We start from the raw sequence: 248,699 nt of genomic DNA on the forward strand, positions 1-248,699 counted from the left end.
AAAATCAGCTTGATTTATGCAATTACACTCACACTTCCTATCCTTCCTTAGAAACCTACTTTACAAATAAAACTCTGGGGACAAAGAAGCAGGAACTTAACTCGGAAACTCATTGGGTTTACTAACCCAGGCAGAAATGATTCATGGCGCGGGTGCATGAGCAGGACGACCTCGTGAGCAGGGCAGAACAGAACCTGCACTAGAACAGGGGAAATGCTTGCCCTGATTTTCATTACAGCACACACATCTAAGGCCCAGCGTGAGTAAACCACTGCCCCTGGCAGAGGCCCAGCCTGGCCTCACCTGGCAGAGTGGGGTGGGTGGTGGATGTGCTGGTGTGGGCTGAGCCACAGGAGCAGCCTTGGCCTTTTCAGAAAGAACAACACAACAGTGCATACTGATGCCTGTCACAGGGCAGACTTGCTCCTTTCCGTGGCTTGCTGCTGCAAGTACACTTTATCTCAGACAAAGGCCTCTTCTCAGGAGTTCTGAATGGTTGTTCTGAACTATTGACAAGCTCGGAGTTAACAAATCAGGCTCTTCTTTCTTCTTCTGTAAGTATAACAAATATAAATGCACTATGATAAAGACTCAGTGGAATATAATACGTTGTTACACGAGTAAATGTGTATAATTTTGTTCCCAGACAACAGCAACAAAGGGATGCTGCAGTGAACGCTTCACAGTGATAGGGTCTGAGCAGTGAAAGGAAATTAGGTCTTGTGTCTGGGAGAGGGAGAGGCTTTGTGATTGAGGAGCACATCTGAAAGGTGACGGTTTTTGGCTAATTGTGCTTGAATAATTGTACGGAGTAACACTGGTAGCTGCAGCTGGAGAGGGCACTAGGGGTCACCACTGCATTATCAGTGTCATCTCTAATTCAAAGTAAGATAAATTACACAAAGAAACCAAATCCAGGCTATGCTTTTTCCTTCTTTCTTCCTTCCTCCCTCCCGTCCTCCCTTCCTCCTCTTTCCTTTTCTTTCCTTCTCTCTCTCTCTTCTCCCTCCCTCCCTCTCTCCTTCCCTTCCTTCCTTCCTTTTCTTTCCTTCTTTCTTCCCCCTTCCTCACTCTTTCCTTTTCCTTTCCTTTCCCTGTGGGCTGTACAGCTTGCGTTTTATCTCCTTTTTGTCTCTTTCTCTGCTCCAGGCTGCCTACCTTTAGTCTGCCTGCACCTTGAAGCCTGTAGGACGCATCCAGGGAGGATGCTCCAGGAGCAGAGGAGTTGCACCCAAACCCTTTCCACGCAGCTCCCATTCACTCAAAGCAAGGGTTGGGCAGATGCTCTATGCCAAGTTAGGAAGAGTCACATCACGGCCTTGACATGTTTGTGCAAGCACTGATTGCTGCAATGAATGTACCCTTGCATTCAAGAGAGTACCTGCTGACACGTTTTGCTGTCCCACCAGTCATTCTGTGTGTGCAGCTCTTTGCCCCCTGCTGTCCCCTGCTGATAAGGATCCCCAATTCTCATGCAGCCAACTGTCATGTCTGTGCTGGGAGGGGGATCGGTGCCTGGGCTGTGAGCAGAAATGCAAATCCTCTTTTCTGATGTCTGGAAGTAACCACGGGTGTGGGCTGACTGTATTGTCTGAGTTTCAGAATCGTGCTTTTTGAGGTGGGATGCAAGGTGTCTGGGGAGAAAGGCTGATTTTACCGAGGCAGGTGGTTTGTCTAGAGACAGGCAGATAGGCAGCCTGGACCCAGCCTGCACCCCGACCTCTTGCCTGGTTGTAGCTATAGGAGCTGTCTAGCAAATCGTGGGCTCTATTTTTTTCATGCCGAAATGATGGCATGGTAGATTGTGGTGTTTCTTGTTGCACGGTACTGCTGAAGTTTAAAATTCATGCGAACTCAAAGCCTGGCCAGGCAAATTCTTGAAAGAAATGGCTGCCAGGGGCTACAGAAGTGCAGAGACAGCATTTGAGGTTTGGGAAGTCTCTCATGTGCAAATCCCCAGGGATCAGGAGGGAACTGGAGACCTCCCCCAGCAGTCGTGCTGTGCTTGTGTACTCTTTCCTAAGCGCAGAGCAGTCCTTGGGATGGCATCCTGGGATCGGATGGGGGTTTACAGTACACAAGAGAACATGGGCACAGATGTATGTTCTCAGGCCAGCAGCACGATGATGGAGCTGCCTGGAGAGTGTTATTCTGATGGCAGGTTCTGGAGAAACGTGGGGACCTCGGGCAGCCCAGGGCTTATGGGGCCCCACAGTGCTTCCAGCAGACCCAAGTTAATGTCGCTCCAGGTACATGTGTTCTGTGGTCGTGCCTTCATCCAAAGGTGGGGGAGTTCTCTGGCTCCCTATTTTAGGGTTTTATGTAATGCCCAGCTTATATAAGCCTTTGTCTGTTAACAAAACAGGTGGAGCATATCTTGCGTAGATTTGTCGCTGAAGAAACACTCACTGCTTGATTCTTACTCAAGTGCTCATTACATACTCTAAGAATATTGGTTAGTTCCTTCCTAGCTGCCAATAATAACGTACCTCCTTGACAACCTGCTATGGATGAACGATAAAACATGTAATTCACCCATTTAATGAACTGCATCTCAGAATACATTAGAAATAATGCAGACAAGGGAAAACTGAGGCATCCCCCAAACCCTGGCCTTGGGCTGCATCTTGCTTTCCTCTTGCTGCCTTCGAGCAGGGGACAGTTTGGGGATGTCAGTAGGGGACAAAGGATGGCTTAGCCACACAGGGAGCAGAGGGGCATCCTGAGATCCTGGGCTGGAGAGAACCATGGAAACTGTTTTCAGATGGACTGGCTGAGCTCACTCAAACCTGCCATTCCTGATACTGCACAGCTTTAAATAGCAAGCCAGCGTGCGTGTCTGCTTAGCACCATATGAGCCGGTTTGCACTCTCCTTCCCCCAGACGCTGCTGGCTCGCCGACGTGCCTGGCATTGCTGGGAGCTCAGAGCAGCACTGCACAGCACAGCAGCTCTGCTTCCAGTGCCCAGGCCTGGCCCTGCAGCCGCACGAGGGCATCGTGGTACCCACACAGCCCTGCACGGCCCCAGAGCAAGTTGATGAGTTCTTTCCCTTTTCATTCACTTTTCTTCCTGGAGAGGAAAAAAAAAAAAAAATACCCAAACAGCAAGAGCTTTGTTTTTGTTTCCATGGGAATTCTGCGAGAAGGGGAAGGTGTGAAAGCAAACTGAAATATTCTGGCCAAGCACAATCGTGCTCAGCTCCTGAGCGGCTGCGGGGCCATCTCACAGCAACCCAACCCCAAGGGTCTGCTGTCCCTGCCCAGGATGGGGCTGTGGGAGCTGTGGGGCTGTGGGGAGTGCCACAGGGCAGGACTCGGCCAAGAAGACGTGACTACAGCTCCCAGGAGGCAGTGTGGCACGGGAGCAGTGCCCAACTTCCTCCCCTCCTCTTCCTCCTGGGTGGGTGGCAGACGCTTCCCTGGGAAGATGGGGGAGGAGGGGAGCAGCACGGAGGAGGCTGCTGTCCCCTCTGCAAGCATGCTGTCTGTGAGGCCTGCAGAGCCCATGGCAGCTTTCTCCTGCTGCGTGCTGCTTTCTTCCTCCCTGAGAGCAGCACTTGGCATGCTTGGGAGCACTGCCGTCCTGTGCTCCTCCCCTCTCCCATGCTTGGCCACTGCAGTGTCCATGGGTGATGCCGGGGCATGGGGCTTTGTGTAAAATAATCCTGACATTGTCCCTAACATTCCCACCCTGCAGAGCCCAGTGGCATGTCTCCCCTTGTGACACTGTGCTCTCTATCAATAAGCATGCATGGCATCCCTGCAGCAGTGGGAAACATCCTCAGAGAGCTGCACAGGCAGCTCTGGAGGCTGAAAGTTGGTGGGAGCAGAGAACAAAGGAACCCCCAGCCCTGCCTGCCCTGGGTCACCCAGCAGCACCGGGTTTCTTCAGAGCTCGAGGTATTTTGCAAGGCATGTGCCACTCATCTGCTTTGTGGATTGCCTCTGGGCCAGGGAAGGTGATGGGAATGGGGGAAGTACAGTACGTAGGTGCCCTAGTGCTCATCAAGAGGATTGCTTGTTTGGGCCAAAATAAGCCTAACCTATACATGCATTAACCGAGCTGCTGTTCATGAATTCATTAAAATCTCCCAGAACTCAGCTAGCCAGATGTGGGCACAGTGTGAGCTGTCCCCTGGGCTGGAGATGCCCCCTCTCTGCAGCCAGGGGTGGGAGCAGGCATGGTCCAGGCAGCTGTGGGGTTAGCAGGCAGCAGAGATGGGGCATCCCCTGCAGGCAATGCCCTGAGGGGTGCTCCCCTGCCGGTCCTCTGACACTTTCCACCCCATATGTTGCCATGAGCAGTGTGGGGTAGCATGTCCAGGCTTTGCTTGTGCTTTAAAATGGGGATGTGACTACCACAGGGTGACTTTCCATCATTTCCATTTCCCCAGTTCTTTGCTTCAGAGTTCCCCCTGCTCGTCTTCAGTGCTCCCCTGAGGCTTGTGCTCTTCCCTTGCCTGATACCACCTGCACTCACAGTACCCCATGATGCTCAGCAGAGCAGTGTTGGAGCTCAGCACTGACAGAAGCCGCGTTGAAATGCTGCTGGGAACCAAGCTCAGATTGGTCAATCCAATTGTAAGTGTAAACCCATGCTGTTCTCAGTGAGCCAAGACAGGGGAAACCCAGTGTGACCAGGCTGAGCTGACATGGGGCTGTTTGAAAAATGAAGTAAGTCCTTTAAGGAGGAAAAACATCATATAACATCCATACTGAAACCCCAGCATAGGGACTGAAGTGGGAACACTGAATTCCCTGGGACAAGCCACCACGATTGTGGCTGCAGTGGTGGCACTGCAGAGAGGTTTGGGCACTGTCCCAGAACCACAGCACCACTGCCAGAGCTGCCCAGCGTGTGGAGGGCTTTGCTTCTCCTCAGTTCAGTGCCTGTCTATGCGGTCAAATAATTCTGTTTCTTTCCCAAAAATACACTGCTTTGCCTACTCAAAAGCACTTTGAAAGGAGGTACGGGCGTGCTGCTCAGATACAGACAGTATGTGACCATAATTATCTAGCTGTCTCACGCTAAAAACACCACTGCCCGCGTATTTAATTCATTGTTAATTTGCTCTGGTTTCTCGTTTGCACCCCGAGCCAGAGGCACGTGCAGCCGGCTTCTGCAGCAACCGAGGGTGCCCAGGAGGGGAAGGAGCATCCTCACGGCGGAGCTGCGCTCGGTGCAACCCCAGCGTGCGGCACATCTGTGCTTTCCAAAAGCAAACTTTCTCCCCGCTGCCAAACGATCGTTCCTCGGTTATTCTATTTCCCCCGACCACGGTTGCGATGAACCGCCACCTCCTCCCCCCGCCCCTCCTTCCCTTCCTGCGCTGTCCCACGCCCGCTGCTCTCGGGGTGGGGTTTCCCGCAGCCCGCCCCGTTCATAGGCTGGGAGCGGCCGGCTCGGGGTTGGGGCCGGATTTGGGGTGCAGCGGGGAGAGGTGTGGCCTGGCCCCGCCGCTACGGGACGGGACGGACTGAGTCTCACGGTGCCATGGAGCGGCCGCTGCCCCGGGGGCAGGAGGTGAGCGCGGAGCGGCGGGCGGCTCGCCTTGCCCTGCCTCGCTTTGCCTTTCCATTCCTTTCCTGCGGTGGGAGGGAGGGGAAGGGCTGAGGGTTGCTCTCGGGGCGTTTGTTTGCGAGCTCTCCCCGCTCCGTGCTGGGAGCAAACTTCGCTCCTGGGAGGTGCCGTCCGCCCCGCGGTGCGTGCCCGGGATGCCCCGCTTCTCCCGCACGCTCCGTAGCTCCGCGCCGGGCGGGGTCCGACGGTTCCCCGCACCCCTTGCGCTGCCCCGCTCCGCCCGAGGGCCGAGAGCCGACGGCTTCCCCGCGACGGCTCCGCTCGGCACTCCGGGAGCCTTCTCCGCCGCTTGCGCTTTGTCTTTATTTGGCGAGATGCTTCCTCGCTTTGAGAGGCTGCTGCTGGAGGGCCGGAGCCCCGAGCGCTTGGGAGCTGCCCTGGGCGGTTGGTTACCCCAGGAGTGCCCGCGTCCTGCCTCGAGGTGAGCGCACGCGGTGCCTCAAGTGCTGGGTGGGTGTTTTGGGGAGGCAGCGTTTCCCTATGGTCCTACCCCCGCCGGCTGCTGCAGCCGTGTTAAGGTGGCGTTCCTTGGAAGAACACGAGTAAAGGGGATGGGTCCGCAGCGCTGCGACGAGCACTGCTTTGGTACGGCTTTATGTTTCCTGGCTGCTTCCCTTTGCCGCTCAGAGAGTAGGAGCGCTGTTTTAAGTGTCTTTAATTGCTCAAAAATGCGTCCCTGGCACCTGGTAGCATGAGCTCATGCTGAAGGCTCGCAGGTGTCCGGGGACAGCACCTCGGCCCCAGCACTCAGGATGCTCGTGGCTGCCTCAGCCCCGGCCTAGAGCTTGGGAACCCAAGCCCTTACCCGACCTTCTGTGCTGCAGGTGGTCTTTCTGTCAAGGTTTAGCTTTTTTCTGCTTAAGTTTCTTGCTTGAACACCTGTCTGCGTGCTTAGTTTTGTCTGGATACATAACATCTCAGTGTACAGTTAGAATTAGAAAGATAGGAAGAAAATGTAAGCAGGAGGCCAGAGATCTCGCTGGTGAGCTGGTGACTTCGCTCTTTCACGAAGCATCCTGAAATCACATGCCTCAACGAGAAAGTTGCACTGCTTTTTTTAATAGCAATTGTAAGGGCTTGTGTCAGCTTGACATTGTGATCCCCAGTAATTGGTGAAGTGCTCTTTAGACCGCAGGTGTGGCTGCAGCAGGGGAAGGATCCCGTGTTTTACAGCAGGGCTGCTCTCCAGTGTGATTCGGGAAACGTCTTCCTGCTCAGAGGAAGCACATCGGTGCCTTGCTTAGTTACAAGCTGAACTTGGCTTGGTACATATATCCCCTCCCTGGAAGTGGGCTTGAAGCAAGTTAGCAAATCTTCAGGGAAGGAAGAATCAGGAGAATGTGCTCACTGCTGGCACGGCCACGGTTTGATTAGGGATCAAACCGTTGTAGGAGAGTAGCATCATAAAGCAGGTATCAGTCGTGGAGGTTCCTACAAGCTTCTGGGTTTGTCCTCTGTGACTCTGCCATCAAGCACAGCAAAGGGAAACCCTTGCTCGAGCCCCTGGTTTGAGTTTTGTGGGTGTCAGTTTGATGGAGTGCTTGATGGCAGGAGCACTGGGCGCAGACCACAGCCTCGTGCCTTCCTTTCTATTGCGTGTAAGGTGGCCTGTGCTCCTGGGGCTTCCCCAAATCCTGCCTGCCCCTCTTTTCACCAAAAAGGCTGGTGGGGTTTGTTGTTTCAGATTGTGTTCAGGTGCTCCCATACATGCCTGTATGTGATTATTTTAACAGGTGATTGGTCAGACAGCCTGGAGAGCAGAGGGAATGGGGGTAAAAAGAGTTGGGGGGAGGAAGAAAGCTCTGTTCCCAGTGTTTCTCTCTCAAAGAAGCACCGTGCTGCTCTTCCACCCACACGGCACAGAGAGCCCAGAGCAGTGGGAGGCTGCTGGTGTCTGGGGGTAGCAGGCACGTGTCCCTTCCCTGGCTCTTGTGCCTGTTGGAGCAAGAAGGAGGCAGACTCGTGGATTTATAGGTGAGGCTGGTACCTGATGCACCCACAGCGAGAGGACTCAAAGTGCAGGTTTGTAATGCCAAGATAAAATGGCTATGCCCGAGGAAGCGGTGGAGTCACCATCCCTGGAGGTCTTCCAGAGCTGTGGAGGTGTGGCATTGAGGGATGTGGGCAGTGGACATGGGGGAATGGCTCAGGATTGGGCTTGGGGATCTTAGAGGTCTTTTCCAGCGTTAATGATCCTGTGATCTTGAGGTGGTTATCAGGCTCACGTGCCTGAAAATGTGTTGAAGAGTGGGACTCGATGGGGATATTGCTGATTGCAGCCCCGTGGATGTGGTGGCATCTCCCTGTTGAGCGCCCTGCGGCTGCACAGGGCTGCATTGGGCATATGTGGCATTCACAGCACACTTGTCCCCAACTGATTGTGTTTTTGCAGCCTTAGAACTCTCCCTCTGTGCTCTGGGAACATGGTGCTAATCATACTGAGCCCACCAAATGGAACAATGCTTCCCCTGTGACAGCAAGGCAGCCAGTTTGCATTTGTTTTCTTTGTGTGAGAAGTGTCTTGTCCTCCTCCATCCCTTCTTTTTGACAGAGGAGGTGTAGCTAGCAGAAGAAATGGTCCGCAGCCCAAAGGAGCTGGCTGTGTAGGAAGAATGTGTGCAGTAAGGAGGCAATGCAGTGCTGGGGCAGGCATTTAGCAGAAGAGAAAGTGCACAGCTTGCAGCCATGACCCAATGGGGACGAGTCACTCCAGCACGGCGACACAGTGAGCACTATGAGGCAGACAATATCCCACAGATGAGCACCATGACGTGCTCTGTCCAAGTCCGTGCAAGTGGATGATTCACATTCAGTTGTTGCCTCTGCTTATCTCGTTGTGCAGGAACTTGCTTTTCTGTGCTCCCTGTGCCTTGAGGCACGCGGGTCACGGACACCAGGAGGGATGTGGCACAGAGCTATTTCACCGACACGTCTCCCAGAAAGGCTCAGCTTTTTAAACTGGAAATGCTTATCTCACTTTTTCTGCCCCAGCACAGCCTCTGTTGTGAGTGTTGGCTGTGCATGGTCTCTTTCTGTTTGAATGAGATGCTGTTACACAATGTGGTTGGCTGCTCTTTGTGAAGCATACAGGTGTGACTAGGTCTCTATCATGGGAGCGACTCGGCGAGCTGGTAGTGCTCAGTGTGGACTTTCAGAAGGAAATATTTTTGTCTCCTGTTCTGCTTTTTCTAAATGTCTATTCCTGTAGTCCCAATGAGATGCTCTGAAGTGTGTTTTTCCATGACAGAAGTTCCTAGCAAACTGATATTTTTTGCAGTGGTCCCACCCAGCTGCAAGCCAAGCCTTAGCAGCACGGAGTGGCTGTGAGTCACTGTGCCTTCCAGTGTCTGTGGTGTGACCCGATCCCACGGCATTTTGGCAGCAATTGTGGCAAATGAGCCATTTTGCTCTCTGGCAGAAAGAGACAGCGATAGGAGTGCTGTCTGAGCCCTGGCAGGGTGCATTTTCCCCTGCCAAGCAGACTTGTTTTGTTTTTTTGTTAATGTGCAGAGTATAACTGTCTGCAGAAACATCTTGGAGAGTGTCACTGCTCTGGGAGGCTGAGAAGGAAAATAGGGGTAAGAATATGGTTAACCTGGGGCTGGTGGTGGGCAGGTTCTTGTACTGAGCTCACAGATTGTAACCTTGGGACTTTGATGGCCTCTAGGAAGGGCCTTAAGGTGATGGGGATCTGCAGGCATCCCGTGTGATGGGGGTGGGGCAGGGGAGAAGGAACAAGCTCCACTGAGTCTCAACATCATCTCCCAGTGCCTGCACCATTGCAATGGAGAGAGAGAAGGGAGAAAATGAAATCGGAGGCATCTGTTTTGTTCTAAGGAAGCCCTCAGCATTGTCGCTGTGTGTAAACAAGCTGCGTTGCATAAATTTACGGGTGTTTGATTGTACTTAAGCAAGAAACATAAGAGAAGGCTTTCTGTTATTCCCTTCCTGCAAGTTCCTTCTTTGTACGTGGCAGTTTTCTGCTGAGTTTGTCTCTTTCTGAGCTTAGTTCCTCGGTTGCTGACCCAAAAGCTTGAGTGAGCACTGCTGACTGCTCCCAGCATCAGAACTGAGCTGTCCTGCTGCACAGTTCCCTGCAGGCAATGGTCCAACAAAGCACCTTGTTGTGCATGATTTCCAACAGCAACATGAGCAAAGAAGAGCCCTGGGAACCTGACAGTGAGCAGAACTATTGGAGATCCATCCCCTTGTGTTCAGCTGCACATCAATGGCATCAGGCACAGAAATGCCATTGCACTGAGCCCAGAGCAGCTGCCTGTGCTGTGCCTGGCTCTGGGTGTCTGTTACATGCAGCTCAGAGTGTTTGCATTCCTCAGCTGGGACCCAAACCCTCATGCAGATGGGGCCCCCCGAATTCCCCACGGTCTGACAAAGCCAGAATAGCCTCAAGAGATGTATGGGATGTATACGTTTAGATAGTGGAAATATGTCCTGCGTTTGTATGACGCGTTTGGCTATATATAAGGGTGCAGAAATGCACACTGTCCCGATACAGCGGTCCCAGTCACCTCTGCTCATTGTCACTTTGTGTTGTGCTGTCTCCCTGGCAAGCTCTCCAGATGTAGGATTTCTACACCCTGTGCCAAGAGCTGTGTGTCTGCCAATGCTCCCAAGTGCTGTACCTTTCATCCCTGCCTCAGGAACCCCAACCGTGGGCCAACAACCAGGTGACAGCCAGGGCTAGTCACTGATGAGCACCTAATAGTCAGCTTCCTGGTGGAGGTGGTGCTGCCCGAGGTGGGGCACTGAGCATGCATTCCTGTCATTGCCAGCAAAGGCTGAGCAGGGCTGAAATGCGGCCCCAACACTGAGAGCATCCCAGGGGTTGGGAAACTGCTGCAGCTCAGGGCTGGCCCAGGCCACGTGCATCAGCATGAGCTCAGCAGTGATGCTCCCCTGCGAGCATCACGGTGATATTTTCCCTTTATGTCACTGCTTAGAGAAGCAAATAGGAGTCCTTGGCAAAGGCCAGGCTCCCAGTGGTAGGACAGAGTGCTGAGCAGATCCGTGTTGCTGATGGTAACTCACATTCCCTGCTGCTGGGGTTCCCAGCACTGAGCATCCCTGTGGCATGCTCCTGGCTTGGCAGCAGTCCTCGAGGAGAAGGGCTGCAGAGATCAATAGCACAGAGGCAGGAGGCTGTGCTGCAGTCATTAGAGAGAGAAGTGCCAATTAGCTCCTGCTTTTAGAGGCACTGCTGATAAATGTAAGGAGCTTCGCTGTCAGAGAATAATTGTTTTGGAAACTGTGTTTTGAAATATTTTGCTTTTCTTGGGGCTGGGCCAAAGATAAGTGGTGTCGATTGGGACTGTGCCTGATTATGCTGTTTGCTGTTGACTTGAATTTGTGCTTCAGTCCTTCTCCAGCTCCAGTTTATCTGTCCAGGGTGGCAGCCATGCCTTATTTCTTGTTCGGTGATGTGAGAGGGCATGCAGGCAAATGAAACAAGCATGTGCCTGTTTTGGTCCATCTGGGGATGTGGTTTTTGGAGCACGAAGCACCTGGTGCTCTAGCACCTGCTAGAGAATTGGGATGGCAGCACCACTCTGTGCTGGGGGTGGACCCAGTGCTGCTGACATGCAGGGAGCTCCTGTGAGCTGAGGGCATTCCTCCATGGAGGTGTGCTCCGAAGGTACATTTAAGTTTAAAATAGGAGAAATTGGGCAATATTTACATGGAGAGCCTTTCATCTCTAGACAGGGCCAGCAGCTGCTGGGGGCCTCGTGTAGGATTTCTTTGTCATGCAGCCTGGGCTCTCAGTGCCTGCATTTTCTGTCCCCGCTTTCCTGCCCTGCCCCAGCCCAAGCCATGCTGTGCTCAGGGAGGTGTGCAGGGGCAGAGTGGGCTGTGGGACAGAGGCCATCATGCGTGGCCCTGCCACAGGGTTGCTGTGCACAGGGGGAATGTCATGAGAACTGAGGTCAGGGCAGCATTCTGGGGTTAGTATTCCTCACCACTGGGATAGGAGTTGATAGAGTTTCAGCAGGAAATGCCTGAAGTGCTTTCTCCTTCCCAAATAGGGGCTGTCCCAGTTTTCTTTTTCTGTGTGATGCTTGTCAGCATCTGAGCTCGTTGCAGTTCTACCACGATGGCTGCAAGAGCACAAACCTGGGCTGACTTCATGTCTAATTAATTTCATCCTGTTCCCCACCCTTCTGTGATTTGTGCTACCACTGGATCCTTCGTATTATTGCAGCCTATAAAGCTGGCAATAACAGTAGGTTTTGTTGCCCATCCTTTGCCCCGTGCTGCAGCCCTCCTGCTCTGCTGTTGCTGGGGATGCGTTCCCAGCAAACCTTGTACCCAGCCAGTTGCACATTAACTCAGGCACATTGCTCATCTCACCCCTGAGCCTGCACAAGGTGCCCGCATGCAGGGCTGAGCGCAGCCTGATGGAGCAGATTGCAGAGCTGCACCAAGCCTCAGTTGGGCACTCGGTGCTTTCCAATAGCTCAGCTGCTGCTTGTGCTCCTGGGGCTTTGGCTGGGCTGTAGCAAGGCTCATTTCTCCTCTCAAGCCCATAATCTGTCTCTAATCTCTAGGGCAGTGTCTTGCTGCTGGGGCTGACTCAGGTCCAACCGTGTCTGGACTCTGCTCTATCCCAGAGTTTGTCTGTGCCAGCTGTGGGAATGGCCTTAGCTTAAAAAAAAAAACCAAAAAACAAAAAACCAAACAAACTTAATAATAAAGAAATAAATCCTTAAGTTATGCAGCCATAACGTGGTCTTCAGCAAATAGGCATCAGCACTCTGGTTAATTGTTTATCCATTAACCACCTGGGTCAACTGATGTGAGGAGCACAGCTGTACCTGGCACTGCAGGGAGGGGAAGATGCATGCCCAGCCCTATGCACTCCCACCTGCACGGGCTTCCTCCTGCACCAGCCATGTGGTGTTCAGGTTAACCTGCCAGGGTAAATCATGGCATGGCTCCTGCGGAGTGCTTGAGTTGGTCTTTGCACCATCCTCTTCTTTGGGAATATGCTTTAGGTTTCTGTGAAGCAAGAACACCTCATCCATGGCTGAGCCCGTGGGCAGAATTGGTCCGTGGATGGGTTTGTGTTATTCAGGAAGGCCTCTTGAGTGACCCCTGCAGTGAGCTGGTGCTGTGTCTGCTCCTACAACCAGTGTGGGACCTCGTATGCTGGGGGGGCAATCCAGGTTTTCCTGTTTTAAGTTAGATGGGTGTTTTTTGTTGTGGTGATTTTGGGCCTTGTGAGGTGTTGGCCTTCTATAATAATAAAATTATGTACTTGCTCCAAGAGAAATCAAAGGAGTGTTCTCTCAAAGGCAGCTAAGCACTGTTAAAATGTTAAATTATTTTCTAATTATGGCGTACCCAGCTCGTTCTGTGGAGCACACTTGAGAACAACTGCAGTGTTCTATGCAGAGCTTAACATCGGAAGTGTTGTTTTAAAAAGAACCTTCTTTCACACAATGTAAGACCCTCCAGGAGCAGAAATGCACCATTTTCTGTCAAGTGCTGCCATGCTGTCCTGTCTGCGTTTATTGCTCAGCAGAGCAAAGGCCAAGGAGAACTTTTGGGATGCCAGGGGTGAGCATGTAAGGTGCATGGGGATAAACGATGTCTGAATCTTGTGTTGAGGCGTCGCAAGTTGCAATGGTGGGATCAGCTGGGATGAACTCGGTGCTGTGTTGAGGTATTGGAGGTGGCAGTGATGGGGTGACTGGGACAAACATCATCCCATATCAAGGTGTTGGAGGTGGCAGTGACAGCCCTGCTCCTTCCTCCCCAGCCCCTCGTGGCTCTGACGTGCACTGCTCTGAGATGTCCCTGAAGCACGAGGGCCATGCAGCTGCTTCAGCACTGAAGAGGATCGCTGCAGACATGACCAACATCATCGAGAGCCTGGACACCCGTGAGCTGCATGTTGATGGGGAGGAGGTCGACTCGGAGGTGCTGAATGATCCCAAAGGTGCAGGTGAGTTGTCAGTGGCCCTGTGTCTCCACGGTGCTGTGGTCTGTCCACCAGAGGTGTGCTAACCGGAGGTGTGGTCCTTGCAGTGTGCATCCCCTTCTCTGCCATCTATCACACTCGTGGATTCAAGGAGCCGGGCACGCAGACCTATCTGATGGGATGTCCCGTGCGTGTGCGTGTGCTGGAGGTGGAGCGTTTCACTTCCACCAAGAAGGTCAGAACCCACCTTCCAGGAATGCCACTCTGTTTCTGTACAGCATTATTAAAGTGCTGGTTGTGGGTGGGCTCAGGAGGGAAGGTTTCCCATCTGCTTTAAAACCTAATGTAAAATTGTGAGTCGTAATGCTCCTTAGAACACAAGGGGGGCTCTTGGAGCGGCTGCGGGAGGGCTGACTTGTGTTGTCCTCCTGCACAGGTCCCAAGCCTCAACGTGTACACCATCGAGCTGACCCACGGGGAGTTCACATGGCAGGTGAAGAGGAAGTTCAAGCACTTCCAGGAGTTCCACCGGGAGCTGGTGCGCTACAAAGCCTTCGTGCGCATCCCCATCCCCACCAGGAGGTGCGTGCAGCTGGCTTCCCAAACAAATCTCAAGTACCTTTTTTTGCCCGCCCATCTCTTTTTGGGGATGGATTGGGTTTGGGGAGTTTCTCTGGGAAAAGCAAAATCCTCGTGTGAGGAGGGTGGTTACACATCAAGGTGTGATGGATGCACCTAGGCTCAACGCTGGGCTTTGTGTTTCCTTGCAGCCACACGGTGAGAAGACAATCCATCAAGAGGGGAGAGCCACGGCAGATGCCCAGCCTTCCTCACACTGCTGAGAGCACAGTGCGGGAGGAACACTTCTCCAGCCGCAGGGTGAGTGCTGGGGGTGCTCCAGGGGCAGGTGTGCCGAGTCCTCCTCTGTGCAGAGAGGATGATGCTGCTCTCTGGGTTCGAAAGGGCAGAGGCTCCTTGTGTTTGAGGTAGCCCATGATGCTCAGGGTGATGGTCCCTCTGCGCCCACCTGCTGCAGTTTATAGATAGAAGGGGCAGCTCGCAGGGTCGGGTTGCACGATGGAGGCAGCCCCGCAGCCATCAAAATTCAAGTGATTTCAGTCTGTCCCCATCTGAAAGAGGAGATTGCAGTCAGGCTCTTGACGCTGAAGTGGGTAATTTTAGCCAAGGCACACGTGTTCTCTGTAACTTCATCAGATGTGAACAGATGGGCCCCTCCATGAAGCAGGTGGGTGTCTTCCTACCTCTTTGCTGCGGCTTTGCTGTTCGCATAAGCAAGCCTGGAAAGATGTCTTCCTTCCCCCAGCACCGATTGCTCCCCCTCCTGCTGGCTGCTCCCTCCTGGGCCACCAACACCTGAGGGGCCACATCCCATCACTGTGCTGATAACCTGCACCCAGCTTGCCAAGGTGCTCTTGGTTGTAGTCGGGGCTGAGTTTTCCTGTGAAACTGATGTGTATGGGCCAGAAGCACCGTGGGCTGGTTTGTGTTTAGAACTCTCTGAAACTTGTGCTCAGGCAGGAAAAATGACCTCTGAAGTTGCAGTGCCAAGCAACAGATCAGCTGGGGGGGAGGTGCAGTGTGCAGGAACCTTCCTGCAGTCAAGCCCTTGTGCCACTGAGCTCAAATCCCCAGAAAACACATAACAAAGCATACACTTATCTGTCCAAGCTGAAGAGTGTCTGATTTCCTGATTGCTTCCCGATACCAGACCGTTGGATTTCTTATTGTTTTGGTTTTTTTAATGAAAATTCCTGTGTCCTTTCTGAAGTTTCAATGTTTGAATTGTAGAAGCAGCTGGAAGACTACCTGACAAAGATCCTAAAAATGCCCATGTACAGGAACTACCATGGCACGGTGAGTAGAAATGAGTGCCCTTCAATGGCAACAGGACATCCTCTTTCTTTTCATGTGTTGAACCTCTTGAAAGAATACCTCTTGATGGCCATTTGGCAAGGATTTGGGCTTCACTGATCACTGTGGTGTGGATGGGATATGATGAAAACCGGAGGGAAAGAGCATGTGGCTGACTGCCGGAGGTCACTATTGTAACAAGACAGAAACAGCCTCACCTCAGGGTCTCCGAAGCAACTTGTTCTCTATTTCTTTTTGCTAGCTGGGGAGAAATGCTGCTCTGTAAGCTGTTGGTAAGCTTCTAGCTTTGCAGTGGCCTCGGGAAGCTGTTTGCTACCAGAGCAAGGAGTGGGGCCAGGGCTTAGTGAGGGTTCTTTTGGGGACAGGCAGCAGAGCAGTCACAATCTGCACATGGAAAACAGTCATCTTTCATTCTCAAGGCGATGTTGGGCTAACTTGGCAATTTTGATCAGCAGCATATGCAGAGCGGGGGAAGAGTTATTCTACAGTATTTATCCCTCGTGTCAGATTAGGCATTGCGTTTTGGAATACTTTGCAGGATTTCTGCTACTGTAAAGCTGTGGGTGATGTGACCAGGGTGAGGAGCGGGTGGTCCTTGACTGGGCAGCTGCGAGCTGTCCCCTCCTGTGCAGAATGCCCCTCTGTCCCTGGAGGCAGATGTCACTGCACACAGAAACTGTGGGGTTGTTGTTGGCTCGTGCTGGATTTGGCTGCAGTGAAACATTCACTTTGCTACTAAGGGGCAGTGGTCCTGTGCCAGGAAAAAGCACAGGGAGCAGAATGTTTCCTTTAAACAAAAGAAAACAAAACAAACCCCACCATTCTCTGTCTCGATGCTAAATTGAAGGTTTCTGGCATTTTCCTTGGAGCTGAGCTTGTCCTCCTTAGAACAAAATGAGCACTTTGCTCTCTGTGGTCAAGAAGTCTCTGCCCAGAGTCTGGAGTATGCTGCCCCTGTTTGCCGCTCAGAGCACACTTTGGCTCTGCAATTTCTCCCATCTCACCACAGGTTTCTGTAATTCTAAATTCTTGATAAAGTGGAGTGGCAAAGGCAAGCTGTGCCCAGCATGATGTGCAGCTCTTGCTTCTCCTACTGAACCTTCTCATTTGTGCAGTTTGGTTAATTCTCACTTCTGCTGTGTCCTGAAGTTTATGCCATGCCCTGGGAGTTTTCTGGCTGCATGTTGGGTGGTTGTTGTTATGCAGAAACAAAGTCCCCAGTGGACTGAAAATCAGACCCATTTATTATCCCCTTTTCTTTCCTTTTCCCCCTTTTGGCTCTGTGAATTGTGAATTTTTTGAATTTCATATCTAACAGCCCTTCCCAATAGCTTTTTGTAGTTCTTCTGAGTCAAAGTGCTTAAAGACTTATGGGAATCCAAACGTGTTAGCTGTCCACACCTATTTCTGGGAACTGGAAACCAGGGAAAGATAGCCCAAGTAGATTTGGGAAACAGGACCTGTGGGCTTGGTTGCATTCAGTATAAAAAAAATATATTAATTGGGCTTTTGCATCATTTTTTGTGTCAACTGGAATAGCTGAGAGTTGGACTAGATGATCTTAGAGGCCTTTTCCAACCTCTGATTCTGTGATTCTATGGAAGATGCTAAAGCAGAAATAGCTTTGGTTGAACTGGTGCCACGTGATCCTTCAGTTTTTTTGGTTATTGGACTTCAGCACATGTAATGGTTTTTAGGTTTTTTTTTGTGTTTAGTTTTTTTTTAATTTAGGCTTAGCATAAGCCAATTTTATGTGTAAGAAATAGCTGGCGTGTTGCTGCTGAACAATTTAAATCTGAACGGTGCCATGGTCTCATTTTATTGCTAGTCACAGCTGCTAATTAACTGTTTATGCTGCTTCTTTGACCCACTGAATTAAAAACAAGCAGCGAAATGAAAAAGCAGTGCGGAGCTGCTGAACTCTTTCTGAAATGCAGATGCTATAGAAAGTTTGCCTTAAATAAATCAGACACCCTCTCCATGGCCGGGGTGGCTGTGACCACGGCTTGTGTGCCTTGTGTTCCCCACCTTGCACTGCTCATCTTTTGGCAGCTGATCGCTTGTGTCTGGGTTTTTGTTTTTATTATTTGTATCGCTGCAACGATGTCATTGAATCTGAATTCTCTCGGCCCCGATCTCATACTTGAAATACTCTGCTGCAGATTAGTTTGCAAACCGAGCTCTGGTCTTGCTTGTTGCTCTGTGTTGAAGCACATCTAACTGCATGGGTGAAGAGCAAGGAATGTCGATAGGATGAGAGAGAGTGGCCTGAGGCTGTGCCAGAGGAGGTCCAGGTTGGATATCAGGAAACATTCCTTCTCCAAAATAGCAGTGGAGCACTGGCACAGCTGCACAGGGAGTGGCAGAGTCACTTGGAGGTGTTCTGGAGCCCTGGAGATGTGGCACTGAGGGACGTGGGCAGTTGGCATGGGGGAATGGGCTGGGGTTGGGATTGGTAGTCTTAGTATGGTTGGAGAAGACCTCTGGTTCTATGAGTTTCTCCTACTGGCTTTTGTTTTCCTCCTTCAGGGGTCTTTATTTCTCGGCTCACAGCCAACGTTTTCAATGGGTTTTGACACTTACGTGCAGCATTGTTTTCAGTGTGAATAATGTAAGGGAGGTGGCCGGTTTTCTGATCTGTCTGGTGGGAATGCCAGCCACTTTCTGAAGAAGTGGAAATTAGTTTTGAGGCAAGGAGCCAGCCTGAAATTGTTCTCCCTGAAATTGTCCTGTAAGAGCCTATGGCATACCCTGGGCTTTCACACTCTCCTTGTCTTGTTTTGAATGCCACTGCAGGAATGGATGGAAACATTCACAGGTCACAACCAGTGCTTTCCCAGAGCTAATTTCCCAGTGAGAATACTGGTATCAAGATGGGCAGTAAAACCATGAAATAATTTGTCCTGGTCCCTGTCTGAAACAGGCTGAAATCAGCAAAGAATGAGGGCATAAATTTGGTCCTGCTGAATGGAGGTTGCTTCATGTCGTTGGGCTACTGGGAGAACAACAGATCCTTTGTCTTTCTCCTGACCTTACAGATAGGGTGAGCAGTTTGGGAAGGTCCCAGAGGGAACAGCAGTGGGAAAGAAGGATGTTCTGTGCTCCTGCTGCTATCCGGGGCAGTGCTGGCTATGGTGGGGATGGGGCCTGAGCCTGTCCCACCGTGACAGCAGAACAGGCTTCTGTCCCAGGTTTGCTGATATTCTTTGTTACAAACCCTGCAAAGCTTGTGGTTCCACCCATATAATTCCTCTGCGGAATCAGCTTTTGCAAACAAAGGCCCTGAGATGGGTTTGCCTGTGGCAGAGGGGCCTTGGAGGGCCGCCATGGGTGTTAGGATATCAGTAAGCTTGAGGTGCCCAGAGACATTTGTCTGCTGCAGGGCTGGGGCCAGCAGACAGCCAGGGACGTCCCGCTCTGCCAAGAAAAGCCAGCCCTCTCCAAATCGCAGGGTGTCCTATTTTTAGAGTTGAATGTAGTCATGCTGTGCTTTCTCACCAGCTTTGCTTATCTTTGCATTCCTCTGCTGAATGCGTTCAGCGTTCTCCCTGCAGGAGGAGCTGGGTGGAGGCAGGTGACTCCAACCTGAGGTTTGCTGATGCACCTGGTGGAGGGACCTGGGGCTCATCCTGGTCCGTACAGATCAGCTGAGCTTGAGAGCACATTGAACACTGTTCCATAATACTCTGTTTCACTCTCCTCCTGCTCCACCACACCTTCCTTCAGATGAACTCCAAAATGGTGTGCTGCGGTGGGACAGGGGACTGGGAGGCAATTTCTGCTGTTTTTTCTGTGATCTTCCTGAGGATGCTGAAGTTATGGTGGTGAATTCTGCTCAGGCTCCCCTGGAGGTTCTCTCTTGGTGACAGGGTAAAGCAAAACTGTTTTGTGTCTTTCCCCAGATGGAGTTCATTGGAGTCAGTCAGCTGTCGTTCATCCACGACCTGGGACCAAAGGGCATGTGAGTTGTGAGCTGTGTTTTTTTTTTTTTATAAGCTACGGTTCACCAAGAACATGGCTTTGTAGTGTTTGCACTCATTGTTTTCCTCCCTCACTTCTGACTGGGGAATGTTTTACCATATGGATATAAAAATGCATCAGTGTTCAGACAGAAGTGTACCACTTTGGGAAATAGCCTCAGTGTGGGCTGCCTTGCAAGACGTGGGCTGCAGCTCACCAGCTGGGTCGTGGGGTTGCTCTCCTCCCTTCCCCACAACCTGTCTGCCTGTGTTTGTGTGCCTGTGCTGTGAAACACACAGGGAAGTGGTGCAGGGACCATCCCTGGAGGTGTTCCAGAGCCGTGGAGATGTGGCACTGAGGGATGTGGGCAGTGGGGGACATGAGGGGGGATGGGTTGAGCTTGGGCTTGGTGGTCTTAGACATCTATTCCAACCTGAATGATCGTGATTGTATGAAATGGGGCCCTTTATTTCTTATATATGCATTGCTTCTTTTGAGGAGCTGTTTTTGCCCTTCTTCTGACCTTTGGGGTGGTGCTGCAGGGCTGCTTGGCCCTGGCTGGAGATGCCAGGAGCCATCCCTTGGGTGGGCTCTGAAGGGGCATAGTGGGCACCCAGGGTGAGCCCTGTCACCTGTCCTGACCACGTTTGTGTCCTTGCAGGGAAGGGCTGGTGATGAAGCGCTCCGGGGGCCACCGCATACCTGGCCTGAACTGCTGTGGCCAGGGCAGGATGTGCTACCGCTGGTCCAAGAGGTACTGTGGGCTGAGGTGGAGCTGCAAGCTCCTCTCCTGTGCTTTGCTGCTTCCCGTGCCTGCAGGTTTCCCCATGGGGCCCTGGGCAGCCTGATCTACTGCCTGATGTGGCAGTTGGCAACCCTGCCTGCGATGGGGGGCTGAGAGTTAGGTGGTCTTTGAGATCCCTTCCAACCCACGCCACTCTATGATTGTATCTTGAAAGTTGCTATGCTGTTGTGAAGAAGAGGTTTTATTCCTTTGTAGTCTTTCCAGTATCACTTCAAACAGTTTTACAGGAGTTATCCATAGCGATTTCACAAGGAGATGACCTCCAGGTCAATTTGTTAGGTGCAGTAATACTGCCAGGGAGGATCCTACAAATGATTGTAGGAAGAACTTAGGCTTATGCCTGGGTTCTGCAAATAATTCCACATATTTCTCAATTAGAGAATGCATTCTCAAATACTTCCTCTAGATCCTGTTGGATAAAAAGAGGAAAGTACTGAAATAGAGGAGAAATAAATTACAGGGCACACTGCCTGTCTTCTCACAGTAGCACGCAAGGGTAGTTTTGGCTGTTTTTTTCCCCTTTAAATGCTGGGATTGCAGCAGGCTCCAAGACTCAGCTTTGCAACCACTTTTCAAAACATACTGGAAGCACTGTAAAATCTAGCTGTGCCCATTGCTTACAGCTTTGCAAGTGTTTTGTCACCAGCCTGCACTGCACATCCTTGTCCCTCTCTCTTGCTAAATCTTTCTCTTTTGTCTCTTTGGGTCATAATCTGCTTTACAGCAGGTGTTGGATTTTCCATATCCCAAATTCATTTCCCCTTTTATATAGGTTGGGTATGTTATGGCCATGGGCTATGGAAAGGGATGTGGAGGAGGATGGCAGAGTGAAACTGTGAAGCTGCATAGGTCCTCAGGCATGGAGAGCTGTCTGAGGAAATCAGAAGTGCTAATACTGGGAACTGTAGCCAGCAGGGATGCTTGGCAGTGGGATTTGGGGCCTGTGGGGAAATGAAGGGAGGGTATTTTGGCACCAAATGAAGGGTGATGCTCAGACATCTTGGGGCCCTGAAGGGAAAGGAAAATAATGGCATTTGGAAGTAGCTGGGGAGCTGGGACTGTTAGTAGGGGTAGCAGAACTCTCGTGTTTTTGTGGTGCATTCTGTTGCTGTGTGTGTTCCTGCATGTGCATGAGCATTAGGCGGAGGTCTTGTGATGGAGACCTGTGTGGGACAGAGGGGGTTGGTTACCTCAGCTACGCGGCACGGGGAGAAAAATTAGAAATGCCATTCACAGCAAAAACATATTTTTCCCAGAGTTGCCTTCAGGCTGTGGTATTTATGTAAGACCTGCAGGTCATCTTTCAACACGTGTTTCTAGCAGAGTGCCTGTTGCTTGGCGATGAAAGCTGTCCAAAATGCCTTGTTCATACATTCTGATAGGAGCAAAAGTGATGCTAGCTTCATAAGCAAGGTGAGGCATAGGCACAGCTGCCCAGGGAGAGGTGTGGGCACTGTTCCTGGAGGTGTTCCAGAGCTGTGGGGATGTGGTACTGAGGGATGTGGGCATGGTGGGATGGGTAGGGTTTGGTCTTTGGGATCTTAGAGGTGTTTTCCAGCCTTAATGGTTCTCTGGTAATTCATACTGGAGATGTCAGGCAGTTCCAGTATTGCCTGTAGGTGGGGCATACAGCCTGAGTGGAGATTTGGGGTGAAAGGAATCCTCTCTTCACCTGGCTGGGATGTGTGTCTCATTTGTTTTGTTAAGTGAGATGCTGCCTTTCCAAAAACCTCTATGAAAAGTAGCATGCAAGTTGCTCTGGAAGTCTTTTATTGGATTCAGACATATGAGCTAAGTTCATAAAATGAGCGCTTGAGCTTTTCTGCTCCACTAATGACTACTTTTGATTAAATGCTTTCCTTCCCCTGGTGAGTGATGCACACTTGTTTGGAAAACCTTCTTGTGTTCCTGGGATTTTCTGGTAGTGTTTGAGGGATGTGATGCCAAGCTCCTGTGCCCCACAGGTGGCTGGTGGTGAAGGACTCCTTCCTGCTCTACATGAAGCCAGACTCAGGGGCCATTTCCTTCGTCCTGCTGGTGGATAAGGAATTCAGCATCAAGATAGGCCAGAAAGAAACAGAAACAAAGTACGGCTTGCAGATAGACAATCTCTCTAGGTAAGAAATCCGGGCTTAGCTAGATGCTTTTTTTTCTTTGCTTTCCTTATTTGTAAGGAGTCAGTGGCATCTCTTTTTTTTTTTATTATTATTGTCAGAGCAATGGTGATATACTCCTTTGCAAACAAAACAACAAAGCGAAGTCTCTTGCTTCTCCTTTCTTTTAGCATAAATAAAACATGACCGACAGAGGTGCATCCAGCACTGTGCACATGGGGAGAAGCAACCCAACGAGATTCGGTTTTCTCTTACATTTCTCTTACAGGTCACTGATATTGAAGTGCACCAGCTACAGGCACGCCCAGTGGTGGAGGCAGGGAATAGACGAGTTCATTCGGAAGCACGGCAAGGACTTCCTCACTGAGCACCGCTTTGGGTCGTACGCGGCCGTGCAGGAGAACACGCTGGCCAAGTGGTGAGCTGGGGGAGATGAGGGCTCTAGGTGTAAACCTGTGGTAGTGCAGGTGCTAATGAGAACTCCTTTCTATGGCTGTGTCCTCCTAGAGCAGCAGTGCTGCAGCCTGTCTTTCCTGTGCTCCTCTGCTTCCATCCATCAGGTCTGTCTCACAGCTACTGCTGCTCAAATGGTTTTCATAAACCCAAGCTAACACACTACACCATCCTTTCCTGAGAGCCAGAACAGCTCGCACGTCAAGTAAAGCCTGAGAATATGGTGTGTGGTTGGCAGAAGTACCGAGTGGCACTGAATAATCTCTTGTTATGCTGTTTCGTTAAGCTGTTAATAGCAGCATGAAATTCCTACTGCGTGCTGTTCTAATTCTTGAAATTGGGTTTTTGCTTGATTTGAGAAGAGAACATAGATAGCATTAGCACAGAACCTGTTGGTCTTCAGCTCTGAACTTCTTGTTTGATTAAAGGGGAGGAAAAATAAATCTACGTACTTTGTTTGGGTTTGCAGGTATGTAAACGCTAAGTGGTACTTTGAAGACGTTGCGAATGCCATGGAAGCTGCTAAAGAAGAAATTTTCATCACAGATTGGTGGTTTGTACTTGCATACTTGGGCTTTGACCAGCTGTCACCCTTGGGGCATTCCTGACAATGCCACAGTGTTCAGTGGCTGTACAGTATGGCAGCTCGCCGTGCCGCCAGATGGTTTGGCAGCACACCCAAACATCGTTGTGTTGGACTCAAAGGCCTTTTCATGAGGGTTGGCAGCAAAAGCACATGATTGAAATCAACTGCTCAGTTGTCTCCTTCCAAGGAAAGGCCTGAAACTGCATGAAGGCACCACCTGAATTGCAAGTGCTTGAGTCGCTTCGTTGGGAGCACAAAGTGCTGTGCAGCCAAGGGACGGGAGTGTTCTGTGGGGTGTAAGGGAATGTGGACACTCAGAATCTGCAGATTAGAGCTGTGCTCTTCCCATGTCCTCCTGCACGGGAGCTTGGGAAGAGGCAGTGGGGCAGGCACCTGAGCCACTGCTCAGACATCTCTGATGTTGTGCGCTTCACCATCTGTAGAAGGAACCTCTTCCTACTTACTGACTCCCAGTAAGAAGTGGAGGGTTTAATTCTGAGGTGGCACTTAGTATGAGAAAACTAAATATAAGATAGGCATTGATAAAGGCAAGCCTGCTTCTGGACATGGTCACGGGCAAACCTTGTTGCTCCATATGCAGTGCCAGGTAGCAGTGCAAGACTATTGTGTTTCAGACTCTTTGTCTCTCAACATTTTATTCAGCAACAGACAATTATTAACGTGCTGTGTAACTGTGAAACTGGAGTTTAAGATAAAAAATCTGTAGTCGGAAGCATGGTTTTAGGATGTAGCAAAATGCTTTAGTCAAGCACAAGTTCCTCTGTCCTGTACAAAAGGAAAGGACTGACGTTCTGTTGCCTCACTTTACAGGATTTAGATATGAATGCTTAACACTTCCTTGTGACCCTTTGAGCTATGAGTCACTAAAATGTCACATTGCAATCTCGTCTTGCTTTGTCTTAAGGCAGGAAGGAAAATTCAGCCCAAATCTGTGCTATTCAGGCTGCCCAAGCTTTGGGATTACTGAAATTGCACTTTTTTTTTTTTATATCCTCGCACTTCTTTCAATCCTCCCTTGGGATTTTCAGAGTGTAAGTTTCCCCATTTAGCCATCGCTGTCAAGTTTGGTCTCCTGGGGTTCTGAACGCTGAGGTGAATGTGCTGGACATGTCCCCTCTCCTCTGTGGTTCTCCATTACTAAAAAAGAAAAACACAAAACAAAGAGCATGACATTGGAGAACGCATCCCAATGGGGCATGAGCCTTTGCAGCCACTTGCACAAAATTTCTTTGCTCACCAAGCTGATCATGTAGACCAATGCTCTGTTTGCAGGCCACGCACACTGTGTTTCCACTCCTGTATTTCCTTAGGCTGAGCCCAGAAATCTTCATGAAGCGGCCTGTTGTTGAAGGGAATCGCTGGCGACTGGACTGCATTCTCAAACGGAAAGCTGTAAGTGAGCTCTGGCTTCTGCTGCTCTGCTCAGCAATCTGCTGGGTCATGCTGTGCCCACCTTGGCCCTTCCCATGTGGAGATTGTTGGCCACAACGGCCTTGGTGCGTTGCTGCAGAGAAGCGATATTGGGAACGGGCTTCAGCATAATGTGTGGCTCAGGATGAGTGGAGAAAGTGTGCCAACACCAATGGCATCCTGTTCCCTAGAGCTGGGCTGTGGTGTTGAGCTTCTGAAGGAGGAGGTGATAGATGTGACTCAGACACTCCTGTTTGCATTGACTTGTTATTCAAGCTAATAAATGCTTGTGTACAGTAAGCAAGTGGTTCTATAAGCTGGAGTTCTTGGTATGGCTTTCTTTTTTCCTTCTGCGTTTGTCTCTCCTGTTCTTCCTGGTGGAGCAGCTGAGACCTGCTGCTGACCTGAGCCTGTCCTGGCACTCCCTCTGAGGACTGCTGTGTGATACTCTGTGTGCTCATGCTCCTTTCTTTGTGCAGATATTGGCTGTGAGATATTGGCAGAAAAAAGGATCAGTGAGGGTTGTGTGAGCACAGGCTGCGTTCCCCTTGCCCACGATACCCGTGGCAATGGCTCTGCTGGAGCTGGCACTTTGCCCCATGTAAGCAGTGAGTCAGGACAGGAGGCACAGCCAGGGAAGTCCTGAGCATCACTGTGTAAAAGGGCAGGAATCCAGGTGGATGTACTCAGATATGCTTTGATTTCTTCCACTCCCAACCCACTCATCTCCACAGCCCTCAGCCACCCCACGTCCCTAGGACTGTGAGAGTTTTGTGCCCGACTTTGGTTGATTTAGAAGTTGACGTATCCTTTTGGCAAATGGAACGTGGCCACAGGGCATGCTTGCTGGGAGAATTTGGCTTTGTTTGCCATGACAGCATGGATTTTCCTCTGGCTATAAATACCTTGTAAAAGTGAGGAGATTTTCAAGGTCAGCTCCTGGAAATACTTACCTGCCCTCGCTTGAGGCATTCCTTGGCTTTGGCAGCTGGGGTCCGGCTGGGGGTAACACTGGCTGGGATACATCTGCCGTTCTCCCTTGGAGAGCAAAACATCATCTGTGATTTGGAGACTTCCTAAGTCTGCTCTCAGTAGCAGCATTGTGGAAACAGAAACTTAACAGGCCTTGGAAAGGTTAGATGCTTAGTTTAAGCTGTCAAACTCCAATGCAAGATGTGAGGCTGTGCAGATGGATGGCAGGTGATGTTGTTCCACTGTGATACTGCCATCCAGCAAAGTTTGGGAAGTACTTGGGAATTTTGCCTGTGCTTAATATAGCTGTGTCCTTAGAAACCATCATGCAGATATCATTATAGCCACCAAAAGTGCCATCCTTTGGGTTGTGCTCATTGTATTACGAGAGCTTGTCTAGCTCCACCAGCAGAAGCAGTTTGCTGGTGTTCACTCTGATGTTCACTGTGATGCATCTTCTTTGGGAGAGATATCTGTATGAACATACTGATACTGTTCTACACGTGCTGCTGACTGTAGGCAAAGCTCAGGGAGGTGTCCACTGAAATATGTGTGTTTCTTTCCGTTTCTGACAGCAACAAGGTGTGCGAATTTTTGTAATGCTGTACAAAGAGGTGGAGCTGGCCTTGGGGATCAACAGTGAATATAGCAAGAGGACACTCATGCGTCTCCATCCGAACATCAAGGTGATTGTGTCAGGCAGTCATGCGAAGGACATACTTTTTGTATGGTTGGTTTGCTGGTTTTGTATGTTTTGCTGGTTTTGACCCTCTGTGTTTTTGGGCGTGAAATGGGAGAGCAGTGGTTCTCACTGTTACAGTGGACATAGTATGTGAAGACATACCTGTACATTGGTTTCCACTTTTGAGCGTGGCAACTTCATTTCTTTAGGTTATAACTGAATATAAAATAACTTAGTTTAGAATTGTCAAAGCAGCTATTCATCTAATTCATGAAGAACTTATTTCAGGTGACAAGTTAATGGGGTTACATCAAATGGAAAATTACAGTTTGAGAATGTTGTCTCATCAGCGTTTCTGTTCATACATTGATGATGAGAGTCAACACTGGATGTTTATATTGCTGTCATAAATGAACATCATTGCGCTGATATGTGCTGTTATGCTGCTGCTCTGCCACGGAGCAGAAAATGGATCATGGATTGGGAACCAGTAGCTGAGGCAAGACTCAGTACCTTGAAATTAGAGAAATTTCTGTTTTAATTTGTGATGAACAAGTTATTAAAATGATAGATTTATGATCACTCCATCAGCCATAGTAATGAAGCATTCATTCTCCACCGCCTTCACAGAGAGAAGGGCTGGTGTCACTGGGAGGTAGGCACTGTCTGCCTACAGGCTCTGCAGGTGAAGCCACAGGAAGTCAGCCTTACAGTTCTCCTCTGACATTAAAGATAAAACTGTGTATGTTATGCTTAGATAGAGAAGTGACTTTGTCATAAACAAATGTCAAGTGAATGTCATAAACAAATGTCAGACAACTTGATGATTTTAAAAAAGCCAACAAAACAACTTCCCATTTCTCTCATGTAGTGACAACAACTGAAGAAGTGAGTCAGATCACCAATATGTTGTTTTCTTTTAGATCAGGTTCTTTAGATCCTTGTAGGCATGCAGCTATGCTGTTGAAACATGGCCTGTCCCAACAGCAGCAAGTCCCTTGCAGTAATCACAGCTCTGCATGGGGTTCTGTCCTCAGGTGATGAGACACCCCGACCACGTGTCCTCCTCTGTGTACCTGTGGGCCCACCACGAGAAGCTCGTCATTGTGGACCAGTCGGTGGCCTTTGTGGGTGGCATTGACTTGGCATACGGCAGGTGGGATGATGATGAGCATCGCCTGACCGACGTGGGCAGCGTGAAGCGAATGGGGGCCATCAAGTCAGTGTCATCGGCCAACCTGGCGGTACGTGGGCTCCATGTAGGGGTGAACAAGCTGAGTCCACTTGACAGCACAGGGCCAAGTTTAGAAGGCCAGAGGAGGATGTATAGAATCATTAAGGCTGGAGAAGACCACTGTTATCGTGAAGTCCAACTGTGAATAGTAATAGGAAGAAGGATCTGAGAATTAAATGACTCTTTAGGGCTACAAATGTACAGAAGGCATTTGGAGAGCACTTTGAACTTCAGGATGCTCGGGCCCTGAGCATATGTTAGCTGAGTTTCTCTGCTATCCTGGGTCAGCATGCAACCAGATATATCTTTACATTGATTTTAGAGCTATCAGTGTGTGAGAATTACATGGGGAATAGTAATCCAGAATAAATTGATGGGTAACTGGTTGAAGAACACGCTACTAGCTATCGTTAATGGGTTTTCCTGTAATTAAAGAGTGTGCTCATCACCAGCAGCCATGTCCTGTGTCTTTCCAGTCTGCAGCAGAGTCATCTGAACACATTGCCCTTCAGTCTCAAGCTTCGTCCCCAGAAAGCCATTTGTTCCAGAAGAATGCCGATGATGTCCCAGACATATCAAAAATGAAAGGGATAGGAAAATCCAGGAAGTTTTCAAGGTTCACTATTTACAAGCATCTCCATAGACACGGCATGCACCATGCTGACAGTGTCAGCAGCATAGACAGTGAATCAAGTAAGTGATGTGCTTCATCCCAGCTATACCCTAACGAAATATATAAAGCCTGTGTGGAGGTGGGTGGTGGGTGTGTGTGCAGCTTCACATAATTTCTGGGGTAATGTGCTCTTTGTAAAGAAGAGTTGATTAATTCCATAACTATCAGAATAATTATGTTTAGGCAATATATAAATCTGTGTTAGTGCGAAGTACATGAGAGCAGCTGTAAGTAGATTTGCATTTAGTTAATTAGCCATTGCCAGATGACGTGGTGCAGGGTATGTGGTGCCTAATGCCTGTCATGTGGGAAAACTTTCATTCCTGCATGGGAGAGCTGAGTCTTCTGTTTTTCAACTCGTATTTGTTACAACAGGTGAACTGATTTCTGAATATGACCATCCCCTCTCGCAAGCCTGTGTTACCCAGGTACAAACCAGTTCACTTAAATGGATCTATTCCTGCTTGCTAGAGAGGCTGTTTGACAGCTGGATATTTGAATGCAGCATTTATTTCCCCTCTTAGCAAGTGTGACTTCCAAGCTGAAGTTACATGGGTCAGTGTGATGAAGTCTGGCATGAAGTTCTTCCTCCCAGCAGTTTTCTCCTTCCCCTGGCTGGAGCGTAGCTGGGCTGGTCTCATTCAGCTCAGGGTGCTTAGAGGCAGCAAAGTCATCACAGTCTGTTCAGTTTAAAGCCAGCTGGGTCTGGAATTCGATGCTTTACATACTGTCACTTGTAGTCTCAGCAGACTGATGTTTCATTTGAGCTCCTGTCACGTAAGGTGTCAGCAGACTGGAGCAGGGAGCAGTGCAGCAGTAGACAGGCATTTTTGTCATAAATAGAGCATCTTGACTTTCTGCAGGTCTCTGTAACCCCTGTAGGAGTCAACCAAATTTAATCAAGAGTTTAAAGCCCTATCTGAGAATGTTCTGTCACCTCCACAGTGAATCCAAAAGGAGTTGGGAGCACTGAGCTGTTCTCATCTCTGACTGATGTCAAAAAGAGCTGTTGAAGGGGCTGGGTCATCCATCTCATCTGGATGATGCTGAGTTTTGGTACCGAGTGAGGAGCAGTTCTTCAACATCTTCCTCTAAATGTCTTCCTCTGATGCATTTAAGTGATCATTAGGAAATATTTATTACAAAGTAGTGGCATGTAACAAGGTTCAGATGAGTTTGCTTCACAGGGAGTCTTCACTGTGGTCGCCCCACACTCATTTGCGAGTCAGGGTGCAGTCATCCAACCTCAGGACAAGATGTGCATTTTGACCTGTCAGTGTGTCCCATCCCTTCCCCCTGGAAAACACAACAGGAACCAGTTGTGTTGTTGACTATTGAAAGGTTTTTCTGCTAAGAGGCTTTTGTGGTGATGTGGTTGGAGAAGGAGAACTGTGCTTTTGACATCTTACTGTGTGATCTTCACAGTGGTTGATAGATCAGATGAAGGTTGCTCTCAGGGTCAGGAGGCAATGCTAGTTAAATGTCTGTTGTGGTATAGGCCAGCATTGCTCCTCTTCTTAGGAGGAGGGGAAAGTTCACCGGCTTTCAACATGTGGGCTAGAAAGGAGATTCTGTTAGGCAGGAGGCAAATATTCCTCTCCTATGGCATTGTAGATCATTTTAAGTCACTGTCAATTTGAAATTCTGGATCCATTCACTCAGTGTGTAAAACTGTATCAAAAGATGACAGTGTTATTTGAAAAACAGAACAAAAACAAACAACAAGTAAAGCAAACCTCAATATTTAAAGTGGAAACATAACCTTTCAAATATTTCATTTTAGTTAATGAATACTAGTTTATATTACTGAAGATACACAGTGCTGTAGAGTCAAAATCATAACCCATCTAGCATAGAAGTTGGAGATGGTACTGTAAAACACATTATGTGGATGATATAATTGATATTCTTGTACACATAGCCACTGAAGTCCGAGGGCTCCCACAGGGTAACATTATATTTTAGTCCAGTGTAAGCAAGAATTCAGGATTTTATTTCCATAACAAACTAAGGTATACATGAAACCTGTCCTAACTGTATAACATTTAGATAGGGGAGAAGGAACGCTAACAGAAAGATTAGGGAGAAAACAGCTTCATCTGAGCAAGACTGGCAAGTCCCACCAACGCTGCTGCATGGCAGTGAGCCTCTCACCAACACCATGCAATGGGCAGTGCTGACTTTGGACCATGTATTTTCTTTGCCTGTGACAGATAAAGGATCCATCCGCAGCTTGAAGACTGGTGTGGGTGAGCTGCTTGGGGAGACCAGGTTCTGGCATGGGAAAGACTATTGCAACTTTGTCTTTAAAGACTGGGTTCAGCTTGACAAACCTTTTGCTGGTAAGTGCCTTTGCTTGCTGGAAGCTGTGAAACTGCTTTTGTTTGGCCGTTAGGAAGGAGCAGCAAAATGCCCTCTGAAAAGACTTGGCCCAGCTCTCCTGTCATGGTCCGTGGACTTGGACTGTGGGGGCAGCCAGCCTGCATCGCCCTTGGTGCTGTGTCACAGAAGGCTTAGTGTGAGGATGGGGATGCTGCAATTTTCCCCGATTGCCTTCTCAGTCTTGAAGAGGTCCAAATGTGCTTTCCTGTCCCACAGACTTCATTGACAGATACACCACCCCTAGGATGCCCTGGCATGACATCTCCTCTGTGGTGCATGGCAAAGCGGCACGCGATGTGGCCCGGCACTTCATCCAGCGCTGGAACTTCACCAAGGTGGGTGGGGGCACTAAGTCTGGAGGTGCATGTGTGCCTTATCTGTGTGCCCTCTTTTTTTTTTTTTGTCTTATATTGCTGTGTTTCAGTCTCCTCAACGGCTTTTTTTTCTTTATTTCCCTGGGGCAGATCATGAAGCCCAAATACCGATCCTTGTCCTACCCATTCCTGTTGCCAAAGTCTCAGCAAACTGCTAACGAGTTGAAGTATCAGGTGCCCGATGCTGTTCATGCCACAGTCCAGGTGAGTGCTGATGGTCTCCTGATTGAGTTCCCCTAAGAGCTTTTTTTTTTGCCTTTCTGGAAGGAAATGTCACTACAAACTCTCTGTATAACATAAATGAAGTAGGAATTTTCCATTTTGTATTTATGATTTGTAGCACAGGTGATGAACTTCTCAATGTCAATAAAATAATGCAGCTCTTTCAATGTATGTTTTAATTTATACCTCCAGCTCTGGAGATAAGTGGACTGAGCAGTGTGTGATGCTCAAGTTATGGGAGCACCACAGCTCTGCATAGCGTGCTGTTTTCTTTTTTTAATGCTGCTCTTTCTCTAATGTCCATCCTTTGGGTTTGTGCTCTGGGCAGGTTGGTGTTGGGAACAGAGTGTCTGCCAACAGTGTTCTCAGTGCTACCTCCCAGACCTGGAAGTCCTGTTCAGATGGGCAGTGGCCATTTGAAGCCCCGTGTTAAGAGCAGGCTCGTGACTGTTACTTTCTGTGTTAAATTTCATTTTTGGGTCTTCAGCTTCAGACCTGTGGGTCCTCTGCCCTGGTGCGTACTCTGCCCACAGTCTTGTTTCTGACCATCATCCTCACAATTGCAAAAGAAATATTTATTTAAAACACTGTTAGCCATATTTAGTGCATATATTGAATGCAAGTGTTAACCAGCAGAAGCATGGGCTTGTTAAAGAACACAAAGTCAAACAAGTTATGCTGAAGCAGCAAGTCAACAGGGTGTCTGTCTCTGTGAACAAGAGATGTGTGAAATAAGAGGGATTAGACCCAAACCAGGAAACATCCATGAACTCACTGTTCAAAAGGAGCAGTCCACCCTGATGACAGCAGCGCCTGGGGATGCTTTGTGGAGCAAGAAGCATTTGTCTGGGTTTGTGGGCTGCCGGGCATTGTCTGTGCCTGGCCTTGTGCTGAGGAGTAGGCAGCATGGGGCTGAGACAACCCTGTGTCACGTAGATGGGTTTGGGCATTTTACACAGAGCACCAGAACACTGCTGGCGGCTTGTGGAGAAATGGTCTCGCTCCAGGCACCGCTGTGCTTCGGTGTGGCTGCAGATACCTCCCCGGCTGTGTCCATGACACCAGCTGGTTTGGAAGCTCTGCTGTCATGGAGGGGAGGGGGCTTGCTTCCGCAGAGCACGCTGACCATGAGAAAAGGCTCAACTTTAAAGGATGGTAGTAGAGAAAAGGTTAAGCTCCAGTGATTACCAAGCTGGAAGCTGGGCTTGTCTTGTGAATTATTCATCTGAAATACCTCTCTCATTTCTAATTGATGCTCTGTTGCAGCTTGTAAAGCCCTGTCAGGGTCCTGATACCGAATCCTTTGCTGGGACACCAGCCAAGCCTGTGTGATCCCCCCCTTGGTGCTGCATAGGGACTGTGTGAGCAATGTCAGAGCAGGAGTCACTGTCTGGGTGTCCCTGGGCGTGGGGCGATTAAATCCGGCTGATGCTTTTCTTGTTTCTGAGCTCATTTGCCAATCTGTCTTCAATTGTGGGCAGATCAGAGGCAGAGACAGCACAAAGGGTCTGTGGGATTGCAGTGTTACTGCTGGTCTGAGCCACTGACCTGTCATCAACACATTCTGACCTCGGTGTACGGTCTGGCTTTGCTCTGCTTAGTCAGAGGGGAGCAGAAAAGCGCATTTTAGGGAGGGTTTGGGTGAAGGTGGGGTGAGCAAGGAGTGAGCACCGTGTGCATGGGAAGCATTGTAGAGGTGTGGGCTGGGAGGGAGGAACCCTTGGATCAGCTGTAGGGGTGGTCAGGCACAGTGCATCATTCATCTGCTCTCATTTTAACTTCTGGCCTTTGCTCTTTATGGCAGTGCAGTTGCACATGGATTTTGCAAGACTCAGAAAGCCAAAGGCAGTGTGGGTTTGTTTCCATCTCTGTTTCCATTCCAGAGTTGGCGATTATCAGCCAGAGGCAGCACTGCTGAAGATGTGTGGTGAGGCAATATCTGGTCCATGATATAAATGCAATGAAGATTTAGTGCACTGTCAATGAAAAAAGCCCTTTGAAGTCTGCAGGAGGGCCTGCATTGCTCAGGATTTATGCATTAGCTCTTAGCGAGCATAAAATTTATGACTCTTTTGTTGGTGAAAGATGTCAAAGATGTTGAGCCCAAGCATTTCACACTGCTGCTGTCTGTGGGACTTGTGAGAGGAGAGAAAAGGGATGGAGATGCCAACTTTTGGTGGTGGCAATGTGGCCTTTTCTCCATAGCAAAAGAGTTTGGGTTTAAAGAGGGACAGATTCCCCATGGTGAGAAGTGGCTGCATGATGCTGCCCTTGGTGGATGCAGAGGTCTCCTCCTGCCCATCTCCACGGCCATGGAGCCATGCAGTGACTGGTGCTGGCCTGTGAATTGATCCAGGTTGAAAATGACCTGCCTTTAGTTAGAGGGCCAAGCTGCAGTGTCTTTCATCCAAGCCAGTATCTTCCAGTGCTGCTTATTCCCTCGCCACGTGCAACCAGTACATGAGGCTGATGCAAAAGGGGATTTCCTTGTAGCTCTCTGTCAACAGAGACACTGCTGGGGGCTGTGGTTACATCCCAGTGTGGCCTTAAGGACTAGGATGTGGAGGAGCTGGATTCAAGATTGTACCCAACATCAGCTTTTTGAGAGATGCTGACCGTGATGCCGCTCTGAGACACAGTGATAATCCTTCAGCAGTGGACAGCTTCATGTGCTGTTTGGAGAGTGCAGAGAGGAGGGGATGGCAGGGAAGGGCAGCTGGGCTGTGCCCTGGAATCTGTGGGCCTGAAGGGGATTGTTGGGTGGTGATGATCATCATTAGCTGGGCGGAAAAAGAAATAAACTGGAGGGATTCCCAGGAGAAACGAGGTTGAGCCCTGGAAGAGGACAGGTTTGTGCACTTACTGACACGTGTTTCACAGATGTGTCACATTTTCCTCTTGTCCTCTGTGTCAGTGTACTATGATGGCTCTTTTGTGATGCTTACAGCTATTGTTCCACTGCTTTTGTCTCGGCAATGTTTAAAGACAGGCTAACCAAGAGTAATTATTTTCCCTAGCAAGTACCAACGTGTGATTAAAAACCACATTTCCAGCCAGGAGAACACTGCTCAGGGCATGCCCTGACTGCTGCTGTGCAGGTGGTTCTCATGTGGGTCTGGCTCTTTTGCAGGGAGAGAATGTGCCCTGGGGATCTTGAAGTAACTGCTTTAAAAGTGGATTTCCAGGGGAAAAAAAATAGAGAAGTTTGGGCAGTTGAACTGCTATGAATTTTAAAAGTCATCTCATGACTTTTAACATTTCTCATGAAGAAATAAATGACCTCAGGTGCACATGACAAGGCTGGCTGTGTGATTACATACTGCTCAGCTGTGGGGAAAAATGCACTGACCCAACTGGAGACCTCAGCTTTATCAGAGAGATCACTGATTGGGTGTGTGCCCCTAAAGCTTGGAATTTCAGGTTGTTTTAAAGACAGTTTCTTGTGAGACCTTGAGCAAGAATGGGGCTTCTGTGCTCCCAGGAATTGATGTAGAGCTACTCAGCTGGGAGAGTAACAGCAATGGGATAGGCAGTTTTCATCAAAACATGATTGAGCATTAACACTATTTCTGAGCCTCCTTTTCACTTCTTACTAATGCAGTATGAATGGGGAGTGTCGCACTTAGTGCCTTACCTAGTCAAATCCTGAAGGGCAGCAGTGCCTCTGGGACAATGCAGTGCTGTGCCATGCTGCTGGGTGGAGGTGGAGTGTTGGTCTGTGCTTCCAGGTGATCCGATCTGCTGCAGATTGGTCGGCTGGCATCAAGTACCACGAGGAGTCCATCCACACTGCCTACGTCAACGTGATAGAGAACAGCAAGCACTACATCTACATCGAGGTGAGCAGGAGGAGGGCAGGCAGCGGGGTCGTGGTGCTCCGGATATGGCTGGGTGCTGTCAGGAGGGCAGCTCTTCTTCAGAGCTGGTCTTTTAGGAATGTTGAGACCTGGGGATAGTACCACAGAATCTGCTCTGAACTTTTGAGGTTGTTTCCTCTGACAGCAGATCAAAGCCCTTGATTTGAAGGAAAGCATTTTTATGGTGGTTTTATGCACATCTCTGGCAGTGTGTGATAGTAGTTGTGCTTGCTCTTCCTGCAGAACCAGTTCTTTATTAGCTGTGCTGATGACAAAGTTGTCTGGAACAAGATTGGCGATGCGATTGCTCAGAGGATTCTTAGAGCTCACAGGTAACCTCTTCTTAACAAGGCAGTCGAAGTCTGCCAGCTGCATTTATGCAGCGTGGTTCAAAATAATATTGTAATGGACACGACTCTACAATAGCTCTTCTAACACAACGCCTGTGTGGTCAAATATCAGCGTGCTTTTATAGCAGTGAGATCCTTCAGTGGTTTCTGTGCTAACAGGAAATGGTTTTTTGGACTTACCCCAATGTGTATGTATATTTAATGATGTAAATTGTTTGGAAAGCTGTGCTTCTCGGAGGTCCCACCTTTGTGTATAGGCAGCCAGCCCTGGTCTGCAGGACAAGCTGCTGGATGAGAAGGTTAAACTGGGATGTGTGACTCATTTAAAATATCTGTAGAGAAGATTGCTTTTAAATTGGAGATGCGAACACATTCTGAGAATTTGACTGCAGGGTTCAGCTATCGATGGAGGCTCACTTGCCATTAAATGCTGGAGAATACTTAGGACCTCCCCCCATTGCAAGAGGCTGCAGTTTGTGCCGAGATGAGCACAATCCAGCTGCATGCAAGATACTTCTGTTACATGAGATGCCTGACCCCATGCTAACCTGAGTTCCACAGGTAGAGGCTTGCCTTCACCCTAATCCTGGCCATCCTTGCTTAAGGTTGCTCTTTCATAACTTATCTTGAAGATCTATGTATGTCATAATATGAAACAGCATCCCGGTGTTGCTGGGCCAGAAAGCTTCCTGCACTTTCTTTCATGTGCTGTTTTTCCATGTACAGCTATAGGGAAGCAGTGACAGAAATTAAATAAACTCAGATCCTCCTACCTTCCTGAATGTCAGTGTTCTGCTTGTGCACTGAGCTTTCACCACCTTTTCTGGCATTTCTGACTTCTTCAGGCCAGACTAGAGCAGGCACTCCTTGTCAGATGTTGGGTTTCTGCCTGTCATAGTACCCAACAGCGGAGATGACAGCTGCTTTGTACCAGTAGCAGGGAGGCTTTGGGTTGTTCAAAAAGACCTGAACCTGCAAATATTTTTCACGCTTTGCTCCCTTCAAATCTTTGTAGTGGCCTCATGAGCAGAAACCAAACTAGTCAACACAGAAAAGGTGAGACCAAGCAGGAAGGCTTGCAGGCTGATACTTTCCCCAAATGTGTCGTTGTAGGGAAAACAAGCGTTACCGAGTGTACGTGGTGATCCCACTGCTGCCTGGCTTCGAGGGCGACATCTCGACGGGTGGGGGCAATGCGCTGCAGGCCATCATGCACTTCAACTACAGGTGCTGTGTGCTGGGAGACCACCCAAAACTGCACCATGACAGGGCCGCATGGCTTCAGGTGCTGTGCCGTGAGCAGGGCACACACCACAGGGGGAGGTCACAGCGTCAAAGTGAGTTGGGTTGGGAGGGACCTTACAACCCACTCAGCCGCTGCCATGGGACTGGTATAGGCTGGTGATACCTCTCACGAGCTCAGGCTGCCCAGGGCCCATCCATGACCTTGAGTACCCCCAGGGGTGGGGTACCCACAGCTCTCTGGCAGCAGAGTAACTGCCCTCTGAGTATAGAATTTCTTCCTAAACACAGACTGGCACAAATGTTTTAGGAAATGAGCAGCTCTTGATAGTTCTTCATTTGTATGGGAAAAACATGCATAGTTTCTTCTGGCTACATGGGGTACTTAAAAGGCGTCTGTGCTTGCAGTTTACCTTGCTTCAGTATATGCTATTGCCTCAAGCTGCAGTGGCACTCAGATCTACTTAACTCCTTTCCAGGACCATGTGTCGAGGAGAAAATTCAATCCTGGGCCAGCTGAAGTCAGAAGGTAAAAGCTGTATTCCTTCCCTATGTGGCCATGGGGTGCTGCTGTTGGCAACCTGCAGCTCATGTTTTCCAGTTGCAGTATTATGCTGCAGCCATGCCAACCCCAGGCTGCGGGGTCAGGCACACTGAAAGCCTTGCTGCAAAACACCAGGCAGCAGGGCTCTAACTGCAGCTCCTGGCTGCACACAGCTCACTCTTCTTGCTGGTGTGTGCTGGTGTAGCTGAGGGATTGGGTTTGGGCATCATGAGCAACCCCAGGCTCTGCAGCATCCCAGCAACCCAGAGCTTGTGTGAGCCTTGGCTGCCCTCAGCCCTTGCATCTGGAGGCAGCCCCCCCCCCATCCGGCCCCTGGCTCTGTGGAGGAGGGAAGGACCCCAGGGAGGAGCACAGCACAGTTCCAGCTGCTTATGTGTGTTGTAATCACGAGAGGCATCCCAAACACTTGTTAGTTCTGGTGCTCTATACAAATCCACATTGAAGGCAATGACACTGGAACATGTTTTCAGTACTGTGCTTTTCTGCAGAAAAGCAGGCGTGGGGTTATTTTAAGATCCCATATCAGCTGGGAGTACTTGCATGCTGTGCAAGGGGGATTTGGGTCACCTTTCACCAAAGTGGAGCATCTGAGCAGGCAGCAGAGCAGAGAGCCCACAGGTGGTTTTCAAGTCCATTTTTAAATAAACATATTTCCAATCCCTGCTTGTGGGCTTTTGTAGCACAAGATGTTAAGAGTAAGCTGTGCCATTCATATGGGGCTTTACATAAAGAGGATTTTTTTCTTGTCTTTCTCAGCCCATTGGTTTTGTTCTCTCTTCATTCTCAGTTGGAGATAAGTGGATCAACTACATTTCCTTCTGTGGGCTCCGAACGTATGCAGAGTTGGAAGGAAAACTGGTCACCGAGCTCATCTATGTCCACAGCAAGCTGCTGATTGCTGATGACAACACGGTCATAATTGGTGAGCAGGGATTCTGCCCTTAGCTTCTTCCCCGTGCTGGTGCAGGCTGCAGTGCTGCACGCTTCCCTGTGTTGGGAGTTCTTCCTTATGAAATACTTTGCTGTTAAGATACAAGCACATAAATTCATCAGGACGGTAGGTAGGAGGGGAAAAAAAGGATTTGGAAAGCTGTCATTTAATTTGTTTTTCTAGAACGGCTTTAAATCCCCATGTAGCAGTTATGAAAATCCCAGTGCAGGGAATGTTGTCCATCTGTCTTGTATTGGGCTCGGCTCTAGCAGGAGGACTTGTGAGACTTGTCATCTGTTCCTTACAGAACAGAATGTGCCGTGAAATTTGGATGGTTTGGACAACATGTGTCATTTATCAGCTCTGTTTCCTAGGAGGGGGGAAATAGGTTGTAACAAGTAAGAGAGAGCATTTCGTCTGTCTCTGTTACCATATTTATTATGAGACTGTGAAGCAAAGACAAGAGACCTCAGGCCCTGAATTGCACATTGCAACAGAAAAGCAGAATTTGAGCCTGTTTCTTTAACAGAACCCTTTCTGATCTGTTGTATCAGCAAGGAGAACTCTGCCAGAGAACAGTTTCATAGCAGATTTTGCAAGAGTAGGAATGCTCCCTGCCCTCAGAGCAGCAGCTCAGCCCTTGCCTCGGATGGCTCCTGGTTTGCTTTCCACGCCCTCCCATGCTTGTGAAGTAGCACTGACCTTTCTCCCCTTTCAAAAACAAGCAGGATTAACCAAGTCCAGCCCTCCACATTCCCAGGAGGGACCGTTGCCTTGGTGCTGTCTTTGTGCTTTATCGCTTCCATCACTGCTACCTGTTCCCTCCCAGGCTCTGCCAACATCAACGACCGCAGCATGCTGGGCAAGCGGGACAGCGAAATAGCCATCATAGTGCAGGACACTGAGACCGTGCCCTCGGTGATGGATGGGGAGGAGTACAGTGCTGGGCGATTTGCCCAGTCCCTCCGGCTGCGCTGCTTCAGGTGGGACATGGGGACCCGGCCAGGCTCAGGCTCAAAAGCTGAGAAGTGCAACAAGCTGCTGCTGCTGTGTCAGTTTGAGTGCTCCTGGGCCTGGATCTAGCCCAGAGTTTGGCTGCTGCATACCAGAGTTAGTTTCTCTCCTGCTGTCCCTGCCCTCAGCTGGCAGCTTGTCTTACAGAGCATTTTGCTCAGGGTAAGTTTGTAACTGAGACAGTGATGTTTTCCTCCGGATGCTGTTTTCATGCTGTCTCAATTTTGGGTGGTGGTGTCTCTTTCTGATGGAAGTTTGTTCACTTGGAGCAACCATTTGGCTGACAACACAGTTGGTTTTTCTTTAAGACCTCTTTCCTTTCCCTTTCTTCCTCTCCGTATTTCCCATCTGGACAGTTACTGCACATAAGGAAGGGAGAAAATCAGGCAGCAATAAGGCTGAGGGACTGTGGCAGCAGGAAGGCACGCTGCCTTCTGGCAAGTCCTGGGAACACTTGGGGACTTATGCATTTGGGACAGATACCTTCCCTGATGTTCCCAGGAAGGGGAGCACCAAGACATGGCTTGAGCAGGCACTGATCCCTTCCCCTTCTCATCTCAGGGTTGTCCTTGGCGGTTCTGATCTCAATCCAGACCACCAGGATCCCGTCTGCGAACGGTTCTTCAAGGAGGTGTGGATCTCCACAGCAGCTCGCAATGCCACCATCTTTGATAAGGTGATGCTTTTGTCACACTGCAGGTGGGAGGGCCGGGGCAGCAGGGCCAGCTCCTGGAGTCAGATGTTCTGAATGAATGAACAGCATCATTAAAATGCAATAGCTGGGAACAAGAAATTGGAGCATCCTCACATCACACCAGCATGCTTACTTCTAGTTGGCCATCTCAAAGATGTTTTTTTAAACCACTGCCATCCAGAGGAATGTGTTTAGTACTTTTATCTTTCTCAGGAAGCCCACATCGCTGTATTTACCCACACTGACCTGCCACTTCTCTCTATTCCTCTCAGGTGTTTCGATGCCTTCCCAGTGACCAGGTGAATAATTTGGCCCAGCTGCGTGACTTCATTAACAAACCAATATTAGCAAATGATGATCCTGTGAAAGCAGCTGAAGAATTAAAAAAGATCCGTGGGTTTCTGGTACAATTCCCCTTCCGTTTCCTGGAGGAAGAGTACTTGCTTCCCTCTGTTGGAACAAAGGAGTCCATGGTACCCATGGAGGTTTGGACTTAAGGAGACACAGACTGCTTTACATTTTAAAGTTCGGTTCTCTAGAGGCAAGCTGACAAACAATTTGTGATTTCTGAAAGCTGTTCATTGCTAAGGGAAGCAAAAAAGAGCTCCACCAAGCTAATGTGCCTTTCTCAAGGATCTTGGTAGGGGAACTTCAAGCAAATTAACACTAGAAAGGAGAGGAGCAGAAAGACTTGGAATTTATGACAAATAAGAAGCTTTGACTCTGAAGGAGATACTTCTTAAGACACGTTCTGAGCACCTAAAGGATGCATGCCACTTCCTAGGACAGGGAACAAATCCTAACTGCTGTTGTTACTGCTGCCAGCTGTGTGCTGTGGTTGCACATGTGGTGTGGTTGTGCTGTGGGAGCCTCCTCAGGCTCTGGGGCACTGCATGGCTGCTCAGCAGAGACCATCACCTCACCTTGGGCACCATCAGAGCCCTTTGAGCAGCTCTGTCACCGCAGGAGGTGCTGCCCAACCATCACTGCTTGCCAAATGTGGATGTTGCATCTCTCAGTTGGAAGCATACAAACAATCTGTTGTCAGAATCAGTATTTTGGTCTCTTCTCCCCTCTAGGGGAGGAAAAATACTGTTTTTCCTGTGGCTAGAGCAATCAGCATTCCTATGTGCAACATGGTGCTGTGTGAGTGCTGGCAAAGGGCAGCCTCCATGGAGCTGAAGGTGCTGGCAATCGGCAGCTCTCTGGTCTTTAGAGAAAATACAGCTCATCGCTTTGTTTAGAAGGCACATGAGGGCTTTTTCCAAGTTTTAATCTAAAGCCTTATGTCTCTGGAGCTGAAGGCAGATGAGACACTGAGTGTGACAGGGAACAGTTACTTCTAAGCTAGCACGAGCCAAGCTGAACACTATGCTCTGCATACTTTACTCATGCAATTGTATCCCATTCTGTAGGCAGACCTTTCCATTCCCTTTCTGCTCCCTGTTTAAAAGAAGGGAGAGGCCATGATGCCAGAGGTGAAGTGTCAGTGAGCTGTGCTCAGACTGAGCAGACACATCACTCTGTAGATCAGGTAAATGCAAGGGAAGGGGAGAATACAGCAAAACCCATTCTCTGATCTTCATTATTAGTCCAGTTGCGATCCTGAGCCCAATTGTTCAGGAAATGTCCTCCCAGGTAAAACTCTGTTCCCAAGCTATTTTGCATCTCACAGTGCACTGAAGCAGCAGTTTGATCCTATGTCCCTGAGCAAAGCACTGCAGTTCCTGGCCTAGTACATGGCTTGGTAGGTGCCAGCCCAGTCTCTGTGCCATCCTAATTTCATGCCCAGCCCCAGATGCAGGCTTGGGAGAGAAGCTTCCTGTGCCAAACACTTAACAAGAGCTGCAGAGATGGGAGGCTGAGCTCCTCTGCTGCACGAGGGCCGGGACTCAGTGAGGTGTGACCCACGTTGCTCCACATGTCCAGAGCTCCTCAGTCAAAAGCCCAGGTGAAATGTTTTTTATTTAGTTCATTAGCAAACTTCTTTTTACCTTTCTTAGCTCTTCCAACAATCTCACCTGTTTTTAACTGGAAAAGAATTGCAGTGAAAGGAATTCCAGCTATTCCCAGCCACGTGGCTGGCATCACTTTCTAGCTGATTGTCTTCTCTGACTTCAGAACTGTAAATAGGCACCAGGTTGCTCTGCACGGCGTTGCTCGCGCAAGGAGTGGACACCAACATTCCCTGCACAAGTCGCATTTCCAGCACGTGCTGCAGTTCCCTCTGGTTTACTGTCATGTTTTGTCGATGGAATTGCAAATTTCTCCTTTCTGTTGGGTGAACCTGTGGTCTGCTCAGCCAGGTGGAAGGTAGTTTCATGGTAATCTTTGGTCCAAGGGGTTGATGCTTCTGTCCGGCATGCTGCTAGCAGATAACTCTGTTCTCTTGTTTTTTAACCTTAAAAGAATCGACCTGGCATCTCTCCCCTACAGAGCCAGAGCAAGGTGCTGTGCATCAACTGTTGGCAATCAGAAGAGATCAAGAGTGTCTTGTTATCCCATGTCAGTGCTGGTTCAGGGCTTTTTATCTCTTGAGATGTTTTTAGCTGATTTAGTTGGAACAAAGCTGCTAACTTCAAACAATGACAGCCTGTCAGAGCCATTGCAAGTCACAGAGATCAGCAGTCATAGTTGAAAAGGTTCAACCCCCACCGCCCATACACATGAACCTTGAAGAAAAGTAAGACTGTCGTCTTCCAAGTGCTCTTATTGTCCCTATCCTCTTATTAGCAAAGATGGTTATAATCATTAAATGATATTGTCTTAAAGGTGGAAGCAAACTACTGGGGCTTCATAGCTGCAGGTGTTAGTGGAGAACAGCTCTGCACACCCAAGCAGCAATGTACACTCCACTTGTCTGTACCCTGGGGCCATTGCTGGCCATACCTGGGCTCTGCGGCTCTGCTCAGAGACAGCTGGAGCTTTATTTCTTATATTAAGAACCCCATGATGCTGAAGACCTTGAGAGAGTCTATTCAACTGAACAATCACTACTTCTTAGGCCTTAGTGCCAGAGCAGTTTGGCTTTTCAGACCTTCCAGCTGCAAAGGATTGCTCGCAGATGTACGATACTGTAACATAGGATGTGGGTTCAAGCACTAGCAAGCCAGGAAATGTGCACTGTTTCTTGTGGCATTTATTTGTTAGAACTGAATGAAAGGAGGGATATTTCTCCCAGACTTGGGCTTTATTTGCAGCTTAGCCAAGTACGATGCTTTTTTGTTGTTGTTAATTTATTCCTTAAGAGATGCCACTTCGGGAACTTACACTCCTTATCATATCTTCATGATATATATATGTATTTTAATATTCTAATATTTAAATTGTATGTATATTGTCGTATGGATGTTGGACTGGATAAATGTTTCACGATAGAACTGACGCATGGTTTAAAAACTGAGAGATCAGGTGCCATCGTATACTAAGAATGTTGCTAACAGTAACGTCAGGGGCACGCAGTGCTTTGGCTGCTGGTCTCAGCTTGCAGCTGGGAGGCACGTCTCTGTGCTCTGACTTGTCTGCAGCTGGCTGATGTGTTCATGGAGGCACGAGGCAAGACCTCAGTGTGGGTTTGTCCAGGCTGACAGTGATGGTGCACAATGCCGTTGTTCCTTAAATCCACGCACAATCAGACTTGGGCTTGGTGTGCTATCGTTGCAGTGGAACGGTGCCTTTTTGCACTTGTTGCTAGAACACCCTTGGGTTTGCAGTCTATGCCCAGCAGCCTCATCTGTGGTCCATGAGAAGGTATCTGGATGGCCCTTTAAATGAGTGCTTCCCTCTCCTCCTGCTGAACGTTCAGACCCTGGTCCCCCTGCCCTGCCCCCACCACTGCTGCTGCTCTGCACTGCCCGTGGAAGGGACACACGGGAGCTGTGGATGCTTCATGCGTACTCATGTTTCATGGCACTCATTCTGCAAAAGGTCCTCAGGGGGCACAGTGTGCTGCACAGCTGGGGTCCTGCTGGGAGCAGGATAGGGTTGAAACCAGGAGTGTGACAGTGAATCAAAGGGGAACACACACAGACTACATCAGACCACTGAATGCGATGATCCTGTATGGGTTTTTCTTTACTTTTCTTGCCTGCTTTCTTGTTGTATTTTCGAGTCTTTGATTATTCTGTTTTTAACTTCCCGGTGTTCTCTCCTTGGTGTAAATAATTCTGAATGTACTGACTTTTTCCTGACAGTGGGAAAAGAGAAAAACGTTGTCAAAAGTCACAGTTCCTGGAATGTTTTCTTTCTGTATCGTGTCTCTGGCAGAATCTGTCCCCAACAAGAGAGCTCCCAGTGCGGGCTGAGCACAGGTCCCACATCCCTGCCTCTGTGAGCACCCACTATCCCTTCTGTGAAGGCTGCTGGAACCTAGTTTGTACCCTCGTTCCTGCTGATAATTGCTTTCCTCTCCACTCTGTGTATGGTAAATGAATGTGTATTAAAGGACTGAAAATACGATGGAGTGTCATGTGCAGAAACACTTGGCTTTGGTCTCGTTCCTCCTGGTTTTAGGGACTGCAGCCACATCCTGCTCGTGGGGTGTGGAGCAGCGGGACCTGGTGGGAGTCACCAAAAACAAAAAGGTGGGTCTGAATCACTGGGGTTTTCCCGGGGGGGAGAATTTGCTGAAGTAAAACTGCACAGGAAGAGAACATTGGACTTCTTGAAATCAACAAGCAATCCTGTTCTAGTGATCCCGAGGCATTATGAAAAATGCAGTCAGAAACAGTCCATCTCCACTATGGCATGAGCTTGCAACTGTGCCTTTTAACTTTCAGTAAAGGAAATAAAGTGCTGAGAGAGGAAAAAGCAGATTGCTGCTGACCTCCATGGGAAGAGATGAATAAAGCGTCGGTGGCATTTCCAAGCTCTCCTGCAAACTGAAAGCATTAACTTCTGTTTCTTGCATTTCTCTATCACATGTATAGGCACAAAGGTGCTTTTACTGGGCACACAACTTCAACCCCATCCACTAACCCATTAAAAATTCACTTACAAGTGAAAAAACAGGTTTTCCCTCTAAAAATCAATCTGTCTTTATTTCTCTGCAATTACACCAGCTCTTCAGATGTTCAAGTGCATCTTTCTAGTACTGATGCAGTGGAGTGAGGGCTGTAAGAGCCCGAATCCCAACAGCAGTGTGAGTGAAATGCTCAAGTTTGGTCTTATTGGAAAAATTAGAAGTGACAGTTTCCAAATTGGTTCCACTGTTCTGATTGATTACTCAGAATATTTCACTCAAAGTGATTATGGCAAGGCTTTCTGCTGAGGCTCGTGGCAGGGATGGAAATTAATTTGGAAAGAGGGGTGGGGGGGAAGTTCTTGAAAAAGAAGAAATTATTCTGGAAGGGAAACAGTTTATACCCAGACTCTGTGATGGGTGATCTCTCCATATTCAGCCTGATCTTGACAATTAAACACCCCTCAAGCTACCACTGGAGGACAAAGGCAGGCAGGCAGTGTTATCAGAGCTTTGCAGGTCTGTTATCAGAGTTAGTGGTGCCCAGAGGAAGTAGGAGCGGTCTGCATGCTGCTCAGAGGCCCTGCTGACACCTTCCCATGCAGAGCCGCCCTGAGCCAAGCTGTGTGGTTGGATAAGGGACTGCAGTGCTGGGCTGCAAGTCCTGGGCCAGGAGGAACTGCCAGGGCATGTGGTGGTTGCTGCGTGCCTTGGGCGCCCACAAGTACACCAAAACAGGCAGAAGAGTGCTTGCAATTGATCTCTTTGCTAGGTGTGCATCCTTATCTTGTTCTCCTCTGGTCCAGTGCAATTAAAGGCCCAAGCAGGGCTCAGCAGAGCTGCAACCTGCTCGCTGTATGTCAGAAACACAAATGTAGCATGCACATTTCAGGAGAGGAGTCAGGCTGTTTGCAGAATGTGTTTTAATTTCAATCTGAAGGATGTGTGCGAGACTTCAAATGTCAGCATTTCCTTACGTTTTAGGATTTCACATTTTAGGCACACTCCCATTTTGGGTAGGTAGATGGTTCTTGCATCAAATAGAAGCCCTCAGAAACATGAACTGGGTACTGTGTACGGAATTGATGTGAGACACAGTAATGGCTCTGTATGGAAAAGCCCCACTTTGGCAATATCAGAAATGGGGAACAGCAGAAAGGACAGCTGAGGATAAGCACAGATACGTGTCCTCCAACATCTCTTGCCCTTTACATAGCACAGCCCAGGTGAACTCCATACACTCTAGAACTGTACCGGGCAGCACACGCTGAATTGAAGGATGGGAGTTCAGCAACACAATTGCATAATACAAACACAATGCACCTGTTTATTAACCAACAGATTTAAGTTGTTCTCCCTTGGGGCCACACTAAAGCATGGTTGCAGGGTTAGGTCACTTTCAGGTAACACTCACCCTCACTCCTTTTGTGTGCCCTACAGCCCGAGAGAGAGCAAGGGATGAAACCTCCCTAAGGAAACGGGGCTGCAGAGAGATGGTGAGCAGTACACCCGCACCCTCCCTGGCAGCCAGGGCTGGGTGCCTGCTATCCTCTAGAGGGTGCTGCGGGCTCACCCAGCCCGAATCCCGGCCCGGCTCTGCCACAGGTGAGCGATGCCGTCTGTCAGCAGCTGTGCCCGTGGGTCTTGCAGCCACAGCAGTGCAGAAGAAAGAGGGTGCTCTCAACTCCATCACCTGTCGGCATCCTCCTCTGCCCCTCTGGCTTGCCACCCGTCCTCTCCCCAGTGCTTGCAGGTCAGCAATCCTTTTTCCATCTCTCTTTTGCCCTTTTCCCCTTAACGCAGCCACACCAAGCCATTTTTAATTGAAATACTGCATTGCACCTTCCTTGTTTGGGCTTAAATATGTTCCCTGCCTAAAATGTGGCTCCCAGGAGGCTGTGTTAGCTCTCAAATGGCTCGCTGCAATGCATCTCTCCACTGCGTTTCCTTGCAAGCCGTATCTGTATGACATCAATTGTGCTGGGTAAGAATGCTTACAAACCTATTTCCTGCTGCAGAACGATCACATTATACACAATTACACACTCTAGGAATTTCTCCTGAGATCCAGATGGGTACAGTCTGGAGTGGCTGAGGAGCCAGCACGTGTGTGGAATAATGAATCACTCATTCAAACTGACACGTCAGCATCAAGCTCTTGGGTTGCACAAGCATGTGCTGCACTGCACTCACTGCTCAGTACCCTAAAAAAAAGCCTGAATCATCTAAATCAATCCAAATTTGGGTTCCACTTTGTGCACCCTCTGTGTCTCATCATTTCATTATTGTTCCTTTCACCAAATCAGAAAGGTTTGTGCAGAAATTACTCAAAATGCATCAGCAGCACAGGTCTCCCCAAGCTGAGACATGCTGATTCAAACAGAAACTTTTGCAGTAGAATCAAAATCTGTTTGTTCGTGTGGTTCCTGCTCCTTGCAGAACAGGCTGCAAGCACAGAGCCAATATCTGCCCTTGTGATGGGCAGGAATCTTGTGTAGATTTTATGTTATTCATCCATTGCGGAGTTGCTCTAGGAAAGCTCTGTGTTGTAGTGCAGTGCGAAGGATGTGTCTCACATATGGAGATGATAAAATTGCCAGTGAGGAGCACAAAGCCCATGGGCTGTGCTGACTTTCTCACTCTTTCTGGGGACAGTGTAGTGCATGGCATGATGTCAAAGGCTTCCACTGGCTTCAGTTACATTTTATTCACTGTTTAATCATTATCTGCCAGCTCAAAATCCTGGAGCATACTTGTTAGCTAAAGATTTCCTTTTAGGGAGCTGGTGGCAGATTATACTGACTGTTCCTAAGCTGTCACCCACATTCCCGATCTTTTACAGCTGGTAAAGCTATGACAGGCTGTAATTGAGAGGAGGTGTGGAGGGAGCAGTCTCCCATGACCGCAGGATCACATGGGCTTCAACTTCAGGTCCTTTGAATTTACCTTTGTTTCTCCTTATCCTCCCAAAGATTGTAGTCTCACACTTGTTTTTCTAGGGCTAAGACTTTTGCTTTCTTCTTTCTTCCCAAATAAGAACTGAAACTCACATACAGATGTGTGGTTCCAGGAACTGCAAAATAGTTGAATATAGTGAGATTTGGGTTGTCAGTGAAGTGAACCAGCTCCATCCCCTCTCTGTAGTAACACTGAGGCACCTGGAAGAACCCAACTTTTTGACTAGGCCAGGGACTTGTCCTTTGGCATACGATCATAAGTCTACAAAAGTAAGTTAGTGTGGATGTTAGTGGAACACAGCCTTCTGCTAGGTTTCTAATTTAACCTATTTCCCTGTCCCTCTTGTTGATAGAATTGAAGTGAACATTTTTCAATGCTATGTAAAGTAATGCCATTTTCATCCTATAAACTTATTTCTTTCTGATGAAATGATTGTTGCTTTTCTTGGCCTTACCTTGTTTAATCTCAATTGGTATTAGGCTCATGTGCTCATTTTGTTTCCAAATTGCTTATTGTCCTTCAGTGTCAGGACCTGAATCAGTATAAAGTGTCACTAGTAAAGGCAAATGTGGCTGTTTGGAATGCTTGGAAGAAGATGCTGTCTTATAGTTGTCTTACAGGGTTTTTTTGTTGCTTTCAATAGGTAATTTTAGGCCAGCTGCATCTCAGCTCTTAAACTAGCTGATGTTATGGACAGAAAAGAGAGAAAATCAAAGCTGAAAGAGAGCCAGAGCATTTCAGGAGCCGAAATCCTATTTTCCAAAAGAAGTGTGGGATTCAGCAGTCTGACAGCCATCAACTTGCAGCCAGACTAGCTCTTAACACTCCGTTTTGCAGAGGAACAGCCTAATTCCCCTTCAACAAACAGCCTGTGTCAGCTACACCACTTGCAGAACTCACACTAGGCTGTGTGGCATTTAGGTGTATGATTGCTCATAAACCACTAAGTCCACCACCTGCCTATGTAGAGTAGTGGAATTTGTGTTGGGATATGTCTTTCTTATTTCCTAATTTATTAAGTAAAGCACTGAATTCTCCTGTAACAGTTAAATAACTCAGAGCTGTTTTGCAGAGAGGAAGCACCCGGGTAAGGGAGCTGTGGGTTGGAGGCATTATCCCCATGGAGCTGTGTGCAGCATGCTCTTTGTCTTAAGACTCAAGGATCTCACTGTGGGCCCACCTCCCCTACTGACCACTCTCCAGAGACCTCTGCCACTGCTCACCAGCAAATCCAGCCTGGTGTTTTCCATGCAAACCCACCGCACAGCGTTCTGGCCTCATGTCACATTTGCTGTGTCTCACTCCTGCTCAGCTCCCTGGCTGTGACAGCCTGATCCTGTGCCCACAGCAGTCAGCCAGCACTTTGTGTCTGTTCCCCCTTCATCAGTCAAGGCACACGCAAGGATTGATCCCTGTTTATTTTATTCATGTATCAGTTGTTTCACAGCAGCACCTCTGACTTGATTTAATGCTGGGCTGTCATTTATGTCAGGTAAGGAAAATTGTATGCTTTTGGCACTCGACTCTTTCTCTTCTAGATGTTATTTCTCTGCATTCAGTGCATAATGTCTGTGCTGTTAAAAGCCAAGTGGTATATAACGGATGACAAGGAGCAAATCAACAGGGAAAACACCCAATTGTTACTGCCTAATAGGAATCATAGGACAGGGAGTGGTTACAGTACCCTCAGTGCAAGCCACAAACCGAGAAGTGAAAACTTCTGAAACACTGAGATTAATTAAGTATATACTGCCACTTTTAAATATCTCTCCTTTAATATGCTGTCCGCTTTGAGCCTGTAGGGGCCAATATTTCAAAGGAAATTTTCCAATTCATCCTTCCTACTCCAACACTGGTGCACAGGGGGAATGAGGCTCAGCTACCTCTCTGCTCCTTGGGATTGATCTGCATTCATTATGAAGGCTTGTCTGAGTCTCTCAGAATCCTCACGCTATTTTGTCTCTAGCTAAAGGTTTCTTGCTGTGACACATCTGTCAGAGCCCAGACCGTGGGCTCAGACCAGTTCTGGATTTTTCCCAGTTGGAGGAGAGAATCAGGCTGCTCCTTTCTGCTCTCCTGACTGAAGATGGAGTCACAAAATCATGGAATGGCTTGGGTTGGAAAAGATATTAAAGTCCACCCACTCCTAACTCGCTGCAGTGGACTGGCTGCCCACCAGCTCAGGCTGCCCAGGGCCCTTGGGAACCTGCAGGGAAGGGGCACCCACAGCTCTGGGCAGCCTCATCACCCTCAGTGAAAAATTTCCCCCTAATATCCAGCCTAAATCTCCCCTATTTTAGTTTGAAACCATTTCCCCTTGTCCTATCACTGTCAGGCTGAGTAAACACCCTTAGCACTCCAGACGGACCCCACGAGAGCAAAGCAGGAGGGACAGTCCTCTCCCTGCCCACTGCCACCTCTCTTGTGCCGCAGCCCAGGATGCAGTTGCCCTTGTGGGCTTCAAGTGCTCACTGCTGGCTCTTGTCAAATCATTCCACATCTTTTACAGACTCTCATTTTCAAAACCACCTCATTTCCTGCCTGACGTTTCAGTGATTTTTCATTTTTTAGAAACCACATGTCAGCACTACGATCGACTTGTCTAACTACACCTGTTTCCTTTTGTTTTGTGTAACCCTGAGCTGCCCCGTGTGCTGACCTGGCTCTTCCCATTGTCCGGCCTCTGCTGGCCAGGGGATGCTGCAGAGCTTCTACTCTTTTGCCTTTCCATGGTTTTGCCTCTTGTTACTACCCAATGCTTGTTTCAAAGGCTTTTCCCTTGCTATAACCTCCTGTAGTCTGCTTGTCTGTCTTGTGGCTCTCTGGAGGTTATCTCTCAGTGATATGGGCTTCAGGGCCCTCGATGGGCCATGTTTGTGTTAACTGTGTTAGTCACTAGGCCATGTTTGTGGCAAGGAGATGCTACAGCCATGTTGGCTGGGCTCCTCACCAGCCCTTCACACTCCCATTGACTTTTCTGTCTGTAGGTGGTGGTAATGCCTTTAGCTGGGACTGGTAGGAGGGAAGGCTGTTCCATATTGCAGGCTGGAAAAGGCCTTCAGAGGGGCACAGCACTGATGTCGAAGGCAGTCTGCTGCTTCCTGTGATGGCCTGTCACTCAGAATACACAAACTGCAGGATCTCCAGGGCCTGAAGGCATCCTGGAGCCACATCCCTGCTGCCTGCTGTGGAAGGACTTCCACACATAAAGTCTGAGCACAGGTGTATATTTATATATGTAGAGTCCTTTCTGACAGGGTGAAGTGATGTTTGTTGGAGCTTTGACGGTGATTTTGTGTTTCAGCAAGCCAGAATGTCTGATGTCTTTGAAATCCTACATCTATCCCTTGAAAGCACAGCATAGCTTGCCTGTACTGAACATTTGGGTTATCTTTTTTAAGCGTCTCCCTGTTATGACAGGACCTAGAAACTCTTTTCCTTTTTTTTCTTAAAGCCATTTTCATCTAATTCCAAGAGCACTGCTTTCATAGACTGCCACATCTCCGTGCAGGCATGAGGAAGTAAACATGTCAGAGAGAACCTTCACATAAAGCACCAGCAATTGGCCCAGGCCCTGTCTTCCTACTCAGACATTGCATTAAGCACCACTCAGTGTTTTGAGTTGCTTAAAGTACCTCCAGTTGTTTTCTGACTGGCTTCTGCTTCAGTCATTGACTGTGAGTGGGAAGCCTGAAATATCAGACTTCAAAACTCTGTTCTGCAGCTTAACCTTTCTCTTTTGTACATAAAAGACTTTTATTTATTTATTTATTTATTTATTTATTTATTAGAACGAAACAGTTAGTATTCAACCTGCTTGTAACGAGGCAGAATCACTTCGTGTTGCAGCTCTACCTCCTTTGGGAAACAACACTTTTCACAAGCCATGGGGAAGACATCGATCATTAAAAAGAAATGAAAATCTGGAAAAATAAGTACGCCAAGAAGGATATGGGCCTACATTGCCTCTGGCCTGCAGGTGCCAGGTCCCTGAGCAGCCTGCACACGTGGGATCTTCACCGTGATCACCTTTGCTAACTGCTATGTGCAGCTCCAGCCTTGTAACCCCCTTGCTAAGAAGATAATGTGAACCCTACCCACACCTCAGGACAGATTAACATTAAGGAAAAAAAAAAACAACCCTCACTGATCTTGAAATATGTCTTAATTAACTCCCAGCAATTTGCATCTGACAAAAGATAGAGCCAGTTTCTCTTGTTCGACTGATCTGTGTTTAATCCCAGATGGGGGTGGCTTCAGGTCAGGTGTTTCCCAGGCCTGGGGCTGTCTTCAGTCTGCGAGACAAGCCGTGATGGAAGAGGGAAAGTGAATGTAAACGCTGTTTGTCTCAGGGTAGCTCAGATCCAGATTGGTCACCAGAAAAAAGAACCAAAAAGAAAAAAAAAAACACCCACGAATACATATCAGGAGCCTAAATAGTTTTGATAAAAGGAATTTGGAAAGGAAACAGCACCCATGGAGAGGGTTGCAAAGGCAGAATTTAGAGCAGAGCTGTTTGTGCTGCACTGAAAGGGCTCTGGAGCGCTCCCTCGTGAATCAGGGGATGTGGCTCCCTTGCTGCATACAGATGCTATCCTCGTGATCTCAGCAAAAAAAAAAAAAAAAGGAGAAATTAGTATTCCTCTGTGGGGCTACAGGAACTTGGTTGTTAGGGTTGTGTTTAGGTTTTGGCTAACAGTGCAAAAATAGGATTTTGATTGCTTTCTAAGCAAGCACAACTGGCACATTTTAAATGACTATAAAAGATCTGATGCCCTCCCCAAGAGGAGAGCTTCCTTGGATGTTTATTTCTTCACAGAAGAGGCAGAAACAAAAGTGGCTAAATGACAAAATAAAGTCTTACAACACCAGCGGGCTCTCAAACAGCAATGCAATGATGCACTGACCACATAAACAAGGTGCTGTGTTCCACCAGACCAACTGTGTAAGCAAGGAAATGATTAACTACTCACAGGATGGATTTTTTTTGTTTGTATGGCTATAGGAAAAATCCTGACAGCAAAGTTCACACACAAAGTCCTGCCCAGCTCCAAGGATGCTATGGAAAAACACTTCCCTCCTTGGAAGGACCTGTGTCTGTAAAAGGACGAGCAATCAGTAAGTGATAATGAATCAGTTGAAGTGCATTTAGGAAGATCAATAGATGCAGGTAGGACATAAGTTGCCATTTATTTCTGTTTCTTTTAATACAACTGCTTGTTATCAACTTAACTTAAAATCCAATTATTATGGGTTTCACAGTATTAATTTTTCAACATCCTGCATTCGGTTTGAGCAGTTTAACTATCGCATTATGTGGGCAGTCACTAGGGTAACAACACCTGGATTTGGGGATTGGAGAAATGATGCTGTCACCAGCCATGGGGACAAGTGGTCAGGGAATGACTGGGAACTTGTGGTCCACACAGGCTGCTGGAATAAATCATGCAGTAGGTCCCAAAACAGGGCCCAGCCTAGCTCTCATGTTTGCTGCATTCCTTTTCTCTCTTCGGTCTTAGAGAAGGATCCTTTTAGAGAAGATCCAAAGCACCTGAATCTCTTGCTAATCAGACAAGGCCTTGCATGTCATTTACACTCACTACTTCCACATATAGCCCCACAACACAGCAGCAGGGGAACTTCTAGGTGATTATATTTAATTTTATGCAGAGGTCAAATGAACAGAATAGTTTTATATGTGAGTCAGTGCCCTTTAATGAATAAATCAAAACCACCGACATTAGCCCCGCACTGCCAACAGGTGAGCTTTGTTTGGCTCATTAAGGTGCTCACTGACCAAGGTTGAGAACTGCCACCTGTAGGAAAAGCTGACATTGTCATGTCTCCATCCCCCAGATGGGGGTGGCATGACAAAAGCAACACCTTGCCACCAAGTGGCCCCAGTTTCTGCAGTGCTGTGCATGGGGTGGAGCAAGAGCTTGGGGAGCTGTGATGTAGGACAGGTGTCCCAGGCTCCTGCTCTGTGCAGCAGTGGGACCACGTGTGAGACACAATGGGGCCCTGCCACTGTCACAGAGGGCATGCCAGGTGGGCTGATTCAACAGAGTGCTCTGCTTCTAGTCGTAATGACTCCAACAGCAAGGTTTTGTTTGGATGCTCCTGGCAGAAAGCATATACAGAGGTGCAGTAGAAAAAAAAAAAGAAAAATAACATGTGGAAACTTAATTTTCTGTATAAAAAGCTTCCTGCAGCCTGGGCCCTCGCCAGGCCTCTCTATTCACTACCACTCACTGATAGTGAGTTATTGGTATGGAAGGGTTCTCTGCGTTTTTGCCATCTTGACAGAGAGAGGATAGACTGTAATTACATCACAGCTTAGCTCGGGGCTTTGCACGCACGCAGAGGGTCAGGGCAATCCGTCTGTTTGCAGGACTGGAGCAGAAATCCATCTTTTATTTATTTTCTAAAAATCTTCATGTGTTTCAAAAATTGTACCTTATGTTTCTGGGCGGGAAATACATCAGAGGACAGCAGATGATGACTTCTGAAATGCAACCAAGGACTGATCACTGCACAAAAACTGACGATCTGTGGGTTGGATGAAGGGAATGAGCCATCCACACTGCGGCCCCATGCACCTCACCTGCACCAGGCTTTGCTTACCAACCCAAGTCCCCCACTGCTGCTCTCTCTGCAATTAACTGCAATTGTTTTCGATGCACAAAGCGCACCTCCAGCCTGAAGAGTAAGAAAACCCCATCCGCCTGCCAGTTGACTCATGTGTAGGGTTTCCGCTTCCCAGCTCTGCATATTGCGAGATCCTGACATGAGCCGGGGAGAGCTGATGTTGTCAGCGCAGCTCCCATACGGTTTGCTCAAAGGCAACAGATTTTTTATATGTATATATTTATACATGGCACCTGGGTTGGCAGAAACTACATCCGAAAAAGGGAAACAGGGAAAACACTCAGTGCTGAGTCTACTTAGTGGGGTGTGGAGAGGTTTTGGCCATTTCTGGGATTGTTCAGTCTGGAGGAGGCTCAGGGGAGAGCTTATTGCACACTACAATGCTCAGAGGGCAGGTTGTGGCGAGCTGGGGGTCGGCCTCTGCTCCCAGGTGACAGCGATAGGACAAGGAGTGATGTTCTCAAATCGTGCCAGAGGAGGTTCAGCTTGGTTATCAGGGAACGTTTCTTCTCAGGAGTGGCCAGGCACCGGTGCAGGCTGCCTGGGCAGCGGCAGAGTCACCGTCCCTGGAAGTGTACAAGGAGAGGGCAGATGTAGAACTTAAGGGCACGGCTTAGCGGGCAGCACCACAGCAGGTGTGCGATTAGAGGTCCTCAGAGGCCTTTTCCAACCCCAACGGCTCCATGGACTCCAAATGGCGGATCTGGGCCAAAAATGCGGCGCGGGCTGGGGTCGGCACGGGGGCGGGGGCGGGGGCGCGGACGCGACGCCCGACTCAGCCCCGCCGTGCCGCTGCCCACGGAGCAGCTCAGCGGCACCCGAAGCCCGCTCCCACGCACACAAAGGGCCGCGCGAGCCCCACGCGTGGCAGCACCGCCCGCCCCCCTGCCCGCCCCCTCCCTCCCGCCGCTGACTGACAGGCGGCCCCGGCGGCGCGCTGGGCCGGGCGGGCGGCGATGCGATGCGGCGCCGCCGCCGCCATCCCGGCGCAGCCCGCGGCGTGCCCTGCCCGCCGGCAGCCCGCGGCCGCCCCTAGCCGCCCCTAGCCGCCCCTAGGTGCCGCGGCGCGGGCGGAGGGGCAGGGGCGGCGGCGGCAGCTTCTCCCTCCCCGGCAGCCCCGCATGAGAGGAGGCGTTAAATAGCGCCAGCGCCGCGCCGGCCGCCACTGCCAGCTCGGTGGTGGCGGGGCCGCCTCGCCGGCGGCGGCGGAGGAAACATGGCGAGCGACTCGCCGGCGCGGAGCCTGGACGAGATCGACCTCTCGGCGCTGCGGGTGAGGCGGGCGGCGGGGCGGAACGGAGCGGGGCCGCGATGCGATGCGATGCGGGCGGTGCACACGTGCGGGAGCGCGTCGGGCTGTGTGCGCCTATGTAGGTGCATGTGCGTACAGCTGTGCGTGTGCACCGTGCGTGTGCCTGTCCCCCCGCGTCCGGACAGATGTGCGCGTAGAAATGTATGCGCGTGTACCCCTGCTTCTTACACGAGCGTGCGTGCCTTGTCTCCGTATCCGCATAAATGCGCGTGCCCTTGCGTCGAGGTGAAGCGTGTACGAATACCACCGCACGTATGTGGATGTATGTGCGCGTGTAAGCGGGGCTATGCACATACGCACGTACACCCGCGTGTGCCCCCGTGTGTGCGTACGCCCATGTGTACGCATCCGCACGGGCGCACGGCCGTGTGTGTGTATGTGTGTGTGTGTGTGTGAACCAGTGCCCGCGTGCCCCCCCCGCGCTGCCCGTCCGGAGCTGCGGGGCCGCTCCCCGCTGCGATTTGGGGTGGGGGCAGCGCGGTGCTCCCCCCGCCCACATCGAGGTTGGGCAGCGCCGCGTCTCGTCGCGCCCCGTTCATCAATCTCGTGGCTGCGTGCACGCAGGGACGCGCGGCCGGGGATGCGGGATGGATGCGGATGAGGGATGCGGGATGCGGATGCTCGCGCTGCTTCCCACGCAGCCCTGCTCCCAGCGCTCGCTGTGCCCCCTCCTCGCCTCCCCCTTTGAGATACCGCTGTCCTGCTGCCATACCCTTGAAATGTCGAACGTGTCAGCTTCCGCCCGTGGCCCGATGCCACCCCCAGGTCGTTTTTCCTGCAAGTTCTTTTTTTATTTTTTTTCCTCTTCATCCCTTCGCTCTTAGCAGCTTGCTGCTGGGAATGGGTGGCTGCTTCCCTCAACCTGCTGGCGTGGAGAAATAAATAAAATTAAGCAGAACCTGCTGAGGAGAAGCTCAAGTATATTTTTAGAAATATTTTTTGCTCCAGTGCAAAAAAAAAAAAAAAAAAGTAAAAAAAAAATCCATCTTTGTTCACTTGCCCTACTTTCTTCCTGGTGAGTTTCTGGTTGATTAATAGTGTAAGTATTTGCTCAGCAGGATGCAGTGCACATCAGGCTGGGACCCACCACCATCCTGTAGGGAGTGGACCTGCAGTGATCCTTTCCCTGTTGGGTGTGAGGGAGCTGGAGCCAGTGGGGTTAATTGGGGGTAGCGGTGTCCTTGGAGGGGGGGAAGGGAGAGCCCTCTGCTTCTCCCCCACCCCCATTAGCCATGTATGCATCTATATTTAACCATTGGTGTTAGGAGCTGTATGTGAACCAGGTCACTAGATCCTTTTAAGACTGCCCCTGTGTAGCTTAGCTCTTCTGTTCCTGTGGCTTTTTAATAGTGCTCAAGATGCAGCCTGAATTTTGTTTTCATTTTACTGAGAAATCTCTACCCCTGCCTGTCTGCAATCCCTCAGGGTACGAGGACTTGAAACTCCCCCTGGGAGGGGTTCACAGGGGGCTGCTCCTGCAGGAAGGGGATTTGGGGAGTCCCGTTATAAAACTGGGATTTTTGGACTCCCACTATAAAATTAGGATTAGAAAAAGTTGGCTGCATCCAAGAGGCGGTCTCCTGATGGGGAGAGAAACCTGTTATGGCACTTTCCCTTAAATTATGAGAGATGTGTTGGTTTATAAGTGAGACAAGAATAGGGCTTTAATTTGCCAAGGAATAGATCTTCTTCTAAACTAAGCTCTTTTAGCACTTAGAATAATTGTTAAAGGTCATAAATTCAGCAGATCGGGCAAGAAGCGTGAATCATTCCGCAGAGTCTGAATCAGAAATCAATAGTAAATTTGCTGCCTGAGCACAAAACTCAGCAGTGAGGAGTAATTCCCCAAGCCTTGCAAAATTTCATATATGGGAAGATCAGAGGAACGTTGGATTGGTGCTGTGGATGGGTCTGCGCCGAGGGGTGAGGGGTGTCAGCTGGGGGTGGCTCAAAGTCTAGGGGGGGGAAAGAATGGCTTCTTAGCAGTGAGGAAGGAATGCTCTTGGGCTGCTTATCGCTGAGTTTGAGTCACCGAGGTGTTCCAGGAGGTTGAGTTTGAAGAACATGCCAACGCCTATAAGAAAAAAAAAAAAAAGGTGGACCTCTACCAGCATGCTCCATCCCTCTGGAGCAGAGAGGTGTGTGCAGGGCTGGGCACAGAGGGGACACCAAAGCCCCCATGCAGTTGTGCTTTGTCACACTGGTTCGTGTTGGCTGTGCAACTGTGCTGTGCTGCTTTACGTGCTCATGGCCCGGAACAAAGCACCAAATTCTGATTGCAGCGCATGGCCTGCTGCAGCTCAGAGCACACCTCGGGCTTGCTCCTGCCTCCTTTGCAACATATTTCTATCAATCATGTTATCCTCTGCTCATTGCCATGGTAGCCAGGTGTCCCCGTGTCAGCATAGTGAGGTTTGCAGGGAGAAGCTCCAGCATCAGGAAGGCTCTTACAATAGAGGTCTTCGTAGCGCTGGTAATGAGGATTGTTAATGTTGCAGAAAACTGTAATTTAAAGTGATGAGGCCATTGAACAGGTAGTGCTGCGTATTACACTGACAAGGGGATAAGATAAACTGCATTATAATGTTCTTTTGTCCGGGCTGGGAGGTATTTCTACTGCTCTGCTCAGCATGAATAGCCCCATGGCCTGGCGTTGCTATTAGCAGAATCATGATTAATGCAGGGATTTACGCAGGCTGTCGACAGAGCAGATTTTGTGTGTGTGTGTGTAAGAAAATGAGAACGTGTGTGAGCAGCGATGCAGCAGGGTGTGCTCCGTGGTGTGATGCAGCAGGCTGTGCTCCGTGGTGCTGCATGCACAGCTGAGCACTGCAGGAGAGCAGTCAGAAGGACAGCCCTGGCTTTTTGCTCTTCCCATTTGATTTTAGCGTGTGTCTGGGTGAGTGTCATCTCACGCTGAAGCCAGTGGCCTCGATCCCTCTAAAATATCCAGGTCAGTAGCTTTCCCTCCACCACGTCTGTTTGTAGCCGGGCTTCTGGCTGACATGCGGCCATGGCTGTGGGCTCTGCAGCTGCAGCAGAGGATGTGCTTGGGGTGCTCTGCCTGGAGCTGGCCCTGTCCCCTGCTCATGCTCTGCAGTGCATGGGGGGACTCAGGACAAAGATCACCTACTCACAGCTATGCTTCTTATGCCTGGGAATGGCTCACCTAGGCTTGGCAGAAGGTTTCCTACTTAAAAACAGCTTTGTGGGGGAAGGAGTGATTGTTTTCTCCACATACCTGGATGCTCTCTTCTGGGCTCATTAACAAAAAACGAGGTTTTGCTATTTACTCCTGCACAGTGGTGACCGTGCACTCTCTGGAAACTGGATCCTAAAATCCTTGGTTGTTTTGGGACCGCCTGGCCTTTAGTGCTCAGGCTGGGAGAGGAGGCAGCGCCAAGTTAAGGAGCCGATGGGTATTAGCTGTTGCTGGGAAGAGTTGGATGAAACCCAAAAATGTCACTGCTGTTCCTCTAGATGTGCTTTGTATAGGAGTGGAGCTCTGTGGCCGTTTGTTTGCATTAGTTGATCACTGTCAGTGAAAATTAAAAACTCTCTTATTAAAATCAAAGCAAACAAACAAAAAAGCTCCAACGCGCTGGCATTGCCCTGTGTTCTGAACTCCATCAGGTTATGGAGTAATTCAGAGTCATTAAAGATTTAGGAGAAGTCCTTAATGGGGTATGAGCACCACAGCCACCACTTGGGAGCATTATCTCTGCAGCATTACGTTAAGCTTCTTCCAACTCCTTTTAAGAAACCGTAGCTCAACAGAATTGAGGCAGCTTTTGCAAAGGTCACCTTCTTCCTAAATAGAAAGAGGAACTAATTTTACTAGAGATGGCTTTTGGAGATGAAGATTAAAGACATCTTTATGTTGTGTTTTACATGCTACGCTACCATGCAAAATTTGGGACCTGTGTTCAGCAGAAGTGTTTATTTAGCTGGAACTTGCGAGGTTGGACCCTCTTGGTAGTTGTCCATCAGTGTAAGCTATGGGCTGTGACTGTACCTACAGACTTGGTAAATCTTGAGCCTTTTTTCTTTATTTTTAACCTAAAACCTCAGTCCAAATAATCCCTGAAGGAATAAAAATGTCCAGGTCTGAGAGCCCTGCTTCTGCATCTCACTTCCACCCCTCAAGCAAGCAGTGCTGGCTGTGGTGCAGCCACTGTCTCCTGCCCGTATGTGCGTATTGTGTACGTGTTTATGAGAAGTTACACCAGAAACAGTCATCTTCTGTCCAGCCCTCTTGCATGGCTGCTATTTTCACCTTTTGGAGCCGTGCAGCCTCCACATCTCCTTCAGCTCTGTGCTGGGACAGCTTGCTTACTCTGCCTGATCTCTGGAGGCATTATTTCTGCGTTGCCAGGTCACACATAAGCTGCTGTCACACCCTGAGCCTGGACTCTGAGCTGCTCTTAGCAAACCAGGACTGTCTCTAACGCACCCACAGCCACTGTGCACCCATCGTTATATACATCAGCACCAGCCCTGCGAGCAAGGACGTGGTATTGATCCCTGTCTGATGTCTTCCTGCCTAAAATACAAATGGGGAGAGTCCTGCCAGTTCTCCCATGCGTACCCCCAGGGAGAAGCTAACGTTAGACGTGAGCCATGGGATGCAGTGTCAGGGTGTGAAGGGCGAGGTGCTGTGCCTTGACTGTGCTGTTGGTTCTCCACCCTGCAGACTTTCACAGCTTCATTAAATCAGGGTTGCTGTCCCCTCTTCCTGTCCCCTTTTGTCACTTTGAACGGCAGTGCTGCATTGACACCAGTGTGCTGCCTGCCCTGTTCTCGGGAAAACAAGTGATATAAAATACGTTTGGTGTTCTGGGTGTATGTCACTTGTGATTTTGCTGAAATGAGGACCCTTCCTCTGCCCACATTCTCTCTCTGTTGGATTGAGACGAACCCTTTGTGGTGTGGCCACATCCCACAGGGTGAGGATGCTCAGCATGGAGGGGCCAGTCCTGGGGCGCTCGCCCTTGTTACTGGGAGGAGAGGCAAAGCAAGCAAGGTTGGGTAACCTCGCTAAGAAGTTTAATCAGACCTCAGTTACAGCTCTCTGCACACCTGATTTTATTTTGTCATGGCAAGTGCTTTGAGTGCGCAGAGAGCCATTTTCCCTTTGATCTGGAATGTTGCTTTTCAGTGTTAATTTTCTGCGGTGCATGCCAGAAGTTCAAGGTTCTGTATTGGCAGTAAATTACAGATGATTGTAATCAGGCAGCCAGCACTGGGGAATCCAGATGTGTCTTGCATTGCTGAGAACCAGCGCTTCCTCCTGCACTAGGTGAGCAAACAGTCTTCACTGCCCCGTGCTCAGCTGACGAGCTGCTGTGAATGCAGCAGGAGCCGTGCACTTTGTTCTGCTGCTGATAAGCAGCTCTGCTACAGAAGGTCTATCAGATATTAATGGCTTTGCTCAGACACCACCCTCTCGCCATTAAGTGAGACCAGCTTGCTCCACTTGGTCCCATCCTTCCCCCGTACAGGCTGCGGTGGCCTCTGGCAGGTGCAGGGCTCGCTGTGAGCTGCTCTGCTGAGTAAATCCTGAGCAGCCCCAGCGTAACATCCTCTCCGTTTTCATGCTGCCACTGCAGCGAGGGTGGGCGGATGTGTTTCTGTTCGTGTGAGCGCACGTGTGGTTTTCAGCTCCAGCGTGCATGAAACCTTTTGTTACAGTTATTGCTTGCTTCCTTCAGCAGTGTCATTTCAGAGTACAGAAAGAGATAAATTGTTTGCAGAAGAGCTAAACAACACTTTTCAGGAGCCAAGGATATTGCAAAGGATGTATATTCCTTTATAAACTAACAAAGAATCCCAAATTCCTTTTCGATGGCTGACACTTCCCCCTCGTTCTCCTGCCTTTTAAAAATTCTCTTTGCTCCTAATTTTGAAACTCAGCAGGAAAAAGCCTGCTGCCAGCTGAGTCATGTGCTTGGTGCATGACAGAAGCGACTGTTTGGGACCATGCCCTTAATCTGCTGGATGGAGCCTTTAGGATGCATTTGAGGCAGCAGAGCCTTTGCCGAGGAAGAGATTGCACAGCTTGAATGTAATAAAATGTGCCTAATAACTGCTGTAGCGTGCTACAGAAATACAAGAGATCAAAGCTTCAGAGGCATTTATTTTCATAATTTGTGGGTCAGATCCTTGCAGGACTAATTGGGTGCTGTTTGATGTCCAGGCAACAATAGAAATCTCACTGTAAATCAGCATAGACTTGACTTTTCCTTTCTCTTTTGTACAAAAAGTAAAAAAACGTAATATGATTTTGAGATAAACTGGCAAAAGAGAAGTTGCAGATCTCCTTCCTGTCTTGCTGCCATGCTTCTTAGAAGTATTGCACTGTGGGCCACGTGGCGGATACAGCAAACAGCTCAGATCGTGGGTACCTGGCACACAGACCTTCAGAACAGCTCCAGATTTCCAGATCAGATCTGTGCATTTATAGTTGATATTGATGGCAGAAGTTTATTATGTTTGAAATGTGGTATGTATGGTTCTAGCTTGCACAAGCGGACTGAAAATGAGTGTGGAGCTGAGTTCTGTGGGACAAAAGCAGCTAGATCTGGGGTGAAGGAATGGGCATGTGAAAAGGAACCTTTGTGTGTTGTGTTTTTTCCTCCTCTGAGGGCGTGCCAAGGAGGGCTTCCTTTGTGTGTCTGTAGATTTCTCCATTTGGGTGCATCTAGAAACGTGGGTGTGCAAAAAAATGGATGTGCTTTGCAGTGAAACCAGAGGCCAAGGCAACAAAATGGAAAGAGCTTTAAATGCATTTTCTGGCCATGCAGACTGGCTGTCTTTGCTGCAATAAATCTTCAGTGTTCATGTATTGATTAGCTTCAGTAAATACTGTGATGACTCTGTCCTTCCTATTTCTATTCTGCGGGGATCGGTGTATTAGTATGTTTCAAGAGGCTGTAATAGCTAAATGGGATTCCAGTAGTGAGAGCGGTTTTCAGATGGTTTCCAAAGTCAATCTCTCAGCCACTGTGACTACCCCTGCTCCTTGTTAGAATGTTTCGCTGCTATAAATACCAACACAGAGTGCTGTGCTGGTGACTGGGCTGGTAATGGCTGTGTTTTCTAATGGACAAAACTGTGTTTTCTGAGCCAAGTGCCCTGGAGTGGTCATGCCCGTCCGTGGCAAGGATGCTGAGGGATCTCAGCTGTCCTCTCCTAATTTAGTGGTTGAGGAGCTCTGTCTCCACATGACACCTGACGGTACAGGAAATACTCTACCACGGGTTGGGTTAATATGCTCAATAATCCCTTTGACATGTGGGGCTGCCTAGCTAACTGTAGTCTGGAAGGGACTCCTTTTCTACCTGTTCTACTCATAGCTTGTAGTAGCTTCTTACTAGTCATGCGTAGATGGTCATAGTTCAAAGTGGTTTTGTTTGCTGTGCTTTGCCCCCTCTCCTGGGGGCAGTGATGTGGTGTGGCTGCCCAGCGGTGGTTGTGTCTGAGCCATGGACCAGCCCTGGGTTCCTGGAAAACTGATGTTATAAAGTAGAAAAAGCAAGAAGAGGGAAGCAACAGCAACCTTTTAACACCAGATGAGCAGCGCTGGGTGGAGGGATGGAGAAATGCTTGCTTTAGTCATTCTGTGGAAACACATTTGCATGCCCAATTTTTGTGACTGTGCTGCAGTGGGATAGCTCCTCCAGACACAGTTTGGGCCATGAGGTGAAAACCCAAGCTTCTTGCGAGACAGTGGATGGGAAGGTAGGAGAGAGCAGATGTAAAATCAGCATAACAATATACCTTTAGTTCAACTTGAAGGAAATAATTGAAGAATCGCTGTCGCTTATGATGATGACCTCTGCTGAGATGACTCATTGCAATGTAATATGAGTCACTCGTTAATGGTGGCCTGTTAAAGGAGAAAGTGCCAAATCCCAGTAACTTATTTGTTGTGTGTTATAAAAGCCAGGGCAAGGAAGAGTGTTCAGGATATTGCTGCTTAAAAATTGCTGACACTTAGAGCTCTGAAGAACCTTCACTGGGCTCTTGGGGACCCTGACATGGAAAGGCAAAGGCCCTGAGGAGGACCATTACTTTCACTTCTGCTTAAAAGAGCTTTCTGCCTTCCCTGCCTCCTGTGTGAGTGTAGTGTTGTCAGAGGGTGCGAGCCACAGCTGCCTCTGCAGAGTCAGCCTGGCAAGGGCTTAGCCTGGGGCTGGAGGGCTGGAGGGCAGCCTGGTGGCATGGCCAAGGTTGTAAGGTGGAGCAGGATGGTTGGAACAACATCCACCACCATGTGGGAGAGGGGAAGACAAGGGGTGACCTCCTGTGTTTGCATCCTTGCCTTCAGCCAGGGCTTTGATGGGTGCAGTCTTTCTGTAAACTCAGCTCTGACGTCTGCCAAGAGGGTGCAGGTTGAGTTTATGGCTGTGAACAATCTGGGGTGCTCCAGTAGCAATTGACTGAGTACCTGCTTGTTAATCATCTACTAGCTGACTTAAATGGTTCTTCGTGTTGGACTGTTGCTTTTCCTCAATAAATGAGGTTTTATGATCTGCAGGAGAAAGCAAGAGCCTGACAGTAAGGCGTTGTGGCCCTGAGCAGGAGCTCACCGGGAAGCCATGGGTGGATCAGGGCTTGGGCACAGCTCAGGAGGCCATGCAGGCTCTGCCTTGTCCTCTTCATGTCGTGGGGGCACCTTGCTCCTCACAGAGGACTTCTGTTTGATTTTTCTTTCCAAGCTTTGATTCCTGGAACCTGCTGGCCTCCTGTCCCACACTTCTGCCACCTGCTCTGCAGTCTCTCTTGCCCTCTGCAGCTGTCTGGCTAATGTGGGCTGCTGGAGCAACTCCCGCTGTTCTTACCATAGACAGGGAGGTAGTGGTGGAGGACTGTGGAGGAGGGCTGAGGCCTTGAGATGGGAAGGGCTGGGCCTAAAGGAGGAAAGCTTTGTGCCCAGGGGTTGTCGTCAAGGCAGTCTGAGTATTTAAGAAGGAACCAAAGGATGCTGAATATGGAAGTGGTTGTGTTGCAGAAAATTGTGGTGTAGTGCCTTAGCAACAGAGCTCCCTGGTAGAAGGAGGACCATTTCATTGTGAAAAGATGCTGGCAATGCAGTGGGACCCAAGGCTATCTATAAATCTTCCTTTTGTCTCTCTCCTTTGAGAAAAGGCATCCTCTTCTTTATCAAAGCCCCACAATTAGCCCACTGGTCCTGCTGCTCTTGGGAGCTGCCATCACACCTCTCTTACCATCCTTGTCAACCTCAGTGTCAGAAGGACCTGCTGTAAGGAGGCTTTTTGGTAAAGCAAGCAAGTACAGGACACTCTGAACTTTCAGCTGGATCCCAGATGCCATCTCTTCCCTTGGAGTGAACTTCAGGCTGGTTTGTGGACCTGCTGATGTCCTGAGAGAAGACCTGGGAGCAGGTTTTATCCTGTGGTTCAGTCTGTTCACTACTGGGGCTGTTAATGCTCAGATGGGCAGAACTCCCTGCCCGCACCCTTCAAAACTGTTGGCCAGGTTCATTGGAGTGTATACAAAGCTGCTTCAAAGGGACAGATGCCTTGTAGGTAGTTGGACTATCATGTCCCCTTCCCCCGTAAATGAAAGTTAGGCAGTATGGTGAATGAAGGAGATGTGGCACATGTTCAAAGCCATAGTCACTTTCCCAAGAGCCTTTCACTTGAAGTTGTGGTTTTACTTTTGCCATCTCATGTGATCTCTTCCACGCGGTTGGTTTAAAGCAGAGTGCTTGCATGAGTGCCGGCCGGCAGAGAAAGTGTCCTCAAGAGAAGATGCAAGAGCCCTGCTCATTATCAGAACCAAGAAACACTGCTCCAAGCTAATCTGACTGCCTAAAAATAGCAGTAGTAGTAGGGGGAGGGATTGTCTTCTGTGTGCATTTGCCCTTGATTTTCCTGACATTTTGCTGCTCTATATTATGTGTTTTGTAGGGTAGACTGTATATCCTGGTCATGCTGGAGCAATTCACGTGAGCACGTGCTCATGTCAGAAAGCATTGCCTAGAAGCTTGTTCAGGGTTTAGTAGTTAACTCTCACAGCGCAGGTGTATTCAGGTTTATTTCCTCATTCTCCCACTCCTCTCAGGTTTGCAGACTCTCTTGGTGTGATCTTGAAGCCCCCACCAGGGGTGTTTCTGAGGAAGGGCTGGGGCTGGAAGCAAGGCTGTGGGGTGGGCCGGACCCTGGGTGCAGTGAGGCGGTGGGAGCAGGGTCGTCCCTTGTGTGTGCATCTCACCAGAGTCCTTCCTCAGCTGGAGGCTGCAGCATCTGCTTTGCAGATAAAAATAAAAAATAAATATATCACTCATGAAACTTAATTACTCTGTTAACTTACTGAGAATTTAAAACTCAAGTTTCATAACTGCCTTGTGATATCTGCGTTCACGTTCTTTTTTGGTGTTATGCAAGCAGCTCACCTTGTGGTTATGAAATACCGAAATGTGCTTTCTAATACTCACCCCCCATTTCTCAACGAGTCTGTAAAACCTCTTCTGCTTTCCATTAATTATAGAATCATAGAATTAAAAGCAGTTTACCGCTCTATTTATGTTTTTTTTCCAAGTCCTGTTTCTTGGAGCCAGTGCTGCTCCGAGAAGGACTCCGAGTGCAGTCCGAGTTGGACTGCAGCAGACATCCTCCCATCCTTCGCTGTGCTCTCAGATCCGTCCTGGAGCAAAGGTCTTACTGCACTGGGACACTGCTGTTGCTGGCACTAGTGCTGGTGGTGTGATCTGCCTACACTGTTAGCTGAAGCAACTGGGAAAAGTGGGGAGGGGAAAAGGGCTGGGAGTGCCCCACAAAGACTGTGGTGCTGGGGCAGGGCAGCGCAGGACCTGCTGTGTAAGTGAGGCCCCGTGAGCTGGGGCTCAGCTCTTTGACCGTGGGAACGTGCTGGGTCTGCGTTTACCTCACCTCCACATCCAGCTGTTGTGGGATAGTAGCAGTGCTGTTTTTTTCTTCTCTTTTTTTTCTTTGCTTTCCTGCAGAGGGAAGGAATGTAAAATTCTCCCAAAGCACAGATGGGGAATGCAGTGCCTGAGTACACTGAAGAGGGTGAATCCAGCCTCAGTGGCCAGTGCTGCTCCTCTGCAGTTTCATACTTGGATTTAAACACATCCGGAGATGCCTAACTCTTTGCAGATGCTAATGAGGAGCTTACAGATAAGATCCCCTGTGAGGAAAGGAATGCTCAGATAGTCTTACAGCATGGGAAATCAAGGTGAGGGTTCAGGCATCTTGTCTGCATTCACTGCAGGCGTTGCGGCCATGGCAGAGTTGGGAGTAGAAGTCAAACCTTCTGGCCTCTCAACCTGTTCTTTTAGTCATTAAACTATGCTCTCCTAAGATTAGATAAGGTGTGCTTTCAGTGCTGGCAAAGCTTGATGAGCAAATTCCTTTCAATAAATGCTTTTCTTGTACATTTGCCAACACAGAATGAGGTTTGGGACACCAGGGAAGGGAAATAACTTGCAATTGTCAATTTTCAGGAAGGAAATCAATCAGATGAGGAGATAACCAGCAGGTTATGAATTTGTGACGGACACCAGTGCACCAAGACAGGCAGCCACCAGTCGTGCAGGGAAATGGAAGACCAGTGTTACGACTTAGAGCCGAAGCAGCCTTCAGTGATGGGGATGGCCCTCTTCCACTCTTTCTGTCTTAGAGTAACTGGAGTGGGGAAAGCCACGATGCAGTCCTGCTGCTGGCAGCCTGCCACTGGTTCTAATATCACTAAGAATCTGGAGCTCTGATGAAATGTGGCACAGGGGTTTGCCAGGGCCCCCGATCGATGATGTTGTTAACAGGATTTTGCCTCAGTATCAGGTTTCTTGTGGATCCAGTTGCGGAGATCTAAGGTAACTTTCCCACTATCTTGGTGCTTGCTGTTACCTGAATCCAGAGCAACAATTCACTCCAGGTTTCAAGATGCTTTCAGTCTGTGCAAACACTGGAAGCTGGACTGTTTTCCCAGCAGAATGAAATACTCCTTTCCAATACATCAGGTCTTGAGAGGAGAGAAGGATTACAAGGGCATCTTGATCTCACAGTAATTTGTCTTCATAGCTGTAGCCTGGGGCTGTGCAGCAGTCTGGAGCTGAAGTTTGCTGGGTCAGGTGAAGTGATGTGGGTAGGCCTGCAGACAGCTCTATTGGGATTTAGGGTGACCCTGCAGAGCATGGGATCACGGCTGTGTTGAAAAAGTCTTCAGCAGACCCTCGTCTGTATCAAGGACTGCAGGCAAAAAGAAAACCATCCCATGCTTGGGTTTGTGGAGAGTGGCTCGTGGGCTCGAGGGTAAAACACGGATGGAGTGGTGTGAAAGGTGCAGAGATAGTGTCTTGGGAACTACTGTGCATGAGATATTTTGCAGCTTGTTTTGCTCCCTGAGATGGAGTGTGTTGCTGCTGCTACTTTTGCATGAATTTGATCTCTGGTTATGCACAGCCTTATCTGGCTCTGTAACCATTAGTTCTTCATCTTCGCCTCATGGAAAGCTGTGTGTTGTTTCATCTGATAAGTCTTTTCTTATCAGCTCTGACTTTTATTATGTAGACTTAGAATTTTTCTAGGAGCTGTAAAGGAGAGGATGGAGCCTGGGAATTGAAGTTAAGAAGTTGTTCTTCTCTGCACAAACTGGTGAGATTTAAATGAAAAGTATGAATATCTCCATTTATCAAGCCAGTTCTCTATTGTGTATCATGCCTAGAGCCCGTTTCCCAAGACTTGCTTTCCGTCCTTTCTTTGTGTGACGTCATCAAAATACTCCTTTTGGCCTTTAAACCCATTAACCTGCTTGTGAAATACCCTGAAACGCTCAGGCTGAGTTTGCACCGCTGTCCATGGGGCTGCACTCTTTCCGTGTGGCTCTGGTGCTGTGCTTGGAAGGGCATAGAGCCTTTCTGAGCATGCAGGCTCCTGGTTTCTCCTAACGGTGGTCAGGTAAATGACTTTGGTGCTGCTTATTGAAGCCAGCTGAGGAGAGGCCCCCACTCACTCTCCTTGCTTGGCACGTTGTGCCTGTTGGGCTCTGGTCTGAATAACAGGAAATCATCATGACTAACGTTGTGCTGGTAGAAAAATTAATAGAGGTGAGTAATAGCACAAGATACATGGAAATCAACATTTCTCTCCTTGGAGGCTGTAGATGTAATCCGCTTAATATTCTGTGGAACACAAGATTAATTTTCTTCAGGATAATATATGGGAGAGCTTTTCTTTGGAGTGTGCTGGCGGAGGCATTGCTGCACTGCTGTAGCTGAGGGCAGGGAGTCGGAGGGGGAAGGATGCTGGCTGCTTGTGCAGGATCCAAGGGTGGTGAAATCTGGCCAGAGAGCCAGCCCATCTCTCCACTGCTCTCATGAGCACCTGGGCGCAGGGCTGGTGGCTGCAGCAAGTGGGAACAGCCCCAGCCCTGCACTTGTCCTCCTCCGCAGTGTACCTGTGCTGCGGTTTGTGCACACTGAGCTTTGCAGAGGTTCCTTTAAAACAGTGGTGAACCAAAACCCCCACTCTTCTTCTTTCACAGGATGGAAAGAATGCAGCCACTTGCCAAGCCTAAAAAGGAGTAGATATAGCAGAAATAAATAAATCAAACTGATTTATTTTAAGTTGATTAATCTGATGTGTTCGTATTTTTCTAAAATAAAATCCAGCCCTGGAGGTTTTAGCAAATCAAATAACAACAATGGCAATTAATTTAGCAACAGTTACAAATGGTTCCCATCCCTGCACTGTGTGACTCACGTGGCTATGTATGGGCCAAATCCTGCTTGGGGCTGTGCGGTTCCCCCTTAGTGCTGCGGGGTGGGAGCTGCAGGCTGGGTGCCTGGTGCCTGCAGGAGGGCTTGGCTGCTGCCGGCTGCCACTGCACCTTTGGAAGCCCAAACACTATGCACTTCTCTGCTCTGTTTTCCTATTTTGCACAGGTCTTCAGCAGGCCTCCACCTGTGGTCTTGCAGGGCTTGCTTTGCTGCTGTGCGTGTTGTGCTGATGGTTCCAGCCTGCTTGTGTGAGCTGATAAGTCCTAGCAAAGAGCGTGTTGCTAGCAGAGGCCAGATAATGTGGCATGCTGCAGGGAGCAGAGCAAGCAGAGAGCTCTGGAGTCAAGGAGGTGTCACAGGGCTGTAATTTGATGGGAGCTGAACAGATCCCATGAAGCAAGAGGTTTGATTCACAGAGTGTCATGATGACTTGCGGAGCAAAACCAGAACCACTTCCTCGAATGCATGAGAAAGGTCCCTCTGTTTCGCCTTGGTTGAAGCACTGCTGTGGTACACGTCTCACAAACTAAGCCACATAATCCCTGCCCTCAGCTGGGACACTGAGACTTGAGAGCAGCTCCCTAAATTTACCAGAGTAATTTTTACAGTGCAAGCCACCAAGAAGCAAGACATACAGAAGTTTTGCTATGGGATGTGTTTTATGAGCTGGCAAAAAATTATTGCAGATCATTTCAGCGAGTGTGGATTGTCTCTGACTTTGGGCAGTTCTTCTGGCATGCAGCTGGCAGGATCTTGCTTTTTCTGTTGTAGGACCTTTCACTTCCCCCAGTGTGAGTGAGGGACTGTCAGGATCCAACCTTCTGGCTCCTGGAGTCTGGCATTCCTCAAGGCAGCCTGTGAAATGTAGGAGAAGGGTGCAAAGCTTCCCTCCTCCTTCCCCACACCTTGTTTGCTCTTGGATGAGAAAGATCTTTCCTGATATGAGATGCAGAGAAATTAACATGTGCTTCATCTTTTCTTTCTTTCTTTTTTTTTTTTTTTTTTTTGTAACTTCACTTTATCAAGACAATTCTATGGAAGATGTGTTCACAATTTGTATTTTTGGGAGCTTGCAGAATACATTTGTGTTTTTTACGGTCTGTTGGCTGCATCTTGCAGACTTCTGCAACTGGTGGAGTGCTAACTCATTTGATGTATTTGCTCCCTGCATTGTCTTTTTTTGAAGCTGTTGTTGCTGGAGGGTTACCTGATCCCCTCCTGCTCACCAGCCCTTGCAGAGCCAAACATAAGGAGCTGATGCGAAGTGATGGCTGTTAGCAAACCCTTGGAAAAGCACTAGAGCAGCAGCTATCTCCATCACCAGGTGATGGGTGAGGACTGGGCTGGTGTGCCAGACTCCTCTGAGTGCAGCAGTGAGGTGATGTTTTCCAGACTTGTATGCAGGGACCTTACCTTATTTTCAACAAAATATTAAAAAACAGTGGTTGTCATTTTGGGGTGCCCCTCGTGGGGTGGGGGGAAGGGGTTGAACAGGTGGTGCCCCACCTGTGGTTGCAGCACACAAAGTATGAGCTGTCCGCCCATGTCTCTCAGGACTACTGAGTAGCTCATGTTCCCAGTACCACCAAAAGGTGTTAAGGGTTTTTTTTTTTCTTGCTTCAAAATGCCTGTTTGGAAGCAAAGTGTTCTTCCATCCTTAGGCATTTCTGTGGCCATCACTCTGGCTGCTAGGAAGAAGCAAGGCTGCCTTCCTTGATGAAGCCAATCAGATACCTGAGCATGGCATCCAGTGGAGGCTGCAGTGTCCAGCTTGGAAAAGTGCAACTGGCAATGAGCTGTCACCCCTGCAGACATCCACAGGCCAAACCACGAATGTGACCCGCAGTGTGGGATGCTGAGGTTTTGCCTGCATGTTAGAGAGGGTTCTCTGCTTTTTGGTGCTGAGCTTGGTGGTGACCTTGCTTTCAGAGCATGCCTCCAGGAGTGGTATGTGAAGAGGCTGTAGTTCCCGAAGCAGCTGCTCTGGTAAGTAATTAAACCAGCTCCTCTGAGAACCTGTAAACCTTTGACTGCATTTACTAGTAGGTAGCAATATCAGCTTGATGCAAACATTTGCTGGCAGAGGGGAGACTTTATTTCTCAGAGAGATGAGATCTAAACATTTAGGAATAGTATCTTATTGGTCTGCAGCCACAGATGAGTGACTTCCAGTGTGGAGAGTGTCCAGCTGCTGTGCTCTAATTGATGTCTCGCGTCCTGAGAAGAGTGGCACAATACTAGTAGTGACTTAGATCTTCTGGGGACTATAGATATGATTTATAATTGGCTCTGTAGCTTTTTAGAGACACTGAGCTTAACCAAGCCTTTTATGTATTGTCCTGTTGAGGCTGTGTGCTTGAATTAGACATACATTGAAGTGGCTGGCTGTGCTGGGGCCGTATTCATCTGATGCAGGGCTCATTCAGCAGTACTGCTTTTGCTGGTCCTTCTGCACTGATTGACTACCAGCTCTTCTAGGTGAACAATCTCCTGTGAAATGGAGTGTTTGTGATGACTGCAAGTGATGTTGAGGCCTTCCTGGTGATCTCTGGGATGTGCTGTATAACTTCTATGATCGTATGATTTCGTCTTAGATTTGGGGAAGTCAAGCTTTTAAATGAAGAATAAGCAGAAATTCCTTGTCTCAAGGGTTGCTGAATATCTCAGTCGGCATCTTCTTATCATGGTAGGACTTGAGGAAGTTAGGTAGTGCTTCACATCAAAACCTGTTGACTCTTGCTTAAGGTACCATGAGGACTAGATGGAAGTACCTTGCTGCTAGTGATGGATGGCTCAGGCTCTTGAGGGAGTGAGGAGGTTTGGACCCATCTTCTTCTGGAGTAACCCAGCTTTATTGATTGGAAAGCTCACTGTGGTCAGTAGGTCTTGCTTGATTCCACTTTGGCCAGCTGTTGACCAGTCTTAATGTTTTTGGAAGGGGAGAAAGTGCACAGGTAGTGGCTGGTGCTAAGCAAGAAGTTGGGGAAGGGAATGTGGGAGGCCTGGGGGAGCTGGTGGGGGTTTTAAATGGGCAAAACCCCAAAGTGACTCTCAGTTGAGGGCTGGAGGAAGGGCTCCTTGTGAGATGCTGAAGAGAAACAGTTCAAATAGATTTGTTAATAGGCTTCTCTCAGCTGTCAAGTGAAGAAATCTTTCTTCTGTTAATAGCTTAGCCTTGACAACAGTTTTTCTTATCCTCCAAAGGAATGTTGTTTCTTGACTAACATCTTCATTTAAGATGAGGAGCTGGGTGTTTGGGGGTGAGGGAGGACAAACTACTTACTCAGAATGAAAACAAAACCCTCAACAAGCTCCTTATTACTCTTCCAAGTGGAGCAGCTTGTATTGCTTGAGTAGGCAGGCAGTGGTAGATGGCATTGATGATAGCTTGTTTTGTGAGGCTCTGGATGGGTGGGCGAAGGAGGGGAAAAGTACCAAAGCTAGGAGAAGATGTGAGACTAAGCAATCTCTGTGAGGACTGGATAACGCCTAGTAGTCCAGCATGGCTCTGCTTAAATACTTGGGTTATAACCAAAGGAAACTAGCTCAGCAATACCTGTGCAGCCTGTTGAGGGCTTTTTTTTAGCTCCGCTTTCGCTTTTCTGCAGGCTTAAAGGTATGTCTGTGTGATGGGAAGTGTTTGAAGCTCAGAAGAGTAACGTCCCCAACGTCTTTTTCTGTAGCTTGATCAATATTTTGTTGCCTTGGCCTTTGCCATCCTGTTTTGCTTGCTGTTGTCTGCAGCTATATTAGCAATCCTCTCCTGGCTCATGCAGTCCATCTTCGTATTACTCACAGTGTTGTTAACGAGAAGAGCCTTGGAGATGGAGACAACTAGTTTATTATTAAAAAGCAACCGTGTCTTCAAGTACTCTTCAAAGCTCTCAATTTTTCTCTAAACTGCATGTCATTTGGGGTAGCTTCCCTAAGGGGAGCGGGACCTTGTTCTGTCAAATCAAACAAGTGCTTCAATTCCTGCTATGGAAGCCAACATAAGAAGTATGGTAAAATGAGCGAGTTAATGTGTTTTCAGAGGGAATAGCAACTGACTTCCTAGAGCTTGAGATTTCTCAGGTCTTAATGCTTGGGAGATGTGTGTGGCCTACAATGGCTTTGCTGCCATAAAGCGTGGCTTCCCAGAGCATGGCCCAGCTGGGATGTTTGGCTTTGGGAAACAAAATCTGGGCAGGTATTTAGTGTGGGGTCTGAAAACTCACTCTTTTGTTTCTTTCCTCATTACTCGTAGTGATGTTTTTGCATAGTCAGAACTGCATTACCTGTATGACAATCTTACGTATCAAATTGCATTGCTTAAGGGCCTTTCTGGCTCTTGTACATTCCTAGGGAAGTGTTTTCTCATACTGTAAATTAACAGGCTTCTTCCCTTGGTTGGAGCCCAGTAGGGTCAAAAACAGTGATGTTCTCCAGTTGGCTGTGGCTGTGTTGGTGCTTCCCAGCGCTGAAATGCTGCCTTGTGACTGTGGGACTGGTCTGAGCACAGGCACCTGCTCACAGGAGGAGCTCACCAGGTCTTGAGGGGTAGCAAGCAAACTGCCTTATAAACCTGTCTTTGGTCCCTGAATGTGCCTGACCAGTTCAATAGGATCTCCTGCTGAGGGTGTTGTATTAGGGAGCTGTAAAGCAGAGCTCAGACCATCATGCTGTTTGGGAATGTCGGTTGCATGGGCTCCATTCGTAGCAGAGATGAAAAACCTCTCCTAGTGCCATGGAGCCACTGCAGCTCCCCAGTGCCTGGGGACGCTCGCTGCGCGCTGACCCGTAACGCTGTGCTGCTTTCCATAGCGCCGAGCGTTTTTCTTCTCTAGGGTTATAACATTTGCTTAATGACTGGTTATCTTCATGATTTTTGGCTGGAAGTTGTCATTAACCGTTCAGAATTGGGGGAATAAGTGCACAATGATTACAGAGGCTCTGATCTCTCATTTCCCTTCCTGCGCCTTCACAGCAATAGAAGTTTAATTGGCATGCCCCTCAATTCCCCCCCCCAGCGACTCTCCACTGTTTCCTCATATAACCCTTTCTTTTAAATACCTTCAGTGTGTGCTGGAGGGGAGAAAAGTGAGGCTCCCACAAGGAGAAGAGGCAAGTTGGGGATACAGCCTGCACAGAAATGCTTCCATCCTTCCTTCTGTGTTTGCAGGCATGCACCCGGCAATATTTAGGAGCAGATCACGGGCAATCTGCTAACTCAGTTATCTCCATGGGTGAACCCTGCAGCCCTTAGCTGCATCCTTGTGCAAAGCGTTTGGCTCCTTTGCATACGGGGCTGGTTGTAACGTGAAGGTGTAGGCAGAGTGGAGCTGCCTTGTGCAGTCCTGCAGGTCTGCGCTGCGCTGAGTGGAGCCATTTTAACGAGGCGAGTGCTCCTGCTGCGAGCCCAGCTGCTGCTTGCTTCAGCTGATAAGTGCTTCAAAAAGGATGTGCGTGCTCGTGCCGGAGTTTGGATGCGTTCTGCTTTATCATCTCTGTGCAGAAGTCCCTTTTCTGGCAATGCAGCGGTTTTAAATACGCAGTTTATTGAAATACAGTGAGCGTTTTCCCATGGTATTACGCGAGGTGATTGTGCTCTTGCCTTGTTTTGTGTCTCACGCCGTTCAGCCACACAGATCTTGATATTACCTACTTTTATGGGAGTTATCTCCAGAGAATTACCCTCTGTAACTTCATGCTATCCTGGTGCAGCTGCAGAAGCAGAGCCAGATGTGACACGGGAGGGTTTGGGTGTCAGCCCGCCCTGCCCAGAGCTCTGTGCTGCCTTCACCACGAGTGCTGCTGTGTGACTATTTCCTTCCCATCGCAGCTGAGACATTGGGCTGGGCACTCTGTTGCCTTGCAGAGAGCCAGAGCTCTGAGCTCGCCTGAGGCCAGGATGTGCATCTCTACCAGCACAATGCCAGGCAGCGGTGTTTCTGTTTGCAGCAAATGAGCGTCTTCTGCTGTGCAGAGCACCTGTGCTTTGCAGTGCCCAAAGCACAGCCCTATCTAGCTCTGGTTTTGCCCCTGCTCCAATCCTTTGTTCTGGAGCCAGGGAGGGGGAAGGAGGACCTGTCTGCTGCTGTGTGTCTCCCAGCAGAGTGTGGTGGTACTACGATAATGCAGACCATTTTCTGCATGATGCTCATGTAAAGCTGAAAATTATTCCTGGGTTTAACTTAAGTGCTGATTCTTTTTTTTTTTTTTTCCTGGTTTTCAAAAGCACACCCTTTTCCAGTTTCTCTAAACACAAGCATACAGATCGATTGGATGTTTTTCCTTTTATTTGTTTAATTTTCAGTTTAAACAAACAAAGTGAAAGCAATATTCTCTGTGGAGCCATGGAAACAGGCTTGTGGCAGCATGCAGGGGTGGTCCTGCAGCCCCTCGGAGGGTAGGAGCACGGAGCCTGGGGCTGCTGCCAGCTCCGGCATAGTATCTGCAGCACGGGCTATATTTGGTCTGGGATTACTCCTGCCTGGCCTGGATTGGTCCCCAGCCAGGGCTCTGTGCTCTGTGTTTCTTTGCCTGGCTAAGCTAAAAGCCCCCATTCAGCATGCTGTCCTCTTTTCCTCCCTCTGCACCTCATCAGCTCAGGCTCTGCAGGAGTGACTGGGTCCCCCAGCTCCCAAGGACAGACCCCGGCAGCCATTGAGATGCAAAGCTCATCTCCAGTTCAGTGGAAGGAAGGATTTCTCCCTTCCCCATCCTCTGCAGTGTGTGTTCTTGGAAGGCTATTAGCAACACGCTGCTGCTGGGCACTGCTGGGAGCAGAGCTGTCCCTCTGAGAGGAACATTGCATGAGGAAAAGCCACACCAAGGAGGGACTGCATTGCTGGGAGGAGCGAGCACGCTCTGCTCTGCGTTCCTGACGTGTTGCTAGGGCTGTGCTGAAATTCTGCCGCTTCCTGCAGCAGAAATGCTGCTCGTTACCTTGGCAATGCCCCTGCAAAAGCACATGGAAGAAGCGAGTAGGGAGGACAGACACGATGTGTATGCTTTCAGCTGGGTCCTGGGGTCTGAAGCCACACGGCGAGAGGGCACAGGTGGACCCGGGGCTGCCCCATGGCTGGCATCCACTTGTGGCGTGAATGAGGGCTGACCCACGCATAGGGGGTACTTCTGGGGTTGGGGAGCTGTGGAAAGGGGTCTGAAAACATGATGTGGAAAATGGGTCTCTTTATCAGAACTGGCCAGCTGCTTCCCTGGATGTGCTTCTCCAAGTCTCCTGATGATCTGCCCTAGGCACAGCTTTCTTCTCTCTTAATCTCCTAGTGAATATTCAAAAATAGATATACTTGTAACACTTGAAAAGCCTCTTTCAGAGTTGTTTCAGCACTGCAGAGAATAACCCTAAGGAAAGAAACTCAAAAAAATAAACAGCAGCTGCTGTCATTTCCCCTCCCGCCTCCTTTCTCACCCAGTTTGTTAAAACTTGGTGCACTATTGCTTCCCTTTCCCATCTGTTTTTTGGGAGAACTGCACTTGGTCAGCTCCAGGTGGTGGATAGCACTTTTGGGCTCCAGCTGGGACACTTTTGTTGGGTTTTCCCCGTTCTGCTTTGTCTGCCCAGGCTGTGCTTGGGATTCAGCCCTGTGAATCGGGGAGCTTGGGCCCATGGGAAGAGGTGTGCAAAGGCACAACGTGATGTTCTTGAAACTGTGCAGCTGGGGGAAGGGTGGCTTAATTTACTGGTGCTGTTATTAAATGTTGAGCCTTACTTGTCAGCTGCTCACAAACACTCAGTGTTTGACTTCTGGACCCACAAGTCATTCGGAATTGATCCAGGCTTTGTGATGAGTGAAACCTCTGTTTCATAATCTGACGCAGTGGTGGAGGGCTTCCCTCTGCCACCTCCCAGAGAAGGCTTTGGATGGTTGATCTTCCTGCTGCTGTGGCAGAGCTGGTCATCTACTAATGTTCCTATGGCCAACCCCAACCCTTATTCTCCTTTCTCCTCAAACCTAGGGCCATGTGGGGATGGCTCAGCACTGTGGGGTGGATTAACAACACCCTGCTCAGTGTTACTGCAGTGCTGCTAATCCCTGCGTTGTTGGAAAAGCTGAAAACATTCAAAACATTTGTCAGAAAAATGTCGATCTCTTTGTAGGTTGCTTATTTTTGAAGAAGTCAGAGTATGGCTTATTCAGTGTTCTTTCTCCCTTTTCTCCTAGGATCCTGCGGGGATCTTTGAGCTGGTGGAGCTCGTTGGCAATGGCACATATGGGCAGGTGTATAAGGTAAGACTATGCTGATGTCTGATGTGGGCTCTGTTGGCCATATACTGAACGTGGGAGCATCCCAGTGCATCAGGCTGGTGAGATTCCTCCACATTCAGGCCTGATTAGAACCCCTGCTGGATTTTGGCCTTTTGGTTGTGTGTTCAATTACTGCGCATCACATGGAGCTTATATTCATTCTGAAACTGTTGCTATAAGGAATGAATTGCTTTTTTCTTTCCCCCCCCTTCTCCTGTTTGCTTTTTATTGATGATGGGATGAGGAGGGAATGAGGAGTCTGTGGTATAATAGATAAATCTGGGTCTATTCTGAAGAGCTGTATTGTGGCCATGGGAGCCAGGAGGCCTGCTGCAGCCTGTTGCCCTGCCTGTACTGTGGGGCTAGCACTCAGGTGAGTTGCTGTCAAACCTGCTGCTCTGAAGGCTTGCTTTAAAACCTCTGCAGACATCAGTAACCAGTGTTCCAAATGAGAGTACAAAGGAGAGCAGAATTATAAACCCAATGGTGAGCTTCTTTTCAAAACTGTTTAAAGTGCCCGTCTTTTTCTGAGCTACGTCACCTGCCCCGGCACCTTCTAGCTCAAAGGATTTCCAGAACTTGGTTCCTTGGTGGTACTTTGTTGTGGATGATTTTTATGAGATTGGGAAGGGTTGAATTATTTTTAAGTCTGGATTTACTTACACTCAGTGTATGGTGTAAGGAAGTTTTGTGTCGCTTTTGCATGGTGGAATTTGCCAAGTATTTTGGGTCTGCTGGCAGACAGTAGCTCCATGGGCTCCATTCTCCAAAGCTTTGTGTACGTGTGGGCATTGATCTGTGTATATGTGCATGTGTGCTTACACAGAGATTCCATTTGCCTGCCTTGCCCCTGTTCCCTTTTGACAATAGAAACAAATACATTCATGTACTCCCCCTGGGTCAGTGTGAAAGCACTTGCCTGTCACACAGTGGAAGACAGTGAGCTGTCCCTAATGAAGAGAAGAAGAAAAGGGTGCTTAGAAAGCTACCTGTCAGGAGATATTTGTTCTGAATCCTGGTTTCCCCATCCTCCCACCGCCGTAGGCTGATTCCATCAATTCCGTGATAGAAGAACTGAAGCGAACCGAGGATGAACTGAAACTTCTGGAGTTGAAAATGTGTGAAATTTTTTAAACTGGGATAAGTTTAAAACTCAACCAAACAGAACTTCCCTCCGAAAACCTTCTATGTTCCAGGAGCCTTCCCCTTGGTGTAGTGCTGAGGTTGTTTTTCTCCGTGAGGACGGTGGTGTCTGTGTTCCCATTGTTCTCACCAATGGTCTCAGAGCTGTTTTTCTTTTCAGCCGCTCATAAAATGGTGGAGGGTGACCTAATTTTAACTTGGGCATGTTTCTAACAATCAGTGGAAACTATGCACCTTTAACAGCCTTTTGAAAGCATAGTGTTTTTGTGGAAAGCTGAAAAAGGGAAATAAACTATCTGATGCTCATGCTGTTCTTTGCACAGCTCTGCTATGCGTGCTTCCTGTTGCACTGTTTGACTTTTTCCAGTGTGCCTATATGAGATCATAAAGCGGGGGAAGATCCATCCAGAAACATTTAGCTGTAGGATTTCGGGAGGGAAGGCATTCTGAACTCTGGTGTTTCTTTTTTTCCTGCTGTGTGAAGAAAAACCTCCCTTCTGCTGGGACAATCCAATAGTCTTTGGCTGGTGCCAGACAGGATAGGATGGTGATGGGGAGGGGGAAAGCTGCTGTCCAAATCCAGCTAGGAAGTATTGAGGTATGAATTCAAGCTAAGGCTGAGCTCAGAGTTCTCTGAAATTGAAGTCTTGGAGTAATATCCACTTTATAAACAAAAGGACACTTTGATATAAAGCACACATAACTGTTTATGGTGTCCCACCCTAAAACCTAGCAGAAATAAGATCTCTGTGATTATTTTCCTCCAGATACCACTGCTGTATTTATCTCTTAAAGTAAAACAAATGGAACAGCTTTCGAGACACTTAGACCTTCTGGCTACCTTTGAAAAAACACTTTTGAGATCACACACTTAAGAGTTGTATCTGCTGTAACCAGGCAATTGTTCCATAGCCATTTTAAAGCCATCTCAGTCAGATCTGGGTTTTTCCCACCTCTCTGTAGGTGCATGTTTGTCTCTGGTCACGTTACAGACGTGGAAAAAGCAGCTCACTGCAGTACTCACTCTGCCCCATGGGCCTCTCTGCAGTGAGGAAAGAGCTCTGCCTTTGGGACAGCAGCGAGCTGTTGGCTTCAGGCAGAGGACCTTGCAGGGCTTTGGTTGTACTTGTGGATGAGGTGTCCTCAGCCAGTCTGCCTGCCCAGGAGCCAAGGCTGCTGGGCTCCCTTCCATTTATGCAGGGTGGCCGTGATTTTTTGAGGTGAGGAGGTGAGGAAAGCCATAGCAAGGTACTTGTCATAGCAGCAGCTCTTCCACCAGCCTGGCCCAGGAGTGCCACAAGAGAGACTTCCAGAGCCACAAGTGTTTCACAGCTTCTGGTTTGGTGTAGGACCAGTGCAGCATCCCTCTGAAGCATCTTTTTTTTTTTTCCCATGGATCCACGTGAGGCAGACACAGTACAACAGACTACTAATCTCTCAGACTATTAATTAATTGGAGACGTTGCCTCTAGAATATCCAGCATGGTAATTCCGTATGGTGCCTGCTGATGGATGGCTTCCAACAGTCATCCTGTGGGCAGCTTAGAGGTCAGTTCTTGTAAAGCTGTTTGGAGTCCCCAATGTTTGATGCGTGGGAGAGTCTGCAGGGCTCTGGGGCTGGACCATGAAGCAGTCATTATGGTGCCATTAGGTGGCCAAGAACAGTCTTTGTATTTTTAGGCAGGCTTTCCTTCACTCAGGACCACAAGGGAAGAGAGAGCATTCTTTGCTCTCCACTTAACAACCCCCTGTGAATAGTTTCATTTTTGTTGTATGGAGACATGGTGCTGGTTTCTCTCTCTGATTGAATTGGAAGATTTGCTTTATTTTCTAGTAACCCTGCATCTAATGGCACAGACTGTAAACTGTATTTGTTACAAGGCCAAGAGCTCCAGTGTGAGGCCTGGGTTGCACTATTGTGCTCCTGGGTTTTCTTTTTGTTAGCATTTAGAGAAGTGGCTGACAGGAATAGAGGACATTGAACATAGGGAATGAAGCCATTGCCTCACTGTTTTTTAGCATGTAGATGATGACTGGAAGCAAAATGGTAGACACAGAAATTGCTGAAAGTTTTGATAAGGCTTTAGAGCATTATGAGAGGAGTTGTTTTATTGCAGAGCGTTGTTATTACCACCTATCTCCATTTTGCTTTAGATAGCAAGCAAAAAGTCCTCCAGTGCGTACTTAGACTGCCTAGATAGAGCACATTGTCAGCTGCAGCTGCTAACCCCAATAGACATGAAAGCTGAGAGCAAAACAAAACCAGGTTACTCAGAAACACCATTCAGATTGCTCAAAACCAGGGGAAAATTGTGCATTGAATATGTTACCAATGAGGCTGTCTTCCCTGTGGCTTTAGCCAGTTGTTTTGGTGACTCTGGGCATCAACATGCAGCTGGGGGGACAGGCTTGGAGCAAACCCATGCACAACATATTGGGTGATGAAGTGGTGACACAGGTGGAGCAGAGAGGTGCTGGATGCCCCATCCTTGGGGCCATTCAAGGTCAGGCTGGATGGGGCTCTGAGCACCTGATCAAGCTGTGGTGTCCCTGTTCATTTCCAGGGGGTTTGGACCCCGTGGCCTTGAAAGGTTCCTTGCAGCTCAAATGATTCTGTAATACTGTCCTTCTACGATCACTTGCCCTGATGCAAGTCTTCTCAGTACTGGAAGTAATTGGAAAATAGGTCAGGTGGTAACCATCAGCATTCTCATCTCACGTGGTTTCCCAGCATTGAACAGGGAGATAAATGATGCCAAGATTACACACTCACGTGCTGCTTCCTCCCCCCAGCAGGACAACGCTTGGTGGTGCCACTGGCTTTGGGACCATCTAATTTACAGCGTCAGCAAAGCCCACTTTTATAAAGTGCAAGATCCAGTGCTACGGGCCAACTCCATAACCACACAGTAACTATTGATCCTATTGATTGTTTAATTAGCTGGTAAATGGCACATAAGTGCAATGCTGTTGCACAGCATCATTCTGCACTCTCACTTAGGCAGTGGGATGTGTGCTGCTGGTCCCTGAGTGTGTCACAGGAGCGGCGTTGGGACACTGTGGGCTGCAGTGAAAAGAATGTCACTGTTTTTCCAATTCCTCTCTGCTACACTGTTCTGTATTTCTGGGATATGGTATATGGGGAAAAATGATGAGGAAATGTAGTGGTTGGCAGCCCTGCCTGTGACAGGGGGTTTGGAACTAAATGATCTCTGGTGTCCCTTCTAACCCAAGCCATTCTCTGGGTCTGTGAAATGTATCCCAAGGTCTTCTGTCAGGGCTTATGTTTGTTACCCAGCTTGTGTCTGCCTGAAGCCAGTACCAGTTCACCAGGAGGCGAACACCCAGGAGGTGAAGATATTGAGGTGTGTAGAAATGAGAAAGCAAATGAAGAATTTGAATTTCTGATAGCCACCTGTGGCTTTCTTGTGGTGATGGCATCCCTGGGCCTGGATAATGTGGTCCTGCCAGCCCTGGTGCTGTTCATTTGCCGTCTAGGCACCCAGCACCTCAGGCACTGCTGTGTGTCCCACTGGTGGATGGGGAGCAGGTGGATATGCTACAGACAGGGAAAGACTTTTTCTTTGTTTTACGGTTTTTTTTTTCAAGGGGAGGTATGAGAGAATAACTCCTGCGCAGGCTTGTGCTGTGTTCAGCCTGGCCATGGCCTGGCTCAGCCTGGTGGGAACAGAGACTCTGCAGGTTCCCAGGTCATTATTAGCAGTTCAAGTAATTAGCTTGAGTTGAGAATGACATTAATTGTTTTTAATAATTGGTTGTTTTATTGTCTCTCTTTCTGAAAGACTGATGGTCAATAGTTCGATAATTAATCACTGTTGCTTTTAGCCCAGTGGACGAAGTTACCACGCTGCACAAAATTATTGTTTCCTGCAGATTGTTGCTGTAAAGAATTAATCTTAGCTGTGCACACAGCCATTGTGGCTGAAGGCTGGCTGCTGTGCCTTGCTAGAGAGCCCTGCTGCTTACATGCTGCCTTGGCCCATCTCAGTGCCTGTCCCACGGTCACTATCCCTGACCTGTGACAGCCAGCCTTTGACTTCTGAGAGCACCTTAAGCATTTCACATCTCCCACCTTCCTGTTAGTTTATAACACAAACTGAGCGTTCCTTGAGCCAAGTGTGTTCTTCTAGTGCTGTATCCGTGGCTTCGGGTCACTTTCAATTCCCAATTTCTTTTTCATAGAACACATTTGCTGCATGGCACAGCAGGCTGCAGGAGTAATCTCATGCACATACATGCGTGCATCCACTCTGTGGCATGGTCTGATGGATGCTGCAGGCTGAGCCCCTCAGCTTGGCCCATTCCCCTGCGTTCTGGATAATACAATCCTTCTGTGGGGTCGGTGTGGGGGACGCTGCCCCTCGAGGCACCCCTGGGTCCTCAAGGTCGTGCGAGGGCTGTGTGAATGTGAGTGGATTTACAAGACTTACAAGCTGCTTTATAATCCTCCCGTATTAGCAGGCCAGCATTACGTACTAAGCCATTGCTTCCGCCGGGCTGGCTTCCTGTGCTGCACAGAGCACTGCCCAGCGGGGTCTGTGCTCCTCGGGGGGCTGCCGGCTTGTGGGTTTGTTCTGCACGTTTGTGTTGCTTCTCACTGGGGCACGGTAGGGCCGGGCTGGCAGGCTGCTGTACTGCAGTGCACACTGGCTTTATCAGAGGGAGAGCTGGGGACCTCAGCTTATCAGATGGCGTGTGATGTTAGCTTATCCCTAGAGGAGATCCTTCCTTTGCTGACTCAAATGCTGCGTGTGTTTGTGCATTTCTGAAATGTGGACTTGTTGTATTGGCTTTTTTTTTTTTTTTTTTTTTTTGCCATTCCAGCAAGGAAGTCTGAAAACTGAAAAATGATGTTTTGTGTGGAAAAAATTAAAAAAAAATAAATAATAAAAGCTTTGTTACCAGAGCAACTGGTACACGGTGTGCTGCTTGCTTCTCTGAACACACAGAGCACCCTCAGCCCGCCCTCCCCCCAAGATCCCAGCCCACACACACCTACGTGCCAATATGTCACACTCACTTCTCTGCCTGCTGAATAATGCAAGGAAAAGGTGCTTTTTACATTTCAGCCCTGCGGAGCACGGATTACAAAAGGTGATTAAAAAATGTTCCCGAATTAATTTCTCATCTCCCTTTTAATCTTGATGCCCTCGCCCCCTCTGCAGCCTGCAGTGGGAAGGGCAGGTGGGGGGCAGGAGCTGCCCTGTGTGTCTCTGCAGGGACATCCTTGTGTTGCTGTGTGCTCTGCTTCTGCAAACACTGCGCAGTCTTGCAAGATGAGAAAATGTCTGCAGTGGCTCAGGAGGAAGACAGCTGCCTTTGGAGATGCTAAGCAAAGCCATCAGCATGCTGCAGAGGATAGGGATGTGGTACTTGGTCTGGCAGCGCTATTCGGATGGGTGCAGCAGGAGGGAGAGCCCTCTGCTTGCTCCGCTGGGATTAAAGGATGCTCTGGGCAGGCACCACTCTGCAGAGCTCCTGAACAAGCACTGTTTCCAGTACCAACTTCTGTCCCTCAGGAGCTACTGGTCTAGGAGCTCTGGGGTCCTCTGTGGAGTAGCCCAGTTTGCTGGTCAGCAATAATGCCCTGGTATCTGTAGGGCATGTGATAGTGGACCAGAGCTGGTTGATGTATGGATGTTTGGTGCAGGTGGAGCCTCCCGAAGGGAGAAAGTAGGGGGCTTCTAGGGCTTGGGGGCATGCATTGCTCTCCTGTTCAGGAGGGGCAGCTTTGGGTGCTGTTACCACTGTAATGCAGGACATGGTAACAGCATGACCATGGCTAGTGGGTGAGGTTTGTTTGCTGCAAGGCTCAAGTGTGTTGCTAAAAAATGCCCTCTTAGAGTAAGCTGATGTGATCCCCCTACAGGAAGGAGAATGGGGAGGGTCTTGCTGCAAGCAGAGGCTGATGCATGCTGATTTGCTGTTGTTGTTGACTTGTTTATAATATCTAATCAGTATGAGATTGGAGTTGGTGCCGGGAGGTGGTGTATACTCTCAGCTCTGGAGCTGGCACGTGCAGCTAAAAGGGCAGCAGAGGTCTTTTTGGAAAACTTAGAGAAGGGCACGAGGGTGAAGAGCAGAATCTGAGTGTTGGCTCGTGCTGCATGTTTGGGGCTTCCATGGTTGCTGGAGTGCTGTCTCTGGAGATGTTTCTCACCTGTTATTTTTTGCATCTTTTCAAATTTTGATGCATCCTGACTTACAGCTGACACTGAGAGCCTGAAGGAAGGTAATACCAAAGGGCATCCAGCTGGAGCTCAGCATCTTTTCCTTCACCCCAGCAAGAAGTGTGGCTCTCAACATCCCCTACCCTATTCTTAGATTACCTAGGAAGCCCTTGACGCTAATTACTTAAAGATGGAAAGTGCCAAGCAAACATAGCCTTCTCCTGAATGCTGTGTGCTGCTGCTTTTTTTTTCCTTTTCCCTCTTCTCACATAAGAATGGTGGCTTGTTGCTATCTCTTTTTTATTGTTATTTTTCCTTCGCTCCACTGGTGCAGGCTGTGTCGCACAGCCTGACCAAGAGCTAAGTTTGTGCAAGGATTTGGTCCAGAAAGGATGGGGTTGCAAGACATTCCTGTCTTTTTATGTACAGAATACAGACCTCCCACTGCCTCACTGTACTGGAATGACTTTGCTCTTAAGGAATGAGTGTTGGGTACATTCATTTCTCATGCATTGCTTTTGTTTTCTGAGCAGAAGGAACATGAAGTGCAGGATGCATCCCAGTAGAGTCAGCTGTGGGCCACAGGTCTGCAGCAGGTATTGAGGTTATTATTTAAATATTAAATTGAGGTGTGGAGTTAGACCTGGTGAGCATTCTCTTAGGGTGGATTTCTACTTGTGTGTGGTGTAGGTGCCTGGGTTGCTGGGTTCACTTCAGTTGTGTGGTTGGGAGATTTCATGGTCTAGCAGCATTGGCTCCAGCTCAGCCTCCACAGTGCTCTCATCCTACAACAGACCTCAGGCCTTCCCATGGCAGGTGGAAGTGCCTGTATTGATGCAGGGCCTTAGAGAAGTTACATGTCCTTCCCTGCCCTGGTTGGGGCTCTCTGATACAGCTAGGGTGGATGTGATGCTGTGCACCCCAGCCAGGCAGTGTGAGCCCCATGTTCCCTTCCTCACCCTCTGCAGTAGCCCTTGCTGTTTCATTGAGCTCTTACGAACCATGTAGGCGAGTTTGCAACATGAAGCCGGAGCCGGAGCCGGAGGTTGTCTTCACGTCCCTCCTGCGTCCCGTCGGGCAACGCGCGCGAGCGCTGTTCCTCCGCTGTATGGTAACCATAGCGATCCACGGCGGTGGCGGATCAATACTGGGACGGCGGCGGCCGTGGCGCCGTGGGGAGCATGGCGACGCTGGTGCTGGATAACGGCGCCTACAACGCCAAGATCGGCTACAGCCACGCGCACGTCAGCGTCATTCCCAACTGCCAGTTCAGATCCAAGACTGCACGCTTGAAAACCTTCACGGCAAATCAACTAGATGAAATCAAAGACCCCTCCGGCCTCTTCTATATTCTCCCATTTCAGAAAGGTTATTTGGTAAACTGGGATGTCCAGAGACAGGTTTGGGATTATCTTTTTGGAAAAGAAATGTACCAAGTGGATTTTGTGGATACCAATATTATTATCACGGTTTTTTAATTTTTTTTTTGTCCCCCAAGGGTCAGTTTTGGGGCCCATCTTGTTTAATATCTTTATTGATGACCTAGACGAGGGAATTGAGTGTACCCTCAGTAAGTTTGCAGATGACACAAAGCTGGGAGGATGTGTCAAACTGCCTGAGGGTAGGGAGGCCCTTCAGAGGGATTTGGATAGGCTGAACAGCTGGGCTGAGCAAAATGGGATGAGGTTCAATAAGACCAAGTGCCGGGTCCTGCACTTTGGCCACAATAACCCCATGCAATGCTATAGGCTTGGGGCAGAATGGCTTGAAGAATGTAGAGAGGAAAAGGACCTGGGGGTGTTGGTTGATGCTCGGCTCAACATGAGCCGGCAGTGTGCCCAGGTGGCTAAGAAGGCCAACAGCATCCTGGCCTGTATTAGAAATAGTGTAGCCAGCAGGAGCAGGGAGGTGATCATCCCCCTGTACTCAGCTCTGGTACGGCCGCACCTCGAGTACTGTGTTCAGTTTTGGGCCCCTCACTACAAGAAGGACATTGAGGCCCTGGAGCGTGTTCAGAGAAGGGCAACAAAACTGGTGAGGGGTCTGGAGCACAAGTCTTATGAGGAGCGGCTGAGGGAGCTGGGATTGTTTAGTCTGGAGAAGAGGAGGCTCAGAGGAGACCTTATTGCACTCTACCACTTCCTGAAGGGGGGTTGTGGTGAGGAGGGGGTAGGCCTCTTCTCCCTGATAAGTAATGACAGGACGAGAGGGAATGGCCACAAGTTGCGCCAGGGAAGATTTAGATTAGACCTCAGGAAGCATTTCTTTTCTGAAAGAGTGGTCAGGCACTGGAATGGCCTGCCTAGGGAGGTGGTTGAGGCACCATCCCTAGCGCTGTTCAAGAAGCGTTTAGATGAGGTGCTAAAGGACTTAATTTAGTAGTTGGGTAGAGATAGTGATAGGAGGATGGTTGGACTAGATGATCTTATAGGTCCTTTCCAACCTTATGAACTTATGAACTTATGAACTTATGAACTTATGAATAACCTTCTGCAGATTATTTTTTTAATCCACTTAAAGACTGAATCTGAGAGCAGGCGTTACTTGAAGTGACCTCTGTGTGCGGGGGCAGAGAGGGCAGGGAGCTAATCCAGCACAGTATGTTCATAAATGAGAACTGCGGAGGGGGGGGGAGCTGCAAAAAGGATAAAAATTGGATTTTGGATTCCCATAGTTAATTTTTCTGAAGTGCCCACAGTCCCGGTGTGGAACCTGTGCTGGCTTTGTTAGCTTTCTGTGGGCACCTTATCTGAACCGGCCCTGTCAGTGCAGCGTGGTGGGGGTGATGCTTTTCCCTGCTATAGGGTCTGGGCATTGCCACACACTTCTCCTTTTCCATCACACTGCAGCAGATGTTTTTGTGTGGGATTGTTTTTTTTTTTTTTTTAAATAAGTATAGCTATTGAATTCCAAATAAACAAATAGTGTTAGCTTGTTACAGTTCCTCTGTTCCCTTGAGAAATAGTTATTAACAGGGTCAGTGTGAAGAAATGTAGTTTATGTTTGTCTGCATAGCATCTCAATAAAACGAGAGCAGGCTTTGTACTGTAAAAATTGCTATGTTTAAAGAAAACAACAACAGCTAAAAACTCATGGATCTTCCTTATTAGCTAAAAGGTGGGATTCTTTTCTTACAGGTTTTCCTTGAAACAACTGCAGCGCAGTCATTGTGAGCTCCAGGGTGGTTCCTCCATCTGGGCAAGCAATCGAGGGTGTCTTCAGGGATCCTCAAGGGAATGGGATGGTGCAGAGGTGTCCTGTGGTTACAGAGAGTGCCAGGGACATGCTGGGGAGACACCATCACCTGTCCTGCCAGGGCCTGTGTGCTTAGCACTGTGTTGGCAGGGATGGCACGTAGTCTGGCAGGCGCTTAATCCCCCATTTATGCTTTTTTTTGGTGCTTTGCTTCCCCATTTGAAAAGATGGCAAGTCTTTCAACTAATAAGTCTTTATGCTAATACTTTCCTTGGTGTTGCAATTTGTCCCCGAGCAAAACCATTAGTTGGGAATATGATGCCTCATTAAGTACCTAACTTGAGCATTCAGAAATCTCTGGCCGACCTCCTTCCTCGCAGCCTGGTGGATAAAAACCTCTGTAGTTTGAAGCTGTTACGGGCAACATGAAAGGCTGGAAATATATCTTTGTTTTATGGAAGAAGAAGTTCACATGTAAGCAGCAATTTGTGTTTAAGAAAAACTGCACATGCAGCTGGACTTGCTGTTAGTCTGTGTTCGTTAGAGCAGTAGTTGTTACAGCCAAAGCAGACAGTGCTGCCGGTGCTGGGAGGAGGTGCCTTCAGATTGCTGGGCTTTGGGGGTCTTCTCTTCTGCACTCTAATTCAGCAGATCCAGGATTGAGGCCAAAGCCTTTCTTCTGTATGTAACTAGTAGAAGGACAGCCAGTTCAGCAGAATTTCTGTGAATAGCCTGTTCCAGGTGAATTGTGCATCTGAATGCTGATAAGGCTAACTCAAGGGGTAGTTTGCAAACGAGAATTGAAATCTTAGGTGAGAAGAGTGAGCATCTGAAATGGAGCATAGCATTGCAGTTGTGGACTTAGGAAAGAGCATTTTTATTGTAGTCATGGAACTGCCTTAGAATGAAGAAAACCAAACTCATGACCAGTGTGGAGGTGACTCATCTGTCCCTACCAGTTGCAGTTACTTGAAGTCCTGCAGCAGCCACTCAGTGAGCACATCCCTCAAAAGTCATCTGAGAACAGTGGGTTTTTTAGTTGACAAAGAACATCATCTGTTGGGATAGAGAAGGTGCGGCGCTTGAGTGTGCTCAGAAGCACTTCAAGCATGATGAGCTGCTCTGCCAGGCTGAGTGGGATGGAGGTGGCCTCGGTGATGCTATAGCTGTAACCTCATCCCCAGAGTTAACCAGCAGCTGTGTTTGGATCCAGGGTCTTGTCTGTCCTTGCAAAGCCAGAGCTGTCAAGGCATGTTGTTCCTTCACGCTGGCTGCTGTGCATCTCCTTGGGCGTTAAATGGATTTCCATGCACACTGTTACGCTTGCATGCCAGATTGTGCAGAGCATGGGAGTTTTAGATTACAGATTTTTGCTTACAGGAATGCATCGGGGGTCTGGGGAGGGGCTTTCTCTCAAGTGATGCGTTTCTCATTAGGCAGGTTGTCTTTGTCTGATTTGGGTTTTGTGAGTTGTCTGCATAGAGCTTTGCTGTAGACTACACCCCAGTCACTTGAGTGCCAACTTAGCATGCCCTGTGCACCTGAATTACAGCCTAAAAAGGCTAATAGGAGTTTTTCTTGTTGTTGTTGTTGTTGCTTTTGCATCTGTCTATAGCTGAAATTTGGCATAGCCAAGGGAATTTGTTGCCTCTTTGAGCACCTCCACGCTTCGAGTGCTGGTTTTTGTTCTCCTATCGGTGACCATTCACAACCTATTTCAGAAGGCACTTGAGAAGAAATAAGCTAATTATATCGTTTAATAAAAGATGTGAGAATACCAATTCAGGGAATGGCAGCAGTGTGGAGGAGCTGGGTCTGAAGAATGTGATTTGTGTTGCACGGGAGATATTAATCACGTCAGCTCCCGGGAGACGGGTCTGCCAGAAGGGCGCTTGTGTTGGATGCACTGCTCAGACTGAAATTAGGCTGTGTACAAGAACTAATAGAAACAGAAGGAAAGATTTCTAGCAGAAGGGATCAATACCTTGGAAACATTTACATTCAAAATTAGAAAAATGAAAACGGTTATAGGCAGAGAGAGTGTATTAAGAAAGGAAAACAAGTATTTGTTAGCGCTGGTGTGAAATGAGGTAATTTAAGAGAAGTGCTCTAAGTGCCTTTTGTCACAGATGATGCCCTTTGTTAGATTCCTGAGCAAAATGGAGCTTGCGACTTTCAGGGTTCTCAGATGATCAAAACACCGTGGGGCAGTCTGATCATATAATACTTCACTGGAATGAGGTCATCAATAACTCTTGCCTGGGTGTGATTTACACAGTTGTCAGTGTCTGAATTGCCATAATATGTCTCTGCCTGAGAAGAAATGCTGCATTTGGAGGGAAAAAAAAACAACCCAAAGCTGCAGCTCACTGGGTAGCTGGCTCTCTGCTAATAATGGATACAGAAGAGTGATGGCTTGTGATCCATTCAAATAGAAATGCTCAGTGTCTAGAACTAGAGGCACGGAAGCTGTTGCAAGGTCAAGCAGTGTCCTTTAAGGCAAAATACCTGGTGGATATTGTCAGCTGCAGATAACACACCTGCAACATCATGGAAAGTACATCTGAAATTAAGATTAAAGGTGCTTGTGCTCATACAGAGAGGGGGAAAAGAAGATAGAGGCAAAGTCAGAAGAAAGAGGATTAGCATTTGGTAGATGACAGATGATAACTCTTCCAAGGAGGAGATTTAGGCACCAGATTATTAAGAGGTTTCTGTAGTTGCCTCCAACTACAGATTTTGAACAACTTTAAATTGTTTGGTTTTGAACCTCTTTCTCCACCCCATGCATCTGTACACTCACACAGTCTTCTGCTGCTTGATAATACAGGCCAGGAATCCAAAGACCAGAGGCCCTGGTCATCCACACTCACAAAGTCTGCTCTAATTTTAGATGCCCCAGTTTAAATGGAGGCAGAAAAAGGACCTGACCTTCAGCTGTGCTGCCAGGACCCTCTGTTGTCTGACATGCCCTGCGGGTCAGGGTGCTGGGAGCTTCTGAAAATGAAGATCTGGTGTCTTGGGAGGTGTTTGCAAATACCTGCTGCAGTGATGGGGGCAGAAGGCTTTGCTGGAAATCCTGCAGTGAGTTTGCAAGAGAAACTGGATCTCTTGGCTCTTGAGTATGAGCCAGAAATAGCATTTCTTAATATTATGAAGAGAGAGATACTGGATGTGTTGTCAATCCCACCACGCTGAGAAATGCATTTGTGAAAATATATTTTGGCTGCAGTCTCTCCAAGGAGAAGAACTTGACCCTTTATTGCCATGGCAAATGGCAGTAAAAAAAACTGGCTTCCTATTTCCAGTTCATAGTGATTCCAAGGGATAACACCTCCCTTGATGCAAAGCAGGGAAGGCCCATGTGTATGTTAGGTCCTTTGGACCTGGCATTTCTCTTCTGCCTATGGAAATCATCACAACCAAAGAAAACCTGTGGTTTTCCATTCAAATTGGACTATTCAATGCATTTCTTTCTTGCAAAAACATTGAAGAAGTCTAGGGTTTATTCCAGAGAAGAAGACAAATATGTTTGCAATCTCAGGTGTTTTGGGCAGCTGCCAGTGGTGTCCTAGGGTTGCTCATGTGTGTTTCTTCTGCAGCAAGGTGCAAGCTCACACTGGGTTTATCAGGCCTGTAGGTGCCTGAGCAGCTGGAGACCTCACTGGTATCTGGAACGTAGCTGACTTTTCATTTTCCTAGCAGAAAATGAAGATTAACCTTGAGATCAGCAGACTACAGTCAGGATTGGGTAAAAATAGAGTTAGAGGCAGGAAGGGAGGAATACTGCATTTTAAATTTAGAGATCATGTATGTGCTAATGATGTACTGATGACCAGGCGTGATCCTGAGTTTGTGGAGCCTTTACCTGCATAAGGATACACAGACTGCAGTGACTGTCCAGGTATACATCCATCTCCATCCTCTGATCTACCTAAACTAGCTTTATCAAAGGAACATAGTGGTTATTTTTAATCTAAATCAAGCATCAGAAGAAATAAGCTACTATGGTTGTCAAGAATTCTGGTGCAAATTTTTTTCTGGATTCCTTGGCACTTGGTTATTAATGAAGCGTTTGTTCTGTTTGCTTAAAACCCTCCCAGATGCTAGCGTATGTGCTCCATGCAAATTATTTTTGGTCTGGTTAAATACTGTTTTTCTAGGAAGGGGAATAACTGAAATCGGTAGAGGAAAATGAGTAATATTAACCCTCTGTAGGCAGTTCCCTCATTAATTTGTTTTGACCATCGAGCTCTCATGGTAGGATTGCGTGCTTTGCTGTCGTTAGCAGGCTGGAGGAGCCTGACAGCAATCTGGGACCTCTGCTTGAATAGTCACGTACTCTGAGTGCTTACTTCGGGTGGCAGTGGCCCAGAAAACTGCCAACATCCTAATTAACACACTTTTTCAATGGACAATATTAATATTCATACTATTATACTGTAAAATGAGTAATTTGAATAGACAGAATGTCTTGCACTCTCTTGATCTCTTGTGGATTAACCTACAAAAGGCCATTGGCACTCATTCTTTCAGGCCTTAATGGGTATGAAGGCTTCTAATGAAATTGTGCGAAGCAGAGCTACCCAAAAATGGGTAGAAGGGTAATGGGTTTGATAGGAATGTTGATATTTTGTTAGAGCAGCTACTGAGATGTGAAGGAAAATGTTTGTATTAGATGGGCACCTCAGGATGATGGAGGAGGAAGGAAGCTCTCTGGGGTGACTGGTCCCACAGCATTCATCTAAGTGATGTCAGCTGAACAGCAGTAATGGAGAGGTCCCCCAGCTGGGCCAGGGTGGTGCTGGAAGGGAGAAAGCAGATATATATGTTTGACTGGAAAACAAAAGGCTTGGAAGGCCAGTCATGTTTTATTGATGCCCACCATTAGGGGCTACCACAAGATGTACTGCCGATTCTAGCAGAAGAAATGGAATTGCAGCAATTGCTGTGAAGGAAAACAGATTCCCCAGGAGAGGAAAGAGGAGGCACTGCTGAAGTAGAAAACAGTGTATTTAACAAGTAGACTAAGGGAGGTGAGGTTTGCAGGGTATGCCCAAGTAAGCACCTATTAATTTGCTGATGGATCCTGATTACTATGTTTACTTGAGATATGTGCCCTGTAAAGGCATGAACCATCCTTTAACAAACACCTTCATCCCATCTCTCCTAAGATCCAATTGACCTTGAGTCCCTGGGGAAGGAGAAATCAGCTTCAGGGTCAATATGAGGAGGAACAGCTACTGGAAAAAAAGAAGACACAGCACATCTGCAACTTGGCATTCAGTATTGAGCAGGCCTGGCCCTCTGTGCCTCTGGCTGTGGGGAGAAAGCTTCCCAGCAGCTCCATCCTCTGAAGAACCTCTGTGGGTGTGAACAGGACTAGTGCAAAGGAGAGGGGCCCATTGGGTAGCAGCAGGTCTGGCTGCTGTCCCTACAAGGTTTGGGATGCTGCACGTCAGTCTATCTTCAGCAGCCGAGGGGAGGATGGAGGGGCCTACCTGAATGCTAACAAATGATATTGGTATCTCCAAAAACGCAGTGCTTGGGCTCAGCAGGGGAATGAGACCACATTTAACAGAACCAAGGGGATCCTTTGAAGAAGCGATCAAAGCAGCTGAGAGAGTTGGCAGCTGTGGACGTGAGTTATGTGGTGAGTCTGGTAGTAGCCCACAGCCTGTGTGTCAGTGGGACCTGGTGCTGGCTGTGACTGCCATCAGCTCTGTGCTGTGCTCTGGGGTGTTGGCATTGCAGATGTGGTGGGTCCTGTGCAAATTCTGAGCACAGCTGTGCCTTTCCATCTAAACGCTGACTCTTTGGTACCTCAAGAAAAACATCGTCACATGCTCCCATCCATCCCGTGTGTGTTTGCTCATAGATACCAGCCATGGAGGGGGCATTTAGTCTTGCTCACTCTGTGAGCTTGATTTAATTTTAAAAATATATATAATGATTAAGGCAAAATGAAAAGAAAAAGAATTATTTAAACCTGTGTCAGAGGTTACAGCACAAAGGAACCCACCAGCGAGGTTTGAGACATTTTGCTGCCTTTGGCTGGGAGATAATGGAAAAATTAGAGGCTTTTAGAGCCTGGGTCAGTGTCATGAATCAAATACTAAAATCCTCCTTTGTTACTTCAGCTCCCAGAAAATGAGTGAGCCTCTGAAAGGAGTCTCTGTGACCAAATTAATGGAAAGTGATGAGACTTTGTGGCATCCTGGGGCCGTGGGGCAGCATCCCCACCAGCCTTGGCTTTTGCTCTCCATCCCTTAGGGCAGAAGGTATTTTGGCTTAAACCATAAGGCAGGGCTGTTAGGTGGGAGGCAGCCGAGCAGGGCAGCACTGGCCCAGCACTGTGACTCACCAGTGGATCCTCTCTGATGCACACACAGTGCTGCAGCATCACTGCTCTTTTTTCATTACTGCCTCACTCTCCAGGCTTGAGCAGCTTAGAGAGTTTCCCTGGAAATTCTTTTTTCCCTATTTACAAGAAAGACATTTTCTGCAAGATCCTTTGCTTTGGTGCTGGAGGGAGAAAAAAGCTCTTCTAATCCCAGATATTCAATATGATGGTTTCCTGGTAGAAAGAATTTTATATATATATATAATATATATTATATATAAAATATATATATATGTATGTATGTATTTTCTCCTTTATATTTTTTAGGGTTTTTTGGGGGAGAAGGGGCTTGCTGTGGGACGCATGTATACTTGTAGTCATGTTCTTGGAGGTGTGCACTGTTCTTTGGTTTGTGTTGGAGGGCTTTGATTAGTTTGTTTTTAATGGAGTCCCTGTAGAGTGAACTGCTCATTACCTAGCAGACTGTTGGGCCTTGGTACGAGGACAGTTAATGAGAGGTCTTCCAGTCACCCTTTTTTCTGCTGAATGTCTTTTCCTGCTTGTGCCATGGCCCAAGGTCAGGCACCTGTGCCTGGTGAGGAACACAGGAGTGCCCTTTGCAGGGCTGGTTGATGGGCAGCACGCATGGAGATGATGATGCCCTAATCTCCCCACTTCTGAGGGACACAGGAGTGCAGAGATGCACTGCTTTATCCTCATTTCTATTATTTCAGCAGATTCTTCTGACTTCCTCAGGGTCTGTAAGCCGTCCATGCCCTGCTGTAGCACTGCTGTGGAGCTTGGGATGGGCTGGGTGCTAGAAGACAGTGGGGGCTGCATTGCCTACAACAATCAATTTCCTCCATTCCCACCCTCCTTCAACTCTTAGGCAGCTTTTGTATTCATACCTATTTTCTTCCCATGTTGCTGTGAGATTTGTGCCAGTGGGTCCTTTTTGGAGGATGCCTGGAGCAGAAATGTGTTTTGTTATCCCTTGAAGCTGAAAGCCATAAAGAACAGAATGACTTTAATGAACAGACCTTGCAGAATCACCACCTTGAAGCTCTAGCTGCTCGTGTGAATCAAAACCCACTGAAAGTAGGTCATATAGTAAAAATGAATTAGATTTACTTCAAATTTTATTGACTCTGCTGGTTTTTCATTCACAGAGGCTTCTAGTCAGGAATCTTGTCTTTTTAAACCTCAGCTTGGGTAAAAAGGCCAAATTCTGTTCTTTTTCTTCTAGCCTACTTGACTGAGGTTGTCAGGGATATGATAGATGCACTTTCCCTTTTCCGTGATTATTCTTTTATTCTTCTGCATTAAAGAACTGCTTAAGCAACGACAACGTTCCCATGCTGTTTTCACAAGTGGGAGTTCAGCCTGCTGCAAAGAATTTGTGCAACACCTATATTCTTGTTATTTGGTCTTAATATTTGTTCCTGCATGCAGGGGAGGAACAGGTACCAAGCTGAGTCGAGGCGTTTGTAGAGCCTGGAGCACAAATGCAGTGAATGTTGCAATCCTGGGAGTCAGACTGGAGTTTTCTGTTCACATTTGGGTTGCATTTATTATGCTATTACTCATTTAGCCCCATCTTGTTCGTTTTGGCAGTATGGGACCCCTGCAGTAGTATGCTGCTTCCCACAAACCTCAGAGGATGGGGTTAGGTGAAGCTGGTGGCTTTGGGTGATGAAAGGCCAAGCATTTGGGAATGTTGGGAGCAACACTGTGTTAGTTTTCCTGAATCAGACAGGGGTTGGTGATGCGGGTGCTCTGAGCCCTGTGTGCTGCACCTCCTCCCCCCCATCCCAGGACTGTTGTTGGCTGTTGCACCTGGCTGAGTTCAGTCTTTCTGCAGAAGTTTGCTCCTCCAAGGTATTAGATAAACTCTGTGCTATGGTTTTTCTCTCTCTCCTCCCTTTGGTAAACACAAGCAAACACAGTTTTTGTTTTTGTTTTCCCTTCGAGCTGCAAACTCTTCCAACCCAAAGCAAACACTGCGACTGGGTGGTCGGTGGCATGTAGCATTGGAGCAGAGCTGGGGGGTAACAGCACGTGTCTGCCTGGGGTTTCTTGTCTTGTTTGTGAGTCCTTCTGATCCCTTAGCAGCAGTGAGGGCGGAGCTCAGCCTTGCTGTCTGAGCTGCATAAACTGAAGTACTGTAACTGTGAGACCCCAAAATGTGTTAGTGTAGCAGATGTTTCATTTAGATGAGCTCAGAAGGACTTTCCAGGAGGCCAGCTAATAGGATACATTCATAGCCCTAGTGTAACAGAAATACTGTAGGTACATCTCTCCTGCAGCAGCGCCCACATTCCTGGGGTGAAAGCCCGAACAAACAAGACTTGTTTGGTAGCAAACCAGTCCTGGAGATTTCTGGATGTGATGGTTCTAAATGAAAAAAAAAAAAGCTGTGAGGTTTGACCCATGCCCCCATGGCAGTGAGTGGAGAAGGAAGGGATGGGAGATGGAGTAGAAAGATGTTCAGCATTCAAGCACCAAAGCCATGAATGTTGAGCTCTGTTGGCTTACTGAAGTTCACATGGTCTCATCCTCCAGTGCTGGTGCCTCTCAAGCTCCTAAACTGGGAATTAAATGGATTGATTAGAATTCAGGAGTGTAAAAACAAGGGTACAGCTCTGTAAGTTCATTTGACCATTTGATTATAGCTTGCAGCAGCTTCTTCCAGTATTAGTTGTGCATAGAGAGGATGCCTTTCTGATGCTACAGAAAGAAAAGGAAACCATAGGCTGTAGTGGAAGGTGGCTGTTGTGACTGATGGCTGGGGCTCTCTGCAGAAAAGCCATGGGAGCTCAGAGCTTTGCTGCTGTCTGGGCTGTGTTCTTCTGGTGCTGAGTAGCCCAATCTCAGCTTTAGCAAGAAGCTGGGAGGAAGAGGATGGAGAGAAGGAAGAGGGGTTGCAGCAGTGGGCTCCCATGAAGGAGTGTGTGCATGTGGTGTTCATTTAAAACAGGTTTCTTTTACAGGAGGTGCATAATAATGCAGACCTGAGATTTTATCTTGTGTTTAGGATTTCTAACATAGCTAATGGCAGATCTGTAAGTGATAGCAGCTTCTCTAATGATCGATGATTTTCTTTTTTTTTCCTGCCTTCCTATCTCGTCTGCCTGCTGTGGATGGTACATACTTTACAGGGGAAAAAAAATCCTCACTGATAAATTAAGATTTGTTTAGCCACCTTCTCTTTGCAGCTATAGCTTACTGCTTTCATCTCCACTGAAGACCTTTATCCAGGAGCAGAATATAAATCTTCTCTACCTATGATTTCATAACTTAAAGAAATACAGCCTGAAACTGTCTGGGTAGGAAGTGGGAGTCCGTGCCAGTGCTCCTATGCACAGCAGAGTACCAGTAGCCTCTGTCCTTTTAATTACTGCTGGAGCAGCCCCATGTTACCAAAATCACAGCTTGAAAGAATTAAAATAGTTTATCTTAGATAATACAACGTGACCTACAGATGAAGGCCTGTAAATAAACCAGTATTCTACTCAAGAAAAGACCTTCATTGACTATTATGTGGGTAATAAATCTTTCATTTTCTCTTAAGAAACAATAATTGCAGAAGCTTCAGCTGCAATGTACTGCAGACAATAAATGCCTGTCCTTCAGCACATCATCAGCATCTCGGTGATGGATGCTGGTGTGCACTATAGCATCAAGATCATAAAAATACTGTTGGTAGCACACACTGGCAGCCCTTCCTTTAAGCCTTGGGAGTACAGGTTTGGATAGTGCTCTGTGTATGCAGGAACACATTTTATTTGTCACACTTCCTTTTTGTAAGATGTTTTTGCTGATGGGTTCCTGGTGACTAGCAGTGAGCTTCGAGGAGATAAGCTCCTCTCCTCAGCAGGTATGGAGCTGCCTCAGCACTCCCAGCAAAGTGGGCTGACCTCTTCCACTGCTTCACTAGCAAATCTGAGCAAACAAACCCAAGTGGATCACTGGGAGCCATAATCCCATTTCACAGCATAGAACTGGGCCTCTGCTGTTCTGGTACACAGGGCATTTTGTGGGGTTTTCTTTGTTTTTTATTTTTGATCACTCTTATTTGTGCAGCTGCTGCTCACTCTGTGGAGGACTGGGAGGATCCAGCAGTTCTTCCACGACACTGCTCGGTGTTCCCAAAAATGGTCTGCAGGATTAGTCACAGATAACTGTTCTCAGATTTTTCCCCCCTTACCTCAATGCTTTGTAACCCCAGATGAGCTTGGTGCCAATGGAGGGGCTTGGCCTGCTGTCTTGAGAGGCTGGTGTTTCTCAGAAGGCTCAGGTTGATCTGCTTTCATTGTAGCATTATTAATTACAGCAAGCCTTTGATTCACCCAGAAGTCAGAGCGAATCGGGGTCAGGGTACCGGGCTGTGTGTGCTGCCTGCTTTGCCTGCCAGGCCCTAGCACAGGCTTTTTCCATGCTTGAGACTTGAAACCATCTCAGTAAACATCTCAGGGACGTGTGTGCCTCCGCCTGGGTCATGCCTGTGGTTCTGGGACTTTTAAAAAGACTGCATTTGGGCAAGCAGGTGCTGTGCTGTGACCCTGAGCCTTTCTCTTGTTCCCTCTCTTGCAGGTTGCTCTTAAACAGCCCCACGTTGGGCATACAGGAAGATCTACAGTGGTTTGAAGTGAACAGCAAAATAAGCAAACATCCAACTCTTTTCTTTAGTAGTAGCCACATTTCTTCTTTCCCTTTACTCTTTAATGGGGTTGTTTCCAGTTTTTTGATGTCCTGGTTTTGTATTATTATTATTATCATTACTTCTAATCTTTCCCTAAATGAAATTGCCCTAGGTGCAGGTTCTAGCTTTGTGGTGGTCCTATTTGGCAACCCAATTCCCTGTTGAAACTTGTTGACAAATTACAGCGTTTAACTTGCAGCATCCTCTGTTTGCCATAGACCAATTCACATAGAAGTAGAAAACCCAACGTTCTTCTTTAACTTCCTCTGCATGGGAAGCTGTGCAGAATATGAAAGCATAGCAGATATTCCTAGGGTGTGGGCACCGAGAGCAGCTCGCTGTGCTCTCACGGGAGCCACACTGAGTGCTCGCTGCATCCTCTGCTGTCAGTGCTGGCCTCTGGTGCTCCGGATCCTCTCTCTGCTTGTCTTCTGGAGATGGAGCTGACAAGACACTCTTGCAGCTGTTGGTTGAACCCCAGGCTGAGCTGCATTGTTCCCCACAAATGAGCGGAAGTAACTTGCTGAGACGGGTCCCTAAATAATTTACTTTAGGAGGAGCCCTGGGAAGCAGAGTGGAGGGAACTAGGGCGCTTCTCCTGCACAGCAGCGCCTAGAAGAACATCCCCACTTCTTTTTCAATGGTAAGAACAAATTTTGCAGGCTGTCTTGATTTCTTCCAGTGACTTTTCTGGTCCGTTTCATATTACCCAGTGTTTTTCTTCCTGTCTGGAGCAAAATCTGGTCTTGCCTTCGAGGCTGGTGATAGATGAGCTCCTGGCATTTCCTGAGATGATTCACTTCATGCCATGTTGATGCATTTAGGATGGCTTTGGGCTCTGTGGTGGTTTAATGATTAACTGGGCATCTTTCTGAAGGGGCTTTCAGTAGTGAGCTCTCATGACTTTTTTTGCTGTTTGAACAATTGAGATGCAGTCTTGAGAAGCCTTTGTTTGTGGAAAAGGGAGCTTTGGGGTCTCCTTACTGCATGAGTTAGTCAGATAATGCCCAGCGGGCTGTAGCTGGAGAAAGCACAAATACATGTGGTTAAGTCCTGGGACTGAGATTCAAAAGCTGTATGTTCCCACAGTGCCACGTGTTTTCAGCGTGATCTGCTGGGCTTTCTGGGCTCCATTGACTCTCTTGTAATGGCAGCCATATAGGAACATTGCTCGCTTTCTCCATTCCTTGTGTTATGGATGCCAAGCCCCCTGGCTTGTCCCTGTGAGAGCTGCCCGGCGGTGTGGCCAGGCTCTGGTGTGTTTTGGTGCTGTGCATCCTGGTGTTGTGGGACAGCTGCACAGGCAGCTGGCTTCTACCCAGTCAGCTTTGCTCTTGCTGCCTGCTTTGAGAGCAGCTAGAGATGGTATCTGAGAGCAGCACGGGTGTGAAGAGGAGCACACAGCAAAACCCTGACTGTATTATTTACACTTTTCTTGTCCTTGTTAATACCTTAATCCTGAGATTGAGGTTCAAACAAGAACTTCCTAAAAGATTACTGGGTTCTTTTTCTCTTGTAAGCACAGCACGTATGCGCTAGCTGCTGTAGAAGTTGGGAAGCAAATCACTGTGATGAATCACGGTTATTTTCTCACATTGGTAGAGGAGAATCCTGGAGTGTGTTCAGATGTTTATTTGCAAGAAACAGATGGACGGAAGGGACCGCAAGTGGGATTGGTGTTCTTATATCACCCTGAAGGAGAGAGCAGTCTCCTCCTCACTATTCATGGTAGCAGAGAGTCCTGGGTGTATCTGTATTATTACAACAGCAGATTGAAATGCTGTGAGCGGAAGATGAGGTTGGTGAATGCCTCCTAGAATTCAGATACAATCACTCCCATATCAGCACTGCCCTTGTTTTTATGAAAGTCTGAATTTGAAGCTAGTTGGGTGGTGGTAGAGCCACCAGCAGTTCCACCTCTCTGTGCTGCAGAAGTGTGTGTGCAGCTCTTGCTGCCCATATCTCTTCCGTGGCAGATGGAGCAGCTCGGGGAGGGGTTGGACCTGGAGATACCATGGGGTGAGAGCATCCATTGTAAGAGCCAATGTCATAGTGGAGGAGATCCTCCTCACTGACCCCGGAGACTTGATGAGCCACTGTACCTTTTGAAGTACAGTCTCATTGGTGCTCGTTGCTTGCTTGTAGACCGATCAAAAGTGAAGAGCAGCATGGAGTGGTTGTTACACTCTTGGTGATGCTGTTGTACATAGCTGCTGTTTAAGCCAGGGATCAATGCTGTACAATCATGGACTCATTAAGAGTGGAAAAGACCACTAAGGTCAACTTGTCCAACAATCAACCCGGCCGCATTTGGCTTTTTGCAGCTCCCGTTCAAAGATACCAATCTCACACCAAAACAACTTAAAATAGATGAAAAAAATCTGTTGTGTATCCTTAGGGGAACAGTGGGAGAAGCGTCTCCTGGCCCTGACAGCAGCAGAGCTTAACTCCAGCTGCCTGGAGCTGGGATGAGCCCTGCAGCACCCAGGTGGGTCTGCATGGAGCAAATGCCATTGCATGGGATTAAAAAAGTGGAACATAGGGCACTGTGGTTTGGTCAGTGAGCTCAGCAGATGTGAGTAATGCCAGCTGAGCAGAGAAAGTGCTTTTTTAACCTGAGCTCTGATTGCCTTTTCCGCCTGAGATAGGGCAGTGTGTAAGCATGAAAAGGACATCTCAAAAAGCCACAGCCACTCGTTCCCCACGTTTGTGTAGCTGGGGATGAAGTGCTCTGACCAGCTCCCCGCAGCTGCGTGCAGGCTGAGTGCACAGGAGTGTGCCTGAAGCAGCTCCCAGTGCATCCCCTTTGCTCTGCTGCATGCACAGCCCACAGCAGGTCAAAGCAGCAACTGCAGAGCAGTCAGCCTGGCACGAAGAGCACAAGGCTTTCCCAGCGAGCACGGCTGTGCATGACATGCACTCTCAGCTATGCTTCCTGATGCTTGGCCCTTGCAGCCAGCAGATAAACTCGTGGCTTACAGTAAAGACAAACAGCAGAAGCACTCCTGTGAGTTATCGTGCATGACATTATTGCTGTGATGAAGTGCCCTTCAAGGATGTTATCGCATCATTTTGCTCCGTTATGAGGTGGTAATGGAGGGCTGTGTGGGGATTCCACCTTCTTGCATTGCACGATGAGCTTAATGGTTAATTCATTCTTTCCCAGGCTGATAAGTCGTGCTAGAAGTCTTCAAGACCTGTAAAATTAGCAGTAAATTTAAGCTGTATGTAACGTTGCGAGTATATAGAAGTAGTGTTTGTTGTAGCCACGGTGGACAGAGGAGAAGTCAGGTTTGGAGGAAGAGATGGCTCTTGGGAGAGCTGGGAGAGCCCCTTGCTCACAGCATGGAGCTGTGGGCAGTGCAGCAATGGGCTGCACAGTGTCAATGGGAGCTGGGATGGATTGGCAGTGTGCCTGCATCCCTGCACTGCTCCCACAGCGGATGATGTGCAGGTGTCCCTGGAGGGGAGGGCTCCACTTTCCCGTTGGCCATCAGCGTTTCGCTTCCAGAAGCGAATGTTTTCTGCCAGAAAAATGTTCCCAGCTATGGGTTTTTTTTTTTCGGGTTTTTTTTTTTTTCACTCTGGCTTAAGGAAACACTGTGCCTTTCTTCTCCCCGTGTCCCAGCTGGTGCCTGCCCTCCCTGTGCACACCAAGAGTTCCTGCTTAGTCACTGAGTGGCCAGTCAGATGTTCCTGGTCAAAACTGGTTTATATTAGAGGAAAAAAGAAGTATATACTTTTATGTCATGTTTTTGCTTTGTTTTGTTTTTGTTTTTAAGCCTTCTTTACTCAGTGCAGTATTGCAGTTGAGCATGACAGGGAATCTCCCAAGGAAACAAAGCTGCTGCAACCTCTGTGTCTTGGTGAGACTCTGTCTCCAAAGCACAGAGGGTTCCAGGCAAGGTGCAGATCCCAGCCAGGTGTGATGAGAGCAGAGGGCTCTGGGATGGGTACTTGCTGCAGGTTTTCCAAAGCCAGGTAATCAGAGCAAACGAGACCCTCATTACTGCTGCTGATGAGGGAACAGCTGCAAACACTAAACTCAATTAGATTATTGAATATCAAAGAATTAATATTTATGAGTCACAGAAAATAGGTTTCATAAGCAACGGTGCTTGCTTCTCTTTACCTTCCTAATCAACAAAATAACTCTTTTTTTTTTTTTAGTAAGATGTTTAAAAGGCCCTGCTTGCACCACTTATTTAATGGTCTGTAGTGAGCCTTGATGGGAAAGTGACCTAGTTCAGGTCCCCAGAGGCGACTGCAATCAAAACAGTTATGAGCAAAATACTTCTCTTGCCATATGGCAGTTTCAGGCATTGCACGCACATGTGATCCGTGGCTGCTTTGTCCAGAAACGGTGAGATTTCTGTTAAATAAATACATAGAGCAAAGCAAAAGAGGAGGTGTTTCCATTCTCGGTGATCTTCCCTGTGAACTGGCTGCTAAATGCTTGGCTGCTGGGTGGCAGTGAGCTCTTCCACTGAGCACATTTGCTCTGCAGCCTGCCCCGGATAATGTGCTTTGGGGAGCTGAAATTCTCCGATGTAATCGAGTCAGTTTTGCAGGTGCAGAGCACTTACTTTTTCCTTATAAGCCCAAGCAGAGATTTAATTGCTGCTCTTCAGAAGTGCAAAACAAGAGAATGTAATAATTAAAGCTGTCAGGGTGTCCTTTCTCTTATGCTGATGCTGATATTAGCTGGTTTAAAGCCTATTTTTAACCTCTGCAGGGTTGAAGTCTTGCTGTGTATTTTCAGTCTGGGTTTATTTGTTTCAGACTTTGCAAATTTTCAGTAACCTAAACTGGAAGGGTGGGGTGGGGGACATCAAAAGAGGAAGGAAGGAGGAAAAATCAAGCAAATGAAATGCAAAATATGTCCATAAATTATTTCCACCTCACTGTGGATTTTGTTTGCTTTTTACGGGCCTGCAAAATCCTCCCTAACTGGAAGCCAAAAAATCTCAAAACACAAAGCGCTGAGCGCCTGGTAAGATAAATATTGTTTTAGCTTAGCTTCAGAGAATGCCCTGGGTACTGCAGGCAGCAAGAGGGCCATTTTTCTGCTTAAATAGCTCTGGTTTTAACCAAGTTCATCCCGTGACCCCTCTGGGAGTTATCTGTAATGTGACTGGAAATGAGGTAGTACGTGCAGTGCCAATTCAGTATGTGTGTATATACATATGGTGTGTGTGTATAAGTAGATGTAAGTATATAGGATGTATATATATATATGCATAGGGAGCATGGAGGGTGAGTTTGGGTGTAAAACAGTCTGTGTGCTCCTATAGAAGCTCAGCTTCCATACATGCCATCAGACTTTGTCCTGAAGTAGGCAGAGCATGCATGGTGATGGGCAGTGTATCGCCTGCCCTTCAGGGCCCACTTGTCCTGGGGAGCACAGAAGGTGATGTTTCTGGAAGTGCTTTTCAAGTTTCTGGGCACAGAGATCTGGTCCCTCCCTTGTCCTGCTGGTTCCTCATGAGTGGGTTAGAGCTGTTGTGCTCTTACTGGCCCTTTTCTTATGCAAAGTATTGACATCCAAAATATGGATTTCTAATCCTAAAATTACAACCTGCCCCTTCATCACTCTAAATCAGTTAGTTAATCTCTAAATAGTTCCCCAGCTCGCTGTTAGTCATGCTATTAAACTCTCGACAAAACCTTTATCCAGGCATTAAAGTGTGACTGTTAAATACACCTGCTGTATTACTGGGCTGGCTCTGAACCTGGAAACCCCAAACAAGGACAGAGCAGCATTTTTATGAGCCAGCTGCTCGTCATGTTCCCCAGCACCAGCATCCACTGGCAGAGCCTTGGGTTGGGCTGTTTGGAGACTTAGGAAAGAGAAGCTGGGAAAGGGAATGAGAGGTTGCTGGATGTGGTTCTCTGGTTGTCTTGATTCCACACGCAGTGATCCTGACCTTATTCATATATGGGCAACGATGAGACATTGGAGCCCTGGTAAAGGATTGGTGTAAACCTGACCTGAGGGCAGAACTGGGCTCAGAAGTTCTTCCCTTGAGGCTTCCCAAGGTGTAAGTCTGAATTTTTAAGCATAGTTAAACCAGAACCAGGTTCTCCCCATGATGAGAGGTCAGTAACTCAGCCATGATGGGTGCGAGCTGTTTTTCTGGAAGCTTGATTTGCAGATGGTTTTGATATTACCTTCTGTTAAACAGCAAGTGAGGATCGTGCTGTTAAGATTCCTTATTTTTCTTGTTTCCCCAGTACTCAGGAAGCAAACAGTCATTTTAGCAAGTACCAGAACTAATAAACCTGGTTTCCTTTGTATTTATGTCCCATGGTTGATTGAATACTTTCCTAATTAAATTAAGTTTCTATTATATCTGCTTATACCTATCGTCTCTCCCTCTGATTGCTTCCCTGGCAGCACCAAGGCTGCTATAATTGACTGGAGATGCTGGCCAATGGGATTAAAAGCTGTTGGAGGCACTGGAGAGCGGCCGACCTTCGTCCGCCACCCAGCTGCCCGCTGAACTTAGTTATCTGTGATCACCAGCTTCCTGAATGCGGTCTGTACTCAGAAAATGAACTGTGCCTTGAAAGCCCACTGCTGCAGGCCCTTGGGGTCCCTGCACTGGGGTCTTGATGTGTGCATAGGGTGCCCTCGTTGCCAGGAGCACTGACCTGCTGCCACAACCTGCTCAGGTGCCCAGTCCCAGAGGCCTGTTGCTGGTTCTACACCTGAAATATCAATTTATTTCTTTTTTTCCCCTTGAAACGACGATAATCTAAGAAAAAGGGGTTGTAATGCCCTTGGAAGTTGCTCTTGCAGTTTGCTCTCCTTTAAAACACGTCAGTCCCCAGAGCAGAGTGGTGGCAGTGCTGTTTTTCTTGCTTAAAAGGATGCGTTCCTGTTTCCTGCTTTGCGCCGGAGCTTTTGGTGCAAGTGTGTCTAGTGCGAGGTTGAGAGGGCTGTATCCTGGGGCACAGCCAAGAAAACAAGTTAGCAGGCTGAAGGGCGGAATGAGATCTTCTTCAGTGTGTTACAAAAACGCCAAATCCTGACAAGGCTGTAATTCGGGATGGAAGTTACATTTCACATGTTACATTGCTTGCTAGATACACAGTAACCTGGCCTGACTGATACCCTAGTGAAGGTGTTACCATGTGAAGTCTGGCTCAAGGGTCCGCTGCCATGCTCAGTGCTTTCTGACTGTGAAATAAAACAGCAGTTTGCAGACAACTTCAGGACTTCAGTAAAAAGCAAATTACCTGAAGAATGGGAATCTATTTATTTTGTGCCCAGTGCCGCGGTAGGAGAAGCACGAGTGGGGGTAAGGAGGAATTTGCTCTTCGGTTTCATGTCTAGACTGGGGCAGAGCCCTCCTGTCATCCCTGCCCATCCCACCTGTGGGACACCGCGGCCCTGCTCGTGGTGTGGGCAGGGACTGGGGTCCACTGGGAACTGTGGGAATGAAGAGGAGATAACGGGGAGAAGCTGAGTGCAAGAAGGGGAGGAAGAGGGAAAGAATGCAAATAAACAAGAGAGGGGAAACGGGGAGGAAAAATAGGGACAGTGCAGGAAGGCAGCAAGAAATGGCAGGAAGCGGGTGCTCACAGGGCTTCGAGAGCAAGAGAGAAAAGCAGCTGTCAGTGAAACAGTGCAGGAAGCCCGAACTTGTATTTTTAGGACTTTACTATAAATATTGGGTCTGGGGGAGGATGGAGAGAAACGACTGCTCTTCCCACCGCCGTCTTCTCTGCCTGTCTTTGTTTTGCTGTGGGTTGTTCTCCTCCCAGCTCTCCCTGCAGGACAGGAGGCAGTGAGGTGGCACGTGGCCCGGCCGTTTGTTCACAGCCGTGTGCCACATCAGCAGCCTGGTGACCCAGGGCCGGCGTCGCCTCATGCGAGGAGATTTTCCTGTGTGTTTCTAAGTAAATGTTTGCACTTCAAGAGCCACTCATCTCTCAGCACAGGGCAGGAGAGCAACCGCTGGTTAATCTAATTTGCATTAAATAGTTCAGGAAAACATGGTGCTTCCGATGGAAAGGACGGCTGCATTTGTGACCTATTCACTACGCTTGCAGAAGGAGAAATGGTTTCAGGTTTCCTTGAAGTGTTTTCGTGCTGCCCAGGAGTTTCAGAGGAGATAGAGATCTTCTGTTGTCACATTGGGTGTTTTTCACTTCTGCTTCCTGACTTGGTTCTTAGCAGAACTGGGACACGTTTACAGTAAATCGCAGCGCTGCACGGTGTTTTCACTGAGGCAGGATTTAGGAGCACTTCCAGAAGATGGCCCCCCTGCCCCCCAGCAGCACATAACTCACGGCTGTGAGTAGGGCTCCCATTTGCTATCAGCATCAGCCTTTACCAAATTCCTGGTCCTTGTGGTCCGCTGATCTCTTATACTTTAAGATCTAGAGGGAACAGGAGAGGCACTGCAGCAGAAATGTCAAGGGGTGTGTGCGGGGTGAGTGGTAACGGGTTATTGAAATCTCTCATCTGAGAGATACTGGGAACTGCTGCCTTCAGGGAATTCTTCAGCCCATCTCTTTCGGAGGAATTTGGAAACATGGAGGAGGGAAACAAAACGGGAAAGCTTAGAAGAGTAAAGAGGAGGAAAAAAAGAAAAGAGACTTTTAACACTTATAGCTAGCCCAGCTCAGAGATTGGTGTTTCAGAAGTTTTGATGAGGGCTCATTCTTTTGTCTGAAATTACTCATGTTCCCCTTTGTTGGAAGCAATGGAGGCTCACAGCTTTGTAGGCAGTGCTGATGAGTTGTTCCTCCTGCAGCCGTTCTGCACAGCCACTTGTGCTGCTGATGTTGCCAGTGACTGCACTCCGCAGTCACATCGCTGCTGTGAGCATTAACCACCATTATTCACCTTAATTAAATTGCCAGGATGGGTCTGTAATGGCACTGTGGGCCCTATGGGGCGAGCTTGGTTGGAGGCAACATCCAGAGAAACTGGAGTGAAGCTGGGCCAGGCAGCTCACCGGTGGAAAGCAGGAGGGGGTCTGAATTAGGGCAGAATGTCTCATGTGTGCTTATTCCCAACCTGACATGCGGGTGTAGTGTGGAGTGCCCAGATGAATGCAGATGAGTTGGGTGCTGAGGGGGAGCAGAACTGATCCATCGGGTTGTTTTGTTGTACATGCCCTCTGCTGTCTGCTCTGCGCTTTCCGTCTGACTGATGGGATGGCAGGTGAACTTAGAGGTGCATTGCTGCCTATGCTGAGCCCTGAGCAGTGACTGTCTTGCACTGCCTCATATTAAGATGGCACTTGTGTCTGACGGTGTTCGTGTGCAGCTCTGCAGGACTTGTAACATGGCACAAACCTCTGTCTTCTCATTTGCCTGTGCTGTGCTTTGCATGTTAAAAGTGTGTATTCCTGTTTGTTATGAACTCATCTTTGTGATATGAAACAAGTGTCTTTTAGAGGAGCTGTTTTGTTCCGGAGAACCTGCGTGCTGTTCTGTGACACAAGAGAGCAAGAGCCAACACTGAGCAAGTGCAGAATGGGAGGATGAGGAGAAGGATGTGAGGCAGAGACAACAAGCGGAGTTTTGAGTTCGAAGCCTCACAGTGTCACCGCTGTGAGTGCTCCTTGCTCCTGGAATGGATCAGTAGCAAGTGGGTGTCTTGATTATGGGTTGGGTTGCAAGGAGTGAGAGGAGCTTTCCTTGATCCCTGTGCAGCAGTGCTCCCTTTGGTCTTGTTGAGAAAAGGCTGTCATCCCCTGAGACCCCTATACCTCTCTGTCTGGGCTCATTGCTGCCCTCTGAGCTGGGGAGCATGGGATGAGCCCTCTGATCTTCATCAGAGTGCTTCCTTCTTGGGGAGGGTCAGGTGGAGGTAAGGGCATGCAGGAGAGCAGACACCTAAGTACAGATGTTCCCTCGGCTGCCCCTCCATGGTCCCTTTCCTCTGCCTTTCTCACCTTCTGCAGGCAGAGGCACTTGAGGAGGTGCTGAAGATCTGCCAGTCCGTGTGATGGTTGGCTTCAGCTCACCTCCATCCCCAGCATCAGGGCTGTTTGCATCTTGGCTGTGCTCTGATCTTTGATGTGCTGCAGAGATTAGGGTGTGCCATGGGATCCTGCCCCATGTCCTAGACATGCATAGGAATGTCACAAGTGTTGGCCATTTCCTCCTGACTTGTCCCTTCTATAAGTGTTTTACGATGGCAAGAGGAGATTGAAATGCTTTCAGGTTTTAATCAGGTCAGGCTCTTGGGAGGAGGAATGAGAGAAGCGAAAATAAGAGCTGAAAGTTTGGCAGAGCTGAAAGCAGTGTGTGTCAGGAGACAGCATCTGCTGCCCTTCCCATGCCCATGGTTGAAGGACTGCAGCACCACTGGTGTCCTCCGGTATAGGGGAAGTTTTGTAACTGTTATGGGTGCAGGAGGAGCAGGCTCAGTGCACCAACTAAAGCAGTCCTTTGTTTGAACAGAAATAACTTCATCTTTTGCCCTTAATATTTATGCAAGCGTTCCTGTAGTCTCTGATAAATGCTGGCAGCTCCCCATGTGAAGTTGGTAAACAGTGCTCTGCTGGCATATTTTTCTGAGGCCAGGTCTGAAGCCTGCAGAAACATGACTCATCTCATGGAGATCAGGTTTTAATTACAATTTTCAGCGTGCTTTTGAATTACTTTTTATCGTGGAAATGCTGCATAGGAGCATTTGAATTACAAATGTAAAGAAATTGTGCTCATTCCTTGTGAAGCTGTTGGGAAAAGTAGAAAGAAAGGAGAAATGCAGGAAGGTATGCAGTACCATTGTTTGGATGTGCAGATCCGAGCAGCACTGCAGTGTGAGGGCCGTGCTTGTATCCCCAAGTGTGCTTCTGTGCCATCTCCTAAGCCATGGTTGGAAGCATCACATCTTCCTCCTTCATTAGAGTTTGTCGTTTCATAGCATATTGAAAGATGGTCATTAGCTTAACTGAGGCTCAACTCCAGAGGGCACTGAGCCTCCTTTTGCATCTTTCCCCAGCTGCATTTGAAGGAGCAGACAAATGGACAGTGCTTGATCTTTATGGAAGAATGCAGCGAGGTCCTTTCCCATTGCCGTGCTCTGCCTGTGTTTGTGGCTAAAGGCGCTGCAAAGCTGGAGCAGCAAACCGGCTGCAGTGTGTCCTACAGCTTGCTCTCGCTGCTGGGAAGAATCCCTGTACCATATTGGCTGCTTTTAGTGCTCAGCCAGCACTGATCCTGCTGGAAAAGAGTTAAAAGCTGATGGCAGAGCGGGGTGTTGCCCTGGGTGTGCAGGCATCTGGGGAGGAGCTTCCCCTTCTCTTCCCCTTCTTGTCTTAATATGTCTGGAATTGCAGGTCAGGGGGGTGGTTCAGTGCAGTGCACAGGCTTGGTCCTTTCCTACAATGCCTACAGTATGGCACAACCTGAGCAGGGTTTGCATTAGCCAGGGTGAGGTTTCACACAAATCCTGTCCTCTTGCATCACTTCACCTGGCAGATCTCAGCAAGTAAAACTCATTGCCTTCAGACGGTGCTTTTAAACTGCACAATATCGATTGCCTCTGTGCTTGTTATTTGTTTGTAATGGGATACTTCATGGCCAGATAGCAATCCTGCACTTGATAACCAAGTGCAGGCAGTGGCTGAAGTTTCCTGATTCCCAGCCATCTAAGTACTGTGCTTGTGCAGACAGGAGCACTTGGGTCTTTCTGGCTTCAATCCTTCTTGAGCCGCATTGTCCCTGTGCAATCCCTGATGCAGGTGTCACCTTCTGCTGCTAATCCCAAGTCCTCCTCCTCCTTTTCTGCTCTCAGCCCTGTGTGGGGGTCACTGTGTGTGCCTGGGGGGTCTCCTTGCTCCTTTTCTCAGAGGCCGGGACCTCTGAGCAGTGGCTGTCCCTGGTCCTTTTTGCAGGGCTGTCTGGAAGGCAGGAAAAGGCTGTGCCCTGGCTGTGTTATTTTGTAATACAAAAGCTTTGGCCAGCTGCTGTAGAGGTAGGAGATTGCTGCTTGAGAAGGGAGGCTTGGAAAGTGAGACGTTATAAGAGCAATATCATTTAATCTGCTGATCAGCTGCTCATGCCCTGCTGACTGGCTCTGGAGGTAAGCCGCAGTGGGACTGTTTGGCAGGAGACAGAAAATCCCTTCGTTATTCCAAACAAAGGAGTAAACACATGTGTGACATACATAAAGCAAATAAAAGGATAAAAGGTCTGAGTGGCGTTTCTTGGGCTCCTGTTGCCAATAAGCCACTCTAAAATGTTGCTGCCCAATACCTGGATCACTTGAAGCAACAGCTGACACAGAGATGCAGCCCTGCACAGCAGCATTGGTATGGGTATCACATACTGTTGCTCTAGGCATGGCTGGGGCTTCTCAATCAGTACAGCACAGGCACTGCAGAATGTTTATTAACTGCTGACAGTAAGTGACTGGGAGTAGGCCTGGCTGGACGGTAAGTTGTCAGGGCTGCTCAGGGCAGACAAAAGCCCTGGAGGTAATTCTGGATAAAAGAGTGTGATGCTCATCTGCCTTCAAGTATGTGAGAGATCAGATTATTTGAGTTGAAATATGTAACACAGGGTCTGCAGCATCTTGGGTTCTGGAGCCCTCAGCAGTGCTAGATGTGGGGTTACTTCTGTCCTTCTTACACTACTTTTCCTAGCACCCAAGATCTAAGTCACCTTAAGAGATAGACATGAGAGTTGTGAATACACTCCTGGGTCTCACTCAGAGCTGGGAGGTGAATTAATATTTTACTGTACTCTCAGCTAGGTAATGCTTGGAGCTGTGCTTCCCCTCCCTTTCCCCTCCCTCTTCCCTTTCCCCTCCCTCTGCTGGGTGCAGAAGAGCTGGCAGTGCGAGGGTTATCTGTGCACGAAGGTGTGTCTGAATACAATTGCTGCTGCATCCCTGCAGCATCATTAACTAAAAATAATCACAGTCAGGGATCTCTGTCAGCTTCCACAGCTGATTCCTGGGTGCTGCCTCCTGCTCCACACCCGTCCGTCCCGTGGAGCACTCAGCTCGTGGGGATGCTCCTCCCGTTGCTGTTGTTGGTTGGAAATCCACCTAGCACTTTACATGCCACCTCCAAAATTGGATCTTGCTACTATGAAACTAGAACCAGAGCCAAACAGATGGCACTGAAGAGGTGTTTCAAGAAACCACATTTCCATCAGCATGTGCGGGGTTTTCTCTTTAAGGGCCATTTTTTTTTCGCTCTAAACTGTGGTTTGTAAGAGAGTTAGAAACCTGGATTAAAGAGAAGTAAGTGTTTGCCTATTAAAACGCAGCCCTGTTAGATGATGGGACCCGTTCTGTGGCAGAAACCTCGTTGGTGTCGCTGCTAATTACAGGGAAGGATGCAGAATGCTGCTGACTGCCCAAGGACATGCATTCATCCATTCCTGTGTGCTGCACAGAACCCGGCTGGCAGTGGGATGCTCCCTGCTGCGGTGGTGGTCTGATCCTTCAGAGGAGGCTGTGTCCTTTCTGGCTGTCCTCGAGAGCTCAGCATCCCCGCTGTGGGATCCAGGGGGTCCTGGCACACGCCAGAGCCCTGTGGGAAGTGTTCCCTCTGCAGCTTGGTGCTTCCCAGCTGGATGGGATGGTCTGGTGCTGTTATTGGAGACATGGCCTGCATACAAGGGTGCCTTGTGGGTCTCTGAAATGGAGATTTAATTTTAGTTATGAATGCTGCGGTGTTGAATAGGCAATGGTACGAAACAGAAGCAAAGTGGGGGTGTTAAATGGTGGTAATAATATGGCTGTCATGAACTAATGTTACTGGGAACAGGCTGTACTACCTTCTTTTAGCTGCAGAAATGTGCTCTCTCAGCACAGGGAGAGAAGCCTGGGAGCTGGGGACAAGGAAGGGATGGGCTGAGGGGCATGGGGAGGTGGAGGAGGCAGTGAGGGGTCCTGGTTACCCCAGCTATATCCCTGCCCTTCTCTGTTCCCATGATGGCCCTTTGACTTGCTGGGAAACCTGCAGTGTTTGTTCCTGTGCCATGGGAAGGCCTTGCAAGGTGCAGAAACATCTTGAGGTTTTGCCCTGCTCTATGGTTTATTCTGACACAGAGTGCAGCTCTTCAAAGCCTACATCTTGAAGCTCTTGTGGACAGCATTTCTGCTCAGACCCTTGTGTGGGAGGTGAAGCAGAAACACAGCCCCTCACTGCTCCCTGATTTGCTTGTGTTTATCAGCAGAAATGCCACAGAGAGGGAGTGAAGGGATGCCACAGCTGTAGATGTATGTGTTTTGTTATTGCCTTACTCACCTATGTGCAACAGTATGCAGTTTTGGAAGTGAATAATATACTAATTTTACAATTTAGCTTGATAACCTGGTAGTGCTGCCTTCTTTACTTGCCATCAGAGCTGTTGTGGGGCTGCAGTAATGGAACTGCAGCTGTGAAGGTTGTTTGCTCAGCGTAGGGCATCAGCTTGGCCCTGTGCATGTCTGTGCTGGGAAAGGATTTATGCCTCTCCCAGGGAACAACAAAAAAAATCTGGTCTATTTGTTTTTATTTATCTTAGATTTTTTTAATGTTTTCCAGGATTTTGCTTCATTAAAGGTTGGAAAAGATAATAGATGTGAGGGAAGCTTGGATGGAAGTAAAATTTGTGCTAGTGCTGCATGGTGAGGGTCCCTGATCTCCAAAAGACCCCAGAGGAAATGATGCCAGCTTGGCTGGAGGGAAGGGGCTGGAGGAGATCAGGGCTTTGGGGGGAGCTCTGGGAATGTCCCTTTGCCAGAACGTAACGTGTAGAGTGTCTCCATGTGCTTTTTTGTACTTTTTCCATTTCAGGAGTCAGAACATTTGAGATCCCTTCTTTCTGGTCTGCAGCTTGGGTTCAGGCAGGCACTTTGAGGAGCTGGAGTTCCCTCTGGTTTCAGAGGAATTGCACTGAGTTGGTTGTGTCCTTCAGCACCTTGAGGGCTGTAGGGAGCTTCTCACGGAGCTGTTTGTGAAACTGAGCAGTGATGGAGAGGTGGAAACGCATGAAGTTGGAGGGAAATGCACTGTCATTGTGGTTGCCTTTGTCATGGTCATGCTGTTTCTCTCAAAAAAGGCAGCACAGAATGGCAGAAGTTTTGTGCGCTGAAGTTGAGTGCGAGCAAGAGCAGTTGGCCCATGATGGCTCTGATTAATTGAACAGATATTTTGCTTCAGTTAAAATAAACACTTTATATATTTCTCATCCTGTTACATGACTCATTTTTTCTTATGCTGACCTGATATTTAGAGTATCTGATGTTTTAATTACTTTCTCAAAGATGTGGATTTATTTCAGATAAGTCTTAAGAGACACATAAGCCAAGTGTGAAGCCGGAGCACATCGTTTATCAAAGCAGCTTGTTCTGGAGGTCGTGGAATTTTCATGCTGGGAAGAGCCTGTTTCTCCATAGATGTCATCCCCTTTAAGCTAGTCTGAGGGTTGGTTTTTTTCCTTTGCACTTTCAAGATCCTTTTCAGTGGGAAACTGGGAAGTGTATAAACTTGCCTTCACCCTGTGAAAGGGTCGTTTAGTGCAGGGTGACAGTTTGGACGCGCATCCTGCACTTTGTAATTTCATTGAGAAGCACGCTCCAGTGTTTGTCAGCACGGGTGTATTTTGGTGGTGCTGATGCTTAAGTGCATTTCCTGAATATAGACACAGTGCCATAAAACAGTAATGGCGATTCTTTCAGCCATCACTCCATAAACTGAGAGCCTGCACTCTGAATTTCCCCTTTCTGCTTTGCTGCAGAGCTCTGCAGGTTCCCTGCAGCATTGCTGCTCTCCTGCCCCAATGCTGGGCTGACGCTGGGTGCTGCATGGTGTGATGCTCTGACCCTGCAGTCCAGCTGGGCTTTCCCCAGCACAAGCTGCCAGAGATCAGTGTTGGAAGGCAAAGTTCTGCCTGCTGCCGTGCCATTGCCATGCAGCTGGAACAGAAGAGAGGCTGTGATGGGCAGGGTGTGCACCGTCTGCGTCGCTCATCTCAGAGCATCTGGAGCAGTTGAAAGTGAGGTTGTTTCAGTCCCAAGTGCTGCGTGTGCATGGCGCTGTGATTGTCAGCCAGAGGCCTGAGCACAGCAGCAGGCCATGAAATTGTTTGTTAGCAGCCTCCTGGTGCTTTCCAGGCTTTGTGCTAAGGTAGATGTGCTTCCTGTGATAGTGCTACCCGCAGGAAAAAAATTGCATGCAGTTTTGGGTTGCATTAGTGCTAAAAATCTTGGACTGAGTCCCTGAATTGCCTGGAACTAGAAGAAAACTAGAAATTGACAGGAGCGGCGGCAGAGACTCATGTGAAGTTCTGGCTGACTATGGGGATGCTCAGCAGGAGGTCTTGAATGTAGAAACAGAGCCCAGGGAAGGTGGGACTGCTTCTCTGCTCCTGGGTTATACTTTCCCAGCTGAGAGAGGTGACAGTGTTCCGTTCCAGCAAGGCTGCCATCAGAGTTTCTGAAGTGCCTTGTGAGAGCACCCTGATCCCACTTATTTTAATGTTTACATGTCGCAGGACTAATGGCACTGTAACATGGCTGGAGATGAAGTGTTTGTGTTCAAAGCATTAAACCTGCTCCATGGTTCCTCCATTAAACGCCTGCTGAGGGGATTATGCATGCATGGTGGGGTTTATAGGCTGAGCAGAGAGGATGCCTTGAGCTGCTGTGTTCTGCCTGGCTCTGGGGCTTGGCTGGAGCCACAGCAGGTGGCCTTCCTCTGTCCGTGTCAGGCTGAGTCCCTCCTGCAGCCCCTGCTGTCACCTCTGCTGTGTCATTGCCATTTACCTGTGCTCAGGTAGACAGCTCCCACGGACCTATAGCAGCCTCTGCCCAATTTAGTGCACTCCAGTGAATCTGTTTAGTAAACAAAAAGCCCAAGTGCATCAGATGCTGTTTAAAGGCGTTTACCTGTGTTCCTGTAATGTGCCAGTTCAGAGCATTTTATGGAGCGTGGAGACCACAACCTTCACAGAAATACTTCTGGTGCCTGCTTCACTCACAGAAATTAGTCTTAATACTTGACACTATCAAGTTAGTGATAGTTGATATAACATTTTGAGAGCAATTAGGAGCACGCGTTTATGCTCAGATGAACGTTTAATTAAAAACAGTGGCAGCTTTGAAGTTCACACTTGAATAATCTTGAGGATGAAATGTGGGTTTATACCCAAGTGAAACTTGACAGCAAATCCAGAGAGGCAAAAAGCACTTTAATAGCTCCTATTTCCTCCTGTTTGTTTTACACCGTCACAGCCAATATGGTGTCTGTAACACTGTGCTGTATTTATGGGGTGAAGGTGGATCGAGCTGTTCAGGCAGGACGTCACATGGCCAGATCCCAAACCTGCTTTGGGGAAAGGAGCAGGAAGGTACTGGGGAACCCCTGGGACCCTTACCCACCAGTGTCACCAGCAGCTGTCCTTCTATCCTTGCAGATTCAGTGGTGCTTAATGTGGCAGAGAATCTGCTGCTGGAGATCTGTTTTCCTTCCTCCTCTTGAATTTCTGTGGCTTCAGTTGCCGCTCTCTATGAGAGGGGTGGATGATGTCCCCATGATGATGTCCAGAGGTGATGCTGTGCAGGGATTTGAGCCACACAATGGGACTGAGCAGGTGCCGTGGTTCCCATGTTGGGTTTTAGGAGGCTGAGGGTCCTCACCACCTGTGCCCTCTCCACCTCCCCATGGTGAACTGCCAAGAACGAAGGCACCAAAATCATGGAGGTGTTTCTGAAGTTGAGAGAATTTCTTTTTAATGAAGATATCTGCATTCTCACCCATTTTGACCCACATCCTTGGCTTTGGGAGCAGAGCCAGCCTCAGGACTACAAGGATGCATGTGGGGTTGGGCTCAATCATTGTGTATTTTGTAGGAGAATTCTGTGCTCCAGTGTTGTTTTAAATGACGTAAGTTTTGATCAGATCAAAGCACGTTATTAGAGTAGCTTTTAGCTCTTTTCTTGCTCAGGGTTGTTACCCAGTCCCCGTTTGTAGCTTCATTATGGCAGCACAGAGTTCATGCTGGCCAGTTTAACGTTTGGCTCGCGTTAATTATAAATTTCAACCTGCCTTGGCTTTGGGAATAATGGCACACGTTGCCACAGAGCAGCCTGGCAGCTCTGCAGCTCCAGCCTGGTTACTTTGGAAACAAAGCATGGTGAGCATGGTGCTGTCCTGAGAGCACAGATGTCAGGGCACGGGTGTCAGGATGCTGTGGCTGGCTTTGAGGCACATGCTTCTGTTTCTGCGTGGCCAACGTGCAGGATGTGCTTGGTGACTAATGCTGTCAAAAGGGCTCATTGCTGGCATGAAATCTTTTAATATGTATGGCTCTCATGCTAATTCCATTCCTCCATTGTATCTATCACTTTCATTTTCAGTGCCACTCTTCAACATGTCTATTCTGTTTGCATCCGTATTACAGAGCCAGCAGTGCCTTCAGTAGGTGAGAATGACCTCTGACTGTAGGTGGTGGTTTCACCCAAAGTATGAATGCTGAATGCTAGGCTTCTCAAATAGAAGGCAAGATTAATTGGCAATGAAGGGACCTAGTGCTCCTGCAGCGCAGAATGCGAATGCAGCAGGGGATGGAGGAAGTGGAGCTCAGCCCTGGCCCCGCAGTCCGCTCTTCTGTAAGGTCATCTTGGAGTCACCATCAGCACGTGCAGCTGGAATGAGAAACGCCCTGCAGGGAGGAAGCTAAACAACCCACCCCTGCTGACAAACTACATGAAAAGCATGGCTTTGTTACGAGTTCCCAGGCTAAATACCTATCAGTTCCACTTCCCCTGGATTTTTGCGTGACTAAGTGTCCCTAATGATTTACACTCGCATGAGTTTCAAAGTGTTTTATTTTGTTTTAGCAAATGTTTGCACAACATTCAGTTTTTACCTTCATCTGTAAATGTTTTGAGAGGTGTATGGGATGTTAGTTGGCTCTGTGACCCTGCATGCTCAATCCTCCCAGCTTTGCAGCTTCAGCCTTTAGAAACCTATGAAACAGAAAGGATGGCACCTGCCCTGCTCACTGGGCTGCTTGTAAATCTGGGCTTATTAGTCTTTATCAAAGTGCAGAGGTCTGTGGGAGAAGGATGGTGTGGGTACCTGTGGTGGTGAGGTTTCTGCTTGCGGTACCCTGGCAGGAAGGAGCATCTGCACCCAAAACAGCCACAGAGCCCAAGTGATGCTTTAAGGTGAACCCGTGCTGGGTCACCACAAAGCCCTGCACGGCCTGGGCAGCTTTTACAGTAGACTTGTCTGCTGGTCTCCCTCCCATGTTATCTTGGAGAGTGTTTACTGGCTGGACTCCTGCTGTGTAGTCTCTAAACCAGTATCATAGCTCTTGTTATTTTTTCCAGTGCATCTCACAAATAGTTTTGTTCCTTTTTCCCTCGACTGATATCAGCAGTGGACAACAGAACTCCACTACAGCAAGGTTGGGACATTTACCATCAGTGGACTTAGCTCTGTGCCTTTCAGCCACCGTGTGTGACCAGCTGCTGCCCTTTGGATATGCTGTCCCAGGAACAGCAGAGCTTTGTTGAGCATCTCCTTTTGAAACTGTGGCTTCCATCTCAATTTTTGCTTGGAATGAACCCCTTCTGTATGATTTTGTTTCACACCTGCGCTTTCCATTGAAATTGCTGCTCTCTGCATGACAAGCACCATGTGTGTTGCCTTGGTTTTTCACAGGCAGAGGTCTTGGCAGTGACAGTGTTCTGTGGAGCTGGCAAGTTCAGTTACTCTTTCATTTCCTCAGGTCTATCTTCCAGACCTTCTTGTTCTGTAAAGCAGACCCCAAACCAGTAGACTTTTTCTGAGAGGTGGCTGCTTATGTTGGAGATGACAAGGTGGACCTCTCTGAGAAGTCCGGAGGTCAATGAAATGGGGACTCTCTCATCATTTGGCCCAGGGAGCTCAGAGGGCTTGACTCAAGCTGGAGTAAATCTTTGGGTAATTCTTACATAGCTTTGCTGAATTCAGGTTGTCTTCAACACTTAAACTCACAGTGCAGAGTCACAAACAGATGCTGACCCACCTTGAATTTGAGTTTAGCTTTTATTTTCAGCCCTATATCTGCAACCTTGCTTCTGTCCCACTGTAACAGATACTGTGCTGTCAGACATCACTGTTAGTGTTCCTCCAGGTGTGTGCTGGAGCCATGTGGTGACCTGTGTCAGGGAAACTCTACCTGGAAGGAGAAAATCCAGTGAAAAAACAGTGTTTGAAGCAGTGATTTCAGTACTCTGCTGTAGTCTCTCGTGCTGCAGGTCCCACTGCCTGCAGCCTGCTCCTCACTGCACTGCAGATGGCATGCGTGGAAGAGCGTGAGCAGGGTTAAATGAGAACAGGAAGAATACAGGCAACATGAGCAAAAACTGGTTTTACACAAAGATTCGCAGCAACTCTGAGCTTGAAGTGTGAAACAAAGGAATACTTGAATTGTCAAACTGTATACATGTTTTTCTTTTGTTTGGCTCGTGCAGGAGCCATTAAGATTCTGTAAACACCCATTTGAATTCAGCCCTGAATTTCAGAACCATTGGCCTTAACTCTGATTTATGAATTGCTGCATAGTATATGATCACATGCTGCATTTAAAGAGGTGCTGCGGGACACATCATGGCAACACTAATATCTCTTTCTTCTGGATAATTAGATAGCCAAAATGTGTCATCATGTCGAAAAAGACTAGGTATGACTAGCACATTGCACGGCTTTAAATGCCACAAGTCACTTCCCCTTCTCTTCCTCCATTTTATTGAAGAGTCAGTGTGCTGTGATTGTGTTCAGCTATCCCCTGCTGCTGCTCCCCAGGCTTTAATTAAAGACTCAGTGAGTGTGGGCGCTTCCTGGCTGAGCAAACAAGGATGGATTTAGGGAGGATTTGGTTTTGCAGATCAGCCTATCTGAATAGATGATGTCTAATGGTGCTCTGGTCCTTCCAGGCTGTGTCCAAAGGGTTTTTCAGCCGTGCCCCAGGGTGGTGGGCTGAGGGTGGTGGGGGAGCATGCTCAGGCCTGCCTACACCACCAGGCACTTCTTAAAATAACTCTCATCCTGCATGCGGTTGCTCGGGCTGTGTAAGTGGTGTTATTAAATGAGTGAGGAGCCCTGCTGGGTGAATTGGCTTCCTGGTGAAGGTGTAAATCCAGCGCAAGCAGAGCGGTGCTGCCCAAGCAGCCCTGCAGCTGGCACGAGCTGTTCTGCTCCACTCTGGATCTTCAACAACTTCTGCAGCTGGGCCTTGTCTCCTGGGCACTGGGTGTGGGGTCACAGTGGTGGCGAAGGAGGACATCTGTGTCCCTGATGTGCCATGGCTGGGGCTCTGCCATGGCCAGGGATGTGGGGACACCACACTCAGTGCCACATAGGTACTTCAGCGAGTGTGTTTCCATAATCCCACTGAACCAGTTTCAGCCAAGTCATGGTCTGTGCTCAGGAGAGGCCTGGAGCTGTTTTTGCATGGCTGAGCATTAAACAGTATTCCCAGCACTTGTTTGCCAGGAAAATACAGCAAGCAGCGAAGGCCCTTTACTAATTAATTGTAATGGCAGGAAGAAGGGGAGGGAATTGCTTTCCCATCATGGCTGCTGTGAAGATGCTCTTGAAAAAGCAAAAAAATGGATGAAAGCTGCCAGAGCCAGGAGATTGTTTAAGGATATTGTTTACTGCAAGCAGAACATTGCCAAATAAACAAGTAAAATAAACAAACTTCTCCTTTTTGTTTTGCAGGGTCGTCATGTTAAAACAGGACAGCTTGCTGCTATTAAGGTTATGGACGTCACCGGGGTAACGTATCCTCCTCCTGCATCCTTCAGTTGCCAGATAAGAGGGGAAAGGGGACTGTGTGTGATAACATGTGGGGGGCTGTGAAGGCATGTATTCCTGAGAAGCAAATACTCTTAGAAATGATGCAAAATGTGCCATTAAAAGTTTGTGTTTTAAATGATTGTGTGATGGGGAAGCAAATGCGAAAGAGTTTAGAGACAGAACAGCGTTACACAGAAATACCACAGATGTTATGGTGTGGTATTTATATCTTGCAGGACCTTCACTCAGGTCCTTTTTTGTATTAACAGGTGTAGTGATGTGTGGAAATAAGTCGGAAGGAATTTCTGTTTTCTTACAATGTCTACAAGTACCTTTCATCTGGTTTTTGTTCAGGTTGGGCTATAATGCCCATTAGACAGTGGGCAGACCCTGCAAGCACAACCCCATGGCATAAATGGCAGTGAGATTCCCACAGGGTGATGGCTGAGGTTACAGCAAACTGAAGCTGAAAAGTCAGAATGTTACTTCTAGGTGAAAGAGGGGCTTAAATTTGAGTCACTGCTTAGCTCAGTGTTTTTTTAACTATTGTCAGTCCAAGCAAGGACTTTGAAGAAAGATAGCCCAAATCCAGTCCTGCTCAATAATTGGTATTTTCAGCCTTATTTTTAAGTGGATATCCCTGATCTAATCCTCTTGCTTCCAAAATAGAGTCTCAGCTTGGAATTCTTCTTAATAACTGCTCTTTAGCTTTCCTGCAGGTAGATGTATTTAATTAAGGAGAACAGTAGTGATGCTTCCTGCCTCTCTCTGACTAGCTGAAGTGAATGTCCAGGGCAGTAAATCAGATGTTTGGCATGGAATGTGTTGTTTGGCTATTTAATTATTTTCCTCTTGAGCTGCTTTCAACCATATTAAAACGTCAGTTATTTTTATTTTTCTTTTGATATGTAACACACAAATTCTAAAAGTCATTTCTCCTTAAAAAAAAAAGCACAAAACAGCCTTATTGAACTTCTGCTTCTTATCCCTCTGAAGACCATTGCGATGACTGTGGTGAAAACTAAGCACACCTGCAATGTGGTGGGGAGCTGACTGTGTTTCGTAGCTGTTGATGCTGAAGTCAGACCTAGAGCCATGCTCTCCATTCACCACAAGAATTGTTTTTGGAGTCATTTCTAAAGTCAGTTCCTGATTCCTGCTTGGAGTAAGGTTTGGCTCCTGGTCCAGGCTCAGTGTGAGGTGGTGAGAATCCAGACTCCAAGCCTTTGCCACCTCCTCACATGCACTGCTTGCAGTTCTGCTTTGTTCCTGATGATGATGGATATTTCAGAAGCCTACAAAAGTGGATCTAGTGTGCTTCCCAAATCATAGCCATCTGTAATTTCATAGTGGACAATTCTGGAGTGTAGATCTGCCATAGTTAATTGAGTTCGCAGCCAGCATTGTCCCCAACATTTACCTTGCCCTAAAATCCCAAAAGATTCCTGAAGACAGGGCTTTGACTTTGTGCTCTTGCTAACTGTACGTTGGGGAAGATTGGGGCATAGAGGCCCTCAGATTACAGCACTTGATCTGTTAGAGCAGTGACTGTGAATTAAGAACTTAGATTAATTTTCCAGGGGCTGGTTCTACTGCATGCTCTGTGACCTACTTCCCAAAGACTGATCTAATAGAATCAATTGATGGAGGCAAAGCATGGCAACAGCACATGGTCTGTGGGTTTTCTGGGTTTTCCTTTGGGGTTTTGGAGTAGTTACAACAGATTGCTATGACAATTCATTTTTCTGACCTCTCTGGCTGTATGACTGCTGGCAGTGGTATTGCTCAGAGCAGGAGGTGGAGCTGGGGATCCTGGGGGGACCAAAGGTGCCTTCCAGCAGCATTTCTGTGATCCTTGCCCAGGCATGGAGCCAGGTCCCCGTGGTTTTGGCCTGACAACTCTGTCCATAAGGTAGCACATACGTGTGCCAGTGTAGACCTCTGTCATGACTTCTGTAGCAGAGCAGGTTCATGCCAGCATGAAGCTCATGGGTTACCCTTTGGAGCCTGGATATGTGGCCTCATCCTGACTTCTGCTGTTCAGGTCAATTGATACTATTTTCTTTCTTTTTCACCTTTTTCGCCCATTTTTAACTACTCGGCCTAAAAAGGGGCTCAAGATAAAACCTTACACTGTGTCCTCATGGCTTTTCTCTGTTCTTAGCAGAAGGTAACACAGCGGTGGGATGATGAATACCTCACTAGGGATACACAGGAATCTGGTGGGTTTTTGCACTGACAGCTCCTCCTTGCTTCCAGCAGGACTGAGCATCCCATTGCTTTTCTGCTACAGAGAGTTTCAATAAAAGATTTATCTCTGAGACCTGGTAATCTAAGTGTTATCTTCCCTGGTTCCCCAGGCAAACAAGGACTAGCAAAATTATATTGACTTCTTGAAGAGAAGAGGTGATAGTGGTCTTTCAGAGCAGTTCCTACGTTTTTCTTATAACCCTTGGGCCCATTCTTCATTCTCATTGGTGCTTATGCTCTCCGTGTTCTTACTGAAGATATATTTGGAGGTTTTTTTCTTCAAGCTCCAAAACTCTTTATTTTTTCCTCCACTGTTCCTTCCTGAATTGTCTATGAAAATCTTGCAATTGTTTAAGTTATTTTCCTTGGCAGCTTGGGAAGAAATCTGCCATTCCAACTGTGTTGTGTCTAGTCAAGGAGCACTGGTCTTTAAGAACTGTGTCTGCAGTTAGTCTTATCACCAGGTCATCCTGTCATGTGCTGGTATGTGAAACTGAAAGCAGGACAGAGCAAGTGAGGGATGAAAGGGTACTACAGAGGGAAAAAAGTCCTTCTGGCGCTCATCAGCATCAAGGTGCTAACCACTGATCCACACTTGTGAAGTAACAGCTGTGCACAGTCCTTTAGACAGACATCCCCATGGTCTTCTTGACAGGTCTTGGAGGCTGTGCTGATGCATTACAGGACTAATGCAAGTATAGTTCAGCTTCAGAGCAATATGGTACAAAGGTATGTTAGGATAGGATGTGAAAAGGAATCTGTTTGAGAAGGTGGGCTGAGAACATGTGATGTCGGAGTCTCATACTGGTGGCCTGCTGGATGCAGAACATATCTCCCTTCAAGGACTTCTTTCCTGGTCAAACCTTGCTGTACTGCAGCCTTGAAGGGCAGTGGTTGTGGCCATGTCTTTGTGCCCATTGAGGAGGCACCAACAGTCTGAACCATTTGGGAAGGAGCTGGTTTCTGAACTGTCTGGTGATCTTTCCAATTCAGGATTCAGAAATGTGATAGGGGATGTGGCAGTGCATCTCTGGGCCTGCTGTTCTTAGCTTTTTGCTCAAGTGCCTGTCTTTAAACAGCTAGTTTCCAATCCAGATGTTCAGGCTGCGTGGCTCTGGTGCTAGTGACACTGTAAAAACAAACAACAAACCCCAAATCAATAAAAGGAAACTTAGGAGAGAGCAGTCAGAAATGGGGTGTGTGGAAGCTGCCCAATGTAATGCAGGGAGATGAGAGCAGTGCCTGTGAAACGCTGTCTTAGCATGAAATGCTGTCTGTTAGTGTCACTGTTTTGTTCTGGCTTTTTTCCCCTCATCCCAGGATGAAGAGGAAGAGATCAAACAAGAAATTAACATGTTGAAGAAGTATTCTCACCACCGAAATATTGCTACGTACTATGGTGCTTTTATTAAAAAGAACCCACCGGGAATGGATGATCAGCTCTGGGTGAGTTGCTTTCCCTGCCTTGAGAATAGCTCCGTTTTGACAAACCCAATTTCCCTTCATTGTCCACTTAGCACCACATGCATTGCTCAAAAAGTCTTATTTTGCATCTGGCTTTTTTGAAATCATGACTTTGAAAAGGCTGCTCTTACACAGGAAGATGCTTCTCCATTTTGCCATGAAGTCTTTGCAGAGTGATGAAAAAAAATATGTATTTGGTCTGGACTGTCATTAACAGCATCTTTGTTATAATAACATATTGAAAACTATTATATGCTGTGAAAGTAAGTGCACTGAAACCAGTTGGAAGGAGAAGGGAGCTGTGCTGGGAAGATGCAGGTTGAGGTGCAGAGTGGAGGATGCTCTTGCTCCTATTTCCTTCCAGCTCCCAGCGTTAGTTCTTGTGCTCAATTTTCTGCAGAGACAACACAGGGAAATAAGGAGAGGGATGGAGAAGGGAAGGTGGAAAGGTCTGCAGCTGTTGAGCCATTTCAGGGGCGATTGCCTCATGCGGTTGAAGGGCTGGAAGCTGCTTTGCCCCCCTGTGTATCCTAGCCTGCCTCATCCTGCTGCTTCCCCAAACCGCGGCTTCTCAGTTATTCATTCAGCATTCCTGGGACTCGGAGAATAAAGCTGCAATCCGTTGTCTGTCAGAGGACAGAATGTGTGAGCCCCACTCCTCCTCCTCCTCCTCCTCTTCCTCCTCCTCCTGCTTCCCCTCCCGGCCCCACTGCTTGCAAGAGCAGCACAGAGCAGCTTGGCACCACAGCCCATGGTGCTGCCGTGCTTCCTACCATAAGGGCCATGAAACATTAATGACAGGCACTGTGCCATGTTCTGAGAGCTCAGTGCGTGCAGGCCAAAGGAGCCAGTGCCAGCTGTTGCTCAGGTTTGCTCAGCGCCGTACGTGTTCTGCCTTTGGTTCTGGGAAGGCAGCAATGTCCTCTTCGGTTTTAAGGTGGAGTCATCAGGAGAAAGCTCATCTTGCTGTCCAGAGTTTTTCAGTGTCTGAGCAAGGTTGCTAGAGCCTACTGTTTTCAGGAATAACAGATAGCCGTGATTCAATTGAATAGTGATGGATATGCTGAAGAGATGAAGCCTGGGCTGTTTTATTCTCCATGTCCCCTTGCCCCACCTCCAAATATACAGATGTATGTTAAAAAGTTACAAATTAATGCCAGCATCCAAAACCTTGGTTTTCATTCAGCAGTTCCCAGCATATTCTTCTGCATCTTGACAGAGTTACTGCAGACTGTGGTCTATTTTCATTAGTTTCCCTATGATCTGGGCTTTATTTTAGGAAAAAGTTCCCAGTGCAGTGACTTCAGTTGTGTCTGTGTGGCTAAATGTCAGAGGGCTGTGGGAGCTGGGGGCGATCACAGAGGACAAAAATGTCACCAGGGACAGAACTGAAGCTGTCGGGGTTCCTGCCACATTGGTACCCAGCTTTGCTGGTAGACAACATTACTGGGAAGGTGTGGGGGCTTGGGCTCCAGGGTCTTCTGTTACTGAGTTTGTTGTTTTTCTTTTTGTGGGAACCTTTGAAAAACCTGTTCTTCGCAGAGAGCCTGGAATTCAGCGAGGAGAAAGCTGTCAAGCTGAGAAATGCCTTTTCATCCCGTGAAATTCCATTTGGCTTTAGCTGTTTTATAATCTGTGTCCAAAAAAAAACCCAAAAAAACAGAAAAAAACAGAGAGAAACAAAAACCAACCCACAGCATTTCGCCTAGTGCTTCTGGAGAGCCTTGAGGGGAAAAAAAATAAGCCAAGCCCATGCCAAAGCCCTCACTGAACAGACAGCCACTCTTGGAGCTGGGCTTACTCCTGCCTGAGTCTGGGATTAGCACGGCCAGACCAAGGGAGGAGGCTTTTTTGAATTCAGCTCCGCTTCAAGAAGCTCTTGGCATATGGAAGTGTTAAGAAAATAATTTTTCTAAGATGGTTTGTCCATGCCGTGCAGCCCGAGCTACCAGAAAGGGGAGATCCTGGGATGACAAGAGACTCCTTGTCACATCCCCATCGTGAAGCAGCACATGAAGCTGTGCATGTTGGCTCACCTTTGCTGGCAGAGGTCAGGAGGAAAGCTGTGATTTCCCTGTGGGCCACCTGGCCACAAAAGGGGAAGAGGGTTGTGCACCCAGCAGTGCTGCTCATCTGTGGGCTCCTGGGAAGGGCAGGTGGGACACGAGAAGTTCCTTTCAGACGAGTCACCTCTCAGCTCACAGGTGGGGCTTTTCCTAGGGACCCCTTTCCTGGCATAGAATTGATGTGTGAGATGTGTTGCAGTGTGTGCGGTGCTGGGCTGGCTGAGGTGTTATGGGAACGCTCCCTGGCCGTGCAGGAGTGCTGCTGTCTCTGTCTTCAATTGCTGTTGTTTCGGCATCTGATTGAATTAGGACTTGTGCGAACTCTATCAGTCTTCCAGCTCAGATAAAGGCTTGTTTATTTTTCATTGGCCCTTTGCTGAAATAAAACGGTTTCTGATAATGCCCAAGTAATTCTTTTTATCGACATTCGGGAGGCTGATACGGAAATAAAAAACAGAGAGCTCTTTCAGTGGAGATTAAGATCTCTCGGAAGCGTGCGGGCTCCTGACATAAAGTATTGTCATCGTTTCTGCCGCGTGCTTTGGTGATGAGCAGGTCTCTCCTGTTCAGCAGCACCACCCGCCCTGAAGGATGAGCTCGCCAACCAGATGAGTTTTCCTGAAATTAGAGAGTGTGCTTGGCCAGACAACAATAGAGATCTGTATCACAAATCTGTGATGAGTGAAAAAGGAAGTAAAAGTCGCAGGGACAACCTTTACGGAACGTTAAATACAAAACCGAGGTATTCTTGTTGCTATTCCAGATAAGGCATTGCTCCCTGGGGTGCTGTGTCCCTTTTGTGGGATTGAGGCCCCCATGGGGAAGAGGTGCAGAAATAGGGGGAGCAGCCCAGGGGGTGGCCAGGTTCTCCTTGCAAGGCCTTTGCTCACCTCAGACCTCAGGTGCTGGTTACCAGGCCATCACACAATGGGACAGGAGGCTGGTTGGGGTTGAGTTGTAATTCTCTCCAGTCCCCCAAAAGGCTGCCACTACCCGTGGGCATCAGGTTCACATGCTGGAGATTTTTCATACTCCATTGCTGGCTCCATCATGTGTGGGGTAAGAGCCCCTTTCACCAAGGTGTGTGGTGGGAGATCGGTGTGTCGGGGCCATAAGGGATTGCATTGCGCCTGGTTTCTGCTGTCACACTCAGCAGGGGGAAGGGTTTCCATCAGCATTTCGCCTGGGGCAGTTGTGTGATGGCTTTCATTGACTGGAAAAAAAGGAAAGTTGGGTTTTTGGTGGGAGGGAGTGGGAGTCTCTGTGGAATCCCATTCTGGAAATGGTGGCTGTTTTCAAAGCTGTATCACTCCTCTGGGTGATACAACAGGACATGGAGATTTGCAGCTGCTGCTTCTGAATTTGGTGTCCTTGTCAAGTTTGCTGTCACTCTGATATGGAGAGCTAAGTAGATGCTAAATGAACTGTATTTAAAAATACTTCCTCAATAAGTGGCCTTGCAGATTAAATTTTGGAAGATGATATTACCTTTATCCCATCTTGATGATAATTTTAATTGCAGTTAATAAAAATTGAGCCTGCATTTCATGTTTATTGTCTTACCCTATCATGACTCCATCCTTTAAGAAGATGGGTGACATGAGGCTGGTAAGGAAGGCTGTTTATATACAAACATACCATGCCGATATCACCTTACCTAATGGCATGTAACCCACCTTCACTATTTCCTCTCTTTGGAGGCTGTGTAGTAAAACCATACTTGGGTCTTCTGTAGCATCCTTTTTTCTGAGCATCAAAGAGAACTCTTGAAATGGGATTTCATTGCCACTACCTGCCACGGCAGCATGCTGCCAGCTCCCTTCTCATCCCATTGGAAACTTCTGGAAGCTGTATTTTAGGGATGCTGTAGGATTGGGCAGCTCTTCAAAAGCCAAGCTGGAAACACTCCCCCTAAGAATCTTTTTCCCTCTGTCTCTTTTGGTTGGAGTTTTCACAATTACAAATTTCAGATACATCAGTGGGCAGCAGCATTATTCACCTACTGGTGCAGAATTAATCTTAGCTCTGTGGAATGAGGGAGAGAACAGTGGACTGAGGGAGTTGCCAACTCCATAAAGATAGTCTGGCAGATTAATGTGTGCACTGGGAACTTCTAATGGTGTTTGTTCCATCTTCCTTAAAGCACAGTGATTGCAGTACATAGCAGGATGTGCCCTTCCTCTTCCACGGCAGTGAGGAGCTCGTGCAAACAGGTGTGGTGTGGATGAACCTGTCTCCTTCTGAAGGAGAAGGCAAGGGTGAAGTGATCCTTAACAAAACGATTCCCAGACCTCCTCCAGCCACCATGGCCTCTTGCTGCAAACCCCGGTGAGGTCCCGTGGATGAGTTTCCATGGCAGGGGGCCATGGAGTGTTGCAGGGAGAGGTCAGCCTGTTGGGTTGGAAAGTGTTTTCAGCTGGTTCAGCTATCCAGGGATTTCCTTTCAGTGCTCGCTGCAGCGGTATCCCAAACGCTCGGTTAATCAGAAACACATGTAGATGCTGTCCTCACAGGACAGACTTTGGCCAGCCATGCATCTGCTGCTTGGAGCCAGTTTCCTGGTGTAACGAGATACACGACGAATATTTCAGCTGTCATTTTAGGAAGGGAAGAGAAACTTGATAACAAAACTAAAGATAGGAGCATGGTCAGAGGGATCTCACAGCCGACTAAGATGTATTCTGCTCAAGTGTTTTATTTATACAGGAGTTCTGTGGCAGGACTGGGTCTGAATTCTGTGGTTATTTATTTATAGCAGTCTTTTCAATCAGTATCTCTGAGAAGTTTGGGTAGGACTTGGGTCAACCTTCTGCTGTTCCTTTCTTCTCTTGGTCCGTGTTCTTAATGAGGCAGTGTCTCTTGCTTGGCAGATGTTAAATACCATGTAAGCTGCATGTGATGGGAAACTTTAAACGTGCACAGTGAAGAATCTGGCACAGCATGACCTGTAGGGAAAGGGAATATCTTTTTGCAGACAAACTGATCTAACTGGAAAGCGTGGTTTCACTTTTGAGAAAGAAGCACTTCAGAAGGACTTGGGGGAGGCTTGCTGCATGCTCGGGCTGTGCTCAGGTTCTTAAGCACAGCAGTTACCACACACCAGCAGCCCATGGTGGCCCCGGAGTCATTTCCTGGGCTATTTAGAATGTCTTATTTCACAGTTGCTCAATGACAAGATTAAGTTTGGATCCAGGTTAGAGCCTTGTAGTTCTGTATTTGATATTGTGGTACAGATGGTGGTGCTTGGTCTATTTGGCATCAACCCGAGCAGTAGGGCTCCAGCTGTCCCTGGGGAGCAGCACAGCAAGCTTGGACTCCAGAGGGCTCTGCTTAAAAAAGTGGTTGAGACAGAGGTGGGCTGGTACAAAAATGGAAAAATATTGCTGGTTTTTAAGGTTTATGAAGCTTTCAGATGTCTGTCATGTTGCTTTCAAATGTCTGTCGTGTTGCTTTCACCTATTCAGGGTCAAAGAGCTTAAATGCAAGAGGCAGAATTTTGCTAGTATGGTTTCAAGGTTTCTGCTCTCTGCTTTTCAGCGTCAAAGTGATTCCTGTTGCTCACCCCCACCCTACTGGAGAGCAGTGCACCTTTCCAGCCTTCCCACCTCTCGTTGTTTCCTTTTTTAACAAAAAGCACGTGCATTAAAAGTTGATGGGTTTGATTGCAGCTGTGCTGCCAGTGTCAGGCTTGTGCCCTTGGGCTCTGCAGCCCGGAGGATGCTTTCAGCCTAATTGCAGTAATTGCACTTCTGTTTCATTTGGCAGCTGGTGATGGAGTTCTGCGGCGCGGGCTCCGTCACCGACCTCATCAAGAACACGAAGGGGAACACTTTGAAGGAGGAGTGGATTGCCTACATCTGCAGAGAGATTTTACGGGTATGTGCCCAGAGGGAGCTAAATGCCATGCGTTGGTGGAGTGTGGCACATGGGCCTCGGGGACACGCGAAGCCGTTGGCTCTTGAGGCTCTGCTCTATGGACTTGAGCAGCTTCGCTGCCGGTAGGCATGAATGATTCATGTGCTTGTATGATGCATAATAAATAAGCACTACTTAATGCCCTTTAGCTCTGTTAGTTGCCTGAATATTAACCCTCTTCTTTCCTTCAGCAGAAATATAATTTCCCTTCATATTAAATGAGGCAAAGATTTATTTACGGTAGGATTATGTTTTCAATTAACAGGAAGGTAAGGACTAATAAAATCAGTAGAGAGAGTCTGCGTGATTAAAAAGCATCTTATGCTTTATTAAATCCACATGCCTCTGACTTTAATGAGGATGCTGCAACTTTTATACCCACAAGATTAATGTTTGACTGGAGTGTCTTAAAATGGTCCGTGCTGGAAGGTGGCACCTCTAGCAAAGACTTGCTTGTATTTTCTACAAATGAGGTCAGATCGTGCCATTGCAGTGGTTGCCCTGACATTAACAACTTAAGAGTTCATGAACTGAAATTTTATTCAAGAGAAGAGGAAATTTCAGACACGTGAAGAAAACTATACAAGAGCCATTCAGAGAAAACGAGTCAGAATTACTGCTCTAGGAGCTCTCATCGGGCTGTGTCTGATGCTGTCTCATAGCTCCCATTGTTGACCAAGGGTGACGCAGCACTGCTCTTCACCCTGGGTGCCACCAGCCTGATGTGCAGAAGGAGCTGGTGCTGGAGCTGATCAGTTTTTCTTTCAGCATCAGGAAACCACAGTTGCATGTGGGTTTATTACAAATGCATGAGCTCTGTGAGCCTCCTTCTTAAAATAGGCTCTGTCAGTGAGTCAAAACCTATCCACTGAATCATGTCCCAGGGCCACTTTCAAGTGTCACTGCTCGCATTTGGGCTGTGCAGAGTGCAAGCTCTGCTCTGCTGTGGCCATGCTTCAAGGTAGTTAGTTAGTGACCTGCAGGCTGCAAGGGCTGCTGGGGATTTGGGGTCATAAAACAGTGTTTGGGGGCATAAGACACTCCCACCTTCATGCTGCAGTATGTGTGGTTCCTTCTTGTCACAGAAGTCAAGGGAGCCTGGTAATTCTGACATGTAAGACTTGACCCTGCCCCGTGGAAGGGTTTGTTTTAGTGAAATTTTTGCTTTGCCTCCAATGCACTGAGCCTCTAACTGGGTATAACGTGGCTAAAAGTTGAATGCAGCGGGGCACCTCTACAGATATAATCTGTTCCACAGTGTTTTCTCAAGGCAACAAGCAAAAAATGACTAATAACTACCAGCAGTGATAGTAGAAATTATTTTCTTCCTTGAATATGAATGTTTAATGTGAAGTGTAAACCTAATGCAGAATTAGTTTTTACGGTTATCCATTTTTTATTAAGCTGGCATTATAGGTGGATCTTCCTTTAAAAATGTAATAATAAATGAATGAAATAAACGTGTAGGTTGCAAAAAGAAATTAACGAGCTAATAAAGAAGCACAACAAAAAGCTAGTTTACCTTTAGCCTTTGAGACAGGGTTTTAATTTGAGCTATATCTCTATTAGGGATATATGCCTGTTATAATATTTGTATTTCCATGGTAGCTTTTTTAATACAAGCTTTTCAGTATATTGGAGTCTCATTTATTGGACCAATATAACAAAGAGAATTGGTTTTTTTTTGTTTGTTTCTTGATGATGGAAGTACAGAAGGGACACATGAGCATTCTATTATTTGTCCAACACAAATGGCTCCCTAAGGAAGAAGAGCCCATGGGGAAAACTACATCTAGAAATACAGAGGAATTTGGGTTACTATGGGTTCCTGCAGAAACTGAAAGGCTGGTCTTAATCCCTCTGGAACTGTCAGTGGTTGTCACCTGCTGCAGAGCACCCACTGCAGCACATGCAGCCAGCCAGTGGGTGTTTCATTCACTGGGTATGTCCTCCCAGTATGTAACACAGGACAGCATTTTCAACACATAATAAACAAAAGCGTTCTCAAGTGCTTAACTCCAACTGTGAATCTTTCATTTCTGGACCATAATTGGTTGAGGGGGAATGTCAGAAAATAGCATGCTTTGAACTCGGATTCCTCTAACCTTTCTCTGAATTCTCTAGGGCTTGAGTCATCTACACCAGCACAAAGTAATTCATCGAGACATCAAGGGACAGAATGTATTGCTGACGGAAAATGCAGAAGTTAAACTAGGTAAGGGTTGGTTAGAGCTCTTGGAAACTGCAAGTAGGCTGCCTGGAGAGAAGAAATAAAATTGCTAGAGCCTGTAAAATGACTTGGAGAATGGGAATGGATCCTAAAAACTGCTGTTTTTTCTTGTGCTAGCCTCAAAAGTACGACCTTGGGTGTTGACCAAGTGCCGTGCAATAAACTGTCATTGACTGATGACCAAGTTCTGCATACTAAGATCTATTTACAGTGGTGTTTCTGCAGAGAGGTGGTGTGGGCAGTTCTGCCACCAGATCCAGGTTGAGCAATCCGGACCATTTTTCATGCCCTAGGTTGAAAATTTGCCTGTGTGCGTCCCCAGACATTATCCAAGTGTATTTCCCCACAATTGTAGTAGTGTCCTCCAGCACCATGATCCATTTCTTTTAGTATGGCACAATACAGGTTTGCAAGCTAACCTGTAAGACAGAGCTTCAATTGCAAGAAACATCCTGAATTTTGTATGCATTGTTAGTCATCCTTGAAAAGACCCGTCATCCACACGAAGATACGTGGAGATAGAACAGCACGTCTGTGCTGATAGCCTCAGTTGTCCAGGACCTATCTTATTAAAGCTGTCTTTGTGCATTTTTAATTTAAGCTAGTGATGAAAGATCTCTTACACTGGAGAAGTGAGGTGGAAACCTAGTTTTACCATGTCTTTGCAGCAGAATCAAACCCCATCCTAGCAGATGGCACCACCAGCTCGTTTGGCTTTGTGCTGGTGAAGAATCCCCTCCAAGGGGAAATTCTCCAGGGCAAATCTCCAACCATTATGTTTTGCAAAGTGAACTTAGTGGACCATAGAGTATTTTCTCATTGATGTGATTTCATCAGTTTTTGCTTCATTTTGCAGCTCTGTGCTTGACATTTCCCTATGGGCTTTTGTCCTTAGCCTTTGGTTCCTGAAGGCTTTTTCATCTCTGCCATTTCCAGCAAGAATTTGGGTAGAAAAATGAGGTTTCTACAAACATTTGGCAGGCTTTAATTCAATGAAAAAAACATAGAACAAAAGCTGCTGCTTATTCATGTTTCTAACCCTGTTTCTCATTAGTACGAGGAACTATGATTTCTTTTCATTGCCTCCTGGCAAGGAGGAAAAGGCACAGGGTTGCTTATGAAACCTAGAGATCAGATGATCAGATTCATCTTTGGTTGATGTCTGTTAATCTGTTGACCTCAGCAAAGATGAAATAAAGTGTCTGTAGCCATAATTTTCTCTCCTGTTAGTGTATGTTGTGTTTTACATCCAGCAGCACGTTGCTCAGGTTTGTGTCTGACACTTACAGTGTCCTGTTGTCTTTCCAATCCATAGTGGATTTCGGTGTCAGTGCTCAGCTGGACAGGACAGTGGGCAGGAGAAATACCTTCATTGGGACGCCTTACTGGATGGCCCCTGAGGTCATTGCTTGTGATGAGAATCCTGACGCCACTTACGACTTTAAGGTACTGTACTCTTTTGTATGTCACCATAGATGCAATCTTTGCAAAGTGTAGTGCAGTCACTAATAAGGTAATCAAGGAATTAAAGCAGCTAGGGGACTAGGAGTTTTCTCTATATGCTGTCTTACTTGTGAGTGCTCAAAATGAAGAGTTGTGGCCATAAACATCTGAAGGCAGTGCTTGGTAGGATCTCTGCCGTTGTGCCCCAGCACCTAAAACTGGAGCAGGCAGGAATTTAGTACACTCTTGCAGCTTTGCAGATTGTATTGACAGGCAGCATAGTCTCCTCCTGCTCTTTCTGGCTGTTCAGTTCTGAGATGTGAATTGGGCTCCAGTGTGCTGTTTTGTTTTGTTGTGCTGTTCACCTACCAGGATTCAGTGTGAAGAAGTCTTTCCCCATGCTAAGAAAGGTGTCAGACTGAGGCTTCCTACCTGCTCTTCAGTTTTTCAGTGCTGAGTGTTTAAGCACTAGCATCAAACACGCTGTACTCCCTCAGTTTATTCCTCAGAGCAGTCAGGTCAGGTTCAGAAAGGGCAAAATCACATCTTTTTGGCCTGCAGGCTGGTATTCACGGGGAGATCTGAAGGTTGCCACGCAAGCAGACATTCGGGCTCTGACCTACTTTTCACATGTCTGTTGCCTGTTCAAAGTTTATTTTTGGATCGGTGGCAGCACAACATTGCTGCTGAGGTGTAGGATGAAGAGAGGGGCATGGCACGCAGCAGGTCAGCGGGGTGGGTGTGATTCTCACTGCCCATGCAAACTGCATGAGGGCTGATGCTTCAGCAAGGAAAACTTTTGGTATTTTATTGCAGTTCTGCTACATTGCAAGTTTCTGGACGCACGTCTGTAGGCTTGTCCCTTGGTTTTTGTGCCCTGTGGTTTTACTGAAGTGTCAATTTCTAACTGCAACCTCTCCTGAGATCCACTGAGCATTTCCAGAGAGCAGAGAAAGCCCCCAGATGTGGGCTTTTGCAGACAAAGCAGGGGGATATGAAGCTTGCTGTACCTCTGTGCCCATACTGAGAGGTCTCTTTTGCAGAGTAATGTTTTAAAAGGACTTTGCAACCCTTTGGTGTGAGGCTTTTTAACAGCAGGGGGTTACAATGTAATGTGACTGTGCAACAGCCCACCAGCTTGCAGTGCAATTACTGGCTTCTTTGCTCTGTCACTGCATGCCCTTACAGAATCCCTTCCCACCTTTCCTGTAGCCACCCTTCAGGTGCTGTAAGGTCTCCCTGAGGAGACGTGTAGACTGAACAGCCCCAACCATTGCGGCTTCTCTTCATAGGAGCATTTCAACCATTTACATGTACCACTCTACTTTTGAACTGATGATCTTCCTGAGAGCATCTCTCCAGTGCAAGCTCAGACCCTCAGATGCATAAATTGTTAATGATAAGGACACGCAGAAATACTCTGATCTTCAGTCATTGAGTTCTCTTTGATAAGCAGTTAGAGCAGGCATTTCCTCAGCTCCACTGATGGCTGTGTTGCAGCAGGGCTGAATCCCACCCTCTCTGCTCTCAACCTTCCTCTGCTGACAGGGTTCTGGCTCTGTGCAGTGCTCTAATTAATCACAACGTTGTTTTGTGCCACCCTGTTTTTTGGCTACCATTTCTCAGACACATCAGAGGAGATGGAGCGCTCCGGAATCTGAGCACTGAACTCGCATGCGCGGGGATGATTTTTTCATGGACAACTTTTTACCCTCACAAGTCCCTGAGGTTTTACTCTTTCCAGAAAAAAAACTGGGACACTTAATATGCCGTTGAGTGGTGCACAATTGCCGGGACCAAAATCCCTCTATTGTCCCCAAGGATCAAATGCTCATAGCAGGCTGGGCGCCTTTGTCTCTGCACTTGGCATTGAGTTTTTCCTTGACTGGGGACGTGGAACAGAGAGCTGTTTGCTGCTGACACACTTAGTGCAGGGTGTTTGTGGAGCTCATGGTGATGTGGGAGCCACTGGGCATTATTCTGTACCCCAGGTCGCATCCCTGCACTTGATGTTCTTGCTTTGAAGTGGGGAAATAAATGTAAATGACAATTATTATTTTTTAAAGGCATGCAAATCAGACACTCAGGTTTAGCCAACTGGCTTAAAATAGTGAACACAAAAGATGAGACTTAGAGGGTGAAAAAAGGAATCCTCGCAGGCTTAATCTATTGGACAAAAAGCCTCTAATCTCACTTCTTTCTGAGCCAAGAAGAGTTGCTATGTAATCTACGGAAAGATGCAGTAAATACCTCCTCACAAAAATAAACCACTAAAAAGGAACAGATAAAAACTCCACACTGTTGAGGTTATTTGCTGGTTTCTCCCCAGACAATCTTCCTTTTTTCCTTCAGATATCTTGTCAATAAGTGTAGAATCGAAAGGAGTAAACTAGCTGGCTTCCCTTCTCAAGTCAAGACAATACAAATATATTAGCACAGCAGCTTTCTGCTGGGTAGACTGAAAAGCTTTTCAGACTCAAGAAGAAACAAAAACCTGAATTTTAGATCACTATGAAATGCGTGCTTCCCACTGAGTTTTCTGCTTTCTCTCAGAGACTTAGAGAGGTGATAATCCTTCTCTGTGTTGCTCCAGTTTTAAGATCACTTGGCATGTTGCATATAATACTGGGCACCTCAATATGGAAAGACACACTAGGAATTTGGAAGGAGTTCAGGCAACCAAAAGGAAGGGGTCATGCGTACTGAATCATGTGGAAAGACTGAGATAATTAAGTATGCAGCATAAATCCCAGCTGAGCAGAGACAAAGAATGGACGTGGCTGTCCTGCACAAGTGCTGCAAATGAGATTTGAGGGAGAACTTTCAGGCAGGTACAAAGATGAGGAGCAAGGACTAATGGGACAGCATTTGTTAAGGGAAAACTTGAGTTAAAAGAAGGTAAATAGCCTTGAAACTGCATAATGCAGGTTGTCTTCTCTGGAGGGTGTATGTGAGAAGGTGCTGTGGTGCCCAGGGGTTCCTGCCCTGCAGCTCCTGGTGCTTTGAGCTGGGAAGAACAGCCTTTCTCAGATGTACCATTTGCACAGGATTAGAGGCTCGAGGCTGCTCGGGAAGGACAGCTTTTGAAATGGAATGCAGACTGCAGGGACGTGGTAGAAAGCAGGGCAAAGGGAGAGCAGCACATGGGAACTGAGATGGCAGAGGGAGGATGGAAGGCAGAGTCCGTCCCTCTGCTCTGGCATGTACCTGTGCTCATTACTCTGTGTCACTGGAGTTCAGCCAGTCTTTTGAGCCCTCTTCAGTGTACTCAATAGTTTGGCTTCCTTGTGGAGCTACGGATTCTGCCCCTGGTACTGCCATGTCCCATTTCATATCTCAGCAGATCTAGTTCTGGAGTTGCCAGGTCCTTGTACTGCCCTTCATGGGCCAGACCACGACTTCAGCCTCACAGCTCCTGCACTGAGCAACCAGAGAAGCCTGGAGTCACACCTTGCTGTAGGGAGCTGGGAAGCCCTGGATGGTGAGATGGTGACTAGAGTCAAAGCCATCTCCACCAGACCTGCTGGAAAAGTGACCCTGTCCTTGAAGTCTGTAACAGAGCAGAGAAAGGAAGCTTCTTGGCTTTGCTTTAGTGGTGTGCCTGTGCCAGCTGACACCTTCCCCTCTGCCAGGTCTGGGGATGCCATGGGGACTGTGCTTCAAGTGAAGGCACCAAAATTAGTCTGGGTTCTGTTCCCAGTGCATTGGGTGCAAAGGTATGAATCATTAGGCAGTCCTATACATGATGTCCAAATCATGAATTATCTTCCTTGTGCCCAAAAAAAAAAAGCCAACTCAAGTTGCAGCAGTCCCGTTAAGGAAACTTCTCATTTTCTTCTGCCTGAGCACATGTTGTCTCTTCTCCTTGTCTGTGAGAGCTGAGCCATCCTCTGGGGCTTGTTACCAGATTGAGAGGTGTAAGCAGGGCTCACTTGGGATGTCTTCTGGTGTGGCTTGGTGAAGAGTGGAGCCTCATGGGCAAGGAGCTGAGCTATAAATATCCTTCTTTGCAAGTGAGAAAATTGAAGGAGAAGTGATACAAGTGTGAAATCAAAGGAGCTTTCTGAATAGATGCACTTTCCATGCACTAATCGTTCAGGAGACTGAAACAACCATGTGGGCTGAGGAAGGCTTGGGAACACAGTAAATGAGGGTGCTCGTTTCTCCTCCCACTGGCGAAATGCTGCTTTTCATGCTTCTAGCTAATGAGCAATGCATGATACAAAAGAGTCCTGAGGTATCTTGAGATACTTTGTGTTTCTAATCTAACCCAGACAGTCTGTGTTCTCAAGAGCTGTAACAAATCCAGCTTGCAGCAGGGAGCTTGCAGCCCCCTTTGTCCAGGATGCAGGTGGCTGCTGTGGGCTGCCTGCAGGGTTCACACACTGCTGCTTGCATCCCATGATGAGGAATCAAAGCTGCACCACTGTGCTGTGCCCTTGGAGTTGGATGGTCAGGTCACTGGACGTGAAATTTCAGCTCTGCCAAAGGCTCAGGAAAACAGTTTGTGTAGATGTTGCCACCTTCCTACCCCTTGCTGCTTTCCTTTTCATGGAGCAGGGAGGTGGTGTGTTGCTGCATCACTGGGGATTTAGTGGGGGTTGTTCATTGGGATGCCACAGCTACAGGGGTGTACTGGGACCTCTGGGATGCCAACATCTCCCCACCACAGCTGCTGGGAACTGTCTAGTGAGATGGCTGTAGGGGTTGGCCATGTCCCACACCTGCACTAGTATGACATCCACCAAAAGCTCTCCAATAAAGCTTGGGATAAGCAGCAGGTCTAGGAGCCTACTATCAATCCTTAAAATATGGGAAGAGCATAAAAGATGATATCCTGTGCTGCAGGTCTAGGGACTGGCAGAGAAAGCAGAGACCTAGCTCATGGGGCTGAATCCTGGGTATCGATTGTTGTCCACCATTGTGACAGTGCTCCACTGCATCATGCATTTCCATCTGCTTTGTTTTACAGAGTGACTTATGGTCTTTGGGGATAACAGCCATCGAGATGGCAGAAGGCGCTCCCCGTAAGTAGATGCATGGTTCTGCTTTGTTTAGTGCTGCTGATGACTTGATAGGATTTGCTGAGTGTCAGCAGGCACTGGGATCCGTGAGGGGAAACTCCAGGCAAGTGTTTCACTGAGCAACCTGGTCTGGATTCAGTGCAGTTTGCAGGGTCCAAGACATGGTGGGAAAGAGCTGCCAGACTGACATGGCTTAGGGAATAGGAACAGCAAGCAAAGGCACAAAAACCATGTGTGACTCCTGTTGTTGTGCATGCTGCATGTGTCCTGCTGCTCTGGTGGCATCAGAGGGAGTTTGGGGGGTAGTGTGTAGGCGCTTCTTGAGACATCATGCTGTGCTTAATGCCTCTTCTTGCACTTTGCAGCTCTCTGTGACATGCACCCTATGAGAGCCCTCTTCCTCATCCCCCGCAACCCAGCCCCGAGGTTGAAATCCAAGAAGTGGTGAGTCTGTCTTCAGTGGTTATAAAATGGGTGCACATTTGGGCCTGAGTCTCCTGTGGAGAGGCGTTTTGGTCTGCACAGAGCACAGACATGGGATGAGGAGGGAGGTAGGGGAGAGGCAGAGAGGGAAATGCCTCTCACGTTGCCCTTTCCCAGCATCTGGTTGGCTTTTCCAAGGTGCTTTGTGCAGCTGAAAGCAGCTGACACTTCACTTGGCTCCCCTTTCTTTCCAGTAAGGTTCCATTTTCAAATGGAAACATGTACCCAGGCCAAAAGAAAGGATAGTTTATCTTGAAGGCCCAGGAATGCAGAGATTTGTACTTAGTTTGGGCTTTATTTTACAATTTTGGGGGAAAAAGTACATCACAGTTTTGGAAGAAAAAAAAAAACAGGATATGCCAAGGAAAACCTGTAGGAAAAATACTTCTGAAGCCCAGCAGATGTTGTTTTGTTACTGTATGTTCTGTACTGATGGAGCTGGAGTCCTTAAAAACACTCCTCTCTGGTTCGCACAGTTTGCCTGCCTCAGGTTCAGCCCTGGTTTTGTCAGGAGAGATCTGCCAGGCATTAGAGAGACAGCATGGCCTCAGATAGGCTGAACACATGGAGGGAACTGTGCTTTCTTCCTTGAAATGATGCATATTATCTTTTTGAAAACACACACACAAAAAGGGAGCAGAGTAATTGGTAGGCACTGAAAACGCTTAGTGCCAAAGCAGCAGGAATGCTACTGGGAAGGGAGAGGCATGAGAGGCTTGGAGTCCCAGGATTTAGCAAAGGTGTCTTCATTTTGTCAGCTCAGTCCTCAGATGTTCCAGTATGCAACCAGTACAACAAGGACCTTTCCCTGACAGCTCTGCCAGAGGGTATTGAAGGTTCTCCCTCTCCTTGCACAGTTTTCTTTAGGATGCCATTTGTCAGAGAGCTGAGAAAAGTTTAGACTCTTGTTTTCTGCCAGATCACCAGTCTCCTACTTCATTATCCTCACTGCTACAGCACAAAATGGACTGTAAGGCATCAGAGTGTGTTGTTTTTTTTTCATACAAATATGCTGTTTATTCAGCAGAGGTTCTCAGCATCCAGACAGAGGGGAGGGCAGCTGACAAAAGCAGGCTTTGAGCAGCGTACTTTCCTCATCAGCTTAAGGTAAAAACTGCTCTGGGGAAGAATTTATATTTTACTCCTTGCTCAGATAAGAGTCTAACACACTTAGATGTGTTTTGCAGCAGCCAGGGTATTGCTTGACACCATCTTCCCCAGGTATGGCAGGTGATCTATATGTCCTAAGCTTTGCTCCTGTCCTTGGTTGCACAGCTCAGCCCTAAGCAGCCTGAGGTATCTACAGCAGTGTGTGCTCCAAACTACCCTATGTCCAGGCAGGTTCAGTCAGAGTCCATTGCCACCAAAATCCCTTTGGTTTTAAACACTGGTGGTGGTAATCTTTCATTGCTAGGAGAAGCTGCAGAGGATGCAGACAACACTCCAAGCCAGTGAGAGTTCACCAGTTCCTTAAGAACAATTTTTTTGAGTGTTTCCAGTGGCTCTCCAGGCAGATCTGCTGTCTCTGACTCATTTCTCAGCTGGAGGTGTTGGACCTGAAGCTCTGCAAGAGCCAGGAGAAGCTGAGGTGTTTGACCAGGCTCTCACAGTGGCTCTATTGTTTTCTGTTGCTTGCTAGGTCTTTTTATGCTTGCGAGATCATTGAACTCACTTTCAAAACAGTGCTGTGGTTCTATGAAGTTACAGGTTCTTTGGTGTCCTTTTCACTTCCAATTAAATCCAGCCAGCAATGGTGCTTTGTTTTCTTTCTGCGTTTCACAGGTGAAATCGACTTGAACTTTAGTGAAGTCATTATCAAATGCTTCCTAACCCTGCCGTATAAAAAATGACAGAATCTCTTTGTTAATGAAGTGGTATTTGCACTGCAATAGCACTTTTCATCTAAGCAGCTGAAAAGCTTTTGCAAACATTTATTTAAGCTTTGCAAAGCCCAGGAGCTGGTGGAGCAGCAGTGCATGTGACTATGGAGACGGGCTGACCTGCACCAGGGTGGTGATGAGATGCAGCGAAGGTTTCACCCAGAATCAGAGCTAGGGAGAATCCTGCTGTCTTCTGCCTTTTTGGAAAAGATTGCCAAACACCTGCAGGCTCCTGGAGCATTCAAAGCAATGCTGAGTGGCATCTGCCTGGTGCTGAGAGTGCTTTATCTGCTGGGCTGGGAAAGGACACATCTCTGAGTCTGTCTTTCAAACTGCAGCTCTTGTTTGGGTACCTAGAGTTTACCATTCTTGCTGCAATTGGCAGTTTGTTATAGCAGCTTGGTGAGATACATGGTTGTGTCTTGGCTTACCCATGTCCTGCTTATCTCTGGAAATACTGCACTGGAGCCTGAGGAGATGGACAAACCCATCGTGTGCTGAAGGACAGTTCTTAAACTACTTCAGTTCAACCCTATTTATGTGTGGATTGTGCACCCGGACGTGAACTGTCTCCAGATTCAGACCCACAGAGGAGAGTGATGCTGCAGAGGTGCAGTTTTTAGGCCACCACATGGTCTGGCACTTCTGGAATACACAGAGACACAGGGTTCCTTGAGGCAAGGTGGAGGACGAAGATTTGCTCATTAATAAAGCTGGAGGGAGGATTTAATTGGATCCAGTGGTGTATTTTATTTTTGCATCTCAATTTGTATGGATTAGCACTTAAAAGATAAATCACTTCTAGTCTGACAGCTTAAAAGTAAAATCCCCAAAAGCTTATTGTTTTACTTCTCAATGCCATTCTGTAGTATCTGTTGGCTTCTGTCATTAATTTACACTCATTTTCCTATTTGCTAAAGCAACATACAGCATAGTGGCCTGTCAACATCTTTCTTCCTTGTAAATCCCTGCTCTCTTGGGTTTATAATGTGGTGAAATTAATTCCAGCAAAACTTCTGATATGCAAAACTTGAGACTAAGGAGGGTTTGTTTATTAGAGATTTGGCTGAAATTGTTTCAGCTGAGATTGAATTTAACTATTTGCTGGTGAGGAGAGGTTGGGCCCTGCCACCCACACTCATGGTCCTGCTTCTGCCCAAGCCGTGTTCCAGAGGAGCATATCCCATTTGCCTGGGGGCTGTGAGCAGGGACATGGGGTCTGATGAGTAACAGTTCTTTAAGGGGTTCTGCTCATGTATGGTCTCTTATTCTTACCTGCAAAATCAAAGGCAAAGGAGGAGGGACATGTCCTTGCATTTTATTTGTTGCCACTGGTGCCATTTGGTTTTGCTGATGCCCCATGATGCTGATGATTCCCACCTTTCTCCGGACTCAGCAGAATGGTGTTTTCCCCTAATAGCACCTGGCAAAGCATGGACAGGAGCATGCATGGGAAAACTAAGAGAAGATAGAGTGACAGAGGTCACATCTGATGGTGCTGCTTTGAGCCCATGCTAAGTGTCAACAGGGAAGTTGCACGAGTCGTCCCAGAATGCTGCGTCTGAGTGAGACCTGGGGAGCACCCAAGCAGTGTCCTCAAACACCCTCAAGTTCCTCACTTCCTGATACAAGGATCAGTGTGGTTACCTGTTTGCTTCTGTTTTCCTGTACCTTCCAGGTCTAAAAAGTTTCAGTCTTTCATTGAGAGCTGCCTGGTGAAGAACCACAGCCAGAGACCAACGACGGAGCAGCTGATGAAGCACCCCTTCATCAGAGACCAGCCCAACGAGCGGCAGGTCCGCATCCAGCTCAAGGACCACATCGACAGGACGAAGAAGAAGCGAGGAGAGAAAGGTCAGTGGGAATGCTGTGCTCTGGGCACTCCCTGGGCTTTGGAGTGTTTGGAGGTCCCTCAGGTAGAATGGGGTGTGGGAGAAGGGAACGGGTGGAAGGACAAGGGCATTAAGGACTGGGTTGCTTGCCTTCTCAGTCTCAAGTTTCCCTCACTCAGATGGCAAGCTGGTTGAGTTAAGGAGGTGTGCTCCTCCTTCATACCCTCTCGTCATGGTTTTAAAGTACTTTATTTGATTCGGTTCCTCTGCGTCGTCACCGAAGTTGAAATGAGAATAAATACCCATAACAAAACAAGTGGTGTTGATACAAAGGCTGCAGGTGATTGCCATTAGAGCTAATCAACATTTTAAAGTCCTTTTTTTCGTGATGTGTCTTTTTGTCCGAGTGGTAGTTTCCACGTGTAACATTTAAGCTTTGATTCGTTAAAATGTGTGTATAAAATGCACGTGTGTGTATATACGTGAGAGCATGCGAGAGGGAGAAGCTGCTGAGCTGCATTTTTTCCCAGCTCACGTATTTTAAGTCTGTTGATCTCCGTGACATTTCTGCCGTGCCAGTGATGAGCAGAGCTGTGCAAACGAACATCCAGATAAGACCCTTGCCCAAAGCAATTCCACTGACTAGGAGTAACCTATTAAACTGGATGTTTCCAGTGAACTCTCTGGGCCCTATCAAAGTGCTCTGCAAGGAAGATCAGATAGCTGAAGAAACTTGTTAAAGTACTCCATTGCTCGTGAGCTGAATTTGAATGTGAAAGCTTGTTTGTAGAATTCAGCAAATTAATTTATATCACTATTTCTTTTCTTACTGGTAGCAGTATTAATTTTTCATGCGTACCTTCCAGCCCCTTGTAATAGATTTCACTGTAATCAAAACAATAAAGCTGGATCCTAGTGAAGTATTAAATGTGTTTAGTCTGGCAAATGTAGGTTGTACCCTAGAGATGGAGAGTAATTGGATAAATGCAAGCCTTTCTTTTTACTATCATTCCCTTCGTCTGATAAAGCCAGTATCCCAATAGGAATCACAGTATGTAGCACAACTTTGCAATTGGGCTGTTATGTAGATATCTTCATTGCCTGGAAAACATGTGGATTTGCATAGGAGGAGCATATGTTTAGTAAGAGAGTCATTGCCTTCAGAGCAGTGGTTAAGTCCCACCTTCCAGTGCCTGTGGCTTCAAAAGCTTCTGGTGCGTTTCACTTGCAGGAGCTGTGAACCCACTGAGGAGGGTTTTTTGCTGTATTGTGGTACATCTTTGTTTTATGGTTACTCTTCATCCTTACATGGTGTATCTTTGTTGCTGGAGGCTTTCACCCACTGCAGTCAAGACTGCAGCCTTCTCCCTAAGTGTGCCATGTGTGCTAGGAGCAGCAGTCAGGGACACCAGCACTAATTTTCTAGCTGTGCAGACCTCCTGTAATGTAGGAAAATGGACAGAAACAATGATGGGTATTCTTTTTCATGCCAGAATGTTTTCCCCTCAGAGCTCTGGGGTTTTTAACTATCAGGAAAAAGAAATGAGTCCAGTAAGGGGCACTGATAAGCAATTATGTTCCTAGATGAGACAGAGTACGAGTACAGTGGAAGTGAAGAGGAGGAGGAGGAAAATGACTCTGGAGAGCCCAGGTAAAAATCAACCTTTCATTTCTACCCTTGTGTCTCTTTAACCCTGTATGAAATCGACTTGGATTATAGGCTTATAACAAACGAGGAGAAGGATGGTTAGATCTCTGAGTCCTGTTCCCAGGTAGGATAAAGTGTATTCCCCCTGTTAAATGGGGTGTGGGCATTACACTGATGGTACAGATCCCCATAGCTGAAAGGGAGATCTCATTTTCTGTGGGACTGGAGGTGCAGCCTGGAGCAGGAGGGTGGCAGGTCCCTGGTAGAGAGCCCTGCTCAGCACAATTGGTGCAGAATCCTTTGTGCACACACAACTGCTGTGCTCACGTGAACCACGCTGCAGGGAGCTGCCCATAGGGGCATTTGGATGGGGAAGAATGTGTGAGCTGCTTTTAAAAAAGATTCTTGCAGATTTGGTTCCTTATACCCAAGCTCCCTATTTCAACGTAACTTCACCACGAAACTTTCCAGTGTTGCTTCTAGCACAATAGGGCTGGAACTTTCTTTGATGACATTTTTCAGTCTCATTGTAATTAGTATCAGATTATTCCATTATTTCCCTGAGATAATGTAGTATTTTAATAGCTGGCAATGATTCATGCTAAGTGTGCTTTGTGAACAGCTAAATATAGTGCTTGCCACTGCAGCACAAGGGACTTTGGTTAGAAACTTTACTGTAAAGGAATCTTTTAGCAAATAAGTTGTTGGTGAGCTGTGGTCTGGGCCAAGGTATATGATCAAGCAGTGTCTTGTCTGCTTCAGGGATTCTATTTAAGAAGAAAATAAATAAAAATGTTAGAAAAGAAAACCCAACACGTGATGCTGGGGAGAGATGCTGTGAAACTCATGTTCCACTTGGCACTGCCCTGCCCCAGTGCTTGTGACCCAACCCTTCTCTCCATCCCTGCTGTCCAAGCATGCTCGGGTGCTTAGGAGCCGTGGGGTGCACAGCCCCGGGACAAGAGGCTTAAGGACGAGCGTGGGACCTTCCGTGGTGCTTTTGTCCTATGCAGCTCCATCCTGAACCTGCCCGGCGAGTCCACGCTGCGGCGGGACTTCCTGCGGCTGCAGCTGGCCAACAAGGAGCGCTCCGAGGCCCTGCGCCGGCAGCAGCTGGAGCAGCAGCAGCGGGAGAACGAGGAGCACAAGCGGCAGCTGCTGGCCGAGCGGCAGAAGCGGATCGAGGAGCAGAAGGAGCAGAGACGAAGGCTGGAGGAGGTAAGTGGCTGGAGTGGGGGCTGGTATTGTAAATAAACCCCTTCAGTACTGAACTAAAAGGGTCCCCGGGTCCGCTGAGCGCAGTCAGTCCTGAACTGGTGTGACAGCTGTTTTCGGTCCAGGTGGCCAGAACTGTCAGGCCGGATGTCTTGTCGTGTTCTTTGTCCTGACCTGCTGCTGTGGGATATGATGCTTGTGAAGAAGCTAAAAAACTCCATTTGCCCTTTCCCCAGATCCACGCACCACTTATGTCCCATTTAATCTCTTATTTTAGTGTTGGTCCTTTCAGCCCTGCCAATTACTATTTCTCTTCTAGGGGAGGAGCAGATGCCTGCCTGACTTGTGCAACAATCCATATGTGCCCCAAAGCATAAGATTTCATTACCCTTGTCTTAACATACCAGCTACAAATACGACCGGTCATGAAATCATCCACCCCATTTAAAATCTAGCTGTAGTGTTTGGCTGGGTCAGGGAATAGCACCCAACTCTGGAAGGAAGTGCTTGCTCTAGGGTTAGCTCACAGTTCCTGGCTGAAGAAGTTCATAAAAGAATAGGGGGATTTCTTCTGCTCTTAGGCTTCTGATGTGGTTTTGCACATAGAAACCCACTGACTCACTCTGAGCTCATCCCGAGCATCTGATTGAAGGGTTCATGCATTAAGGGTAATTAAGTCAGCTTTACAAAGAGGTCACTGATAGGTCTGAAAGGCATCTCGCAGTGAACAGGCAATCAGAGCACCCACATCCTTAATTTGGCTGAGCCACAGCATCTTTTGTGTTTAACTTGGGTCTCCCTAGGCTGGGTTGAGTGGGGTGAGTAATGCCCCGGGTCAGGAGCTTAGCTGTGAAAGAATTCCATCAGCTGTTTGTGCACCATGTATGAGGCTGTCTGCTGTGGGGTCCCACTGGTTTCTTTCTGGGCAAAACCCAGCGATGGCTAAGCACAGGCTGAGCTCTTTTCTGCTTGGTAAATGTGTTAAGTCTGTCATGTTGTCAGCGTGAGAGGACCTTGGAGGGAGGACAAGGTTTGCGCATGCACACGCACCCTGAAATCCCCTGCACCAATACATGTTTATTTAGGGACTATCATAAGGGAATCATGGCTCTGCCATTGTCAGAACGTGCTTGCTGCAAGCAGTACAGAAGTGGAACAATACCAGGATAAAAGCAGACAGCAGATTAGCTGAAATCCTGTAATGAATACAGTACTTGCTGCTGTATTAATATGTTCTGTGCACATAGAAGAAAATGGTTCTCTCTCTTTGCCTGTGCTCCTCGGGCAGGTTTTGATGGAGGGCTAATCCCCTCACTATAAGCTGGCAGCTCAGCCCTGGGCTGCTGAGACACAGCTCTACCCAGCTCTGCCCTTACCCCCATGCCATTAAAAGCTAATGCCACCATGGCTAGTATTTAAAATCAATGCCTCTGTTCCCAGTGGCTGGAACAGCCCCTCGGGCTCTTCACCCATTACCTCCTTCCCAGCTGCTTTACAGTGTTCAGATCTAAATTGAAAGGCAGATGCCTGCTGGAGCAAAGCAGGCCACGAGAGAAAAGGCATTTTTGTGTTCCTGCTGTGTCAGAGAACTGGGAAGGACAGTGGGACAGTAAATGGAAGGCATCCTCTGCCCAGCACAGAGCTGCCGTGGGATCTGCCCCATGGGGTCTATGGGGATTAAGACAGAGCAGGGAGCTGTGTGCTGGCAGCTGCCATGTCCCCTCTGCCCAGCAGCACTCGTGTCCTGGGGGCTGACCACACTTCACGCCATGCACTGGGGTTTCAGATACCCCTACATTACCCGTCTGAGTTGTGGTGACACCTGTGGCTGTCCACCTGCTTTCTGTGGTTGTGTGGGTTGCTGCGGGCAGAGGCAGAGATAAGCATGTAAAGTTTCCTGCCCCTAACTCTAGCACAGACAGTGACGGATGTAGTTTGGCCTTATGCTCTTCCCCAGATGTTTTGGGGTGGCACATGCCCAATGGCCACACAGAGGCCTGCGAACAGCGGCTGTCACAGCTGTGCTGAGCTCAGTATTGAGGTCAGTGCCCCAGGCACCATGTGCTCCATCCCCCTGCTGCAGTTCTGCTCCAGAGAGCAGCCCTGCTCTGTGTTAGACCCATCACAGCAGCTCCCAAATGCTTCAGCAGCAGCCAGGCAGTTTCCTTTTGGCGTCTCAGCTCCTTCTGACACTAACATTTCAGTGGTTCCAGTCGCTGTCTCTTTACTCTGTATTTATTCTACCTAATGGGACCGGGATTTCTTCTGCACTGTTTCACAGGACCCATGCTGAGGCTTATCTTTGCTGGATTGTGAGGAGAAGAATTGCAGCTTTGTGTAAGTTCATAAGTTCATAAGTTCATAAGGTTGGAAAGGACCTATAAGATCATCTAGTCCAACCATCCTCCTATCACTATCTCTACCCAACTACTAAATTAAGTCCTTTAGCACCACATCTAAACGCTTCTTGAACAGCGCTAGGGATGGTGCCTCAACCACCTCCCTAGGCAGGCCATTCCAGTGCCTGACCACTCTTTCAGAAAAGAAATGCTTCCGGAGGTCTAATCTAAATCTTCCCTGGCGCAACTTGTGGCCATTCCCTCTCGTCCTGTCATTACTTATCAGGGAGAAGAGGCCTACCCCCTCCTCACCACAACCCCCCTTCAGGAAGTGGTAGAGTGCAATAAGGTCTCCTCTGAGCCTCCTCTTCTCCAGACTGAACAATCCCAGCTCCCTCAGCCGCTCCTCATAAGACTTGTGCTCCAGGCCCCTCACCAGTTTTGTTGCCCTTCTCTGAACACGCTCCAGGGCCTCAATGTCCTTCTTGTAGTGAGGGGCCCAAAACTGAACACAGTACTCGAGGTGCGGCCGTACCAGAGCTGAGTACAGGGGGATGATCACCTCCCTGCTCCTGCTGGCTACACTATTTCTAATACAGGCCAGGATGCTGTTGGCCTTCTTAGCCACCTGGGCACACTGCCGGCTCATGTTGAGCCGAGCATCAACCAACACCCCCAGGTCCTTTTCCTCTCTACATTCTTCAAGCCATTCTGCCCCAAGCCTATAGCATTGCATGGGGTTATTGTGGCCAAAGTGCAGGACCCGGCACTTGGTCTTACTGAACCTCATCCCATTTTGCTCAGCCCAGCTGTTCAGCCTATCCAAATCCCTCTGAAGGGCCTCCCTACCCTCAGGCAGTTTGACACATCCTCCCAGCTTTGTGTCATCTGCAAACTTACTGAGGGTACACTCAATTCCCTCGTCTAGGTCATCAATAAAGATATTAAACAAGATGGGCCCCAAAACTGACCCTTGGGGGACACCACTCGTTACAGGACGCCAGCTGGACTTAACTCCATTAACCACTACCCTCTGGGCACGGCCCTCCAGCCAGTTCTCCACCCAGAGAAGAGTGAACCTGTCCACACCACGGGCTGCCAGTTTCCTTAAGAGAATACTGTGGGAGACCGTGTCAAAGGCCTTGCTGAAGTCCAGGTAGACTACATCAACAGCCTTTCCCTCATCTACCTGTCTGGTCACCCAGTCATAGAAGGAGATGAGGTTGGACAAGCACGACCTGCCCCTGGTGAACCCGTGCTGGCTGGGTCTGATCCCTTTATTGCCATGCACGTGTCGTGTGATCTCCCTCAATATCATCTGTTCCATAACTTTCCCTGATACCGAGGTCAGGCTGACAGGCCTGTAGTTCCCCGGGTCTTCCTTACGGCCTTTCTTGAAGATGGGAGTCACATCGGCAAGCCTCCAATCTTGTGGGACCTCTCCAGATAACCAGGAATGCTGATAGATGGCAGAAAGTGGCTCAACAATCACCTCTGCTAGCTCCCTCAGCACCCTTGGGTGGATCCCATCTGGCCCCATGGACTTGTGGCAGTTCAGATGGAGGAGAAGATCTCTGACCGTCTCTGCTTGAATCACAGGGGGTGCATTATGCACCCCGTCCCGGACTTCCAACAGCAGATTAGTACTTGCTGCTGTATTAATATGTACCCTCATGCAGGAAGTTTGTTATCATTCTGAGCATTCCATTTGTGCAGAATGAGCCTTGCTGCCCTGCATTTACCATCAAAACTCCTGCTGAGCTAGAGGAAAAGACATCTCATGCTCAGGAGCATTAAGGATACTGCACGACAGATATCCCTGCAGACCCCTCGGCAGCAGTGAGCAGCTGTAGTCAGGAAGGATTTTATATAACCTCATTTTTATGACATGTTGCAGATTTTATTTTTTCTTGATAGGCAGAAAATGAAAGGTCAGATCTTTACAGGGAGTGCACAAGGCACATCTAAACACCTTGCTGTTTACACGAGAGGTTTCGGTCACTGCAGTTACGGGGCTGGATGTTCAATGAATCAAAACTTGCTGCAGCTCTGTTAGGTGTTAACCAGCTGAGGATTGTCCACTGGAAGTTCTTAAAAGCAATGCAAAAGATTTCCTGCCATTAATTGTAGATAAACGTAGACTAGCTAGATTTGTAGTTATTTTCTTGCGCATATATGGGTATCATATAGCTTATAGGAGCATTTTCATTAGGACTACTTTGCAGTGATCGTGGCAGCAGCCAGCAGACCCATTTACAAGGAGAGCTGCATTACAGGAGCTCCTGTAGTACAGTGATGTGCTAAGCCTTACATCTCCTTAGGTTTGCTTTGTTTGTAAAGGCTGCAAAAGTATCATTTCCAAAGTATGACCCTCTTCCTGTGTGGGGTCTGTCACGTTCCTCCATGATGATCCCAAGTAAAGCCTGCGATGCTGCAGAGCATTGTCACATCCCCATTTGCTGTGGTAGGATGTGCTGACCCTGTTTTTCTACCGGTGGGAAACACCTCTCCATGCTCCAGTGCTCACTGTGTCGGGAACGATGATGTTCCAGGCAGAGTCACCATTTCCCTGGTGGCTTGGATAAATGAGCCTGTCACAACAACACAACCACCTCGAGTATTTGTTTTCATTTGTTACTCAGAATTCCCATTCCACTTCTTTGCTGCCTGATGCTCAGGTTTGGGAGCAGCTGCCAAGGTTTTCGAGAGCTGAGTTTGCATTAGTGCCTCTCAGAGTCCTCATGGTTCATGGAGAGACTCTAACCCTGAACAGCTTTCCCACTGCTCTTTTCCTAAATGCATCTTATACGGCAAGGAGAGCTTGCTCCTTTGAAGTCCTTGTTTCGTGCCCAACCTCCAAGGGCCTTCCCACTGGAGGCTTTGCCTTCTTGTGTCTTTCCTCATCAATATTTAAAGCCTGTCATTTCCAGTGCAGCTCACATAAGATCCCATTCTGGCTTACAAGCAGCTACATAAATCTTTACCTGCAGAGTTATATAAACACAGTCCTAATTAATTGGTTCTCTTGCCTTGCAATAATAATAAATCTGGATAGTGTAAATAAACACAGTAGTTGCAGGCGTGGAGAAATGTGGGAAGTGTGCGCTTAGGGTGGGAGGGAGAGGGCAGAGAACAGAGAGAAGAGGAGGCAAATAAAGAGAGCGCTTTGAGTCCTTCATTTCAGTTCTGAGCTGCGTCGTGCACATTTCAGTTCCTACTTCAAACAGGTTCCCCCTATCGTCCTTGTGCTGGTGGGCACAGGAGTAGGTGCGCACTGGTGTGAGCCAGGAGTGGAAGAGAAGTGCATTGATGGGGGTTTTGCTCACCCCTCCATGGGGACAGACCCAGTTATTTGCCAGTTGCCTCTGAGAGCAAGTGCACAAGGAGTCTGTGCTGCTGCATCCCTACAGGGACAGCATTGGGCAGGATATTGCTTGTAGGCAGCAATGACAAATGCCTTGGTTACAGTGTGATCTGACCACAGGGGTGTAGAAGTAAGGAGATGCACAGATGATCTCTGTACCCCCAGCCTTGATAAACTTGTTTATTTCATCTTCGCAGCCTGAAGACCTGAGGTGCACCAGGGCATAGAGATCTCTTCACTAGCTTGAGGAGCAGATGGCCCAGATCCAAAAGAAAGCTGCACCTGGGGGGACTTAGTTCCCAGCTCCTGAGTTTTGCTGGGCTTGAGGTGCAGAGAAAGCTGGTGGTTTGGTGTGTGCCTTTCGGGAGAGGTCTGAAATGGACCTGCTTCACCAGGCATTGTTGGGGTATGCATTTGGCTGGCAGGGTGGATGTGCACAACTCCCTCTTGGGAACAGCATTTTCTGTTCTCCCTTGGAGGGATTTGGCTTTGTGTGTCTGCTGGATGGGAAATAAAGACCAATCCGGTGATTTTTATCTGAGAAATAGCTGTGGCATTCAGTCCCCTGCCTCCTGCTAGCCAAGCCCAGCCTACACAGCCATTATGTGTTTTATTCAACAGAATGCTATTTTAACACACACACACACACACACACACACACAAAAAACACATTAAAGTGCCCTCTCTCCCCCGAGCCAAACCAGTATGATGCACACTACAGCTGGGAGCTGAGGTTAGCATGTGTTCGACCCATGCTGTGTGAGTGCATGGGAGCAGCAACCTCCTCAGCTCTTATCCGAGAAGGTCAGGCAGGAGCTGGCAGAGCTGGGAAATCCCGTGTGTCACTGCTACGTCCCGCTCATCTCATTTCCAATACAGAGCTCAAAGAATCAAAGCAGACATATGTTAGCACTGCACTCAACGAGGACACACGTAAGCGCAGAGTAACACATGCATCCCGTGGGTAGTGTGACAGCGTGCGTGGCGTGGGACACGCCGGAGTCTGGAGCTGGCAGGTTATTTCAGGTTGAGTGCAGTTTTCTTTCCCTGCACAGAGTTAAACAGCGCCGATGAGTACGGCCACGGATGGCACTGACTCTGTGTTAAGTTGGAGGCAATCATCACAGCTCTGTGGATGTTACCTGCACAGGGGGAGGTGTAACACAGGCTGTGGCTCTTTCATGTTTGATAATGTGGGTGTATTTTTCTTGTATCTATCAGTAGATGTCTGTATATCTATGGAGATTTGTGTCTAGATAGATCTGTAGATAGGTGTCTGTATATCTGTAGGTAATAGATACCAAACACATGTATATATGCACTGCAGATTTGCTGCTCATCAGCAATTTAAAGCATATGCATTTTCACCTCCAGAGAGCTCAGCCAGCTCCTTGGGCAGAGCCTCTGTAGCCAGCTGCCTGTTCTAGGCTCCATGTGATGTAGCTATCACGCAGCATTTAAATCGCTCCAGTACCTTCCTTGGCATTGCAGTCTGCCAACACACAGCAGCAAGAATCTCTGAGCAGGAAAAGAATAATAAAAGGGAGAAACAAGGCCCTGGTCACTGCTTCAGTGGATTGCCTCCCCAAGAGCGATGCATGCATGTCACTGCACCCAGAGGAGGAGCTGCACCGGCCGCAGTCCCTGGCAGCTGCTGGTTGCGTTTGAGTGCCCTCTGCTGATGAGCCCTCTGTGGCCGTGCGGGGCTGCCTGCTGCCCTGCAAGCAGCATGGTGGCCAGACTGGAGCAGCCCGTCCTTACAGAGCCGTATTGATGGCAGGGGAAGAGGCTGTGTAAATGTGTGAGCCCTTGTCTTAAAAAGCAGTTTGATCTGCGACAACTTGGTTGATAACCTTATTTTCCTTAGCAGATACCATGACTGGCAGGTAAGAATCGAGAAAAGGGAAAAACACTTGGATTTTGGATCTTCTCTGTGTTAGGTTTTGGTCTTAGCAAGCATAAAAGGGACATATTGCATCCCCCCCCTGCAGCTGCAGGCCTTGGGGGGGCTTAGGCTGACCCGTGCCCCTTGCCCCTTGCAGCAGCAGCGGCGGGAGAAGGAGCTGCGCAAGCAGCAGGAGCGGGAGCAGCGGCGGCACTACGAGGAGCAGATGCGGAGGGAGGAGGAGCGGCGGCGTGCCGAGCACGAGCAGGTAATGTGGGCCTTCACCCTCTTGCCCTAATGAGGTTGAAGACCCGTCTTCTCATAAGCACTCCTCTTTCTTCCCCGCTTTCACAACTGGAGAGTAAGTGGTTTAATTGTTAGCACTGTGTGCATCGCTTCCCTCTGTCCTAATTGATTTCTGTGCGGATCCACTTGTCTGCCTGCAGGTTGGAGGTGCTCGGTGTGGGGTTTTTCCATCCTGCTGACCCCAGGGTGGGATTCTGCACTGCTCACAGTGAACATTTCCCAGCAATTTTAGCTCACTGCCCTCAGAAATCTCTGAGTTCTTTGGTTGATCACTGTCATCTCTCGGGTGGGATGGATTTGGGTGCCCACCTCATTGCTCTTCCTCTTGTAAAATGCTTCCTCTTTCACCTTCTCTCTCTTTTTCCTTCGATCCTTGCTGCCATGCCTCCAGGAGTACATCAGGCGACAGTTAGAGGAGGAGCAGAGACAGTTAGAGATCCTGCAGCAGCAGTTGTTGCAGGAGCAAGCACTACTTCTGGTAAATGGGACACCCCGTCCCTGCTTGATGCTTCCTGCCCGCATGCACCCACACCCCCTGCATGCATCCCACTGTGCCAGCAAGCTGTGACGGGGATGCCACCACCCCTCCAGCCCCACCACCAGCATGCCCAGCTCCCCGTGTCCCCACGTGCCTCCCTGCCTGCAGCAGGGCTCTTTGGCCTCCCTCGGAGGAGCAGGGCCCGTTTGTTTCCCCACCACATCTGTGGCTGTTAGCAGCATGCTGGAGTATGATGGAGCTGTATGACATAACTGCGCCGGGCAAACCCACGCTGTGATGTGGGCTGTAATGTTTTGCGTGAACATTTCTGTTTTAATTCCTTCATGGGAACACTGTATAGTCCCTCTCGTGAAGTTTTTTGTTTGTTCGTTTAATTATTTTTTGAACAGTTCCTTTAAAAGGCTGTTAGCTGTTACACTCTTACCGTGTTTCCTTTTAATCTATACGGATGATTATTTGTCCCCCTATTAAATTTACTCGGGGAAAAGCAAGACCCTCACACAAGCCTGTGCTTTTTAAAAAAGCCTTTGCAAAAGTTGTTAATGATTTAGTCATTAAACCTCAGAGAGCTGTAGGGATTCAGGAAGATCATACTGTTGGCTCTGCTGTGCTGCCATTGACACCAACAATAAATTAGTCCTACAAAGTGCTCCACAGACTCAGCTTTGGCGGGGGTTTTTTATGAACTAATGGTGTTTGGCACCTCGTTGCATTGATCCTTTGTTCTTCTCATCCAGAAAAATCTGGGCAAAATCAATGGTAATTTATAAGCCCTCTGAGCAAGTTATTTTATCTAATTGGCTTCTGTTTGGGACTGGCAGAGGGATGTCCTTGCTGACCTCATGTTTCCAATGTAGATTGGAAGCCTCCCCTAGCAGCTTGGCACTAAGGTGCCTCTGCAGACCAGCTTTCCATGTGCCTCAGGGCACTCACAGCTGCAGGCTCTCCAAGGCCTCATCCCTGAAGTGTGCTTCCCCCCTTCTCTGAGGAGCACCGCAGCCACCGAGGGGCTTGGATGGCCCAAGAGCAGCACCCATCCTGCTGGAGGAGGTTGCCCAGGCCTCTGAGCCTCTGCTCAGGCTGCTGTGTGGCAGCAAGTTGCACAGGTTTCGTGCAGGTGTCAGAGCCATCAGCAGGTCGTGCAGGGTTTTTCTGGTGATGCAGCATTACCACTTTGTGTTCCCCATGTGGAATATGGAAGCAAAGAGATCCACTGGATGCCAAGTCCAGTGCAGGGTTTAAAACTCTGGGTTTGTTGGCTGTGTCCGCTGAATTGTCTCTCCTCTGGAATGCTTTACAGCCCAGAGTCTTTAGATGCGAAGAGCTTTGCAAAAAACATATTTTCAGCTGCTTGGGCCCAACTTTGTACCCAAAAGACAAAGCTGCAGTTTGCTGTCCTGCGTCTACGTGCTCGCTGTGCCCCGTGCACCCGTATCACTGTGCTTTCTTCTGGCTAGGAGTATAAGCGCAAGCAGCTGGAGGAGCAGCGGCAAGCAGAGCGGCTGCAGAGGCAGCTCCAGCAGGAGAGGGACTACCTGGTGTCCCTGCAGCAGCAGCAGCAGCAGCAGCGGCAGGACCAGCGGCCCGCAGAGAAGAAACCACTCTACCATTACAAAGAAGGGATAAATGCCAGTGAGAAGCCAGCATGGGCCAAGGAGGTAGGCACAAGCGAGGAGTGCGGGTCCTGCGTGCAGTTCAATCCGATACATGCCTGGCAGATGGCACTGGTGGGATGGCATCTCCTCTCACCATCTCCAGCACTGTCCATTAGCTGTGCTGGGTAAGGGATTTTTCCATGAGGGTGTACAGGGAGGCAGAGTCTCCTTGAGGGATTCATCCATAGCTAGGTACATGGATCCATGCCAGGAAGGAGCCTGGGCAACTGTTGTAGCTGCTGTGTTTGCTTGAGAAGGGGCAGCTGCTGACTGGTGCTGAGAGGTAGTTGTGGGTGCATTCATAGTGCTAATTCAGCTTCCCATCGTCAAACAGAGAACAGACAGCTTTTTCTCCCATGCTAAGGGCTTTATCTCTAGGGATTGCTCTTCTTTTGAGATTTTCAGGAATGGAAGCCACATTGCTGATTTTCTCCCTGTCAGAAAGACAGAATTGTTATAACCATTGTGAGATCTTGAATATTAATTATTGCCTGACTGAATTGTCTTGAAAAGATGAAGACATGCATTGTCTGCAGTGTGGTGTCAGAATCGCACACGAACATTTTCTTTCTCCTTAATCTCTTTGTGGTGGCTCCATTAAGGCTGGTGCCCACTCTTGTTTTTAATTTTCCTAAAATTCTTTGGGTTTAGTCAGTTTAATTTTGTAACTCTCCTCCTCCACAAAAGAAGGTCGTTTAATAATTCACCCATTCTTCCCACTGAGCAGGACTGCTGCTGTGCTGCCAAATGTCTGGCACCCTTTGGTCTTGGCGGAGTTAATGGGGTTTTGAAAACTTTTCTCCTCCCCGTGCCCCCTTTGGTTTCTCCTTCATTCCCTTCTGATTCAGTATCCAGAGTCTTTTGATGGCAACCAGACATATTTTCACAGAATTGCAGGATTATTCTGCAGCCTTTCATGTGGAAGAAGAGGTTTGGTAGGTGGTCAAGACATTCCTGCCTAAGGTCAGATGTGCCAAGCACAGCACTGAGCTGCCTGTGGCAGGAGACTCTTCCACCCAGGTGGTGCTTCTGCAGCTTTCTGCAAAACAGGGGCTCTTTTTCATCCATGGTAGTGTTAAGAGTAAGTAGTAGGCAGGAAAAAACAAATAAACTCTGTCTTTCTTTGCCTAGTCTTAGATAAATCATCTAGAGCATTACTGAAGTGTACCTCTGGCACTGTCATCAAAACTATTACAAAGATTTATAAAAAGGAATCTTTTTCTAGGGTGAAGGAGAAAGGTGTTGGATTTGGCTTTCAATTTCAAACACAAAGGCCCATTACTTTTATTCTTTGTGAGAGTTGTCCTTTTTTGATGTCATCACTTGAGGTGGGGCATCAGGAGCTGCAATGCGAGTAGGAGCTCCTCCATATATCCACACAGCAAATTGCTGCATCAAGGCAGACTTCTTCTGTGTCAATTCTCCCTGTTTGCATTTCTGCCAGTCTGACCACCCTCAGCTGTGTGAATCCAGGTGGGCACAGAGACACTGCTGGCAGCATTGGCACAACTTACTAGAGGCCTTGCAGCAGGCAGGATGTCACCCTTCAAATGACCAGTGAGCGTTCTTCATGTCAGGTTGTTTGGATGGGAGTGGACGAGGAAGGAGTCTGAAACTGCTCCCTCTGTCAGAAGGGCTCAGTGTGTGATTTCTGGAGGCTCCAGGAAGCTTGTTGGGATATTCACTGATTATCATGGTCCTGTATCACCCTTGTTTTTATGATCTTTCTTCTCAAGTCTTCTCTCCAGGAGCTTGATCACATCTGAGTTCTCCTCATGCTATGGCCCCCTCCGTTTTTCCTACGTCTCTTTCATTTACTTATTTATCCACAGCACATCCAAGAGTTTCTTCTTTTTGTGCCAAACAAAACAGTGTGGTCAAATAGTCTCCACCACTATGCATGGATGCACGTCCTCATCTACCGTCGTCCCTTCTTGCAAGTGTGAAGGATTATCCACTGGAAGGTAACGTGGGATTTAGCTTGAGTTCTGTCTCAGGCCTGGCCTGCTTACCCACACAGATCTCTTCTTGTAATTAAGGACTCACTGGGCTGTTTCAGACATCATGTTGTGACCCTCTGACGATCCAGTCAGAGACATTGCATCAGCACTGTAAGCAGTGGTGCTCTAATTAGCATCTGTCTCCATTACTGACTGTTCTGTTATGGGCAGGCTTTTGCTGATGCAGATAGCTAACTTCTCAGCGACAGAGTACATGCAGCATGTTCAACAGCAGGACGTGTTTGAGCCAATACATGCCATACATGACTGTGTGTAAGGGGGATGTGTTCAGTCAGTCATTTTCCAAGCAGTGGCCTGTGCCCACAGTGCTTTCCCACTGCTCAGTGCCTTTGGGGACATGGCAGTGCATCACAGGCAGGCTGTTCTCGGCAGCAGCCAGCACATGTGAGCTCCTCCATCAGTCCCCGTGGCTTTCATTCTTCTCTAGCTTTGAAGCTGCCTCTTAAAACATCAACAGCTTTCAGTGGGGCCTGTGCAGGAGCTACTTAGGGACGTTTCCTTTTGGAGGAGGATGTTGTGTTACGCACGAGATAGCTGGAACTGGGGCGATGATGAATTCCTACAGAGCTCAGCACTGTGGAATGGTGCTTATTCCCCCCTTTGCTTCATGGTGAAGTTGATAAAGCTCCATGAAGCACAACTGGAGAGTCTCAAGAGCTTCATCCGATGAGCTAGCGAAACAAAGTGCTGTCAAGGCAGTGGGAAAACCAAGCACCTTTCTCCTTCCCAGTGCACAGTCATCCCCATTTCTTTACTGCCCTGCCTTCTCCCCCACGCGAGCTTTGAAGTCCTCTATAATCAAAGACATTACAGCTTGGCAGACTGCTGGAGAGCTCCTGCAAGCAGCCAGAGGACTTACCAATGGCACTGTCTTCAGCTGTTGTTTGTGCCAGGACTGGCTGATAAGCAGATTGCTGGACTAAGCCTTCAACCCAGCATTCATTCTGCTGCTCCTGTGTTCAGAGGAAGTTCTCCTTTCCACTCTCCTGTCTGTCCTTGTGTCTGCTCCCGTGGGCATCGCTGAACTGAGCTGTGCACAGCCTCTGACCGCAGGTGGGCAGTGCCTGGGGGGGCTGTGATGTCCTCCTGGGACACAGCCACAGCCCAGCTGGTCACAGTGAGCTAGAGAAGAAATAGTCTGCAACACCTGTTACCTGAATTTTACTCTTTCTCCTGCTGTACGAATGTCAGTGCATACAGTCTGATTGCAGTATTACCCAGATTGCACAGGTATCTGGGCTACCTGAAGCCATTGTATTTCCAACAAGATAACTGAGCACTGGGCTTTGTTTTTATTTCTGTATCAGTAATGGAGGGTTTTTTTCTTCTGTACATGACAGTGTGGCAGACTCAGTCAATTTAGATCAAAGCCAGCCATTTTCTGGCTACCATGTTTATTCTTTCATTCAGATCAAACAGAAGCACTCCTTATGGTGCTCGTGGTAGTGAAGGAGAAGGGTCCCCTGGCTTAAAGGCACATTTATGAAGAAGCAAGAGCTTGAGAAGCTTCAGAAGTCGTCTTCTGGAAACACATCTCTGAGGCGTGCTGCCTCACCTTGGAGCTTTATTTTTCCATTTCACACTTGGAAATGAATTATGCACGTGAAATACGAATAGTCATTTTGGAGTCTTTAAAATGCGTTTCTTTGCTTAATCTGCTGAGGATCAGGAGTTCCATAGCCATACAACACCCTGATAGATCTAAAGCATCCTATATATCTGCATACCATGGCTTTCAGTTACAAATGGCTCTTTATGGGACTTCCTTACCTTTTAGAAGCTGGAGGTTCCTTATAGGTTTCCAGATGGCATTGATAGCCTGCATCAGCAGCCTGTGGGAGTTGAGCTGTGTTCAGCTTCTTGTGAATGTGACAGGACCATGGCGACCCTTTTCTGTGCCCATATGAAAACCCCATACAACCATTTGTTCAAATCAAAGATGAGATTTTCCTGCGAACCACAAAACCACAACTCAGCAAATACCCCATCAGTGTCAATCCCCTCTCCTCCCCTCCTACTGCAGGTGGAGGAGCGCTCCCGACTCAACCGTCAGAGCTCGCCGGCGATGCCACACAAGGTGGCCAACAGGATTTCAGACCCCAACCTGCCTCCTCGCTCAGAGTCCTTTAGTATTAGCAGCGTGCAGCCGGCGCGGACCCCACCCCTGCTCAGACCCGTGGACCCACAGGTAATGGTACTTCCCCTAGCTGGTACCCATACAGCACCCAGGATGCCAGAGATGCTGATCAGGTAAAAAGAAAAGTAGCGGATGGAAGTAGTGTCTTGCTCCGTGATTTGTTAGCCTTGGGTGTATTTGTGAGGTAGAGCAGCATCTACATTCATGCGTTGATCCTCGTCACCTTCATGTGTTAGAAACATCACGCTGGTTAATACCTTCCTTTGAAGCATCAGGTCCTGGTTACTGCCAGAAACAAGCTGGAGGACTGAGAGGAACCGCTGGTCTGATGCAGTGCAGCAGTCGCTCTCTTCCTCTTTGAATCTGTTTTATTAAAGGACTGAAACCACAGCGCTTGGTACAAAAACCCAGGGCACTTTGATGCTGGGCATCATCAGAAGGAGGTTTTACTTTCTTTGTCACTTCAGTTCGGGGGGTTTTGTTTCTTTTTTTCCATTGAGCTAACATCAGTCACGAACACATCTGGAGAAGGCATAGATCACCATGACCATTACAGAGGAGAATTGTTCTTTTAAGTTACCCCAGTCCCAAGGTCTGTAAGTAGGCTTCTGCAGCAAGTAGGTGGAGCACCAGCACTGGCTCCGGGTTAGCCACTGGAAGTGCTCCCTCAGATCTGCAGACTTGAGCAGGCATTTCAGGAAGTACAGAGCCTTTGCTCCACATTTAGGTGGGCTTTCTATGGGAAAATGTGGAAATAAAGGGCCAGCCACAGTGGAGTACGTGCCCCCTTAGGTCAGCAGTACAGCAGCGACTTCAAGCCAAATACATGCTGGAAAGCCCTTACATGGAAAGCTCTTCTCCAATGAATATGTGTTGTGTATGCATCGTAGACGCTGGGAAGCGGGTAAAACTCCACTTTGCAGACTTCTCAGTGATGTCTCTGATTAACCAAACATTGCCTAATTTCAAGTCTGCAAATATTTTTCAGTGTTTTTTTTCGTGACCAATATTGTCAACAACTCTAAAGGCTTTTGTTTGACAATGAAATGCGAATGAAGAAGCTGCTTGGAACTCAGAGATCCATGTGAATGCCTGCGTGTGTACACATACATGCGTGTCCATGTGTAAATAGGCATGTATGTAGAAACGTCACGTTTACACTGAAATACTGATCACCACTCTGCTGTCGCAAAGAAGAGAGCATTGCAGATAGCACAGGGTGCTGGGAAGAAGCTCTGATTTCATAAACTCCAATGTTGTGCATGTTTCTGAATTTCCAAACCAGATGTCAGCATTCCTTCCACTCACTCATAAGCCTTAGATCTGTAGAACTGATCTAAGGGGTGGGATTTGTAGCCTTATAGAAACTCATGCCTCAAAATTTGTTTCTAAGTCATCTATGCCTCAGAATTCCTGAAGCTTTCTTTTTTTTTTTTTTTTTGTAATTATGATTTATTGTAGTTTCTCTTTTTTTAGTTAATATTTTTAACAAGGGAATTCCATGCCAGACATCATTAGCACAGCCCTAGTTAGCAGGTATAGGAGCCTGACACGGGGCACATGGTGGGCACAGCGCAAGGCGTGCATGGCATGTGTGTGAGCTGCCCAGGGGCACTCTGCCCGCACTCCTTCAGTGCTGCTGGGAATCAAAGCTGTGTCCCAGTGCCCGTGCAGAGCTGAGATGTGGCTCTGACTGCAGCATTTCCCCATCTCAAAATGCTGAGCTGTGCCAGCATGATTTTTAACGGTTCTTGCATTGAAGTGATTTTAAGTCAGAAATTCCTGAAACCGAGGCAGTGCTGATCTCAAACCAAGGGGGTTTTTTCGTGCATCCAAGGTGCTAATCATTTTTTTTTTTAACTAAGAAATTCACATTTTTGATTTTTTCTTTTTGATTCGCTTTTTTTTTTTTTCCATTTTGTACTGATAGTTCTGTTTTGACTTGGTGCTTAGATTCCACATCTGGTCACTGTGAAATCCCAAGGAAGCTCCTTGTCTGGGTCTCAGTCACTGCATGAACAGCCTGCCAAGGGGATGGCTGGGTTTCAGGAGGCTCTGACGGTGACCTCTCACCGCACTGAGATGCCAAGGCAGAACTCGGACCCCACCTCAGAAAACCCTCCTCTGCCCCCTCGCATTGAAAAGTTTGACCGAAGTTCTTGGTTACGGCAGGAGGAAGACATTCCACCAAAGGTAACACTATTGCTCCTCGCTTTCAGCACCCCCAAGAGGCCGTCCCAGAGCTGGTCCCCATGGGACTGGGCTGACACCAGTCCTCTTTGCCAGCCAGTGGAGCTGTGCTGCAGTGCTTGCTCAGCACCTCCAGCCAAGCTCACCCCTGTGGCTCCGCAGCAGGTATCGACCCTGCAGATTTTGCATGAGCTGCAGAGACATTGGGAGCTGCTTTTGGGTGCACGCACAGCACTGCTAAGTAGCATTGCCCTCCAGCAAAGAAAGTTCTCGAGCCCAGACCAAGGCTAAAACAAATCAATGTCTCCTTGCCCTAGGAAGAAAAAACAAAAACAAAACAAAACAAAAAAACCCTCTTCTGTTTAAATAGAATTATAGGATCATAAAATTTGTCGTACTCAGTAAGACAGGTCGTTTTGGTCCAATATTGTGCCTGCAGTTGCAGTCAATATTTGATGGAAGACTTGTAAGGGCTCCAGCAGCTCTATACCTTCATTGACATTATGGCAGTATCTGGCAGTACCTCTTTAATTAAAAGTCTTCTGGCCCAGCTCTTTGATTGCATTGTTTATACACCTTCATTTTGAATGAGCTACAGCTTGGCAGTTAGAATTCCCCTTATATTTAATCAGCTTTTAGCCTGGAGGACTTTTTGAGTGAAAAAATTATTACAAATTGATTAGTGACAGTGAGGCAGATAGCATTTGTCTGTGATTGAGAGGCAGTTTTTCTGTATGTTAACAAGCAAGTGTCTTCCATTTTTAAGAGCAAAATACCAGCTACCAGGTAAGCCTTTGTGCAAGGGAGTTATGGCAGCATGTTGTGTGGTGGTGATACCGTTCCTGTTTAATGTACTAGCAGGGGATAAGGTGCATCAGTGCTGAGACAAAGAGAAAAGTGAGCCAACAGCTCCAGGAGTTTTCTCATGCCTTACTCCTCAGTAGTGCAGAAGGGTGACTAATGTTTTTAACCAAATTTTTTAAAGTCCCTTGCAGTTTGAGACTGGCTTGACTGGTCCTTGACAGCAGTGTTTGGTGCTGCTTTTGCATTGAGTCTTTTCAGAACAGCATCTTTTCTGATCGCAGTAATGTACTACTGAGGGAATCTGTGAAAAGGGGGTGGTCTTGGACACCACGCAATGTATCTTCCCTCAGATGAGAAAGTAGGGACTGTGGAAAGGTCCCCATGCTGTGTGGTATTACACACCAGGGGCTGTCACATTGGCAGTCATACTCACAAGGAGTCTGACTTCACATTTTACTGACTGAAACCACCTTGATGTATTTCTCACTGGGAACGAAAGGATTGCCATGTGAGATGGGGCTGGCAGCCTCTGTGGTCCAGGGTCTTGTTTCTGCTAGTGTTTGTGACTGGATGCTTCAGAGGAAGGTGACAGGAGCTGCAGGGCCCTGACTGCCGAGTAACTGAGGTGGCTTTTTAATGGGATGTGTTGTAGTTGGCTGTGCTACAGAATACAGAGCTCTCTCTCCCTTTTTGGCTTGTCTAACGTAACTGTGTGTCTGTTCTCAAAAAAAATCCCTAATTCTTTTTGCCAAGCCCTTGGCCTTGCCCATCCCTGGTGAGTATTGCTGTGCCTCTCCTCACTGGCCTCCAGCACCTGAGTGATTCCATGTGAAACCGCTGCAAGGTCCGAGCACCCAGGCATGGGGATCGGTAGCCTGGCCCACGTGTCTGGGGTCACGAGCTGTACCAAACCTAGGCTGTGGTTGGGGTTTCTGGAGCTGTGTTTGCCATGAGCTGTCCTACCTGGAGCATCTGGCAGCCAGCAGGCTTGGCTTGGCTCAAAAGGGGCTGTCTGGTTTGAGTGAGAGCCTTAGGTGGCTCCATTTGGACCTTTCTGCTACCAGTCCTCCTTTGTCCACCAGTCGACACTTTCTCCCTGCTGGCATGTGTTATATCCTGAGCTAGAGACTCTAAATAATCTCCACTGTGAGTACCAAAATGCTTAATTCTGAGTTTTACCTTAAAAGTGACTTTTTTCTGTGTTTTCTTAGATGTAGACCATCTCTTTCTGCCCACATGCATTTAGCCTCTGGAGAAGGCAGTTACTGGGGGCAGCAGGGCTGTGATGTGCTGCTCCTCAGCACCTCCCTTCTGTCTCAAGCTGTGCCTTGTCAGAGCTGAGAGCTAGATAGTTTATAATTGCTGTAAATACTGCATCCCTCAGTGGGAAATGAGATATAAATCAGGTCTTAAAAGGCCAGTCTCTCAGATGTGTAAGCAGCAGCCTGCCCTAGCCTTGGTTGGTGATGAATGTCTCCCTTCCTTCCCAGGTGCCTCAGCGAACCACTTCCATATCCCCAGCGCTGGCAAGGAAGAACTCCCCAGGCAATGGCAGCGCCCTGGGACCCAGGCTGGGCTCCCAGCCCATCCGGGCAAGGTACAGTCAGCACTGTGTGACAGGCTGTGGTGATCCTGCACTGGTTCCTCCTGCAGAGGTCCCCCTGGGCTGCTAGGGTGCCTGCAGCACAGCTGGCTTCAGCCTTCCCTTGGCCAGCTAGCAGAAAGCAAGTTTTGCAATGTTTTTGTTGCAGCTGTGGTAAGCTAGGTTTGCATCGATGTATTAAAGGCTGTGTGAGCATAATTGTTCCATGGGTTTTTCTGCCTTGGAGCTGACAGTAAGATGTTCCTGGGTATTGTAGGGTTTGTAGCTGAATGCTGTGCCTATCGCTTTGAAGCCTAACAGGAGTTTGGCCATTCTCTTGAGTGGAAGCAGATTTGGGCTGTCCAGGCATCACCTCTTGCCTTCAAAGGAATCTATGCAATTATAAGCCAGCAGGGAGATGACAGTGATACATACTATAAATTTCCACTCTTCAGCTTTTTATAAATAATGACTGAGGAATGGGACCAAGGAACAGGCACTGATATATTTTGTTGAGAGCTGGATCTTCCGGCATAGATCAAGGAATAAATTCCTTTCTGCTTCCTGGGTGCAAGACCTTTTCCCACCTCCTGTGCCCATGACATTGAAATGTCACTGAGGAGGACCGAGGAGACTCTGTAGCTTCTTCCCCACTTATCATCACATCTGGCTCAAGTACATTGTGGAGTACGTTCTTGAGGGTCAGTCTCCCTGAACTGAGGAACAATAGGGAAATCCGTGGCAGAGCCATCCCCAAACACATTGAATGAGCAGAGAGGGTAACAGGCTCTACTGAAAAAACATAGCTTAGTCATGCAAGAACTTGTCTCTTAATTTGCAGAGCATTGTGGGCAGATCTGTAAACCTTGAACAGGAGAAATGTGTTGTATGTAGCCTTGCATGATGAAGCTCAAAGCCTGCACTGTGCAACAGCAAACCTGTCAGCAGCAGCAGCCTCAAGTAGCTGGCAGGGGTAGCAGGAGGAGAAAGTAACTTTTTTGTTATTCTATTCTTAAATTAAAGAAAAAAAACATTCATATCATGGATATTTGTTCACTTCTATTGCTCAAGGCCAAGGCATTTTGTATTCTTGAGGCTGTTGTTCTTTTAATAAAGCTGCAGCCTGAAGGACAGCTTAAAATCTGGTGCAATGTTGGACTGCCTAGTCCTATTATGTGGTGGTATTGAAAAGAAGAGTAAGTTTGAGACTTCAGGAGTCAAGCTGAAGGTCACCTCATGTAGCACACAGTCCCCCTGTCCCAGTCCTGGTCGGTACAGGTAATACATTGGTTGCCAAAGTTTGCAAATCCATCTCAAGAGATAATTTAGTTGAGGACATGCCAGCTGTACAGCATGAGCTGGAAGACATCAGTTTGATGAAAATTGAAAGTGATTAGGATGCTGCCCTGTCCATTAAACTAAGTGTTCAGTGAAGTGATTTCACATTTCATTTCTTTCGCGGTAAAGTACCATTTCTGTAATTTTCCTTTCTAAGCACCTCTCCTATTTGCTCTTAATTCCTTAATTACCTTCCTATGTAAATGTTGTAAAAATATGCTGTTGTTTGTCACCCCGTTGCAACATCTGGGGGATATTTCCAGGCACAGAACGATACGCTCTTGCTCTGCTCACTTTAATACGTGCCTGTGTCAATATGAAATGAAGATAGGCAGTGATTTTATATACTGCTCATGCTAGTCAGTGTCCAGATGATTCTGCCAGCAGCCCAGTGATGGCTGTGCACCATCCATCCATTTTGCACCATTCTGGTCGTTGTCTGAGTGCTCTGAGTGATGCCTTGCACACACACTGCACGCTTTGTGCTTTGTGTCCAGTACCTCTGAGTGCAGCTGCACTGCACAGCGTTACAGGGGGATTTGTGTGCACACGAGGTCCTAGTTGAGCTCCATGGAGAACATTTTCTGTACGTTTTTAATGGGACTTTGAATAATAAGAGCATTTAACAGAAATATTACATAAAAACAAATTGCATAACGCCACAGAAACATGTCTTCTTTTGTGAGCTCAGTGCCAAACAAGAGTTGGTTTCCTAAAGGCTTCTGATACCCTGAGAGATATTAGTCACTGTGCGTCGAGGACGCTTTTTGTTCAAGACTTACATATGTTCACAGGGGGGGGAAGAAATCAAGGAAGAAAATGCCTGAAGTGAGTAACTTGTGCAAGGGCGAAGTGAAGCCATCTAAGTGTGGACAAGGGACAAAAGTGATCTGCAGCCTTCTTGTGTATTCAGAGTACTTTCTTCAGAAAAATATTAGTCTAGCTGCCGCTTGCGAATTCCTGCCTTTATTTTGGATATTGGTTGTTAATTCAGGTGGCTCCAGCATTGCACTTGTAAGGGCTGAAAGAGAGTTTTAAGCAAAGCAGCTTTGAATTTTTGCCAGATTTGGCAAGATGTAGATGCTTGTTTCCTCGTGGCTGTGGTTCAGCTCTGTAAAGGTGTTGTATCCCTTGTTCTGCTGTCTCTCATGCTGCCATGGATTTCAGTAGAGCTTACAGGGTCAGTTGTTGCACAAGAGAAGACTTCAGCCCTGTCTTGTCCAGACTTCAGCCCTGTCTTGTCCAGCAGAAAAGCTGTCTTCTGACCGTGCAACTGTCTGGCAGCTGGGGAAGGCCCTGAACCCTTGTGGCTCCTGCTGAATCAGTCCTATTTGTGTTCCCACAGCAACCCAGATCTGAGGAGGACGGAGCCCATCATTGAGAGCCCTCTGCAGAGGACCAGCAGTGGCAGCTCCTCCAGCTCCAGCACACCCAGCTCGCAGCCCAGCTCCCAGGGCGGCTCCCAGCCGGGCTCCCAGGCTGGCTCCAGCGAGCGCAACAGAGTCAGAGGTGAGGTGGCTTTTTCTGTCAGATGTCCCTTAAAGAATTCAAAGGATTCATCTTTTCTACTGTACTTCTGTGATCAGCTTGTAAGCAGAGATGCCAGCACTGCCTTCTGCTTGGACCCTGCTGCATGCTGATGGCGGCACGGTGCTGCCTTGCTCTTCCAGCGTGCTCTGTTGATGAGCAATTTGTGTAAAAGGAGGCAATGTTTGTGCTGTAGGATACAAAAAATGAGTACTGGTCTTCTGTCTTCATTGATCCAAGTTCACTTCATGCCACTTTCTTGGGAATGCTCTTCCTCATTGCATGGGTATATCTTTCTTTGGCTTTGATCTTCATCTCTGTGCAAAGCACGAGATGGGAGCAGAGGAATAAATCAGCCTGGAAGCTGCTTTCTCTAAAATGTTTTCAGAAGGGAACTGTGTTTACACTGGGTTTATGTTTCTAGTTGAATTGTTTCCTATCATCACGGAGCCATTCTTAAAGATCTGCTCTCCCATTTAATCTCACTAGGAGTTGCTTCAGCACAGACAGCCCGTTTATCTACATTTTTGTCACAGCTCTGGAATATAAATCCACAGAACTGAGGCGCATTAAAGCAAATGTTGCATCCATGCTTTGAATTTTTTATGACCTGACTGTAAGATGACATGTCTTTTGTTGAAATAATCACTTCTCTAGGTAGTCAGTAAAAGTAATTTATTGTCCTTTTCTGTTTGTTTTAGTTTTTACTAATGAGGAATCCTGTGACGAATAATGTCCTAGCAGTGTCGGAGTGAATTTGCAGAGTGAATTTGCTTCTTTGGTAGCAGGAAGAAAGGCAGGGATGATGAAGCAGGCTGTGTGCAGAGCCCGGGCTGGGCTTTAGTGGGCTCCCCACTGCATGGAGGGAGACCATTGCATCCCTGGCAGAGTTTTAGTTTCCCTCTCTCTTTGCTTCCCTTTTGCCCAGGAAACGTCAAACCCGAAGGGTCACCCGTGCTCTCCCACGAGCCCCCTAAGATCAAGCAGGAAGACAACCGAGACGTGACGCGACCAAGCCGTCCCGCTGTGAGTCTTAACTTATTTCCTGCAGGAATGTTGCCAATCGGATTGGCCAGGTGTCCGGCCGCTGCCGTAGCACAGCTGTGGGGACCCCAAAAAAGAGGCTAATACCACTGCTCCTCCAGCCGAGGGACTCGGAAGCGGCGGTATGGCAAGAGCCTGTGGGAGATTGGAATGCTTTAAGAGAGTGCATGAGTTTGATCAGGAACCCAAGTCTAGGGGAAAGCACTTAAGCCTGTGTTTTCAAATTAAAAGCAGATGCTTAAGCGCTTTGCTAGATTGGGCCCAGTGTCTGCCTCTGGCACATTGTTGTGTTCCGCACTGCATGGTGCCCGCAGCGGCCCCGAGGGATGCTCCTGCTCGGGAAGGCTGAGTGAGCGCCCCGACAGCCTTCACAGCTCAAAAACCAGCTGGGTACTGCTTTCTGTACACTCCTGTGTCATTACTGCTAGCAAAGGCCCAGCAAAATCTCATCCAGAGTGTTTCTTTTTGGTTTAATGTTGTTGACACTTGCATTTTTAAACTTCACAGTCAGCCTAATAACTCAATGAATTTCTACTGCTTCTCTTTTATAATATGTATTAATGTTTTGTTGATGTTGTTCTTTCTTTACACTCCGCAGCGTTGAGCTAACAATTCTAATTTTATTTCTAACCTGCTTGCCCTTCCTCTGGCTTTTTCCTGTCCCGATCTGTTTCCTCTGATGCTGATTAATCTTCCCTTACTCACAGAGCTATAAGAAAGCTATAGATGAGGTTAGTGATATCTTTTCTCAGCGGGTCATGCCGATGCGAGGTTGCCTAGCTAGTGCTTAATATCAAAGTGGGTTTTCTTGGTGCTGCCATTCACAAAGGTGATAATGCTGTGTTGGGTCAAGTTGGAGGTGTTGGTGGGCACCACAGGCCTGCCTGCGGGGAGGGGATGGAGCTGTCAGTGCGTCCTGCCTGCCCGCAGGCTGTGCAGAACCCACTGGCAGGAGGTGTGAGTGGAGGCCAGATGTGAGTGAACCTTCATGCTCTCAGCAACTCCTGCTGCCATTGTTCTGCGTTTTTAAAGAGACTGAGAATGGAGTTTTCTTGTGTAGGTGGAGGGGATCCAGGCAGACTGAGCCCCACGTTAGGTTCTGCTCCCAGCTACAGCCCTCCGGAGCCTGCTGAGTTCAGTGGGCAGGTTGAGCTGTCTTCGAAACGCTGTTTAGACCTAATTCAAGCGAAGGCATTTGACAAGTAGAGGAAAATGAAGCAGTGAATCTAGTGAATAATTCAGTTACAAACCAGAACATCAGCTGCATTGAGGGAGTGAGCAGAGCTGTCGTGGTTTGTACTGGCTGGGAGTCTCACCCTGCAGTGTAGGTGGGATCCAGCCATCACCAGCCCTTGAGAAGTGTTTTGGGCTCTTTCTTGATTTTTCCTACGTTGAGGTTTTCTTCTGAGTGTTTAGAAATAACAGAAGGTGGAGGCAAGGAAAAAAAGTGTTTGGAGTGTGAGACAGTGATGCCCTGTTAAAAGAGTAGGCCACTACTAACAGCTCCGTAGGATAAAGTGAGGGCCGTATCCTGCTCTGTGCTGAGCATTGCTAGCAGGGTGGCATGAATGTGTACCCTGTGTGGATGGCAGATCAGCTCCCAGGCTGATAGAAAAATGATACAAAAGGAGGAGGAGAGCGTGCTGGTTAGTTAACTTGTTCTTCTGGGTAAAAAATGAGCAATGCATCATGTTTAATGAGGTGCTTTCTTGAGAAAAAAGCACGTCAATCAGTGTGAGGAAGGCAACTTGTATGCTAAATTCAAGTTAAATGAGCTGTACGATTTTAGAAACCAATCTGACTTAATTCCAGCAAATATTAACTCTGAAGACATCTTTGCAATTAAAAGTAATTCAAGAGCACTGATACTGCTAACTTAACGTATTATGCCACCTTCAATAATAACATTTCAAACAGATGTGGAGCTACAGAACACTTTCTTTCTAATTGTCAGATGGTTTTTGGTCCAAGAGCAACTCAGAGAAGCCATTTAATCCTACAAAGTGCTCGTTATCTAGAGAACACGATAGCATCAAAGAATGAACCATCCCGAGGCAAAGCTCTAACCAGCAACTATGAGTTATCTGATGGTATTGTCTGGGAGTGTTGTTGCTATTAGAGCTTCCAAATTACTTATTAAAAACTAATTAAGCAGATTTTAAAAGTATTTGGCTCTCCCCTTAACGGTGACCAAAGAGGGCTTAAGGAGTATGTCTGTTTGTCAGCCTGACGGAAGGCTTCAGCATGCCCTGGCTTTTCAGCCTTGCAGAAGCAGTGGGCTCGGTTTGGGATGCTGCACTCTTGTTGTGGTGTGACCCTTACTCTGAGCAGTCCCACCCTGTTTGGTGGTGAGGTCTGCAGCTGGAGGAGGACATCGGGCTCTGTGGGCAGCCTGAGGTGATTCACACCACCGAGCACTGCCCTTGTGCAGGCAGAGAGCTGCTCTGCACACATCGTGCCTTCGGGCACCTGAGCATTGAAGGTGTAAGGAAGTAGTGGTTTTCATGGTCCCTGTGTGTGACAGGGCAGGGCTTCGTGCTACTCCCGTAATGCAGCTGATCTGATTGCAATTTTAAGAGGCTCTTACACAGTCTTCTCTTTGCAAAGAGGAAAAAGCTGTAATGCAGAGCGAAGGAAAGTGCTCAATAAGGAGCATCTTTTGTACTCTAAACAGAGAGCATTGTTAAGCTGTTGAAATTTTCACTGAAACAGTCATATTGTAGAAGCTGCTACGGCATTAATTAAAGTAATTAGTTGTCATGACTGCAGATTTGACTGTGTTTCAATCCCAAACATGTTGGCAACAAAAATAAACTCTTTAAATACCATGTTCTCCCTTTAACCATGATGAAGAGCCTTTCCTTAAAGTTACAGAAAGCATTTGGATTTGGAGGAGGATATATAAGTCCAGTTCTGGGTATCTGCTACATCGATTGGTCCTAATTTCTGTAACTGGCAGGGCTTGGTGCAGCAGCACAGCCGACACAACAGCAAGGATGTTCTCACACACACAGAACCCACTCTGGGTCCCCAGACCCCGGGCACAGCTGGGAGCAGAACGCAGGGGTGCAGCCCACTGTCCCACTGCCTCCAAAGGTGGGCACCTGCCGTGGTGCTCCATCAGCAGTGTCAGGGTTTGGTTCTGAGAGCTCCTCGTTGCTGCAGACCCAATTTGGAGCGGCTCGAGAGCAAATTTAAATGTCAGTAAAGCATTTTGTTTGATGTACATAGAACGGGGGATAAATGGTTGCCTCACTTGAGGCTACGAGTGCTTCATTTTGGGGCCTAGTTCACGTGGCCCAGCAGAGCTTGTTATGTCCTTAATAACGGCCAGGCACAAATTGCTTGCAAAAACAATTAAAAACAAAGTGGGTTTCCATCTCAGCAATAGAAGCTTTTCATCTTCCTCTCCACATGTCGATGGGATAGATTTTAAGAGCTCCCTTTGCAACTGTAATTAATACTGCTGTAGTCGCCCAGCTGGAACGGTAAACTGGAGATGTGTGGCGTGCAGTAACGAGAGAATGTGGCCATGAAACGATTGTGGAATTTAGTATTTTTCAATGAGTTTCTTTCTCCCTAATCCTTTATCTCTGACCGAATGCACTGATGGCTACCTCGGTCACTAATATAGGGAGAAATGGTAAGACTGACAATTGCGATGCTTTGTTCGTCATGTGCATGTTTTGTGCAACAGAGTACTCTAACCCATTCTAATTAGAGCTCTCATGCTTTTTTGCCCTACTGCTTCCCCCTGCATTGCTATAAAAGCATGTAAGATAACAAAAAGTCTATTTTCTACACGGTGCCTGCAATGTTCCTTGTTTTTTAAATAGCAGTGTCTATTTTATATGACTGTCGGGTCTGAGGCCTCATCAAAGTCATGGTAAACTGAAAAATTACTGCTAGGTTTTGGGACTGCTCCCATCTTTTTCTCGTTCCAAGGCTTTTTTCCCCTAGCTTGTAGGCTGTCACATCTCACATAAAGTGCTTATTGGTTCCCGCTGAGGAATTTTTTTCTTTTTTTTTTCTTTTGACAATTTCATTTAGTTTTTCTTTGGTCGTGTGGCTGACTCAGAGCAATGACTCGGCAGTCTGGCTGCACAGGGCGCTGCGCTGAGCTGGGCACCACCCCTGGGTGCTGCACCCCGCAGCTCACAGCCGCCTGGCAGCCGAGACTCCTCACTGAAGCAGCTCTTGACTTGGGGATTGCACCACTCCATGGAAGACGCTGTCATTGCTTCCTTCCCAAATGCATTTATTAGCGAATAAATACAATTCTGGGCTCTCTTTGAGAAGTTTGAAAGAAGAGAAAACCCTGCAGGGGAAATTCTCCAAGCCAATCTTTGAAATGTCGTTTTCCAGTTTACTATGATGGTGACTGAACATCACCTTTTCCAACAAATATAATTTTGTCGTGTATCTACATATAAGTGTGTGTATCTATATGCACATACACGTTCCAAACAGAAAAAGAAGAGGTTGGCTATTGATTTTTCAGTGAGCATAAATCAGTTTTGTTTTGTTTAATAAATGCTACATGCTACAAACATTGTCTTTCGTTCGTCTCATGTTTGTAATGACTCTGTAAAGCTATTTCTCGTTGCTCGTGCTGTTAGCATTGGCTTTTGAAGAGATGTATGTGGCCTTCTCCTCACTTCGGGTGTAATAGCCATCCGTTTCTTGTTCTGTTGCCCCCGTCCCCTTTAGGATCTGACGGCCTTAGCCAAAGAACTGAGGGAGCTGCGCATTGAAGAAACCAACCGCCCTCTGAAGAAGGTGACAGACTACTCTTCCTCCAGCGAGGAGTCGGAAAGCAGTGAAGAAGAGGAGGAAGATGGGGAAAATGAGACACACGATGGGACCGTGCCTGTCAGTGACATCCCAAGGCTTATGTAAGGAGCTCTTTGTTTTGGGGAAACCATAGTTCTACAGCGTGTCTTTCTCCGGAAGGAGCAGTAGCTGTGGTACGGGGCATCTCCAAAGCACACTGGTGTTGAGTGGCTGGTGCTGGGAACAGCATTACGGCTCCAGAGGGTAATTGGCTCAGGTATGTTTTTTTCTTGAGCTGAATTAGAGGTGTTTCACAGAGAAAGCTGGATTTTTTGACTGCACATTCAGTGAATTTGTATTCCAGTTCAATCCCAGGCCTGTTCCTGCCTGCAGACCTGTGGGTTGGTTTTTTGACACTCTGTCTTCTCTTCAGCCTGGTCCTGCTCCACATCAATCCATAATGAAGCCCAGTACTTGGTAGCCTGACCAGTGCCAGCTGCTAGAGCTTGGATTATTAGCACATGATCTTCTGGGATTTTTGTCATTGATTCCTGTCATTGGCTCAGTCCCTGTGCAGGCTAAAATGCTGCAAGTAAGAAGTCAGCAGACTATAACAGTGCATTTGTGTCCCTGTTATAGGTCATCAGACACTTGAATATTTCACTAGATGAGCGAGGAGGGAAGCACAGCATCAACATATATATGACACAGCTGCCTTCGTGCAGATTGAGTTCACTGAGACTCTTCCACCAGTGTGTTGCTGTTCCAGGTCACGGCAGCAGGGGTTTGATGCCCTGCACTTCTGAATTCACAGCAGAGTCGTGGGACGGCTTGAGGTGTCTGTTAGCACATTAATAGATTCATTTCCATCTCTCATGCTAAATGAGGTGGTTAGTAGGCAATGGGGATGCACCTGATTTCATCCCTTGCCTGGACTAGAAACAGCCAGGAGACACGAGGGATCCATTTCATGCAGAGTGCCAAGCTCCTGGGTTGGAGCTTCCTTCCAGCAGAAGCAGAGAAGTCAGACTTGAGGAATTCATCAGAGAAAGGCAGGAGGGAAGGAGATGCCATGAATATACAGCAGTCAGATGGGCAGTCACGCATGCACAAAGGGAGCCTGCAAGCAGAAGAGTTTAATCAGAAGTGGTTCATCTGTACTGACATCTTTCCACAAAACACCTTGCTTTTGAACCCAAGAAAGAAAATGGCCCTCAATTGCTTTGCGGATGAATGTATGGGATGACAGATGTGGCAATGAGATGAGTGCCTCAAGTCCACCCAGCCCAGCACTGTTCACACTGTCCTGTCCATGAACACGCCCCAAGGGGTGTGCATTGATGTGCAAGCCCCTTGTGTCTGAGCACAGCAAGCTCTTTGGCACATGGGCTAGAGGTTAGGAGCTCTGTACATAAGGCTGTGTGGGTATCTAGGGTCACAGCAGCACAGCTGTGTGGGGAGGGGGGAGGAAGAAAGCAGATGCTTGGTTTTGCACTCTTTATTTCTCAAAGGGAACATTAACACAAGTTCAATCCAGATGTACTTGGTTGTTTTTCTGTACAAGCTTTATTTTTCCTGTGTTTGGTATGTTCCATTAGATGGCTGGGAGAGATTGTCTCATTTCCTGCTCTTTCTGAATGATCTCCATATAACCCATCTTTAATCCTTTCTCCACTTCCCTGAACGTCCTCAAGCACTTTGCTGCTCTTTATTCTAACATTATCCAGTCTCTCCTGATGCACTTCAAGCCCATTTCTTTTCTCTCCAGCATACCAGAAGGAGTATACTCCTTTTGTCTCTGCAAATACCTGTTCTGTATTTGAAGCCTGCCCTGGTTCCTCCAGCTCCCTCTTTCTCTGGGCTATACCTGTCAGCTTTCGGTCCAGTCCAGGGGTTTCTTGCAACCTACAGAATGCATGCTGCTGAAATTTGGGAATTTGGGGCTACATAAACCTTCCATTCGCTTGCAGCATGGTCTCAAAACTGACATAGCCTCCTTTTCCTCCATTTTCTTTCTTCTGAAAGTGGAACAGTCGTGTTATTTTCCCATTCTTTCGTGGCACTGAAGCACAAAGGGAAAGAAGGAGGTGCAAACTCTTTGTGTGGAAAGTGCTGGAGAAGCATGGTTTGCTGTTGTGCGATGTCTGGTCTTGTGTTGTGATGTGAGCGAGGATGTGCTAAAGAGTGCATTCATACTGATGGCAAACAACTGATGGTGTGTATGGCTCTTAAATGCAAAGAAACTGGTGTGTCAGCAACACCTTCATACCAGCTGTCACGGGGCAATCCAGGCGCTTTGTCATTTGCTTATGCTTCATTTGAACTATAAGCTGCTCGTCTGTTAGTAAAGTGAAATCATTAAGGCATGGTGGGAGCTCACCACCTGTGACAACCACTCAGAGGTAATCCTAAAATTTCACATGGTTGAGAGTCAATTTCCAGCACAAAAATAAACTCGACTGCTCTCAGCACTCCGTATCTCTGGGATCTGGGTCCCGTGGAGGAGATGGATGATGTTTCCACACAGAAGAGGTGCATTAAACAGCCTGCTGATCTCTCAAGTGGACTGATATCAAAGCCACACTGTGAATTGCTCCTCCAGACAATTTGTCCTAATGTTACTGTTAGAATTGGCCCCTGGTGGTTACAGCAAAAAGCCAAGGCAAGGCAGAGCAGAGTCACTGTGTCCTTAACTGCAAGCACGTCTGCCCTGAGTCACACTTGGCCAGGTGTGGGTGGGCTGGAGGAGAGAGAGGTCTTCAGCCACTGATAGGGAGCACTCTGCTGTGGTGGGCCGTGCCCCAAGCAACAGTCTGTTCAGTAATGGGGGAACTAAGCCTGATACTTACTTACTTACTTACCGGTGTCAGCTTGAGTGGCAGAGGCACCCTCATTAATGCTGGTGTGTTGCCAGCTGCAGAGTGGCTTTCTGGAAGGAGGACCACAGCCAGGTCTGCCTGTCACTGCAGGAATCACTCTTACTTCTCGAAATCTCATCTGAAAATGACAGCGTCTGTTCCATGCCAGAGTGCTAACAGCCTCAGGATGGTGCTCGCTTTGTCAGAGTGGCTCTTTTAACACGAGGGACCTGTCATTATTTTCTGCCTCTCTCTCTTGTGCCTTCAGGGCTATATCACGGGCTGGGGCTGTGCCTTCACCTGAGTAATGGTAGAAAGACACGATGTGGAGCTGGGGTGTGTAACTCAGACCGGGTTAAACTGAGAAGCCAAAGCAACCCTGCAGGAAGCTTCTGGTCTGGTGTTCAAAGCAGGTGGCCAAAGGCCACCCTTTGTTTGTGAGAGTTATCCTCTGGTGGGTTGGGTACCCCCTTGCACTGCTCCTCTTTTAAGAGCTGAGGTGGCAGCGGTGGGGGTAATCCATCAGCCTGACCTGATGCTGCATTTCTGTATTTCTGACCACATAAATGGTTTGTCCAGACATTTAAGCAGATGTGTTTTCTCATTTTTCTTCTTGTGTGATAGAGAGCCTTACCCTGTCTAGAAATAACACTGAATAGGATGATTTTTCATCTAGTTTAGTTAATGAAATATCTGTCACTAATGCTTTTCCGTTCTGTCCTCAGACCAACAGGAATTCCTGGAAGCAATGAGCCCTACAACCTGGGAATGGTGACAACCCACGGTCTGGAGACTTCCCATGCAGATACGTTTAGCAATATTTCAAGGGAAGGGACTTTAATGGTGAGGGAGGTAAGTTGTAAAACAAAGATTTCCATGGAGCATCTTCAGGAGGTTTTGCCCATGTAAGCACAACAACTCACAGTGCTGTGTGTCCGGAACACAAAATGACTGAGTAAATTGTGCTTGTTAGTGCTCTCCTAATGCAATTTACACTCAGCAAATGTGACAAGTGCAAATGTTTCTCAGAACTACAAACAGCAGTGAATAGCAATGCGGGAGCACAGTGGGGTGAATGCTCATGTAAACAACTCTACTGTAGTCCCAGAATAGCTCCAAGCAACGGAAGTTATCTTCGGTTTAGAGCACTTTTTTGGAGTCTGGCCCGAAGCTCCCCCAGGGCTTTGCAGCCTTTTCCACCATACAGCTGTCGGAGGCGTTCAGCAGATGTGTTTTGGAGGCTTTATGTGGGGCTGCAGGCATCGGGTGCTGCTCAGGAGGACTGAGCCAGATGGCTGGAAGGCTGAGTGCAGCTTCCATCAAACCCAGACACTGCAGACACCGCTGCTGCTTTCCTGATAAAGTCTTGGTCCAGTGCCTTTGCCACTCTCTCAGAGACCAGATCTCCCTGTTGTCCCAATCTTCACAGCTCCCAGGAAGCACAGTGCTAACAAAGCAACACAGCTCGGTCATTTCTCATCAGTGGTACCGAAAAAAAGAGGAAGGGGAAGGTATGTTCAGTTGGTTAAGACCCTTCCCAGTGTTTCTTCATTTTGTCCTATAACATGCTGGTGATGCCAGTGGAAACACAAGCGGGTAGCAGTTCTTTACAAGAAAGAAGGGAAGGTTTCCAGAGAAGTCACAGAGTGTTTGTTGCAGGTTTGTTGCTGATCAGAAACACACAGCTCACCTGATCCCTCACTGACATTTACCTGTTCCAAGCAGGGACCTCTGGAGCTTGGTCGGCCCTGTGCACATCCTTGTAGCAACAACAGTGAGGAAGCTGAGTAAGAAAACAAGTCAGGCATTTCTGAAATGAGCTTGGATTGCATCTCAGCCATAAGCCATGTGCCATACCAGTGAAGCAGTCAGAACAAGAGTCACAGGAGGGTTTAAAAGCCACAGGAAAGATAACCAAGGGGGGAAATCTCTTTGGGAGGAGAGGATAAGATACCCAGACTGTGGTCTCATGCAGGGTGCTCACTCTGTGCTTCTGAGCACAGCTATTGCAGGCAGAGGAAGGGCTCACTGACCTTTGGGGGCTTTGGGTGAAGGCTTTGCGTGCCACCCTGCACAGGTGGGATGGCAAGGTGCTTGGAGTGTGGGATAATAGTTGATAGATTAATGTTGTCAGAGCAGACTGATAAGTTGCTGGGCTTGTTTAAAGAGGAATTTTTTCACTAATCCCTGTAGGTGGAGAATTCTCTAACAATCTCATCATACATGGGTTTATCATAATGGCAAGTACCTCAAATAGTGGGCAGGAAAGGGAGAAGTTTCCTAGCACCTGCCTTGCATAAGGTTGAGATTGAAAGGAGGAGGAATGTACTGGAGTGACTGAGTGCTTTCTTGACGTGGGCAGCTGTACTCAGTATTCACCTGAGAACACCCTTGGAGGTTTTCTCTACAAACAAGTGACTCCTGGTGATGCTGCAGGGAACTTTGTGCACAGAGTAGGATGTGAATAGCTCTGCCACTGCAGGCAGGGGTGATGCTGTCACTGTTCACTGCTGTTTTGGGTTACAGAAACATGCAATGGGGACTGTGTTGGCATTTGCGGTCAGGCTACTCGCCGCCGTAGCAGTGAAAAGCCATTAAAGCTCACGCTGATCAAGGGGACAGATTCTGCTGTCATTGTGGCTAGTGGCAGTGTGGGAGGAGAGCTGGCCACAGGGCAGCCATGGGGCTTGCGCCCATGGTGGCAAGAGCAGAATCTGCCTGAAGTTTCTTTTCTCAAAACAACGATGATCAGGCTTCTCCTTTTGCTGTAATGTGGCTAATTACTCTGTATTGACTTTGTCATTAACCCTGTCTTTATTTCTCCTGGGGGGGTTTGCTGCTTGCCAGTCTGCATGGGGATGGAGACAGCAGAGAGGGTCCTTGTCCTGTTCTCGCTCAGGGAACCGGTGACTGCAAACAACTCGATTTTGTTGTTCTCCTTTTTCTCTTTTTTTTTTTCCCTTCTCTTTCTTCCTCACACCTTGTGTTTCTGCAGACCTCTGGTGAAAAAAAGCGTTCTGGCCACGCAGCCAGCAATGGCTTTGCAGGCCACATCAATCTCCCTGATCTGGTGCAGCAAAGCCACTCGCCTGCGGGCACGCCGACCGAGGCCCTGGGGCGAGTCTCCACGCATGCGCAAGACATGGACTCGGTGCCTGAAGTAGGTGGTGGGGGCTCTCCTTCTCTGCACTGCTTTAAACAAGTATTAACATCTCTGCCCCCAAAAGGGGCCTTTCTGCTTTCTTCCCTCACTTCCTTTTCTCTTCTCTCTCTCTGTTTCCAGTTCGTTTGGGTGAGTGTAGGGGAAATGAAAGGGGATCTGGTGGGTAGTTGGTGTATGGGGTTGTGCCCGATGGTAGAGGTGTAGCAGGCCTTATCTCCAGTCCACCAGATGCAATTTTGGTGATGATGGCTTGAATGCTGCAAACGGATGTGAAAGTCCCCATCTTCTGGGACCTGGCAATGCAAGAAGAATATGAGCCAGTGGTGCCGTTAACTTGAACCAGGCCTAGCTTCTACTTGTGCAATCTCTGAGATTTAATGTGATCCAAAAGGTTAGCACAAACTGAAGCCAACGTGGCACGCCTTTAAGTCTTACCATGACTGTGTCTCCTATCACAGTGTGGTTCCCTGGTAGCTCTTTCACAGGGACATGGCTGAATGTGAATATTGTTTAAAAATCAAAAGTACAAGATGTTACACACATAGGACAAGGGAATTGGTCACATATTTCTGTTTCCCCATGAAAAATCAGCCCATTTGGAACTAAACAAGCCGTCTTATTTTTCTTTTTGTTCTGCTGGATGTACATTAGTAGTTCAGCCATCCTCTTTCATAGAGATGATGCTCTCATTTTACAGTTCGCTTTTCGTAGCAGTATAAAGACACAAATTGCTTGGAATTGTGCGCTGATAAAATGTAAGAACAGACGGCACCTGACTTGACCTGCAGGTCTTATCCATTTCCTCATTGCCTTCAGAAGCATCACTGAGACAGTTGGTCCTGAAGTAACACCTTCCAGAGTCATCCTGGGACTGCTTAAATATGAGCAGACAGTTTGCAAGGATGGGTTTTAAATATATTCATGTACGGAATACCAAGCAAGAGGATCTTTTCCATTCCTGAAACTGCATTTTTAGGGCTGACTGAGCAAGGAGTGGGTGTAAGTGGAAAATTTTTGGTTCGGTTCTTCCAGGTGACTCACAACGCTTGCAGAATGGCAGGCAGCAGTGTAGGCACCTTACTTGGAGGTTATCCCTTGTCCTGCTTGTATGGAGACCCCTACAGCTGTGTCTTCATGGGAGGTGTCGTGCACAGCTGCTCTCATGCAGGGCTCTGCATCCACTCTGCTGATGTTAGCAGTGTTGTGCCGTGTCCCAGTGGGGCTGTAGGGTAGTGGAGCTAAAGAATAGCTCCATTTCCATAAGGATGCCCTTGTGGCATGGGCAAGAGAGCTCGGGATGTGTCGGCAGATGAGGTTGGCTTGCTCTCTATGGGACCACAGATGAATGAGCTAGGGCTCTCTGCTTTAGCCCAGCTCAGAGCTGAAGCTGAAGCCAAAGCCCTGCGTATGTTGCCCAGCCATATGAACAGCACGGGCTGCAGGTAGGGTGCACTGACAGACATGCTGGGCTGCCCTGAAGGCTTTGGATGGGGACTGTGAGAAGGCCACATGGAGCAACCCCAGGTCTGCTGGGGTAGCTGCTGGTGGGCAGCACACGGAGCCCTAAAGCCCTCCAGAGCTGCATGAGTGTGGGACTGTGGAGAAGGTGTGGGGCAGTTGTCAGGCTGCTCTTGCACACTGCTTCCCCCCATGCAACTGCAGTGTGTCAGGACAAAGTGGGTCAGAAGGGACCTGCACTATCTCACCCTGCAGCTTGGTGCTGTCTCCATTAGCCATAACTGAGGTTTATAGTCAGTTGAACTGGACCTGAAGGAAGATGAGGACTTACTATTTAAATAACAGGCTTGGAAGTTCTTAAAATGCCACCTCCTTAGGAGAACAGCTGAATCTGAGCAAAGAAGGAGGAACTGATTGGGGGATTGGAAGGAGGCATTTCATCACAGTTCACTTGTATGAAAGCAGCTGGTTCTCAACTGAAAGGCATCCCTGTAAATACTGTTTTTTTTCCCTTTTGGGTTGTGAGTGCTTTATGGAAAAGATAGCCAGCACAGGGGGAAGAAAAAGTGTATTTATTGGATATGAAAGAAGCACAGAGTAGCAAGTATATCTTGCGTGTACATATAAGTATTTGGGCCATGCAGTGTATGTAAATCTCATATCTGTTCCCGCAGCCTTCTCTGCCTCAGGCTGCAAGCTCCTTACATGGGTCTCCATTACCATTTTCTTTTTGGAAATCATCCTGTTTCTATGGCAACATAGGGCTGTCGCCAGGCCGTGGGAATGTGGCTGGGGAGGGAAGCAGCAGGCACAGTGCAGAGCTGCGGGCTCACCCACAGCGTGCTCAGTGCTGCAGGGAAGGGCTGGGGGCTCTGCTGGGGCTCTATCAGTCACTGCAGGAAGATTTGATTCTTGCTGCTGTTGCAGCTCTTAATGTAGGTCACAAATACAGAACACCCTGAATAAATAGCATAAGAAGAGTAAGCTGCTCAATGAGGGGGGAAATCATGACACTTTGATTCCCAAGTAAGGATGTCATTTTGCTTGGTTGAAAGCTTAGCCTCGTTTTCTGCCTTAACAAAGCAGTGGTTTTGAGAAGAAAGCAATGTGGTGTTACAGTTCGTTCCTGTCCACATCCCCTCGGGGAAGTGTTGGCTCTGGCATTCCCTGCAATATGTTCAGGTTCCGTTTTCCTGACTTAGAAATGGCCTTTTCTGCAGCCTCGCCTGGAATCCTGTAACCAATTTAAAATGCTTTCTTGGAATTGCAAGTAACCCATCCCTGCTGTACAAGTGACATGTGGTGGAGACCAGAGCTGGGGAGGATGGGTATTCTCACGACTGCACCCCATATCCTGTCCTGGAGGAGCACTGCAGTGGGGTTTTCCCCAGAGCTCATTTGGGGCAGTCACATTAATGGGAAAAACAACCCCTTGCCACTGATGTCCCAGCCTGGGCTTTGAGACAGGTGTGCTGTGCAGAGAATTGGTTTAGCCCTGCATTACTTTTGCCTCTGCCACTGCGGCTTCTCCGCTAACCAGTCTGACTGTGCTGTGCTTCAACCTGCGAGTCGAGCCCGCAGCACCAGGCACTGCTCCCTGGGCCTGCACTTCTTGTTTGCTGCTCTCCAGAGGCATTCACACATCCAGTGGAAAGTTGTCCCTGATCACTGCTGGGGGAGGAGGAGTAAATGTTCATAGAGGGCTCACAAAGGGCGCTGCAGGGACAGGCACTGTGTGCTCATTGTGAAGCCACACGCACCAAATGTTATTTCTGTGCTTTGAGCTCCCTCTTTGCTCTTTATTTTGCAGTATGGAATGGGAAGTAGCACCAAAGCCTCTTTCACCCCCTTTGTGGACACCAGAGTGTATCAGACCTCACCTACCGATGAAGATGAAGATGAGGATGAAGAGTCATCTGCTACTGGTAGGAGGCAATGTGACCGTTTGTGAAGCCTGAATAGCCCCTTGAACCTCTCAGATTTCACTTACTCTTCTGTTTCCCAATTTCCATCCAATTCCTTCTCCCCATCACCAGTGAAATATCCCCAGAAAGAGAGAAGACAGGGAATAGCAGAAGTCCACCCACCCCTGTCTGCCTGGGCACGTGGGAAAATTGGTCCTGGCAGAGCCAGGAGGTGACAGCCACTCCAAAAAGCATGCAAGTGCTTAGAACTCATTGAAAATAGATGACTGTGGACAGGGTTAGGGTTGGTCAGTGCTGGAGGTCTGGGGGCATTACCTGTTACCACTTGGGTGTTGTTTCCAACCCATAAGAAAATACTGGTGTTATGTCATGAAACTTGCAGCTTATAACAGAGTCACGACATCCCACCAGAAAAAATAAGCTTCCAGTTGCTTCCAGTAATCAGTCACACCTCTCTGTCCTGTTGTCTCCTTGTAAGCACTGTTCACCAGCGAGCTGCTCAGACAGGAGCAGGCCAAGCTGAACGAAGCCAGGAAGATCTCCGTGGTGAACGTGAACCCCACCAACATCCGTCCCCACAGTGACACCCCAGAGATAAGGAAGTATAAGAAGCGCTTCAACTCGGAGATACTGTGTGCTGCTTTGTGGGGTGAGCTCCTGGTCACACTGTCCCCTCAACAGGGCTTTCTGGCAGTGCTACAGCAAGACTTTGTGGCAGAACCAAGTTCATGTCCTATGCTTGTCTCATCTCATGCAAGGCTTATGCCAGCTCTGTCCCTGGGACCCTTTGGTGTAAGGGCGATGCTTCTTATGTACGGGAACCTGCCCTTAGTTATGATTGTCACTTGGAGATAGCAGAGAATGAGCTTGGGCTGCAATCCTGTAGTGGGCAGTAGCTGTGGCTCCTTGTGCCCATCGGTCAATCTGTTTCAGGGGTAAATCTGCTGGTGGGCACAGAAAATGGCCTGATGCTGCTGGACCGAAGCGGGCAAGGGAAGGTCTACAACCTGATCAACAGACGGCGGTTCCAGCAGATGGACGTACTCGAGGGCTTGAACGTCCTTGTGACAATATCAGGTACACCTCTCACCCATCACTGACCTTCTTGTCCCAAATGTGGGAAATTTGAAGTGGAAATGAGCGTGGGAATCCTGCAGAGGATGGTCTTCCATCAAATCTGCAAAGATTTTCAGCGGTATAATCATTTCTCTTAAGTTTTCTCTTTGGAATTAATGTTGTGCAAAGGGGAAGAGGGGAAGAGAACCCAGGTAGTTTAGTGGTTGGGTGGGCCCTGAGATGCAGGAGGGCCCTGCTGTGCCTGGTTCTCTGTGAGCACTGATTTGTACAAGATGGAGTGTTTCCAATCCGTGGCTCACCTGCCTGCAGTGTGGGAGGCAAAAGCCTGGCCTGTACTTTGTGTAGGTTTTTTTCACAAGAAAAATTAAAAGGACAAACCCAACTATATTACTATTTTCAATTTCACTGTGAAAAAAACTTTACTTTTATCTTCCTTGAGGGAAAATAAACACTGGAATCTCAGGGTTTCCCATGCAAGCCCAGTGTGGCTGTGTGGCAGAGCTGGAGCTGCATGCTGCTGTTAGCTCTCACTGCCTCTTATAGCTGAGTTTCCTTTGCCAACAGGAAAGAAGAACAAGCTGCGAGTGTACTATCTCTCCTGGCTGAGAAACAGGATTTTACACAACGACCCCGAAGTGGAGAAGAAGCAGGGCTGGATCACAGTGGGGGACCTGGAAGGCTGCATCCACTACAAAGTTGGTGAGTGGCTGGGGCCACCTAGGTCTGATCTGATGATTTCTTTGAAAAGTATGGGTAGGCTACAGCCAGAAATAATTTTTCTATTCATCTGTATGTATTAGGTGGGCACTGCTAGGTGAGAACCAACAGAGAGATAGCCTTAGCAGCTGTTTCTAGAGATAAACTATTCCATCTTGAGCAAAAAAGAACATGTTTTAAACATGGTTTATTTTAATTTTAGTGAAATATGAAAGAATCAAGTTCCTGGTGATTGCCTTAAAGAACGCTGTAGAGATCTATGCTTGGGCTCCTAAACCATATCACAAGTTTATGGCATTTAAGGTATGTGCACCTTGTTACCAGAATGCGCTCTGTAATTGTGAATACGTGAGGTTTCTGTAATGTGTGGAGTAGGAAAGTGCTTTGCTTACACAGCCCAGCTCCTCAGACAGCACATCCTCTTGAGGGCCAGTGAAGATAAGCACCCGCAGGGTTTCCTTCCAGACTTGCTGCACGGTGCCAGGGCCTTCAGACCTCAAGGACACAAACAGAACCACTCCTCAAAAATGTTATCATCACTGTACTTCCCCTGGCAGAAATGTTACGAAGCCCATGGCTGCAGAGGTGTGATATGTGTTGCTTACAGCTACCAGTGAGGCATTAATATGGCTTATCCTGGGAGGCATCATTGCAGAAGCGTGCAGAAAGCTCACCAAATGTCCTTTAATAACATAGAGTTGAGGTTTTAGGGTTTTTTCTTTAACCTTGTTTGCTTGCTTTGAGCACAGAGAGTGAAATCAGGCTGGCATTATTTTCCATTTTTATTTTGCAAGGTTCTCTCCCTTTTCAGCTCCCCCAGTTTCCTTCAGTGAGACCTTTCTCCTACATAAGCTGCCAGCAGCTGCGTTGTACTTAGTACTTTAAAGCACTTTTCGTTCTAAGCTCTGTGCAGCAGCACGTCACAAGGGGCAGTGCCTTCTAGAGGCTTTCATGCTGAGTAATCTCATTTTGAATCCTTCCAGTACAAATGGGCTTATTTGGTATTAGGTCACATTTGCTTTCTCTGAACAAAAGCCAGAATAAACAGGCTGGGTGTCACAAAGAGCCCAGCAGTATTAGTGGGACCCATGGTGCTCACTGACAATGCTGCCTGGCCCTCCTGGTGCTGCTCTTCCCATCTGGGTGCTGAGAATCCTCACCTTGCCTTGTAGGCATGGGTCTGTTCTGATAGCTGGAAATACAGCTTGCTTATTTCCTTGTCCTAGTACCTTGAGGGAGGTACACTCACAGGGAGCAAGGGCTGCCCTTGGGGAGAAGGTCTGTGGCTGGCAGCGGTGAGCACCTGTGTGCTGGGAAGGCTGGAGTGAGGGGGTGCTTCCCTCTGAGGCATATGACTGAGGAACAGAAGCAGGAATATAAATAATTACATGCTTAATAGGAAACACGTTCAGACAAACACCATTTCAGAACCATATCAGGCTGCTGCCATGGGGTTTGTTCTTTTTCCTGTGGCACTCACTCGAAGGATTATAAAAGTCTTTTGCAGATCTCCAGCACAAACCGCTGCTTGTCGATCTCACTGTAGAAGAGGGTCAGAGACTCAAGGTTATCTTCGGATCACACACTGGTTTCCATGTGATTGATGTAGATTCTGGGAACTCGTACGATATCTATATACCGTCTCACGTGAGTACATGGGGGAGTGCTGCTCAGACAGGGCAGTATTTCCTCCCCAGAGCTGCCTGCAAAACCCTGGGTGTATTTGCCCAGTTTGAATTCCATCCATCAGTTGCTGATGGGTGTTACTGCCAGGTGTCAGCCATCAGTCCTTGGGTTTTGTGGTGTGATCTCTCTGTAACTGCTGACCCTGTTCATCCTTGATGTGTAAGACTGCTTTGGCAGTAGGGTAAACGTGACAGTTTATTCCCCTTCAAGCTTATCTCTCAAAACTGATGGCTGTTGGTTGAATGGAATGTGGGTTTTGTTGTTAGTGTGGTTTGGGGTTTTGTTTTTCCAAGGCTTTGCTCCCTCCCCCTTACCACTTCTTCCATTCAATGTAATTCTGACTTTTAGGGTTTATTTTAACTGCAGATTCAGGGCAATATTACTCCTCATGCCATTGTCATCCTGCCTAAAACAGACGGGATGGAGATGCTTGTGTGCTACGAGGATGAAGGTGTTTATGTGAACACCTATGGACGGATAACTAAAGATGTGGTGCTCCAGTGGGGAGAAATGCCTACTTCTGTGGGTAGGTCAACCCTTCCTCTTCACCTTGATAAAACAGAAGTGTTGTGTGCTGCCGAGTCGGGGACGCTGAGAGTTAGTGGGGATTTTATCAAAGGAAATTTCTCTCGGCCATGTATGAGATGCAGTTGTTCAATTTCTGTAGTTTGGTTCTGCACAGTAAAAGCAAACGACTTCCTGAAGATATAACTGCTTTATCCCAAGCATGAACTGTTACATTGGTGGGGTACTATGCTGGCTGCAGTCGGGATGGGAGCTGGGAGAGCCTGGCTTGCCCTCTGTCTCAGCTGCTGCTCATCCCCGTGGCCTATGCAGGTGGGTTGCTGTCCCAGCTCCTCACTTACAGAAAGCAGAATTCGTACTCTCATTAAATGCAGTGGCTTCTGGATTGAAAGTGCTATGTAAAGGCTCTTCTAGCAGAGCTCTGTAATTCATCTGCACAGGCTTCGAATTTCTGCCCACCATGTAATATTGAGCTCAGCACACATGGTAACACCTACCAAACACTTTGTTTTGACAGCCTACATTCATTCCAATCAAATAATGGGCTGGGGAGAGAAAGCTATTGAGATTCGGTCAGTGGAGACAGGACATTTGGACGGAGTATTTATGCACAAACGAGCTCAAAGATTAAAGTTTCTATGTGAAAGAAATGATAAGGTAAGTCCACTGCAAAACGTGTATCTGTGCTTTAAGGTAGATCTGACCAGTTTTAGACTTGAAGTCTAGTTTGTCTTGGGGTTAATAAGTAATTACACTCAAGGTCTTGTTTAATAAACGGTGCCCATAAATCCCATCCCAGTTAATTTTCTTCAGTGGACGAAGATCTCGGCCTGCGGTGGGAAGGTCAACAAGTAGCTCTTCTAAATCAGACTGAGGTCTTCATGGACTTAGCTTGAATTCCTCTCAGGAGTTGCATCTGACCATTAACCGTTGAGCCCACCAAATATGCTCTGCAAGAGTTGAGAAATGGTAGAGCTGAGGTTGTGTAAGTAACCCTAATTTGAGTGGAGGTGTAGAAACATTACGATGCATTTTCAGTCTTGTGATCGTAAACTGTTCTCTGCATGGACCCCCATCTTTTTCTGTAGACAGCAGTGATAAATGCTGTTCTGTGGGGGCAGCAGAGCCACGTGGTAAAGGCAGCTGCTTCATAAAGTTGTATGGCTGCACAGATGACCCCTGCCTTGGGTGCTGCTTGAGTGGAAAGACGCACAGGGAATGAGGGAAGAATTGTCTGGAGGTAAAGGAAAATATTCACAGGAGGGAAAGCTGAGTGCTGAGATCTGTTCAGCTCTGATTTCTGCCATCGCTGTTTTCTGTGCTGTGGGGTTTCACCAAGGTAAATGCAGACCATGCAGTAGGGAATTCTTTTGTGAGGAGCACAGGCAGACACCGATTGCTCTGTCACCAGAGTAGGGTTTAATAGCGGGCAGTAAATAGGATTGGAGGCTGCAGTTTGTTGGTTTTAAACTGGAACTCTGCAGAAGTGTTCCCTTAAATATTTGCACGTGGTGACTTACATTTAAGACTTGTGCCATGATCCAACGATGGTGGACACAGGCAGAGGCACCAGAAGGCACACTCTTCATAGGGCAGCCCAGCACCTCTCTGTGCCTTGAACCAACTCAAGGAAAGTTTGAGTTTTCCCCAGTTTAGCATTCAGAAGAAGCAGAAATAATATGAACAACTTTTACGAAGAGAAGCATTTCAAACTGAGGCAGTTGACCACTATGCTGAGTGTTGACCCAGACGGTTAACGCTTAGCAGGATGCAGTAAGGAGTCATATTAGTGTGGCATAATAAATGATGCCGTGGCAGTAACGTCATAACTTGGTCTTTGTAGGGTATTCCAAACCTGGTTTTCTGTGGGGATGGCAGCAGGGGTTTTATTACACACTCACTATGAAGTGGTTGGGTTTTGAGCCCTGTTGGTGGGCTCGCAGGGTTGGGGTGCTCCCACTTCAAAGCTGCTTCAGTCACCCAAAGAAGTGAGCAGGGGGTGAGGTTCAGGCAGAGGGAACGGAGTGTGGCTCAGTGCTCGCTTCCCTTATCCACGAGACAGTTAATAAATTATTTTTTCTCATAATAAAAAATGATCACTGTTCACTGAGGTTTTGTTCTGGGTCCCCAAACAGGTATTTTTCGCGTCGGTCAGATCCGGAGGAAGCAGCCAAGTGTTCTTCATGACGCTCAACAGAAACTCCATGATGAACTGGTAACAGAGGAGCCCTTGGCACTTACCTTCGTGGCATTATTTCTAATTTAAAGGACATTAAAACACGTGGACTAACACTGTAGAGGCAGATGCGGAGGGCCCTGAGGATCACCGCTCCCCACGCTCCCCCTGCCGCCCCGAGGAGGGCTCGGCACGCGCCCCGCGCGGCTCAGGATGGGGAAACCTCCTCCTGAGGTCTCCCAATTATGCTGTGTTATCGTGGGTTATGAGGTTCTTTCTTTCTTCCTTTCTTTCTTTCTTTCTTTCTTTCTTTTTCTTTCTTCCCGATTTTACTTCTTCTTTGCCCCCTACTTTGTAAGAACGGGGAAAGAAACAGTGTCCAAAAGTCTGTTTTTAATTCTGTCTGCCTGCTAGCATCAACTATATAGTATGTTGTAAAGTTACCAATTAAATCTGGTGAGAGACAGCACAATAAATGTACCTTTTATCTTTGTGATGAAGGCCATAACCGTATAGCTGGGTAATTTTAGAAATCTTTTTGCCTTCACCAACATTTACATGTTGCTTTTGGCAGCAACGGCTTAACAGGTTTTTAAAGAAGAGAAAAATAATAGGTTTTTTTCCCCTCTTTTGGGAAATGGATTTTAAATGGCTAAACTACTAGCCTTAGACTAATAAAAATCAGCTACCGTTTTTGTCAAGTCTGTCAATCCATATTTCTATATGGATCTTCACATGATGCTGTGTGGTGACAGGGACAGCGGTGCCGTTCGCTGCCGCTCCGGATGAGGGCCGGGATGGAGGGGCCGGGGCTGTGGGGCACGTGGGCACCCACCCTTCAGCCGTGGGGACGGGGCCGGAGCGAGCTGCCCGCTGTGCTGCTGGCCGGGCTTGTAAAGAGCTTAACAATATATATGTGTGTGGTTCCTTGGGCCGAGGGTCTGAATCTATACTCGTTTTCTGCCCCCTGCGCTCCCTACGAATTACCCAACATACAGTGAAAGACGACATCTGTGCCGAAATGTGTGTGTGTTTAGTTCGGGTTGAATCGTGTCCTTATAAACTCTGCTCAGTTGATTTACGTTTCAGTGCGTATCTGGGGTTTTCTTTCTCAGTAGCTGCAAGCATGGCCGCTGTGGTATTGGGGTGTCGCATAACAAGGTCTGTGTTGCTGGTTTTAACCTACCTCGTTTTGTTTGGGTTTTCTTTTTCTTTTCTTTTTTTTTTTTGTTGTTTTGTTTTCTTTTTGTTTTGTTCCGTTGTTTTGCTGTTGATCACAGCACTGTTACCTCCAGCGACATATAGAGAGCTTAACTGGCAATCTTGGTGTACTCAGTAACGATGGCTTTATTAAAAAATGATTAAATCAACAGGACTTGGTCAAACTCGAATCTTTATCCAGGGCAAAAGCGTTGCTCAGTGGGGACGGGTGGGTGGGATGGGATGCCCTGCCCACAGCAGTACCCATGTGGATGGGGCACAGCACTGCACCGCCCCCGACCCGAGCCCATCACCAGTTGCCACCCACTCTTTGTATTTGCCCCTGAAACTGGAGCTTCTTATTAAATTATGCTGCAAACAGATAACTCCTTCATTTCGTTTTGTTCTCCCCTTGATGTGGCCGTGTTCACGATGCACAGCATTACATGACTTCTAGGGGTTTTGTTCAGCTGTGGGGTGTTGGGGTGCAGTGATGACATAAAAGGGGATTGTTGTGTACAAGCACAAGGCAGTTTATGAATGTGTTTTTTAAAGCCAGGGCCGCACAAACCGATCAGAAGAAACCATGTGTACACGGACATAACATAGAGCAGAAGCATTTCTGGTGCCAGCTCCAACAAAGCACGACCCTCCGACGCCAAGCTGTGCCCTGCACACATCTGGCAACGCAGCGGGCTGTGAGCTGTGGCACAGCACAGAGCCCTGGGCTCTTCTTGGGGCTCTGAACCAGCTGCACTTCTCCAGGAGGGGCAGGAGGAGTGTGGGGCTCTCCCTGCTTCAACACTGCAGTCTTCTGCTCTCCTGTAAGATCAGACCCTAGTTGGGTTGGGGTTGTTCCCCGCTTGTTTTTTGCTTGTGGCTAACTGATGCCATCAGAAAGGACCTAAAGAAGTAGAAGCTGGGGATCCTTTTGCTGAATGAGAGGGGAGCTCCTGGAAGCTGCCAGGTCCCAGGGGTGAGGTGTACACTGTGCTGGAGCCATGCCCTCACTCCCTGCCCTCACCCCACACCATTACTTAGCCACCTCCCATTGTGCTGCCCCCACCTTCCCCAGCCCAGGGCTCAGGACCAGCCCTAACCTGTGCTGCACAGCACAGCCCCATCCAGACGTCATACAACCCCATGGAAGGACGTTTGGTGTCACCAGGAGCCCTGTATGTGCTCCACTTGCCCTGGGTGCATCACAGCCGTGGGTGTTGCTGGACACCAGCTGCCCTGGAAACACAGCCCTGCCCTTTTGGGAACGTAAATGGCCTTTCTTGCCCCATACACCCCACTGTCAGCTTGAAGGCTTTCCCTCACCCCATGCAGGGACATGGGAGGGGGCTCATCCTGAGGGGCAGTTGCAGAGGCTGGGGCTGCATGACCCCAATGCCCAAGTGAAGGCTCCTGATGCGCAGCACGGTGACACCGTAGCCCATTGCGAGGCAGCGGCACCTGTCGGCACGCTGCGTTCAACCTGCGCCGTGCGGGACCAGTTTGGACTAGATCTCAGCACCGTGCAAAGTCCGACCTGCAGGACACAGCATCAGCAATCAGCAGCTGGGGCCGTGTGCTCACACCACCACGGGCTGCTCGGGGACAGCGGGGCCATCGTGGTGCTCGGGGTCATTTGGCTGTGCTGTGTCTCCATGTATGCAGACAGCACTGTCTGAGCGCTCCGACTGCACGCACGTGGGTGTGCACAGGCACTGCAGTGAGGGCTGCAGGTATGTATGTGTGCACACCTGGATACACCTGCATCTCTCTACGTCTGCTGCTCGCAAATGGATTTCAAAGCAGGTGCCAAGTGATACATGAATAAAAAATACTCATTTTCCTAGCATCTCCACATGCTGGAAAGGTTTCTTCTTGCTAAAATTCAGCAAGTTTTGTGATTCAGTCAGTAGACCCAACGCAGGTGAAGAGCTCTTGAGTGTGATTGCATTTCCCACTCCCCGGCATGGCACAGTGCCATAGGACAGCCCAAACTCAGCTGTCCACTGCACTGCCCATGTCCCCACTCTGCCCTCAGAGAGTCCCCACACTTCTATTCGTCCCCCCCCCCCCCAAAAAAAAAAAAAAAGAAAATATGCATGGGTTGGCTCTGAGCTGAGCACTGCTGGGAGGACGGGTTTCTCATTAACTCCACAGGTGATATAGTCCCATCTCCCGCGGCACGGCCACTTCTGCTGCCCCTGGTCTCCCTCTGCAGTCAGCAGGAGCAGCTCAGCACAGTGTCAGGAGGAGCGGGGATGGATGGGAAAAGCAAAATGCAGGCAGAGAAGGTAACTGGAAACTGGTGGTGGGCACTGGGATTTGGAGGGAGAGCAGCACCCAGCATTGGTGGTTACTGTATGTCTACACCACTATACCCCTCTTAATTCACTGCTCTTTGATGTCTGTGCACAGACCCGGGGCAAAGGGGTCAGGGGGTTATTTTTTTAAGACTTTTGTCACCTCAGAGGATGATTTCAACTGTGACAGAGTGAAAAAAGTATCCACACCGGCACTGCTGAAAGGCAGCAGCTTGGTGTGTCCTCCTGGATGCATGGAGGGGTGCAGCTGGGACACAGCGGGGGCATGGGTCTGTCCCAGGGCTGCGTCCTTCCTGGCTGGGGCTGGGGCTGAGGCTGTGCTCTGCTCTCTCCCAGCACCTCACAGGAACGTTGGTCCTCTCTGTCTTCACCGCGGTGCTGGGCTTCTTCCAGTACGGCTACAGCCTGGGCGTCATCAACGCCCCGCAGAAGGTAAGTGCCCAGCGGGGCCCGGGGGAGGAGAATCCCCACAGCAGAGCCCGGGGGTGGCTGCAGCCCTGAGCTGATGGCATTTTCCTCTTTGCATGCTGCAGGTGATAGAAGCGCACTATGGGCGCGTGCTGGGCGCCGTCCCCGTGGTGAGGCATGGCACCAACGCCTCCAGGGACGATGGTACTGTCACTGTCCCCATCCCAAGCACAGAGGTGTGGGGCAGCTCCGAGGGGACGCTCCCACCCCCGGGTGGCTCTGAGGACCCCGCCGTGTCCCCACACATCCTCACCATGTACTGGTCTCTCTCCGTCTCCATGTTTGCCGTTGGCGGCATGGTCTCCTCCTTCACCGTGGGCTGGATCGGCGACCGGCTGGGGAGGTGAGCAGCTGCCACTGGCTCCACGCTGAGCAAAAGGCATCACCCAACCCAAATGAGTTTGCACTCTAAAAAAATGAGGCTTTCAGCATAATTCTGTTGGGTGGATTTCTGTGAGGTCGGGGGGGCTGGCAGGAACCAGATTCATTTCCCCCGGTATTTATGGCTTTACGCAGAGCCCGGAGCTGGAAGCCAGCACCTGCCCTCCCTGCTCCCAAGCTCTCTCCAGGCACGGGAGTCCCTGCAGTCCAACTCCTCTCCATGAATTTCAATTGTATAGAAGCATAATAATCATTAAGGTTGGAGAAGACCCATAAAATCATCAAGTCCAGACGTAGCACTTTGCGTTAGCACGGTGTAAGCTGTTCTGTTTGCTTTTTTTCCAAAACGTTCTTCCTTCTTGGAGAAATATCACTTGTGCTATTTTTCCCTAATTCAATTTAAAAGTAAACCATCAGACCTCCAAAACACTACTCCAAACATCCCAGAGGTCTGGCTTATTAAAATCCTAAATTATAGATTGGATGTTTTACTTCAGTGCTCAGCCCTTAACCAATGAGCAACCTTTGCAGACACTGCGATGGCACCCTATCCATGCCAAAAGGGAGAGGACACAGCAGCGTTTGACACCTGCTATAGCCCCTGGTTCCCCTGCACCCCGCTGATATTTCTGCTGCCTTGCAGGGTGAAAGCCATGCTGGTGGTCAACGTCCTCTCCATCGCAGGCAACCTCCTGATGGGGTTGGCCAAGCTGGGGCCATCACACATCCTCATCATCGCTGGGCGGGCGATCACGGGGCTGTACTGCGGTGAGTGCCAGCAGGGCGGGTGCTGGGACCGTGAGGGTTTCTCAATTTATGCAATATCTGATTTTTTTTAGCTCATAAAGGGTTTCTCTCCCATGCTCTCTCTTCACAATCCAGGATCTTCCACAGGAGTATTTGGGTCAGCTCCATCCTAAAATCAGTTACACCAGAAGGGAGCTGGACTCTCCTCCTGGGCAGTGCCTCAGACTTAAGGCTCAGTCTTGGTGGTTGCTGTCCCATGAGCGAGATGTTAGCTGTGCTGTTTGACAGGTTCCCAAGACAACAGCACTATCTACACTCAGACTGCAGATAGTACTGCAGCGCTGCGGGTAGTGAGGAAAAGATAGCAGGCAGATAATATGGAATTACATTGGAATTAGCTTAGAAATACAGTTTGTTATCGCTGTTACTAGTGCACTCTGATGGGTCAAGGAAAGCCTGAAGAGAGCTCTTTGCTCTGTGATATCTGCTCCCTGCAGAGCTCTGCTCTCTGCTGAGCTGTGTGTGTGTGTGCATGTGCACCCGAGTGACCCAGCAGGGCACGGGGCTGGGCGGGGTGTGGGATATGGAACTGAGGATATGGGGTGTGGGATGGAGGATGTGGGATGCTGGATGTGGGATTCAGGCTCCGTCCTCCTTGCCAGTTTGGGGAGCAGTCTCTGCTGCTCACAGTGGGGTGATGCTCGTGTGCTCTGTGCAGGGCTCTCCTCCGGCCTCGTGCCCATGTATGTGAGCGAGGTCTCTCCCACTGCCCTCCGGGGAGCACTGGGGACGCTGCACCAGCTGGCCATCGTCACAGGCATCCTTATCAGCCAGGTAAGAAGGGAAAGGAGCAGGACCAGAGAGAGTGTGACCGATATCTGGGGATACACAGGGGAATCTTAGAGAAAGCTTTCACATTCCATTCCAAAACTGAAGAAGAATTTGCCCTAATGGGGTTAAACTTCAACCTCGAGTCAGAGGTATGAAACATCCCAAAGTCTTTTGCCCTCCCATGTGAGATTTTAGTACACAATTTAGTACACAATCAGAGCCAGACTGTATCCTGAGCATGGCATACTCACTATCTAAGTATGGCTTTGTCAGAGGGGCAAGAAGCAGTGCCCCTGCCAGCACTGCGCACTGTGTTGGTGTCCCCGCATCCAGGTACTGTGACCAACACATCCAGCAAGTGACATAACTATGAGTTATCTCATGTGACAAAGCCAACAGACTGCATCTTTCCTGAAAAAGAAAAAAATGAGAAAAAGATGGCAAAGTCCTGCCTGTCGCGCTGGGGAAACAAAAGCACTTTGCAAATAGTGCAAAGTATAAAGCTGCCCATGCTTTGTTTGGAATTCTCTCACTGCATCCCAACATGCCTTGGTAATTCCAGATCCTGGGTCTGGACTTTCTCCTTGGCAACGACAAGCTGTGGCCGCTGCTGCTCGGGCTGTCTGGCGTGGCTGCTCTGCTGCAGTTCTTCCTGCTGCTGCTGTGCCCCGAGAGCCCCCGCTACCTCTACATCAAGCTGGGGAAGGTGGAGGAGGCCAAAAAAAGTAAGAGAAATTCTGGGTTCACCTGACTGTTCTTACACCACCCATAGTGTTACCTATCGGTGTACCGCTGTTTTGGCTGGAGAGTTCTCTTGTTAATCTAATACAATTAAAAACATGTTGATCTTTCTTTCTCTTAAGGTTTGAAAAGGCTCAGAGGAAACTGCGACCCGATGAAAGAGATTGCTGAGATGGAGAAGGAAAAGCAAGAAGCTGCGAGCGAAAAGAGAGTGTCCATCGGGCAGCTGTTCAGCTCCTCCAAGTACCGGCAGGCAGTGATCGTGGCGCTGATGGTTCAGATATCGCAGCAGTTCTCAGGCATCAACGCGGTGAGACTCCCAGAAATGTTACAGAAATCCACATTCACCTCCCATCCTTAACTTCCACAAGATAGGAACCGCCTTATTCTTTGAGAGAAGGGACAAACTGGAGCCATTTCAGTACAAAAAGCTCTTTGAACCTCAGTCCCATCACAGTATTTGTTTCTGACACACGGTGCTGGCAATCCAGTTTGCAAGATGAAACATGGGGCCACGTGGAGGGGAAGTTTCAAAACTGCAAATGCAGCAGTTCAGGAGGGAAATTTAAAGAGGATTCCTAACTCCCTCGGGTTCTTTTGAAAGGTTCAGCTTTAATTATTATAATAAATAATTAAGAAGTCAAAAGATTAATCACAAATAACTTCAAATGTCAGCCAAGCAGGAGAAATCCTTCAAGAGAACAGAAGGTTACAGCAGGCCTGTTACCTAACCCTTCTTCCTAATGCATTTTGATAGATCTTTTACTACTCCACAAACATTTTCGAGAGAGCTGGTGTTGGCCAACCAGTTTATGCAACCATTGGCGTTGGAGTGGTGAACACAGTCTTCACGGTTATCTCCGTAAGTAAATATTTCTGCCCTAGATTCCCAAAATGAGAGCTGAAATTTGATTTTGAAACTTGACTTTATGTTGGAGCTGGGGTTCATGGTTTTGCAGAGCCGCTCGTGCACACCTCAGGGGAAAACCCTTCCCTGGGCATCCCCTCCTCTGGAAAATCCTGGCTGTCAGGTAGCCCTGCTCAATGCCTTGTGAGTGACAACTGCATCATCTTGTTCAGGGGAGCTCAGGTAGACCAACACTGAGCCCAAAACAGAAGTTACCTTTGAGACTGTGATTCCACAGGTCCAACCTGCCCCAGGAGCAGACAGCTCACAAGGTCCTTCTTATCTTAGGTCTTACAAACTTTCCCTGCATGCACACAGTGCCTGCATGATCAATATCCAAAGGCTACTACATAGCAATAAATGAACAAAGCACTTCTCCTCCTCACATCTGTGCACTGCTCTGCAGCAATAAAAGGGTGGTTCCAGTTTCCCCAGCCTTTCCATCCACGTCTCTCTCTCGGGAGCACTAATCCAATTCTAATCAGCAGACTTTTTTTTTTTTTTAATGTGGTTATTACTATAAGAAGAGCAAGAAATGCCATGTCCCTTGCATCTCTGGAGAGCATTAAGGAGTAAAGGACTTTTACCCATAAGGAAGTGAGACTAGATGCAAGGCAGAAATGTATGTCCTAGTCCATCCTATGGAGGTAGGAGGCAGGAGGCCTTGGGGTGAAATTTGTTCAGAGCAAGTCCATCACAGGTCCCATGTGGAGGAAAAGCTGTGAGTGTTCATTGTGAAATGAGGCACAGAGGCTGTGCCACTGGAGGAGGTCTGCTTCCAGTTCAGATAGTCTCCTGCAGTCCCACATCTACCCTGGGGACATTTGCTCTCTTGGCCATCAACACTTAAAGAATTACCCACACCTGTCAATGAATGACAGACGCTGAACAAAAGGCAGAATCACTGACAGCCAGGCAGGTCTTGGCAAGGGGAGAGGGGAGGCGGAGGCTCTGCAACTCCACGAGTCAGTAGGATGTCCTGTCCTGTCTCCAGAACACAGACCATCTCCTGGAAGTGTAAATCATTGGCCGTAATTACAGGAAAAGGAGATGTCTGAGGTTGAGCTAACGGCCAAAGGTGTCCTTTAAAGTGGAAGGGAAGAAACAGGCAGCCTCAGAGGCTGATGTAGGGTATCTAAAGGCAGGTTCTGTTTGTTACCACCTGGAGCTACCTCCATCTCCTCGTTGGGTGAAGTGATTGGTACATATACAGATGTCAAAAGCTGGGTAAGATGACCAGAGTCCAAGAAGTTCTGAAGCAGCAAGCTGAGCATTGTGGCTATCAGCTAAGCAAAAGGAATCTGGGAGCCACCAGCACAAAACTGACTCCAGCTGCCACAAAGACAAGGTGCGATGGCCTCTGACCACATGAGCTAAAAGAGCCGGAGTGAGACGCGGTGGTGCTAACGAGCTGCTTGCTGCTAATTGACCTGACTGACCCTTCAAAGAGCAGGGCTGCTGGAGCCTGACCTGCTGCATGCATTTCTGCAGGTCTTCCTGGTGGAGAAGGCAGGCAGGCGCTCGCTGTTCCTGGCTGGTCTGATGGGCATGTTTATCAGTGCTGTGGCCATGACGGTCGGACTCGCGCTCCTGGTAAGGCTTCATCTCCACTTTTTCTCTGTAATTTGCAAACAAGAGAAGACAAAGCATTCCTCAGGGTGAAAGCTTTGCATGTTCATCTTGCAGAGATTTGGAAAATACCCATCCCTACAAGGGACAAAGTGGCAATAGCTGGAGCTGTTTTTTGTCATGTACTGCCTGGGGACATTGTAAGCTTTGTGTCCTGCATGTCCAGCCCTACTTGTCTGAATAAGGAATGATTTCTGCAAAAGAAACTTAATTCATTAGCAATAATTAATGAGAATCGTGTTGGAACCATAACACCAAGCGCATCCTCTTGCAGAGCCAGTTCTCCTGGATGAGTTATGTCAGCATGATCGCCATCTTCCTCTTCGTTATATTCTTTGAAGTTGGGCCTGGGCCCATCCCCTGGTTCATTGTAGCCGAGCTGTTCAGCCAAGGCCCGCGCCCCGCCGCCATCGCCGTCGCCGGCTTCTGCAACTGGGCCTGCAACTTCATCGTGGGGATGTGCTTCCAGTACATCGCGGTAAGAAACCTCCCCTAAACAGTCCCAACACGAGGCGGGTGAGGTCCCCAAGGCAGAATAGCGTGGTGTGCACACAGCCCCCAAATCTCCAAGGCTTTGCTGGCAGGGGTGATGAGAAGCCTTGCTGCAGTGCTGACAGCTGTGCCCTTCTCTCGTTGCCCCACCGCAGGATCTGTGCGGACCATATGTGTTCGTTGTCTTCGCCGTCCTCCTTCTGGTTTTCTTCCTGTTTGCATACCTCAAAGTACCCGAGACGAAGGGGAAGTCGTTTGAGGAGATCGCAGCTGCATTCCGCCGCAAGAAGCTCCCGGCCAAATTCATGACGGAGCTGGAAGACCTGCGTGGCGGCGAGGAGGCGTAGACACGGCCACACGCACAGGAAGGAGGGATGCAGAAGGAAAAGGCGAAGGTCTCATTTCACAAAAAACCTTGCAGGTGCCAGCCCAGGAGGATGCATCAGTTGCTGGACTTCTGAGCGCTGCCTGAACCATCCAGCCAAGCTGGCATTTTGCTCTGAAACTGTTGGTACAGCTGAGCTGCAGGAAGAGCCAAGGAAAGAATGGGAGAAATACCCTACGCCTGTGCCTCTCTGTCCCGCTGCATTGTGGCAGGATGATCTTACTAGCTGGCAAAGCATGATATGAAACAGGGTCTTCACTCAGCTGGAACAAAGGAAAAAGGGGCTGGGTGATGCTGAAGCCTCATGCTCTTCTTCTCATGCTTGCTGCTTGCTCCTGCTGAGTGATCTGAAGCCTTGAGAAAACACCTGCTAATGCTGTGTTAGCAGCACACTGCACAGATCAGAGATTCACAAAACGGTCTGGGTTGGAAGGGACCATAACATCCAGTCCCAACCCTGCCATAGGCAGCAAAAACTCCCATTAGATCAGGTTCAAAGCCCCATCCAACCTGGCCTTGAACACCTCCAGAGATTGAGCATCCACAGCTTCTTGGGGCAGCCTGTACCAGGGCCTCATCACCAGGCAGAGCAGAGGGGACACTCACCTCCCTTAACCTGCTGGGCATGCTTCTTTTGATGCAACCCAGGGTACAGATGACTTTCTGGGCTATAAGGACACATTGCCAGCTCATAGTCATCTTTTTTTGCATCCACTCAAGTGTTCTTCCCCAGGACTGCCCTCCATTCAGTTGTTACCCGCCCTGTATTCATGCTTGGGATTGCCCTCTGCCAGGTACTTTGCACTTGGTCTTGAACTCATGAGGATTGCACGTGCCCACCTCCCAAGCCTGTCAAGCATTTTTCAATGGTTTTTTTTGGAGAAACACAGAAACTCTGCCTGGGTTGATAAGTTTGGATGCAGACTATTTCGCTCCTCTTTCCTCGTAGGAAGCTGTTCCTCTCTGCTTTATCTCTCCCATGATGTGACCATTGCCGGGTCGCCTTCCCTCACTGCCCTCTGTCTCTTCTTGTACAGTGCTTAGACCAACTGTAACAACTAATGATAGCCCAAAGGGTAAGTGGGTCCTGCCCCATCCACTGGTGGTGCCCTCCTGATGTGACCTCCAGTTTGTGCCACTTAAGACTTTGCTGGCTGGGCATGCTTCAGCAAAGGCAGCATGCAAACAGGGTGCTTTTGTGTTTGCATAGCCTTCTTTGAGCTTGCTTTGCTTCTTTATGTGTGACAATATCAAACTGCAATGGTTTTTCCTCCTTTTGGGGGGGGGATACATTGGGATAAGCCCCTAAGTCTGCTTTTTGTTACCTGAGCTTTTAAGATTTGTATATTCCTTGCTAGGAAACAAGGCTTTCTAGCAAGCTTCTCAGGATAGATATCCACTATTTATTTAGTGCTGCTGGGTCACTGTGAGCTCACAGTGATGGCGAGTACTGCAGTGGAAGGTTCATGCTCCCTTGTGTGGGCCTGAACTTCTTCCCATGCAACTGGAAGTGCAGGCATGGGTTCACAAGGACCAGCATTGGCTTCAGTGCAGAAGGAGATTTCACCATTTCCTGGGATGCCTGCAATAACAGCAGTTACCTATGTCTGTTACATAAAGGTGACCATGAACATCTGCAGCGTGTGCTGGCTTGTTCTGTTGTCTCCCTTCTCTGTACATCTCAGACACGTGTCCATCTCCAGACAGGAGGTATTTTTTCTAGCTCTGTGGGCAGCATTTGCTGCACAAATGTAAAACATCTCTGCTGGCATGCAGCTGAGCTTTGTGCAGATGCCTGAGGAGCATCAGTCAGTGGTGCTTTCAGGAGGGACTGCATTCAAAATTAATAACGCAGTGCTGAGGTGTCATTTGTTTAGCAACACACTGAGCCAGGAAGCCTTTGTTTTCCTGTGTTACCGAATAAATGACAACAAAAAGCACAGACATCTATTTAACAAAGCTGCAGTGGGGAAGGCTGCATGGAGAAGATGGCAGAGCTGGGTACTGCACAGTGCTTTGGCAATCCCTGTCCTCACTGTGCTGCTGGGAGGGATGGAGCTGATACACTGGGCTGAGCTATCACAGTGTACTTTTACCGTGTATGGGGATGCAGCAAAGGGTCACAAGGGTTAGTCAGATCTGCAGATATGTTTACGTCTGCCTTGTCCCATCAGGCTGGCAATTAGCATGTTATCTGCCCTTGTTACACGCGAGTTCCAGCTGAAACTTGCTCTTATGACACAGCTTGTTCAATCATTATTTTTATCTCTGTGTTACAGTTTTATTAAGTTGCTAATCATTAAGATTTAAAAGACCAAGTCATACTTATTAGCTAAATGGTCGTTGCACTTTAGTTAACATGCAAAATATGTTCCTGTACCGTGGTTAGCTAATAAAGCAATATAATTAATAGGCCCTGAGAAAGCATCTTGTCAGCAAGAGCTTTGACAGTGTTTTCCTAATGTGCTGAGATGACAGCCATTAGGACTTTTCTGTCGTGTCAGATAAATGGTGAACAATATCTAGTTTCCCACTCTCTAGGCGTAATTTCCAAATTAGTTTGACTTTCCTAATCCAATAAGCTCGGGACATTTGGCTCCATTAACACTTTCCATACTCATTTATCACCAATTTTCTGCCTCACTTCAACTTGTTTTTCATCACGGAGAAGAGGTGCCCTCCCTCTCCCAACTCAAACAACTGATAGGGTGAAGCTGAAGTGCTCCACACGCAGGGAGCAACGCTGTAGGGTCTGTCGGTGCTCTGTGTCCTTATCTTCCACTGAAACCCATGGGGCTGAGGAATTGCAAGGCAGGACAGCAGGTGTGGGGTCGGGAACAGGGCTCCCCGTGGGACACATGTCCCGGTATTTGCGTGGCGTCAGCCTGGGAGGAGCAAACAGCGGAGTTGTAGTGCTTATTCCCTCCTCCTGGTGCAAGTTCCAGCTGGTTCCAGCTGGCTTGCTGTCCCTGGCACTGTCACACCGCTTGCCTCATTCCTGCAGCGTGTGCCCAGGTAATTCTGATAGCAGGGCACATACCTTGCCCAATCACATCCACACAGCCAGGCAGAGCACACAAGTCGGGAGTGACCAGGGAGCAGTAAGAGGCAGCGGGATGGGAGCTGAAAGCATCCCGGGGCACAAAGCCCCTAATAATTGTAGGCACATCCCAGAATTGTGTTCTTGGGATGAGCCACCGCTGCCATGCTCATTCCTGGGAGAAGCAGAGGGTGGATGGCAGCACTCGATCAGTGCCTGGAGCAGAGTGCGATTTCTATGGCAAGGTCACACAGCAGAGGCTTTTCCATGTGTGCTGAGCCCAGCACTGTCCTGTAGGGGATCGATGTGCCAGGTGAGGGGTGCGTTCTCTGTTGTGCTCAGCTTGCAGGAAACGAGGCTGTGTGTTTGCCCTGGAGCTGGCTGAAATGCACACAGTTGAAGCTGGGTTTTGATCGGGTGCTTCAGGGCACCAGGCACTTCAGGATACGAGTGAGCGCTTCTGTCCTCTGCTAATTGCAACCTTCCCAAAGCTCTCTGCTGCTCATTTCTGCTGTGTGATTGCCATAAAGACTCACACAGGAGAGCTGAAGATCGATAATGCACTGAGCCTATTCAAGGGACACAGTCCAAGTGTGCAGTGCTGTAAGCACACGTGCAAAAAAAGATATATGCTTAAAAGATGAAAGGCCCTCATAGTTACAGATATGCTTTGAAACCAAATTGCTGTCATTGTGTGTTGTCACAAGAAACCAAGAAACACTTCAGAGAATAAATGCTGACCCCCGTACAGGAGTGATGCCTGCAAGCAATGCCCACTGCATCTCATTTTCAATTGTTTTTATTGAATTCCTGATGAAGACTGCCAGAATATGTGTTTTGTGTCTAAAAAATGGGTATCATCTACAGTTGCACCTCAGCGAAAAGCTTTGGTTTCATACAGGGCACACAAAATCCATCTCTGAACTGTAGAAGATGAACCGAGTTTATAACGTGGCGCCCAAGAAAACAAATCATCGGCGGTGCTCTGCTCCAGCCTGCAGCAGCGCGGGCTCACAGGAGCTGGCAGCTCTCTCCTTCAGTACTTCATCCTAAGACAAAACGCCCTGGAGCACGTGCGATAACCTCCCACGTGTAGCTAAGCAAACATCGCGCGTGTAAAACGCGGAACGGGGCGGCCCAGCACCGCTTATCAGCTGACTCAGCAGCACACGGGGCAGCCGCACGGAGCCGCGGCTGTCACGGCTCAGCCCGACCCGCACGGACCGCTCCGCCTCCGCACCACACGCGGCCCCTCCCGCTCCTCAGCCCGCGCTGCGCGCTGTGGCGGCGCGGTGCTCCGTCCCGCAGCGCCCCCTTCAGGCCCGGCGGTGCGGGCGCAGGGGGCGCCCCCTGGAGGCCGAGCTCCGCGTCTGGCGCCGGTTGAGCCGCGCCGCGCTCCGTAGCGCCCCGCACGTGGCCGGCCGCGGGCCGAGGGGCGGGGCGGGGAGAGGCGGGGCGGACCAATCGGCGCGGGGGAAGCGGGCGGAAGCGGGGGGGCGGGGCGTGGTGCGCGCGCCGCCCGTCGCCCGCCGCCCCTTCCCGCCGGCCGCCGCAGTGGTCGGGCGCGTGTGCGCGGCGCCGTGCCCCCGCCCGCCCTCCCGGCCGCCCCGCCGCGCTCCGCAGGTAAGGAAGGCCGCCGGAACCCGCCCCCTCCTCCCCCCTTCCCGTCCGGTCCGGGCCCGGTGCTAACGGCGGGCGGTTGGGCCGCGGCGCTGAGGGCCCCGAGGGCGGGCACGTGGCGGGTGGAGCGCGGCTCTACGGCGCCGCGGGGGGGAGGGGGTGCGCTCGGACCGACGCTGTGCGTTCCCCACAGCCCCGCAGCCGCCGCCGCCATGGCCGACGAGCTGGACTTCACGACGGGCGACGCCGGCGCCTCGTCCACCTATCCCATGCAGTGCTCGGCGCTGCGCAAGAACGGCTTCGTGGTACTGAAGGGGCGCCCGTGTAAGATCGTCGAGATGTCCACGTCCAAGACCGGCAAGCACGGCCACGCCAAGGTGAGCGGCGGCACCGCGCGTCCTCCGCCCCGAGCGGGGATGGGAAGGGCCGGGGCCGGGCTGGGGGCTCTCCGTGCCGCGGGTGGTTGGAAGGATTACGCGGCGGCGGTGATAAAGTGTGCGGTGGCGGGGCAGGGTAAGTTCTGGAAGGGGCTGATGAAATCCCCAGGGCGTGGTTGGGCCGCGCCGGCTGCCCCAGCGACGCTCAGCAGGACGCAGTGCTGCTGCCCCGGCTGTTGGCTCTGCAGCTGTCCGGGCCTGGGCTCCCCCTTCACTCATCCAGTGAGACAGATCTACAGATATGAACTCCATTGACTCTTAAGTTTCCACGGCCTCGTGCCATTTGCGTGAAGCATTTAACACTTGTCCAAGCTGGAGGATGCCAAGCCTTTGCTGGCTTTTTTTTTTTTTTTTCCTGTTCTTCTCCTTAACACTTCATGGCTAATCTTCAGGTTTTTCTTCAGTCTTACATAGTATTCCTGAATGCTGAACCAGTTCTAAGAGTGAAGGGAGGTGAGCAAGGCAGGCTGTAAACTGCTAATCCATGTGCTTACTGCTCCAGGCAGCTGCTGCAGGCATCAGGGGAGATGGGAGCTGCTTTCATCTCAGCACATGGACACTTCTGTTCTTAACCTTCCTGTTTGTCACCAGCACTGTTCTGTCTCACACAGCTGGAACATGAAATAAACGTTCTTTTAAGTCACATGCCAAAAGTCAACACTGAGCTTTACCTTGTATTGGAAGGTGAGGAGTGTAGCCTTAACTCACTTGCTTTAGTGAATGTTCTTCTGAAGTGTGAAAGCATTCCTGAGGGTTCTTCTTTCAAGGCTTGAGGTGCGCACACAGCAAGCAAAGGATTTGAGGAGAATCTTGTCTCGTGTTAGCTCTTAAAAAGGAAAAAGAATTAAAAAAAAAAAGACAAGAAAGCCTGTATGGGACTAGCAGTGCTGTTTTCGGTGGCTTTTGGCTTGTGTAGGATCTTGTATCTGATCTTGTTTCCTTTTTCTTGTAGGTGCATTTGGTTGGTATTGATATCTTCAATGGGAAAAAGTATGAAGATATTTGCCCATCAACTCATAACATGGATGTCCCAAATATAAAGAGGAATGATTACCAAGTGAGTTAATAGTTGATATCTTTCCACACTTCAAGAAATTTGAAACTCCTAACACTACCAGTAAACTATTTTTACCACAAAAATGCTTGTTGGTTAATAAAGTACTGTTGCCCTCAGAGAACTGGGGGTTTGGCAGATTTGCCTGTCTGGATGTGGCATTACTGAACCAGAAGCATTTACTGAGTTGTTAAAATTATTGGAGTTCTCTGGATAGAGATCTCCTGCTTACTGTGCTACCGACCTCACAAAGCAAATGAAATTAGGTTCTTAACTGTTACACAGTACTAAAGAATTAGTGTAAGGCCAACAGTGCCTTCTGGTTGTCTTCCCCTGCTGCCTGTAGTGATGGTAAACTTCCTAAAAATGAACTTCTCTTCACAGCTCATAGGGATTCAGGATGGGTATCTCTCCCTGCTGACAGAAAGTGGTGAAGTTCGTGAGGATCTAAAGCTGCCAGAAGGTGATCTGGGTAAAGAAATCGAAGGAAAGTTCAATGCCAATGAAGATGTGCAGGTAAGAATAGAGTAAAGCAGGTGAGGTTAAGTTGTCTTTACCTGATGTCAGAATAAATGTTTTTTGTTGTATAGTTGTTCGTATTCCATGAAATGAGGGCTAGAAATACGGGAATTGGTTCTTTGACAAGTAGGACATTTGTACTGGGGCACACAGTATGGCAGTGAAGCCTGGCTCTGCTGACAATGAAGTGATACGAGTCTTAGATCTATCTGGATAAACCCTAATGTTATCTGCACAGTGTAGAACAGAGCTTCCACTGTTGTACGGAGCTCTGTGATGTACTCTGGGCTATAAAACAGCTTAAAGCTGAGAACGAGTCTTGATGTGCCAGGACCTTGGAGCATAGAGTGTGATGCCTATGACTTCTAGAAGCAGTTCCTCTGTCAAGGGTTGGAACTAACCTGTGTGTCTTTTCTTCCAGATATCTGTCATAAGTGCAATGAATGAAGAATGTGCTGTAGCCATAAAGCCTTGCAAATAAAGAGGATCGCCAGGCACGGGCAACTGCTCAGGTCTGGATAAACCACAGATCTTTAAATTTGGTTCTGATTGTCACCAAAGCTCTGGCCTTCACAAGCAACCTCATTTCTTTTTTGAATTGTTACAAAGCAGTGCTGGATTCTGGATTAGTGTTGCAGGCTAACTGGCAGTTTTCAAAATCACTGAGATTTTAATTCCTTAATTGTAACTATTTTAACATTCCTGTGGGTTTCAGCTATGGATCTAAGAAACCAATCAGGTGTTACTAGTGGATATATTTTTTATTTGCTTGAGCAAAACAGTGTTTGTCTGTATGAACAGACAAAATACAGTATTCAGGGGCTTTTAGATAAGCTAGTAGGTATCTAGGATTATAAAGTGACCTAGAGCACAAATAGTATTTTTCTTGACATGTTTAGGTAGAACTGACAATAAAAGTAGCTTTTTTTTTTTTTAAAGCTTAAATATTTTGTGGATTGGGACTCTTGCAGAACTGTAGGTACCAATCACAAATTTTAGACCAAGAAACTCAAGTGATCAAAAATGCCAGCTGGCTTGACCAAGCCCCAGTGGCCATGTGCAACTTAACTGTATTACCTCTGTATTCTTTTTTGCCAACTTGTTGGCTTATTGTAACGTTAAAATGGTGTCAAAGCCTACCTGTGGTTTAGGCAAGCAGTTGAGTACTGAGTAGATGAGACATAGATAGGTCAAGGTGAGAATGGATGCTTAAGCTATAGACTTTCACTCGAGGCCTTTGTCAGACTTAAAGAAAAAAAAAAGAAAAAAACCCCACAGTTCAATTGCTTTCTTTTTTGTTATATTTATCTTAAACTATAAAAGAGTGACAAACTCCTTTGGAATCTGTTGCAGTGCTTCCAGCTTTAGGTTTCAATCTTCAGGTTCAGACCATAGTTTTGTAGCACAAGGACCACCTGGTTTTTCAAAAAAGTGGGACAAATCGTAGCATCGAGCCGAAACTAAATGCATGTGTTTGTTTTTTCAATAGAACTGTAGTATCTTCAAAATACAGACCTGGCGAACAATACTGAACAAACCATGGCTTAACTATAGGAATAACTACACAGTTCGAAAAGTCAGCTCCTATCCACAGGAGTTCTGAGTCATTGAAACACACATGCATGCCTCTAATTATTTAGTAGCTTAATAGGCAAACACAAAGCTTTACAGAACTAGTCATGGAAGGATAACTAGCTTACTCTTGTTCATAGCACCAAATTCAGATACTTAATGACTCTTCTTAAGTGGGAAACTTCATACCCCTGGCTCAGTCCCCCCTCACAGTGGGTAAACCATGTCATGGACTTGCCTTAAGTTTCAGCAGCTATCAGCTGATACAGGACAACTTGTCAACACCCAGTGTGCTGCGTTAGGCAGTCTGCACAATTCAAACTATTGGCAGTGAGAGTCAGACTTAACACTGCTGCTTACAGCTTGAAGTGTTTCCAACTTGTACTCTCTAATCCCAAAAGGGCTCATGGCAACTGTCCTGAACTGCCCTTGTACATACTGTGGTAGGGCTTAGCAAATCTTGGAAGTCAAACGTTAGGGGGTGAAAGCATGTGTTCTTCATAGACTTCTCATGATGGGGAGCAGTACAATGAAGGTAAAGACAGCAATAAATATACTCTGGTAATAAAGCACAGTTACCTGGGACACCTGGCAGAAGTAGGATACGGCTGCATGCTCTTGCCTAGTACAATGCACATTGCAGGTGAGCTCTATAAATAGCTCCTTGACTAAAATGACAGAGCTTTTCTAAAAGCTATAGATCCAAGTGATTCAGAGTGGGTTTTAAGGGCATGCCAACAGTTGAAGCAGCTCTGCACAATGTCCTTTCTTGCCTCTCCATACTCATACCTAAGGGACAGGCTTTGTTGGGGGTTATAGGTGACTGAAACCATTGATCAGTCTTAACAGCAAGCTGATCTGTGTGATCAGCTGCCCAGTGAGAAGTCATTATTATGAATGCTTTCTAAAATGCATGAAATTTACAGGAGTTGGATTTGGTGTTCTGGTAGGGTTTCAGTCTGCTTCCAGGTGCCTGTCACTTCCCACCACCAAACCTTCATTGGAAGACAGCTGTTCAATGCCACTGGCCCACAGTCTAAGTATTTACTTAGACTATAAGTTCTCTAGGACAGGAGTTGTTTTTCATCCTGTTTCTACAAGTGAGATCTTAGCCTGACTGGAGTTTTCAGGTAGTAAGGCAATCTAAAGATCAAGATCTTACAACCTCCAGCTTGCTGGAAGAACCCTCCTTGGATGTCCTATTGCAACCTTCAGTTCTGCAAGACCTAAATGATTCAGTACTTCAATATAGTTTGTTCTTATATACTTAGTTGTCTTTTGTGAAGCACTTCAAACACTATGGAAGTGCATAGCATTGCCTCGTCATGCATGAAGTTTCCCATAGATAATAATACATAAGCATGAGTCTTAAGCATAATCTCCAAGTTTTAGTAAGGTTGAAAGTTGCTTCTAAATTAGAACAAGTCTTTGAGACACTTTCTCCAAGGTAAGATGTTTCAGTCTACTGTCAGAATAATTTGCAACAACTTTGTGGTCAGTAGTCCATATAGATGCATATTTTTAAGATCTCTAAGCGAATGCTTAGGAAACTTCTCATTTCTTAGCTTTAAAACAGCCATCCTCCAACTATTTGTTTTGTAGTATTGTCTTTAACACTCTAAAACAAATTGTATCAAAATAGAAAACTAAGCTTCTGATAGCTCATGCAACTGCTTAAAATAAAGGCTGTGAAGACTAGGAGGTAAAGACAAGTATTTCCACTCCAAACAATGCATTTTTTATGGCTCCAATTCATTGAGTTTCTCAAACTACTTTACAGAATTGGAAAGACTGCAGTATTTCCTGCCTCAAATCTTGGCATGTAATACTTCAAGATTTCAACAGATCCTTCAACTTTTTGCTTCTAACGGTGGTTTTCCAGCTAGGCTCCTGCTAGTTGGGCCGTGTTCTCAGGGCTGTTTTTTTTTTTTTTTAAGAAGTTAGCTGAATTTCATTGTTTTAATGTAACTGCTTTCAAGCCTCTCGAAGGTTTTCTAACCCATGATGTACCCAGAAACGGTGCACAGTCTGTAGCTTCACAGTACAGGTAATTTTACAGAATCTGTAATGAAGTCAAACTTGTTGACAGTTGAAACTCTTATGGTTACTGCAGGTCAGTCTTACGGAATTCAGAATTCAATGAAACCCCACTCTATTTTTTTTTTTTTTTTTTTTGCTTGAGTGATTAGAGTGTAGTTTGTTACAGTAGAATTAAACTTCAGGATCAAAAGACCTTAAGGATATGTTGCATATCTCACACGCAAGTGACCGAAGGCGTGGGGCAGCTCTGGTGCCTGTGGGAATGACTTGCTGTGAGCCGGGAGCAGCTGTGTCTGTCTGAATGTTTGCCCTGTGTCCCCAAAGCCCCGTTCCCTGTCCCGTGTGAGCTGGGGCTGTGGTGTGGGGAGGAGGTGCCCCCCATTGCAGCAGCAGCAGGCCCGGGGGTGTGCGTGTGTTTGCCAAGCTGCGTTGTTGTTTTACACCGCACCCGCAGTGAGGTGGGAACGCTCACTGTGTGTTGTACCCCAGAAATTATAAAGCTCTGAGTGCTGGGGGCAGCGGGGCGGTGCTTGCGGGGACCGCTGGGGCGCCTGTAATGCTGTGGTGACGTTGGCGGGGTTCTGTTGGGGTTGGGGTTGGGATTGGGCCGTCTGTAGCTTTGCAGTCAGCGCTCGCTCTGTGCTCCGCGCCTGTTGGCCCACACCCTGTGCTTTCCGAACGAGGAACACTTTAACGCTAGAGCAGCTCGGCCTAGAGTTGTACGAGATAAAGAGAAATGCTTTCGTTCCTAATGACAATTAAATCAATAAAGAGGTGACTCGCTCCGCTGCCGCCTGCGACTCGTCCTTGGGGGAGGGGGGAGAAAAGGAGGGGGGGGGGCAACCCCCTCAGAGCGCCGCGGCCCCGCCCCCATTCCCAGCACCCTCAGCTGCGCAGGCGCACTGCCCCGCTTGGCGCCTGCGTCATGACGTCACGACCGGCTATAAAAGCGCGGCGTGCGCCGGGCAGCTTCCTTTTAGCGAGCGCGGCGCGCGGGAAGGATGGGGCCGGTGAGTGCGGGCGGGGAGGCCGCTGTCTGTACAAGCAGGGCGGGCCCGTGCTGCTGCCCGCGGCCTTCGCCGGGTTGGAGCCGGCTGCAGTGGGGCCGCAGTCGGGGTGACGGTGCCCGCGGCCGGGCCCGAGGGGACGGCGGGAGAACGGGCGCGTTCCGGTGCGGAGCTAAACGCTGGTGCCGTTGCCGTTTCGTATTTTAACAGAAAGATAGAAAGTGTAAGAAGGCGACGTGGAAGTTTTGCCTCGACCTGACTCATCCTGTTGAAGATGGGATCTTTGATTCCGGGAACTTTGTAAGTAGAGACCGTGTGCGCGCCAGACTGCCTTTAAAAAACAGTCTAAGTAAAATGGGCTGCTTTTTAATTAGTCAGCAGTACCTGAAAGTTTCCTGGGCTTAAATGTCTTAGGGAGATGATAAGACGGTGCCCCGTCCCTGCAGACACCCATGGTCAGGCTGAGTGCCTCGTGGGGCTGGGGCTGTTCCTGCTCACTGCATGGGCTTGGACCAGATGGCCCTTAAAGGTCCCGTCCAGCTCAAACGATTCTCTGATTCTCTGTCATTTTAATTAATTGCACACCGGGAAATCTTACTGCATTGTGGATGCTTACTGCGGCAGGCAGTGGTATTTAATGTTGCTCCATGACTAGGGTCCCTTCCCTAGTTCATACCTAGGGTGCCATTCCCTAGTGTTCTGCTTCTCTTCTAATGTCGAAACAGGAACAGTTTCTAAAGGAGAAGGTTAAGGTCAACGGGAAAACTGGAAACTTGGGAAACACTGTTCACATTGAACGTTTGAAGAACAAAATCACAGTGACATCCGAGAAGCAGTTTTCTAAAAGGTCTGGCTTGACTTCTTTTTTGTTGTATTTGAAAGCAGTGGGATTTGAGCAGTGATATATATATATAAGCTGAATGTGACATTTTTTATATATGCAGATAACGTTGGTTCATATTAATATAAAATAGCTGATATTTCATAGCATGTGTTAATATTAGCAAAATACGTAATTCAAACAAACAGAGCTACGGGATTAGATATTAAAACATCTGCTTCTTAAAGGACAACAATTAAACTGTAAATTAATGGTCCCTCTAATACAGACGTGGTGATAACAAAAATGTCTGTCTCGCTTGTTAGAAAATTGTAGCTGAATTCATATCATGAGTGGCTGTTCTAATTAGTTATATTGAAATATATGTGTTGTAGGAAGAGAAGCCCTTAAGGCAGCTGGAACTTTACAGCAGTTAGTTTGTTAGTTCATTGGAGCATGCAGTAGATCATTGCACTGAGCTGGGTGCAGCTCCTCCCCCCACACCCTCCTTTCCTTGTTCTGATACAGATTGCCAATATCTGTGGTGTCAGAGCCAGGGTTAGAGCCCATGCTCAGTGCTCTTGAGTTACTGGCACTGAGCTGTGTAGTCAAGAAGCAGCAAATAAGTTCTTATATATCAGGAATGAAAGTGTAGGTTTGCTACGTGTAACACATGGTAATTTGTGATTTCTTGGTACAATTAATGAATTTAAAGTGGAGCCATTCCTGGAAAATTCCACATGTAAAAGGTACACTGTTGCTGTGTTAGAGCAGTGTTAGGAATGGAGTACAGGCATCAGGAAGGAATGCTAAATGACGATCATTGTAATGTGTAATTAATGTTTGTAAGGTACCTGAAATACCTCACAAAGAAGTACCTCAAGAAGAACAATCTTCGTGACTGGCTTCGTGTCGTTGCGTCTGACAAGGAGACGTATGAGCTGCGCTACTTCCAAATCAGTCAAGATGAAGAAGGATCAGAATCAGAAGAGTAGCTGAAGCTTAGCTTTATCCTCAATACAGCCTACAAAAAGAACAGCTATTTATGAGGACACTTAACTTATTGGTGAATAAAGATTTTGTACTCTGTTTGACAGAGCATGGTTGGTTCTCAAGCTCTTTTTCTTAAATTGTAATTAGGGACCAGAACAGAGAATCATTTGATTTGCAGTTTTGTTTCTGTTGCTAGAAATGGGGAGTATTCAGTATGCCATCAGTGGGCAGAACTAAGCACCCAGCAGAAGTGTAGGGCATTCACAGTGCTGAACACGATTTGTACTCAGGCTGCACGAAGGCAGCTGCTTCCTTTCAGCCAGCGATGTGAAGTGGGTTTTTAAACAAACACCTGAAGCCAGAACAGCTTTCTTTAGGGGCATTGCAGTGGAATCTGCAGTGCTGTGGTTCTTTATAACAGGGATGCACATAAGCTACAACACTGAGATTTTCTGCTTGAAGTACTCTCCTCATTGAAGCTGAAATGTGCTTGCTGAAACATTCAGTTTCTTCATGGATTTTAGATGCTTTAGTGCTGTAGCAGCACTGCTTACGCTGGCAGATTTTACAACAGAAAGCACAAAGCAATGCTTTACCAGTGCTGTGGCACCCTCTTGTGCTACCTAAACCAAAAGTACAGAGGGCAATGAAAAGACCCCAGGGCACATGGAAGTTTGTCACTTGTCATTTTCCAATTTGTTTGAACAGCTGTTCCTAACAGGAGATAAGAGGCTGCAGCAATTAAACAGCTACTTGTGTAGTTGTTACCATGCCCCCTTGTTTCATTTTTCTGTTTCAGAGCTAGCAGAGGTAGGGGAACCAACATACTGCTTGGGATTTTTTTTATTTATGAAGGATAGTTATAGATGGAAAAATGACACAAGCTGCTCTGTCCCTGAGGCTCTCAGCTGCCAGACACTGCTCTCTCTCAGGGTTTGTGTTGACTGAATACTGACCTAAACCTGAATCACTATAACAGCAGTGGTAGCTGCCCTTGAGCTGCAGAGCAGGCAGCTGGAGCCACTGCACCTGAGCACCTGACACTGCTGCTTTTTGAGCAACAGCTGCAGGTGCCTGTTTGTGTCAGTTTTTTTGCTTTGGAAATCCAAAGGGCTGCTAATGCCTTCATAAAGTGGTTACAGGGGTGAAAGTTGATGCTGCATTCAACATACAGCATTTGTTTTTCATACCAAGCTGTGTGTTATTTGGTAAAACAGCAAAGATACAAAAATGACTACAATTTATTTATTTGCTGCACTAAGTTAAGTAACAAATACTGTGACTAACACCCAGTTGTATTTTGAAATGCATCTCTTTTTTCAGAATTGCACTTGTGTGTGATGATACACCCCTTAAATGAGGCTGACACAACAAAACCATCCTGATTAAATGCAACAACCACAAAGTCAAAAGTAGATAAGGTAGCACAGCCCTTTTTATCTCCTTCCTTTTAACACGGTGTGGTGGTGTTACACAGCCTAACAGAAACACACGATCATTTGGCAGGAGACAGGCAAACAAGGCTGGGATTTCAGCAAAGCAGCTGATGGCACAGCTGGGCTGGGAGGAAAGGTGCCATAGTGCCACTGGGCTTACCTGGAGCCAGGATGGAGCCCAGGAACCCCATTCCTTCCATGGGGCTTCACAGGAAGATGTAGCTGCAGTACAGAGACAAGAAGACGCATCAGAAATCCTGAACAATGGTAACTTTTATAACATCAACCATTGTACAGCAACAGGGCTGGGGTGACGTGGGGGCAGGTGGGAATCAGCCTGTCCTTCATTTCATCCTGTAAACAAGTCACCCAGATGAGAACCACACAGACATTTTGGGTTGGCTGGCTTTTCCCCTTTATATATATTTAATATAAATATTTTTTTACTATATATGATGTTTATATAATATATATTTAAACCACAATCTTGGGAGTGCAGTGGCACTGTAAGTTTTACATTTAGTTAAAATTATACATGCATAGAAACCCATTGGCTATGTAACCATATGCTTACATGCTATATATATTATTTTTACCTCCGTTCCTTTCTCAGTGAAGGTTTTCCCCTTTCATTTCTCAATAAATATTTCTGCTAGGCTCCTCCAAATAAAATCCATTTAGGAGAGACCTCCCCTACACAGGGAACTTTGATGTCTGGCATATGAAAACTAATCAAGTTTTTTTTTTTCTTAGAGGACAAGCCCAGCAGCTGTTGCCAAAGCAGCAGTAGCAGCTCTGCATCAGCTCTTTGTGTGTGAGCACACAGAGAACTTTTTCTGCACCACCAGTCTCTATCATCTCTAGTGCAGCAGAACCTCACCAACTGCTATTAAAAAACAAAACCCAAACCATGTGCTTTCTGTTTGCTGGCTCCCTCAGCCTGTAACTACCAGAAATCAGCTTTATCAGACGCCCAAGGTCAGGAATAAAGAGAAAACCGATAGCAGGAAATACCTGGAGAGGGGCCAGGGCACTGCTGTATATCTCAGAACCATTTGGCAGTATCAGAGGTGGCACAGCCTCAGCATATTCCCACAGCATCAGCATGAAGTAATTAGAAACAGAGAGGCCCGTGGAAAAATAAATAAGAATAGCTTCAGTGTCCCAGAGGCAGGAAATGAGCCTGTGTGAAGAGAAAGATCTGATTACACGGAATATAGACAAAATAGGGATAAAATGCTGTTTCTTTTAAGAAAAAAAAACAACAAAAGAAACCTCACTGGGTGGGTCAGATGGAGCCAAATGCCTTCCTGTGCTGACCATGGTGTGCTGCTGCACCAAGCCCAATCCTTACTAAATATCCTCACCACTACTAATTGTCACTACTCATATTCCCAGCACAGGCTCCCCACTGAGGGCAATGACCCCACACACTTTTGGGATGCTCTGAGCTGCTGGTGCCCAAGCCAGGAACCAGCTAACACAAGGAGAAAAGGCAGCATGGAGCAGCGGACACCTTGAGAGCAGCTGGCTGGAATCCTTCCTTTTGGTACAAGAGAGCGAGTGCACTCCTCCATCGTGCAGCTCTGCTGCTGGCATGCATGAGGATGGCTCTGAAGTCCCTGTTCCCAGAGCTGTAACATTTTCATTCAAGAACACATTCATCTGTCCTCCTTCTCCTCGCTCATGTAGAAAATATTTACACTGCTGGGAGATAAAGAACTTGGAGTTCAGGGTGGTTTTTGCTGACAGTGTGGGCTGGGATCTGCAGAGCTTCCAGGCTATCCCCCCTCCCAAAAACAAACAAACAAACAAAAAAAAAAAAAAACAGCATTTCAGGGCTCTTTCCCCAAAACCGGTCCAGGACTGGCCCAAACAAAGGGCCTCTTATTGCAAAGGTGACAGTCTGGGGCAATCACACAATCCTTAGGGATGAAGATTAGAGCAAGAGATGTAGGAAAACAGCTGTGTGGGACCTGACATAGGCCCTCAACCCAGGAATCCCTGAGGGGTGGCAGGGACAGGAGCTGCTGCTGTCTGTACATCACCACTCTCGCTGGATTCCTCCCCTGCCATGCATGTGATCCCACTATTTCTCCTAACGCTGGTTACTGTCAGCCTTGCAGTTCTTTAAATCAGCCCCATATCCACAAAACTAGCAGGACATGGAGCCAAATCAACCACTGTGCCACCGTGTGCTGCGGGAGCACAGGGAATCTGAAAGAAATACCTCAGAATAAATGGCATAATGACAGCAGGCACAGCAGCTTTCCCAAGTCCACAGCACCCCTGTGACCATGCAATATCCTTTCTGTTTTACATTTCCCTTTTTTCTTAATAACTTTTCTTAATAAACTCTAAGAATTAGAGTATAGGTATTTTTCTTAATAAACTCTAAGAACAAAGGTGCTGGTAGAGGCACACACACACACACACTGGTCTGTACTTTTGTCTTCCTCCTTTGCTCCTATTTCTAAGGAGGCACATTGATTTCACCCTTTAGATATTATTGACAATTCCCTGAAGCCCAAATACTGAAATTAAAACGCCTCAAGACCCAACTCTTGAAGAGGCTGCACTCAGTTTTTACTTCATTACAGATGCAGAGGTAACCACAGAATGAAAACGATGGGGCAGCAAGAAGCAGAGCTAAGATGCAAGCCAGCATTCTTGTCCCAGTTTGACATTACAACACTGGTGCAGGAGGAACCACAAGTACTTTGTGCCAAGCCCTTAATCAATGGAGCAATGGGGTAGAGATGAGACAGTCAGGTGAGATTCCATGTGAGTCAGAAACTTATAGCTTGGACTGAGGCTGAGCTGATGAGATGCTGTCAGCTGAAGTAGCTGCCTCCATACACTGCCTCTATGGGAAAGATGGCAGCAGCAGCCAGCAAGGGAACTCCTGGACCAGGAGCTGGGGATTGTGCTCACACACAGGTTTTGTTGCTAGAGTCAGACTACATCAGATTTGTTTCTCTAAGGGGTCACCACTTAAGGAGATGATAATGCCACTCTCCTTTGATCCTGGATCTGAGGGGCCAGGACAAGTGAAGCATAGCTGTTCACCTGGCAAGCCACATTTCCTTCTGACCCCTGTGTTTCTGTGCCTGCCTCCAAGGTCTCCACCAGCACAGCGTGGGTGGACGCATCAACACGTACAAACCAAAAGGAGCAGTGGATTAAGAAGCACTGCCCTGATGAGGGAATATTGGCCATAATTTGTTTTGCAAGCACTTAGCAAAAGCAGAACTAAAAGAAATAGGAGAGTACCCAGCAAAATAATATGAAAATGGAGTCCCTGGCAGGCCCAAAGTGTGCCCTTTCAACACATTTAGAGCACAGGCAGATTGGCCACTTCAGCTCCAGGATCTGCAAACTGCAACTGTGTTTTTTAGGACTGTGAAAGACACAGCAACTCATCTGCAGTTCTCATCTCTCCTTCCCAGCCGTGGAAAAACACATAAAACCACAGACCAAAGATGCACACCATCACTGCCAGCAGCAAACTGCCCCCATGCTACCCAGACCCACGTGCCTTAGAATGAAATGAGCTATAAAAGCCTACAAAATGAGAAACATACAGCAGTCAGTGCACATCAGACTATGCCAGAGGACAGAGAGCATCTTTTGACATGGCCTCACCTCCATCCTGCTGGTTCAAGCTCAGAGCACAACCTGTTCCACAAGCAGCAGGAAACATACTGCAGCTGAGATGGAAATGGGTTGTTCTTTTCTTTTTCAGCTACTGAGAGATATGAATCGGGAATTCATTAGCTGTGAACTGCTGAAAAATAACATTGCTCTTAAAATATTCAGTAGCCTCCTGGCTCTAAAGAACCGTGGTTAACTGTAGACAGAGCAAAGGGGTTTTTCATCATTTAAAATATCCTGGAAAGGCTAGTTAGAAATCACTTACTGTTACTTTCAGATGTTTTTTGTTTCCACTTGCAGACTACTCCTGCTTGTGGAGGAGCTAGACAAAACCATTAATAAACCCTGGAGAAGGTAAAAGGATTTCTTTCTGCAGGCATAAGAGGAAGGCAGGGAGAATGGTGGGGCTCTGGGAAGGGTGGCAGCAGTAAGGCCATCCCCAGCTGCCTGCTGGCCTCAGCCTGGTGGAGCTGGTCATGGGCCAGGGTCCAAACACAGCTCTCCAGCTTGACTCTTAGAAGTACAATTTATTTTCAAAGGCTTTGAACAACAAGTTGGAGGTGTAACATGGCTTCACAAGTACCCAACAGGTAAGATGGAATCACTAAGGTTGGAAAAGACCTCTAAGACACCAAGTCCAACCCTAACCCATCCCCCATGTCCACTGCTCATGTCTGTCAGCGCCACATCCCCACAGCTCTGGAACACCCCCAGGGACAGTGGCTTCCCCCCTCCCTGGGTTGCTGTGACAGTGCATCACTGCTCCAAGGAGAGATTTTCCTGAATGTCCAACCTGAACCTTCCTTGGTTGGAGCAATACACTTCTGCCCCAAAAGCTGTCAGAACCAACTAACTGAAGAGAAGTTCCAAATTCATTCAAAATCAATCTGCATTTTGTTTTTTAAGGTTATTTTCAACTTTTCAAAATGAAGGTACCAAAGCAAGATTAAAATTCATATCATGATGGGTGTCTGCCTTCATGTCAGCCTTCTGAAAACGGTTAAGAAATCCCTGCCTGGAGAGCTTACCACAAGGAAAGGGAGATCCTAAAGGAAAAGCTGGCAGCAGGCAACAATCAAAACAGTGCTTTTTTGTTTAACTGATGTTTTCCTGTGAAAAATACCTTTAGAAAGAAGAAAGCCAGTCCCCGTTGCACAGCCATCCCACCCATCACAGGGCAACAGGGACCCAGGGCTGAGCACAGCATGCCTTTGCCATCCTCCCAATGCATACCTTGCAGATCCAACAGCAAAGAAGTGACATATTTTACATGAAAACCACCTCCTTCGTGTACATCTGCAGCCCACAGCCATGCCAGACTCTGCATACCCCAGCACAGGCAGCAAAGGGAACGGCTCAGCAGCAGCATCTCTGCAGATGCCTCTCACTGGCCCTGCCAAGGGGGAACGATCAATTTCTCAGCATCACTGCCAGATCTGCAGCCAAAGCCAGCAGCTCAGGGAAAGGGCTTACTGCTGGCTCTGTGCAAGCTTGGAAAGATTCATAGTAATTATGTTTTCTTAAGAAAATAGTTGGATTAATCCTTCTGCTGGGGCTGGTGCTTTGGAATCATGTCAGAAAGCAATTTGGGCTGCCTGGCACTATTTCCCCAAACAGTTCATGGCCTCATTTCACAAGTGCTCCATCAGATTTTTAGAAGAAAACAGATTTGATTTCAGACAAGTTCAGTGGGTGCCACTGGGTGCTGGGGAAAATGAAGCCGTTGTCATGGTGCCTAAAAGAGAAGCAGCAGATTTTGCACAGAATTAAGCAGAAACTCATGCACATCAGCAATGCAGGGTACTCTGGGCACTCACCCCTTGGCCTTTTTCTCCGAAGCCTCCCAATGCCTCATGCTCAGCCCACCATGACTGAAGCCTTTCCCATGCACTCACAGGCACAGCCTTTCCCAGAAGGGTGGGCACAAAGGCATAGGAAAGAGAGACTCCACACAGAGATTGGAGATGGCTGGCTCATTCAGCTGGAAGTCTTGAGGGTTGAGACAGACTATAAACAGCAGTAATAAGTATATAAGGAGTCACAGCAGGAAAAGAAAATAATTAAGCTAAGAACTAACAGGAATGAGCTGGCCATAAATAATTTAAGATGGAAATAAGGAGAAGCTTCACACCATTAGAGGAGATGTCCACAAAAACCTCATTTCTCACCTCCAATTAGTCTGAAACATTACGAGGAGTGCCACATTTCCAAGCCAAGATCTGAATGCCACTTCCCCAACACGATGAGGGCCAGAGGAGGAAGCAGCACCAGCCAGCCACAGACCCATTCATGGTGGCAGGAGATCATCAGAGTGCTGGGGACCACCACCAACACACACTGTAGGTCTTGGGGCAGAAATGGCCAACATCCACAGCTTCTCTTAGCTTACTTTGCAGTTCATGACTTCATTGTTACTGACATTTGGCATCTTCAGACATTCTGATGGATGGTCTGAGAGCCAAGTACAGAATCAAAGTTAAAAATTGTTCACTCAACAAAATAGTTTTCTTAAATTTTATGAAAATAAATGTCTCCATGTAGCTTTAATGGCACAGTGCTATGGTACTGAGCCAAAGCCAGGGTCAGGGCACAGGGAAGACCAGGGTGGTCAGCTGCAGGTCTAACTTCAATTTAAACACCAAAAATGGAAGAAAGTTCTCAGGGAGTAAGAGTTCAATGCTATTTTCTCACTCTTTCCATCTTTAAAGCAGCCAGTGCCAGAGACCTGCAATCTACCTTCTTAAAAAGCAGACAATAAGCATAGGTGGCAGTGGAAAGGAGGATGGAAAAGTGTTTAAAGATGAGGGATGCAGATGGATGGAAATAGACAACCAGGGGTTTAATGTCCTGTAGTGGGAGATGCACAGGAGGTAACTGTCTTTCAACAGAGCCAAAATAAATTGTCAAAAGGGTTCAGAGATATCTGGGATGCAGAAAACACTGCTGTGCCTCAGGTTCAGATGGGACCAAAACTAGTTAGAAGAGTTCACATACCCCCGAGCCAAGGAGGGACACGAAGGCAGCAGGGCCAGCTGAGATGCCTCACAGAAAAGGACACGCCACTGCCTTCCACTGCTGGCTTAGCCATTGCATTTCCACCCATGGAGACAGGCCTTGCCCTGCTCTTCATTCCTCTTGCACAAATCAGAACCATTCCAGAGAAAGCCAACATGCCCAAGAGAGGCTCTTCCACCCTGAGATAACACAGACACTGAGCCTCTGTTTTGTTGAGAAATTTGCTGGTGGGAGGGAGGGTTAGACTTGTGGGATATGTGCAGGCCAGGAGCTGTGTGGGGTTTATCAGGGATGAGGCTTCAAGGACAGCACAATGAGAGAAGAGCCAAGCACAATCACATCACAGGGCAATTCATTAGCTGCAGAGCTGATAGCCAAGCCTGGGGGCTGCAAGTAGCTGCCATGGATAAATGCCAAGAGAGGAAGAGTTTCAATTTGACTTGCATAAGTCAAGTATCTTCGTAGCCTAGTCCGTACACAGAAGCCTTATGTGGTTTCTGACTGCTCTCTATTCAAGCCAGATTTGTTGCCCAGAAGCAGGTATAGGAGCAGCATCTTGATAGGAGTCAAGGAGTGTCTCAGGTACATCCTCCTGAACACTCTGCAACTCATTACAATGTTTAGTCACAGCTAGATTCTGTGATTCTCACTAGTGTTGCCAGGTTTTCAAAATAAGGAAAACTTATGTAACCAAGGAGTAAATATATTTGTTTAGACCTAAGGATGGACACATTCATGCAAGTTAGAGCTGGAGAAATGCATGAGAAGAGAATGTTATCTAAGCCAAAAGAAGTAAATATTTTTAACTACAAGTATTTATTCCATCAAAGTATGCTTCTAGTCAGATCAGTAACTGCAAAAAGCCACTTCAATTAAATCTGATATTCAGAGGTATCAAACACTTCAGGCCCTCTCATGCCAGGGGACTCTTTCAGTCCCACATCCATCTGTGATACATCAACCTACATAACTACTTTAATGTAAAAACATGGCACAGAGTTGATAAAATAACAGCCAGGACCTCCAAGCAGAGTCAGGCACTCCTGTTCCACTGATAACCATGAGTAGTTGGGATGCTGAGAGAGCAGAGAAAAATAACTAAAAAAATTAAAGGGAAATGGCTTTATTTAAGTAGTTGGATATACTGACAATACCTGCCTGAAAGGGTTCAGCCTGAAGGTAACTGGGGCAGGAGATACATGTGTGCCATGGCCATCAACCTCTGCAGCCAGAGTACCCTGGGACAGCTCATCTTTGTGTAAAAATATTACTGCCATCTCCCAGTCTGCAGCTTAATGCAATATCCTCTTTGAGCACAGCACAGGCAGATGCACAGCAGCTAAGTGGATTGTGCAGGCTGAACCAACCACCCAGGCAGCAAAAGGAAAATCCCAAGCTTCTGCTACGGGCAGCCCCCGTGTTTTGCCCGTGACCACCACCCAGAGTTTAGATTTGCACTGGTGCCATACAAATGGAGCTCACTTTGCCTAAGGGAAATTTTAATATGGGCTGCAGGGAGAATTTCAGAGTCAGCTTTGCAGAGATTGCTTCAAAGCAATCATGCCTGGATCAGACACAGAAGGAAGGAAGCCTGAAAGCTGGCAATACTATGGGAGCAAAGATCACTGGAGAGGATGGAGAGCGCAGGAGGAACTCCTTCCCCACATCCCCTGCAGTGACCTGACTTGACTGCAGAGCCCTGGATGAGGGCAGCATCAGCTCCTCACTCCCTATTCTCCTTATTTTGCCCAATAAAGCTGTGCTCTCTAGGAGCTACAGAGAACTGGTGCATCTCCACCACACTCTATGCCAGCACACTCACCAACCAATGGTTGGTTTTTTACAGTCCCTTTGTGAGCCTAATTAAAGCTTTCCATCTTTTGAGACAAGTAGCAGAGTTGCTAATTAACTGCCAAAAATTATAGTGAGGAGTCAGGAACCACCGTGCAGTTGCCTCAGTGCTCATCAGCATCACAGGGTGGCTTGGTGGGAAGGAACAACAGCAGAGCTATGGAGGGGGGTGGAAAAGATAGACCACCACTACTACAAACACAGGCAGCATGGGAAGCAAACTTGGTGCCTCCAGGATGGCTCTCACAGGAAGGAATGCAGTACAAAATATACAATGAGATATTCAAAGCAGAGGGTTACCCAAAGCTCCAAGCACTACCTGCTCTTTGCACTGCCTCCAAGTGCAGGAGATAGAACGCATCCATTTACTGCGCTGCTTTCTTACCTTAAGTAGAGCTGGTCCACAGGACTGCAGAGGGCAGGAGTTGATGGTCACAGAGTACAACTGCTGAAATAATTCTATGGCAAGGAAGGAGCCAGGCTGGGCTTAAATGATCCATATCCCTTACAGGACCTTCCTGATTAGAGGGAGCATCAGATAACGAGGGCAGGTGGTTGGGGTGAGATACATGCAGTGCACCCAGGTGAAATTGCTTAATGAGCTATCCTTAACTCATCAGCAGAGCTACTCTGAGATACTTCCAAGCAGAAAAGATGGTTGCTGAATTCTCTTTTTCCATCCTGGAAAGCCCTACACAGCCTTCTCCAGGAGCCCAGGGCTTTAGGACAGATTCTTGAAGTGAAAGCAAAGCTTTTCCTACATGAGGCCCAGCTGAGCACTGCAAACACACCCTTCAGCCCTCCTCAGCTGTTGCTGCAGCTGAAATATGTTATTTGTGCTTTGCCCACTAAGTGGAGCTGGGGGCTCTCCCATGCTCGATGTGGATTTTCCTTCCCAGACAAAGTGGCAGAGCCATTGGGGGCAGTCCTAGCTTTGGGGTCCTGGCTATGGGGACAGTGGTTTGGGTGCTCAGGCCATGTGCTGTGGGGAGGCAGAGTGATGGCACTTCCCATGTTGCCACCACCATGTGAAGGGTGTCTGTTTGGGGTGTTTCCCCATTTTTCTGTACAGGGTGTTAAGCCATTTAGAAACTCCCAGCAAGACTTCCCTGGAAGTTGGAAACAAGCACAGCACTGCCTTTGGTGCTGCCTGGAACTTCATCCAGCTAAACCCAGAGCAGAGCAGAGGGCATGGAAAACAACTGGGAGACAACCACAGCTTTAAAAAAAACTCATCGTGTAATCCTGCATTGAAAAGATAACAAGGAAATAGTTTTTAAACTAATGATTCAAAGCTTGTCAGGCAGGAGCTATGTCAGGGACGTGACTTTCATTTCACCTATTAGTGCAGTGCCCAAACACAGTTTGCAGTATTTCTGTGCCCAGGAGTCAGGTGCTCCCAGCTGATTCTTCTCTATCCACCCCTTCTCCCCATATCCCCTTCATGGAAGTCAAGCTTGATGGACAACATGTGTATCAGCTGTAATGTCAGTTATAACAAACTAGACCTTGCCCTGTGTTAAAGGGAACTGTTGCACTCATGTTCTGTCTGCACATTGATGGTGTCAAATGAAACAACAATTCTTTCTCCATAGTGGTCTGGACAAATACTCAGGGCTGCAGCAGTGCCCCCAAGGAAAGCCAGGTCCTGGTAAACCCGTCCTCAAGTGCAATAGGCATCTGCCAGATGTTGTGTGCTTGTGTACACTGAAATGAGAAGCATCCTTCTAGGCAGTTCCCTTTAATCCCCAGGAGAGAAAAGGAAAAGAGGTTTCACAGAAAGGACTATTTGCTGATATATTGAAACATATTGTCATTATAGCTTTATTGCCAGTTATCACAGGGCTCTTATCAGCACATCCGCTCAGTAAATGAATCAGCCCTTCCACAACACAGCCCTGCACCACACTCGGAGCCGGGTTAGGTTTAGGGTTAGTGTTAGGGTTAGGGTTAGCCCGTGTGTTCACTGAGCAGCAGCAGGACCACCCCTGCCCCACTCAGTGCCACCAACATCATGAGAAACTGTTGCTCACATCTGCTGTAACACTGCAACAGACAAAGCTGCCCATGTTTTTGTGACATTCCAGACAGTCAGGGCTGTATACATCTGCAAAACACCCGTGCTGCCCAGCTCAGCCCAGCACAGCCCAGCCCGGCTCAGCCCAGGCTGGAGCTGTTGTCCCACCGGTCACTGTATGAATATTGGTTGCACCAAACATAATACCTCCTATTTATTTCCTTGGAAACTAAGACAGATGCAAAAAGCACAATAGCACTGTTTGATAGAGCAAATTCTTAGTTACGAAACAGTGTTTTTCAACACTGTCACCACTATTAGCTGTGCATTTCACTGCTGCCACCATTGCCACTGCTGAAGCACACCACTCACCACCCCACATCCACCATTTGGTCTCCATCGGTGTTCAGGGAAATATCCCTGTGTATGCATAATTTTGGTCAATACCTGCTCGAAACACTTGGTACACTTGGAGGGGTCCTTTCCAGATCGGTCCACGCCTTACACACACACAGAAGGTGCAACACTGGGCTGAGCTCCCACTGTGAGGTCGGGGCTGTGCCAAGTGGCTGAGCCATCCCATCACCGCTTCCCTCTCTGGCAGCGTGCAGGCTGGTGTCACCTCTCCTGGTAGATACGGTTTCCATAGCAACGTCACTTTTACCACATGAGAGGATTCACCCGATTAAAACAGACGCCTTCAGGTAATTAAAATACATGAAATTTCTTTGTTATTTACATTTCTGCCAGCAAGGAACCACAATACTCAATTCAAACCAGGATGTTGAGGGTCTCTGAGACTGAACAAACAAGAAAGAAAGCTGTCACTGTTTGTCCAGCACAAAGTGGGGACTTGTCCCTGCACACAAAAAACCTCCCAGTGCAGAGCATGCGAGGCAGAGCAGGGCAAGCTGTGCAACCTGGGATTTGCATTCGGGGCTGGTGCCAGAAAGCTGGCATGAATGGTCTGGTTTGTTTTCTAGAGAGGCAGTTTTCAAGAGAAGACATAATGCACTGGGTGATAAGGGCTGCAGCCTGGTCCTGGTCAGAGCTGTACGATCACAGAGGGGAGTGGGGCTGGGGGCACAGGGCTTGGGATGCAACCTGGCCAGGTGAGCAGGGAGCTGTGGCTTCTCCTCATCTAGGTGGTGGTTTGCCATCTTCTTCAGCTACCACTAGCAAGGCTTCAGTGTGTAGGACATGAGGTGATGGCCTTTAGTAGTGCCAGGGGAGGTTCTGGTTAGGTATAAGGAAAAATTTCTCCCTGGGAAGGGTGTTCAAGCACTGGCACAGCCTGCCCAGTGAGTGATAAAATCAACACCCCTGGAGGTGTTCAAGGACCATGGAGATGTGGCACTGAGTGACACAATCAGTGGACGTGGTGGGATGGGTTTGAGTTGTATCTTAGGTGTCTTCTCCAACCTTAATAATCCTATGATCTCAATTCTATGATCTCACCACCACAGCACTTCTGTCTGGTTTCCAGTAGACTGAAGATGCTGAAAGCTTTTCTCAAATTAAACACGCTCTTAGTTGTCATTTAGGATCTTTGTTTCTAATTAGCATCAATTTGAGTGGCTGCTAGGGGAAGTGTTCTTGTTTGGAAATACTGGGAATATTAAATCCAGTGTTGTTCTTAGCTGTGAGCCTTACTGCACTGCTTCTTTTCTCCTCTGCAGTTAGAGAGGAGGGAGGACTTTAGCTGTACTATCTACCAGACAACTTTCTCATCTCTGCTTCAAGATGCAATGTCTCAGCAATAATTATAACATTCATCATCCAAATCCTGGCAGTCCTCAACTCCTCCCATGGGGAATAAAACAAGGACCCATGAGGGATAAAGCACGAAAAAACACTTAAATGCAGATAAGACTGTCCTTACTCTTTTCTCTAAGCTTTCCAGCAGTTGTCCATGAAGACGAGCAGAGCAGCTGGCTCTCTTAGAAGTAAGACTCGACCCATGAAGACCCACTGTAGGGTCACACTGCAAGCTTACTCATCAGCCTTTATTACTGGGAACCTTTCTCTAAAATTACCAAGGAGCTAAATTCCATCAGTTGGTATTAAATAGTGTGGGCAGCTAGGTATGACGTGGAGCAGCAATTAAAACCTGAAGGCACAGATCATACAGGGCTGGCAACATGCAGCTACAAGCTTGCCAGACCCTGGAAGCCCAGCCAGTCCCAGGAAGACTAACCTGCTGCTGCTCGGATATTCCCATTGCAAATAGCCAATGAAGTCCATATGTGACATCACCGTGGCCTTGTGGGGTTCTCTGTGTTCTTGGCGCATCTTTAAAGAGATGCATTTGTTTTTAGGAAGATGAAATGGAAATAAATTTTAGCGAAAAATGAGGACAGAAGTGATTATACAAAAGGAAAGTAAACCAAGCATGCTATGCCTGGCAGGTATCCCCCACCCTATGAAAGAGCTGGTTATCTGTTGATGAAAAGAAAACAGAACTGGAAGACAAGACAGTACTATTTACAACATATTAAACAAAGCTATAACCGCAGCCAACACCCTTGTCTCATCTGACAAACATGTTGATTTGAGGTTATTTGGAGCGGGTTTAGATGCTACCATGGAGCTTTAATGATGCTGAGGCTGCAGAATAGGCAGTGGGCTACTCATCTGCTCCTTGCAAGGGCCTTGGATTTGCACCGACCGCTGATCTCCTAACAGTCATTGTGTCTATTCCTCACTGTAGCCTCAGCTGTGGGCTAAACCTAGTGCCAAAGCAAATGATGTGCATAGAAGATGTCAGCTCAAATGTGCACTTGAACACAGCTTTGAACCCACAAAACATTTCAAACTGAAAAGAAAGAAATCGGAGTTGGTGTTTGGAGGAGGATGGAGATGCCAGGAAATGTGTGTTCAGATTCTCACTGCTCTGAGACCCTTGGCTCATCTGAAAATCCTCTGAGCAGGCTCTGGAGACTTTTTACTCTGTTACATAAGGCATTGCCCATACTTAATGCCAGGTAGATCCAACCTGCAGTAGTCACAAAAACAAGAGAACACATTCCTACAGCTTGAGTGCAGTGTCAGGATGCTGACAAACCCTCTCAGACACAGAAGAAGCATCTACTGTCTGCTCTGCAGGGTTGACCTGCACAGGAGGAGCTGTGTGTGCTCCCAGGGCTGCAGTGACCTGACCATGGGAGCAGCACCCCACCATGGGACTCTGATGAGACCCTGATCGCACCCTACAAGCTTCTTCCAGCTGTCTGTAGCGCAATAACTGAAGGGTTCAACCTTACCAATCTTTACAAAGCAAACCTTGCCTACTTGAAATAGTCGGATTAAAACAGCAAACCACTAATTTTCTAGACATTACGTTTAAGTATAAAATTGCAAGCCCCATTGTGAAAACAACCTGTTCCCTACAATAGCTGATCAGCATGCACTAATGCTGTTGGCACACGTTCTTCCCAGACTACACCTCATCGTCCCACACCAAGTTGCAGCACATCCATGAATGCAGGAATTAACAGACCCGTTGCAGGTCGTAAGTATGCTCAGCTGGCAACTTTCTGAGAACAGCAGACACAAAACTTACAATTATCTGAGTGTTTGGAAGAGGGCAGCCCTGTCGTTCTGTGGCCCTCCAAGCAGCAGATTGCTAGTGGTTGATAGATGGACTTCAGTACACTTCGTCCCAAGAGTTGCTCTCAGCCGTGTCCCTCTGTGCATCTCTTCTTGGCTGACAGACAGACATAGGATGGCTTCTCACCAGAACACAATGAGACATGGCTGCCTGTATGTTCCAATCTAGTTTAAGGCCCCTTACAGGCTACCCACGGCCAACACAGGTTGGTAGCACATCCCAAAGTTCCATCATCTCAGCTGACCCAGGCAGCTGTCCTGCACTGACATGAACTCCCCATATTCCCACAGAAATATCTTGGATGAAACATGACTCATGGAGTGATTCAGGCAGCAAACACAAGTGCTTAGTGACTCAGTTTTGATTCATAATTCTGGTCAGACCCTATCTGCTAAAAGCTAATGTGAAGGTCATTTTGAATGAAATGCAACAGGCATCCTTCTTGTGACGGTTACCAGCCTTGACACTTCCCTACAACTCTGCTTTTTCTATGAAAATGCAATGACGACACAGAGCTTCTCTGAAGCAGATGGACTCACTGATCCATACAGAATAAAACAGAGTGGGTTCTTACCCACTGCCTTAGCAGCTCTCTAAACATCACACAGAGGTCCTGAATGTATTGTAAATATATTAAGCTCTCTTTTTTTTTAATTAAATTTGAACTCGATCAGTTACTGCCCCAACTCTGGAAGAAGCTCCTATCTATACACAGTTCAGCTGGGTTTTTTGCTGAGACACAGCTAATTTTATGCTTCATCAGAAAGACCACATTTCACTCCCAATTATAATTTTAATCGTGTTCCTAATTTGCATACATTAACACTCAGAAGTGATTAGAGTTGCACAACACAAAATAATCAAGTTTAAACGCTGTACATAATGCTCAGCAGTTTCTGCCCAAGGCAGCACATACCATCAACAAACTTGTTAGCAGGGTTGCCCTTGCCACTGTCTGTGGCTCTTCTGTTGGCAAAAGTACTCCCATTATTCCCGTGGTATTCGCCCAATATATCCTCTAGAATGCCACAAGAAAGAGGACAACGAAGAGGCTGCCTTTCATACACAGCTCAGAATCTGTATGAGGCCATTTTTTGCCATTCTTTTTGTCTAATTTGCTTTGGGTCAAATCCAGAAGTCTTCACTGAGGCAGAGATTCATTGCCTTTAAATGACTAGATCTTGAAAGAAGCTCCAGTTCCCTGTGAGCAGACAGTCAATTCAATCAGGCTGCCTCTCTGCTAATAAATTAAATGTGCTTGGGACTGTCCTTCAGACAGTGGCCAGCTGGCACCCAACATCCATAACCCAATGTCCAAAACCATTAGCCCTCAACCTGCAGAGCAAAGGGTCTGCATGCACATTCCCCACGAGCTGGGTCTCTCACCCCAGTGGATGAATTCTGATGGCACAGGCCAAAAGCATGTCATGGATGGCTCCAAGAACTAAAGCAGCACTGAGGACTCACCACTCTCATGGGCAGTGAGATTCCAGGCTCTGGAGTTTGTAGGTAGAACCAGGTCCCACCTGAGCAACCTGTTTGTGGGTGTGCACAGTCATAAATCAGAGCAACACTGCACCCAAATGTGAAAAGGGAGTCAGGGCTTCTGAGTTCACCAGCTCTTCACTCCTCTCACAGGAACTCAGAGTTACACTACCAGCCTCCAGAGCCAACATCTCACGGTGCAAAATGGGATATGAGTGCTGTACAACAGCCTGGGCTGGGCTCACAGTGAGCCAAAGGCTGCTGGAGGTATGAGCTGGAGGCATGAAAGACATCCAGATATCTGCATCAACCACCATCAACCACGGCATCAGTGCCATTCCTCTGGCCAGCAGCAATCTACCTCTGACTGGTTCCAAGTTATTCATTTAATTATATAAACTTTCTCCTTGCCACTAAGTGTAACTTGTTCTGCCAAATAACTGACTCTTCTTTGCCAGATCCGTCTTGTGGTTTCTGACCTCTTTTCTCCTTTCAGGGAAAGGAATCCACGATGGATAAAAGCACTGCAGATTTACCGGATAATTGAAATCATCACAGAAAACAGTGTTATGTGATCGAGACTTTGCCTTGAAAGTATCAAAGTTATGCATACTTACAGTATTAGTTTAAAAAACATACATATCCCATCATGGACTGGGCTTTTATTGTAAAATGTGAGCCAAGCCCTGCTCATGGTGGGTGCTAGGCTGGCACTGAGGGGCTCTGACCTGGCATCAGTGGTGCAGTTTTTCTCCTGCAGTCACAAATGGGTCACAGTTCTGCTCTAGAAAGATCCCTGCTATATGGAAAAGGATTGAGAGAGTTGTTGGCCCTCTGTCAAGCTCCTGCAAGTCAACAGAAGTGCAAGTTTGAGCTATTTCTTCAGGTGGATTTGATGATGGCAGTATCTGCCCCCAGATCGCTTCTCCAAGCACAATTTCATGCAGACCACAAAAGGGAACATTTGCTTACAAAGCAATCGTTTTGAAGCCAAATCTTGGGTTTTTTAATTTATTGAGTATTTGTTCCCCTTGACTGAAACTTCAGCAGTCTTCTTCTGCCAGAGCTAATATTTTAAACTGTGTACTTTAACATCATTTGCATAACTTTTTCAAAACATGTTATTACTGTCCATGTCCTCCTGTTTTACATCCTGCCTAATCCCAAGGTCAAGGAACATAATAGGAGCCCCTTGACTTTTCTGGGCTTTGGACAAGAATTTACAGACCCAGCATGAGAGATTTGCCAGCGATGCAATGCATCCGCCATGGGATCTCGCCTGTCTCCTGAGCACACTGGACACTTGACAGCAGGACTGCTCTTGGTTTGTTTTAATTCATTCTATGCCATGAGTTTTAAACTTTTACCCTTGCTCAAAAGCCAACAATTCTGCTTGCAGAATTTTTCTGTAAGGATTTTAACAGATACTACAAAGCCTTTGGTCAAAACTTGAGTAACAGCTGAAATGTTTTCTTTTACTAAGTCTATCTTTTCCATAAGAGTCAAGAAGTTGTGGAGAAGGCATCTACTAGCATAGCAATCTTTCTACTCAAAAAGCACCAGGAAATGACTTTCAGCATTGTCACCATGAAAGCGGTGGCTTTTGGTGCGTGTCTGCTGCTAGCTCAACCCAGTAGCATATGCTTATCAGGAGGTCAAAATGGCTTATTTTGCTCACAAACTCATTGAGTGTACTACTCAAGTATTTAGCAGCTCTGCTCCATCCTTGTGCTTGCTACATGTCAAAGCCTCTTGGTATTTGGTTCAGCATGGGCATAAGACTGAGGCCATTCCCCGTCAGGAGCCAAACTGATCCTATTGGACATCCAGCTGGGGACTATTCTGTTTCTATGTTAGCATAAAACAATTGGTTCTCATTGCTGATTTATGGGCAGTGCATCCAAGCCTCCTGAGTCATCATCCATCTCCTGTACAGCACGTCCCAAGGAGTACAAAACAACTGGTAGACGTCTTTTGTTTTATAGGGTCTCTGTAGAAGCAGGGTAGAAAAATGTCTCCAAGACACAATTATTGACACTGCGTTGCTTCATGTCTGGGACAAGAAAAATAGCATCTCCTATTTAAGAGCTGATGAGGGCAAATCCTGTCTCACTGGTTTTATTGGAAGATTGCGGTATGCTGGTAAATGCCTGTATGCAGGAGGTTTGCCTTTCCCCAGTGCTTTGTGGAAACACTCCCTTGCCCCTGCTGCAGGAAGCTGACAAAGGTGGTGTTAACAGAGACCCATTTCCACAGACCTTCTAATTAAGGAGGAACTATTTATTTTTCTTTTTTTCCAATTCTCCCCATAACAGCTGATCTGATGATTCTCAGATCAGATGCCCCACACCCACAGTGCACAGCCAGCTCCAGGGGTGGGATTGCTGTAGGAAGCTGTGGACCCTCAGCGCACTGATCCTGCCAGCTGAGCCTCTGCCCGTGCCTTCTGTGACTCATCCTCCTCCAAACTGCACAAAGAGCCCCGAAACCGCATGGCTGAGTCACACCTGCTCCGGGGGTGGCAGCGGGGCGGCTCTCGTGGCTCCTGCCTGCTTCAAAAGGCTGCATGGGGTGGAGGCAAGGAACCTAGAGCTCTAAAAATAATGAGAGGATGGAGGAAAGGAGAACAAGAGGCCCTCGCAGCCTCCTCGTGTGATAGCACACTGATGTGTTTCTGCAGGGTGAGGAGCACGTGGAGGTGGGATGAATGGGATGGACAGGGTAGCGAGGGCTGCAATCACATGGGATTAAAATGCACAGCCCTGCATCTATGTTTTTACAGGAAATTACAGCGTCTGTGGGAAGTAAAGCCAGAGAAGGGCAGCAATAAAGCAGAAGAAGCACGACAGACCCAGCTCTGATTGACACGTATGCTTATCTTCTGATGATTTTGGCCACGTGGTGCTCACTGATGGATACCTATGAGCCAGCACTTGTCCCAGCCAAAGAAGATACCATTAGATATGTCCTTAGAGAAGGTGGCACAGCCCTGGCTTTCTGTACCAGACTTGGACACACACCTCCTCCCTCACCACGGGCGTCCCCGTGGGCAGGTGAAAGCAAAGTCCATGGTCTCAGCATGCCCTGTTCACCCATCCCCTGCTGCTCCATAAGAGAGAACATCTCTAACTGCACTGTGTCAAAGCACTCTTTTGTTTAAGCACTCATTTGTTGTCCTCATAAGAACCTGGTTGTGCTGGTTGGTGTCACTCCACTTCTGGCTTTTTCCAAATGTCCTCCTTGCAAGTGTGCAGACAACCTGCTGCCAGCGGGAAATGATGTCTTGTAAATCATATGAAGCCCTGAAAAGATGGAGGGTTGATTTAGATACGAGCTATGAATGGGCACTTGGGAGAGTGGGCAGGGGCTGCAAGTTGCTATCTTCAAGCTGAATGTCTGTGTTTCCAAGTAGGACTGAGCAATCCATCACAAAAACTGGGTTTGCTCAGATGTGCTTTCATGTTCAATTTATTCAGAGAAATTTAGCTTCATTTGGGGAGTTGCAAATGAATTGCTCTGCGTCAACACAACGCTGGGGTTTCTTGCTTCAAGAATAAAAAGGAAAGCACATGCGTTGTCAAGCCAACACCGGTGACCTGAGACCAGCCCGTGCTCAGCACCAGCTGTGCCACAGTGTAACACACCTCAGAGCCATGCCTGCAGGAAAGGGGATGTTCCCTGAAAAACAGAGCCATGTGCAGTTTGGGAAGTGGGGAGAGTGGGACAGCCAGCACCCTGCATCTGCTCCCGTGGGTCTGTCCTGGTGCAGGCTGGGATAGGCACTGCAATGTGTGCCATCACACAGCAGCATTTCATTATGCACCACTCTCCCTACTCCTTATCTGCACAATAAAAACAGTCCAAGAAATCCAGTGGTGCTAAAATTAGCAGCCAACCAAATAAACCCATATCAGCACAATCAACCTGCTAATGGACAACTCATTCTAATTTCTCCCTACTCCTCAGGTCGGCTCCGAGAACAACATTGGTTTTAACCCCTCCAGATGGTACTGTACCACTTTTCCCCTGTGTGATTCCAATCCCCCAGCATGTGCCAGTCCTCAGTGTCCTCAGCCTGGCTGGGCACTAATGTCCTTGCCCCCATGGGGAGGCTCAGGGCCATTCAGCCACCCCTCCTTGCCTTCCCCTCCAGCAGCCAGAGGCTTTGCAGGTATTTGAGAGCACAAAGATTGTGTTTGTGTGTGCCACATCAAGTGCTGAACCTGAGTGTGGAAGCTGCGTATAAGGGTGACCAGACCTGGTGAATTCAGGATGTCAGTGCAATCTCTGGCATGGGACAATGAATCATAGAACCATAGAATCACAGAATCATTAAGATTTGAAAAGCCCACTGAGATCCTTTAGTCCAACCATCAGTACACCATGAGGATCTTAGCAAATGTTCATCCCATTGGTGAGGAGGGGCTGGAGGGCAGAACCAGCCAGGAGGAGAAGGGTTGAACCATCTGCTTCAGGGGCCTTTCTTACCTCTGTTCTTGTAAACCAAGAAGGTAAACACACGTCAGATATTGTCTGTTATAAGAGTACATTCAAACAGAAGCAATGATGATTTATGAGATGATGCTTTATACGGACAGTGAGGACAGTGTCCTCCCTGAATGATGAATCCAGCTCATCTAATTGGGGCGTTCATTTCTCTCTTACTGACTGGACACATTAAGAAATTACTCAATCACTTCTGTTTTTTAATTGAAATATACTTTTGCTGTCCTCAAAAGCAGGACACAGCAAAACGCTTCACTTTCCCAGACTCAGCGCAGAGTAGACAGCACCAGCTCCATCTTTATCACTTGCTTACAGCTCTGTTCAGCACTGGTTTCAGGAGACTGTGAAAACATCAGCTCACATTAGGAAAACCTCTTCATAAAAGCCATTAACTCCTCTGCAGAAAAGCCCAGTGGATTTTTCCAGGCAATGTAATTTCTAAAAGCCAGTGTTTATAAGTCTGCAAAGTTAAGGGCCAGAAAAATAGCAATGAAAAGAAATACAGAATGGGTCAATATGAAGAGCATTTCATTTGTACACTGTCCACATGATCTCAAGGGCTGCACCGTGTCTATAATTGGGTGACCTCAAAAAGCACTCCCAAAAATGTGCTTTTTTAGCATTAGACCTAACTGAATTAGAAGCTGTGCCATTATCAGCTTTGAACTCCTGATTAACCTTTCTGTATACACACTAATGGAAAAATGTATTTCTTCTCAACTTCCCAATCATTTCCCTATGTTGTAAGAGCAGAAGCTTTTTGCATACTAACTTTCTCATCCCTGCTGAAAACACCCTGCCCTAATACCTCCCCCAGCACTGCAGAAGCTTGCTTGAAACCTATTTACTGCCACAATGCACATATTAATGTCTTGTCTTATTTGCCTCAACAAATAGAAAGAAGGCTATTTTAAGTTACTAGAAGATACATAAACTAACCTAAAATCCAATCTTAATTTTGCAGAGAAGCCATCTGGTTCATGTTCCCTCTTGCATGACTTTCAAATCCTCTTGGGGGTCCTCTCATCGAAAGCTCACAGCCATGCAGCAAAGGATGGGCTGCTAATGGACTGTGTAACTCACACAGCTTCCCCTGCCCTGCTGGATGGTGCAAGGAGTGTCAACACCCAGGTGTGCAGAGGGGAGGTGTGCAAGTGTCAGTCATCTCTCTCCCCCACAGCCCCTTGGACTAGAGCAGTGGGTGGCAATGCTTTAATGAATACCTAATTAAAACCTTAAACTATGCTACCATGAGCTCTGATCTTATCAGGCTCCCCTGAAAGCTGAGCTGGGTCAGGCTCTGCTGGTTCTCAAACAGGAGATTTGGACTAATGTGCTGTGGGTAATTCAATAGGTGCTCCGCTCGGAGCAGCTTTCAGCCAAGGCTGCATTACGATATTAAATCCACAGCAATGTGAGAGGTGCAGGCTCTGCCCACCGTCCTTCAGCTGAGGTACAAAATCAGGATCTAGAACAGACCTGGAATGACCCATCTGAAATAGCTGAGCTTCATCCATTGGAGAAACTGCATTCAGACTGTGGAAAAATATGGTTTAATCCGGGTAACACATCCATCCTCAGGGCTGACCCTTCCCCAGCTCTGCCCTTTGCCTCCAGCAGTACGAAATCGCTGGGGAGCAGCAGATCAATGGGAACACCAGTGACAACAAACTATCAGATCAGCACAGTCCTGTTTTTCCTGCCCTGCTGCCCGTTTCTGAGCGCTCTCCTGCTGAACTGTTGATGCTACTGAGGGTCAGTCTGGGTGTGTTGATGTGCTCTCATCCCAGACATGCAGCTTTTTGCTGCCTGTTTTTCCTCACTCGAGCTTTTTACGCCTCTGTGCAAAAGCAAGCAACAGACAATGAGATCACTCGTTTGCATGCAAAGCAAAACCTGGTGCAAATACAAACCTCTCAGCAAATCCCAATGTGGGCAAAAACCGGTCCGTCATTGGTAGCAGGATGGATAAAACTAGCTGCCTGTTAAAATGGCAAGTTAACATTCCCTTTTCCTTTCCATTTTCCTTTCCCTCTTCTTACCCCTTTCACTTTCCCTATTTGTTTATTTATTTATTTACTTATTTATGCATTAAAATAATATCTTTTTAGTTCAAGCAGAAATGGCTCAGACTCTGGGAGAAACTTGACAAGCAAATGCTAAAATACCTTGAAGAAGACCATTTGGAGAAGATCCAAATTTATGATTTCTAAAACACACTGTCCTGGCCACATCATGAGATGCAAGATCTATAAACTGTGATGGTTCTGATGAGTCTAAAAATCTGAAAAATCAGAAAACTGAGACCAAATCCTGGCATCACCTGCACTGATGAGACAGCGGGAGCTGACCCTCAGCGATGTCCCATGTCCCACGTGATGTATGGTGTGACCTGGATGGCCATGTTGCACTCATCATAACCAAAGCTTTACCATCAAACCCAGGGAAAGCTGAATGGCAGCAAATGCTTCTGTCTGGGCTTGTTGTTAAAAGGCATCTTATGAATAGGAAAAAACAGAGTGTGGTCCTTTAAGCAGCCTGCAGAAATTTAATCCCCTCTCTCCATCAGCTTTATTCTGGCCTCCCCCAGGCACCTCTGCAGGCTGGTAGGGGGCAGCCAGACCATGGCAGGGGTTGGGGATGGGTGGGGTTTAAGGTACCTTCCAAACCAAAGCAGTGTGTGATTCTATGATACTAAGCCTTCCTGGGACCCAAAGGAGGCAGGCTCATCTTGCATTGCACGCAGTCCTCGCCCCGGGGGAATTACACAATGTGCAGACAAGACACAGCCTGGTTCCAGGCAACATTCTCACTCTTATTTTCCAGCCTTGGGACTGTAAGTAACCACACAGTTCACCCAGAAACCTGCAGCAGAGGCAGTTAACCCCAAAGAAGCTTCCAAGTCTCAAGTCAGGGCTTAATTACAGGGCGAGCCTTCCTCACTCTGGTGCTCATCATACCATGAGAGAAGATGAGACGGGGAGATTAATCCCTCTTCTTATCCTTCCATACTAATGCCCAAATCTCTTTGACCCCTGCAGAGTACACCCTGAGTTTTCAACTGATACAAAAGAAAGAAGGAGGCATGGCATCCTGGCCAAACGGGATTTCTGATTTGAATGTGATATTATTTCAGAACAGTTCTACAACTTTGCTTCAAATAGCTTTTTCTTTGAAGCATAACCCAAATCAGTGGACCTCCGCAAAACCAGCAGAAGGACAGTCCTGTGAAAATTGCGTTTTTCAGCAGAAACAGTTGAGAAAGATTCACAGGAGCACCTCTGTGATGGGATGCCCAAGGAAATGGGCTGGGAGCTCGCTGTCGGTCAATCTCTTCTGAAGACAATTCTGTTGATAGTAAAATATTAAGGATCATCACTGCAGAAAGCTCAGTGAAATAACAGAGATAGAGAGGAAACATTTATTTCTGGGGAGGTTCAGAGATCCTCTCTGTAAGATGTTACTGAGGCCAAAGCCTGATTCAAATTTGAAATAGGATTAAGTATTTGGATGACAGGTCAGACAGACACGTGCTGTTTTGGGAAAATGAGCAGAAATCCTCTTGATATAGAAACTGCTCAGTGCCTGGGGACAGCAGAAATTCTGCCACAAAGGCGTTGTCGTGTTCTTGACTATTATGGGCAATTTCACCCTGACATGAGGGCCATCTCAGTGATGAGATTTGTCTGGAGGGTACCTTTCCCTCATCCAACTTTTTTCTTTTCAGATGACAGTTGCGTTTAATCAAATTGAAGGGTACCATTAGAGAGGCAGCTGTAGAAATTCATCTTTCTGCAAGATTGGAAGTAACAAAACTCATGAGAACAGAGGGAGGATTAACGAGAGCTGAAGCGAGCTTCAGACACACTTGCTCCTCTTACTGCTCAGGGTGGTGGCAGGTTGTCTGGAGGGCTGACTGGGATACCACTGGCAAACAGAGGAAGGAGCCTGGTAAGAAACCAGGAAAGCTATGGCACTCATCTGCAAAGCCACAGAAACGGGGTGAGAAAGGAATTCAGAGATGACAGTGGTCCGCTGCCCTGCCCAAAGCTGGGAGCACGCATATCCCAGCAGGGCTTATTTGCATGACGTTGCAGCTTATAGGTCCCCAGAAGGTCAGCATGAGTGATGCGGTTTTTGATGGGTTACTCACAGGCACCGATTTCCCAAACAGAACTGGGGCTGAAGGACCGCTTTCAGTTATTACCAGCAGACATTTGTTTCTGTGGTTAGAGAATGAATAGCTCCAGGGCACACCACGCAGCTGGGAATGGGTCACGTTAGGGGTTACAGCATGACGCTGTAATGGAGAGTGAAATCTGATCCTCCCCAAACGTCCCCGGCGATGAAACCCTTTTGGGTTTGCCTGTAAGACGGTAACACAGATAGATACAGAAGGGAGCTTTTCTGGAGGGAAGCAAACAGCAAGAATCTAGAATGAAAAATGCAGTAGGGAAACTAGAATAATCCTGACCATGAAGCACAGCTATTCTCAAAAGCAGATATGGATGTAAAACGTAAAATACATCCTGCACCTGCTATCTAACTCCTCCCAGATAGGCCACGCAGAGGGCTGGGTGACACGGCGCGCTGCAATACATGAGGCATTTCATTTAAGTCTTAATTCTGCCTGTTCCAGGATTACAGTATTAGCACCCAAATCTCACTGCGCGGCTCAGGCAGAAAGCAGAGGGGGAGCATCCCCCTCCCTCCGGCTGCGGGGTGACGAAACCCATCCTCGAAGGAGGGCGGGCTGGGGGCGGGCGGGCTGCAGCCTTCGGGACACCTGGGCGGGCAGATGGATGGGGACAGCGGGGTGGCGGCCGGCCGCTGGTGGCCGTGCCGGAGCCGGCAGGATGCCCAGCAGGACACGGCGCGGTGCTATCGCCGCTCCGGTCACATGCGGCAGGAGAGGAGGAGAGAGGGAGCGCTAAATAATTGAGGAGCTGCAGCGCCCTCCTCCATCCCTCCTCCATCCCTCCCTCCTCCATCCCTCCCTCCTCCCTCCGCCCTGCGTGTGCGGCCGGGTGCCGGGGCCGCCGGTGCCCAGCGCAGCCCCCCCTCCCCCCGCCGCCTGCAGCACCGCAGCCGTCCCCGCCGGGCTACGCGCACGCGGAGGCCCCGCAGCAACGCCCGCCCGCTGCCCTCTGCGCCCGGTGAGTGTCCGCACGGCTCCGAGGGGGTGCGGAAGGGATAGAGAGTGCCGGGGTGGGGGGACGGCGCAGCCCCGCGCTGCCACCTCACCGCTCGGGAAGAGCGGCTCGGAGCATCCCTGGGTGCGGGGGGAGGTGGGGGCACCGCGGTTCTAAGCGTAGAGAGCTCTGCCCCGGCCCCGCTCTGGTCTCCTCCGTCCGTCGCCTCGTACCGGAGGTGTGGGGGCTTCTCCGGGCCGCAGGGACAGACCCCGCTTGGGGCAAAGAGACCCCAGAGCCGCCCCATCCCGAAGCCCCGGGCGGCCGCAGCCCCGTGTTGACAAAGTGGCACTCGCTGGAAGGGAGGAGGTGGGGACGTCAGGGCTGACGGCGCGGGATTGATTGGAAACAGCGAACGGCGGAGCGAGGGGACAAATACCGGCTGACCCAAGCGAAAAGGCAGCTCTGGCTACAAGTTACCCCACCGAACGAGAGAGAGGAAGGCAGAGGCGCTGCGGGCAGGAGGGCGGTGTGCATGAGAAAGAAAGCATCGGTAGCAATAATCCGGCGGAGCGGCGCGGAGCACCGGGGCCGGGAGGGCTGCGGCGCGGGGCCGGCAGCTGTCCGCGGTGCTGAACCCCGACGGGGCGGCCCCGGGGGCTCCCGCTCCTCCGCGGCCTCTCCTGGCGGCGGCAGAACTCCCTCCGACTTAGAGGCTGGTAATGGAGTTATCTTCCTTTTTACGTCACCCGCGGCTCGCTGCTGTTTATTGATTCCACACGGGTATTTTCGGACTGCTGAGTATCAGCCGCCCGCCTGCCTCGACCCCGGGTAGGTGCGCTTCTGCATCACTTTGTTAAAAATCTTCATCTATTTTTATTTTTTTTTTCTCTCTCAAAATTGCTTTCCGGCTCAGGTCTTGTGACCTATTAAATGATTGTTTAGACAGATCGACTTAATGCCTCCCTGTGACAGCCTGTGCCTAGAGAGCTCTGATAGAGGGCTTCCTAAATCAACACAGACTCTGGGGAGGCATGGGGAGCGGTATTACTCTTGTCAGCCCCAGAGAAGACTCTCCGCTCAAAAGGGCTGTATCTGATTTAATCTAGCATATTAACTAATTAATCCTCCCAGTGCCTCTAAGTAGTAGGTAAGTACATTTTAGCATGCCAAGGCATTTGTTTAATTGCCCAAAAACTGTCATGAGACCGAAAGTCTGAGTGCTAAAGGTATTTACATGTACCCATTTTGTAGGTATATTTAAGGCATATGACTTACCGTAGTTGAACAACATACTGTAAACAAACAAAAACCAAACAAGCTGAAAGCAATACTAAAGTGAAGAGTTACCTAGATTAAACTAATCATCTGTTCTTAAAGCACTAAGCTCCCTGGGGAATCCCTGCTGCATGAGAGCAGGAAAGTAAGGTTTTATTGCAGGGATCCAAGGCCCAAGTGCTATTTCCCATTTTCATCTGTCAAAGGCGCTGAAATTTGAAAACAAAATAGAGACTGGTGATGGGTAAACGATGAAGACAAAGCAGCTTGGGTCCACTCAGAGTAAAGTCAAATGTGCAGTACGTATCTGAGAAGATACGAAGGAGGCAATGTGTACCATAGGCATTGATTTAGTTTAAAAAGAACAACAACACAAGCAGATAAACAGAACTGAGATGTAATAAGGCTCATGCAATTTATCATAAGTTTTAATCTGCCCTTGGCAATTGAGAGTGCTAGAATACAGAACACATTAGCAAAAAAATGATAATAATAATGGAATTTGAAAAAGAAGTAAAAACCAAAGTTGAAAGTACCAGAGAAAAGGTCTTATAAAAGAAGAACTACAGCACCCGATCAATTCAATTCATTAGAAAAGAGGGTGGGAGGTGGCTTGATTCTTGAGGCTAAAAGCCTTTACAGAAATAAACGAACAAGTACTGAGTTACTTCTCCATCTGCCAAAGAAAGACATGACAGAAATCGGTGCTGAGACACTAAAGCCAAAGCATTCTAATTTAAGTAAGAACTCACATTTTTGAACAGTGGAGGGTTGATGGCCTCATGAAGGAACTATCAGAAAACCTGCTGAATTCTCATCTATTTATGTCAAGACTTGATGTCCTCCCAGAAGCTGTAACTTAGCCAAAGCAAGTCATGGGTCTCCCTGCAGGAGTAACGGCGTGAAAACTAATGACTAGTTCAGACAAAATGAACTCATTGGACTCAATGGTACCTTTGTTCCCTAGTTCCCCAGTCAGACACAGACATACAACTCTCCTCCCAGGTGCCCCAGGCTCTACTCTAGCCAAGCACATTCCCAAGGGGAGTTTTGACCACATACTAAGAGCAGAACAAGTAAGTGACCAAATTGCATTTTGAACACTCCAATTTTCAAATTTTCTCCTTGAATTAACTCTCCCTAAAACGAATCCCTTTGCTCACATTGCAGTGAAGTGAATCAGTTTAAAACATAGATCACTTTCCATGGGGAGTCAGTCATGACTCCTAAATGAAAACTCATCTTAACCTTCCCTATATAAATTTATAGGATTATGTGAAAATGATGAATATTTGTTCTTTATGAAACTGCAGAGTCTCAGATAGAATCGTATCAGAAAGAATTATAGTCCAAAATATTTCAAAGGATGTATTTATAGGCCAACTTGACTGCTTCCTTCTTAAAGCACATGACAGTCTGTTTTCTCAGCTCTGAGATCATTGACATATAATAAGATTTCTTCCATCTTTCTTTGAAGCCAACAGGAGTTTTTCTAGAAAATTCAATAAGAACAGAGCCACTTCTCAATGGGTGAATTAATGGCTTTCCTGTAACTTCCAAGCAAATAGGATAGCAAAAGCTTATGGAGGTGAAAATACGGTCCGAGGCTCTTCATGGGAAAAAACAATAGTTATGACAATAACAGAGTGGTCTGTAATAGAATATATGTACTTCCTCAGACATCTTAGTTCCAAATGGTTAAAATTACGTCTTTGCAGCACCTGAGCCATTAAGATCATCATAATGTACATTTTTAACCATCATCTTAGTATAAAGACATGACTGGGCCCAAAAGAGTGCAGAACAGTCTAGTCAAGAAATAAAGCAAGCATTTTAAGCTAATTCCTATGGATTTGAAAGCATGGCCAGAGTCTCACCTCAGTCCAGAGTGGTCCCACTGAACTCATTAAACCACCCACTGTGCCAGTGGGAGCAGAGTCTAACTTAGATCCGTGGGCCACGCAGATTCATATTGTCTTTTTTTTTTCATTTGCAAGCAACAAGATATCAGAAATCATGGTCGTCAATTGGAAACTTCCTTCTGGTACTGAGCAATTTTCTTCTTGCATATGTTTGTTTCCTGTGGCTCATCACACAGCGGCCCTGGGCTGTGCAGCCACCAGAACAGGGCTCTGCCTGGGGTTGGGTGCTCCAGATAGTGTTGATGCTGCTACTGCGGCCAATTCCTTGCAGTCACCTCAGTGGAATGTCCCGAGGAGAAAACCATTCTTTCCCTGAAATAAAACTGTCAGAGAGAAGTCCAGGCACTGACAAAACAAAAGCAGCAAGGCGGAGCCACACAGCATGTGGTTCTACTGTTTCTGATCCACTGCATGACAGCTGTATCAATAATTTACTGAAAGATGGAACGCTGCAAATTAAATCCATCTGGCAAGTGAATACAAAAAGCAGGTTTTTTAAATCCTGAAATTTAATTGCAAGAGTTAAGAGTTAGAGGGTCGGGTGGGTCACTGAATGTTGGAGTTAGATTAGTACTGGGAGATTCCTTCTGTTATGCTCCCAGTGCTGATGGAGATGTTGTGTAGAACCCTTATGTAAGCATATTAAAAAAGCAAAACTGTGTTTCACCCACAAGTGAGCAGGGTTTGAGTACTGGCCCTTGGTAGCCACCAACTCTTGCTGCTAATGCTTGCCAGTAACTGGAACACAGCTTTGTGCTTTTGTCAACTCCTGTAGGTCCAGAGCTTCCTGAGTACTTGTTGGGTCTTTCTGAGCAAAGTTCTGCAACACACACATAAAATCTGAGACCAAACTTTCTTGTGTCTAGAGGCCACTTGCATATCTGGACACACTCTGCCAACAGCAGCAGAATGTGCCCAAGAGCATTTTGAAACAGGTCTTAATGATGGGCCTGTCAAGTTGTGCCAAGTGAGCAGCTGCTCCCTGATGTCCAGCAATATGTTGATGGTGTCTAGATGGGATTTGGACACCCTGGTCTAACAGCGAGGGAAACGTATGCCAGCTGCCTGCCCTTTGCCCTGGGCTGGGATGATTTGACAGCATGGGGAAGCATCTGGGTCTGCCAGCACCTCTTCAGGGCACCTGGGCAACAGCAGGTGTGTGCCAGCCTGCACGCTGCCTCATTAACTGGCTGGGGAAGCAACAGGGACCAGGAGATGTGCAATTAATAGCTAGGGTCACCAGCTTCACACTAAGTAAATTAAGATAGAAGGCAATAGTGTGTTGAGTTCCTTTGGCTGGGAGCTCCAGCACAAACAATAACCACAGCAGTAATATTTCAGCAACTCTGTTCAGTTCAGTTCTGAGGGAGGTGGAGAACAAGCACGCAGTTAGCTACCAGGGCTTCAGTGACAACCAAACTTTAAGCAAGGCATAACCATGTTTACTCACACTGATTCCCTTGCTACTCAAGGACATCACCAGGCAGTTTGTGTACATCATTCAGCATAATACCATAACTTTTGAGCTGTTGGTGTTTTTAAGAACACGTCATTCTTCATTCAATTCTGTTTCATTAGTAATATCCTATATGCTGACTTAACCCTGGATGTACATTCATAACTTGCTGTTTGGGAAGTGTCTAAAAGCACTCGTGCTACAACACCAGGTATTGCTCACACCACACACTGCTCCAGTGTTGCACCGTGTTTGCCTGACTGATGATGATAAATGACTAAACACAGAAAATCTCTTATAAGCCGTCTCCTTTGATCAACTTGTTTCCACATTACTCATATAATCAGTTCTGCTGAAATGCAGGAGGATTACTCATATAAGGCAAGGATTTTTTGTCCTAGTGAATAATAATATTAAGCAGCCCATCATGTTTAGCAGCAGGATCTGCTATTCACTTCCTGGGAAGCACTTTGAGTCTGCCTCACACTTCTGTTGAGGAATTGGCGACACAAGCGACAGCCACCCGTATTACCTGCAGCTCTCTATTTCTTGTGCAAAGAGCCTGCTGATTTTTATCTACTACTGCTCCTTCTGGAGACTTCAGCAGGCACTGAAGGAATGCCTCCTTCCAGCTCCTTCTTTGAGAACCCCTCCTGCATTAATTAGCCAATAGACAAAATCATGCACACAAGGCAGTGAGACATGATCAATTACACTTGTATAACTGCTGATGGAACACGATAACCAATTAATGAGACCACGTGCTCATACAAGAGAGAAATGCATTTGAAAACCAGCAAGAGCTGAACAGTGTGTGTAATCCTGATGCGTTTACAGCTCAGAAGACCAGTTCAGATTCCTCAGTTATTGCATGGAAGGCTTTCCAAAGCCAGAGAGACTGCTGGTGAGAGTCAGCCAGGAGGAAAAAGCAGCTCCTTAGTGAGGAGTAAAGGAATCTCTGTAAAAACAGCAATTTTCAAAGCAGAAGTAGAGACTTAAAAACAGTCGATTTTCAAATCCTGTGTTTGACACACAGGTTGTTATTTTTTTCTGCACTGGACAACAAACCAAAATGTTAAATCGGTACTCCACTGAAAAATGTAATTTGTGTTTTTGCCATTGAAATTCATGTTGATATCCTGAAATGAAATAAATTGTCATAATGATGCATCAGCCAGACTTTGCAACAGCAAAAATCCATTTTCTTTAGAGAGTTTCACACGTTAAAAAATAACCCATTCTGTGATTTATGTCAAATTAAAAAAGCTCTCATGGCTGGCCTGGAGCAAACCATAATGACTTTCATTCTACGCTGCAAAAGTATGGATCTACAGGGGAAGAAAAAGAAGTTGAGACTAAGTAATTACAGAAGCTGCCTCCTGCTTCTTGTTAAAGCAAAGACATTTTTTCAGTGAGTGTTGTTCTAGAACAAACTCTCTGGTCACTCAGGTCTAAGTGGTTCAATACAAATGTAGCTCTTGTCCACTATGACAGTGAGGTAGGCTGGAAGAGCGTTATTTTTAGTGTGGTTTCTCTGAACTTTCCTTAGAAAAAACAGCTGCATTAAGTACTCATGCACCTGTGTTAGGCATCTGCTTTCTTCACTTTACTGATGGAGAAGCAATTTGGTTATTTCATGTGGTCTCTTAGCAGTTCCTCAGCACGGTAGTTCCAAGAAGTTCCTGGTTCCCCTGAGCTGCTCAGCTCACCTGTCTATCAATTTGTCATTTCCCTACATTAGCAGCATTGCTGTGTTTTTTTTAAGGCTTTTACTTCCCCACCTCAGGGCAACAATGACAAACTAGACCTTACTTAAAAAGTGCAAATTGATTATGTATTTTTCCCTGTAATTCTCTTTTTTCCTTCTTTTTTTCCTCCTAGTGGTTAAATAGCTTTTTGCAAACACAAATGGAGCACTTCATGCATATTGCATTACTTACAGTGCTGCACTCACAGATGGCTGGATCTGCCAGAATTACCAGGCACTCAGTGCTACACCACTCTGCACCACATATAGTCGGTATTCCCCAGACAAACAGGGTGGAAAACATGTGGGAACCCAGAATGCCTGCAAAAATGATTTTTTTCTTCACCTGCATACGTTCCTCTTAGCTCACCTTTGTGGGTGCGGTGTCCCGATGTGGGTGCTCAAATAGAGTTAGCTTTTCAGCTCTGAAAGTGGATCTGACGGGCTGCAGAACAAGGAGGTTATGATGGTTTGGCTCTTTCTTGCACTGGAGACAGGAATGCAAAGCGTAAGGACCTCTGTGTGCAGCACCTTTACCTTATGTATTTGGTCAAGTTAAATAACTCAGCGTTTATTTTGCTTATTTCTCAGGAGAATATAATGGTGTTTGGCCAACTTGCAGCAATATTAATGTTGGTAAAGCACCTAAAAAAACACAGATGAAAGAAGAACAGAGAAGCGCTGTTCAACACCTCCGATTCCATTCTGCTGTGAAGAAAAAAAAATAAAAACAACAAAAGCCAACCACCACATAACAGCCTTGAAGCTGTATTTTTTCAGTAGGCACATCACTAAATTGGACTTAAATATATAGCTGCGTGGGTTGTTTTTTTTAGTGATAATTTCAGCTGAAAATAATAACTGCTCCACTTGAATAGAGGTAAAAAATAGAAATGGTTAAAAAAAAAAAAAACAATTTAGTGGCAGAGGGGCAGATTCCAGCCCCCTGTGCAGTGCTCTGAGGCTGTAAGATGAGCACACGAAACTCCAGACCAGCACAGAAAGCAGCAGCGTGATGAGCAGCCCACAGCAGCATCCCTCTGCCCCATGGCTGCCAGCACTGACGTCATTCCTCTCCCTGCTGCCGGGCCGTAATGAAAACCACATCTTATGTCTGCTCCTACTGCCCAGCTCACAGCGACCAATCGAGTAATTAAAACTAGAAACAACACAATCAAGTGGGCAGGGAAGTGAGGCAGGCAGGCAGGGATTTTCCACTCTCCCTTTCTCTTCTCTCACCACGTGTTGCAGTGGGGTTGCATCTCCTGCATCACAGCTCTCCGTGCTGCCTTCCCACAGCCCAGCTCCACACACAGCCCCGGGTGGGGCAAAAATGCTGCCGTAGCAGCAGGCAGTGGGATGCTTTTGTCTCTCCCTGGATTTATTTCCCATTCTATCTAAGCACTGAGTCATCTCAACGCCCAGCTGCACCTGGGGTGAAGCATGAATTTTGCTCGGCAAGCACCTGTGTTAATATTGCTGCCTTGGGGTTTGGTGGGAGTCTGCTGTGAGCCTGCATTTCTAGGGCACATGGAATCATACAGGAGCTGAGGTTGGAAGGGACCTTAAAGATCATCGAGTTCCAATCCCTCTGCCATGGGCTGAGTTGCCAACCACTAGATCATCTGCAAGGAAGAAGGGGCTCTCCCATCGCCTTCCTGCAGCGAAGTGGGGCCTCTGAGGGCAGCAGGGAGATTTCCTGTGCCATAATGACTTCTGTGAGGAGAACGCTGGAGGAAACCCAACCGTTCCATCTCAACGAGCAGCTCTGGCTGGCTCCTCACCACCTGGAGCTCTCTCTTCTAATCTGTCTCCTCTGACACCCTGATTCTCCTTGTGTTCCCAGCATTCTTTACAGTGGGCTTTGTGCAGGATCGTCCCAGAGCCTCCCTGGCAAAGGGCACTCATTAACAGAAGGACAAAACGAGTCACCCTGACAGGCAGTGGGTGTGGGATGGGGCATTGAGGGTGAGCAGACAGCAGCAGGTTTAGGACAGGGGTAATTTGGCACTAAACCACACACTAAGAAAGATGTGCCTCTAAACACTGAGGCCTCTCCTTCTGATGTGACTGCTGTTTTAGTTCATTTGCACTAATGAAGAATGCTGTTGTGGTACAAACAGCAGTTGCTAATGAGCACGATGGCAGCAGCACGAGCAGAGCTGGCCCTGGCCCCCAGCACAGCCCTGCTCAGCCTCCCAGGTACATAATGAGGACAGCAGCCGCCAGCCACAAAAGTGCTCCCTCCCTCCCTCTGGCTGTGGATTTACACCAGTCTCCTCAGACTTCACAATTTACATATGAATGAATGCAGTAGCAGTGCAATGTCTGCACCTCCATCCAGCCTAAACCCCCACCCTGCTCCTGGCTGCTTCCCCGTGTCCTTGGGGGCATCGGTGGAGTGGGGCAGAAGCGAGCTGAGTCTGCACCAGGTAGGTGCTGCCCATCCATCAGGCATATGGCTGTGGGTGGGGGAGAGGATGTTTCCAAGCAGCGATATGCTGCTCTCACTTAAATATCAGTGATACTTTCAAATGGTCGCTTTCATTGAGTACAGCCACAGTTACTGAGTAAATTCATTTCAGCCGCTACTGAGACATGTCCTTCAGCGACTCAGGGCCCTCTGCCACCCCAGCCTCTGCCCAGAAAAGATTATTTTCTTACGTTACAGGCTGCACAAGGAAACAGCACAGAAATAAGGGCATCTG

General features: G+C 47.9%; 5 protein-coding genes across 9 annotated transcripts; all 5 read left to right on the forward strand.

The window, feature by feature from the left end:
* The first annotated feature begins 5,472 nt into the window (after positions 1-5,472).
* On the forward strand, positions 5,473-40,649 carry PLD1 (phospholipase D1). Of its 2 annotated transcripts, none has more exons than XM_065748465.1 (26): positions 5,473-5,525; positions 13,360-13,545; positions 13,629-13,756; positions 13,958-14,103; positions 14,292-14,400; positions 15,331-15,396; positions 19,317-19,375; positions 20,036-20,128; positions 22,144-22,296; positions 22,562-22,711; positions 23,216-23,299; positions 24,664-24,745; positions 26,311-26,421; positions 27,455-27,661; positions 28,128-28,344; positions 30,538-30,666; positions 30,923-31,041; positions 31,171-31,284; positions 35,031-35,141; positions 35,403-35,491; positions 36,623-36,736; positions 37,231-37,280; positions 38,104-38,238; positions 39,077-39,230; positions 39,823-39,937; positions 40,228-40,649. In XM_065748465.1, the coding sequence occupies exons 2-26, from the start codon at positions 13,392-13,394 to the stop codon at positions 40,450-40,452; spliced, it is 3,114 nt and encodes a 1,037-aa protein (XP_065604537.1). In that variant the 5' UTR covers positions 5,473-5,525; positions 13,360-13,391; the 3' UTR covers positions 40,453-40,649. The 2 variants fall into 2 exon arrangements, with proteins under 2 accessions (XP_065604537.1, XP_065604536.1); XM_065748464.1 differs by lacking the exon at positions 5,473-5,525 and adding an exon at positions 12,514-13,157.
* Positions 40,650-55,551: 14,902 nt separating this feature from the next.
* Positions 55,552-191,051, forward strand: TNIK (TRAF2 and NCK interacting kinase). 4 transcript variants are annotated; one of them, XM_065748449.1, is made up of 32 exons: positions 55,552-55,794; positions 77,767-77,832; positions 121,105-121,161; positions 124,753-124,878; positions 130,728-130,838; positions 133,002-133,092; positions 134,423-134,553; positions 139,523-139,577; positions 139,940-140,018; positions 143,616-143,791; positions 145,354-145,420; positions 146,431-146,635; positions 154,378-154,488; positions 154,918-155,004; positions 156,483-156,683; positions 160,725-160,889; positions 162,792-163,031; positions 165,323-165,429; positions 168,098-168,261; positions 169,208-169,305; positions 174,034-174,218; positions 177,680-177,806; positions 179,950-180,114; positions 183,386-183,500; positions 183,979-184,149; positions 184,434-184,577; positions 185,142-185,276; positions 185,497-185,597; positions 186,792-186,941; positions 187,347-187,506; positions 188,023-188,162; positions 189,641-191,051. In XM_065748449.1, exons 1-32 carry the CDS (start codon positions 55,738-55,740, stop codon positions 189,722-189,724), a joined length of 4,071 nt encoding a protein of 1,356 aa, XP_065604521.1. In that variant the 5' UTR covers positions 55,552-55,737; the 3' UTR covers positions 189,725-191,051. The 4 variants fall into 4 exon arrangements, with proteins under 4 accessions (XP_065604521.1, XP_065604523.1, XP_065604522.1 ...); XM_065748451.1 differs by lacking the exon at positions 179,950-180,114; XM_065748450.1 differs by lacking the exon at positions 154,918-155,004.
* Positions 191,052-192,852: 1,801 nt separating this feature from the next.
* SLC2A2 (solute carrier family 2 member 2) lies at positions 192,853-201,277 on the forward strand. Its single transcript, XM_065748314.1, has 11 exons — positions 192,853-193,169; positions 193,536-193,631; positions 193,733-194,010; positions 194,692-194,816; positions 195,514-195,629; positions 196,189-196,351; positions 196,490-196,677; positions 197,125-197,229; positions 198,766-198,867; positions 199,178-199,381; positions 199,551-201,277. The coding sequence occupies exons 1-11, from the start codon at positions 193,137-193,139 to the stop codon at positions 199,740-199,742; spliced, it is 1,602 nt and encodes a 533-aa protein (XP_065604386.1). The 5' UTR covers positions 192,853-193,136; the 3' UTR covers positions 199,743-201,277.
* Positions 201,278-204,633: 3,356 nt separating this feature from the next.
* EIF5A2 (eukaryotic translation initiation factor 5A2) lies at positions 204,634-206,978 on the forward strand. The gene is made up of 4 exons (XM_065748315.1): positions 204,634-204,817; positions 205,830-205,934; positions 206,316-206,447; positions 206,872-206,978. Exons 1-4 carry the CDS (start codon positions 204,653-204,655, stop codon positions 206,929-206,931), a joined length of 462 nt encoding a protein of 153 aa, XP_065604387.1. The 5' UTR covers positions 204,634-204,652; the 3' UTR covers positions 206,932-206,978.
* A 4,085-nt stretch (positions 206,979-211,063) lies between these two features.
* Positions 211,064-212,988, forward strand: RPL22L1 (ribosomal protein L22 like 1). Its single transcript, XM_065748417.1, is given in 3 exon segments — positions 211,064-211,369; positions 211,795-211,916; positions 212,740-212,988. Coding segments are annotated over 3 exon segments (573 nt in total). The 3' UTR covers positions 212,885-212,988.
* The last annotated feature ends 35,711 nt before the right edge of the window (positions 212,989-248,699 follow it).

This window comes from Cyrtonyx montezumae, unplaced genomic scaffold (genome assembly GCF_038088225.1).
Source record: "Cyrtonyx montezumae isolate F1298 unplaced genomic scaffold, pur_monq_1.0 scaffold_5, whole genome shotgun sequence".
Classification (NCBI taxonomy): Eukaryota; Metazoa; Chordata; class Aves; order Galliformes; family Odontophoridae; genus Cyrtonyx; species Cyrtonyx montezumae.

Coding starts and splice junctions, on each gene's coding strand:
- PLD1 (XM_065748464.1), top strand. CDS start 13,064: ATGCACCATTTTCTGTCAAGTGCTGCCATGCTGTCCTGTCTGCGTTTA. Junction 22,297..22,561: donor CAGATAGACAATCTCTCTAG/GTAAGAAATCCG, acceptor TTTCTCTTACAG/GTCACTGATATTGAAGTGCA. Junction 37,281..38,103: donor GGGCCAGCTGAAGTCAGAAG/GTAAAAGCTGTA, acceptor CTTCATTCTCAG/TTGGAGATAAGTGGATCAAC.
- TNIK (XM_065748449.1), top strand. CDS start 55,738: ATGGCGAGCGACTCGCCGGCGCGGAGCCTGGACGAGATCGACCTCTCG. Junction 121,162..124,752: donor AGGTTATGGACGTCACCGGG/GTAACGTATCCT, acceptor CCCTCATCCCAG/GATGAAGAGGAAGAGATCAA. Junction 156,684..160,724: donor AGCCAGCATGGGCCAAGGAG/GTAGGCACAAGC, acceptor CTCCTACTGCAG/GTGGAGGAGCGCTCCCGACT.
- SLC2A2 (XM_065748314.1), top strand. CDS start 193,137: ATGGATGGGAAAAGCAAAATGCAGGCAGAGAAG. Junction 194,817..195,513: donor GATCACGGGGCTGTACTGCG/GTGAGTGCCAGC, acceptor TGCTCTGTGCAG/GGCTCTCCTCCGGCCTCGTG. Junction 197,230..198,765: donor CAGTCTTCACGGTTATCTCC/GTAAGTAAATAT, acceptor GCATTTCTGCAG/GTCTTCCTGGTGGAGAAGGC.
- EIF5A2 (XM_065748315.1), top strand. CDS start 204,653: ATGGCCGACGAGCTGGACTTCACGACGGGCGACGCCGGCGCCTCGTCC. Junction 204,818..205,829: donor GCAAGCACGGCCACGCCAAG/GTGAGCGGCGGC, acceptor TTTTTCTTGTAG/GTGCATTTGGTTGGTATTGA. Junction 205,935..206,315: donor TAAAGAGGAATGATTACCAA/GTGAGTTAATAG, acceptor TTCTCTTCACAG/CTCATAGGGATTCAGGATGG.